The 210,816-nt window shown below is 38.1% G+C and overlaps 4 protein-coding genes and 9 long non-coding RNA genes across 20 annotated transcripts; 4 read left to right on the forward strand and 9 right to left on the reverse strand.

Annotated features, from left to right (window-relative positions):
• Positions 1-255: 255 nt before the first annotated feature.
• Positions 256-2,183, reverse strand: LOC126827013 (uncharacterized). The gene is made up of 3 exons (XR_007682539.2): positions 2,018-2,183; positions 1,410-1,758; positions 256-989 (listed from the first exon to the last, which is right to left on the reverse strand). It is a non-coding gene; the product is annotated as an uncharacterized LOC126827013 (long non-coding RNA).
• An 8,190-nt stretch (positions 2,184-10,373) lies between these two features.
• Positions 10,374-14,534, reverse strand: LOC130010482 (uncharacterized). The gene is made up of 3 exons (XR_007682522.2): positions 14,355-14,534; positions 12,519-12,865; positions 10,374-11,498 (listed from the first exon to the last, which is right to left on the reverse strand). It is a non-coding gene; the product is annotated as an uncharacterized LOC130010482 (long non-coding RNA).
• A 7,336-nt stretch (positions 14,535-21,870) lies between these two features.
• Positions 21,871-25,278, reverse strand: LOC130013611 (uncharacterized). The gene is made up of 3 exons (XR_008788799.1): positions 25,120-25,278; positions 23,722-24,062; positions 21,871-22,780 (listed from the first exon to the last, which is right to left on the reverse strand). It is a non-coding gene; the product is annotated as an uncharacterized LOC130013611 (long non-coding RNA).
• Positions 25,279-32,257: 6,979 nt separating this feature from the next.
• LOC126827007 (uncharacterized) lies at positions 32,258-35,663 on the reverse strand. Its single transcript, XR_008788881.1, has 3 exons — positions 35,505-35,663; positions 34,109-34,449; positions 32,258-33,167 (listed from the first exon to the last, which is right to left on the reverse strand). It is a non-coding gene; the product is annotated as an uncharacterized LOC126827007 (long non-coding RNA).
• Positions 35,664-40,125: 4,462 nt separating this feature from the next.
• Positions 40,126-80,169, reverse strand: LOC126827012 (uncharacterized). The gene is made up of 4 exons (XR_008788728.1): positions 80,068-80,169; positions 77,239-77,353; positions 48,058-48,192; positions 40,126-42,120 (listed from the first exon to the last, which is right to left on the reverse strand). It is a non-coding gene; the product is annotated as an uncharacterized LOC126827012 (long non-coding RNA).
• Positions 49,374-51,460, reverse strand: LOC126827010 (uncharacterized). The gene is made up of 2 exons (XR_007682536.2): positions 51,387-51,460; positions 49,374-50,330 (listed from the first exon to the last, which is right to left on the reverse strand). It is a non-coding gene; the product is annotated as an uncharacterized LOC126827010 (long non-coding RNA).
• LOC126827014 (uncharacterized) lies at positions 55,849-69,593 on the reverse strand. 2 transcript variants are annotated; one of them, XR_008788730.1, is made up of 3 exons: positions 69,455-69,593; positions 68,278-68,360; positions 55,849-60,121 (listed from the first exon to the last, which is right to left on the reverse strand). It is a non-coding gene; the product is annotated as an uncharacterized LOC126827014 (long non-coding RNA). The 2 variants fall into 2 exon arrangements; XR_008788729.1 differs by having other exon boundaries at positions 68,231-68,360.
• A 3,184-nt stretch (positions 80,170-83,353) lies between the features above and the next one.
• Positions 83,354-91,774, reverse strand: LOC126827008 (uncharacterized). Its single transcript, XR_007682525.2, has 3 exons — positions 91,615-91,774; positions 89,632-89,964; positions 83,354-88,106 (listed from the first exon to the last, which is right to left on the reverse strand). It is a non-coding gene; the product is annotated as an uncharacterized LOC126827008 (long non-coding RNA).
• Positions 91,775-94,148: 2,374 nt separating this feature from the next.
• LOC126826993 (complex I assembly factor ACAD9, mitochondrial) lies at positions 94,149-118,405 on the forward strand. The gene is made up of 18 exons (XM_050556148.2): positions 94,149-94,515; positions 96,520-96,613; positions 97,087-97,188; positions 97,841-97,947; positions 98,948-99,048; positions 99,967-100,117; positions 101,672-101,774; positions 103,683-103,756; positions 104,678-104,753; positions 105,239-105,309; positions 106,523-106,642; positions 109,063-109,191; positions 110,392-110,471; positions 112,023-112,152; positions 113,355-113,432; positions 114,299-114,427; positions 115,137-115,209; positions 116,315-118,405. Exons 1-18 carry the CDS (start codon positions 94,267-94,269, stop codon positions 116,413-116,415), a joined length of 1,968 nt encoding a protein of 655 aa, XP_050412105.2. The 5' UTR covers positions 94,149-94,266; the 3' UTR covers positions 116,416-118,405.
• A 1,143-nt stretch (positions 118,406-119,548) lies between these two features.
• LOC126827003 (urease accessory protein UreG) lies at positions 119,549-136,619 on the reverse strand. Of its 2 annotated transcripts, none has more exons than XM_056102157.1 (8): positions 136,497-136,619; positions 132,492-132,546; positions 128,811-128,965; positions 127,066-127,190; positions 121,816-121,912; positions 121,294-121,441; positions 120,509-120,612; positions 119,549-119,714 (listed from the first exon to the last, which is right to left on the reverse strand). In XM_056102157.1, the coding sequence occupies exons 2-8, from the start codon at positions 132,520-132,522 to the stop codon at positions 119,577-119,579; spliced, it is 798 nt and encodes a 265-aa protein (XP_055958132.1). In that variant the 5' UTR covers positions 132,523-132,546; positions 136,497-136,619; the 3' UTR covers positions 119,549-119,576. The 2 variants fall into 2 exon arrangements, with proteins under 2 accessions (XP_055958132.1, XP_050412123.2); XM_050556166.2 differs by lacking the exon at positions 136,497-136,619 and adding an exon at positions 136,193-136,331.
• On the forward strand, positions 134,695-172,008 carry LOC126826991 (urease subunit alpha). Of its 3 annotated transcripts, none has more exons than XM_050556143.2 (24): positions 134,695-134,980; positions 142,370-142,519; positions 143,221-143,287; positions 143,938-144,020; positions 145,205-145,312; positions 148,755-148,946; positions 149,372-149,449; positions 150,353-150,432; positions 153,293-153,398; positions 154,870-154,950; positions 155,480-155,566; positions 156,518-156,643; positions 157,397-157,459; positions 158,054-158,262; positions 159,380-159,499; positions 160,447-160,528; positions 161,675-161,919; positions 162,986-163,100; positions 165,092-165,181; positions 165,955-166,053; positions 167,431-167,530; positions 168,683-168,789; positions 170,096-170,219; positions 171,028-172,008. In XM_050556143.2, exons 2-24 carry the CDS (start codon positions 142,394-142,396, stop codon positions 171,138-171,140), a joined length of 2,601 nt encoding a protein of 866 aa, XP_050412100.1. In that variant the 5' UTR covers positions 134,695-134,980; positions 142,370-142,393; the 3' UTR covers positions 171,141-172,008. The 3 variants fall into 3 exon arrangements, with proteins under 3 accessions (XP_050412100.1, XP_055958131.1, XP_050412099.1); XM_056102156.1 differs by lacking the exon at positions 134,695-134,980 and adding an exon at positions 136,328-136,402; XM_050556142.2 differs by lacking the exon at positions 134,695-134,980 and adding an exon at positions 136,562-136,690.
• A 1,378-nt stretch (positions 172,009-173,386) lies between these two features.
• LOC126826995 (leucine-rich repeat-containing protein 74B) lies at positions 173,387-196,041 on the forward strand. 4 transcript variants are annotated; one of them, XM_050556151.2, is made up of 16 exons: positions 173,387-173,491; positions 175,528-175,774; positions 176,385-176,540; positions 178,052-178,114; positions 178,863-178,972; positions 180,580-180,687; positions 181,899-181,992; positions 182,388-182,518; positions 183,707-183,793; positions 186,110-186,225; positions 187,310-187,388; positions 187,865-187,954; positions 191,097-191,201; positions 192,911-193,069; positions 194,682-194,743; positions 195,574-196,041. In XM_050556151.2, exons 2-16 carry the CDS (start codon positions 175,531-175,533, stop codon positions 195,695-195,697), a joined length of 1,728 nt encoding a protein of 575 aa, XP_050412108.2. In that variant the 5' UTR covers positions 173,387-173,491; positions 175,528-175,530; the 3' UTR covers positions 195,698-196,041. The 4 variants fall into 4 exon arrangements, 3 of the variants coding, with proteins under 3 accessions (XP_050412108.2, XP_055958566.1, XP_050412111.2); XR_008788914.1 differs by lacking the exons at positions 194,682-194,743; positions 195,574-196,041 and adding an exon at positions 188,794-188,815 and having other exon boundaries at positions 192,911-193,038; XM_056102591.1 differs by lacking the exons at positions 191,097-191,201; positions 192,911-193,069; positions 194,682-194,743; positions 195,574-196,041 and adding an exon at positions 188,794-191,083.
• Positions 196,042-196,526: 485 nt separating this feature from the next.
• Positions 196,527-199,204, forward strand: LOC126827009 (uncharacterized). Its single transcript, XR_008788918.1, has 2 exons — positions 196,527-198,084; positions 198,324-199,204. It is a non-coding gene; the product is annotated as an uncharacterized LOC126827009 (long non-coding RNA).
• Positions 199,205-210,816: the final 11,612 nt, after the last annotated feature.

Below are 210,816 nucleotides of genomic sequence, written 5' to 3' on the forward strand. Positions count from 1 at the left end.
CACTTACACAATCACTCCTAAAACACACCACCACTCATCACTAAACACAACAATCACTCCTACCACACCACCACTCATCACTTACACAATCACTCCTAAAACACACCACCACTCATCACTAAACACAACAATCACTCCTACCACACCACCACTCATCACTTACACAATCACTCCTAAAACACACCACCACTCATCACTAAACAACAATCACTCCTACCACACCACCACTCATCACTTACACAATCACTCCTAAAACACACCACCACTCATCACTAAACACAACAATCACTCCTACCACACCACCACTCATCACTTACACAATCACTCCTAAAACACACCACCACTCATCACTAAACACAACAATCACTCCTACCACACCACCACTCATCACTTACACAATCACTCCTAAAACACACCACCACTCATCACTAAACACAACAATCACTCCTACCACACCACCACTCATCACTTACACAATCACTCCTAAAACACACCACCACTCATCACTAAACACAACAATCACTCCTACCACACCACCACTCATCACTTACACAATCACTCCTAAAACACACCACCACTCATCACTAAACACAACAATCACACCACCACAAAAAGACAATAATATCTAACCTCGTTCCCCATCCTCTCGGCCAACCCAGGTCAACCATTATAAAACAAAAGAAGAAGTGTTGAACCCATCAAACCATCCTATCACTATAATCGCTATATGTTACTATCACCAGTACATCACCATGTCCTGGACTACAACACATTCCAGCCTACAGTCCTTCTTGTTGATATCACTGCTGTAGATCCATGTCATACCCCTAGGCCTAGATCCCCATAGATCAAACAAACTAAAATATGCATCTCTATATCCCCATATATCAATCCTGCTAATCTTTACATCCTTCTTCACTTCTATCAACTTTATTAAATCATTTAAACGGACGTTCTTACTGACAGTTATAGTATCCATATCTTCATCTCTATAAAGAAAGGTTAATATATTATATCATTATCAACTGATATAAATACAGGTTAATATATTTTATCATTATCAACTGATATAAATACATCACATTGTTTCACTAGTCAGTATATTATTCAAGTCACGTGTATTTATACATCAGGTAATATTAGTTGGTTTTTATTCAAACCACGTGATATAGAAACTTGTTATTGTAACAAACCATCATTCAATAGTGTAACAAACCACCATTCGATAGAAGTCAAACTTGGTAAAGTTTAAAATCATTAAACTTATCAATATGAACACATTTATTTACAACTTCTAGAAAAAAAAATTATTGTAACAAACCATCATTCAATAGAAGTCAAAATTCAACACTTCTAGTTTGTTAAGTTTACAATTCATCAACATATTTAATATGAACACATTTACTTACCCGTCGTCAAGTAACCGTAAAATAATGTCATCGCTCGTATCTCTCTTAAAACGCCTAGTGTTAGTGTTGGTATTTTTCTTAACTTCTGATTGTTCTACTTTCTTCTAAAATGCTTCCAGGTCAGCCACCCTGTCTTTTAATTCAGCTATTTCTTCATCTTTTCTTTCAAATTTTTCAGCCATTTTCAGCGATTAAATTTAAACCGGAAATCTTCCATCTCGGATGTGCGATCATCCAGGTCGGTCTGGTTACTAGTTTCATTTATTGTGTTTGATGTTCCAATCTGTACAGCTTCACAATCACCATGTATATTATACATGTAGTAGGTATTGTTGGTAACGGTTGATAACTGGAATAGAAAATAAATAAACAACCAGTCTCTACTTGTAAATATTATTACAACAATATCTCTCTTCTTAGATATGATAATCATCGACGACGAATATAAATATCGGAAAGAGAGCTATAGGAGTAAACATACACTGCTTCGTGTACTCACTCGTCAGTATTTGTATTCTACGAGACAGTCATTATCAAGATTACGATGGTTAGTTATTGACGTCATAAACTGACGTGTTATTTTATAAACATGACGTAGTTGTACTTACTGGGGTGGCCATTCTTCTTGTCCTTATTATTCTATGACAACTTTCTTCACTAGAGTTCCCTTAGAACCTTACTAAAGACAAACAGAATTGTATAACACTAGATCAAGGGGGGTTCTATAAAAATTACCCATTGGAAAAACACAGTCTATGTATAGCGTATTAACCACGTGTTATAGTCTTGTATAACTTGTCTCACTACTATTTACGTTAAGCGAGATCAAGTACGATAAATAATTATAATATTTCCCTACCCATGAATATCTATTCTCGATAAAGAATATAATCCCGACTTGTTAAAACGAATATAATAAATTCCCGGTGTTTAAGATAACCTAAATATATTAATATAATAAATAGTATTGTAACTATCTGAATGAATCGTATGTCGTATGTGGTCAAGCTTCAGATCAAAAATTGAACAGCTAATCTCGGCTCACATACCATCCAAGATGACGGTTACCAAACAATCGCATCCATGGATGAACAGAAACCTCAACCGATTAACCAGACGCAAAAGACGAGCGTACAAGAGAGCCAGAAGAAACAACACGAATAGGGAATGGATACGGTACAACACCCTTAAGGCAAAACCCAAAGTGATATCCGACGAGCAAACGACTCCTACCTTCAGTGGAGACATGAGACACAACTCAAAACGATTCTGGGCTTACATAAAACACAAGAAGCAAGACTCAAACGGTGTAGCTCACCTTAAGAACAACGACGGCCTACTATACAGCGAATCCGACACCAAAGCTGAAATCCTGAACAGGCAATTCCACTCTGTCTATACAAAGGAGAAAACGACAAGCATCCCAGAGAAAGGCCCCAGTCCTCATCCAACCATGGATCACATCACCGTGGATGAAATACCAACAAGATTTTTGCGCGACTACCCTGATGAATTAGCACCGATCCTCACCACCATCTTCCAGACTTCCCTAGACAGCGGCACAATACCAGATGACTGGAGGGAGGCGGCAATAGTCCCCATCTTTAAGAAGGGAGACAGACATCAGCCATCCAACTACAGGCCCGTCTCGTTAACATCGGTGTCTTGCAAGGTGCTAGAGCATATCGTACACAGCCAGATAATGAAGCATCATGACATCAACAGCATCTTAACTGACAAGCAACAGGGCTTTAGATCCAAGAGGTCGTGTGAATCTCAGCTAATCATCACCATCGATGCCCTTGCTAAATCACTCGCCAGAGGGGAACAGGTCGACGTGATATTACTTGATTTTGCCAAGGCCTTCGGCAAGGTCCCTTACCACCGATTTCTCCAGAAGCTCCAGTTTTATGGGATAAGAGACAACACGAGGCGATGGGTGAGAGACTTCCTTGCCAGGAGGACACAAAGAGTCAACCTTGATGGGTGTTCCTCCTCCTACGCAGACGTCATATCCGGAGTCCCCCAAGGCACGGTGATGGGACCCCTTCTGTTCCTTACGTTCATCAATGACCTGCCCGAATACACCACCTCAGATGTCAGACTCTTCGCTGATGATGCCCTCATGTATAGACACATTCACAGTGAAGAGGATGCCCAGGCACTAAAGAAGGACCTATCATCACTTGCCAGATGGGAGCGTGAATGGCAAATGGAATTTCACCCCCAGAAATGCACGGTAATACATGTCACCAACAAGAGAACCATCACCAAGTACCAATACAACCTACATGGCCACACCCTAGAGTCAGTTACCAACAGCAAATACCTGTGAGTCACCATCAGCAAAAACCTAAAGTGGGACGAACACATCGGCAACATACGATCCAAAGCCAGCAGGACCCTCGGTTTTATCAATCGCAACCTGAAGGGCTGTAAACAACCAGTGAAGGCCATCGCATATACCACCTTAGTGAGACCCACACTGGAATATGCCTCGTCGATGTGGGACCCATACCAACGAAAAAACATCAAGACACTGATAGGACCCCAGGCAGCGTAACATCCATGCTTCAACACCTACAATGGGAGTCATTAGAAACACGCCGAGTCAGATCTAGACTAGCCATGTTCTATAAGATCACACATGAGCTGATAGAGATCCCACCGCTAGACTACTTAACACCAGGCGATGGCAGAACTAGAGGAACCAACAAGTACCGTCAACCACCAACTCATAGAGACGTGTACAAGTACTCTTTCTTTCCAAGGACCACCACAGATTGGAACAGAATGCCAAACGAAATAACACAAGCCACCAACATCGAGGAGTTCAGAGCGCAGCTAAGCAAGATCCCAGCCCAGCTGCACTGCTGACCCCCAATGTCTGAAGTGATCTGCCCCGTTTTTAAACCGTTTTTAACTGTACATACAAGCCAGATGGTTTTTAGCTGTCTTTCGAGATGCGCCAGTGCATATTTACACTCTACTAGAGTCAGGCACTATAGAGGAAGAAGAAGAAGAATCCTCCACAATTGTCTATTCAGTAGGTGTTTATTTATGTCTGGATAACATAGTCTATTCGATACTATAGTAACGGAAAATCTAGTCTATATATACCTATTGCGTAAGCTTGTAATATGGGCGTCGCCTTTCAATAAATTATTTGAAATGAAAAGTGGTTTTATGGCACCTCAGCTCCAACCGGGCTATATTGCGCCAACATATGGTGAATATTACGAGACAGGCTAAATTATATCACAGAAAAACATTATATGCATAAATACGTATATTGACTTGCACGTTCACGTGTAACTATGGAATACTTTAACGGTTTATTACCGGGCAACGTTTCTACTAGAATTCTTTATCAATATACAGTGTACTATGATGTAATTTTTGCCCAAACAGAGGCGCTATGGCGTCCATTCTTATATCGAATTCCAACTTCCAAGGTTTCTATAAAGTTCACGCCAATGCGTACACCGGGATTCTGATTTTCGTCCAATCCTAAAGACTAGACACTGTCCTTGCCATGGGGGATTACGCCGGAAAATCCAGAGGGCAACCTTCAAGGCCAGCATCGGGAGCGAATCCCAGACCCCCTGGTTAGCGAAATGATATGAAATGAAATGGGGTTTCACGTCCTACTGTTCTGCTTCTAACTGGGCTGGGGGGTTGGATGGCCGAATGGTTAGCACGCGCGCGCTGTATCCTACCGTCTGTCATTGAGTCAACTGGCGGGGTTTCGATTCCCCGGTTGAACGTGAGTAGTAGGGTCGCCTGTCCAATCTCGTGGGGTTTTTCCGGGTCCTCCGGTTTCCTCCCACTGCTAAAGACCCAGACGCGCAGAGCGAATTATTGAAATTAAAAGATTTAAAGATATGTTAGTCCCGAAATGACCTAGTTTGTGTCGAGTGGACGTTAAACCCCATCTCTCCCTCTCTCTCTATCTCTCTCTCTCTCTAACTGGGCTAATGAAGACGGATATACGCCATACAGTGTGCTATGAGGGAAATTGTGCCCGGACAGCGGCGCCACGGCCTATTCTTATATCGAATTCCAACTGCCAAGGGATCTTTTACGGGCACGCATGTGTACACGGGACCTCGGTATTTCGTTCTATTCGAATGACTATACATCGGTTGATAGTTGTTAATGATAATTAGTCTTGATAATAAATATAATTTAATTGTGGTAATATTCTTCAATATATATACGTTGATATTATAAAAATATCCATTTTAAAGTTTACAGTTTATAACACCTAAATAGTAGTTCATATATTTTATTATATTTTCATATAATTTAGTACGTTTATAATTCAGTACGTTTGTCGTGTATTTATACGGTTGGTTAATCTGAAAACAGATAATGGGATCTTATTCAAATTACATTAATCTAAGCCATTCATCAAGTTTACATTTAATTATTAAATGGTGATCGTGTTTCAAGTCATTCAATTCTCGACAACCCGATGGTCTATCTAGTTTATTATTGGCCTGGCATGTGAATAATTTATATAACATTTGAAGCCAAATAAAAGACTTGCTATAAACCGATTTAGCTCTTACACAGTGTATCTTAAATAACACATTTTATGCTTAATATCTATACCTTGTTCTTGATTTATGACAGATTTAACAAAAAGACATTAAAGTTATCTATAAAGTTCTATAAAAGCTAGAGGTTTGGTGTACTAGGGGCACGCGTAATATTCATAATTTATAATCCTATTTATTTTATATGCTTTCATTCGATTCGAGTAAGGAACAAAAACAAAAAGGTTTATAAAGTTTTATTTATAGATCCAAATTTAAAGTTTATGAAATCAAATGAAATGGGGTTTAACGTCCTACTGTTCTGCTCCTAACCTGGGCTAATGAAGACGGGCATACGCCATACAGTGTGCTATGAGGGAAATTTGGCCCGGGCAGCGGCGCTACGGCCTACTCTTATATTCCAACTGTCAAGGGATCTTTTACGTGCACGCCAATGTGTACACGGGACCTCGGTTTTTCGTCCCATCCGAACGACTAGACAGCTGTCCTTGTCAGGCCCTAAATCCTGCATCACTGACAAGGGGAGACCACGCCGGAAAATCGGGATGAACTTTCTCGGCATATGCAGGGATCGAACACCCGACCTCCAGGCAAACGAGCCAGCGTCTTACCCACTTAGCCACGTGATCCCCTTTAAAGCTTATGATGTGTATATGTACTGAAATATTATTAGTTGATAATTAATGTTTTTTAAACTTCATTCCATATTACATGTTCTTAACTACAATATACAACAAACGGTTGCCATGCAACATACACCCAAATTCCATATTACTTGTTCTTAACTACAGTATACAACAAACTGTTGCCATGCAACATGCATCCAAATTCGATATTACTTATGTGTAAGATAATTCTGTTTTTATACCTGGTTGTTAGTTAAATATTGGTAAGATTTGTCCATCATAATCATTTAATATGTTGGTATATGGAATATTCCATGATTGAGCTTCTTTACAATCTGTTTTTATATCTCGAATAAACTACGGCATATCTTCATGTGACCCCACTCCTTCCCACCTACAAGCGGCGAATCGAAAACACAAAACTTGACTCAATGACAGACCTTATGATCCAATACGTACGCGTTAACCATTCGCCCACCCAACTCCCCTCCAACGTCTTTTAGCACTGAGTCAGCGTGGCTCGTCGGGTCAATTAGTGCCGGACAAATGAATATTCCAAGAAATCTGACATTAATCAAATACATGGTAGCTATGAACATCAAGTCTATGTTAATTTTATACATGGTATAGCGATGAACATCAAGCCTATGTTCATATGATACATGGTATAGTTATGATGATCAAGTCTATGTTAGATCCATCCAAGTACCATATTGACGGATGATTTGACTGATATGATTTACAATGTATATTATTTGAAGTTTATGGGTATTATATGTAATGTACTATTACTATATATATATATATATATATATATATATATATATATATATATATATATATATATATATATATATATATATATATATATATATAATTATCATTGGTTATCTTCTTGTGAAGGATTTCATATAATGGTCTAAACTCTGATGTATGTATATTATATTTGATGTTCTATACAGTATGTCAACATGTGGCTTTCATAATAGAATATAATCATCTAAATTGTATTTAAATAAAATATATACATTGTATTGTAGTTATCAGTTAATTGCCGAACTATGAATATACATTGTATTGTAGTTATCAGTTAATTGCCGAACTATGAATAGTATCGAGATCAGTGATACAGATGGTAGTATTTGTGACGTCATATATTCCGTTACGTAAAGATCGTGAATAACGTAATGAAATGAAATGGTGTTTAACGTCCTACTCTCCTGCACCAACTGGGCTTATGACAACAGATAAAACCAATGTGGTATCGAGTTATTTTTCCCGGTCAATGTTCCTGCATGCTCTTCATTACTTTGATGTATGCCAACGGCCCTCTTACACCTTACCAACATATTTTACACCGTGTAGTAATATGGAGGGAAAGAATTTGTGCTTTGAAACATCTATGTAAAATAATATTAGAGTTTTGATTAATTATTCTCCATTGGCAAAATATTAGCTATGGTATAAGTTAATTCTGAAACGCAAATTAAAAATGTTTATGAATATTGTGACAATAGCAAGACATGGGGTCTAAAGACAAGAATGTGGAAATATGATGGCTAGAACAATAGCATTATCTTTCATATTATTGATTCTAACTTCATAACCACAAATATTATAGAAAGTATATGCCGGTTATTTTGAGACGTTAACTGAGCTATAGATTAATGAGCATGTTGGTCATTTACATGTTTCTTTGTTATAAAACATATATCATATTTGTTGACCAAATAAGGTAACAATCCCTGTCGATATACAGGATTGGGGTGGATGTCCATTCCATATTTGGAATTTAGCTGTTATCAGTTGTTTACGTAAATAACACAGACAAAAGAATAAACACAGACAAAAGAATAGGCACCTATATAAGGGAGCGGGGCTAGAATAATTGAGAGAGATCATGTGGATTCTTTAGACGACTATTTCATGCGGTAGTGTTTTCCTGGGTCTAGCCATGCTGGCTAGATTTTTACAGGATTGGGGTTGGAGAGAAAGAGATGTTAATTTTAAATATTGTAATGTAGACTACTGTGTAACTGTGGTGACATAAAATGTTTAGCAAAAACACCATCATTGTTTCTGTTACTTATTTGAGTCGGTATCGTGAGAAAAAACAATGGTGAAGTCCTTAAAAAATACAACAGTAGCAGTCCAGAGCCAACCAACCCCCCATTAGACGATCAGGCCAAAAACTAAGATGTGTAGTCGGATAGTACTACACCGTGACCCTCTTATAAGAAACACAAATTATACACCGTGACCCCCTTTCAGGGAACAAAGAACACCGTGGCCGCTTACAAGGGATATATATCTATGAAATATACATAGTAGCCACTTACAAGGAACAACAATTATACACCGTGGCCCCCTTACAAGGAGCAATGAACACAGATTATACACCGTGACCCCCCCCCCCCCCAACCCCCACAAGAAACATATACAGAAACCACTCACAAGGAACATATATTATACACCGCCCCCCCCCCCACCAAATATCTACGTATTATAAACTGTAAATAGTAAACTGTATGCATGAAGTAAATATTCACATTGGTGTAACCTGTAAATATTATATTTAAAATAACAGAGCCTTTGGTAAATTAATTTCCTATTGTATTATTCAGCTGAGAAGTGTTATCAGTTGATACAAGTTGATACAATGGGGGGCTGATATAACTGTATTGAACTAAAGTAATTTGTCAGGTTAAAAAAGAGTTATCTCCATTTCTATGGGACTTTTATATACAGGTAGGTTGGTGTATATGGTACCATAGAGGTACTATATTATGGGCGGCAGGTACTGTTATATATAGGTAGGTTGGTGTATATGGTCGACAGGTAGACCTACTGTTATATACAGGTAGGTTGTTGTATATGGACGACAGGTACTGTTATATACAGGTAGGTTGGTGTATATGGTTAACAGGTAGGCCTACTGTTATATACAGGTAGGTAACATTAAGGTGTTGTATTAGGTACCACACAGCAGGTACTGTTATATACAGGTAGGTAACATTAAGGTGTTGTATTAGGTACCACACAGCAGGTAACTACAAACTGTATTTACACATATCATCCATGTTAAAGTCGCTTCACTGGTTGAATGTCGAACTCGGGATTCCAGTATAAAGTTCTGTCATTAGTCTATCAATGTCGAAATTATTTCGTCCCCTTATATTTATCTGAACTTTTGACAAATTGTAATCCCTAAGATCGAATATCAAAAACATACTTGCTCTTCCTAAAACTAAACTAATTTGTTGTCAGTGAGAGAGAGAGAGATATGGGGTTTAGCGTCCACTCGACACAAACATTGTCATTTCGGGACTAACATGGTTCAGTTATTTTTCAATAATTTACTTGCGCGTAGGGGCCTTTTGAAGTGGGATGAAACTGGAGGACCCGGAGAAAACCCACGAGGTTGGGAAGGCGACCTTACTCCTTGTCACATACTACCTGGGAATCGAAAACCACGACAGTTGACTCAATATGACAAACATTATTGATACAACGCGCACGCACTAACCAATCGTCCCCCACCCCGCCATTAAAAATTAGGGAATCTCAAAGTTTCACAATTTTCAAGTCCCCACTAAAAACTCATTTAATCTAGATTAGAAACAGATTGTATTTGCGTATTTTTATTTTAATCAACGAGAATGTTGACGGCGTTATCCAGTCTTTCATGATACCGCAGACTGACCCCCCCCCCCCCTCTGTTAGTGGAAACTACCTCATTTCTTGACACCATAGAAATATTAGTAGAACGACATTAGTTTAGTTATAAAATATTTTATTGAAACAAAATTAGAACAAAAAATATAAAACATTGTTTAACTAATATAATTATATATTATATACATGTCAGTTAGTTATCACATGATCACGACTACATATCACCTAATAATCGTGACTATTGAATTACAGCTTTATTTACAGTAGAAAGCTAGTTTTATATTAGGATGTTAGATATTACTTAGAGTAAGATTCAATATTTCAATCAGGTGGGACAGGTGAGACAGGTAAGATATTACTTAGAGTAAGATTCAATATATCAATCAGGTGGAACAGGTGGGAGAGGTAAGATATTACTTCGAGTAAGATTCAATATATCAATCAGGTGGGACAGGTAAGATATTACTTAGAGTAAGATTCAATATATCAATCATGGGGGTGGTGGGGGGGAGGGGTATACGATACTTGGTTAAATACTAACAGGTGGGACAGGTGGACAGTTGGGACAGGTTAGATATTACTTAGAGTAAGATTCAATATATCAATCATGGGGGTTGGGGGGGGGGGGGTATAAGATACTTGGTTAAATACTAGGGTGCTGATGTGGTTGGTAATACTCATCACTAACATAGCACCCACCCAACCACGTATACCACCCATCACATCACACACAACACCAACACCACCAACCACCACTGACCACACCCTAAACACACACCACTCCCACCCACCACATTACACCACTCTAACATTTTAACATTTTACTTTATTCCACCCTCACAACCTAATCAAGAGACAATAAGATAATAATACCTAACCTCGTTCTGGTTCATCCATTATATTTTACTATAAGTAATATCTACCCTACCCCACCCGACACACCTCATTGTTCAATATAAAGGAGACCATAAATACATCATATCAATATAATCTCTATATTTTACTATCAACAGAACACAACCTGGTCCTGGTCTACAACACCAAGTTGTTCCAGGCTATAGTCGTTCTTGTTGCTATCACTGTCGTAGATAACTCTCATACTACCATGTCTGTATCCCTCTATAACAAGCAGACTAATCTTCTCATTCTTCTTCTCTTCTATCAACTTCATTAAATCATTAACACTGACTTTCTTACTCACAGTTATAGTACCCATATCTATACATCTATAAATACAGGTTAATATATTATATCATTATCAACTGATATAAATACAGGTTAATATATTATATCATTATCAACTGATATAAATACAGGTTAATATATTATATCATTACCAACTGATATAAATACAGGTTAATATATTATATCATTATCAACTGATATATATGGTGGCTGATTGCTATCATATGTCCGTCTTCATTAGCCCAGTCGGAGCAGAACGAAATGAGATGAAATGAGATGAAATGGGAGTTTAACGTCCTACTGTTCTGCTCCGACTGGGCTAATGAAGACGGGTTTATACCATTCAGTGCGTTATGAGGGACATTTTGCCCGAACAGCGGCGCTACGGCCTACTCTTATATCCAATTCCAATTGCCAAGGGATCTTTTACGTGCACGCCAATGTATACACAGCACCTCGGCTTTTCATTCCATCCGAATGACTAGATAGCTGTCCTTGTCAGGCCCTCCATCCTGCATCCCTGACAACGAGAAACCACGCAGGAAAATATTGATGAACTTTCTCGATCATCACCGGGGGCGAATCTGCGACGTCTAGGCCAGCGAGCCAGCGTCTTACTCACTTAGCCACTGTGGCTCCCGGAGCAGAACAGTTGGACGTTAAAACCCATTTCATTTCATTTCATTTTCTTACCAATCGGCCACCATAGATATAAATACAGGTTAATATATCATTATCAATAATCATCTTTGTAAACTTTAGGAACAAGAGTATTATTAATTATTTAAATGATAAATTATTGATAAAATCATTGTCTTGAGCCCTTATTATTAAATACACTATTAAATATATAATACTATTTTGACTATGGATATTGTAAAATACATCCCACTGTTTCACTAGTCAGTATATTATTCAAGTCACCTCTAGTTGGTTATTATTCAAGTCACGTGATATGGAAACTTGATCATTCCATAGAAGTCAAAACTCAAGACTCTTGTAACAGTATGTAAAATTTGACAGTTGTCAAAATATATATTATTATGAACATATCTACTTACCGGCAAAATACCAACTTTAGAGTAATGTCATTACTGGTATCCCTGATATAACGTCTAGTATTAGTGTTGGTGTTTGTCTTGACTTCTGATTGTTCTACTTTCTTCTTAAATGCTTCCAGGTCAGCCACCCTGTTTTTTAATGCAGCTATTTCTTCATCTTTTCTTTCAAATTGTTCATTTATCCGATTAAATTTAAACCGGAAATCTTCCATATCGGAAGTGCGATCATCCGGGTCGGTCTGGTTTTTAGTTTCATTTAATATTGTGTTTGATTTTCCAATCTGTACAGCTTCACAATCACCACGTATATTATACATGTAGTAGGTATTGTTGTTAACGGTTGATATCTGGAATAGAAAATAAATAAACAACCAGTCTCTACTTGTAAATATTATTACAACAATATCTCTCTTCTTAGATATGATAATCATCGACGAATATAAATATCAGAAAAGAGAGCTGTAAATTAAGCGCATGCGCTGAATCTCTAGTTTGAGATGCTCGGTTGACCAGTGGCGTACAGAAGTTTGTTGATGCCTGGGGACAACTCCTTGACTTAAACACAGGGTCGAGTACTGAAACATGTGAGACGAGAAGACATTTTAAATATATACAGAATCAGATGAATTAATCTTTGTATTTAAATTAAATATAAATCGATCACATTTCTATTCTTTATATGTAACATGTTGTCTACTATCGTCTCGTTCATTTAAAACACAGATCCATATTTACACCAGCATGTTGGACTGTAGGCCAAATTTAAATTCTTTGATTGGATATTTGATGCCCCATCCCCACCTCTCTATCTTACCAGAATCTATGACCTAGTCCGTCTACCCCACCCCCCTTTCCTTGTACGCCACTGATGATCGGTGGAGTTGTGACAACAACACCACCATTCAGTTCACATTCTGAACATCTGAGACACGCTACCTGCGGAGAAGTATCTCAGACACAGTCAGTAGCCATGATATCCATATCACGTGATCTACACATCACAGATCATGACATTGGCGTCAATGGGTCAAGAGGTCAACATTGTAAACAATAGGTTTATCTTCAGCATTGTGTCCATTGCACTCATAAAGACTATATAATTCGTAGAGTCCCAACATGTTCTCTCTTCTTCCAATGATTTTTCACAAAAATAACATCTACAACTCATAGAATTGATGTTGTTTTCAACGACAGCGTCTGCGAGGGTTGTTCATAGAGGCCGCCATATTGCACTATTTTGTGCGTCGGTCGGATCTATTTCAGGTATACACAATCAATTCTGTTGATGTTTTTAGCTTTGGGATTGACTAATAGTTAATGTGTTTCAGTTCTAAAACAAATATTTTAAACTTTAACGCAAATTTAGAAAATAGCCAAATTCTGGCTGGGATTACTGAGCAAAATGGCCATTCACTGTATACGTGCGAAAAAAAACCCAGCCACCAATTAATTTTCGTACGTTAGTTACGTACGTTCAGTTCAATGCTAAAATCCTACTTTCTGTTTCTATCGTGTTGAAGATGTTGTTAGGACTGGTGGACACAGACAGAAAGAAGGTGCTATGGGGAATGACAATAACACAGTTCCTCACCGAGAAAGAACTGGGGTTTAACGTCCATTAAACGGAAGACCAGGAGAAATTTTTCAATAAAATATGTTTAAACTAAACTACTAGTTGTATCAAATATAGGAGTAAACATACACTGCTTCGTGTACTCACTCGTCAGTATTTGTATTCTACAAGAGATAAGACATTCATTATCAAGATTTCGATAGTTAGATATTGACGTCATAAACTGACGTGTTATTTTATAAACATGACGTAGTTGTACTTACTGGAGTGGCCATTCTTCTTGTGCTTATTATTCTATGACAACTTTCTTCCACTAGAGTTCCCTTAGAACTTTACTAAAGACTAACAGAACTGTATAACACTAGATCAAGGGGGTTCTATAAAAATTACCCATTGGAAAAACACAGTCTATGTATAGTGTATTAATGACGAGTTTTAGTCTTGTATAACCTGTCTCACTACTATTTACGTTGAATGAGATCAAATACGATAAATAATTATAATATTTCTACACTCATGAATATCCATTCTCGATAAAGAATATAATCCCGACTTGTTAAAACGAATATAATAAATTCCCGGTGTTTAAGATAACCTAAATATATCAATATAATAAATAGTGTTGTAACTATCTGAATGAATACTCCACAATTGTCTGTTCAGTGGGTGTTTATTTATGTCTGGATAACGTAGTCTATTCTATACTATAGTAACGGGAAAACCAGTCTATTTATACGTATTGCGTAAGCTTGTAATATGGGCGTCGCCTTTCAATAAATAAAATGAAATGAAATGTGGTTTTATGGCACCTCAGCTCCAACCGGGCTATATTGCGGCCAAACATATGGTGAATATTACGAGACAGGCTAAATTATATCACAGAAAAACATTATATGCATAAATACTATATTGTCTTGCACGTTCACATGGTTAACTATAGAATACTTTAACGGTTTATTACCGGGCAACGTTTCGACTAGAATTCTTTATCAATATACAGTGTACTATGATGGAATTTTTGCCCGAACAGCGGCGCTACGACTTCCATTCTTAAATTAATTTACAACTGCGAAGGTTTCTTTTAAGTTCACGCCAATGTGTACATGGGTATTCTGTTTTTAGGCCAATCCTAAAGACTAGACACTGTCCCTGCCATGTGGGTCTACGCCGGAAAATCCACTGGCACTGTCTGGGCAGCATTGGGACCCGAGCCCCCCCCCCCCCGGCGATCCAACGTCTTACTCATTGAGCCACTGCGTGGTCCAGCTGTATTTAACGCGGTAAGGTTAATATAATAAGATTAATATAATAAGGTCAGGTCAATATATTTGACCAGCGGCATACTCTTGATGTTGGCGTTTAAACTGTTCTGCTCCGACTGGGCAACGCCATACAGTGTACTGTGACGGAATTCCAAATGAAATGAAATGGAGTTTTACGTCCTACTGTTCTGCTCCTAACCTGGGCTAATGAAGACGGGCAAACGCCATACAGTGTGCTATGAGGGAAATTTTGCCCGGACAGCGGCACTACGGCCTACTCTTATATCGAATTCCAACTGCCAAGGGATCTTTTGCGTGCACGCCAATGTGTACACGGGACCTCGGTTTTTCGTCCCATCCGAACGACTAGACAGCTTTCCTTGTCAGCCCCTCCGTCCTGCATCACTGACAAGGGAGAACCACGCCGGAAAATCTGGATGAACTTTCTCGGCCAATGCAGGGATCGAACACCCGACCTCCAGGCTAGCGAGCTAGCGTCTTACCCACTTAGCCACGTGATCCCCTTGACGGAATTCCAACTTCCAAGCCAACGGGACCTCGGTATTTTGTTCCATATACATCGGTTGATAGTTATCAATGATAATTAGTGTTGATAATAAATATATGTTAATTGTGGTAATATTTTTCATTATATATACGTTGATATTATAAAAATATCGATTTTAAAGTTTACAGTTTATAGAACCTAAATAGTGGTTTATATATTTTATTATATTTTCATATAATTTAGTACGTTGATACTAAAAAAATATTCATTTTAAAGTTTACAGTTTATCACACCTAAATGGTGGTTTTAGGTTTTTTTTCAAATATTTTAATATATTTGGGTACGTTTCTCGTGTTTTTATACGGTTGGAAAAGCTAAAAAGCAGAATGTCAAATTACTTTCGCTTTAAAGATTTAAATAAAAAGCTGGCAACCCCTGTTATAATTGTTCAAAAATGGACATTTTATTCAAATTACTTTTATATTCTAAGCCACTCACTAAATTTAATTATTAAATGGTGATCTTGTTTTAATCCGTTCAATTCTCGACAACCCGATGGTTTTGGTAGTCGTTTAGAGCTAATCCCACTAAACACTGCTTTAATGGAAGCAAATTTCTGTTCCAAATTATGACTGGTCAATACTCGGATTAACAAACAATAGCTAACTGCGTAACAATATGATTACGCTTTAAACATGGCTCCACATTGGACCAAATATGTTTTCATAACGTTACGTCATGACTCACGATTTTATTATGTCCAGTTAACCAGTACATAGCAGACTATTACCGAAACACTAATTGCGTGACAAACGAGGCTATCAAGACTTTCACCGTTTTTAATACCTTAAATCACTGTCCAAAGTTTTAGGCAAGACCCCAGATTAAACGAAGGGCTGTTATGTAGCTGTAATTGGGATTAGACACACTCCCTCAAAAGCTCAAATATCAGAAGCCAATCCAGCAGTGGACAGAGGGGGATTTCTCGGGCCATTGCTTCAGGAATATGTTATAGGCCTAGCATGGGAATAATTTATATAACATTTGAAGCCAAGGTTGATAAATACGTTTTTTTGTGGGTATATAAATATATCATATTCTCTTTTGGTGGGTATATAAATATATCATATTCTCTTTTATATAAATATATCATATTCTCTTTTGGTGGGTATATAAATATATCATATTCTCTTTTGGTGGGTATATAAATATATCATATTCTCTTTTATATAAATATATCATATTCTCTTTTGGTGGGTATATAAATATATCATATTCTCTTTTGGTGGGTATATAAATATATCATATTCTCTTTTGGTGGGTATATAAATATATCATATTCTCTTTTGCTCGTGACACCACACCGGGGGTAATGGAATATATTTTGTTGAACAAATTAGGTAATAATCCCAGCTGGTATACAAGAGAGAGAGAGAGAGAGAGAGAGAGGGGAAGCGCGAGGGGTAACGTCCACTCGACACAAACTATGTCATTTTGGGACTAACATATGGTTCAATTTTATTTCAATAATTCGATTGCGCGGAGGGGTCTTTACGCAGTGGGAGGAAACCAAAGGACCCGGAGAAAACACACGAGGTTGGACAAATGACCCTACTCCTTGTCACGTACAAGCGGGGAATCGAAACCAAGACCAATTTTAACAATCATAGCATCTCCACCAGGTTTAAATTATAAACTATTTAAACATTGTCTTGATTTTGGAAAATATCTATCAGTCTTACCTATGTAGATTTAGAACTGCAATAAAAAACTCTCCATAGAAACTGGCCTACGGAAGAAAATTCCAAGAGAAAATAGAATCTATAAACTATGCAAACTAAATGAAATTGGCGATGAATTCCACTATTTATTTATTTATCTATTTGTACAGGTTCGGTTATTTTAAAGATAAGAAAATTGTCTATATCGCCTATGTTCTACTTAGGGAATTGTTAAATTGAACTCACCCTTGTGTACTGAACAGTTTACACGGATTAACAAGGGAATAACGCAAAGGTTTCCCCCCCCTCCTCCGACCGGTAATTGTGCACACTCTTGTGTATTGAACAGTTTACCTTGCTTAATAAGGTTATAACACAAATGTTACCCCCACCCCACCCCAACCCTCCGGTATACCCTCTTTACACATGTATATATATATGTTATATTTATGTTGATGATGTAAATATGTTATTATTTCTACACTGTATTTATGTACGGTTTGTGAAATAAAGAATGTCTGTCTGTCTGTCTGTCTAATTCAATGTCGGCTTGTTGTTATTATTATCCATGATATACATTTAACTTAGTCAAGGTTGAATTTAGGGGGGGGGGGTATTGAAATGGGGTCCGCCCATCCGTCCGAAAAACTCGAAAACTTGTTGATAATTTTCGCTGCCAAAACTCAATCGATCGAAATGATGTCAAAAGTTGAACCACCTCCGCACCAGCTTCACCGGTTTCGTCCAACACGTGACGAAAGCTGTGTTGCCTTGAACTCAGCCAAAAATACAAGTAAATACCTCAAATTTTCAAGGGATATTAAATTGTGCAATGGATTTTATTTAACGTGGGGTGATTTCAAACGCACAGGTGGGTGTATAAAAACTGGTACATCTCTTTAGTAGTTTACCTATTCCAAGCCAGGAAGTTACTAAGCAAATTAAGATCATCACTTTTAATTATATCTGTAATGGCAAGACAGATAGAATCTCGAGAAAATTAATAGTACAGGAGTATGAAAACGGTGGATTAAGAAAACTAAATGTAAACTGTTTCATAAAAAGTCTTAAATTGTCATGGATAAATAAAAACTCCTTACAGAAAACTGAAACTGTTGAAAACTTATAAAATATATCATGGCTAAAAGCCTAGAGACAATGACATCATGCGGTGGTGAACTTGTAAAAAAAACTAATAAATGAAACTACTAATCAATTTTGGAAAGACGTTTTCAAAGCTCTCTATGACTTTATCCATGCTAACCAGAAAACACTGAACTCTAAAGAAATAATTAATGAACTCGTGTGGCATAATAACAAAATTACAATTTCCAGAAATCCTATCTACTACAAAGAGTGTTATGAAAAAGGAATAAGATTTATCTATGATTTCTTAGATGAGGAAGGGAATCTAATTAATTTAGCCCAATTCAATAAAAAAAATTAATTTCAATCCTAATTTTACAAAATTTTTAGGAATTATAAAGTCTATTAAAACATTTCTCGAAAACCATGAAAATATTGGTTACTGTGGCTGCTACCATGGCAACCCAAAACACATCCAAACTATCATGGATCAACTGTTTGTTGCCCAGTTTCATAAAAAAAACAAAAAGCGAAATCAAATAGGAATCAAATATAGGCGATCTGTGACAAAATATCAATTCTTTAGCTTCTAAAATAACTAAAGACACCAAACTTATCTGGTTACAATATAGGATTATCCATAGGATTCTGAGTACTAATTTTCTTAATTGGGTTAATTCGATCATGAATCCCGACCTAACCTTATCTCCAGTGGATATAATATTCGGGAAATTAAAACCATGTAATAATCAAATTAACATACTCTTGTTAATCATAAAAAACTACATTTATAAAAATAAACTATTAAAACAGACAATATCCCTAAATGGTATCACATGAGAAATAAGATACTACATAAAACTTGAAAAATACAAATACAAAATAAATATGAATTATGAGACATATATAGACAAATGGGGTGATTATGAAGCTTCGTTTGCTGAATGATCTCTATAGATGACACAGAACAGTTATTTTGTCGGGGGATCAAGGGTGAAGATGATTATTTATAAGTATCGATTTCTTTATTTATTATTTTATTGATTTAATGTTACTCCATCTAAGTAATACACGGCTATGTTATGGCTATGACATGTACATTGTTCAGTATAAAATATATATGTACTAGAAAAAATTGAATATGTCACAGCCCCATTATCCTAAGTTTATAATAACCAAAGTTAAGTAGTTTGTTCACAATCGAAGAAATACGTTTAAAATTTACGATGGTTCAAACAGTAATCACATTCGTAATAGATGTAAATACTGCGTAAATTTGCATGTGTATAATTATCATTGGTTATCTTCTTGTGAAGGATTTCATATAATGGTCTAAACTCTGATGTATGTATATTATATTTGATGTTCTATACAGTATGTCAACATGTGGCTTTCATAATAGAATATAATCATCTAAATTGTATTTAAATAAAATATATACATTGTATTGTAGTTATCAGTTAATTGCCGAACTATGAATATACATTGTATTGTAGTTATCAGTTAATTGCCGAACTATGAATAGTATCGAGATCAGTGATACAGCTGATGGTAGTAATTATGACGTCATATATTCCATTACGTAGGGATGGTATAGCCTCTCCTAACCTAATGAAATGAAATGGTGTTTAACGTCCTACTCTCCTGCACCAACTGGGCTAATGACAACTGGTAGAACAAATGTGCTATGAAATTATTTTTCCCAGCCAATGTTTCTGCATGCTCTTCATTTTGATGTTTGCCAACGGGTACATCGTGGCCCCCTTACAACTTATCAACATATTTTACACCGTGACCCGGTTACAAGGTACACAAATTATACACCGTGACCAGGTTACAAGGAACACAAATTATACACCGTAGCCCCCTTACAAAGAAAACCTAGGCACCGAGTACACATTGGAGTGAACGTAAAACAAACCCTTGACAGTTGGAATTCTATATTAGAGTAGACCGTAGCGACACGGTCCGAGCAATTTCCCTTATAACACATTGTATGGCCTACGTGTTCATTAGGTCAGTCGGAGTAGAACAGTAGGACTTTAAACCCTATTTCGATAAAACGCTACACCTGTTTGTGGTTTTTATGTTACACAATGATGGGCTGATATAACTGCATTGAACTAAAGTAATTTGTCAGGTTAAAAAGAGTTATCTCCCTCTCTACGGGAGTTTATATACAGGTAGGCTGATGTATATAGTACCATATAGGTACTATAGTATGGTCGACAGGTACTGTTATATACAGGTAGGTTGGTAAATATGGTCGACAGGTACTGTTATATACAGGTAGGTAACATTAAGGTGTTGTATTAGGTACCACACAGCGGGTCATTACAAACTGTATTTACACATATCATCCATGTTAAAGTCGCTCCACTAGTTGAATGTCGAACACTGGATTCCAGTATAAAGTTCTGTCATTAGTCTATCTATGTCGAAATTATTTCGTCCCCTTATATTTATCTGGACTTGTGACAAACTGTAATCCCTAAGATCGAATATCAAAAAATACCTGCTGTTCCTAAAACCTTTGGAATTTATTGCCAGAGAGAGAGAGAGAAACATGGTTCAATTTTATTTCAATAAGTCGCTTGCGCGTAGTGGTCTTTAACAGTAGGATGAAACTGGAGGACCCGGAGAAAACCCACGAAGTTGGTCAGGCGACCCTACTCCTTGTCACGTACAGCCGTGGAAATCGAAACCACGCCAGTTGACTCAATATCACAAACATTATTGATACAACGTGCACGCGCTAATAATTCGTCCACCCAACCTCCGCCATTAAATATTAGAGAATCTCAAAGTTTCCCAATTTTCAAGTCACCATTAAAAACTAATTTAATCTAGATTAGAAACAGATTGTATTTGCGTATTTATTTTAATCAACGAGAAAGTCCTTTGGCCGTGCGTAAAGCATCTGTAATCTGTATTTAGTTGGGAGTTGGGTTTTTTTTTGGCACGTCCCATTCGAATGACTAGAAACATATTGCGACGTCATCCTGTATTAATTGCCCATTGTAGCCAACTATTCCTAGAATTATTTCTTCAAGATAGATTCTCTTTTTTCGTCCTATTCGTATGACTTGACACATGTTGACAGCGTTATCCAGTCTTTCATGATACCACAGACTGACCCCCTCTGTTAGTGGTAACTATCTCATTTCTTGACACCATAGAAATATTAGTAGAAGGACATTAGTTTAGTTATAAAATATTTTATTGAAACAAAATTAGAATAAAAAGCATAAAACATTGTTTCACTAATATAATTATATATTATATATATGTCAGTTAGTTATCACATGATCACGACTACATATCACCTGATAATCGTGACTATTGAATTACAGCTTTATTTACAGTAGTAAGCTAGTTTTATATTAGGATGTTAGATATTACTTAGAGTAAGATTCAATATATCAATCAGGTGGGACAGGTGAGACAGGTAAGATATTACTTAGAGTAAGATTCAATATATCAATCAGGTGGGACAGGTGAGATATTACTTAGAGTAAGTTTCAATATATCAATCATGGGGGTGGTGGGGGGGTGTATAACATACTTGGTTAAATACTAGGGTGCTGGTGTGGTTGATAATACTCTTCACTAATATAGCACACACCCAACCACGCCCCACCACCACACACACCACACCACCACTCACCACAACACCACGCACACCCACCGGTTTTAACATTTTACTTTATTCCACCCTCACAACCTAATCAAGAGACAATAAGATAATAATACCTAACCTCGTTCTGGTTCATCCATTATATTTTACTAAAAGTAATATCTACCCTACCCCACCCGACACACCTCATTGTTTAATATAAAGGAGACCATCAATACATCATATCAATATAATCTCTATATTTTACTATTAATAGTAGTAAACCTTGTTCTGGTCTACAACACCAAGTTGTTCCAGGCTATAGTCGTTCTTGTTGCTATCACTGTCGTAGATAACTTCCTCTCTACCATCTCTATATCCTACTATAACAATCCTACTAATCTTCTTATTCTTCTTCTCTTCTATCAACTTCTTTAAATCTTTAAAACTGACTTTCTTACTGACAGTTATAGTACCCATATCTTTACATGACCAACTATAAATACAGGTTAATATATTATATCATTATCAACTGATATAAATACAGGTTAATATATTATATCATTATCAACTGATATATATGGTGGCTGATTGCTATCATATGTCCGTCTTCATTAGCCCAGTCGGAGCAGAACGAAATGAGATGAAATGAGATGAAATGGGAGTTTAACGTCCTACTGTTCTGCTCCGACTGGGCTAATGAAGACGGGTTTATACCATTCAGTGCGTTATAAGAGACATTTTGCCCGAACAGCGGCGCTACGGCCTACTCTTATATCCAATTCCAATTGCCAAGGGATCTTTTACGTGCACGCCAATGTATACACAGCACCTCGGTTTTTCATTCCATCCGAATGACTAGATAGCTGTCCTTGTCAGGCCCTCCATCCTGCATCCCTGACAACGGGAAACCACGTAGGAAAATATTGATGAACTTTCTCGATCATCACCGGGGGCGAATCTGCGACGTCTAGGCCAGCGAGCCAGCGTCTTACTCACTTAGCCACTGTGGCTCCCGGAGCAGAACAGTTGGACGTTAAACGCCATTTCATTTCATTTCATTTTCTTACCAATCAGCCACCATAGATATAAATACAGGTTAATATATCATTATCAATAATCATCTTTGTAAACCTTAGGAACACGAGTATTATAAATTATTTAAATGATAAATTATTGATAAAATCAATGTTTTGACCCCTTATTATTAAATACATTATTAAATATATAATACTATTTTGACTATGGATATTGTAAAATACATCCCACTGTTCACTAGTCAGTATATTATTCAAGTCACCTCTAGTTGGTTATTATTCAAGTCACGTGATACAGAAACTTGATCATTCGATATATGTCAAACGTCAAGACTATTGTAACAGTATATAAAGTTTGACAGTTGTCAAAATATATATTATTATGAACACATTTACTTACCAGCCATATAACAACTTAAGAGTAATATCATTACTCGTATCCCTGACATAACGTCTAGTATTAGTGTTGGCGTTTGTCTTGACTTCTGATTGTTCTACTTTCGTCTTAAATGCTTCCAGGTCAGCAACCCTGTTTTTTAATTCAGCTATTTCTTCGTCTTTTCTTTCAAATTGTTCCTTTATCCGATTCATCTGGAATCTCACGTCTTCCATCTCGGATGTGCGATCATCCAGGTCGGTCTGGTTACTAGTTTCATTTATTGTGTTTGATTTTCCAATCTGTACAGCTTGACAATCACCATGTATATTATACATGTAGGTATTGTGGTTAACGGTTGAAAACTGGAATAGAAAATAAATAAACAACCAGTCTCTACTTGTAAATATTATTACAACAATATCTCTCTTCTTAGATATGATAATCATCGACGAGTATAAATATCAGAAAGAGAGCTGTAAAATAAGCGCATGCGTTGAATCTCTAGTTTGAGATGCTCGGTTGACCAGTGGCGTACAGAAGTTTGTTGATGCCTGGGGACAACTCCTTGACTTAAACACAGGGTCGAGTACTGAAACATGTGAGAACGAGACGACATTTTAAATATATACAAAAACAGATGAATTGATCTTTGTATTCAAATTAAATATAAATTAGCCACATTCCCTTCTTTATATGTAACATGTTCTCTACTCTGGATTCACACTCACGCCAGCATGTTGGACTGTAGGCCAAATTTAAATTCTTTGATTGGATATTTGATGCCCCCCCCCCACCTCTCTATCTTACCAGATTCCATGACATGGTCCGTCTACCTCCCCCCCCCCCCTTACCCTGTACGCCACTGATGATCGGTGGACATGTAACAACACTGCCATTCCGTTCAATGCTAAAATCCTACTTTCTGTTTCTATCGTGTTGAAGATGTTGTTAGGACTGATAGACACAGACAGAAAGAAGGTGCTCTGGGGAATGAAAATGTCACAGTTCTTCACTGAGAAAGAACTGGGGTTTAACGTCCATTTAATGGTGTGCCAGGAGAAAACCCGCGAGATTGGACAGGTGACCCTACTCCTTGTCAGGTCCATGCTCGGATCAAAACCACACCACGTGACTCTATGACAGCCCTTATGATCTAAAGCGCACCCTACGCAGCTCTTTAAAAATACTAGGTAAATATAAACCAGTGAACTTGTAAATTGTTACATCAACACGACTCTCATAGATGTAGAGACACTAGTTGTATCAAGTATAGGAGTAAACATACACTGCTTCGTGTACTCACTCGTCAGTATTTGTATTCTACGAGAGGTAAGACAGTCATTATCAAGATTACAATGGTTAGTTATTGACGTCATAAACTGACGTGTTATTTTATAAATATGACGTAGTTGTACTTACTGGGGTGGCCATTCTTCTTGTGCTTATTATTCTATGACAACTTTCTTCCATTAGGGTTCCCTTAGAACCTTACTAAAGACTAACAGAACTGTATAACACTGGATCAAGGGGGTTCTATAAAAATTACCGATTGAAAAAACACAGTCTATGTATAGTGTATTAATCACGAGTTTTAGTCTTGTATAACTTGTCTCACAGATATGTACGTTGAGCGAGATCAAGTACGATAAATAATTATAATATTTCTACACCCATGAATATCCATTCTCGATAAAGAATATAATCCCGACTTGTTAAAACGAATATAATAAATTCCCGGTGTTTAAGATAACCTAAATATATCAATATAATAAATAGTGTTGTAACTATCTGAATGAATACTCCACAATTGTCTGTTCAGTGGGTGTTTATTTATGTCTGGATAACGTAGTCTATTCTATACAATAGTAACGGGAAACCCATCTATTTATACGTATTGCGTAAGCTTGTAATATGGGCGTCGCCTTTCAATAAATAAAATGAAATGAAATGTGGTTTTATGGCACCTCAGCTCCAACCGGGCTATATTGCGGCCAAACATATGGTGAATATTACGAGACCGGCTAAATTATATCACAGAAAAACATTATATGCATAAATACGTATATTGACTTGCACGTTCACGTGTATAACTATGGAATACTTCTACGGTTTATTACCGGGCAACGTTTCTACTAGAATTCTTTATCAATATACAGTGTACTATGATGGAATTTTTTCCCGAACAGCGGCGCTACGACGTCCATTCTTAAATTAATTTACAACTGCCAAGGTTTCTTTTAAGTTCACGCCAATGTGTACATGGGTATTCTGTTTTTAGGCCAATCCTAAAGACTAGACACTGTCCCTGCCATGTGGGTCTACGCCGGAAAATCCACTGGCACTGTCTGGGCAGCATTGGGACCCGAGCCCCCCCCCCCCCCCCGGCGATCCAACGTCTTACTTATTGAGCCACTGCCTGGTCCAGCTGTATTTAACGCGGTAAGGTTAATATAATAAGATTAATATAATAAGGTCAGGTCAATATATTTGACCAGCGGCATACTCTTGATGTTGGCGTTTAAACTGTTCTGCTCCGACTGGGCAACGCCATACAGTGTACTGTGACGGAATTCCAAATGAAATGAAATGGAGTTTTACGTCCTACTGTTCTGCTCCTAACCTGGGCTAATGAAGACGGGCAAACGCCATACAGTGTGCTATGAGGGAAATTTTGCCCGGACAGCGGCACTACGGCCTACTCTTATATCGAATTCCAACTGCCAAGGGATCTTTTGCGTGCACGCCAATGTGTACACGGGACCTCGGTTTTTCGTCCCATCTGAACGACTAGACAGCTTTCCTTGTCAGCCCCTCCGTCCTGCATCACTGACAAGGGAGAACCACGCCGGAAAATCTGGATGAACTTTCTCGGCCAATGCAGGGATCGAACACCCGACCTCCAGGCTAGCGAGCTAGCGTCTTACCCACTTAGCCACGTGATCCCTTTGACGGAATTCCAACTTCCAAGCCAACGGGACCTCGGTATTTTGTTCCATATACATCGGTTGATAGTTATCAATGATAATTAGTGTTGATAATAAATATATGTTAATTGTGGTAATATTTTTCATTATATATACGTTGATATTATAAAAATATCGATTTTAAAGTTTACAGTTTATAGAACCTAAATAGTGGTTTATATATTTTATTATATTTTCATATAATTTAGTACGTTGATACTAAAAAAATATTCATTTTAAAGTTTACAGTTTATCACACCTAAATGGTGGTTTTAGGTTTTTTTTCAAATATTTTAATATATTTGGGTACGTTTCTCGTGTTTTTATACGGTTGGAAAAGCTAAAAAGCAGAATGTCAAATTACTTTCGCTTTAAAGATTTAAATAAAAAGCTGGCAACCCCTGTTATAATTGTTCAAAAATGGACATTTTATTCAAATTACTTTTATATTCTAAGCCACTCACTAAATTTAATTATTAAATGGTGATCTTGTTTTAATCCGTTCAATTCTCGACAACCCGATGGTTTAGGTAGTCGTTTAGAGCTAATCCCACTAAACACTGCTTTAATGGAAGCAAATTTCTGTTCCAAATTATGACTGGTCAATACTCGGATTAACAAACAATAGCTAACTGCGTAACAATATGATTACGCTTTAAACATGGCTCCACATTGGACCAAATATGTTTTCATAACGTTACGTCATGACTCACGATTTTATTATGTCCAGTTAACCAGTACATAGCAGACTATTACAGAAACACTAATTGCGTGACAAACGAGGCTATCGAGACTTTCACCGTTTTTAATACCTTAAATCACTGTCCAAAGTTTTAGGCAAGACCCCAGATTAAACGAAGGGCTGTTATGTAGCTGTAATTGGGATTAGACACACTCCCTCAAAAGCTCAAATATCAGAAGCCAATCCAGCAGTGGACAGAGGGGGATTTCTCGGGCCATTGCTTCAGGAATATGTTATAGGCCTAGCATGGGAATAATTTATATAACATTTGAAGCCAAGGTTGATAAATACGTTTTTTTGTGGGTATATAAATATATCATATTCTCTTTTGGTGGGTGACACCACACCGGGGGTAATGGAATATATTTTGTTGACCAAATTAGGTAATAATCCCAGCTGGTATACAAGAGAGGGAGAGAGAGAGAGAGGAAGGGCGAGGGGTAACGTCCACTCGACACAAACTATGTCATTTTGGGACTAACATATGGTTCAATTTTATTTCAATAATTCGATTGCGCGGAGGGGTCTTTACGCAGTGGGAGGAAACCAAAGGACCCGGAGAAGAAAACACACGAGGTTGGACAAATGACCCTACTCCTTGTCACGTACAAGCGGGGAATCGAAACCAAGACCAATTTTAACAATCATAGCATCTCCACCAGGTTTAAATTATAAACTATTTAAACATTGTCTTGATTTTGGAAAATATCTATCAGTCTTACCTATGTAGATGTAGAACTGCAATAAAAAACTCTCCATAGAAACTGGCCTACGGAAGAGAAAATAGAATCTATAAACTATGCAAACTAAATGAAATTGGCGATGAATTCCACTATTTATTTATTTATCTATTTGTACAGGTTCGGTTATTTTAAAGATAAGAAAATTGTCTATATCGCCTATGTTCTACTTAGGGAATTGTTAAATTGAACTCACCCTTGTGTACTGAACAGTTTACACGGATTAACAAGGGAATAACGCAAAGGTTCCCCCCCCCCACTCCTCCGACCGGTAATTGTGCACACTCTTGTGTATTGAACAGTTTACCTTGCTTAATAAGGTTATAACACAAATGTTACCCCCACCCCACCCCAACCCTCCGGTATACCCTCTTTACACATGTATATATATATATATGTTATATTTATGTTGATGATGTAAATATGTTATTATTTCTACACTGTATTTATGTACGGTTTGTGAAATAAAGAATGTCTGTCTGTCTGTCTGTCTGTCTGTCTGTCTAATTCAATGTCGGCTTGTTGTTATTATTATCCAAGATATACATTTAACTTAGTCAAGGTTGAATTTAGGGGGGGGGGATTTGAAATGGGAACCGCCCATCCGTCCGAAACACTCGAAAACTTGTTGATAATTTTCGCTGCCAAAACTCAAACGATCGAAATGATGTCAAAAGTTGAACCACCTCCGCACCAGCTTCACCGGTTTCGTCCAACACGTGACGAAAGCTGTGTTGCCTTGAACTCAGCCAAAAATACAAGTAAATATCTCAAATTTTCAAGGGATTTTAAATTGTGCAATGGATTTTATTTAACGTGGGGTGATTTCAAACGCACAGGTGAGTTTATAATAACTGGTACATCTCTTTAGTAGTTTACCTATTCCAAGCCAGGAAGTTACTAAGCAAATTAAGATCATCACTTTTAATTATATCTGTAATGGCAAGACAGATAGAATCTCGAGAAAATTAATAGTACAGGAGTATGAAAACGGTGGATTAAGAAAACTAAATGTAAACTGTTTCATAAAAAGTCTTAAATTGTCATGGATAAATAAAAACTCCTTACAGAAAACTGAAACTGTTGAAAACTTATAAAATATATCATGGCTAAAAGCCTAGAGACAATGACATCATGCGGTGGTGAACTTGTAAAAAAAACTAATAAATGAAACTACTAATCAATTTTGGAAAGACGTTTTCAAAGCTCTCTATGACTTTATCCATGCTAACCAGAAAACACTGAACTCTAAAGAAATAATTAATGAACTCGTGTGGCATAATAACAAAATTACAATTTCCAGAAATCCTATCTACTACAAAGAGTGTTATGAAAAAGGAATAAGATTTATCTATGATTTCTTAGATGAGGAAGGGAATCTAATTAATTTAGCCCAATTCAATAAAAAAAATTAATTTCAATCCTAATTTTACAAAATTTTTAGGAATTATAAAGTCTATTAAAACATTTCTCGAAAACCATGAAAATATTGGTTACTGTGGCTGCTACCATGGCAACCCAAAACACATCCAAACTATCATGGATCAACTGTTTGTTGCCCAGTTTCATAAAAAAACAAAAAGCGAAATCAAATAGGAATCAAATATAGGCGATCTGTGACAAAATATCAATTCTTTAGCTTCTAAAATAACTAAAGACACCAAACTTATTTGGTTACAATATAGGATTATCCATAGGATTCTGAGTACTAATTTTCTTAATTGGTTTAATTCGATCATGAATCCCGACCTAACCTTATCTCCAGTGGATATAATATTCGGGAAATTAAAACCATGTAATAATCAAATTAACATACTCTTGTTAATCATAAAAAACTACATTTATAAAAATAAACTATTAAAACAGACAATATCTCTAGACGGTATCACAAGAGATATAAGATACTACATAAAACTTGAAAAATACAAATACAAAATGAATATGAATTATGAGACATATATAGACAAATGGGGTGATTATGAAGCTTCGTTTGCTGAATGATCGCTATAGATGACCCAGACCAGTTATTTTGTCTCGGGGATCAAAGGTGAAGATGATCATTTATAAGTATCGATTTCCTTATTTATTATTTTATTGATTTAATGTTTCTCCATCTAAGTAATACACGGCTATGTTATGGCTATGACATGTACATTGTTCAGTATAAAATATATATGTACTAGAAAAAATTGAATATGTCACAGCCCCATTATCCTAAGTTTATAATAACCAAAGTTAAGTAGTTTGTTCACAATCGAAGAAATACGTTTAAAATTTACGATGGTTCAAACAGTAATCACATTCGTAATAGATGTACATACTGCGTAAATTTGCATGTGTATAATTATCATTGGTTATCTTCTTGTGAAGGATTTCATATAATGGTCTAAACTCTGATGTATGTATATTATATTTGATGTTCTATACAGTATGTCAACATGTGGCTTTCATAATAGAATATAATCATCTAAATTGTATTTAAATAAAATATATACATTGTATTGTAGTTATCTGTTAATTGCCGAACTATGAATATACATTGTATTGTAGTTATCAGTTAATTGCCGAACTATGAATAGTATCGAGATCAGTGATACAGCATATGGTAGTAATTATGACGTCATATATTCCATTACGTAGGGATGGTATAGCCTCTCCTAACCTAATGAAATGAAATGGTGTTTAACGTCCTACTCTCCTGCACCAACTGGGCTAATGACAACTGGTATAACCAATGTGCTATGAAATTATTTTTCCCAGCCAATGTTTCTGCATGCTCTTCATTAGTTTGATGTTTGCCAACGGGTACATCGTGGCCCCCTTACAACTTATCAACATATTTTACACCGTGACCCGGTTACAAGGTACACAAATTATACACCGTGACCTTACAAAGAAAACCTAGGCACCGAGTACACATTGGAGTGAACGTAAAACAAACCCTTGACAGTTGGTATTCTATATTAGAGTAGACCGTAGCGACACGGTCCGAGCAATTTCCCTTATAACACATTGTATGTCCTATGTGTTCATTAGGTCAGTCGGAGTAGAACAATAGGACTTTAAACCCTATTTCGATAAAACGCTACACCTGTTTGTGGTTTTTATGTTACACAATGATGGGCTGATATAACTGTATTGAACTAAAGTAATTTGTCAGGTTAAAAAGAGTTATCTCCCTCTCTACGGGAGTTTATATACAGGTAGGCTGATGTATATAGTACCATATAGGTACTATAGTATGGTCGACAGGTACTGTTATATACAGGTAGGTTGGTAAATATGGTCGACAGGTACTGTTTAAGTCGCTCCACTGGTTGAATGTCGAACACTGGATTCCAGTATAAAGTTCTGTCATTAGTCTATCTATGTCGAAATTATTTCGTCCCCTTATATTTATCTGGACTTTTGACAAACTGTAATCCCTAAGATCGAATATCAAAAAATACCCGCTGTTCCTAAAACCTTTGGAATTTATTGCCAGAGAGAGAGAGAGAGAAACATGGTTCAATTTTATTTCAATAAGTCGCTTGCGCGTAGTGGTCTTTAACAGTAGGATGAAACTGGAGGACCCGGAGAAAACCCACGAAGTTGGTCAGGCGACCCTACTCCTTGTCACGTACAGCCGTGGAAATCGAAACCACGCCAGTTGACTCAATATCACAAACATTATTTATACAACGCGCACGCGCTAATAATTCGTCCACCCAACCTCCGCCATTAAATATTAGAGAATCTCAAAGTTTCCCAATTTTCAAGTCACCATTAAAAACTTATTTAATCTAGATTAGAAACAGATTGTATTTGCGTATTTATTTTAATCAACGAGAAAGTCCTTTGGTCGTGCGTAAAGCATCTGTAATCTGTATTTGGTTGGGAGTTGGGGTTTTTTTTGCACGTCCCATTCGAATGACTAGAAACATATTGCGACGTCATCCTGTATTAATTGCCCATTGTAGCCAACTATTCCTAGAATTTTCGTCCTATTCGTATGACTTGACACATGTTGACAGCGTTATCCAGTCTTTCATGATACCACAGACTGACCCCCTCTGTTAGTGGTAACTATCTCAATTCTTGACACCATAGAAATATTAGTAGAAGGACATTAGTTTAGTTATAAAATATTTTATTGAAACAAAATTAGAATAAAAAGCATAAAACATTGTTTCACTAATATAATTATATATTATATATATGTCAGTTAGTTATCACATGATCACGAATACATATCACCTGATAATCGTGACTATTGAATTGCAGCTTTATTTACAGTAGTAAGCTAGTTTTATATTACTATGTTAGATATTACTTAGAGTAAGATTCAATATATCAATCAGGTGGGACAGGTGAGACAGGTAAGATATTACTTAGAGTAAGTTTCAATATATCAATCAGGTGGGACAGGTGAGATATTACTTAGAGTAAGTTTCAATATATCAATCATGGGGGTGGTGGGGGGGTGTATAACATACTTGGTTAAATACTAGGGTGCTGGTGTGGTTGATAATACTCTTCACTAATATAGCACACACCCAACCACGCCCCACCACCACACACACCACACCACCACTCACCACAACACCACGCACACCCACCGGTTTTAACATTTTACTTTATTCCACCCTCACAACCTAATCAAGAGACAATAAGATAATAATACCTAACCTCGTTCTGGTTCATCCATTATATTTTACTAAAAGTAATATCTACCCTACCCCACCCGACACACCTCATTGTTTAATATAAAGGAGACCATCAATACATCATATCAATATAATCTCTATATTTTACTATTAATAGTAGTAAACCTTGTTCTGGTCTACAACACCAAGTTGTTCCAGGCTATAGTCGTTCTTGTTGCTATCACTGTCGTAGATAACTTCCTCTCTACCATCTCTATATCCTACTATAACAATCCTACTAATCTTCTTATTCTTCTTCTCTTCTATCAACTTCTTTAAATCTTTAAAACTGACTTTCTTACTGACAGTTATAGTACCCATATCTTTACATGACCAACTATAAATACAGGTTAATATATTATATCATTATCAACTGATATAAATACAGGTTAATATATTATATCATTATCAACTGATATATATGGTGGCTGATTGCTATCATATGTCCGTCTTCATTAGCCCAGTCGGAGCAGAACGAAATGAGATGAAATGAGATGAAATGGGAGTTTAACGTCCTACTGTTCTGCTCCGACTGGGCTAATGAAGACGGGTTTATACCATTCAGTGCGTTATAAGAGACATTTTGCCCGAACAGCGGCGCTACGGCCTACTCTTATATCCAATTCCAATTGCCATGGGATCTTTTACGTGCACGCCAATGTATACACAGCACCTCGGTTTTTCATTCCATCCGAATGACTAGATAGCTGTCCTTGTCAGGCCCTCCATCCTGCATCCCTGACAACGGGAAACCACGTAGGAAAATATTGATGAACTTTCTCGATCATCACCGGGGGCGAATCTGCGACGTCTAGGCCAGCGAGCCAGCGTCTTACTCACTTAGCCACTGTGGCTCCCGGAGCAGAACAGTTGGACGTTAAACGCCATTTCATTTCATTTCATTTTCTTACCAATCAGCCACCATAGATATAAATACAGGTTAATATATCATTATCAATAATCATCTTTGTAAACCTTAGGAACACGAGTATTATAAATTATTTAAATGATAAATTATTGATAAAATCAATGTTTTGACCCCTTATTATTAAATACATTATTAAATATATAATACTATTTTGACTATGGATATTGTAAAATACATCCCACTGTTCACTAGTCAGTATATTATTCAAGTCACCTCTAGTTGGTTATTATTCAAGTCACGTGATACAGAAACTTGATCATTCGATATATGTCAAACGTCAAGACTATTGTAACAGTATATAAAGTTTGACAGTTGTCAAAATATATATTATTATGAACACATTTACTTACCAGCCATATAACAACTTAAGAGTAATATCATTACTCGTATCCCTGACATAACGTCTAGTATTAGTGTTGGCGTTTGTCTTGACTTCTGATTGTTCTACTTTCGTCTTAAATGCTTCCAGGTCAGCAACCCTGTTTTTTAATTCAGCTATTTCTTCGTCTTTTCTTTCAAATTGTTCCTTTATCCGATTCATCTGGAATCTCACGTCTTCCATCTCGGATGTGCGATCATCCAGGTCGGTCTGGTTACTAGTTTCATTTATTGTGTTTGATTTTCCAATCTGTACAGCTTGACAATCACCATGTATATTATACATGTAGGTATTGTGGTTAACGGTTGAAAACTGGAATAGAAAATAAATAAACAACCAGTCTCTACTTGTAAATATTATTACAACAATATCTCTCTTCTTAGATATGATAATCATCGACGAGTATAAATATCAGAAAGAGAGCTGTAAAATAAGCGCATGCGTTGAATCTCTAGTTTGAGATGCTCGGTTGACCAGTGGCGTACAGAAGTTTGTTGATGCCTGGGGACAACTCCTTGACTTAAACACAGGGTCGAGTACTGAAACATGTGAGAACGAGACGACATTTTAAATATATACAAAAACAGATGAATTGATCTTTGTATTCAAATTAAATATAAATTAGCCACATTCCCTTCTTTATATGTAACATGTTCTCTACTCTGGATTCACACTCACGCCAGCATGTTGGACTGTAGGCCAAATTTAAATTCTTTGATTGGATATTTGATGCCCCCCCCCACCTCTCTATCTTACCAGATTCCATGACATGGTCCGTCTACCTCCCCCCCCCCCTTACCCTGTACGCCACTGATGATCGGTGGACATGTAACAACACTGCCATTCCGTTCAATGCTAAAATCCTACTTTCTGTTTCTATCGTGTTGAAGATGTTGTTAGGACTGATAGACACAGACAGAAAGAAGGTGCTCTGGGGAATGACAATGTCACAGTTCTTCACTGAGAAAGAACTGGGGTTTAACGTCCATTTAATGGTGTGCCAGGAGAAAACCCGCGAGATCGGACAGGTGACCCTACTCCTTGTCAGGTCCATGCTCGGATCAAAACCACACCACGTGACTCTATGACAGCCCTTATGATCTAAAGCGCACCCTACGCAGCTCTTTAAAAATACTAGGTAAATATAAACCAGTGAACTTGTAAATTGTTACATCAACACGACTCTCATAGATGTAGAGACACTAGTTGTATCAAGTATAGGAGTAAACATACACTGCTTCGTGTACTCACTCGTCAGTATTTGTATTCTACGAGAGATAAGACAGTCATTATCAAGATTACAATGGTTAGTTATTGACGTCATAAACTGACGTGTTATTTTATAAATATGACGTAGTTGTACTTACTGGGGTGGCCATTCTTCTTGTGCTTATTATTCTATGACAACTTTCTTCCATTAGGGTTCCCTTAGAACCTTACTAAAGACAAACAGAACTGTATAACACTAGATCAAGGGGGTTCTATAAAAATTACCCATTGGAAAAACACAGTCTATGTATAGTGTATTAATGACGAGTTTTAGTCTTGTATAACCTGTCTCACTACTATTTACGTTAAGCGAGATCAAGTACGATAAATAATTATAATATTTCTACACTCATGAATATCTATTCTCGATAAAGAATATAGTCCCGACTTGTTAAAACGAATATAATAAATCCCCGGTGTTTAAGATAACCTAAATATATCAATATAATAAATAGTGTTGTAACTATCTGAATGAATACTCCACAATTGTCTGTTCAGTAGGTGTTTATTTATGTCTGGGTAACGTAGTCTATTCTATACTATAGTAACGGGAAAACCAGTCTATTTATACGTATTGCGTAAGCTTGTAATATGGGCAACGCCTTTCAATAAATAAAATGAAATGAAATGTGGTTTTATAGCACCTCAGCTCCAACCGGGCTATAATGCTATATTGCGCCAAACATATGGTGAATATTACGAGACCGGCTAAATTATATCACAGAAAAACATTATATGCATAAATACGTATATTGACTTGCACGTTCACGTGTAACTATAGAATACTTCTACGGTTTATTACCGGGCAACGTTTCGACTAGAATTCTTTATCAATATACTAATTGACAAGGGGAATACTCTTGATGTTGTAGTTTAAACTATTCTGCTCCGACTGGGTTACGTCATACAGTGTGCTGTGACGGAATTCCAACTTCCAAGGGAATGTGTACACGGGACACCGGTATTCCGTTCTATCTAGATAGATAGATAGATAGATAGATAGATATTCTTTATTCACAAACCGTACATAAATACAGTGTAGAAAAAATAACATATTTACATCAACATAAATATAACATATATATATACAGGTGTAAAGAGGGTATACCACCTTTGTGTTATAACCTTATTAATCCAGGTAAACTGTTCAATACACAAGAGTGAGTACAATTAAACAATTCGGTCGGGGTGGAGGGGGGAACCTTGTTATTCCCTTGTTAATCCGTGTAAACTGTTCAGGTCACAAGAGTGAGTACAATTAAACAATTCGCTAAGTAGAAAATAGGCGATATATACAATTTCCTGTTCTTTAAAATAACCGGATCCGCATAAATAAATAAATAAATAAATAGTTGAATTCATCGCCAATTTCATTTAGTTTGCATAGTTTATAGATTCTATTTTCTCTTGGAATTTTCTTCCGAAGGCCAGTGTATATGGAGAGTTTTTGATTGCAAGTTCTAAATCTACATATTAGTTTAGATTTGTAAATGTGTAGGACTGATAGATATTTTCCAAAATCAAGACAATGTTTAAATAGTTTATAATTCAAACCTGGTGGAGATGCTATGATTGTTAAAATTGGTCTTAGTTTCGATTCCCCGGTTGTACGTGGCAGGGAGTAGCGTCGCCTGTCCAACCTCGTGGCTTTTCCCCCCTCTGCTAAAGATCCCTACGCGCAAGTGAAGACGCAGACGCAGCAGTCTGCAAGACGTTCCCCAAGATGTCTCCACACACGTTGACGGCCATCAGCGTGATAAAGATGAAAGCGACTCTTTTCACTGAAGAGCACACTTTGCCAGTCTACTCTTCTCCATGTCTGGTGTCCTTGAGCCCATATCAAACGCCGCTGACGGTAGTAATCCCTGAGGATAGCTCCAACATAAGGTCGTCGTGCACGGAGTCCTACTTCTCTTAGACGGCGTCCTACGGTGTTGGCACTTTCTGGTCCTTCTCTTCCGACGACTGCTGCACCTGTTCGAGTTGCTGGGCGGAATCTGTCTCGCAGATGAGTGACCCGGATGTAGCGGTCTTGAGCCTCGATTGTAACGCGTTGTGGACCAGGACGTTGACGGTCACGTGTTGATCCAGTAACACGTTCCACCAACCTTACAATAGTGGACTGATGACAATTGAAGTGTCTGGCAATAGCCCGTGTAGACATGCCAGCCCTGGACATTCTCATGGCTTCATTCCGTTGATTTTCAGTAAGTCTCGGCATCTCTAGCTTGAATCCTTCGCACGTCCAACAACAAATTACGACAGATTGACGTTTCACAGTTCATGTACTGCACATTAAGTTGAAAACATGCTTTTAAAAGGCTCACACACAATGCTGCACGTGAATATTGGGTTTTTCATGTGCATCTTGTGCAATTTTTTTTTTGAACTCGGGCCGATATTTTTTGCGTTTGGGAGCATTGTGTGAAACAATAGTTCATAGTATTGCATAATATTATACATACAAAACCACCTAGTAATAAAATATTTGGGAAAAAAAAGTGATGCGTTTTCCATGGCGCTCAGTATACATTGAATTGTAGTTATCAGTTAATTGCCGAACTATGAATATAATATTGTATTGTAGTTATCAGTTAATTGCCGAACTATGAATAGTATCGAGATCAGTGATACAGATGATAGTATTTGTGACGTCATATATTCCGTTACGTAAAGATCGTATAGCCCCTCCTAACCTAATGAAAATGAAATGGTGTTTAACGTCCTACTCTGCTGCACCAACTGGGCTAATAACAACTGGTAAAACCAATGTGCTATGAAGTTATATTTCCCGGTCTGTGTTCCCGCATGCTCTTCACTTCTTTGATGTATCGTGGCCCCCTTACAACTTATCAACATATTTTACACTGTGACCCTCTTACAAGGAACACAAATTACACACCGTGACCCCCTAAAAGGAGCACATATCTGCGTATTATAAACTGTAAATAGTAAACATTATGCATGAAGTTAATATTCACATTTGTATAACCTGTAAAATATTATATTTAAAATAACAGAGCCTTTGGTAAATTAATTTCCTATTGTGTTGTTCAGCTGAGAAGTGTTATCAGTTGATACAAGTTGATACAATGGGGGGCTGATATAACTGTATTGAACTAAAATAATTTGTCAGGTTAAAAAAGAGTTATCTCCCTCTCTACGGGACTTTTATATACAGGTAGGTTGATGTACCATAGATTTACTATAGTATGGACGACAGGTACTGTTATATACAGGTAGGTTGGTGTATATAGTACATAGAGTTACTATAGTATGGTCGACAGGTACTGTTATATATTAGTAGGTTGGTGCATAAGGTACTATATAAGGTATTATATATTGTCTCGTTCGGTATAGTGTATGCATATATATATATATACGGGTAGAAGGTCAGAGGTTTGCCGAATGATAATGCACGCACTCGGCAAACCTCAGCAGATTCCAGTACCCTACATCTAGCCTCGGCTGTATGACAAAGTCCACAATTGGAACTACTTTCAAGTTCCCGGATTACCAACGGCGTTGTCCATGACGACGCCTTTGAAGAATGTTTTATCATACAAATATTTCAAAGTCTGAAGCTGTTTTTCTTTCAAGTTTATCCGATTTTCTTTAAACAACGGCAATTTTGCACTGAAAATTCTACACACGCTTCGAACGACGCAATTTTGATAACTTCTTTTAAAAGCGGCAAGTTTTGCTAATAAGTAAACCGGTGCCGCATCGCAATTGTATAGGCGTAGGTACATATCACTTACCGTCATACAGCCGAGGCCAGATTAGAGAATCTGCCGACGTTTGCCGAGTGATAATGCTCGCAGCGATCCATCTACGTCATACTTCGAGAATACATGCGGAGCTAGCTGTATACAGGCAGCCAAAGTTTGGGATTAGCATGCGAGTATATCCAGCAAGGTGGTGTATTTTTACGTTGCCTTATTCGGTTGTCTGATTTCAAATTTCATTATCGTCATCACCTTAAGACGACATTCCAAGTCTCGTAAAAATATGGTTGCTACCATCCGTTTGAGAAATAATGATCTGCGTTTAACCGTAACCGTACTCGCATCAACGTTTGTTCTTGTGAGCTTCGCCCTGCCATCAAATGTAAGCTCACTTGTACAAAACACGGTGTCAGGCTACGACACAAACACCAAAGAACATTATCTTTAGCATGGTGACTAAGTGGTTAAGACGCTGGCTCGCTAGCCTGGAGGTCGCTTGCTCGATCCCTGCATTGGTCGAGAAAGTTCATTGGGATTTTCCGATGCGGTTTCCCCTTGTCAGTGGTGCAGGACGGAGAGGGCCTGGCAAGGACAATTGTCTAGTCGTGCGGATGGGAAGAAAAAACGGGGGTCCCGTGTGCACATTGGCGTGCACGTAAATGTTTCCTTGGCAGTTGGAATTCGATGTAAGAGTAAGCCATAGTGCCGCTTCTCTGGCAAAATTTCCCCCATGGCACACTCTATGGCGTATGCCCGTCTTCATTATTCCAGTCGGAGCAGAACAGTAGGATGTTAAACCCCATTTCATTTCATTTTCATTATGTAAGAGTTAAATCTACTTGAAATACAGATGTGACGTCATCCTTTGATGTTGGCATACCATTATTTCCAATAGTGTACGGGCAACTTGCCAATCGTACATTATCTATACTAGATGAAATATTGGACTCGCGTGACGTATTTCATTGAAAAGCACATGCGGGATAGTGTGTGTATTTTAAGTTGTTTAATGGTCTCGATCTAAAGACATTGCGTAATATATTGAAACAACACTCGGCTAACGCCTCGTGCAGTATCAATATATTACTTAATTTCTCGCTCTCGAGCATTAAACCATACCTGTTAGAGGTTTTTATTTCGGCTTCAAATATTATATCAATTATTATTCAGACATTTATTCACAAGACATGTCTATAATCAATTCTCTAGACCACCGGATGGCCGAGATTTAAATGGATTTTAACACCCGCGATGTAGCTCAGTAATAAAAAACAATTTGCGATTCAATCAAACACTCATAATCTCTCTCTCTCTCTCTCTCTCTCTCTCTCTCTCGTACATTCATGAAAGAGTAAACAAATCATACAAAACAAACAAAATTATTTAAGACATAACAACAATCAAATCCTTTAAACATGATTTCCTAATCTTAGTCGGGTATACTTTCTGTCTGAGAATACTGTTTGACTTATGTCTTTCATTATTAGCCCAGTCGGTACGAAAAAGTAGGACGTTACAGCCCCCATCTTATTTCAAAGTAAGTCTATAAATCGTTTCAATGGCACTTAGTAATTGAACTGAACATATACAATTACTGCTTAATACTGACCGATGTTTCATGCAGGACAAGGACAGCTGTCTGTCTAGTCGTTCAGATGGGAAGAAAAACCGAGGTACCGTGTACACATTGGCGTGCACGTAAAAGATCCCTTGACAGTATGAATTCGATATTTATATAAGAGTAGGCCGTAATGCCGCTGTCCGGGCAAAATTTCCGTCATAGCACACTGTATGGCGTATGCCCGTCTTCGTTAGCCCAGTTCGGAGCAAAACAGTAGGACGTTAAACCTCATTTCATTTCATTTCATTTCATTTATTATATTTTCATATTTTATCATTGCTTGATAATGACTAGAGAAGCCCAGTCGAAACGTCGCTCAGTAATAAGCAGTAATTGTATTCCATAGACTTGTCACCTGTGTAAATCTATAAATTTGTATTATTATGAATGTTCTTCAAGGATGTATATCATTTCTATAAACTATAATTCTTGAAAGATTCAATGCAAACATTGTGGTTTTGTGTTTGTTAAGACGACGGAGAAAGCTTCGATCAATAACTAGTCTCTTGTGTAATCCTTTCAGGCTTAAAGAAAATTTTGGTGTCAACCAATATTACTTAAGTGATAGAACTGGTTAAACACATTCCAAATATTATTCTAACACAGAGATCATTGCTATGGTAGATGCGTAACGATGATTTGAAGAAACGGGAAGTGACGCAAACAAAAGGAAAACCGTAGAGAGCGATAACAGATACCGGGTAATACATCGGGTCCGTCCAGGTGTAATATCGGGTATACTGGGCTTTGCACCGGGTATATTGGCTGGTCTATTGGGTATTACACCTTGAATACTGGGTATTACACCTGGTCTACTGGACATTACACCTTGAATACTGGGTATTATATCGGGTATACTCGGTGGTCTACTGGGTATTACCCCTGGTCTACTGGATATTACACCTGGTCAACTGGGTATTACACAGTGTACACCGGGTATTACATCTACCTTCTGATAACCAGATAGTTTTAAGGCCTAGAGTTTATAGTTTTCATGTTATATCTATTATTCAGTAATTGTATGTTCTTCTTGAACTGCTTGTCCTTGTTGAATTTGCTGTCCCTCCTCAAGGCGTGTAGCTAATCGGCCATACCCCGCTTTATGCAAAGTTTCCAAGAACTTAGGAAAAGCGGTGGCACCTGAATGGTATAAAATCTCCATAATCTTTACTGCACCCGCTGTACGTCCATGTCTTTCTTGTTCGGCTCGAACTCGTTCCATGTCCTCTTCATCGAAGAGAAAACAAGCAAAAAGCTGGTGTATGAGGAATCTAGGGTCTATTTCATTTATTATTTCTACATGGAATTTCCGGACAATAAAATAATCTTCTTGTCGCATTCTTCCTCTGTCTTTCTCCTCCATCCCTGAAACAGAAAGGGTAAAATGGGGTTTTACGTCCACTAATATAGGGTACAATTTTATTTGTCGATTAGGGGTCTTTAAGAGTTGTGTGTGAGGTGGGGGGGGCAAGAGGAAACCCACCTGACAGTACTCTCTGTCACGAGCAACGGGGGGGGGGGGTGATAACCACGACGCTTGATTCAATGGCAGATCTTATGATCTAAGGAGCATGCGCGTTAGACCATTCCCACTCCCCCCCCCCCGTACGTAACTAACGTACGAAAATTAAATGGTAGCTGGCTTTTCACTTTTCTGCAGATAGGGTGAGTCTGTCGTTCAGATTGACTCACACCCTTTCCGACAAAGAGATTTGGCGATAGCTAACACGTTTGGCGTAATTCTTATTAAACAGGTCGTAAACAGCTAATGTAGTTGGAATATTGACCGAGTAGTGGCAAAACGTACATCGCGAGAGAAAAGGTCAACTGGAATTAACATCCTAGATTTCTGCTCCATTACGGCTAATAAATGGGAAACCACGAGCAAACCATGAACATTTGGGCAGAATTCAGAATCCCACCCCACCCGAGCCGCATTCCAACCCAATCTGTTTTACAGACCTAATGCGACATCCGTCTTTTATCTCTGTCCAAGATGACTGACCTTTAAAAGGTCAGACCGCTGTAGTTCTAAGGGTTACGTCACATCACAATATTTACCAACAAAGCAAGATAGCATCGATAACGCCAAAAAAGATTACTTCTGTGGCTTGTTTTTGTTGTTTTAAAACAAACACGAGCAGGTCAATCAGATTAGGCAGTAAAAAATGTACTTCTGAAAGAATTCATAGTAAACAAACAGAAAAAAACGTCAAATTGATGGTCACACGTGCGTTGTTTACATCGAACGTAGTAATATGAACTGGTACGGGCAAAATTATATCGTTTTACCCATTTTACGCCTCCGCGTACTATTTTCTGTACCTATTTACGCTAAATATGGAATATTATTTATCAAGATATACTTCAAACACCTTAATTTATTTTTCTAATGCTAAAAAAAAATGTTTCCGAATTTAATTTGTCGAAAGAAAAAAGTTAATATTTTGTAGTCGTTAAGTCGCATCGATGTCATCCTTATCAGTGATTGTAGCGGCCAAGCGAATATTCACTGCGGATCAGTGTGATTCCAACCACCGCATCTTTTTACATATTGACTGGTCGTCCAAGACTTTATGGGCTATTCGGTTAACACTCTTTCGTAGCCAATACAAAGTGACAGGCATCATAGCCACTAGACCAGAATGATTGACAGCTGTCAGCCTTCACCTTCGAAATATCAAGGGAAATAATTTGAACAACTGGGGGCAAACCACATACTCTACTACATAAATGTTAAAACCCGTTTACCTGCTATTCCAGGCTAGGAGTTTAAAGTAGAAAAATAAACTAATATAGCCTTATTTATATCGCTAACTTTGACAATCTGTCACCAACAACGCCATTAATCCCGCCCCCAATATAAACAAAAAAGTGACGAAAGAAATAAATATTCTATACACCCCCCATCCCCCACCCACAAACACCGTATTTATATCGTAGATTGGCTCACAGCAGCAGGATTTTTTTTAAATTTCGATTGGCCCCAAGACACGATTTTGTATTTAGATTCGTGTCACAGCAGGAATTATTTCATTGGTCCCAACCACAGGATTTTTTTTAAGGTTATCCCTCACGGCAGGGATTTTGCTCAGATTAATCTCCAGCGGGATTTTTCTGTACTCATTTATTGGCCTTCACAGCAGGATGTTCTATAGGTTGGTCCCAACAGTAATATTTTCTATAGATTACTATCACAGCATATTATATTTATTACTATTACAGCATATTTATTAATATAACAGCATATTTATTACTATTATTTATAACTTTTACAGCATATTTATTACTATTACAGCATATTTATAGTGCACCCTTTCATATACCGTGTTCAGGGGCACTTTACAAACTGGCAATGTAACCATATATAAAAAAAACAAAACAAAACAAACCAACAAGCAAAATTATGGACATATTATCAATCGCATACTGTGTCAGTTAAATCCTGTTTAAATAAACGTGTTAAGTTGTTTTTTAAAAGAATATAAAGATGTACACTATTTTATACTAAATGGAAGATTATTTCATAAAACAGGCAGTTAAAAACTAAAAGAGTCCCGGCGATAGGAGACCATTTAAACAGGGTTGGCCTTGAAAAGTAGTTTATCTTAGGCCCTATGTAGGCTACGAATGTTCGGCGCATCAGAATTTTTCGTCACAATAGCAATTACAACAGAATGGCTTTTCAGCTTGGTTCACACAGAAGGATTTTCAATAGATTGGTTCCAACAGCACCATTTTTCTTTAGAATATCCATTATATCAGGAATTTCGTGAGATTATCCATCACAGTAGAAATATTCGGCAGAATAGCCACTACACCAGACTAATTTTTTTGTCAGAATAGCTATCGCAGCAGAATTTTCTATAGAATGGTCCCAGCAATTGGAATTGTGATTAGATTATTCAGCAGAGCAGGATTTGTCGTTCTGCTTCCTCTAAGGAATTAAACATCTTTGTTGGCAGGTCCGTCGCCATAGCTGGCAGTTCCGTCGCCATATTTCTCTGCTCTGAATAATATCCAGAAAGCGACCTTCACCGATCATATCAAGGCGTGGTTAGGCTTTTTAATTCCCGCCTACAAATACGTTAGAATGTCTGTTCATTTAGCTATTGGTAGCTCCCCCCCTTTTTGTGTTTTTACTAGGTGCGATATAGCATCAACCGGGCTATTCATACTCAGGAACATCAAGTTGCCCGTGGGCTCCATGAAATATACATCAAATACTTCAGTGAAAGCATGAATGAAATGGTCAAAAACAATATTTGCTTACAGAATACAAGATTGGTCCTCCAAATTATTTATTTGTTTTTTTAAAGATACATTAGTTAAGAGTTTTATAAAGAGTTGGGCACTCTTGCTATAATAATTTAAAAATAGATGATAAAAAAGAAAATGTTGAAAATTTCAGTCAAATTACTTTGCTCTGAACGGAAATAGGCATTAATTGTGTCTGCACCGTCTATGAGAATTGGCGATCGTTTGATTTACAGACGATAAGTCCACCCACATATTCTCCATTATCAAATAACATGCTCAATGGCTATGGTAGCCTCGCTTGGCAGGCCTTTCATCGCCAGTTGCCGATAGTGACATCAGCAACTAATGGCAAACGTTAGCTTGGTCCGCCATTTATTGATTTAATTTTAAATGGACGACTGTTTAAATCCAATCTGTATCCAAGCCATCCGTGGGTTTACAGAGTTGATTTTGAACTTGTCGTGTAAATAAAGGTCTAATTAATAATTAGAAAAACATTTCAGGCCTAAAGAAAGACCTGCAATAGGCAGATTTGGCTCTTGCATAATATATGTTTAACCAGTGGCTGCCAGGCAGGATACGCCCACATTTTCGAGAGATGGATAGGGAACAAGCTAAAAAGAAAGTGATTTTTCCTACAATCAAGGGCCATAATTCAGGAAGTTACGGTCCGATATGCGCAAATATCGCAAGGAACCGAGATCTTTGGGTTATAAACTTACATTTCAAGTTTCAACAAAATCGGATTAAAATTGTGACCTCTATAGGGTCCACAACCTTGATATACCATATTTTTTACGCTATTTGAGAACGAAGGGCGGCCATTTTGTCTGTCAGTTTTGGGCCGATTTTCACGAAATTCGAACTCAGTCGTCCTTAGGGTGTAACGGTGATATAATAATACGTTTTTTTTTAAATCGGATAAAAATTATGACCTCTATGGGCTCCACAAGCTAAAAACGCGATTTTTCGTACAATCAGGGGCCATAATTCAGGAAATTACAATTCGATATGTGCAAATATCGAAAGGAATCGAGATCTGTGGGTTATAAACTTACATTTCAAGTTTCAAACAAATCGGATAAACATTGTGACCTCTATAGTGCGGTCATTTTGTCTGTCAGTTTTGGGCCGATTTTCACAAAATTCGAGTTCAGCCGTCCTTAGGGTGTAACGATGATATAGTAATACGTTGTTTTTTTAAATCGGATAAAAAATTATGACCTCTATAGGGTCCACAAGCTAAAAACGTGATTTTTCGTACAATCAGGGGCCATAATTCTGGAAGTTACCGTCCAATATGCGCGAATATCGCAAGGACCTGAGATCTTTGGGTTATAAACTTACATTTCAAGTTTCATCAAAATAGGATTAAAATTGTGACCTCTATAGGGTCCACAAGCTAAAAACATGATTTTTCGTACAAACAGGGACCATAATCCATGAAGTTTCGATCCGATATATGCCAATATCGAAAGCAACCGAGATCTTTTGGAGATAATGCTATATTTCAAGTTTCGTCAAAATCGGATAATAATTGTGACCTGTAGAGTGTCCACAAACAAATTGTGGAAGTCCGGTCGGACAGGGGCGACGACAATATACGTCCACATGAAAATGTGGGCGCATAAAAATAACTGGTTATAGAATGGGTGCCGTGGCCTAGCCATAAAGGTTGCTTTATAATTTTTAAAATACATGTACCTTTTGTACACCCGTGTGAGAGAGACCCACACATCCCATAGCAGACCCACTTTTCACTGGGTGGACACCATTTCTTTAAATCCTTTAACGAATTGCTCTGCCCCGACGTATGCTGATCGTGAATCATAAAATGTACAATAGTAAAAGGGGGGGTTGGATGGCTGAATGGTTAGCACGTGCCCGCTGTACCATAAAGTCTGTCATTGAGTCAACTGGCGTGGTTTCGAATCCACATATATTTTAGGAGCGGCGCGGGGGGGGGGGCTAGTGTTCTAGAGTGTCGACCTTGACCTCTAGCTGGCCGGTGACCTCTGGCTTGCGGTTGTGGTTTCGATCTCTGGTGTGAGCGTATGTGGCTTGGAGATAGGGATGCCTTCTCAACCTCGTGGGTTTACTCCGGGTGCTCCGGTTTCCCTACAGGAAAGACCCCTGCGCGTGCGCTAAGATAATGAAAATAAAAAAAAAAGACAACTTGTCTGCGATATCACCTTCGGTAAAAGCGGACGTTAAACACTAAGAACAACATATATGTTATCATTTGCTTGATAAAGACGAGAGTATGATCGTCGAAACGTTGCATGTTAATAAACCAGAAAATGAAAAATAGCCTTATTCTAAGTACTAGATGTGTTAGTGTCTTACCTGTTGTGTAAATTATCCATTAAATCATATTTTACGTGTCCAAAGGGTTCAAAAATATTTTTAAATCCAAGTCACATTTGAAAAGCTTTACGTCAGGCTTTTCAAATCATTTATTTAAACTTTTCCAATTTTTTGAAATTAGGTGTGTTAAGATGAAATTTGTATCACCAACTAATTGGAATATTGTAAAATAGTGCAATTTGTTGACCAGAATAAAGATTGGGACATATTATTCAGTTACAACAAGAGTGTTATTGAGCCTTTAACTATTGAAATAGTTTTCGTGGTCTATACTGCTTTAAAGTAGGTCAAACAGATATATTACATATACATACAGATAATAATATACATGTACAGGTAATAATAACGATATATGTTTGTTATTTATGTCCTTATATTAAATATTTTATTCTTAGGATTAATATCCAATAACTGAAATGGAATGAAACGGGGTTTAACATCCTACAATATTCAATAACAAGACAACATTTAATATAAATATATATCCGGTTTGTGTAATACTTCCCTGTTCGTTGCTGGTATAAATAACTGACACGCGTTGTTAATTCAACCGTCATTTTAAGTATTAGGGTTATTCGGTGGGTTATGACTTTCCTGACATTTTATAAGCCAATTATTTAGAGGTTTGTTACAGAAGAAAGGAGGATATGAGAACATTTGTTCTAAACCTCTTACCTTAAATCTTCTGTCGAAAGGGTATACAGTCCTTATTACGTGGTTATCTCCCCTTTCACATATAGATCCTGTCGTCACACGAGAATGACACGCCCACTTGAGCTAGATTTTAACGGTTGGTTACTCCGCCGGTTTCTATAATTAAAGAGATACATATACAATGACGTCATTGATACATATTCATGCATAGATTTGACATATTGATCAATGGTCGGCAAAATAAGTTGGTTTTGTTGTGCGGGATTTTACATAATCTTTGAGCCAAATATCAAGTCGACATTTTTTAAATATTTTAGAATTCAAATTCTAAACATATCTAAAAGTAAGTATAGGAAGACCCAATGTCGTAGATAAAGTTGCCAGAAATTCCTTGTGACGACATGAAAATATGACGTCAAGACCTCAAGTGTACAAAGGCGACATTTTTGGATTTCCAAGTGACTGCGCCTACTCACTATGTCGCAGTTGGGAGGTTATGTGTGCGCGTGTGTGTCTATTGTGGTCGGTGTGGGGGGGGGGGGGGGTGCTAGTGCTCTAGGGTGTCGTGCTTCGATCTCTAGCTGACCCGTCACCCCTATTTTGCGATCGCGCTGTGAGCTTGGGGAGTACCGAGCCACACAAACAAAATACCATGACATAAAACAAACCTGCGGACAAGCCACATAGGCCTACATTATAGTTGTACGTGACAAGGCGTAGGGTCGCCTGTCCAACCTCGTGGGTTTTCTCCGGGTCCTCCGGTTTCCTCCCACTGCTAAAGACCCCTACGCGCAAGCGAATTATTGAAATTAAATTAAACCATATGTTAGTTCCGAAATGACCTAGTTTATGTCGAGTGGACGTTAAACCCCATTTCTCTCTCTCTCTCTCTCTCTCTCTCTCTCTCTTATGCCTCTGTATTACATGACTGACTTTTAAAAGTTCAAGTATACCTTCTACATGTGACGTCACATAACACATCGTCGATAGCATTGTTTACATAAGCTAGAAGACCATCCCAAACGAAAGGAGCTTCTTCTTTCCACCATCCTGATCTCCCCCTATCCCCCGATCTCGCTCCCCCCCCTCTCCCACTACCCCCCTCCTCCACCCCTCCCCCCAACCCCAGACCTGATTTCTGCTGTCTTTCCCACTTTCTGTCTTCACATCTCTACCCCGTCTCTCCTTAGACAACCCCTCCCCCTCTACCCCATCCCCCACCCCAGACCTGATCTCGATCTGCCTTTCCCACTTTCTGCCTTTCCCTCTCTCCCGCTTCTCTCCTTAAGCCCCCCCCCCCTCCTCGCTAACTCTTTCTCTCTAAGTAAAGTACAAAGTAGTTTTTATAGGAAATTTATTGTGTTGTATAGTACATTGATATAGATAAATTTTATCACATTGTTTTTAAAAACTGATTGCCTAGACACATATTATTATTTCTGCGTATTTTACCCGGCTGCATACTATATTCATGGCATACTGGCTTGTCTACTAGGTATTACACCTGGTCTACTGGGAATTACACCTGCTGGGTATTACACCTATTCTGCTGGATATTACACCTGGTCTGCTGGGTATTATATCGGGTATAGTGGATGTTACACCTGGTATACTGGGTATTACACCGGGTATGGTTGGTATTACACCTGGTCTACTGGGTATCACACAGTGTATACTGGGTATTACACCGGGTATGGTTGGTATTACGCCTGGTCTACTGGGCATTACACTGGGTATGGTTGGTATTACACCTGGTCTACTGGGTTTTACACCGGGTATGATTGGTATTACACCTGTTCTACTGGGTATTACACCGGGTATGGTTGGTATTACACCTGTTCTACTGGGTATTACACAGTGTACACTGGGTATTACATCTACCTTCTGATAACCAGATAGGTTTAAGGCCTAGAGTTTATAGTTTTTGTATTTACATGTTCATTTCATATATCATTCGGTCAATCCACGCTCTTTGTTTGCTTCCTGGGTTCCTTTCTCAAGACGTGTAACTAACTGAGCGTACCCCGCTCTATTCAAACTTTCCAAGAACTTAGGAAAAGCGTCCGCGCCTGAAAAGTATAAAATATCCATAATCTTTTGTGCACCCGCTTTACGTCCATTTTTTTCAAGTTCGATACGAACTTGTTCCAAGTCATCATAATCAAATAAAAATGAGGAAAAAAGCCTATCCAGAATAAATTTAGGATCCAGTTCTCGTATTATATCTGAATGAAATTTCCGAACAATATCATAATCTTCTTGTCGCATTTTTCCCCTGTCCTTCTCCGCCATTCCTGAAACAGAGAGAACGAGTAAAATGGGGTAAATAATATCTGTAGGGGTCTTTAGCAGTTGTGGTTGGGGATTGGGGACCGAGGGCCAGGAGAAACCCCACTCGACAGTACTCCCTGGCATGAACACGTGTGTAATCGATAACCTTGAAGGGGACTATTTAGAAAAATAAATGGAAGCCATCGACTTCGTACAGGTCTCTCACAGATAGGGAGTCAGGTTGCTAAGTGGGTAAGACACTGGCTCTCTAGTCTGGGGGTCAGGTGATCGATCCCTGCATTGACAGAGAAAGTTTATCCAGATTTTCCGGCGTGGTCCCCCCCCCCCCCTTGTCAGTGATGCAGGACGGAGGGCCTGGCAAGGGCAGCTTTCTGGTCGTTTGGACGGGACGAAAAAACGAGGTCCCGTGTACACATTGGCGTGCACGTAAAAGATCCCTTGACAGTTGGAATTCGATATAAGAGTAGACCGTAGTGCCGCTGTCCGGGCAAGAAATCCCTGTTTGGCGTTTGTCCGTCTTCACTAGCCCTTTCGGAGCAGAGCAGTGGGATGTTATTGATTTTAAACCCCATTTCATTTCATCCCTCTGTCAGTGATAGTAGCGACCAAGCGACTATTTTCTGCTGATCAGTTTCACAATATAATAGAATTGACTACATACATTAACTATTGAAATAGGTTTTGTGGTTTAAACTGCTTTTAAGTAGGTCAATACATGTATTATACACCAAACGAGTAATATTAAAGATGTTTATGTTTGGTTTTTTATGAACAACGTTAACATACATGGTGGTGATAAATAAAACAAGTTATTCCAATAATAAGACGATTATAAATCTTATACATTTAATATTAAAACATAGCCGGTCTGTATAAAACTTCCTTGTTCGTTGATTAAATAAGTAACCCACACAGTTAATTCCACCGTCATTTTAAGTATTTGGGCTATCTGGTGGGTTATGTCTTTCCTGGCATTTTATAAGCCAATTATTTGGATGTCCGTTACCGAAGAAAGGGGGGGGGGGTATAAGAACTACCAGTTGTTCTAAATCTCTTACCTTAACTCTTCTGTCAGTAAGGGTACACAGGCCTTATTACGTGGTTATCTCCCCTTTCACATTTAGGTCTTGTCTTGACACGACAATGACACGCCCACTCGGCACGATAATGACACGCCCACTTCAGCAAGATTTAAAAGGGTGGTCCACCTGTTTCTATATTTAAAGAGATACATGTCCATGCATAGACTTGACGAATTGATCAATGGTCCGTAAAATAAGTTGGTTCTATTGTGCAGGATTTAATATAATCTTTGAGCCAAAAATCACTTCGACTTTGTATCGATGGCTTAATATTTTGCTATGAGAGAGGGAGAGAGAGAGAGAGATTGGGTTTAACGTCCACTGGACAAAACCTTAGTCGTTTCGGAACTAACATCATATGGTTCAATTTTATTTCAATAAATAGCTTGCGCGTAGGTGTCTTTTTAACAGTGTTAGGAAACTGGAGGACTAGGAGAAAACCCACGATGTTGGACAGGCGACCCTACTCCTTGTCACGTATTTTAATATGAAATTAGAGATTAAACATATCTAAAAGTAAGCCCAGGAGGATTGCGCTTCAAAAAGAAAACAAAACATGACATAAAACAAACCAAACTGGGGACATGACACAGGCATTATGACACAACAAACGTATATACCAAATCAAGTGAATGGATCCGGGAGCCAGCCGTAACCGTTCACTGCGCCGTACAGTCCCGAGGCTCCTGGCTTCACTCAAAATGAAAACAAATCACACTCAAACATAGAAAGCATATCAATGAATGCAACAAAGATTGAACAGAAATGGATGGCGGGAGCGGTCTTGGCGGTGGTATTCTGCTGAAAGGCGTTTCCTAGCAGCGGTAGTCTGCGGATTTAAATTTGCGAATCTTGCTATCCACCAGTAGCACGCTTATCTCACACTGATCCGCAGTGAATATTCGCTTGGCCGCTGTCGCATTAGGTCTGTAAAACAGATTGCGCTTATCTCTGTACCCAAACTAATACATGCTAACAACACCACACACGCCACTCCACACTGATTAGAAGTGAATATTCGCGAGGCCGCTACAATCACTGATAAGGATGACATCGATGCGACTGATTGAGCCACAAATATTAACCTTTTTCCTCCAACAAATTAAATTCTAAAACATTTTTTTAGGTATTAGAAAAATAAATAAAGACGTTTAAAGTATATGTAGTTAAAAATTATTTCCTTTTTAGTGTAAATGGGTATGTACAACGAGTAAAAGGCGCCATTCTGCCCCGACCAATCACATCACACAGACCCGCAGTGAATATTCGCTAGGCCGCGACAATCACTGATAAGGATGACATCGATGCGACTTAATGATCCACAAATATTAACTTTTTCCCTCCGACAAATTAAATTCTAAAAAAAAAAAAATTATGTATAAGAAAAGGCCGTGTATATTTTGCCGTCACTTCCGTTTGACATGCGGTATTTTCCCGTATACATGCTGACAATACCGCACACGCAACTCCAGTACTGTACTCTTTCAATTCTTGCGTCACGTGGTCTGTGGCTAAGTGGGTAAGACGCTGGCTCGCTAGCTTGGAGGTCGGGTGTTCGATCCCTGCATTGGCCGAGAAAGTTCATCCAGATTTTCCAGCGTAGTTTCCCCTTGTCAGTGATGCAGGACGGAGGGCCTGACAAGGACAGCTGTCTAGTCGTTCGGGTGGGACAAAAAACCGAGGTCCCGTGTACACTTTGGCGTGCACGTAAAAGATACCTTGGCAGTTGGAATTCGATATAAGAGTAGCTGTAGTGCCGCTGACCGGGCAAAATTTCCCACATAGCACACTGTACATGGCGTATGCCCGTCTTCATTAGCCCAGTTTAGGAGCAGAGCAGTAGGACGTTAAACCCCATTTCATTTCATTTCTGTCACGGGGTGGGAGGAAACCGGAGAAGACGACATAAACCAACGACGATGCGCAAAGGACCCTACTCCTTGGCAAGTACTAACTTTGGATCCCACGCCCCTTGGGTCAAGGTCAGACCGTATGACCTAAAGTGTACGCGTTAGACTACACCCCTCCCTCACTAAATATTTAAATTCGCATGTAGGGACAATGTGCACGATAATAAATCTCCTTTTACTTTCTTTTACAGCGAACCGACTATGGATTGAAATATTTTCTCGGACGTCATTCTGGTTTCGAGTATCGATTATTTATTTACATGCATTTCATTAATTTTTCGAAAATCGAAATTTCTGTAGATTGACTAATGCGTTAAAATTTAAAGGAAATGGTGTAATTGCCAAGTCAGCCTAATACATAACTTTCGTTTGGCCTCAAATGTTACATAATCATTAATTAGATATTTATTCACATGTCAAGCCCATTATTAACTCTCTAATCGGGTGGTTTTGATTTTCAACGGATTTAGACACGATTGCTAGTTAATGATTTAATTTAAAAATGGATAATCGAGACATTGTTTATTATCGAAACAAAGGTAGCAATGACAATCGAGACTACACTGTTCGTCAAACGGTCCTAACTCCAATCAGAATGCAGGAATTGGACTGAAATTTTCAACATATTCCCTCTTCATTATCAATTTTGTAACTATCCAAATCTTACATAATGCACCTTTAATCGGTGTAATAAAAATGTCTAGCGTCATTATTTGCTTCGACAAGCAAAATTTCTGGTGTCTGTCTGGAGAAAAAGTCGAATTTTGATTGATTGGAATACAGGTGGGTAAAAATAAGGCTGTATTGGACGACTTTATAGTTGTTGTAATAATCATTTCATGTCTATGAAAATATTTTTACAAATTTAGAAAAAACAGGACACTGATAATCCCGTAAACCACTTGGGTCTTTGTCATAATTTCTGATCTGGTTCCGTTTGAAAATGAGCTTAAAATATTATTTTTGTGCCATCAAATGTAAGTTTACACGAGTACAAAAAAGGGTGTCAGGTTACGAAACAAACACCAAAGAACAGTATCTCTATGTGTAGGATAAAGCATGAGACTGAGGTTATGCTGGGGAAAGAAAGACTGAAGAAAATAACCCGAAAAAAAGTAAAAACCGAGGCCAGCAGGCCGAGGTTTTTCTTTTGAGTTTTTTTTTTCTGAAGTCTTTCTTCCGCAGCATAATCGAAGTTGAGGACTTTATCTTGCTTATAAACCGTCTATGTTTACATGTACGTACAATGAGAATAGCCCAGAATTCCCGTAAGAAAAACCTTATATCATGTTTTCCTAGGGAAAATAAAAACCTACCTTGGAAGAATAACCCGTTACTACAGGTTAAAGAAAAACTTTCAGAAGAATAACCCCAAATTCCCCTGTATATATTCAAAGTCGCCCTCGACTTTCAGACCCCAAGTTATTCCGGGCATAGAATATACCCCACTGATCAAAGGGATTTACCGTTATAGGCTTATAACATACCATAATGCGAATGGGAAGTTGTGTGAGCTCATCAGCAACTCGTACGTAACTAACGTACGAAAATTAAATGGTAGCTGGCTTTTTTTTTCGCACGTATACAGTGAATGGCCATTTTGCTCAGTAATCCCAGCCAGAATTTGGCTATTTTTTTAAAATTGCGTTAAAGTTTTAAATTTTTGTTTAGAACTGAAATAAATTAACTTTTAGTCAATCCCCACGCTAAAAACATTAACAGAATTGATTGTGTATATCTGAAATAGACACGACCGAAGCACAAAATAGTGCCAATATGCCGACGTCAAATCTAGAGTTGTAGATGATGTTAGTTTTGTGAAAAATCATTGGAAAAAGCGATAAGACGTTCTGTACGGATTATACAGTCCTTAAGGCTGCAAGAAGGTTATTGTTTACAATGTAATGTAATGTCTTGTAATGTTGATAATGATCATAATGATGGTGTTTACATTTGTTTGTTGATGTGACCTCATGACCTGTGACGTTTAGATAACGTCATATGGATATCATGGCTATTCACTGTGTCAGAGTCACTTCTCTGCAGGTAGGGTGAGTCTGTCGTTCAGATTGATCAGCAACTGTGTAGGGTTTGTTGTCTATATGGCCACAGATCACTAATGATTTCCCCATTGACGTTAATGTTAATTCTTGTCTCTTAGACTGGCTCTAACTTTTTCCCAAATTGTCGTTGGGTAGAACACTTTCTACCACAGATGGAGCAACATGTGGCAACCTCTTGCCCAAAATCACGTATGAGGTTCTTCATGAAAAACTTGAGATACACAAGCTTCAAATTCATTAATATTCACCAAAACCTGGCAGAAAATGTATTTTCAAACCCTTTTCTTTGATTCTACACCAAAAAGTCAACAAAAATCGCCATGCAAATGTGGGAAAAAGGAAAAGGGAGAGAAAGACTAAATCTCAGTTCCGGAATGCCTTCTTGTCTGTCTTGTGACCGGAAGTCAACTAAAAATGGAAAAACTTCAATTACTCATAATGTCGCTCAGAATAAAGTAATTTAAATGAAATTTTCAATATATTTATTTTTCATTAACTGTATTATTTGAACTATTTATAGTCAGAACGGTCAGCTATTTATCTAAGTCTTACATAATGCATCTTTGATTAAATGTTAAATAATTTATGGGGTACATCTCTAGCCCCCCCCCCCCCCCCATACCTGGTCTACTAGGTATTACACCGTGTAAATTGGGTGTTACACCTGGTCTACTGAGTATTACACAGGGTATAGTGAGTATTACATATGGTCTAGTGGGTGTTACACCTGGTCTACTGAGTATTACATCTGGTGTACTGGGTATTGCACCGGGTATAGTGGGTATTACATCTGGTCTGCTGGGTATTACACAGGGTATACTGGGTATTACACCGGGTAATGTGAGCAAATAATGCAGCCTCCTGATAACCAGATAGGTTTAAGGCCTAGTGTAACAATAGTGTCGTTGCGACATTGTTTTCAAATTAAAATTTATAGACAAGGAATTGAGAAATATGGTGGCTGAAACAATATTTTTATCTTAACAAATTATTGATTCGAAGTTCATAACCAAAAATATAGAAAGTATGATGGTTATTTTGATGCGTTAACTGAGTTATAGATTAATGAACATGTTGGTCATTTACATTTGTCTTTGTTATAAAACTTATATCATATTTGTTGACCAAATTAGGTAATAATTATTATAATATACATACATTTCTATAGCGATACTTCCACAACAAAGCGCTTTACAATACGATACACAACGAAAATATGATAAAATACAAAACTAGAAATAACAAAAGTTAAGAATGAGTTCGCGAGAGAATCATGGACTTTCGTTTAATCTGGGTTCTTCCCTAAAACTTTGGACAGTGATTTAAGGTATTGTTCGTCTCCAAACAGTATTGTTTACATTGTAGCCATGTTGATAGCCTCGTTTGTCACGCAATTAGTGTTTCTGCAATATTCTGCTATGCACTGGTTAATTGGGCGTAATAAATTTCGTGAATCATGACGTAACGTTATGTTAACATATTTGAAACTCTGTTTAAACCAGAATAATATTGTTACACAGGTAGGTATTGGTTGTTAATCGGACTATTGACCAATCATAATTTGGAACAGAAATTTGCTTTCATTACGGCAGTGTTGAATGGGATTAGGTATAATCAAACGAAACATTGCGGGGAGTATGCTAAAATAGTGACCTTACGGTCATATACAATTTGTTTTTTGTCTTTTTGAAATATCGCTTGATTCGTTTGTCAAGTATAGACAGATATATATGACTACTACACTATTTAGTTTTTACGATTTGCTGTTCAAAAATTCATCCTCCTTCTACTAGATCATGAGGTTATATTGCCGAATTAATAAAATGTTGACAAATAGTCTAGAGAGATTAATTGTATTTACCAAGAACAGCTCTTTTGGCATTTACAGTAAATTAAGCTTTTCAAACTTCATCGTTTGAAAATTTTAACGGTGTCATTGTGAGCTCCGTTTTCGTGATTATATACTTATTGTATAAACAGATAGATAGCGCTAGATTGATAGATAGATAGTAATAAGTATTAACATATAGATAGTAATAAGTATTAACATATAGATAGTAATAAGTATTAACATTTGTAGTTTTGATAATGGAACATTTTTTAATTTTGAATTTTTTGATGAAAGTATATAATCTGCGTTTATATTTATTTGTTTATTTCTATTTTTATTATGGCTTGCTCTTAACGGAACTGGAAACCACGTTAATTTGGTTTCAAGTGCCATGTTACACTTTTGAGTGTGTAAATAAAGCGGTTTATTTTTCGTCATTTTTGTTAAAAATCGTCATTTTTGTACAAAAATGGAAATTATTTACTACTTAACGGGTCGAGTGCCACCCAATTTTTTTCTTGATCTTAATACTATAGATCATTGTCTTTTCAGTCAGCTTTCCAAAAAAATACTTGAACCCGCAGTGGGTGAGATATAGATAGAATCAAATGACATACCTAAATTGAGCTATTTTGGTACCTTGCAGCAATAAGTCCCTATACCAAAAACCGCTCCATGAAAATCCATCAAACTTTCAGAATGTATACTCACTACTCGCCGTAGTTTAGTTGTACGAAATAATTGAAAAGTGGCCTGAAAATGATGATTTTTTGGCTTTTTTCGGTCTTAAAATTTCAAATTTTTTTCTACGCTCTAAAAATGGCTCGATTGATCTAAAATTGTGGCAGTGGGGTTTGGAGGAGTTACCCATCATACATAAAAAAAAATGGTGAAAATCGGTCACCCACCATGTGCCGGTCCCTGCATGGTTCTCTCGCAAACGCATTCTTAAGACCTGTTAAACATACATTATGCAAGAGCTGAATTTGCCTGTTGCTAGGGTGACCCACCATAAATAAATATCTCCATATATCTCCTTATATCTCGACAATTACGCCACAATATTTATATATATGCCAAGCCTCAAATCAGTTTCACACAATTATAGTCACTAAATAAACGATCATGTTGTACTTAATAAGCTATGACCATTAATCATCTATAAATAATAGACTGAAAACTGGTTCCAAGTGTCGTCCATTACATCCAGACACTTTTGAGTAAAAGATAGGTTACGTGCCCTTGTTTTGAAATTAGTCTCGCTTAACCAGTCTATCGACCATTCTACGTCTGATTGACAGGTCGGGATAATCAAGACTACTTTTTTACGAAACATAACAGAAAGCTAGAACAAGAAATTGAATTTAGAAATAAGCACGTTAGGTAGCTCAACAATCGTTTTAAGAACCTTGTAAAAGTAAAATGAAACTACCGCAAGTATCATGTTCCTGTCTAATCCGAGTGATTCAGAGATATTATTTGTATTAAACCAAAAGATGCCGCTCTTAACGGTACAGTTAATGATAAAGCGATTTAAAAAATAAAACGAACGTAATTTCTAAATCTGCTGTAATAACCAAGAAGCTTAATTTCACTGCTATTCAAAATCGTCAAAAATAAATTTTTTACGGCTGTAATAGTTGATAGATTTGTAGAGAATTGCACGTGCCATGGCTATTTATAGTATCATATTGTCAGAAAGTTGGTCTCGGCACGGCGAATGTGTACGCTTCAGTGGTAGTCTCGAACTATCAGCGGTGGACTTTATTTCTGTAGAGCACATGGGCCACCCTACTGTTGCAGGTCTTTCTTTAGGCCTGAAATGTTATCTAAATTATTAATTAGACATTAATTAACCTATCCAGACCATAATCAACACCCGATGTCGTCGCTAGCCTGCGATATTTACCGGATTAGAATCCTAACTGCTGCTAAACGCTCATTGATAATTAAATCAAAAAGTGTTTTTTATCGTACCAATTTTAGTAATGCTGATCGAGGCTAGATCCAAAATTCAATCGCTAAATTTACATTATCTATTTTTTAACTATTATAGTGAGAACTGCCAGCTCTGTATCTAATCTCCCATAATGTATCTTTAAATATAAAATATGAAATAAATTTGATCTAAAATATAGAAATAGAAATAACAAAAGTTTAAATCTGTTAAATAAAATATAAAATAGATTTCATCTAAAATATATATAACAGCAGACAACATCAGGAGCTAGTTAAAAGCTGTCTAAATCACTGTCGATAACCAGGGTATGGTGCATATCTATTCCATATTTGGAATTTAGCTGCCTATGACGTAAATCAATTAGGGGTAGTAAAAGAGGGGGTGATGGCTAGAATTTTACAGGAGTTGGGACTGAGAGAGAGAGAGAGAGAGAGAGAGAGATATGTTAATCTTAAATATTGAAATGTAGACTATTGTGTAACTGACATAAAACGTATAGAAGAAAAAACTATCAGTGTTCCTGTTACATATAGTGAGAAAACACAATGGTGAAGTCCTTAAGAAGAGAGTTTATGGGTTGTTTTTTTTTTCTGTAAGTGTATGTTCTTTTGGAACTGCTTGTCCTTGTTGAATTTGCTGTTCTTCCTCAAGGTGTGTAGCTAATCGGGTATACGCCGCTTTACGCAAGATTTCCAAGAACTTAGGAAAAGCGTCGGCACCTGAACGGTATAAAATCTCCATAATCTTTTCTGCACCTGCGGTACGCCCACTTTTTTCTTGTTGGGCCTTAACTTGTTCCAAGTCCACATCATCGAATAGACCAGAGGAAAAAAGATGGTTTATGATGGAATTAGGGTCTATTTCTTCTATTAATTTTGAATGAAATTTCTGAATAATAATATAATCTTCTTTTCGCATTTTTCCTCTTTCCTTCCTGACCGCCATGCCTGAAACAGAGAGAAAGAGTAAAATGGGGTTTAACGTCAACTAATATAGGGTATAATTGTATTTGTCGCTTAAGAGTCTCTAGCAGTTGTGTGTGGGGGGGTGGGGGGAGAAAACCCTCTCGACAGTACTCAGTGCCTTGAACAAGTTTAGGATCAATAATAAGGAAACTTGATTCAATGACAGATTTTATGACCCAAGGAGCATGACGCTAGTTTGGAAAAATTGACAGGGTCTTGAACAACTAAGGTAGATGGGGTATTGGTCGACCAGTGGCAAAACACGTACATCGCCAGAGAAATGATAAACTGACATTAAATGAATGTGGCTTTACGTCCTAGATTTCTGCTCCATCCCGGCTAATGAATGGGAAACCACAAGCAACCCAATAGCATTTCGACAGAATTCAGGACCCCAACCCACCCCATCCCAACCTGCATTCCATGCACAGAATCTTCCTACATATTGACTGGTCGGCCAAGATCCTATGGGCTAACTATACCCTGCTAAATATACATCAACGTTCCACCGTGTGCAAGTTGCCTATGGGCTCTATGACAAATACAGGGACTGGGTGAAAAGTTCTAACCCTGAAAAGGATAGATCATTTGGCTTGAAACAAACTTTTGCCACAAACAAGTACAATTATTAAATGAATCATAGACATAAGAACTTCAACTGTGGATTTTATTATTGTCTTCGTACCAGACCATCTTGTGAACTTACCAATTGAAATCACCAGAAATGGACAAAGCTGACTAAAGGACATTCATCAAGTACCTGTAACTGAAAGGACTAACCCCAACACAGACGTACATGCCGACATGGTCTCCACTTTGGGGGATGATGCCCCTTCCTTTTCCACAGTAAAGAGAGAGAGAGAAATGGGGTTTAACGTCCACTCGACACAAACTAGGTCATTTCGGGACTAACATATGGTTTAGTTTTATTTACATAATTCGCTTGCGCGTAGGGGTCTTTAGCAGTGGGAGGAAACCGGACCACAGTAAAGAAGTGGGCTGCGTCCTGAAAGGTCATCAACAGCAACCATTCAAGAAAACATTACTGGGGTGACATGGTGATAGCTGATCGATGATTGACCACTCGACATATTGCCAGTGTTGTGGCGAGTGGACGTTAAACCCCATTTCTCTGTCTCTCTCTCTCAACCAGAATCCATATTTCAGTCATTTTCCAAGTAGTGATGACATCATGTTAGCTGTGAACGACTTTCTGAGAGTGGCTGAAGAACACGTCTTCCTGTCCGACATCAATATGTACAGAAGGGGACTATGTAGAAAAATAAATGGAAACCATCGACTATATTCAGCCAGCCCACGTACATCATAACTATCTAAGCAACTTCAATGAAATCATGAATGAAATGGTCAAAAACAATGTTTGTTATAGTTTTGATTCTCTATATTATTTTAGTGGGTTTTTTTAAGAACAGAAAACAGAACCGATAAGACAAGCAGCTATTTCCTGCTGATCAGTTTCACAAGATAATAAGTTTAAACTGGTTTAAACTGCTTTAAACTAGGTCAATACATGTATTTTATACACCAAACGAGTAAGAATACTACGGTGGCCTGTTAGTGCCATACACTGATTTATACCTTTTTCTTGAAATTTACTTCATATGAGAAATCGCAGTGAAAACTGTGTTCCATAAAAAAACATGAAAACCGCGGAGAAAATATTTACACCGCGGAGAAAATATTTACACTGCGGAGAAAATATTTACACCGCGGTGGAAAGGTTTTTCACGTCTTTTTTATTTATCACAGTTTTCACTGCGATTTCTCATATGAAGTAAATTTCAAGAAAAGGGTATAAATCAGTGTATGGCACTAACAGGCCACCGTAGAATACAGTATGTTTGTTCTTTATGAACAGTGTTAACATATATTGTGGTGATAGTTAAAACAAGTCATTCCAGTAATTTAAGACGATTATAAATCTATGTAAGCCTATAATTCCCATTCATAATTTCTACTTTTCCCCCCTTCAAAACACGAAGGTCGAAACCCACATAACAATATGATGTTAATTTTACGTTACATTTACGTAAAAATGGTCAGTCAGTTTACCATCATTTTGCTCATCTTTTTAACGATAATTTTACGTCAGGAAATGACGTTAATCTAACGTAAACTTTACGTCATATTTACGTCATTTTCTGACGTAAATCTAACGTAAACTTTACGTCATTTTCTGACGTAAATCTAACATAAAATTTGCGTAAAGTTTACGTCATTTTCGCTAGATTTACGTCAGAAAATGACGTAAACTTTACGTTAGATTTACGTCAGAAAATGATGTAAATATAACGTAAAAATGACGTAAACTTTACGCTAGATTAACGTCATTTCCTGACGTTAAATTGTCGTTAAAAGGATGAGCAAAATGATGGATATCTAACCGACCATTATAACGTAAATCTAACATTAAATTAACATCATTTACGGATGCAATTCTAATGTCAAATTTTGATGAGCAAAGTTACGAAAATATAACCAACCATTAAAACCTTCAAAATTATTCATTATTTGCGGCAGTAAATGGGAAGTACATTCAACCAATAATCAAATTTTCCTGACCCGTGGGTGAGGCTAAAAGTTGAGTGGTCCAACGTGTGCGCTTTAGATCATAAGGTCTGTCATTGAGTTAAGTGGTTTGTTTCCACACCCAACTTGAACATGGGTTTTCTCTGGGTCCTCCTACTACTAAAGATTCCTGGTGCGGATGAATTATTCAACTTGAATTGAATCACTTAGTCCCAAAGGACAGTTTATGTCTATTGGATATTTTACCCCATTGCTCTCTATCTACCCATAACCAGTCAGAATTCTAAATGTATTGCACAGAAAAGTTAAAAATCTAGCAGAATTATATGACAAAATATACTACAAGTATGTATACATATACTTTATTTAAAAGACAAAAATATAATGTTATAACATACAAAATACACATTTAAATATTAAGTTTTTATCCACAGCTGTTTGAGAAATGAAGACGGGCATATGCCACACAGTGTGCAGAGCTATGGCGTACTCTTATATAAAATTCCAACTGCCAAGGAATCTTTCACACACACACACTTGAGTTTACACTGTTCCTTGGGTTTTTTGTCCCTTCCGTATGACTAGTCAGCCATCAATGTCAGGTCCTCTGTCCGGCATCACTGACAAGGGAAAATGTTCAAGAAAAAGGTCTACATTAGCGCTATGAAAGTGTTGATATGCATATAAGAAAGAAAAAACTGGGATATTGACCAAATTGGGCCAAAACCTATAGCCTCTATTTTATTTGCTCAAGGTATTGATGGAATAGGAGTTAACTTTGGAATGAGTGAAATGAAATGGGGTTTAATGTCCTATTCCGACAGGGCTAATGACATGGAAATATGCTATACAGTGTCCTATTATGGAATTTTATCCAGACAGCGGCGCTAAAGCCTACTCTTATATCGAATTCAAACTGCCAAGGGATCTTTCACGTGCACACCAATGTGTGCACAGGACCTCGGTCATTCGTACCATCCAAATGACTAGACAGCTGTCCCTCCTTGTCAGGCCCTCTGTCCTGCACCTCTGACAAGGGGAGGAAACCAAGTCTGGAAATCACGAAGAACTTTCTCGGCCGACACTGGAATGGAATGTTGTGGAATGCTGAATATTGATAGGTTTCGTCCTCTCATGATTCCAGTGTGTAACACAAATTTGAAAAAGATCAATTAAGAATAAACACAGCATCTATTGCATTTGAAAAAGGGAGAATTAACCAAGGAAGGCAAAGTCCTGAAAAGCTGTATATTGATAATGCTTGTCCTCTCACAATCGGAATGATTCACATTTCACACCCAGTGTACGGACAAACAGGGCCAAAATTGATATGTGGGTGTATAAACAAAGATATATACTACACCAATATTACATGTGTTGCAGAATTGGTTTAACACATTTCAAATATAATTGTAACACGGATATTTGCAATGGTTGATCCATGACAAAAGATTTGAAATATTTTGAAGAGACGCAAAAGGTTACGCCATACAGTGTGCTATGAGGGAAATTTTGCCCGGGCAGCAGCGCTATGGCCTACTCTTGTATCGAATTCTAACTGCCAGGGGGATCTTTTATGTGCACGCCAATGTGTACACTGGACCTTTTTTTTGTCCCATCCAAACGACTAGACAGCTGTCCTCGTCACACGATCCCCCCTTGGCCTATGTACATGTAGAGATGAATTTTGAGCTACCTTTACATATATATTTCTATTTTTAAAACCCGCGACAAGTATATTTATATCAAGGATGTAACCCTCTATCAGTTAACCCGTCACGGATTGGTTGCATTGGTGAACCGGTTCAAAATATTCGTTTCATATCATACCTGACCTTCAAATCCAGGAATTGTAGCCACAATGGGGATCACGTTGGTTAAGTCGGAAAGACAATGGTTATCTAGTCTGGAGGTCGGGTGTTCGATCCCTGCATTGGCCGAGAAAGTTACTCCAGATTTTCCGGCATGGTTCTCCCTTGTCAGTGATGCAGGACAGATGGCTAGACAAGACAGCTGTCCAGTCATTAAAATGGGACAAACAAATGAGGTCCCATGTACACATTGGCGTGCACGTACAAGAGCCCTTGAAGTTAGAATTCGATAGAAGAGAAGGCCGTAGTGCCACTGTCCGGGCAAAATTTCCCACATAGCACACTGTATGGCGTATGCCCATCTTCATTAGCCCAGTTCAGAGCAAAACAGTAGGACGTTAAACTTTCATTTCACTAGCCACAGCTCTGTTTTCTTTCACCAAAGGGGGGAGGGGGTGGATGGCTGAATGGTTAGCGTGCGCGCGCTGTATCATAAAGTCTGTCATTGAGTCGACTGGCGTGGTTTCGAATCCCCAGTTGTACGTGGCAAGGAGTAGGGTCGCCTGTCCAACCTCGTGGGTTTTCTCCGGGTCCTCCGGTTTCCTCCCACTGCTAAAGACCCCTACGCGCAAGCGAATTATGTAAATAAAAAATTAAACCATATGTTAGTCCCGAAATGACCTAGTTTGTGTCGAGTGGACGGTAAACCCCATTTCTCTCTCTCTTTCACCAAAGGGGGGGATCAAGTGGGTAAGACGCTGGCTCGCTAGTCTGGAGATCGGGTGTTCGATCCCTGTATTGGCCGAGAAAGTTCATCCTGATTTTTCGGCGTGGTATCCCTTGTCAGTGATGCAGGGCGGAGGGACTGACAAGGACAGCTGTCTAGTCGTTATGGGACGAAAAACCGAGGTCCCGTGTAGACATTGGCGTGCACGTAAAAGATCCCTTGGCAGTTGGAATTCGATATAAGAGTAGGCCGTAGCGCCGCTGCCCAGGCAAAATTTCCCTCATAGCACATTGTATGGCATATGCTCGTCTTCATTAGCCCAGGTTAGGAGCAGAACAGTAGGACGTTAAACCCCATTTCATTTCATTTCATTTCTTTCACCAAAGACCACATAAATACTTCATTTAGCACTTGTCATTTGAAACAGTTATAGCCTATGTCTTGTCTGGAAGAGGGGGCATCATCACATTACCAAACAGGGTATAAGTCGATGTTGAGTATAAGTCAAATTGCCAAATTTTACATTTTTCCGACCTACATCCATAATTAAGTAGAGGCGGTATATAAGACTAATGTTTTTCAACTCCACGAGTTTCGGGACTGTTATCCTAGTCTAATACCGTGCCGGTGTACGCCGAAGAAAAGTTGGGCCATATAAATAATGAGGGTCTGGGACAGTTGTCAATAACACTTGCATTTATAAACAAACATGAATCGTGATGACGAATTAGAATTCAATAAAAAAACAACATAGATATGGCCCACGAAGAGAGAAATTTTACAATAAAAAAAATTAAGAGTGTTGGATATTGAACTGACAATGCAATCAAATGGATTTTCGGAAATGGCATTCTTATATACTATTCAAAAAAAGTAGGGGATATTTGATTTTGGGGGCATAATACTAAAATATGCAAATGACTACGAAAAAACTCACTATAGAACCCAACAGAAGAAACATTTCCAGTTACATGTGACGCCCAAACGCACCAATAGCTACCGCATGGAATGCAGGTGATGCTTGGGATCATCATGGGGGTCCAACCCAAGATTTGCACGACTCTGACTTTGAATGTTACAGTCATTGTGGCATTGAATTCCAGGGTGGAAACATCAGTTTAATTGTTTTAGTGACCAGAAAACAAATTTTGATATGCGTCGGCTTACCCAAAATGAAAGGTTACGTGCCCTTGGCATGCTACAGATCGGCACAACACAGGCGGTTGTGGCGCGGACGATGAATGTTTCTCAGTCTGTCATAAGCAGGCTATGGTCCAGATACCGTGATACACAATTTGTACAGGACAGACCACGCTCAGGTCGACCAAGGGCGACAACTCAAGTCCAGGATCGATTTATCCGTACCTTGGCCTTGAGAAATCGTCTCATCACAGCAAATCAGATCAGCGCTCGTCTTCAAACAGACACTGGTGTGAGAGTGAGTGGCCAGACGATTCGGAATCGACTGCATAGGGGTCACCTTCGCGCCCGACGTCCTCGCGTGATCCCTTGTTTGAGAGATCATCACATTCAGGCAAGACGTCGTTGGTGTAGGGATCGTCAACACTGGGATAATCGACGCTGGAGCAATGTGATGTTTTCAGATGAGTCAAGGTTCACTGTTGATTTTTTTGACAGACGAAGGAGGGTGTGGCGTCGTCGAAACGAGCGCTTCCAAGACGTTAACGTCATCAGACATGATCGATTTGGGGGTGGTTCTGTTATGGTGTGGGGAGGCATCACTGTTGCTGGAAGAACGGCTTTACATGTTGTTGCAGGGCGTGTTACAGGCCAGTACTACCGGGACAACATCTTGGCAGTCCATGTTGTGCCGTTCGCACGACGTCATGGCCGCCGTTTCATCTTCCAGGATGACAACGCAAGATGTCACAGGGCCAGGATCGTTACAGGTTACCTCCAACAACAGAACATCACCACATTACCTTGGCCAGCACTGAGTCCCGACCTCTCCCCCATCGAGCATGTCTGGGACATGCTTGGACAGAGGTTACGTCAACGTCAACAACGTCCTGCCAATGTCCAAGAACTTGCTGCTGCGTTGCAACAGGAATGGGACAATCTGGACCAAATTGACCTTAGACGTCTCATTAGGAGTATGCCACGTCGGATCAATGCTTGTTTGGCAAACAGAGGAGGATTTACCCGTTACTGACTTGGTTGTGAGGCTGTGGTAACTTTGCTGTTTGACCCCGGGTATCATTTTACCCTTATAATGGTCAGTCTGTGCCTTACTTAGTCTAACGATCATTTGGAATAAATCGATGAATGTGAACTTCATTTCATTTTGTCATTTGTTTCTTCGTCAGTTTCATTAGGTGACTTTAATAACACTTAAAAATCAAATATCCCCTACTTTTTTTGAATAGTATATAAATTTCATGGGCGTCAACATCTTGTTTTAGGACTAGTTACCTCCCTTAGACTTTGTTTATGATAATGTAAAAGACCGGATAATCTAGCCTATGACTGATTATTCTCAAATGTTGACAACGCAACCACACTAATATTCGTAGAATATAGAATATTTTTTTCTAGATGATAGAGACTAATAATATGCCAACATTGAAATGTGTGCATAAATATGGTATATACTTAATTACACCAATATTATACCTATGTCATAGAATTTGTTACACACATTACAAATATAATCTTAATAGAGATCTATGGTTGATCTATCAGTAAAAACTGGAAGATTTGTAAGGAACGCAAAAGGTTATTGTTTACTGGCTGCAGCAGGGAGCAATAACAGGAACACAGATGATTTTCAACTCACTGATACAACTCAGTTTAAACTTTAAGCCAAAGAGCTGTTATATAATACTGTGACAGTATATCGGCTCTAAACTAACTAGTCATCAAAGAATTGACTGTCAAAAGTTCAGACAGAAAGTATTTTAGGCCTACAATGCTTGTAAAGCTTTGGCCTACATTCTGATGATATTTGTGCTACCATAGATACATATATATTTATATCATTACATTATGTGACAAGTAGTAGTGTTTGGCAAGTAGTAGTGTTGTCTAACTTTCATTATAAAGCCCATATAAATCTTTTTAGAACTTCCTTGTCATTACTGCCACCAAGGGTGCTCAAATATACATGTAGGATCTGTAAAAAAAACCAAAATAAATAAAAAGCAACTTTATACTCCCCAAAAAAACGTAATTGGGTTAAACGGCCTACTGTTCAGCTCCAACTGGGCTGACAGCCAACCTACTGTGGATCTGTAATGAAATGGGGTTCAATATCATACTGTGCTGCTCAAACTGGGCTAAAGAAGTTGGACAAATGCTTGAAAGTGTGCTGTGATGGAAATTTTGACTGGACTGTGTGTACAAAAGAGCTTGGTTTTTTGTCCCATCCGAACAACTGTACATTAGCCCTTACCAGCCCCTCTGTCTTGCACCAGTTAAAAGAGAAACCATGCCAGAAAATCCTGATGAACTTTCTTGGCCACCACAAGAAAAAATAAGCAGGGGAGTAGGACTGAAACCTTTATGTACAAGTATGTACGGGCAAACTTGTTATTTAATGTTATATCATATAAATAGGCCTATGTATATAAGCTTAATGTCTTGATTATCCATTTTTCAATTAAATTAAATCATTAACATTAACCGCCAGTGTTTGAATCTGTGAACATCTCGAGCACCCGATGGCATTGAGACTTGATTATAGACTTAGCAAGTTAATACATTAAAATGTCTTATAAAAAAATTTAACATTTACAGTCTCAAGAAATACCTACTTAACCTACGTACAATATATAGATTTAGCTCTTGCATAATGCATTATTAAATTTGCAAAAATATCAGTACAATAACAACAAAAAAACCCAACCTGAAACACCCATAAAAATGTTTAGAAAATACTACATGTACTTATATTATAATTAGCACAGCCTGAATTTTAACAGTCTACATCATTAATAAATTCGTTATGTGTTTGATAATTTTTGGATCCAGATTTTTTAAAAACAATTTTGGAACCAGTATTACTTTCGATAACTTAAAGCAATGTTGATTTTGTTTATGAATAGTATGGTTTACGGACAATGTAACTGCATCGTGTTAAAAACAAATACTGACTGTCTGATATACAAAGTTGCGTGCAAACTTTTTCCACGGCCAGATTATTTTTTTTATCAACATTAGATCTATCGGTATACTGTCAACGGAAGTTCGCATAAAAAGTGCACTTACCTTCAACTTTACTTTGCTGAATCCAAAATCGTGTGTGTATGTGTGGAATAGCTTTATTTAACTTTAAATCACGGCATCATTTCTTCTTTGGGAAAAATAATAACCTATGCCGCCATTTTAAATCCCAGAATTCCGTACGTTCCGGTCAAACGAATAAACAATAAATATTTAATAAATAATTGAAGCAATTTAGATAAATAACAACGATAACCGTAACCTATAAAAAAATATTGTAATGTGAATAGAAATAATATGATATAAACCGATTTAAACACAATCATCAACCTTGTGACCTTGACCTTGCCCGAGACGATAAAAATATATTTGTACATCTATGTAGGTCTAAAAATGGCGACTGTTCATTTGAAAGGCCTGTAATATTTCTGATAATGAATCTATTCATATAATTTGTTTGTATACGCTCTACCATATTTTATATGAGGTTACATAATTACGTTATATTAAAAGAATAATCAAATTGGATAATTTTAATTTTCAGAGATAGGTCTTTTATCGAGAGACGATAAATATATGGACTCATATATAGCTAGAGTAGATCTCTATGTTAATTGACTGGGTCATTATTATCTATTTTTCAGATTTATAACTTAAAAAAATGGAACTAGTCTTGGTCCAACCTTTATTTTTATATGGTTTTACAACTTATATAATTAAGTGTTGAACTTTTAAATTCGAAATAAAAAAACGGCAACAATCGACTCATGACCTATTTTATATATTGTATATGTAGACAGCCGCCATTTTGAATGACATTAACAACACACATTGATTTAAGCAATATTTTATTTAGATAGTTTCATATTAAGAACTAAATTTTCAAAAATTTAAGGATTCATGAACAAAGTTAAAGGTTATTATAATTGATCTCCATATTGTTAATTGTAATACAATTCCAAGAATGTACACTTGTACAAACATACATGAAGGCCTTATATAAATAATGATCATGAATTTTATATTTACTGGTGCAAGGATCATTAATTTTATATTTACTGGTGCAAGGTTGATGAAGGCCTTATATAAATAATGATCATGAATATTATATTTACTGGTCCAAGGATCATTAAGTTTATATTTACTGGTGCAAGGTACTACATTTAATAACTTTAATTATAAAAACATTTAATGCATTGTCGGCCTATGAATTTTATATTTACTGGTGAAAGGATCATTAATTTTATATTTACTGGTGCAAGGTACTATATTTAATAAATTTAATTATAAAAACACTTCATGCATAGTCGGCCTAGGTGTGGACTACTCCGAACATTTGGACAGTGATAACCTTTTAGTAGAGAACAACTTTGCTTTATGAAACAATTTCCGACAATCAATCATTATTTGTTTTGTCAAATTTTTGGGTATCAAAATTGAGAGAGAGAGAAATGGGGTTTAACGTTCACTTGACTCGATGATACAACAAAAAACACAATTACTATTTTAATTAAAGCGACGTTTCGTTGAGGGTTCTCTCAACGTTTTCAAGTAAATGATGCTCAATAGTCAACGGGTGCACTCGTCCGCTTGCCAGCCTATCTTTTATAGTCCCATTGGTGCAGAAAAGTAGGAAAATTAAATAAAATTAAATGAGATTAAACATCCTACTGTTTTGCTCTGAGTGAGCTAATGAAGACAGGCATACACTATATACAGTGTACTATGACGGAAACTTTGCACGGATAGCGGCACTATGGTCTACTCTGATATTGAATTACAACTGTCGGAGTGTCTTTTACGTGCATGCCAATATGTACATGAGGACTTGAATTTTCGTATGACCTGAACAATTATACCTTATCCCTTGCCAGATCCTCCGCCCTGCCACAGTCCATAGAAAATTTCCGTCATAGCACTCTGCATTGCGTATGACTATCTTCAATAGTCCGATTGGTGCAGAAAAGTATGAAAATGAATTTTAAATGGGGTTTGAACATCCTACTATTTTGTTCCAAGTGGGCTAATGAAGAAGGGCATATGCTATAATGGTTAAAATGTTGTGATTTCGGGTTAAAATGCCGTGATGTTGGGTTATCGCCTTACGAAGGGTGATATCAGTCACTATATCTACTGGGTTTCTTTAATACTCATATTTATAGTATTTTATAGAGTCGGACTAGTGAATGCACGGATTAGTGCACCCACGGACTAGTGAACCCGCACACTAGTAATTGGTAATGATGGAAAAGTGTGTAAAGACCTCTTTTACAGGTTGGCGTGCACTTAGAACTATTGGTAATGACTATATGCGGAAATGCTGCTCTCCAGGCAAAATGTCTTTCCTAGCACATCTTCATTAGTAAGTGCGGTAATGCTGCTGTCCAGGCAAAATTTCTGTCATAGCACATCTTCATTACTAATTTTGATAAAGCCACGGTGGCTAAGTGCGTAAGATGCTGGCTCAGTAATCCGGAGGGCACGTGTTCGATCCCTGCATTGGTGGAGAAAGTTCATCAGGATTTTCCGACATGGTTTCCCCTTGTCAGAGGTGCAGGAACAAGGACAGTAGTCTAGTCACTCAGATGGGACAAAAAACCGAGGTACCATGTATAAATTGGCTTGCACGAAAAGATCCTTTGGCAGTTGGATTCGATATTAGTAGGCCATAGTGCCGCTGCTGGGGCAAAATTTCCCTCATAGCACATTGTATAGTATGTACCTGTCTTCATTAGCCCAGTCGGAGCAAAACAGCAGGACAATAAACCGATTTCATCAGGATAAACCTACATGAGGAAAAACCTACATTTCACAAACTTAGTAATTAGTAACGGGGGGTTGGATGGCTGAATGGTTAGCGTGCGGGCGCTGTATCATAAAGTCTGTCATTGAGTTGACTGGCGTGGTTTCGAATCCCCGGTTGTACGTGACAAGGAGTAGGGTCGCCTGTCCAACCTCCGGTTTTCTCCCACTGCTAAAGACCCCTACGCGCAAGCGAATTATGTAAATAAAAATTAAACCATATGTTAGTCCCGAAATGACCTAGTTTGTGTCATAAAGTCTGTCATTGAGTTGACTGGCGTGGTTTCAAATCCCCGGTTGTACGTGACAAGGAGTAGGGTCGCCTGTCCAACCTCCGGTTTTCTCCCACTGCTAAAGACCCCTACGCGCAAGAGAATTATGTAAATAAAAATTAAACCATATGTTAGTCCCGAAATGACCTAGTTTGTGTCGAGTAGACGTTAAACCCCATTTCTCTCTCTCTCTCTCTAGTAATTAGTAACACACTGGCTAGCAAATGCGGGGTTCAATTTCCGTGTTGGTCGAGAAAAATGAAATGAAATCGGGTTTAACGTCCTACTGTTCTGCTCCTAAACTGAGCTAATGAATACGAGCATACGCCATACAGTATGCTATGAAGGAAATTTTACCCAGGCAGCGGCGCTATGGCCTACTCTTATATCAAGTTCCAACTACCAAGGGATCTTTCATGTGCACTCCTGTGTGTACACGTGACCTCAGTTTTTCATCCCTGACTAGACAGCTGTTCTTGTCAGGCCCTCCGCCCTGTATCACTGACAAGGGGAAAACACGCAGGAAAATCTGGATGAACTTTCTCAGCCAATGCAGGGATCGAACACCCAACCTCCAGGCTAGCGAGTCAGCGTCTTACCCACTTAGCCAGCGTGATCCCCATGTTGGTCGAGAAAGTTCCCTTTGTTAGTAGTGGTATAGGACAGAGGACCTCAAAAAACAGTGTCTAGTCCATCACGTGGGTGTGCACGTAAAAGAACCCTTGACATTTGGAATTTGAAATGAGAGTAGATCATTCATTCATTCGTTTTCTCTTTGTGTGTCACCTACAGATCGCAACTATTAAAGGAGCTAGATCTCTATTCTTGGGCACTTAGAAATGGATACAAAATGTAATGAAATGAAATGGGGTTTTAACGTCCAACTGTTCTGCTCCGAACTGGGCTAATGAAGATGGCCATACACCATACAGTGTGTTATGAGGGAAATTTTGCCACGACAGTGGCACTACGGCCTACTCTTATATCGAATTCCAACTGTCAAGGGATTTTTTACATGCGTGCCAATGTGTACGCGGGACCTCGGTTTTTTATCCCATCTGAACAACTAGACAACTGTCCTTGTCAGGCTCTCCGTCCTGCATCACTGACAAAGGGAAACCACGCCGGAAATCTGGATGAACTTTCTCGGCCAATGCAGGGATCGAACACCCGACCTCCAGGCTAGCGAGCCAGGGTCTTACCCATTTTAATGACTAGACAGCTGTCTTGTCAGGCCCTTAATTGTTAGTATCATGACATTAAACTGACATTTGTTTTACGTTTTACAACTAATATCAGGTTTATGTTAGAAAACTAACGTTAGATTTATGTTAGAAAACTAAAGTTAGATTTATGTTATAAAATTAACATTAGATTTACGTTAGAAAACTAACGTTAAATTAACGGTTAAAATTATGACATAAAACTAACATTACATTAACGTTAGAAAACTAACATTATATTAACGTTAGAAAACTAACGTTAGATTTACGTCAGAAAACTAACGTTAGATTTACGTCAGAAAACTTACGTTAGATTTACGTTAGATTAACGTTAGAATTATAACCAATAATACATATATAATTATTATGTCTGAATTCCGACTATATATCAATTGTTAGAATGTGCACACACTTGTAATGTTATTTAATCAAGAAGTATTCAAACGGAAAAAAATTGGTTAGTAATCCGTCATAAAGTTTACGTTACATTTGACTCAATGACAGACCTTTTCATCCAACGCGCACGCGTTAACCATTCGGCCACCCCACCCCTCCCAATTATCCATAGACTTGACGAATTAATCAATGATCGCTAAAATAAGTGCAGGATTTTATATAATCTTTGAGGTTTTCCGATATGAGATAAAAAATCAAGTTGACTTGTATCAATTGCTTCTGTTACACAGGGGGATCGCGTGGCAAAGTGGGTAAGACGCTGGCTCGCTAGCCTGGAGGTCGGGTGTTCGATCCCTACATTGGCCGAGAAAGTTCATCCAGATTTTCCGGCGTGGCCCCCCCCCCCCTTGTCAGTGATGTAGGACGGAGGGCCTGACAAGGACAGCTGTCTAGTCGTTCGGATGGGACGAAAAACCGAGGTCCCGTGTACACATTGGCGTGCACGTAAAAGATCCCTTGATAGTTGGAATTCGATATAAGAGTAGGCCGTAGTGCCGCTGTCCGGGCAAAATTTCCCTCATAGCACACTGTATGACGTATGCCCGTCTTCATTAGCCCAGTTCGGAGCAAAACAGTAGGACGTTAAATCTCATTTCATTTCATTTCATTTGAGTCGTTGCAACGAAGAAACAACTAAAGAACCATTTGGCTGCTGCTCCCCATAAACGAATGAAGGTTGTGTGTTTTTTCTGTCGAGACTTCCGATTCTTCAGTCGTATAACGCCATCACCCCCCAAGTCTACAAACGAGTTGCCACGGTACCAAAGTGGGCTTCACCACTATCCCAGCTTACAAGACAGATGATGCTGGACTGGACCCGTAAGTTTTCAGATCCTTTCCGGTCAGAAGAAGAATGGACAGAAGAATGGAAAACCCTCAAAGGTGACCGCGAGAGTGTCAGTGATGTGTTGCCTATCTGTGCCGAAGGGGAGATAACGCTAACACCAACTCCTTCACTGGAGAAGTATTATCCTCATCAACCATCGTTCAACCTTGCCGATCTGGTTACTCTTACACATCTCAGTATTAGAAGGATTGCAGAGTTGCCCTGTTCGCGACTGATGAAGATAAGGTGTGGTACAGGGTCACCCCAAAGAAAAACGCCGTACAAGCCCCTCGGACCTTGGGTTCTTTAACCCGAAAGCTAACTCTTCTACCAAACTCCAACAACATGAGACCGCCTGGTGTTGACATCGCCCTTAAAGGATTCCATTTGGAAACGAGGAAGTTGACCTTGGCCGAATTTCTTGGAGTATCTTCTGACTCGCTAGATAGGAGAATGATATGGAACTAACCTTTTGTCTGCACCCGTAAGCTGAAGACCACAGTATCCCTTCAAGATGTCTCAACGGTTACCGTAGAGCTGGAATATGCGGCCATGACTTTGGGAGAAGGATTTCAGTCTAGGACACCAGTAATATCCCGCCACTACCTCCTAGACAACATGCTGACACTATTGGGTACCCCTATACCACCTCCAGGAAAAGGCGTCCAGCACAATACCTGTAAGTCATAAGTATGAGTACCCGAGCCTTGGACACGGATGCGACTCGAAGCTCCTGAGATATATAATGGTAACTTGCAACATGGGTAGTATGGTATTGGTATGATTTGGTATTTCTATAGCATGAATCTGGTTGGTATTGGTGTGGCGATGGAAGAATTGGTATCTCTATAGTATGTATCCGATTGGTATGATGATGGGAAGACTGGTCCTGCCCTGCCACAGTATGATGATGGGAAGAATGGTCCTGCCCTGCCACAGTTGACGTTTCAGATCCCGGGTATCTGATGTTTTAGGTGGAGGTGGGGGTCCCATACGAAAGACTAGACGCTGTTCCTTCCAGACCCTCCAACCTGCACAACTGACAGCTGGAAAATCCCGAGGAACTGTCTAGGTCAACACCGGGATCGAATCCGGGACGCCATGGTTTGCGAACCAGTGCCTTACTCACTGAGCCACTGCGGATCCCGGTGTCCTACTCATATTAGCCCTTTGGCATTGTAACGGGAACTGTACTTTCAGTTTTCCAAAATCACGACCCATCTGAAAATTCTCGTTATTACAAAATTAAATAATTGTCATATGAAATATATCAGACAAATGAAATGATTATATTATTCCATTTTTTATAAAATTTCGAAAGCTCAAAACTAATTATTTTAACATTGTTTTTGTTAAACTTGTATTTAAACTTTCGTTGATCAAAAAACACGTACCCGAAGAATTGGTCTTCTTTCTAGAATAAAAAACACGTATATAACATTTTTCGATTATATTTTAGAATAAATAATTATTTTCACTTGAAAATGTTCATGAATCAAAACGTACACATATTTTCACCAAATTGATACCCGATGTTATTAAGAAAAATGCGGCAGTATTATGTAAAACAAATTTTATCGGTTAACTCCTTTACTAATTTTCCGCATTTTTTCGTTATACGAGGTTTCAAGCGGAGACCCACGATATGGCATGCGAATATTTATTGACTGCTGATCAGTTTCACAATTTAATAAGAGAGGGAGAGAAATGGGTTTAACGTCCACTCGACACAAACTATGTCATTTCGGGACTAACATATGGCTCAATTCCATTTCAATAATTCGCTTGTGCGTAGGGGTCTTTAGCAGTGCGAGGAAACCTACGAGTCTGGATAGGCGACCATACTCCTTGTCACGTAGGCCTACAATTGAAACGGGGAATCGAAATCACGCCAGTTGATACAATGGCAGGCTTTGTGATATAGCGCGCACGCGCTACCCATTCGACCATACACCCTCACCCCCACCCCACCCCAGCCCTGTCCGCGCCCCACCCCTCAATTTAATAAGTTTTGTGTTTTAAACTGGTTTGAAGTAGGTCCATACACATATACCATAGCCGGTTTGTGTAATACTTCCTTGTTTGTTGCTGGTTTAAATAACCGACACGGGTAATTAATTCAACCATCATTTTAAATATTTGAGTTCTTCGGCGGGCTAAGGCTTTCCTGACATTTTATAAGCCAATTATTTAGAGGTTTGTTACAGAAGAAAGGAGGATATAAGAATAGTTAAGTTCTAAACCTCTTACCTTAAATCTTCTGTCAGTAATTAGGGTACACAGTCCTTATTACGTGGTTATCTCCCCTTTCACATATAGATTTGTCGTCACACGACATGACACGCCCACTTCAGCAAGATATATTCTATAATTAAAGAGATACATAACCATGCATAGACTTGACGAATTAATCAATGGTCGGTAAAATAAGTTGGCGGGATTTTATATAATCTTTGAGGTTTTCCGATGAGATAAAAATCAAATCTACAAACAATAACCCACAACAGACCGACTGCAACATCCGTCTTTTATCTCTGTCCAAGATGACTGACCTTTAAAAGGTCAGACCGCTGTAGTTCTAAGGGTGACGTCACATCACAATGTTTACAAACAAACCAAGATGGCATCGATAACGCCAATAAAAGATTACTTCTGTGGCTTGTTTTTGTTGTTTTAAAACAAACACGAGCAGGTCAATCAGATTAGACGGTAAAAAATGTACTTTTGAAAGAATTCAGAGTAAACAAACAGAAAAAAACGTCATATTGATGGTCACACGTGCGTTGTTTACATCGAACGTAGTAATATGAACTGGTATTCGCAGAATTATATCGTTTTATCCATTTTACGCCTCCGCGTACTATTTTCTTTACCCATTTATGCTAAATATGGAATATTTTTTTATCAAGATATACTTCAAACACCTTTATTTATTTTTCTAATACTAAAAAAAAAATGTTTCAGAATTTAATTTGTCGAAAGAAAAAAGTTAATATTTTGTAGTCATTAAGTCGAATCGATGTCATCCTTATCAGTGATTGTAGCGGCCAAGCGAATATTCACTGCGGATCAGTGTGATACAGTGCGCTTACTCAAGTTACTGTGCTATGAAGGAAATTTTGACCAGACAGCGGTGCTACGGCCTACTCCCGATGAACTTTCTCGGCAAACCCTGGGATGGAACCTGCGACCTCCAGGCTATATACTGACCCAGCTTCTTACTCACTTATAACCACCGTGGCTCCAGCAATAAACAACAAACTAACCATTTAATATTACAATTTATATCACACGAATAGATCTGCTGACTAGCCGTAAACGTCAGTGGCGGCGGCAAGGGTTTGGGAGAGGGGGCGGGGGCGAACATTGAGCAGACCAGATTTGTTTTGGTAATCAATCCCTTCTACGGTGATTAAAGGGCCAAACCCGATAATATTTTGGAGAATAAAACTGCTTAATTTCGTGTTAAAATCCCTTAAAATCCTCTACCTTAGGGCCGAGCAATTAATTCAATATACGTCAAGCAGACCGGTGTCCCAAGCTGTATTATGCGGTGTACGTCTGGATAAAACCATTTTATGAAAATAATGTGTATGTGAAATTTACCTTTCGTTATCAAGTACAACACATTGGTCATTCACTGTATAGACCTCTAAAGGAACAGGGATCGATTATCAGGTCACCCAAGGAAAAACTGACCCGAAATCTTAAAAGGGTTATGTGTCCGGATAAGCATTTTTGACGTTCACGTCCAAACGACTCAGCAGTTGACGTTTCAGATCCCGGGTATCTGATGTTTTAGGTGGAGGTGGGGGTCCCATACGAAAGACTAGACGCTGTTCCTTCCAGACCCTCCGACCTGCACAACTGACAGCTGGAAAATCCCGAGGAACTGTCTAGGTCAACACCGGGATCGAATCCGGGACGCCATGGTTTGCGAACCAGTGCCTTACTCACTGAGCCACTGCGGATCCCGGTGTCCTACTCATATTAGCCCTTTGGCATTGTAACGGGAACTGTACTTTTCAGTTTTCCAAAATCACGACCCATCTGAAAATTCTCGTTATTACAAAATTAAATAATTGTCATATGAAATATATCAGACAAATGAAATGATTATATTATTCCATTTTTTATAAAATTTCGAAAGCTCAAAACTAATTATTTTAACATTGTTTTTGTTAAACTTGTATTTAAACTTTCGTTGATCAAAAAACACGTACCCGAAGAATTGGTCTTCTTTCTAGAATAAAAAACACGTATATAACATTTTTCGATTATATTTTAGAATAAATAATTATTTTCACTTGAAAATGTTCATGAATCAAAACGTACACATATTTTCACCAAATTGATACCCGATGTTATTAAGAAAAATGCGGCAGTATTATGTAAAACAAATTTTATCGGTTAACTCCTTTACTAATTTTCCGCATTTTTTCGTTATACGAGGTTTCAAGCGGAGACCCACGATATGGCATGCGAATATTTATTGACTGCTGATCAGTTTCACAATTTAATAAGAGAGGGAGAGAAATGGGTTTAACGTCCACTCGACACAAACTATGTCATTTCGGGACTAACATATGGCTCAATTCCATTTCAATAATTCGCTTGTGCGTAGGGGTCTTTAGCAGTGCGAGGAAACCTACGAGTCTGGATAGGCGACCATACTCCTTGTCACGTAGGCCTACAATTGAAACGGGGAATCGAAATCACGCCAGTTGATACAATGGCAGGCTTTGTGATATAGCGCGCACGCGCTACCCATTCGACCATACACCCTCACCCCCACCCCACCCCAGCCCTGTCCGCGCCCCACCCCTCAATTTAATAAGTTTTGTGTTTTAAACTGGTTTGAAGTAGGTCCATACACATATACCATAGCCGGTTTGTGTAATACTTCCTTGTTTGTTGCTGGTTTAAATAACCGACACGGGTAATTAATTCAACCATCATTTTAAATATTTGAGTTCTTCGGCGGGCTAAGGCTTTCCTGACATTTTATAAGCCAATTATTTAGAGGTTTGTTACAGAAGAAAGGAGGATATAAGAATAGTTAAGTTCTAAACCTCTTACCTTAAATCTTCTGTCAGTAATTAGGGTACACAGTCCTTATTACGTGGTTATCTCCCCTTTCACATATAGATTTGTCGTCACACGACATGACACGCCCACTTCAGCAAGATATATTCTATAATTAAAGAGATACATAACCATGCATAGACTTGACGAATTAATCAATGGTCGGTAAAATAAGTTGGCGGGATTTTATATAATCTTTGAGGTTTTCCGATGAGATAAAAATCAAATCTACAAACAATAACCCACAACAGACCGACTGCAACATCCGTCTTTTATCTCTGTCCAAGATGACTGACCTTTAAAAGGTCAGACCGCTGTAGTTCTAAGGGTGACGTCACATCACAATGTTTACAAACAAACCAAGATGGCATCGATAACGCCAATAAAAGATTACTTCTGTGGCTTGTTTTTGTTGTTTTAAAACAAACACGAGCAGGTCAATCAGATTAGACGGTAAAAAATGTACTTTTGAAAGAATTCAGAGTAAACAAACAGAAAAAAACGTCATATTGATGGTCACACGTGCGTTGTTTACATCGAACGTAGTAATATGAACTGGTATTCGCAGAATTATATCGTTTTATCCATTTTACGCCTCCGCGTACTATTTTCTTTACCCATTTATGCTAAATATGGAATATTTTTTTATCAAGATATACTTCAAACACCTTTATTTATTTTTCTAATACTAAAAAAAAAATGTTTCAGAATTTAATTTGTCGAAAGAAAAAAGTTAATATTTTGTAGTCATTAAGTCGAATCGATGTCATCCTTATCAGTGATTGTAGCGGCCAAGCGAATATTCACTGCGGATCAGTGTGATACAGTGCGCTTACTCAAGTTACTGTGCTATGAAGGAAATTTTGACCAGACAGCGGTGCTACGGCCTACTCCCGATGAACTTTCTCGGCAAACCCTGGGATGGAACCTGCGACCTCCAGGCTATATACTGACCCAGCTTCTTACTCACTTATAACCACCGTGGCTCCAGCAATAAACAACAAACTAACCATTTAATATTACAATTTATATCACACGAATAGATCTGCTGACTAGCCGTAAACGTCAGTGGCGGCGGCAAGGGTTTGGGAGAGGGGGCGGGGGCGAACATTGAGCAGACCAGATTTGTTTTGGTAATCAATCCCTTCTACGGTGATTAAAGGGCCAAACCCGATAATATTTTGGAGAATAAAACTGCTTAATTTCGTGTTAAAATCCCTTAAAATCCTCTACCTTAGGGCCGAGCAATTAATTCAATATACGTCAAGCAGACCGGTGTCCCAAGCTGTATTATGCGGTGTACGTCTGGATAAAACCATTTTATGAAAATAATGTGTATGTGAAATTTACCTTTCGTTATCAAGTACAACACATTGGTCATTCACTGTATAGACCTCTAAAGGAACAGGGATCGATTATCAGGTCACCCAAGGAAAAACTGACCCGAAATCTTAAAAGGGTTATGTGTCCGGATAAGCATTTTTGACGTTCACGTCCAAACGACTCAACATTTTAAGCTGAAAGTTTGAGACAGGCTAAATACACCATATATTTCGGCGCTTAAATTTCATACGTATTCGGACTTTTATTTTTTCGACTCTGTTCAAATGGGAATAGTCCCTTTAATCCCACATTTCCGTCATAGCATTGCATCACTCGGCAAACCTCAGCAGATTCCAGTACCCTACATCTAGTAACGCAATATTCCGAGGTTTGCCGAGTGAGCATTGCATGTTGTAGAGTCCGAGTGATTTCTTACCAAACCTATCCTGCTGTAAACTACTACGTGAATCACTTGAGAAGTGCTTTTTATGATCCTCAAAGTTTGTGGGTATAGGTTCAACGAAGGAAGAATATTCATTCACTTTGATTCACTCACTCCGTTCGTTCGACACTTAATCCCTCTGACTCTCTTGTCGGATAAGCTAGTGATTAGGCGACAGATGGTATCTTTCGACGATGTAAACTTCAACTGGCTGTACAGTCCTAGTTGGGGCCAATCTGTTTCACAGAATTATTGCTAAAGTCCCGTTATACCTCTGTATAAGATGACTGACCTTTACAAGTTCAAGTATGCCATCTACATGCAACGTCACATCATTCATCAATAGAGACTTTTGGCAAGCGAAATTTTTTCCATCCGTATCATGTATCCGAATCGTCACGTGATACGTTTCGTCAATGTAGTTTTAGAGTTTTGGCAGATTTTCGCGCTGCGTACGTATGAGTAGCTGAGCTGAACTTAGTTCTATTACAGCATGATGGCAGTTATCTACTAAGATCAACATCTGTAGGCCAACTAGTCAAGTGCCTGCCTACAAATTCCTGAAGGGAGCAAAGTCGCTCAACAGTTGCTGGGCTATTTAAAAAAAAATAAAAAATTTAGTGTCGAATTTTATTAAAAATCTTCGACTTCAACAACAATTTTTGGTTTCACTAATGTATCATTTCAGAAAGTATATACCCTTTTTACAGATTGCACGGTACCACCTACCCATATTTAGCATGTAGATCAACCAGCATGCAGACAGCAAAAATATGAAAATTCCGCGAAAAGCTAATCAAAAATAATGATAAAATTCCAGTATTTATCACGGTTATATCACATCAAATATACACCTTTGTCTTCTAGGATACACATAGATTCGTAAAAACGCTACGACACAACATTTCAGCGTCTAAAACTAGCAAAAAATACGGTAAAAAAGACGACGATGTTATACGGACATTTTCCATATGAAAGCTGTTCGATACGTGCTGCCGTATCTGTGTCCCGTATCATGTATGAGAAATACACACGCAATGATGACGTCACACGCAAAATCAATACGGATACGCGATAGGGACCAGAACTTTACGATTGCCAAAATTCTCTACCGACGCGTGTATTCTTAACGTATGAAGGTTAAGCGCTACCTAACCATAACAAACCAATTGAGTTTTCTTTCCAGCATCCCGATCTCTCCTCCCACCGCCCCAACCTATTCTCACTCTCCCCTCTTTATGCCCCTCACACCTGGCGCCCCCCCCACTCCCCTCCCCCTGTGAAAAAAATTTCGACCATAAAAAAATAGATAGGCCTATACATTGTCCGTCAATATTACAGCACCCCCGAGAACATTTCTTGCCCCCCTCGTTGCTCTGAGCTAGTTACGGCCCTGCCTCCACCCGATCTCCCCCACCCCCTTCTTTGGCTCTCCTTTTCTACCCTCCCCCCTTTCTATCCTCCTCTCAATGGATCTCTATTTTCTGTATTCCCCTCTCTAAGTAAAGTACAAAGTAGCTTTTATAGAGATTTTATTGTGTTCTATAATACATTGATATACATGTAGATAAATTTTATCACATGGGTTTTAAAAAATAATTATTCAATACATATTCAACATATTATAAAAACACATTATAAGATTATATTACATATTACTAATACTGAGACACCTGGAATCAGCTTGTATTTTACACCCACAAGATAGGTGTACAAAGAATATATTCTGGATCCAAGACATACATCCGGTGTGGGAGACAGGGTTTTGTTAAAAACATCACTACAGGGCTAAATGATTTCTCATATACATTCTACAATTATCTTGTCATGCTGTTTGTGTAGGAATGATAGATTAATACTATTCATTATGATAGTCATCCCTGACAACAGATTCCCCCCCCCCCACAGTACTGTAAGCCCACATGTACTTCTACTTGCTGACAACCCCACCCACACCAGTACTGTAGGACTACTTCTACATGATAATAACCAGTGCTGGACTGGGCCCACCTGTCCACCTGTCTGTAATAAAAAGTGGGCCTAAGCCTATAAAGAAAAAAGAGAAAGAAAAAAGAAAGAAAGGAGAGGGGGGGAAGAAAAGAAAGAAGAAAGGAGAGGACAGGGGACAGGACAGGGGAAAGAAAAGATAGGAAAAAAATGACAACACAAAAAAAGAAGTGTACTAGAATTCTCAAATTCATCTAATGACAGTGCTCTTAGGTCATTCTGTTATCTAATTGTATCAGGAAATCAAACATTTGCCTTGTTCTGCTTTGGTCTGAAATGCTTGGAAAATGGGTTTGCGGTTGTCAATTTTCAAAATTTTCCTGGGGGGAGAGCCCCAAAGACCCCCCCCTCGGACCACGCTCGTGACACGCCTTTGGCTAATAACAATGCCTAATGACTTTTACCTTTATCTGGGTTGTGTACTGACTTGATAATAAAGCCCACAGTACATTTTTGAATTCATTTTGTAGAGTTAATTCATGTACTGTCTTGATAATTGAGCCTACAGTACATTTTTTTAATTCATTTGTAATTTTTTTGTAGTTACTTCATTTACTGACTTGATAATTGAGCCTACAGTACATTTTTGAATTCATTTTGTAGAGTTAATTCATGTACTGTCTTGATAATTGAGCCTACAGTACATTTTTTTAATTCATTTGAAATTTTTTGTAGAGCTACTTTGTGTACTGTCTTGATAATTGAAATGAAATGAAATGGAATGGGGTTTAACGTCCTACTGTTCTGCTCCTAAACTGGGCTAATGAAGACGGCCATATGCCATACAGTGTGCTATGAGGGAAATTTTGCCCGGGCAGCGGCACTATCGCCTACTCTTATATCGAATTCCAACTGGTAAGTAATCTTTTACGTGCATTCCAATGTATACACGTGACCTCGGTTTTTCGTCTCATCTGAAGGACTAGACAGCTGTCCTTGTCAGGCCCTCCACCCTGCATCACTGACAAGGGGGAACCACGCCGGAAAATCTGGATGAACTTTCTCGGCCAATGCAGGGATCGAACACCCGACCCTCCAGGCTAGCGAGCCAGCGTCTTAACCACTCAGCCACCTTGGCTCCCCACTACTGGGCTAAATGATTTCTCATATACATTCTACAATTATGTCGGCATGCTGTTTGTGTAGGAATGTTAGATTATTGCTATTAATTATGATTGTCATGCCTGACCAACCTACTGCTACATCCTGCAACCTCGCCCACACCAGTACTGTAGGCCTTATTCTGCATGCTAAAAACACCTCCTGATGACTTTTATCTGGGTTGTGTACTGTACTTGATAATTGAGCCTACAGTACATTTTTAAATTCATTTGTAATTTTTTTGTAGTTACTTCATTTACTGACTTGATAATTGAGCCTACAGTACATTTTTTAATTCATTTTGTAGAGTTACTTTGTGTACTGTACTTGATAATTGAGCCTACAGTACATTTTTTTTAATTCATTTGAAATTTTTTGTAGTTACTTTGTGTACTGTCTTGATAATTGAGCCTACAGTACATATATTGATTCAATTAACTGGAGGAAAATATTTACATGCTGTGATCAATGTTTTTTATTTTTTTTATTTTTTTGAAAATATAAACAGGCCATGTTGGTCAGATTTTATATTCCAGATTTTCTGGTGTGGTTCCCAGTTGTCAGTGGTGCAGAACGGAGGTTCTGGCAAGAGACAACTTCAACGGAAGTCACTCAGACGGACCAAACAAAAAAAGTCCTGTATACACATTGGCATGCACGTAAAAGATCCCTTTGCGGCACTGTCTAGGCAAAATTTCCCCTTAGCACACTGTATGGCATATGCCCATCTTCATTAGCCCAGTCGAAGCAGAACAGTAGGACATTAAACCCCATTTCATTATGATTTGTTGACCGATCAGCAAGCCTGAAAATAAGCAGCTGTGACAGATAATGTCCGACACAAACTCAGATTGTGTCAGGCATTCTTACCTAGCTGTCATTTTGTCTCCAACTGGTTTAATTTTGATGTCTGTGTTTTTATTTAAACCTATCTGGCACAATATTTAGAGGCGCCAGACACTTGATCAAGTAAAATTATAACTATGGCGTGCAAAGAAGGGTAGGGGAGTGATGGCCCTGGGGATATATTTCAATGTCCGCACATCCAATCATAGAGTGAATTTAATTCATTTATTTTATTTCAATCTGATTAAAACACAAATCTATATTTTGTTTCATTTTATTTTTACTTTCGATGGATTCATGCCAGTGGCTTTTGACCCTATGATGTCAGAACCAGTCAGCTTTGAAGTATCAAGTGGGCAGTTTGAAATACAACTTTTGCTTCTTTGCTGCAAATTTCTACCCACAGTTACGTGCAACCCAAGTCAAGACCTCACCAGAACAGATCGTTTCATTGGCTAATCCCTCACATTAACCACAATACAGTTTATACAACAAATCCTCATCCTAGTTAGTAGTATAGCAAAGGCAAGTAGAGAGAGAGAGAGAGAGAGAGTTTAACTCCACTCAACACAAACTAGGTCATTTTGGGATTAACATATGGTTTAATTAATTTTTTTTTCTCAATAATTCGCGAGCGCGTAGGGGTCTTTAGCAGTGGGAGGAAACCGGAGGACTCGGAGAAAACCCACAAAATTGGACAGGCGACCCTATTCCTTGTCAGGTAGAGAGAGAGAGAGAGTTTAACTCCACTCAACACAAACTAGGTCATTTTGGGATTAACATATGGTTTAATTAATTTTTTTTTTCAATAATTCGCGAGCGCGTAGGGGTCTTTAGCAGTGGGAGGAAACCGGAGGACTCGGAGAAAACCCACAAGGTTAAACAGGCGACCCTATTCCTTGTCAGGTAGAGAGAGAGAGAGAGTTTAACTCCACTCAACACAAACTAGGTCATTTTGGGATTAACATATGGTTTAATTAATTTTTTTTTTCAATAATTCGCGTGCGCGTAGGGGTCTTTAGCAGTGGGAGGAAACCGGAGGACTCGGAGAAAACCCACGAGGTTGGACAGGCGACCCTACTCCTTGTCACGTACAACAGGGGATTCGAAACAACGCCAGTTGACCCAATGACAGGCCTTTGAAACAAATTCTGAACTATAAAAGAGAGAGAGAAAAAGATATGGGATTTCAACACAAACTAAGTCAATTCGGGACTAACACATGGTTCAATTTAATATCATTAATTTGATTGAGTGTATGGGTCTTTAGCAGTGGGAGGAAACCGGGGAGATCCACAAGGTTGGACAGGTGACCCTACTCTTTGTCATGTACAATCGGGGAATCGAAACCATGCCAGTTGACTCAATGACAGACCTTATGATGCAACGCGCACATACATGTATTAACCATTCGGTCACCCAACCCCTTAAGTTTTATCAAAATGTGAAAAAAACAATTGTGATCTCTACAGTGTCCACAAGGATAAAAATTTTGACCTGTAGAGTATCCACAAAAAAATTGTGGACAGACGTCCAAACAGACAGGGACGGCTTATAAAAATGACTAGGATCTGTGTTTTAATTGAGTTCATTTCATGTTTTTATATATTTAAAATATCTTTCTTTCTCACATTTCAAAGTTCTAGGCCCTATACTGGTTAGATCTATTTTATAAGGCCAACTTCAAGTTTGGTCAAAGGTCACGAGATGTAAACAGGGCTAGCGCTAATCCCAACCCTCTACCTAAACCTGGACTTAGCCCTAATGCTTACACTAACCCTAACCTACAATCTCGGCAACAATAACCTGCCCTAACCTTATTTACTTCTCAGTGACCTTGAACAAAATTCAACTGGCCTTAATAAATAGATTTAGTCCCCTATACTTTAGTCTTCGGGGCATACAATGAAAAAAGATTAGTACCGGGCATCGACAAACCTTTGCACACTGATGAATTAAAACAGTTATTTCTCGGCCCATTTATCAGGTTATGTGAGTCATAAATTTTCCACAACTTTACGAACACGATCCCAGTCTATTATGGTACCATCACACTCTCGGAAAGCTGTTAATAATATTATTAATGTTGCCTTGCTAGCCTCTCTTTGTCTCCATTTGTTTAGACAGGTAAAAATTTGCATATGAAGACTGTGAACATTACTCATTTGTGCCTGGCTTATTGATGCTTGACTGCAGTGTAAATGAAGGGCAATGGCCTCCCAGTTAGCCCCTATACAACTGGCTAGGGAACTGAGATGTTTCTCTGTTAACGCTCGGTTTTTCTTGTCATCTTCAAGGTTGTCAATCCAACTAACTGAAATACAGAGAATAATTAATAATATGTAACCGTTCTCACAATAATATTTCAAAACCAGATAATGCAAAATGAATATATTGAAATTTTAATTCAAATTACTTTATTTTGAGCGACGTTATCAATGGTTGCAGTTTTGACCAGGTTTTATATGTGTTGATCATAACCACTGTACTAGTCATTCGTGTCTTAGCCTCGCTTCTCCATTTTTAAATTAAATCATTTAAAGGCTGAACTGTTCTAATCTACTTAAAATCAGCGCCATCCGATGCCATCAAGAGTTGGTTATGATCTGGATAAGTTAATTAATGTCTAATGAATAGTTTATATAACATTTCAGGCCTAAAGACAGACCTACAAGTAGTCTGTTTAATTTACTTGTACCTTTTCTTTGTGAGTATGAGAGAGAGAGACAAAGAGAGTGTAGTTTAACTCCACTCAACAAAACTACCTGATCTCAAAACTAACACATAGTTCCATTTTATTTCAATAATTCACTTGCACGTAGGGGTCTTTAGCATGGAAGCAAACCAGAGGACCCTGAGAAAACACACGAGATTGGACAGGCGACCCTACTCCTTGTGACATACAACCGGGGAATCAAAACATGCCAGTTGGTTCAGTGACAGACCTTATGATACAACACGCATGCACTAACCATTTGCTTATGGGTCAGGGTCGTTTGCTGCGGGGAAAAACAATGGAGGATGGACAGGAAAGCCTACTCCTTGTCATATACTGTCAGGTGCTGCAATACGATTCGTATCATGATTCATTATTTACCAAGAAAACAATTAACAAGATAAATGAATGATATTTTTAGTCCTGTCGATGTCGAAGAAATAAAACTGTTATATATCATGATATTGATGTGGATCAAAATAACGATCAAAAACAATTTAAGAATGTTTGTGTGACGTTAGATAATCAAGAGCAACAGGTTACTTACTGAAGCAACAAAATAACACAAAAAAGAATAGTGATACATCAATTCAGCATCTCGCGATTCAAAACACGAATCTTGAGAAGATGAATTGCGATACATTGATTCACCGAAATATACAAGCGGTGAAACAAAATCATGCCACATGACTCTATAACAGACCTTATGATCCAAAGAGCAAGTGTTAGGCCATTCGGCCATCCAATTTCCTCCTGATACTCAATCATTGTTTTTTAAGGCAAGCGATCACCCTCGAGCATCTGTCGCACACCTGAATATTGCCCGAGGGGAGGTTTTTCTTATTCTCCCCCTCCTTAAAATTGAAAATCGCTCTCCTTTACAAAGTCATGGGGGCTTTATTATCGTTTATCAAACCAGGAATGACCCTCCCTAACATGCAGTTATTGATCTTCAGAACAACTTCCCATACACACAACTAATCACTCTCCTTATTTCTAAATCACTCTTCTTATCGAAAATGGTAGAGCTTTTTTAGGTGAGCGATTTTTTCAATTTGTTGATTAAGGGAATTTTTTTTTCGACTCTTCTCTAAAATACAAACAACAACGACTGGATACTCACATGGATCAGCAGGCAGGTTGACTTTCGTTTCCTCTAGTACTTTAATTAATCCATTAAATCCAGTTTTCTTTAAAGCTTCCAAGAACGCTGGATATGCATTTTCACCAGATTGTTTCAAAACGGTTAAAAACTTTTTTGCTGCAGCTGAACGACCTTTATTGTTTTGTTCTGCCTCTATTTCTTCCATGTCTCCATCATCAAATATGAAGTGTGAAAAGAGATAGCCAGTTAAAGCGCTTGGTATTAATTCACTGACTAAAACGGCATGATTTGATTGCAGAATCTGATAATATTTTTCTGGCATTCTAGATCTATCTTTTTTTCCTGCCATTTCTGTAAAGCATAAATAAAATGAAATGTAATGGGTTTTAACGTCCAACCGACTGGGTTAATGAAGACAGACATATGCCAAGCCCAATTAGTGTGCCGTGAGGAAATTTTGCCTGTCATTAGGCCAATAAAACAACTGTGAAGTGGTATCAACTGAGTGAATTGTGTACGTTTGTGTACGTGTAGGCCTACACACAACAGACACAGAGTCTGTTGATCCAGTCTGCAGAGTATGTCCGATTTCGACGAGATCTCGTGCGTACAATGAAAATCCTTACTAAATTCTGGCGTGCAACCTAACACTTCAAGCGTGAAGGAGATAAATCCACGAGTGATAAATTATGCTATTTCTGTCTGGCGTGTAATTTCAAAAAAAGTACTACTGAAATTCAAAATTATAGCAACCACTGCACGTGTACATTAGCCACACATGGCAACTCAATTGGGTCAATTTGACACGCACATTGAGTCACTTCACTGCTTACCGTTATGGTAGTTGTCTCCCTTGCATGTCGGGTATCATCGTTATCGAATGTGGATCGACAACGGATTACCGTACACAGAAAAAAATGACAATTAGTACTGATTAAAGTAAAGTCGCTGCATGCAAGGTAAAAATGTCGTGACAAACTGGCATGCAAATCTAAAGAAAATTCGCATGCACTGATCTCTGAAAAAAATTCTTTGTGCGTGCACCGGACATACTCGGCAGACTGGCTGTTGATAGCTCTAAAGCTAGCCTTGTTAAAGCGTAGCTCACGCTGTTAATGCCAACCACTCCTTCTCACCGTTGATCAATCGTTAGCATTGGTACATTCAAAGTATTGATACAGTCAGACATACAGCCATGCAGAGTTCTTCTACATGCACACTCAAACTCAAGTTTTCCATCCCAACGACTAGATCAATTGTTAAAGATCGAGTATCGGAAACAGTTGAAAATCAATAGGAATTTTTGGCAACAACATTTTGAAAGTTGATCAAAAGGTGTAACACCAAACTGAGTAATCAATCAAGTCTTGTGTCAGAACATAAACAACATACTGGTATGCATAAAATAGAGAGAGAGAGAGAAATGGGGTTTGATGTCCACTCAACACAAACTAGGTCATTTTGGGACTAACATATGGTTTAACTTTTTTATTCTAATAATTCGCTTTCGCATAGGGGTTTTTAGCAGTGGGAGGAAACCGGAGGACCCAGAGAAAACCCACGAGGTTGGACAGGCGACCTACTCTTTGTCATGTACAACCGGGGATTTGAAACCACGCCAGTCGACTCAATGACAGACTTTATGATACATCGCCGCACGCTAACCATTCAGCCATCCAACCCCCCCATGCATAAAATAAATCAGGTGGTATTTAACCATATTATTATACCGGGCATTCGTGTTTGATGTGACTCCCATTTTTGTGTTATAGGTTTTAATCTTAAATACCTGACCCTAATCGGCTAACCCTAATAGAAAGTAGGAAGTTCCATGTGGCCACAGTACGGACGGCTAACCCCTAGTTTTTCGATGTAAAAGTGATGGAAATAGAAAAGGGAGTCGGATCAAACATGATCGCCATATCCCCTAACACCCCGACCCCTTCCTCCTTCTTGGCCATACAGGGACTTCCAACACAACAGGTAATTTAAGACACTTACTGGTATAAGTTAAAATCAAAGAGGGTAAACTGTTATTACTGTTCGCAGCTAACTGATCAACAAACCTAACAAACCACCTAAAAATACATAAATTCGCTCCCGGGCACCTACTTTAGACGCAATTGCCTTTCCTGAAATAATTACTGTAAACACAAAATTCTACCACCGGCGATATTGAGGCGAAACGAAATAGTAAAAAACCCTATAAATTGAAACTTCCTATCCCCGTGCATTATGTTAATCATGGCAACTTGCCAAACTCATATATAATTACAGGCGAGCAGCTGGATGTTATATGGCTTCCTTATTCAGTTCCAATCTGTTTCACAGAGGATTGCGAAAGTCTTCTAATATCTCTGTAAAAGATGACTACCTTTAACACGTGACGTCTCATCACGCGGCGTCAATCATTGGCTCAATGGCGCGTGCATTGTTCACATAAGACGTTCTAGTTCGGGCAGAATGGAGACTTTAGTCATTTTAATACCCATTTGCACTAAATAGGAAATAATTTTTACCTACAAATACGTCAAACGCCTTTATTTATTTTTCTAATACATAAAAAAAGTTTTAGAATTTAATTTGTCGCAGCAAAAAAGTTAATATTTCTGACTCATTAAGTCGCATCGATGTCATCCTTATCAGTGATTGTAGTGGCCTAGCGAAAATTCACTGCTGATCAGTGTGATTCAGTTCATGTAATTTATAAATTTTAAGACGACAATGGGCTGATAGTTACGGTGGCTGATTTAATAGGACACGCAAAAAAAAAAAAAATATCTCGAGCGCTCGGGATACTAAGTCGGGCTCTTGAGATTTTTACTCCCATTTTACGTCCCATTCCATTTCGACTATTACCCTTAAAATCCTCCCCCCCCCCCCAATAACTAATCGGCAATGAACTGTTCCACATATTAAGAGATGTAATTAAGGTAATGATTATTGTTAAAATAGCTTATTCATTATATATTATGCTTAATTGTTTTCTTCAACATCAAAGAAAAAATTACATTGAGTTTAATACTTGATTATCTGTAAGATGAATTGTTTCAAATTTTGTATTTATTCTTCAAGTTCAATGGCATTCAATCAAGAGCCGGATAAATGTTAGAGGGAGTGGGGCAGATCTGGCATGCACGAAAACATACCGTTTCCGCACACGGCCTCGCCGGTTGTCAGCGAGTGCCGAAAGTGTTGGGTGGTTCAGGGATGTTGGGCCTCGCCCAGAAAATTTGGAAAATGAGACAATGACGCGAGCGCAATTTCCTGCTATTATACGCCGTGAGTATAGCGACTTAAAAAGTAGTCTTATATACCCTAAATTGTACGACGCAGCTGCTGTATACAATTTTGACGCTGCCGTGGTGGTTAAATTTGGAAACAGTATAGGTGGTAATATTTGATATCAATTTAATCACAGTCGAGTCTGACCTTCTATCCGTATATATATGCATACACCATGTCAAACCAGACAATATATAATAAACCATGGACCTTATAATAGGTTCATGAAGTCTGGTTGGACATGGTGTATGCATATATATACGGATAGAAGGTCAGACTCCTGTGATTTAATGGAGCTAAATCGCTAATACTTGGTACCTAGAAATTGACACAAATGGGTCACGACGTATATAATAATGTCATATGAATGTATATAAACTGATTTACATTAAATCGTTTCTGTTTTTACTGTAATATCTAATCAGTTATGTTCGGCGAAATACGTCAGAAGTATCAATGGAATGGCAATCTTTAGCGTCTGGTTATTCCAGTCTACACCAATGATACTTATTGATCATGCTCTCCAGATAAGAATATAGCGACACCATTTGACATGACTTGTGGAATATGTCTAGCCTCGTTCTTTGAGTCCCTTGTTCCAAATGGCAATGAAACACATTATGAAATGTTTATTTTGTCTTGCATATTAGATATCAGACGCCCACCTTTTCCATGTAAGATAACAAGACCAATGTTGATTTGAATTGACAAATAATTCCTGTTTTCAAAGTCGAAGATTTTTGATGGTATTGAGTTAGAGACTTAGCTGCTTTAAATCACCGGAAAAGGACAAATTAGATCGGTTTTTAACGATTTATATGGAATTACATAAGGCTGTATGTATGGTGCTGCCCTGGTTAATTTTGGATCGAGGTTGTAATTTTTCAAATCACTAGAGAAAGAGGAATGCATCAAAACTGCAATTAAATCTTCGAAATCAAATTTAAATTTACCCCAAATACGTTTATTTACTGCTCATCGTATTTCGTTTTATTCCCTGTTCCAAAATGTTTATGTTCTGAACCTTCCTGTATCTATTTATAACTTTCGGGGAATTCCAACTCAGGAGTAATCATTTCTACGGTATACATTTGATGGTAATATATGCTAAAATAATACAATATTTTATTTATAAAGATGTCTTTCGACCATAAATTGAAGCTATGGATGTAATAAGTATAAAATTATTAAGCATAGAAATACAGAACAATAACCTCCCCCTTGATGGTTAATAAGACTTCATACAAAAGAGTACAGCAAGTTCAAGAACTCCAAACATGTGCCCTGTGGACTAAGATTTGTGAACTTTGATCTTCGTTGTTTTTGAGAAATCTTACATTAGTTTTTGGCTGTTTATGGTTGGTAACGATGTTTTTAAGGTCCAGAATTATCGGGCAGTGGCATATCTGTTCTAAATATACTCAACTACCTCAAACATCTCATTTGAGATGTTTTTCGTCGGAAGCCACTTCAGTAAAGACTGAGGAAAGAGGGACAAAAAAACCAGATAAACTGCAAGTGAAAGGATCCAAAGAATCAGATTTAGCTAAGAGGTATCCATCAGGCATCACAAATGAACCCTTTATAAAAAATTTATTTTTAGGAAGATTTGACAAGGTAAGTATAAGACCGATCTACTGTACCTGTTTAATGCGGAATTACATTAGGGTCATTGAAGGTCGGGGGTTCGATCCCTGCAATAGCCGAGATAGTTCATCCAGATTTTCCGGCGTGGTTCCCCCTTGTCAGTGATGCAGGACGGAGGGAAAGCTGTCTAGTCGTTCGGATGGAACGAAAACCTGAGGTCCCGTGTACACATTTGCTAGAAATGGTTCCACTACTGATGTCTTCCGCCTTACTCCAGCCACAGTAGTGGCTCGTCCTACAGAGTTACTTTGCGCAAGGTTACTGGCCTATAGCTCCCTTAATTTACACATAAACTGACCCCAAACAGTACTGCACATAGCTTAACATATAATAAATCAATTCCCATTGAAATAAAGGTGAAGCCTTACTGCATAATTATATGATTTGATGAAACCCAACTGCTACGCGAAATTTCAACTGGCCGGTGTCATGGCAGCTTGCGTAATACGTCATTACAAGAAACATCGCTATGCAAATGTAGAACGCATAACCACAAAGAAAAACTGTTCGGTAACTATTTTAGTGGTCCAGTCTTCACTATTTGTCATATAATTACTTATTCCAATACAAACTGTAATGATATGTGTTGACAATTGTGCATTTGAACCTATTTGAACTTGCGTGAGGAGTCGTAGACTGTATCAATTGTAACCTTAAACACACAGTTTAACGTTACAAGTATAGAAACTACACATTGGCATGCACGTAAAAGATCCCTTGACAGATGGAATTCGATATAAGAGTAATGGAATGAATGTCAATGAAAACCGTTATGCCATGGTTAATCCAGAATACTATAGTGATTATGATATTATAGTCCCTGCAGTGGAATCTGTTGCTTCTGGAATTCAAAAAATCCTCTGTAATTCTTCCCAGGAGTTGTGGTCTCCAAATAGGAGTAAAAGCGAACCTGAATGATCTCAAAAAGCATGAACCACAAACGATACCAGTTCTTCAGGCAAGTTTCCTGTGATATCATCCTCGGTGGAAGCGACCTTTAAATGGCCTTTGATTTTACTTGAGCTGCGCTTTAAAGGCTCAATACCACTCTTGTTGTAACTGAATAATATGTCCCAATCTTTATTCTGGCCAACAAATTGTACTATTTTACAATATTCCAATTAATTGATGATACAAATTTCATATTAACACACCTAATTTAAAAAATTGGAAAAATTCAACTAAATGATTTGAAAAGCCTGACGTAAAGCTTTTCAAATGTGACTTGGATTTAAAAATATTTTTGAACTCTCTGGACAAGTACAATAGGATTTAATGGATAATTTACACAACAGGTAGGACACTAACACATCTATAAGAATAAGGCTATTTTTTATTTTCTGGAGCTGTCAAGCCAGCAAGAGTGTTATCGTCCCTTTAATCCTTACATGAGTTCAAGTGTCATACATGTATATGTAGGTGAACTTTGATCAGGTTTCTGTCTCATATAGATAAGGTCAGGGGTCATACAGGTGAACTTTGACCAGGTTTGTCTCTCGGGTAAGGTCAAGGGTCATATACATGTACATGTAGGTGAACTTTGATCAGGTTTCTGTCTCATATAGATAAGGTCAGGGGTCATAGGGGTGAACTTTGATCAGGTTTGTGTCTCGGGTAAGGTCAGGGGTCATACAGGTGAACTTTGATCAGGTTTGTGTCTCAGGTAAGGTCATGGGGTCATAGGGGTGAACTTTGATTAGAATGCAAATCAAATAGACAATTCGCTTGATGTAGGCTACATTCAGATATTGGTTAGTGACAGTAAGATACATGTATAATCAAGCCTTGACATGAAGCACCCATCACAGACTTTGTCAAGTACAAATTATGCACAACAGTTATTATAAAATAATGTTATGTTATAATTTGTATCGAACAATGTCTATGACAGGTATCTTATGTCTATTTACTAGTTTGTATATGTGTGATTATAGATATTTACATCTTAGTAATAATTTACTTGAAATATTTCAGGAATTTCTTGCGTATCCAGAAATAGAAGATGTAGATGAATTGAATGAACTGAATCGAATGGTTCAGCAAGTTGAGAAATTTTTTACTGAAGAAGGTGAGGAGTCTATTATATTCTTTATATTATTAAGGGTGACCGATCGGTCTAACCGTTGCACTCTAGATCCTAAGTTTGAGGGGGGGGGGGTCACAGTGGCTAGGTGGGTAAGACGCTGGTCGGGTGTTCGATCCCGGCATTGGCCGAGAAAGTTCATCCAGATTATCCGGCATGGTTCCCCCTTGTCAATGATGCAGGATGGAGTGTCTGACAAGGACAGCTGTCTAGTCGTTCGGATGGGACGAAAAACCGAGGTCCCGTGTACACATTGCATGTAAAAGATCCCTTGACAGTTGGAAGAGTAGGTCGTGGTGCTGCTGTCCGGGCAAAAATTCCCTCATAGCACACTGTATGGCGTATGCCCGTCTTCATTAGCCCAGTTCGGAGCAGAAAAGTAGGACATTAAACCCCATTTCATTTCATTTCACCATATTTCTCTTTCCATCTCATTAATTATTTTTTTATTTTTATAGTTGATTCGAAAAGCATTGATGTAAATGCTAAGATACCAAATGAAGTGCTACAGAAGATTAAAGATATGGGGCTTTTTGGACAACAAATCCCTGAAGAATATGGTAAGTTACGTGGGTGCTGTCTGTAAATTGATAAATCTAGAAACTGTTGTCCTAACCAGGTTGGGGGGTTGGATGGCCGAATGGTTAGCACGTGCGCACTGTATCATAAGGCCTGTCATTGAGTCAACTGACATGGTTTTGAATCCCTGGTTGTACGTGACAAGGAGTAGGGTCGCCTGTCCAACCTAGTGGGTTTTCTCCGGGTACTCCGGTTTCCTCCCACTGTTAAAGACCCCTACCCGCAAGCGTATTATTGAAATTAAAAATTAAACCATATGTTAATCCCGAAATGACCTAGTTTGTGTCGAGTAGACGTTGAACCCCATTTCTCTCTCTCTCTAACCAGGTCTCGGGTTTGCTCTAAGTGTTGACAGAGAAAGTTCCTGTGGATTTCCCAATGTGGTTTCTACTTGTCAGTTGTGCAGGATTGAGGGCCTGGCATGGACTTTGTCTAGTTGTTTGGCAGGAATGATAATTCATTTCAGTGTACAAGAACCCTTTGACAGTTGGAATTCATTTTAAGAGTAGGCTGTACTAGCACCGCCACCTGAAAGAGATTTCCCTCATAGTACATCTGTCTTCATTAACACTTTGGCTCCAATCAGTCAGAGTGATCGATTTAATGTTAATCTTTATCTTTTTTATTTCTCAGGTGGATTAGGATTAAATGCCACTAAGTATGCTAGAATAGCTGAAGCTACAGCATTAGATGGAAGTATATCAGTAACCCTTGCAGGTCATCAATCTATTGGTCTCAAAGTAAGTTAATAGAACGGCCAAATTCCTTACTTTGGATAGAGAACAAGAAATGGAGTTTAACATCCTCTCAATATAAACTAGGTTATTTCGGGACTAACAAATGGTAAATTTTATGTCTATGATTCGCTAGCGCGTAAGAGAGGAAACAAGAGAACCCAAGGAATATCCACAAAGTTGGCAAGCGCCCGTACTTCTTCCGAAGAGCAACCTTGTAATGAAAACCTCACCTCTTTGACTCATTGACAGACCTTATGGTCCAAAGTCCTTATGTTAGACTGGCCAAGATATAGGAATCAAAATTTTAACATATTCCTGAAAAAAGATAAACTCAAATCGATCAGGAGTCACGGTGCCTTGGTGAGTAGGACGTTGACTCGATATCCTGGAGGACCTGTGTTCGATTGCTGCGCTGGCAGAGAAAGTATTTTCTGACATGGTTCCTACTTGTCACTGGTGTACGACGAAAGGTCTTGCAATTGACAGCGTATAGTCTTTTGGATGGGACAATAAAAACGAGGCCTCTTGTAAACATTGGCATGCACGTAAAAGAACCCTTGCAGTAGGCCATAGCGCAGCTGCTCGTGCAAAATTTCCGTCATAGCACACTGTATTGCGTATGCTCATCTTCATTAGTGGGTTTGGATGGCCGAATGGTTAGCATGCGCATGCTGTATGATAAGTTCTGTTATCAAGTCAACTGGTGTGGTTTCGATTCCCCGGTTGTATGTGACAAGGACTAGGGTCGCCTGTCCAACCTCGTGGGTTTTCTCCAGGTCCTCTGGTATCCTCCCACTGCTAAAGACCCCTACGCGCAAGCGAATTATTGAAAAAAAATTGAACCATATTTTAGTCCCGAAATGACCTAATTTGTGTCGAGTGGACCGGACACTCCTTTTCGCTCTCTCTGTCTTCATTAGCCCATTAATGGAAGAACAGTAGGACGTTAAACCCCATATGACTTGGTTTAAAATGAATTTAATTCTCATGTGAATATTTACAGGGTTTATTAATAGCTGGTACGGAAGAGCAGAAAGAGAAATATTTACCTAAATTAGCGACTGGTGAATTAGTGGCTGCCTTCTGTCTCACAGAACCATCAAGGTTTGGACTTTTATCAAATGTGGTGTTTATTAAAAGGCATTTAGTCCAGTAATGATTATTTGGCAAAATAAAAACCTCCCTCTTGCATCAGGGAGCAGTGGGTGGCCGAATGGTTAGGGTGTGCTCGTTGTATCAATATGTCTGGCATTGATTCAACTGGTGTAGTAAGTGACAAGGCCTAGGGTCGTCTGTCCAACCTCGTGGGTTTTCTCCTGGTCCTCCGGTTTCATCCCACTGCTAAAGACCCTTACACGCAAGCGTATTATTGAAATAAAATTGAACCATGTTAGTGCCGAAAAAACCTAGTTTGTGTGGAGTGGACGTTAAACACCCATTTCTCTCTCTCTCTCTCTCTCTCTCTCTCCCTCCCTCCCTCACTCTCTCTCAGATATTTTGTTAGGATTGTCTGAGAACCAGAATAGTTTTTTCGTATAGCCTTAATGTATTTGCTATATCACTGGTAAGCTGATACTAATGAAGCTAGGGCTTTTAGTAATGACAATTTTTGTCATTAAATCATATAAGTGCTCAGTATTCTAGACTAATGTATAATATGTGTAGAAAGTGGTTAGAAATTATACAGTTGTCATTAATTAGCAAGTGTGTAACTAGCTGTAATAAATGTGACTATAATTTATAACACCCATCACTATTGAATACACAAACCTAGACAATAATGGTGTATATCATTTAATAGTCACACTTTTAACACCTTAGTGACAAAACACCTACTTAATGACTACTGCCTGATTAATAACAATTTTAACAAACTAATACACATTATGTATATAAACTGATGACTTTGATCTATTAGTGTTGTATATTTTCATTTATAACAGTTATTATTTGTTGCTTAGTCAACAATATCAACGTTACAGTGCGATAGCCTACTGATTTTAAGCCAAATATAATTTTCAGTGGCAGTGATGCAGCATCGATTCAAACTAGAGCAACTTTATCTGAAGATGGCCAGACGTATTATCTTAATGGTGGCAAACTCTGGATATCTAACGGAGGAATCGCAGATGTTTTTACTGTCCTTGCCAAAACTGAAATCACCAACCAAGTTGTAAGTGAAATCACATTTTTTTAAAACCAAAATTGGTTTGCACGTAAAAATACTTTGAGTAGGAATGAGAGACAGGGACCTTATGATTGAACGCGCACACGCTTAAACCTTCGGCCATCAAACCTCCCACACAGGGCTGCCGACAACCAGTATCGCAGCGCAATTTGCGATACATATTTTGTCCGTTGCTAACCAAAAATTAAAATCTAACGTTTTTGATTCGCAGTTACTGCGAATCATCAATATGCCTGTCATTTTGGATATTGACACAAGAATAATCCACATTTTGAAGACTAGAAGGCTTACTCAACACTTTCAACGTGTATAAAATGTTGAATAAAATTTTATAAACAAAACTGAATTCTCCGTGTGACATTTTCTTCTCGAACTACCAGACACAATACTATATAACACATAACTCTATGAATAGGGACTATTAAACCGGAAATAGGGAATCAAGTAGTACCACTCACGTTGCGAGACATCAAGTAATTATATCATATTCATTTTGAAAGAAATAAATCCAATGTATCCCCCACGTATTGTAAATAAAATATAAAAAAATAAATACATGTTAACGTATTGTAAAATGATAAATCAAAGTAAAAATTCCCGTAAAACATTATTGTTTATATCGTGTGTGTCAAGTTAATCGAGGTGTGTCCGATTGAAGAAAAATAGTAATACACGATAAAAAGCAGACGAAATTGTTTTCTAACGAAGATTTCTAACGTAACAAAAAAATAACAATTAAAATGAGTGGGGCTTCGGAAGTCACTGTCAAGAATTGGCTTCAGACATAAGACCTAACTAAATTTCTACATCACATTCACAAACTGTCACAAGTACTTGTGGCAGTGCTAAAAAATCTAAGAATAGTCAGAATGGAATCTAATCATATTTGTTATGAATTAAAGTAATATCTTGTTATTTAGGTGTTTTACATTGAAACTGAAAAACTGCTAATCAATTTTAAAATTTGCTAATCAAATTTGGCGAAATTGGACTTTTTGATTAGCAGTGCTGCTAATCAACTGTGAAAAATTACCGACAGCCCTGCTCCCACATGCATGTGAAATCATAAGGTCTGTCATTGAGTAAAGTGCCGTCGTTTCGATTCCCCACTTGAACATGAAAAGGATTAGGGTCACCTGTTCAGCTTTGTGGTTTTTCTCTGGGCCCTCGTGGTTTTCCTTCCACTGCTAAAGACCTATGCACAAGCGAATTATTGAAATAAAATTGAACCATATGTTAGTTCCGGATAGGCCTAGTTTGTGTCAAGTAGACTGTAAACCCCATTTTATTCTCTCTCTTCTAGGGTGTGAGCAATGATGTGATGTGTAGGACAATGTATAGTCATTCGGACGGGAGAGGAAAGAACAAGGTCTCATGTATACATTGGAGTGCATGTAAAAAAAAAACTCTTGCCAGATGGAATTCGATATAAGACTAGGCAGTAGTGCCACTGCTGAGGCAAAATTTCCCTCATAGCACACTGTATGGCGTATGTCCATCTTAATAGCCCTGTTAAAACCCTTATTGTTTATTTTTAAGGGTGAGAAAGAAGACAAGATAACAGCGTTTTTTGTTGAAAGAGCGTTCGGGGGTGTAACTAGTGGAAAACCAGAAGACAAACTTGGTATACGGGGATCAAATAGTAAGTACAGTATTTCTATAAGCCCAATGTGATTAAAATAAAGATCTATATTTCGTTTCGTGTTTTTATTCTTTCAATGGCCTACACTACATGAAGATCTAACCGGTTGTAGTCGGAGGTTGCGTCAGGGGTCATACTAGTGGCTTTTGATCCTATGACATCAGACATTGGTTAATCAATCAGCACTGACGTTTCTAGTGGTTTACCCACAGTTCCGTGCATGGCACACCAAGAAGTCGCCGTTTCATTCTTATTCCTCACATCAACCAGAACGCCGGTAATATAACAACTCTTCCAGATCCTAGTGTAGTAAAGACAAGTAAAACGAAATTTTGAACTATAAAAACGAAATGAAATGAAATAGAATCTGTGTTTTAATCTGATTGCTATAAATCTGTCTTTTTTTTTAATTCTAAAGTCCCCGATACTAAACGACAATATTGGGGACAATACACTACAACTAAGGTATCATGTAATTCTGTACTTAATGTTTATTTTCAAAACATTGTTGGGCAGCTGTTCAAATTCATTGGGTTTCTACTGTCACATAGTTTAAAATGGTCTGTCTAGATTAGAAAATGAGTTTTTGGTTTATAATTGTTTACTTTCTCAAAAGGCGTTGAGAGTAATTAATTACTGAACACCGCTCGGAAAAGTAAACAGTTATAAACACAACATGGATTATCTAATCTAGACAGACCAATTTAAACTACGTTAAAACAGGACAAGTTATACAGTAGAATCTGTATGAGAAGCCACTCCTATTCAGCGACATCTCCTTGTATGCGGTCACAATAAATTCCCCCCGTAAAAATTCTATTGTTTCATCTCTTTATTCAACGGTCACTCCTCTAACGCGGCCAGTGGTCACTATTTTACTAATAAATTCAACAAAACATCGCCCATTCTACTGCCATTGTGGGGGTTGGATGGCTGAATGGTTAGCGTGCGCGCTGTATCATAAAGTCTGTCATTGAGTCGACTGGCGTGGTTTCGAATCCCCGGTTGTACGTGGCAAGGAGTAGGGTCGCCTGTCCAACCTCGTGGGTTTTCTCCGGGGCCTCCGGTTTCCTCCCACTGCTAAAGACCCCTACGCGCAAGCGAATTATGTAAATAAAATTAAACCATATGTTAGTCCCGAAATGACCTAGTTTGTGTCGAGTGGACGTTAAACCCCATTTCTCTCTCTCTCTCTACTGCCATTGTTGAATGATACCATCTTGTCATACCCGCTAATCTCGTGAGTAGTAGTTAATTAACTGGACCCCCCTCTGATCAGGTAAAAAGAAATGTAAAAATAACAATCAACCCGGGATTATCTGTCAATTAATCTTTTGTTTTATTAAACGACTAACCAGATCATTGTTTTCATGCATAACGACACATTATTTGATACTGATTGAATAAAATAAAAATACTGAGTTTTGTCACGATCATCTAGTATCTCTTTTCCATTGCCACTTTGATGTTAAACAGAAGTTTTAGCGCCTCCTATAATATTACATACAGAGTTACTCCCCTGTAAATAGGTGATAAAATCAGCCATGGTTTTTTGTTCATGTGCTTTTTTTGATAAAATAAAATTCATTCATCGATTTTCTTCACAAAAATAGATAAATATTATCAAATGCATCACAATGGTAGACAGCAGTATCGAAGGTTGGTAAAAAATGACAAGTTTACAGAAGTTATGTCCGAGACTTGAGTAAAGAATTTTCGTTCGGCGCAAGATTCAGCGACGGTCAAATTTACCGATGCAAGTATTGATGTTCGCTTCCAATGCACCCAAGCGTAATTAATTTATGTCAGTTATTATTATTAACAATGTGTGAAGTATATTCTGAAAATATTTTTATTATTGACACCATGTGAAGTACATTTTGATAATATTGTTATTATTATTGACAGCGTGTGAAGTACATTTTGATAATACACCGGTACCAATTGATAATGTTATTGGTGAAGTAGGAGGGGGCTTTAAGGTAGGAATTTATTTGCACCTATTTATTTAATTCGGGAGGTATATTGTGATGGTTCTAAAGACCATAGGCGTACGAGCTGGGGGGGCTGGGCCCCCCCATTTTGGGCACCAAATACTGGGAAAATTTGGGCACAAAATTGTACTTTGTAAAAGTTGTATAAAAAAAATATTGTGTTCTTGAATGTGTCCAATTTAACAGCGAATTTATTATTATTATGTAACATACTAAGAACCTAACTACATTTTTTGGGCACCAACCACCACCGCCCCCCCCAGTGAAAAATTTCCCCGTACGCCTATGCTAAAGACAATCGTTCTCCAATACTGCAAACCTTTCTTACAGACTAGGGGGTTACTTCTGCTAGACCTTGAGAGTATGTATCCTTCTGACAGTTAAAGATACTGTTGTAAACAATAGCAAAATAGGTTCAAAAATGCAAAATATTTCAGGTGCAAAGCCTGCGACATACCCCACCCCCCTTGTTTTGGCTGAGCTGGTCCCAACATGCCTCTGCCTATAACTGAAACAATTTCCCCTGTGATTCTACTACTTAAGAGGTTTGACAGAACACTGTCAAAGGTAGAACGCTTTCATCGGATTTGGAGAACTTTGTCGATTGATTGGAACTCTGTCTCTTAATTGATGGAACTCTGTCTCTTAATTGACGGAACTCTGTCTCTTGATTAGTAGAACTGTCTCTTGATTGGCAGAACTCTCTCTCTGTCTCTCTCTCGAACTCTCTCTCGAACTCACTTGATTGGCAGAACTCTTGCAATTTCAAATTTCCCAAACTTACAACCAAATCCCCTCTAATTAATATTTAACGAAATATATCATGTTTGCCTTGAATATATAAAATATAAGTGACATACACAGTGGTCGAGAAATATGAAATAACTGTAGAATTGTCTTATGTTTCAGGTAGCTATGAATATATTAAATAGTGGTAGATTTAGTATGGGAAGCTCATCGGCAGGTGCACTGAAACGATTGTTAGGTTTGTTAAATTAAATACATATTAGATTTCTAATACCTTATAGACTGATAGTTGTCATGGAAACTTAAAGCTAGAAGCCCAGCACAAATTTGAAAATTTAAGAAAGGAACCCTCTTGGGTTTCCCTTCCACATTTTACCAGCCTGTTATTTTTTGGCATATTTGGTTTACTGTAGAATATCATCAAGATATCTGTTTAGTACTGTCCAAATTTTCGTTTTTATTTTTTAAGTGTTTTTATACATAAAAAGTATTATTCTTTGAAATGTAAATTGTTTAGCTTGGGCAAGCAGTACATTGCACTATCAGTCAGTCAAAACTAGAAACATAATATTATTGAATTGAGAGCACTGCCTACCAAGTCAGCGAAATATCAACAATTTTTTTATTTTTTGAAATTTAGTCTATTTTTAGAGAAATTAGGAATTTAAGACTTAAGTCAGTGAATTTAGATATTATGTGAATATTATTTATCTGTGTGAACAGGTATGACAGTAGAACATGCTACAACAAGAACACAGTTTGGAAAAAAAATATCAGAATTTGGGTTGATTCAGGTAATCAAATCAATTTACGAATAATATCTAATGTGTATGATATGAAATGGGGTTTAACGTCCTTTTTCCAGAATTAAGCTGTCAGTGGTTCTTTTACATGCACCACCCCTGTCCTGCATCACTGATGTAGGGAAACCTAGCTGGAAAATAAAGATAAACTTTCTTAGCAAAAACAGGGATTGAGCATTGTCTTACTCACTGAGCCACTGTGGCTTTTACCATGTTACGTACGTCTATTTCCTGGCCTCCAGACCAGATATTGGGATCTACTTTAAAAGCCGAGGGGGTTGGATGGTCGAGTGATTAGCACATGAGGTCTGTTATTCAGTCAACTGGCGTGGTTTCGATTCCCCGTTTGTGCATGATAAGAAGTAGAGTGGCCTGTTCATGGGTTTTCTCTGGTTTCCTCCCACTGCTAAGCAAATTATTGAAGTAAAATTGAACTATATGTTAGTCTTGAAAATACCTGGTTTATGTCGAGTAGACGTTATACCCCATTTCTCTTTCTTTCTTCGTAAGGCATAGACGTGGTTTGTGTCGAGTAGACATTAAACCCCATTTCTCTTTCTTTCTTTGAAAGGCATATGTTAATTGAACTTATTAACACAAGGTACAATTCTATGGATACACAACTATTAAAGATACATTATGGGAGATTTTTATAGAGAGTTGGCCATTCTTGCTATAACAGTTCAAAAGTAGATGATGAAAGAAGAATATATTGAAAAATTCTGTTAAATTACTTTATTCTGAACATAGTTATCATCGTTGTAATATTTGCCTAGAAATGGTAGCGAATTGTGTCTTCACCTTCGCTGATCGTTTGATTGACAGGCGTTAACTCCACCTACATATCTCGTTTATCAAGTAAAGTTTTCAATGGCATACCGAAACGCTTTACAGCGGGCCTCGCTAAGTACACTCTATCATTTAGCCTCGATCTAACTGACGTATTTTCATCAGGTTACCCCTTATTTGATTTAATCAATTAGTGAAATCCTATTTAAATCTGAGCTGTAGCCGAGCCATCCGTGGGTCTACAGAGTTGATTTTGGTCTTGTTGTTTAAATAAAGATCTAATTTATAATTTCTTTAACATCTAAAGCCTAAATTAAGACTTGCAATAATCAGATTTAGCTCTTGCATAATGCATGTTTAAGTTTAATACTAATTGTGTCAGATATTGAACAGTATTTTTATTAAATATTTTTAGGAAAAAATTGCAAAGATGGCTCTCAAAATTTATGCCATGGAAAGTATGGCTTACCTTACTGCTGGTGTAATAGACTCTTATGAAAAACCAGATTTATCAATTGAAGCAGCCATGGTTAAAGTGAGTACAGTGTTAAAATCTTAATCAGATATTCAAATAACATTCCAACATTCTTTAGAATATTCGAATAACATTCCAACATGATTTAGAATATTCGAATAACATTCCAACATGATTTAGAATATTAGAATAACATTCCAACATGATTTAGAATATTCGAATAACATTCCAACATGGTTTAGAATATTCAGACAGCTTTTCAACATGATTTAGAAATAACATTTGTATTAATATTTAGAATTTTTGCTCTTGAAATTAATGGTGGCATTATATTTCATTAATTAGTATGTTTGGCAAGTTATTAGATTCACATATATGTATTGTACTTAAATCAACATATTATTATATATAAAAAAGAGTCATAATGTGCTAAACATTCAATTCTAGGTTGATAACATATATCTTGTGGGAAGTTTCTTCGGTATATTTCCATTTTCCATATAAGGGTGGGTTTCAACGTCATTAGCCTAAATTGACCAATCTCTTTGATTATTTACATCATATTTGACCAATTGGATAATACTGAACGTCAAAACCCAAGCTACAAAACTATCATATTTGTGAGCAATCACCAGACAGCAGACAGGTTCTGGAAGGGAAAAGATGTAGCAGTTTCTATCAGCAGACTCGCCCATCGAGTCTTGCTGGCTAGTGTTTGAGAATGACTTTATTATTGTAATCTATACTATGCTTGTATCCATGTATCCGGCTATGGTATATAAAATGTAAAAACGAACTGTTGCATTGTTATAACTACTGGGAAAAAAAACGTCTTAAGAAAACAGTAAGAAGTAAATACACAACGTGAAGGGGAAGAAAGACGACAGGTGAAAATACTAGACGATCACAAGGCTACTAAAATATGTAGTAAGAAAAGATGCATGGGTCGTACGCTGGAGGTGGCGACCGGATTAGTGTCACCCGCTCTCCACGTCTGACAAAAGACCTATGGTGCTACACATTCCAACATGATTTAGAGAGAGAGAAAGAAATGGGGTTTAACGTCCACTCGCCACAAACTAGGTCATTTTGGGACTAACATGGTTTAATTTTATTTACATAATTAGCTTGCGCGTAGGGGTCTTTAGCAGTGGGAGGAAACCGGAGGACCCGGAGAAAACCCATGAGGTTGGACAGGCGACCCTACTCCTTGCCACGTACAAACGGGGATTCGAAACCACGCCAGTCGACTCAATGACAGACTGTATGATACAGCGCGCGCACGCTAACCATTCAGCCATCCAACCCCCGAACATGATTTAGAATATTCAGATAGCTTTTCAAGTAGTCCTACACAATGTATCTTTAATGTCTGATGTAGTAATGACACGATATACATGTGTCATTGAATCGATGTATCAAGATACATCTTATCACGGCTCACATATTGGATCATGAGACGCTGAATTGATGTATAGCTATTCTTTTTTATGTTTTTATGTGTACCATAATGCATTTCAATGCCATTTGTAACAAGGGACTCGAAGAACAAGGCTAGACATATTCCACAACTAATGTCAAACGATGACGTCATATTCTTATCTGGATAGCATGCGCAATAAATACCATCGCTGTAGACTGGAATAACCAGATGCTAGAGATTGTCATTCGATTGAGACTTCTGGAATATTTAGCGAACATAACTCATTTAAAATTAGAGTAAAAACGGAAACGATTGAATGTAAATCAGTTTATATATATCCATATTACATTATTATATGCGTTGCGACCCATTCGTTTCAATTTCTAGATCCCAAATATTAGTGATTTAGCCCCTTTAAATTGTTTCGGTCCTTATTTTGATCCATATCAATATCATGAAATAAAACAGTTTAATTTCTTCAACATCAACAAGACTAAAAATATAAATTATTCATTTATCTTGCAATCTGATTATAATACATCTATATTTCGTTTGGTTTTTTATACTTTCGATGGCCTACACTACATGAAGATCTGACAAGTTATAGCGATAGGTCACGTCAGGGGTCAAAAGACCGACTTATGACCCTATGACGTCAGACATTTGATTAACCAATCAGCATTGATGTTACTAGTGGATTACCCACAGTTCCGTGAAAAACACGCCTAAAGCGCGTCGTAACAGACCGTTTATCCCTGACACCATTCAGAACACAAGTTAAATAACAACTCTTCCAGATCCAAGTGTAGTAAAGACAAGTAAAACAAAATTTTAAACTATAAAAACGGAACGAAATAGGATCTGTGTTTTAACCAGATTGTCTATCGTGTTGTTTTCCTGGTATATGAATCGTATCGTAATACCTGAATTGCAATATGTATTGTATTGTGACTGCAGTGACAATATCCAGCACTAGCCTGATGACATTATTTTCAAGATCTTCAGACGTGATGATTTGTAGATTTGTAACACATTGTTTGAATTTGTTTGTTTTTAGATTTATAGCTCTGAAGGGACATGGATGTGTGTTAGTGAATGTCTACAAATACTGGGTGGTCAAGGCTATATGAAAGATTATCCATATGAAAGATATTTACGCGATGCACGAATTCTCTCGATATTTGAGGTATTTATTACGATTATATTTTTATATGAGGAGCCACGGTGGCTCAGTGAGTAAGACTTTGGAGATGCACGATTGAACGTTCCGTAGTTTTAAATTCTCTCAATTCTAAAAAAAAGTGTTAATTGAGTGAAAAGGAGAATTTCGGAGTAAAACGCATGTGCCGACTGCATAAAAATATCTCAACCAATCATGACAGCTGAAACATATTTGTTGCTAAAAATACGTCACGATTTACTCACACATCCTTATCTGTCGTGACTGGCAGAACTGCGACAGGGCTGAATTCCGTATCACTTGATTGCAATTCTGTCAAATTCCGAATGTTCGGAACTGACGTTCAAGCACCCCCTTTGGCACAATAACCTAGAGGTAATATGTTCGATCCCTGCATTGGCCGAGAAATTCATTTTTATTTTCAAGTGTGGTTCCCTCTTGTCAGTGGCGCAGGACAGAGGACCTGGCGAGGAACAACGTATAGTCATTCTTATGGGCCGAAAAACCAAGGTCCTGTGTGCATGTAAAAGATCTCTAGACAGTTGGAATTCGATGTAAGAGTAGGGTGTAGCGCCGCTGTCCAGGTAAAATTTTCCTCATTGCACATGGCATGGCGTATGCCTGTCTTCATTAGCCCACTCGGAGCAGAACAGTAGGACATTAAACCCCATTTTATTTCATTAAAACATTTTTGTTACTGGTCAAAGGGAAATAACTTCTAACATTAATCCCTTGCTGATTGTGTAGATTCTTGTAAATGGTTTAATAGTCGAGACTGAAATAGCGTGTAATTGTTTGTGTGTGGTGTGGTCCACCTGCACTTACTTATAACTTTAGAGAGAGAGAAAGAAATGGGGTAACGTACACTTGACACAAACTAGGTCATTTCGGGACTAACATATGGTTCAATTTTATTTCAATAATTCGCTTGTACGTAAGGCCCTTACGGTAAGGGTCTCTAACATTGGAAGCAAACCGGAGGACCTGGAGAAAACACATGAGGTTGGACAGACGACACTACTCCTTGTTACGTACAAGAGGGGAATCGTAACCCCGCCAGTTGACTCAATGACAGACCTTATTATACAATGCGCAGGTGCTAACCATTCAGCCATCCAACAACCCCCTTACTTATAACTTCATACAATATGTACCTAAAAATCACGCTTACCAGTGAATTATTTATTTATTTAATTTGTTTTACAGGGAACTAACGAGATTTTAAGGTTACTTGTGGCGTTATCAGGTTGTCAACATGCTGGTAAAGAACTAAAGAATCTTGTTAAGTAAGTTATTCAAAAAACAATCTGATTAAAACACAGATTCTATTTTGTTTTGTTTTTTATGGTTCAAAATTTCGTTTTACTTATCTTTACTAGTTGTTCTATAACCTGCGTTCTGGATAATGTAAGGGATTAGCCAATGAAACGGTCTGTTTTTGACGTGAGATGTACGGAACTGTGGGTAACCCACTATAAGCATCAACACTGATTGGTTAATCAAATGTCTGACGTCCTATGGTCAAAAGCCACTCATATGTATTTTAATCAGATTGTTCAATAAATTCTTGAAATAAAGAATGATACAGATTCAATCAAGAAAATATTGATGATCCTCACTGTTCACAGCTTAATCCACATTAGAATGTATTCAAATCTATTATTTAAAGGGCTTATCTCTCTATTTTTGGGCGTTAAACTCCATTTTATTTCATTTCTCTATTTTTTGGAACGTTGAAACAGATGAAAATGGTTCTAAAACACATATTAATGTAATATAAATGTATGTAAAGTGATTTATATTCAATTTCTAATCAACGTTTGATAAAATATGTGAACAGTTCAAGTCATTTATGCCTGCTTAGTCCATTTTACATGCTTTTTGAATTATTATTTTGTCGTTTTTGAATCAGCCTTTAATTTCGAATATTATGGAAATCATTGAGTTAGAGACTTAGCTCCTTTAAAATTTAATTAAGAGAAAACTATCAACTGTAGATAATCTCCGAGCTTAGATTCAATCTGATTTAAAAGGGGCCCATCATAAGATTTTAACGAAGATTTATAGGTGTTTCAGGGGTTGGATAAATGTTGATAAATTTTCAATTTATCATATCTTAGTATAAATACTGTCACTATAACCCAAGTATCATTTGTAATCTTATGTATCTAGCACTAATTTCTTTCACATTTGTTTCATATTCTTTCGAAATTGGCATATCATATCTTAACTTCTTGAATTATGGCCCTTGATTGTGCAAAAAATCACTTGTTCTTTTAGCTTGTTCTCTGTCCATCTCTTGCAAAATGTGGGCGTATTTTGCATGGTTATTTACTTAATAGAACTTGGAGCTACAATGGCACTGCCTCACTAACCAGGAGATACCTTGTATGATTCCGGCACCGGTAGAGAAATTTCCTGGTTTCCCTTGTTAGTGGTGCAGTTGTCCTGTGTAGTTGGAAATCAAAAAAAGATTAGGTTGGAACGTCAATGTTCGGGAATAATTTCCCTCGTTGGCCCAGATGGAGCAGTTGGAAATCAAAAAAAGGTTAGGTTGGAACGCTAATGGTCAGGCAAAATTTCCCTCAGTTGCCCAGATGGAGCAGTTGGAAATCAAAAAAAGGTTGGATTGGAACGTCAATTGACAGACAAAATTTCCCTCGTTAGCCCAGATGGAGCCGAAAATTAAGACGTTGAACCCCCGTTTCATTTCTTAGCATTAAACTCAGTAATTGTGTAACCATAAAATTGTACCTTGTGTTAATATGTTCAATTACTAAATGTCAATCAAAGAAGATACTAAATCATACTATATGTCTTTTGTTTTGAATTTACAGAAAATTACGAAATCCCGTGATGAATCCAGACGTTTTGGTAAAAACAGCCTACAGGAAAATAATGGGGAAGCATCTGGCAGGGGATAGAACGCCTTTTGCTTTGGATGAAGAAGTCCATCCTAGTTTAAAAGTAAGATTTTTGTTAAATGACGACAATAGAAGGAGATGTATTTTTTTTGTAACCATTTCATTTCAATAGAAAATTTGAAATCATCTAAGATGCTTATTTTGAAACCAGTTTAAAATCGACAGGGGGGTGGGGAGAGGGTTTGTGTTCGCACATGCTATTCCAAACCCAGTTTAACTATTCTGACCTGGTTAGTTTAAGGTAAGAGTTAATTACACATGGTCACATGTCATCATTTGCCAGGTAGATAGTTTATTGTACGTCCCAAAGCAAGCTGGAGCTGGCAATTTTAAGCCAATCTGTTCTGACGGGCTGGCAATTTTAAGCCAATCTGTTCTGACAGGCTGGCAATTTTAAGCCAATCTGTTCTGACAGGCTGGCAATTTTAAGCCAAGCTGTTCTGACGGACTAGCAATTTTAAGCCAATCTGATGGCCAAGATTAAGATAGTTTTTAAGCCTTTTTCGAAGACGGGTACAGAACTGAGTTCTTTACACTGGTTTATTTACCCCACCTTTATGTTCAAACGATGGACTGAAACTTGTTTAACGATCGCCGGGGATTTTAAACCAATTTAACTTGTAAGTTTTCTCAAGTGCCTTCAGTTTCCTCCCACTGCTAAGGAGCCCTACGCTCAAGCGAATTATATCAATTAAATTGAGCCATATGTTAGTCCCGAAATGACCTAGTCGGTTTCAAGTGGATGTTAAACCCCATTTCTTTCTCTTTCTGCACAAACAGGGCTAATGAAGACGAGCGTACACCACACATTGTTAGATTCTAGAACCCTGGGGTGGGGAGGGGCGGTGGATGGCCAAATGGTTATCAGGTCTGTCATTGAGTCATCTGGCGTGGTTTCGAATCCCCAGTTGTACGTGACAAGGAGTAGGGTCGCCTGTCCAGCCTCGTGGGTTTTATTTCAATAATTCGCTTGCACATAGGTGTCTTTAGCAGTGGGAGGAAACTGGAAGACCTGGAGAAAACCCACGAGCTTGGACAGGTGACCCTACTCCTTGTCACGTACAACCGGGCAATCGAAACCACGCCAGTCAACTCAATGACAGACTTTACATCAGATACGTACAGTATAAATATTGGATAAAAAACAAATTTATCGCCAGAATGCAACAATCTACATAGCAAGTACATGTGATTTAGCTGATGTGGGTGTATGTTTTGTTGCCTGGCAACCTATATATATTACAGGAGGAAGCTGATAAAATAGATGTTTCAGTAAGAATGTTACAAAGTTCTTCAGATTATTTGTTGGTCCTACATGGTAATGTGAGTACCAATTGTTTTTTATAGATTAGCCCACTGTTAGCTTGTGCCCCCATATTGTTAAGGCTGTTCTGACTATTGCAATATGGTAGTATGTCCCATATTGTTAAGGCTGTTCTGACTATAGTAGTGTGCCCCATAATTTTAAGGCTGTTCTGACTATTATAGTGTGCACCATATTGTTGTTCTGACTAATGTAACATGCTTCACAATATGAAGTCTATTCTGACTATGGTTGCATGACCCACAATGTTAAGTTTGTTCTGACTATGATAGCTTCAATTCTAGAGACAGAGTCTAACATATGGCACAATTTTATTTGAGTAATTCGCATAGGGATCTTTAGCAGTGGGAGAAAATTGCATGACAGACCTTATGTTCTAAAGCGCACATATTGGATCATTCAACTGACCCCCAATCCAACATCACCCCAATCTGATAAAAACACAGATCCTATTTCATTTCGTTTTTTATAGTTCAAAATTTCGTTTTACTTGTCTTTACTACACTAGGATCTGGAAGAGTTGTTATTTAACCCGTGTTCTGGATGATGTGAGGGATTAGCCAATGAAACGGTCTGTTACGGCGAGTTTTTGGCGTGAGGTGCATGGAACTGTTGGTAATCCACTAGAAACATCAATGCTGATTGGTTGATCAAATGTCTGACGTCATAGGCCCAATAGCCGCTCGTATGACCTCTGACGCAACCTATCACTACAACCGGTCAGATCTTCATATACGGTAGTGTAGGCCATTGAAAGTATAAAAAAATCGAAACGAAATATAGATCTGTATTTTAATCAGATTGAAATCACCCACAATTCTCTTCATTATATTTACGAAAGAAAATTGTTTATCTATTTATTTAGAAAATTGTAGATGACCAGATGAATTTAAAAAGACTGGCTGATATTGCTATAGACATCTACGCTATGACGGCTTGTATAGGCAGAGCATCAAGATCCAGGTGTATAGGACTACGGAATAATGACCACGAGGTAATTATCTTTCATAATACTCATAATCATCATCATATATTCAAAGAGGGGGATTAGATGGCCGAATGGTTAGCATGTGCGCGCTGTATCATAAAGTCTGTCATTGAGTCAACTGGCGTGGTTTTGATTCCCCGGTTGTATGTAACAAGGTGTAGAGTCGCCTGTCCAAATTCGTGGGGGTTTTTTTCTGGGGCCTCCGATATATCCTCCCACTGCTAAAGACCCATGTTAAACCATGTGAACAATAAAAGTTATAATCGTATCTGTATGAAATTTATATGCATCATTTATATGTCAGTAATTTCTGTTATATACTTCTAGAGTTATGGCCCTTGTTTTACTTTGAACTCCCTGTGAACACTAACGACAAAAGTTTTCATTCGATCTGTAGGAGGTTTATATGCATTAGTTAAATTAAGTTATAGAAAAAGCATGTTGAATTTCAACAATTTTCAGAGTTAAGGTCCTTGTTTCAGTTTGTAGAACCTTTTGAACTCTCAAATGACGAAAATTATAATCTGATCTGTATGGAATGGTGTTGTAAATGCCCCCCATTACCTACAAAAGAATAAACATGCCACAACCCCTGTCAACCGATCGAACGATTTAGCTGCTGTGGGTGGGTGTGTTTAATTGCCTGGCAACCTATCTTTAAATTTGTATGTAGAAATTATAAACAAATAGTATTGTTTGGGATTTTTTCTTCCAGTTTTTGTTAACCAAAACATTTTGTGAAGAAGCACATCGAAATGTTAAACAATTATATCATCAAATAATTGAAGGTAAGTCACTTTAATAAAACCTCATTTTTAATTAAACCTTATACTTTTAATAAAGGGGTTTGGATGGCCATTGGTTAGCGCTTGCACACTCTATCATAACATTTATCATTATGTCAACTAGCGTGGTTTCGATTCCCAGGTTGTATGTGACAAGGAGTAGGGCATCTGTCCAACCTCATTGGTTTTCTCCAATTTATTGAAATAAAATTGAACCATATTTTAGTCCCAAAATGACCTAGTCTGTGTCAAGCGAACGTTGAACCCCATTTCTCTCTCTCTCTCATTTTTAATAAAACCTGATTTTAATAATAAAATAGTGGCTCAGTGAGTAAAATGTTGACTCGCTAACCTAGAGGTCCCATGTTCAATCGGCGTGCACGTAAAAGATCCCTTGGCAGTTGGAATTCGATATAAGAGTAGGCGATAGTGCCGCTGCCCGGGCAAAATTTCCCTCATAGCACACTGTATGGCGTAAGCCCGTCTTCATTAGCCAAGGTTAGGAGCAGAACAGTAGGACGTTAAACCCCCATTTCATTTCATTTCATTTCCATGTTCGATCCCTTTGTTGGTCAAGAAATTTCATTAGGATTTTCTGTCATTTTGTTTAAGTCAGGATTTTCCTGTCAACTTTTTGACATATTTAAGCCATTAAGGTAAATCATGTTAAATTGAGTAGTTAATCCTACAAATTAGGTGTTTAACTTCATAAAAGGGTTGATCACTTAAGTACATGTACCTAATCAATCCAGTCTATTATCAACAATAATTGAGATGAATATACACTCAGTACAGTCAATTACCTAATCAATCCAGCGTATTATCAACGATAACCAGGTTGAGTGGTAGTTATACACTCAGTACAGTTAGTATATTTTGGATTTTTGAATATCATTCACCATAACTTGATGTCCGATTAGGCATATTCCTGATTGGACGTTTTGAAAATCATGTAGAACATGTCCGGATTATACAGACGAAGTAACATCCTTGGAACAAACTTTTGTATGTGTTGAAGATCCTGTTAAATGAGCCATTGAACTCTATATTCTATAATCATGTTAAATGGATCGTGATCTGTTAAAATTGTGTCTGCTTTTTGTTACAGGTAAAGTAAAGAATTTGGACCAATCATATCATCATATAGCAGATAAAATATTTAAAACAGGCGGTTACGCAGCAGAACATCCGTTAACACGAAACTGGTGAATGTCAAATAAGTTCAAAAGTGTTTTATAAATAAACAAACTAAAATTGTGTATAAAATGGCTTCCTGCTTACATGTAATTCTCGTGGATAAATTATTAAGGATGAAAAGAAACAATATGTAAATATTATTTTAGTAAACAGTCAAGATTGCGTTGGATAAATATATTGGAAATATTGATCCATGACTTGATGGATAAATATATTGTAAATATTGGTCCATGACAATACATGATCCAGTGCTACATGACTTGATGAAGAACGGTAGATATTACATGTGTGTTATGTACGGGGATATCAAATTTTCCTGAATTCTGGGGATCAGCGAGGGAGAGTGTTTTATATATGGTATTAAAATACAGATGTGACGTCATTCTTTGATGTTGGAGTACCATTATTTCAAATAATCGTACGGGCAATGTGCCAAGCGTAACTTGGTAAAATATTGAACTCGAGTGACGTATTTCATTGAAAAGCACGTGCAAGTGTCTGTATTTTAAGTTATTTAATGGTCTCGAGCTTAAGACATTGCGTAATATATTGTAAAAACATTCGGGCCTCACGGCCCTCATGTTGTTACAATATATTACTTAATGTTTCGCTCTCGACCATTAAACCACACATAATGGTTTGTGGATGGAGTCATAGTTTTTGTCGATTAAGAATGCAGTCTGTTGATGTTCTTTTAGTAACTGGATAGAGCAATAAACTATAACACATACTTATCGAAGAACAATTACTGATTTATTTAGGCGACGTTTCGAAGAGAGTATTCTCTCAACATTTTCAAGCAAGTACAGTAACAATGTATAGGGCAATCATATATAGACAAGCAATCTATCTATATATATATATATAATTGCCCTACACATTTGTTACTGTTATAGTTTATCAGTTTGTTGATAATGTAAAAATGAATGCTGATCCATGTAAATAAGATTACCCCACGAAAGTCAGGATTTACTAGGGCTTGTCGGGGAAACACAGGTGGCAGCGTTCTCGATTTTCTACCTCAGTCAATTGTCAGGCCTCTTGTTTTATCCCTAATATCTTGTTTAGCATATGAGAAAATTCTGTATCAGAGATATGGGTGATTTTAGCATTAGCATTTAAAATGGTTGCACACCCCTACTAAAGTTTTTTAAAGTATTTGTACGAGCATTTAAAATAGTGGCGCATCCCTGCTAAAGATCTTTAAAGTATTTGTACGATTTTAAAAGCATTAGTCTAGGTCATCAGGATGTCTGCCTGGAACATTATACAAGGCTAGAAGAATATGATCAAATTCAATATTTCTTTGTGTTCGTAACAAATCGGGGGGTTGGGTGGCCGAATGGTAGCACGTCAACTGGTGTGGTTTCGAATCCCCGGTTGTACATGACAAGGAGTAGGGTCGCCTGTCCAACCTCGTGGGTTTTCTCCGGGTCCTCCGGTTTCCTCCCACTGCTAAAGACCCCTACGCGCAAGCGAATATTGAAATAAAATGAATACCATATGTTAGTCCCAAAATGACCTAGTTTGTTTCAAGTGGACGTTAAACCCCATTTCTCTCTCTCTCCCTCTCTATCAGATTAACAGCCAATTAAGATGTTTTATTGTCCCCAGCCTTTTGTTTTCAACTTTGTGTTGATGATCATTAGATGTATAAATTGACTGAGTTGGATGATGATCCTTAGGTGTATACCTTGACTGAGTTGGATGATGAGCAATAGGAGTATACCTTGACTGAGTTTATTGAATTTCATTAGGTGTGCCTTTGCAGAGATACATGCAAGCAATTTGTTTTGTTGATGCTTTGATTATAATTGAACACAAGTCATGAAAATGTGTGTATTGCTGTTATACTAGGAGCTACTGAAATTATTTAGTGAAAATAAAAACAAACAATGTACACACTTTAACTTCTGTTTGAATTAAAGATATCGACTCATTGGTAGAAATATTTTATAAACTTGTGATATAAATTATGAAATAAATTTTATTTATGACATATGATATGAATATTTTAGTTTTTTCGGAGGGAAAACAGTTTCAGGGGGTAAATTATAATAATATTTATTTAGAATTGGAGGTTGGATTCAGAATGTCCGTACAACGGTCTTCTTGAAATACACAAAATATACCATAGTTAACAAGACTCGAAACGGAAATGGATTGAATCAGGGGCTTTGTTTCATGTGTTTTAACATGCATTATGCAAGAGTAAAATCTGCTTATTACAAGTCTTTCTTTAGGCCTGAAATGTTATCTAAATTATCAATTAGACATTAATTAACTTATCCAGACCATAATAAACTCTCGATGTCAAGGCTAGCCTTCGATGTAGGCTGGATTAGATTCCTATATGCCGCTAACGGCCAAAGATAATTAAATCAGAAATAGTGGATAATCAAGACTATGCTGTTTATATTATTGATTTTAGTAATGATAACCGAGACTATGCAAAAATTTCACCGGCTTCTTTCTCGGCTCATAGTGGATCAATTTGACTGAAATTTTCAGCAAATTACCTTTACACTATCTAGTTTTTAACTATTATAGCGAGAACTGCCATATCTCTTTATCTTATCTCCCATAATGTATCTTTAACAAGACTCGCAACGGAAATGGATTGAATCAGGGGCTTTGTTTCATGTGGTTTAAAGTATTTGAGCCTTCCTCTGCCAAAAATGGAAAATATCACATGGTTGCAATGCTATAATCATAATGCTCAACCAGTCTTAAACAAGTACCATAGCTCAGAGACAAATGGGGTTTAACATACACTCAACACAAACTAGGTCATTTTGAGACTGGCCTGGAAATAACGGTTTTAGATGTACCTGACAAAATGTCAGGCCCTAATGAAATAGTACCTGACATTTTCAACTTAGTGCCGGACATGTATTAATAATATCAATAAAAAAGACAAATCAGTGCCGAACAAAATGACAGGCACCAGAGGTTTAGAGCCTGACAAAGCCTGAATCTGTGCCTGACATTGTCTGTGACAGGTGCCTTATTTCCAGGCTTGCAGTTATCATTTACAAGTGTGGGATGGAAACCCCGCCACTTTACTCAAAGACAGACCTTATGATCCAAAGCACACAAAGTTAAAGATTGAACACTGATAAAATAAACGATAAAAAAATGAAAGTCTTTAGTTTTAGAGGTCTTTATGTTTGTTAATTTGTAAACTGGGTTTGATATTCAAAAGCTAATAATATACTGGCAGCTATTTCTTTGATTCCGATATTGTGCTTGGCTTGAGAGAATATTGTTGGTCCTTTTTGTCTCATCAGAGCTGCATCTCTTTCCATAACCTAAAATAAGAGGTGAAATGGGGGTTAACACCTTATTCCTAAAATATATGAAGTAAGGTTTTATCTTTCTACTGTTGTACACGTTCTGGTCTAATAAAGTCGGATATACATCATGCAGTGTCCTATCAGTATGAGGGAAATTTACCCCGGACAGTGGCACACTACAGCCTATACTTCTTTTAAATTCCAACTACCAAGGGTTCTTTAAAGTGCACGCCAATGTTGGTTTTCATCCTATACAACGACTAGACACTGTTCCCTGCTAGGCCTTTCATCCTGTACCATTCAGCATTTTCGATACAGTGCCACATCTGTGTACAATACACTTCCAGAAAATATCTGACAATTGTGATTCTGTGTCAGTTTTTAAATCCAAAGTGAAAACTTGATAATTTAGACATTATCATTAACACACCAATGTGAGAACATTTTCTAGCGACCAGTTAATTGAATAGTTGTGCAATACAAATATTATTATTATTAAAACTCTTCTGGCAAAATCCTAAGGTATTTTCTTGTCCAACACAGGGATCAATGAGTCAGTGTCTTACCCACTGAGACACTGTATCCACTAAGACACTTTACCCACTGCAACACTATACCCACCCCTGAGACACTGTACCCACTGAGACACTGTCCTAAAAATAGATGTGATCTGAGGTGTATTTATAAAATATCTTGTCACACAACAAAATGATGATTCTTGTTGGTTTATAGAATAAAATCAGGGTATTTTGTAGTCAGAATTCATATATATTTACTAAAAATTATAGCAAAAGAAAAATTGTTCTGACCTTCAGATCAGCACCAACAGCCTCAGCTAAATCTGTTTTGTTTATAACTAGTAAATCACTCTGTGTTATACCTGGTCCTCCTTTACGTGGTATTTTATCACCACCTATAAGTTAAGTAAATCATTTGTTACTCTTTTACGTGGTATTTTACCTATTGTGTTATATAGGTAAAGTAAACCATTTATAATTTGTAGTACTATCAATATTATCTATAATTAGTAACACTATTAATATTATCTATAATTAGTTGTACTTTCAATATTGTCTATAATTAGTAGCAATATCAATATTATTAGTAGTACTATCAATATTATCTATAATTAGTTGTACTATCAATATTGTCTATAATAAATAGTATGGTCAATATTATCTATAATTAGTAGCAATATCAATATTATTAGTTGTACTATCAATATTATCTAAAATCTGTAGTTACTATAAATATTATCTATAATTAGTAGTACTATCAATATCATCTATTACTAGTAGAACTATCAATTTTATCTATAATTAGTAGCAATATCAATATTATTAGTTGTACTATCAATATTATCTAAAATCTGTAGTTACTATAAATATTATTTATAATTAGTAGAACTATCAATATTATCTATCTATAATTAGTAGCACTATCAATATTATCTATAATTAGTAGTACTATCAATATTGTTTATAATGAGTATGACTATAAATATTATCTATCTATAATTAGTAGCACTATCAATATTATCTATAATTAGTAGTGCTATCAATGTATTTAGTAACAATAGTTTAATAATACTAACCTGCAACATCTATAACATATATTATATAATCAGCCAACTCTCGACTAAAATTAGCTGCTAAATTATCTCCCCCTGATTCAATAAACACTATATCTGGTTTGTATTTTACAGTCAGATCTTTTACCTCTTCCATATTTAATGAATAATCCTAAAATATAATTAATATGGATTAAATCGAGGAACTTTGTAATTTTGGGAAGAGATCTGTGTTTTTGGTAATTAAACTTTCAAATATGATAATGAAAGCACTTCTGATGTATTATGTGGCTACTAACATCTAGATTTCAACACATAGATGATGTTTCTATCATAAACTGAAGCTGAAATAGCCAAAATCCCATAAAAACTAGACATTGCTCCTTGCCACCCCCACCCCCGAAAATCTCTAGGGTCTTTTTTCGGCCAACACCTACAATCGAACCTTTGACCTCCTGGTTCATGAGTCTGCACTTTATCACTGAGCCACAATGGCTCCTAAAAGCATAAAACCGATGTTGTATTTTAGCACAAAGCAGCGCATACTTCTCTAATGGCGGCATGGGGACACCCTCCGGTTTCAACTGCTTTCATACGACATTCTGGTAGTGCTTCATTTCTCACTAAAAACTCCCAGTCTTCTCTGCAATAAATTGAAAAATTTACCTCATCATTTAATCTTATTTAAATATATGTATTTAATGTTTACACGAAGAAGAGCATATCATCTCAACCATTTGTCATAATTTCTAACAGAGTTACTGCCCTTGTTCTTTTTATACGCTTACATTTAATGTCACTGCCGTCCTTAACAACCTATTGTAGCTCCTTTACAGGTGAGAGTTTTAAAAGGATTGTTTAATAGGTAATGATAAAGCCACCTATAGAAATTCATAATTGTTCAACCATTTTCTCACTCACTCTAAGTCAAAATCCACAGTCTTTAGCATCTCAAAGATGATGTCAAATTGCTAAAGACCCCTACGCGCAAGCGAATTATTGAAATAAAATTGATCCATGTGTTAGTCCCGAAATGACCTAATTTGTGTTAAGTGGACGTTAAACCCCATTTCTCTCTCTCTCGCTCTCCATTCCCACTAACAGTGATGATTTATCTTGTCAGTGGTGCAGGTGAAAAACCGAGGTCCAGTGGCGCTGCTACAGTCTATTCTTATTTCGAATTCCAACTGTCAAGAGAGAGAGAGAAATGGGGTTTAACGTCCACTCGACACAAACTAGGTCATTTCGGGACTAACATATGGTTTAACTTTATTTACATAATTCGCTTGCGCGTAGGGGTCTTTAGCAGTGGGAGGAAACCGGAGGTTGGACAGGCGACCCTACTCCTTGCCACGTACAACCGGGGATTCGAAACCACGCCCAGTCGACTCAATGTCAAAGGGATGCGGCACAAGAAAATCCGAGCATCTTTCTACCAATTATAGGGCTAAAACTATTTGTTAAGGCCATCTCAATTTTCGTCAAGGTTGCTGAGATTATTGGCAACATTGTAGGTTAGGGCTAGGGTAAGCATTGGGGCTAGGTCCCAGGTTAGGGTTGGGATTAGCACTAGCCCTGTTTACATCTCGTGACCAATGAAGAAACTTGTAGTTGGCCTTATCAAATAGACCTAATCCAATTATTGTGTTATTATGAATGTTAGGGAAATTGAGATAGTTCACCCCCTACAACTTGGTGTAACTACACCTGTTCTCTTAACAGACAGAGAAGGTGATATATTGTGATAAATAGCATTTTTATTCACCATATTAAGTTTCAAACCATAACTTATATGGCCATTTTTGGAATATCATTAAATTATATTAGCTAGGAATATTATTTAATATCTCAGTTGAATTTTAAAGATGGGTTCCCGCGTACAAACTGGGTGATTTAATAGTATATATATGGACTAAAAACATATTCAAACTAATTAATTTGTCATAACTTTGCTTCAAATCCTTCTCAAACATTGCAATTGCAAAGGAATGTCCTGCTATAAAAATTCGATCAAACCAGGCCATGTTTACGTCACGTCTTGGGAGTCAGAGGAGAATTCATTGCATACGCAAGACGATGCTGTCTTTAATCGCTTACTATTTATTACAAATATCGAATCCTAATTAAATTCTCGGATTATCCACTAGCCGCGTCTTTTTCCCTCATTTTTATCTCAGAAAGTGTTGTACGTCTAACACTTCATAAAGTTTATCAACTTGTATATCAAGCGCTCAATGATCGCGTGTGACCTTTGACATCACGCATGTTGAAATTCCTAATCGTCGGAATGTTAATTAGGGGAACCCTTACATTTTTGTCCTGTATACGCTCCAAGAGTGTTTTTCAGGGAATCCAGTATTTTTCTAGTAAGATTGGATATCTCTACTTTCCATATATACCAAAATTACCATACTTTTATTTGAAATAACCACCCAATAAATACTTTTCTGGGAACTCATCTTTAATATTTTAAGTATATAATATACCATTTAATTATATTATTGGTTACAACACCTATATTATCTACCTGTATTGACCTGGTTTCAACACCTATATTATATACCTGTGGACCCTATAGAGGTCATAATTTTTATCCGATTTAAAAAACCGTATTATTATATCACCGTTACACCCTAAGGACGGCTGAGTTCGAATTTCGTGAAAATCGGCCCAAAATTGACAGACAAAATGGCTGCCGTTCGTTCTCAAATAGCGTAAAAATATATGGTATATCAAGGTTTTGGACCCTATAGAGGTCACAATTTTTATCCGATTTTGTTGAAAATTGAAATGTAAGTTTATAACCCAAAGATCTCGGTTCCTTTCGATATTCGCACATATTGGACCGTAACTTCCTGAATTATGGCCCCTGATTGTACGAAAAATCGCGTTTTTAGCTTGTGGACCCTATAGAGGTCATAATTTTTATCCGATTTAAAAAAACGTATTATTATATCACCGTTACACCCTAAGGATGACTGAGTTCGAATTTCGTGAAAATCGGCCCAAAACTGACAGACAAAATGGCCGCCGTTCGTTCTCAAATAGCGTAAAAATATGATATATCAAGGTTGTGGACCCTATAGAGGTCACAATTTTTATCCGATTTTGTTGAAACTTGAAATGTAAGTTTATAACCCAAGGATCTCGGTTCTTTTCGATATTCGCGCATATCGGAAAGTAACTTCCTGAATTATGGCCCCTGATTGTACGAAAAATTGCGTTTTTAGCTTGTGGACCCTATAGAGGTCATAATTTTTATCCGATTTAAAAAAAACATATTATTATATCACCGTTACACCCTAAGGACGACTGAGTTCGAATTTCGTGAATTTCGGCCCAAAACTGACAGACAAAATGGCCGCCCTTCGTTCTCAAATAGCGTAAAAATATTGTATATCAAGGCTGTGGACCCTATAGAGGTCACAATTTTAATCCGATTTTGCTGAAACTTGAAATGTAAGTTTATAACACAAAGATCTCGGTTCCTTTTGATATTTGCGCATATCGAATTGTAATTTCCTGAATTATGGCCCTTGATTGTAGGAAAAATCACTTTCTTTTTATTGTTTCACTAGGAACTAATCGGTTATCAATATCATTATTTCATTCGGAACTAATCCTTGAATATGACTGGGTAAAAGAACGGGACACTAGTAGTTATTCAATATTTTTGTCATTTTAAATTGTGTAAATGAACACATGACACTTGGAATTCGAAGTTAGAGTAGGACATAGCGCCACAGCGCAGCAGAAAGGTAGGCAGTTAAACCCCATTTCATTTCATTTTACTTCAAATAGTCGCAGTTGTTCAGTGAGTAAGAACCCTGGACAGTTACTAGTTAGAAGTCGAAATAAGAGAAGGCCGTAGCGCTGCTGTCCTGGCCAAATTTCTCTCATGGCACACTTTATGGCGTATGACTGTCTTCATTAGCCCAGTCTAGGAGCAGAACAGTAGGACGTTAAACCCCATTTCATTTCTGGTTGGTACAGAACAGTAGGACGTTAAACACCTTTTTATTTCATTTCATTGCTGGGGTCATTAAATCCATTGATTACCCAGTCGTTGCAGAACAGTAGGACGTTTAACCCCACTTCAGTTCACGTAACATACAATGCTCGCTAGCCCAATCCCTAACACATTATTGACAAAAAAATGTCCCATAGTATCTTGTTCCCTTTGGCCATTCATATTTGAGAAATACTCCATGACTTTAGATATTTTATGGTCGAATAAACATGTGAAATAATACCACGCGTGTAGAAATGTAGTGAATATAAACAATGGCTGACTTTGGATATTTGGTTATGGGGGGGCGGGGGCAGGTGCTCTGAGTAAATTTTGAAAAATCGGTGGTGTCAATATTGATTAACATTCAATTTCATCAGCTACATATCACGGCTAAATCTATTTGTTGAGGCCAGCTCAATTTTTGTCAAGGTCGCTGAGATGTAAATAAGGTTAGGACACGTGATTGTTGGTGAGATTGTAGGTTAGGGTTAGGATAAGTGTTAGGCTTGGGATTAGCGCTAGCCCTGTTTACATTTCGTGACCTATGACGAAAAATTGAGCCTGCCTTATCATTTAGCACTAACCGCTACATCACCCCAACTAAGGGGGGTTGGATGGCGGAATGGTTAGCACGTGCGTGCTGTATCATAAGCTCTGTCATTGAGTCAACTGGCGTGGTTTCGATTCCCCGGGTGTACGTGACAAGGAGTAGGGTCGCCTGTCCAAACTCGTGGGTTTTCTCCGGGTCCTCCGGTTTCCTCCCGCTGCGAAAGACCCCTATGCGCAACCAAATTATTGAAATAAAATAAAACCATATTTTAGTCCCGAAACGACCTAGTTTGTGTCGAGTGGATGTTAAACTCTCTCTCTCTCTCCCCCCCCCTCTCTCTCTCTCTCTCTCTCCCTCTCTCTCTCTCTGTTGGGGTTAGATCCGCCACTGAATATGGTATTGTATAATATCTGCAGTATAAACTAGATATAGTCGACCTTTAACTTATATATATATCTATTTTAAAACCCCTTGACACGGTTGAAAACACAATTCAAGCTATCTTAAAAGTACAACAAACTTATGTGGAGAGAGGCGAATCGGGTTTAACATCCAACTCGAGACAAACTAGGTCATTTCAGGACTAACAAGTCGTATGTTTTATTTCAATAATTCGCTTGTCTATAGGTGTGGGAGGAAACCGGAGGACCCAGAGAAAACCCACGAGGTTGGACATGCGACCCTTCCCCCCACCCCACAGACAGAGCAGGTGATTTATTGTGATTAATGACATTTTTATTCACGATATTAAGTTTCAAACCACGACTTATATGACCATTATATTCACTAGGAATATAATTTAATATCTCAGTTGAATTTTAATATTTTAAGTATATAATATATCATTTAAATATAACATTGGTTACAACACCTATATTATATACCTGTATTTACCTGGTTACAACACCTATATTATATACCTGTATTTACCTGGTTACAACACCTATATTATATACCTGTGATTACCTCGTAAATATAACATTGATTATATACCTGGTTACAACACCTATATTATATACCTGTGATTACCTGGTAAATATAACATTGATTATATACCTGATTACAATACCTATATTATATATCTGTAATTACCTGGTAAATATAACATTGATTACGTACAATACCTATACAATATACCTGTGTTTACCTGGTTACAACACCTATATTATATACCTGTAATTACCTGGTAAATATAACATTGATTACAACACCTATATAAAACACCTGTATTTACCTGGTAAAGATGTCATTGGTTACAACACATACACCACGAGAATCTCTCAGGTATTTACATAAAGCTAATACTAGGGCTGTTTTACCTGATCCCACTGGACCACCAATACCCACAGTAAAAGCTCTCTAAAAATAAAAACATTTACTAACATGTGTCATTTGAACCTTGTCATGTCTGGAAAAACATTAAGCAATCTGATTAAAATACAGATGTATATTTCGTTTCGTTTTTTTATACTTTTGATGGCCTACACTACATGAAGATCTGACAAGTTATAGTGGAAGGTTGTGTCAGAAGCTTTGAAAGAAAGAAAGAAAGAAAGAAATGGGGTTTAACGTCCATTCGACACAAACTAGGTCATTTTGGGACTAACACATGGTTCAATTTTATTTCTATAAATCGCTTGCGCGTAGGGGTCTTTAGCAGTGGGAGGAAACCGGAGGACCCGGAGAAAACCCATGAGGTTGGACAGGCGACCCTACTCCGTGTCATGTACAACCAGGGATTCGAAACCACGCCAGTTGACTCAGTGACAGACTTAATGATACAGCGCGCACGTGCTAACCACTAATCTATGACGTCACACGTTGATGTTTCTGGTGGGTGGGTTACCCAGTTCTGTGTGCCTCACGCCAAAAACTCGTCATAACAGACTATTTCACTGGCTAATCCCACCCATCATCCAGAACACGGGTTATATAACTACTCTTCCAGGTCCTAGTGTAGTAATTAAAGACAAGTAAAACAAAATTTTGAACTATAAAAAACAAAACGAAATAGGATCTGTGTTTTAATCAAATTGAACATTAAGTGAGGAAAATATTTCTACTTGTCTACATTAAACTGGCTAATGTAGACAGACATACGTCGTCGTGTAGTGCGCTATGAGGGAAATATCCATCCGCCAAGGAACAATTAACGTGACGCAACATTTATACACAGGAATTCGATTATATCATCCCACACGCCGCCAAGCGTAAAAAGTATCGAGCCACCCTGGCTTCCCAAACACGCGCCAAGGGATTCGTGTATATATATATATATATATGACGAAAAGTACTTTAAAATGTTAAAATGTTATTAAACCATTGTTGAAATCAGTTTGTATCAGCATACCGTGAAACAAAGTAGTGCAGCTTTACGGTTGTGTTAATATTTCTGGATATATATATATGCTATATTACGTCTGTATACGTTATTAAAGTGCTTCTTACAGTCGTAATGTGGCAGAACAACGCAACAGAATTCCTTCGACAATTTTGTCTGTTGCGCCATAACGACCCCCATGGCTGGCTGAATATTTAGCAGTTGCATGTTGTATCATAAAGTCTATCATTGCGTCAACTGGTGTGGTTTCGATTCCCAGGTTGTACATGACAAGGAGTAGGGTCGCCTGTCCAACCTCGTGGGTTTTCCCCGGGTCCTCCAGTTTCCTCCCACTGCTAAAGACCCCTACGTGCAAGCGAATTTTTGACATAAGTTTGAACCATATGTTAGTCCCGAAATGAACTAGTTTGTGTTGAGTGGACTTAAACCCAATTCTCTCTCTCTCTCTCTCTCTCTCTCTCTCTCTCTCTCTCTCCTCTCTCTCTCTCTGGTCAGTGGCTTCAGAAAGTAGAACCATAAACTCTCTCTCTCTCTTTCTCTCTAGCTCTCTCCCCCCCCCCACCCCCTCCCCCCACCCCCGGTTTATTAGCCCAATCGGTGCTGAAAGTCTTTCATTTAATCATTTGATGAATACGTACCTGATCCCAGTCTGTTCTGTAAAGTGGTTTATCTCTATCTATAAAACTACCAGGGTCATCTAAAACTTCGTGGGTATGGCCGTGTTCGTGTTCATGGGAGTGGGAATGGGAATGGTCATGGGAGTGACCACTGGTTTTTTCCTTTGTTGCACCGGCTGTAACATTGACAATTATTTGAATTAATTTAATACCTTATTTCTTTTTAATCATCTTAAAAATACATTTTATAAGATTTAGATAAAGGGCTGATGGTTCTCGCTATAATAGTTCAAAAATAGGTAGTAAAAAATGTCAGATTTTCCGGCGTGGTTCTCCCTTGTCAGTGATGCAGGACGGAGGGGCTGACAAGGAAAGCTGTCTAGTCGTTCGGATGGGACGAAAAACCGAGGTCCCGTGTACACATTGGCGTGCACGTAAAAGATCCCTTGGCAGTTGGAATTCGATATAAGAGTAGGCCGTAGTGCCGCTGTCCGGGCAAAATTTCCCTCATAGCACACTGTATGGCGTATGCCCGTCTTCATTAGCCCAGGTTAGGAGCAGAACAGTAGTACGTTAAACCCCATTTCATTTCATTTCATTTCATTAGTAAAAAATGTTTATATTGAAAATTTCATCAAATTACTTTATTCTAGGAGAAGTTATGACTAAGAGCTAGTGATCGGATATTCGAACAAGAATACTATTCGAATATTCGAAGGGTCTTGAAATTTGTATTTGAATACTATTCGAATATTTTCAATTTCTAATATAAATATATTTAAAGTGGTTTATATTCAATTTATTATAATTTCTAATTAATTATGAAATACGTGAAATTTCGGTTGACATGTGAACAATGCACAAGATTATATTTTAGCAATTGCCAGTGGAATTTTTACGTAAACTGCCAATTTGTACACAAAACCTCGGCCTTCCATGACATTGCAACAAGTAGACGCGGACCTCAACCATACTCCAGTCATCTGCAATCTCCGTCAGATGCTCGTTTAGTTTATCCGAGTTATGTGAACTTGGACATGATTTCATTTCCAGAGTCTTAGCCACCATCTCCCAATCTGGTGATACAAAATAAGCGGTTAAATTAATGCAAGACTCATTTTGTTCATCTGATGTCCATACATCTGTGGTCACAGCGGCTAACTTCTGACTTGAGTCATTCCTGATTTGACGTTGTCGGAACGAACGGCATCATAGATTTCGTCCTTTCTTTTTTTGAGTGTTTTACTTGACCGCAAATTGTGTGATGGATTCAGGGCTTCTATCAATTCCCGAAAATGGTAATTGTCAAAAAGAGAGAGGAGCTGATAATGCTTGGCTACAAACTTGATCAATTTCTCAGTGATGTTTTTTGCTGCGCTGAATCTTGTCATACTTCTTGCTATTACATGAAGAACTTGTGTTGAACCTTTTAATTGGACGAATCTTGCCTGACCCTACGTCCCGTGCAGAGGAGGAAGAATCTGGAGCTACGTAGCCATGTTTCAACTTCATGTGGTTCCAAAGATTAGCCTTGATGTAATATTAGTCAAGACCATGGAGGTGTATATATTGTCAATATATACACCTCTTTGGTCAAGACAGCCAACTCCATTGCGGAACTAACTGGCTAACCAAAGTAGGTAACACGCTACTTACTCAATAACTGTCTCTGAAGACGGTAGATCTATGTAGGGGTAGCACCCTTACAAGCTGCGGTTAGGTAATCTAATTAAGCTTTGAATGTAAATGTGGCAAGGAAAGTCACCTTTGATAATATTTGAGAGCAAATAGAATAAATAATAGATATTTGAAAATATTCGAATATGGTAATTGCTATTCGAATATTCGAATATTATATTCGACGAGCGAATATTCGAATATTCGTGCCGAACATGGTCTTGATTTTCACTGCTACCGTTGTTACGATAATAAACAAAGTCTCGATTACCTTTTTTTGGATTAAATTATTAAAAATGGCAATCGTGTTTCAATCTCGATTATCCATTTTTGAATTAAATTATTAAACATGCATTATGCAAGAGCTAAATCTGATTATTGCAAGTCTTAATTTAGGCTTCAGATGTTATAGAAATTATAAATTAGATCTTTATTTAAACAACAAGACCAAAATCAACTCTGTAGACCCACTGATGGCTCGGCTACAGCTCGGATTTAAATAGGATTTCACTAATTGATTAAATCAGATAAGGGGTAACCTGATGAAAATACGTCTGTTAGATCGAGGCTAAATGATAGAGTGTACTTAGCGAGGCCCGCTGTAAAGCGTTTCCGTATGCCATTGAAAACTTTACTTGATAATCGAGATATGTAGGTGGAGTTAACGCCTGTCAATCAAACGATCAGCGAAGTTGAAGACACAATTCGCTACCATTTCTAGGCAAATATTACAACGATGATAACTATGTTCAGAATAAAGTAATTTGACTGAATTTTTCAATATATTCTTCTTTCATCATCTACTTTTGAACTGTTATAGCAAGAATGGCCAACTCTCTATAAAAATCTCCCATAATGTATCTTTAAATGGCGATCGTGTTTCAATCCGTTCAAAATCACAACCACCCGATGAACCAGAGAAAATGAAATGAAATGGGGTTTAACGTCCTACTGTTCAGCTCCTAAAGTGGGCTAATGAAGACGGGCATACACCATACAGTGTGCTATGAGGGAAATTTTGCCCGGGCAGCGGTGCTACGGCCTACTCTTATATCGAATTCCAACTGCCAAGGGATCTTTTACGCTCACGCCAATGTGTACACGGGACCTCGGTTTTTTGTCTCATCCGAAGGACTAGACAGCTGTCCTTGTCAGGCCCTCCGTCCTGCATCACTGACTAGGGGAAACCACGCCAAAAAATCTGGATGAACTTTCTCGGCCAAGCCAGCGTCTTACCCACTTAGGATGAACTAGAGAGTTGATAATAGGCTTTTTATGTTAATAAATGTCAACATTTAAAACCAAAAGACAGATGTGCAATAGGCACATCTAGCTTTTACATAATGCATGTTTAATGAATGTGTTGTGATTTGTCAGATCAGGTCAATGTAAATAAATGAAATAAAATGGGGTTTAACGTCCTACTGTTCTGCTCCTAAACTGGGCTAATGAAGACGGGCATACGCCATACAGTGTGCTATGAGGGAAATTTTGCCCGGGCAGTGGCACTATCGCCTACTCTTATATCGAATTCCAACTGCCAAGGGATCTTTTACGTGCATTCTAATGTATACACAGGACCTCGTTTTTTCGTGTCATCCGAAGGACAAGACAGCTGTCCTTGTCAGGCCCTCCGTTCTGCACTCAGGTCGATGTGAAATGGAATGTGAAGTTTAATGTCCAACTGTTCTGCACCAGACAGGAAGATAAGGTCGAAATTATTCCATTGACTTGTTTGCTGTTTGCATTGGTCCCTATCAAAGGATAAACTGGCATTGGTTGTTTAAAGGGGAAAATCAACGTTTTTCAACAAAGTGTCCGTAAATTTTAAATATGCATTAAGAAATAATCCCCTCGTTGGTCTTCTCCTTTAACGTTCCAAATATAGTCAGGCTGAGACAGAAGGGTTTTTTTTGGCGAATTTAGGTTTAAATACAAAAATATTAAGATAAAGACATATTCATAAAAATATTTCATGTGTTCAGTCAAATGACAAAAACTAGGATATGTATAATTCTAACCAACCTTGAAAAAAGTTACAGTTTTCTGACGTCATCCTGTTTGATGGAGTTATAATATTCTAAAAAAAACAAAAACATTTAATAAGCCACTGATACAGTCATATATTTGTTGATATTATGACAAGACTATTAGAGAGAGAGAGAAATGGGGTTTAACGTCCACTCGACACAAACTAGGTCATTTTGGGACTAACACATGGTTCAATTTTATTTCAATAATTCATTTGTGCGTTGGGGTCTTTAGCAGTGGGAGGAAACCTGAAGACCCGGAGAAAACTCATGAGGTTGGACAGGCGACCCTATTGCTTGTCACATACAACCGGGGAATCAAAACCCCGCCAATTGACTCAATGACAGACTGTATGATACAGCGCAGCGCGCACGTGCTAACCATTCAGCCATCCAACCCCCTGATAAGACTATTAATTAATGAAATTGGGTTGAACTTCCTAGTTTTCTGCACCTACCGGGATAATTAAGACAGGCATGGATGCGCCATACAGTGTGCTATGGGGGCCTGGATAGCAGCTTTACGGCCTTCTTGTATGAAATGAAATGGGGTTTAACGTCCTACTGTTCTGCACCAACTGGGCTAATGAAGACAGGCATACACCATGCAGTGTGCTACCTGTGTAATTTTGCCCAGACAGCAGCATTTTCGCCTACTCTTCATGTACCCCTTTTCGAACTATCCGAAGAACTAGAAGCTGTTCCTTGCCAATCAGTCTGTTCCTTGACATGTCCTCTGTTACTTGCCAGACCCTCTGTTCCGCATCACTGACAAGGGGACATATTGCATCACGTTGAGAAATACTGAGATACTGTCTCGATCAACATTGGAATTCGACCTACAGGTTAGTGAGCTAGTGCCTTACTCACTGAGCCACTGCGGCCCCTTGTATCAATAAAAAGGGAGAGAGAAATGGGGTTTAACATCCCCTCGACACAAACTAGGTCATTTCAGGGCTAACACATGGTTTAATTATTCGCTTGCACTTGCGCAAAAATTAGGCCAGCCTTAACAAATAGATTTAGTCCAAAGTCCATTGGGTCAGAACTAAAATTAAGGCCATCTGCAGATTTCATCAAAGGTCACGAGATGTAAACGCAGGGTTTGATTGTGGGTTAGGGTTGGGATTAGCGCTAGCCCTGTTTACATCTTGTGACCTTTGACCAAAACTGAAGTTGGCCTTATCGATTAGATCTAACCATGGATTTTGAGAATATCAAGCGAAGCTAATTATAGACAGACAGCGTAACTGTCATATGATCCATTATATCAAAAGTGAATCAATTTATTGACAGCTGGTGCACTGTCTCAATCAGATATGTTCAGTAGACCATGATATCCCGTTCCAGATATCGGCATGAAATATAGGTTTTATTTAAACATGTGTTACAGAACAAGAGACGTGTAGAGTAATTCAAGTCACACATAGATCAGTCTATCAGATATTATTAACATATATAGAATTTATTTAACACAACCTATTTTGTAACTATAACAGCCTGTCTGTAATATTATTATAATTTATTATACAGTAACATATGGGGAAATACTATTGTGTTTAGGTCTATTCTGTTTCCATTCAATTTAATTGATAATCAAATTATAATTGTTGAGCATGAAATTTATTTTCTACTAGAACGGCATTTCCCAACCTCTGGGTCGCGAGCACTTTTCGTGGGGTCGCGGACTAGACTGAGAACTTTAAAAAAAAAAAATGCTATCTTTTCATGTAATCTATCTATACATCTTCAATAGAAGGCTTGATCTCGCTTTAACTCGTACATCTTATCAAGGCCTTCACGTAACACTCTACAATCTACATTTTTCGTCACTAATTTCGATTGGTCTAGGACCCAGCTCTAGACTTCTCAGATTCCTCGATAGAAAATATTATCGCGAATACCAAGTCTCGCGCTTTCCAACTGAAATATCCACCTGTGATAATCGAGTTAAAAAGTTCAAGGTTCGTTCAATGTCAAGGTTGCTGGAAATTTCCAAAACAAAGAGACTTGCCGCTGCCAATTTTCATGCAAATAAATACTTCTCTTCTAAAACAGTTTCGATTGCTTTTCCATGAGTTTTTCAACTGAAAAAAAAACCTTTTAACGGCTGTAAACTTGTCTATTCATTTTTTGGTGGAGATCGCAATGTTTGTATTTGGATATGTGTTTGTATTACGACCTCTGATTGGACAACGTTATTGTTCACGTGTCTGCAGTAAAGGGAAATAACGTACCTAAAAGTTTGGAAATTTCAGACAATTCTGGCAACGGATAGAAGTTGTAAAACTGCGGCCGTTGCTTCGGGAACATGTGATCTATACAGCTCTTGCCACATTGCTAATCGATTTACTCTCATGGCCACGATTTGTTTCATCGGTCTATCATTGTAAAATGTGACTTTGTTCTTCGAGGGATCACGATCTGGTCTTGAGTGTGGAATGGGGTCGCCACCCAAAAAAGGTTGGGAACCTATGTACTAAGGTAAGGATAACCTTAGAATTAGTTCTATAGATTATTACGGTATATAAAACTTATGACAAATGACGGCTTTGCTGATGTTATAGCAAGGTATATATATAGAGCTATGAAAATAAGAGATGACTATTTAGGTGAAATTTGAATAATGTGTTAACATTTTATATCCATTTCCTCTTTTTTGTTTTCTCCAATATGTATTTATTTTATTTTATTTAAACTTATTTGTTATTTATATTTTTATGTCACATGTAATATAGGCTGTAGGCCTGCTACTGATGTTAAAGATACATTATGGGAGATAAGATAAAGAGATGGCAGTTCTCGCTATAATAGTTAAAAACTAGATAGTGTAAAGGTAATTTGCTGAAAATTTCAGTAAAATTGATCCACTATGAGCCGAGAAAGAAGCGATTGAAATTTCTGCCTAGCCTTGATCATCATTACTAAAGTCAGGTCGATAAACAGCATAGTCTTGATTATCCATTTAATCGTTAAATCGTGAAGGAGAGTTATGCAGTAAATCGGCTCATAATCCATTAAAGATTGCAGGCTAGCGATGCCATCTAGAGTTGATTATGGTCTGTATAGGTTAATTAATGTCTAATTAATAATTTAGATAACATTTCAGGTCTAAAGAAAGACCTGCAATAGACAAATTTAGCTCTTGAATAATGTATGTTTAATTGCTAATACTGCTGTTGTTTTATTGCAGGGGATCACGTGGCTAAGTGGGTAAGACGCTGGCTCGCTAGTCTGGAGGTCGGGTGTTCGATTCCTGCATTGGCCGAGAAAGTTCATCCAGATTTTCCAGCGTGGTTCCCCCTTGTCAGTGATGCAGGACGGAGGGCCTGACAAGGACAGCTGTCTAGTCTTTCGGATGATACGAAAAACCAAGGTCCTGTGTATACATTGGAATGCACGTAAAAGATCCCTTGGCAGTTGGAATTTGATATAAGAGTAGGCGCTAGTGCCGCTGCCCGGGCAAAATTTCCCTCATAGCACACTGTATGGCGTATGCCCGTCTTCATTAGCCCAGCATAGGAGCAGAACAGTAGGACGTTAAACCCCATTTCATTTCTGGCCAATGCTGGGATCGAACACACGACCTCCAGGCTAGCTAGCCAGCATCTTAACCACTTTGCCACAGTGACCCTGTCTAACCAAGTAAGTTAACCTACATTAAGTTATACTCACATATAAAGAAACCCAACTTACCTGGTGTCACCTACAGTCGTTAATATATAATAACAAACAATCCAACGAATCGTTCACAATATCCGTGTATTAGTAGGATGATGAACGGGGCTGTGTAATATCTGGGACAATTGTCAATAATACATTGATTAATGCAAAACACCGCCACGTTCCGATATCAAAACAACAGAAGTTCAACACGAACTGTTTTCATGAACTAACCATCTTACTGTAAGTTTAAGTGACATGGTATACAGTAATCCTATAGCCTTGACTTTTGTTGTGGGTATAGCTTCACTGACACTATATTCAAATCTCTTCTTACCTTGTTAAAACACAGGACAGGTCATAAATCTCAACCTTGTCGTTAGCGTATCATGTAGATATACATATACACATGTATGTCCTACTTGTGTAGAACTTATGTTTGTCGAGTAGTTTAGTGTAGTTGTATCTTTGACTTGACGAGATTGTATATTGTATTTAACAAGCTTTCGTCATAAACAGAACTTTATTCAGGTAGGTTTTACTAGATTTATATGGATTTACTACTTTCTAGTTTCAATATTCTTACAGGTATTTTTTTTTTATAAAACTTCAAGCACGTGAAATATCCCTTATCATTTGGAATTCGATGTAAGAGTTCTCCGTAGAGCCGCTGTCCGGGGAAATTTCCCTCATAGCACACTCAGGGGCGGATCCAGGAAATTTTGCAGGAGTGGGTTGGCCAGGTTCCTGAGACAATGTATCTCCCCCCCCCCCCCACATGGTCTCTATCGTCATTTTGGCGTATATACATACACATATATATTATTGAGCTTTTTAAACAGAGAAATCAACATCTCGTTTGACGTCAATTTTTATTATGAATTATTACAATGACGATTCAATTTCATGGAAGCAAATCATTAATTGTGATATCACATAATGTCTATATCATTATGTAGCTGAGCGGGGGGGGGGGGGGTCGACCCCCCCCCCCCAAACTCCCCCTCTGGATCCGCCCCTGACACTGTGTGGCGTATGCCCGTCTTTATTATCCCAGTCGGAGCAGAACAGTAGGACGGTAAACACAATTTCATTTCATTTCTCATATTTGGAAGCTAGTTTAGGTGTATTGAGATACATAGGCGTAGGAGCCGCCCCCCCCCCCCAAAAAAAAAATAAAAAAAATTCGACGACCTTTTTTTTCTATTAACGTATAGAGAAAAAATATAACTCACTTATTTCTATGAGATCCACACTGCCCGAAAAGTATTTTCTCGTCTTTTTCTTGTCCACTGCATGCCCGAAAATTTGCCCGAAGCTCTCTTATGATAGGTATGTCCGAAAAAACGGTATTGCCCGAAAATAGGTATTGCCCGGAAAACGGCAGAGGAAACTAGCCAAATGGAAAACTGCTAGGAAACAGCCAGTTGCCAGGGTGGATTCGCCCGTTTTCGGTGGTGCGGCAGTGACCAAAACACTATATCAGCTGATATATATATATATATATATATATAGTGACCTTGCCCTTCGTTGTTCTTAGTATATTATCTTAAGATGTTTACACTTATCTGTGTACATCAAGCATGCAGAGGTCTATGCCTGTACACTGTACATGTCATTCTCTCAAACCACCCACTGTGGCGGTGTATAGTAGAGTATAATCCATACAGTTACATTATACATTGCAGAAGTAGAGGTACCTACTAGTATATCGCATTTAAAACTTTTGATTCAGTACCGGACTTTAAATTGTTTCCAAAAATTAAAATTACTAGCTATACGGATGAGACGATATTTCAGTGTTTTCATTGATTTAAAACTAGTACACGTACGGTGAATGTTGCTATTGTTTGCTCGGGAAAATAAAGAAAAATTGCAATATTTTGGCACATCAAAAGTTGAGAGTCAAATTTAATTGGATTAGGTATGTATGTTGTGTACTATTATGTGATGTTGTGTGTTGTTATTGTTGTGTACTAATCAGTAGGACATGCACGGTGCGCGACACTAAAATATCGTCTTATATTATATGTCTTCGTAAAACAAAAGAAGCAGAACGAGGTCGTCATTCAATTCATTTAGATCGGAATCGCTACCGCCTCGCCCTCGAAAACGGACTTATCGTTATCGTGTGAAATGTAGTGTTTGCCGAAAAGAAATTGACTCTGATTATAAAGAAAAACACAAGGTAACCCACTCGGGGAAGATTTCGGGCAATTTTCTCTTATGTCCCCCTGAATTACTTTGAGCTCCTACGCCTATGTTGAGATGGATATATTCAATCGTAACAGTTCTTTTTTGGCTTTATTGAAATTTTGATCGAAAACTTTAAAGATTGTCGCAGTGAACTCCTATCGAGAGAAGTTTGGACCTTTACTATTACAGGTTACAATAAAAGTCTTGTCATTGGGTCTGGATTGGACACAATTAATATTTCCTTGTGATACACAGCAGAGTTAGAGGGGTCTACCTTAGTGCTGTATTCTGGGGATTGTGGCTTATTCCAACACTATACGACGATATGACTCAGATAAATAGTTTTAATTGTACTTTTAGTAAACGAGTGTCCAAAACTGGCTAACGGTCACAATAACGAGATAGGTATTGCTAGGACGGGCCGATTACCAGATTAAAGTTAAAGTAGAATATAGAACATATATACGGGGATCACGTGGCTAAGTGGGTAAGACGCTGGCTCGCTAGCCTGGAGGCCGGGTGTTCGATCCCTGCATTGGCCGAAAAAGTTCATCCAGATTTTCCGGCGTGGTTCTCCCTTGTCAGTGATGTAGGACGGAGGGATTGACAAGGAAAGCAGTCTAGTCGTTCGGATGGGACGAAAAACCGAGGTCCCGTGTACACATTGGCGTGCACGTTAAAGATCCCTTGGCAGTTGGAATTCGATATAAGAGTAGGCCGTAGCGCCGGTGCCCGGGCAAAATTTCCCTCATAGCACACTGTATGGCGTATGCCCGTCTTCATTAGCCCAGTTCGGAGCAAAACAGTAGGACGTTAAACCTCATTTCATTTCATTTCAGAACATATATACATGTACAAGCGAATTGGGATTAAAATAATTATATAATAAGAAATGTTAAATTGCAAGGAAACAGATGTTTAAATAGAGAAGACTATATGTAATGAATGTATGGGGTTGAACGTCCGACTGAGCTAATTACAGTGTGTCATGAAGGATATTTTGCCCGGGAAGCGGCACCATGGCCTACTCTTCTATCGAATTCCAGCTGTCAAGTGATTTTTTTTACGTGCACGCCAATGTATACACGGGACCTGCGATACGGCTAGCTTGTTTGCACTGGTCGACTGAACATCTTCATTACGAAACCATAAAAGAAAATAAACTATCTTGATAGACAAATAAAAATAGCTGCTCAACTAAACATAAAAATTAATGAAAATATGGAAGACCAAACAGCTCTTTATTCAGTGTTCTTATTTCTTAGTTCTTAAATCATGGTCCTTAATTCTTATTTCTTCATTTCTATTCTAAAATAGATATTTGTTTCCTAAAATAGATATTTGTTTCCTAAAATAGATATTTGCCTAAAATAGATATTTGTTTCCTAAAATAAATATATATTTGTTTTACAAATTAAACATTAGTGATACCAGATCTGTAAATTGTATCTTTGATTTAATTGTAATTTAATGTCGATATACGCCTTTCTATCAACCTGAAACGATTTTATTATAATTCATCTCCTTACGAAACTATTTATAAAATTATAAGTACATTGTTTAAAATAAGTACATTGAGCCTCGTTTTTTGTTACTTTATCAACTTGTGTTGATACTTTTTGATATAAAAAAAGACTGGTAGGAGATTCTCTATTTATATCAATCTTTAAATTATAAGAAGGAAGGGTTTAGTACAGCTACTGTTTCATCGTTTAGTAAAGTCGTTCCGCGGCCCACCGCTAGCGTCCTCTGTCGTTATGATATTCAGATTAGATTCATTTGGAGAAATGTTTTGGACAATAGTTTTGCAAGATTTGTAAATTAGTCTAATAGTACGTAAATTAGTGTAATAGTGAGTAAAATTAGTGTAATAGTGAGTAAATTAGTGTAATAGTACGTAAATAAGTGTAATAGTACTTTAAATTAGTGTAATAGTGAGTAAAATTTGTGTCATAGTATGGCAAATTAGTGTAATAGTATAGGAAATTAGTGTAATAGTGAGTAAATTAGTGTAATAGTACGGGAAATTAGTGTTATAGTGAGTAAAATTAGTGTAATAGTACATAAAATTAGTGTAATAGTATGAGAAATTAGTGTTATAGTGAGTAAAATTAGTGTAATAGTACGTAAAATTGGTGTAATAGTATGGGAAATTAGTGTTATAGTGAGTAAAATTAGTGTAATATTACATAAAATTAGTGTAATAGTATGGGAAATTAGTGTTATAGTGAGTAAAATTACTGTAATAGTACGTAAAATTAGTGTAATAGTATGGGAAATTAGTGTTATAGTCAGTAAAATTAGTGTAATAGTACGTAAATTTAGTGTAATAGTACGATAAATTAGTGTAATAGTACGGTAAATGATTGTAATATACTAAACACAAAAAACGTCAGTGCGATTTCAAAATCAGAGAGAGACACTTTAATCAAATCATTCTAGAAAACGACTTACTAAATGGATCAAAGCAATTTTTTGTGAAATGTATGTTGACACATTAGTGATTAATTCATCACAATTCCAAGACTCTCATCTGTGAACAGAACAGTTCTCCATTGCCGGTGTGGCCAGTTCTGGTGTTGAGAACACTTCTTGGGCTCAATTCCGTGTTTGGGAAGGAGCCTTATTGCCCAGGTAAAGATGGAGATGTGGTCACACATATACAATAAAACATTTGGCAAGTTTTATGCAATGCGTCTATTCAGAGTAATATACCAACCTGACGTTTCTTTTGCTGCTTAGTATAGTACGGTAAATTAGTGTAATTGAACGTTTAATTGGTGTGGGCAGGACGTTAAATTAGCGTAGATTAGTGTAATAACACATTGAATTAGTGTAATAGTACGCCATAATAATTCTGTTAATTTATAAGCTTTATATCCCAAATCACGATTCATGATTCAATACGGTCGTAATATAAGTATTAAATAGCAAATTACCCATTTGTGTCCATGACCCATCAATTTTATTGGTTTATAATATAAACAAATAAAACATATTAATTGTAAGCACGTACAGTACGGAAAATGAAATGAAATGAAATGGGATTTAATGTCCTACTGTTCTGCTCCTATGCTGGGCTAATGAAGACGGGCATACGCCATACAGTGTGCTATGAGGGAAATTTTGCCCGGGCAGTGGCACTATCGCCTACTCTTATATCGAATTCCAACTGCCAAGGGATCTTTTCGGTGCATTCCAATCTTGGTTTTTCGTCTCATCCGAAGGACTAGACAGCTGTCCTTGTCGGGCCCTCCGTCCTGCATCGCTGACAAGGGGGAACCACGCCGGAAAATCCGGATGAACTTTCTCGGTCAACGCAGGGATCGAACAATACAGTACGGAGGGGGTGGGGGCATGGGGAAAGAGAGTGGGGGCTATTGCAAACTGTTCCTTCAGGCCCTTCAATGTTTTTGTTTCCGGAGCATATCACATAAACCGTCCATGATATCTTTATGAAACTTTGTAAACACATCGACCAATTATAATAATCACAAATTCTTCGAATTTAATATATTTGACTTCATTTTTGAAATGGGGGAGGGGGGGCAAAATGTTTTTGTAATATAGATTTATCAACAGAAAAAAAAATGTTTTTGGCACTTCCCAAACCTTCCGGCATTCTTGCTTTCCAGAAGCCTATTGAAGTGCTGCTTGTGCATGATTTTCTTTTTTTCGGAAAATATCAAATTTCTCACGGCATTATCACCGTTCAGGTTGATTGTTTAATATTTAATTAAAAATAAATATATATCAACTCATAGATAATTTCTCGTTTTGACAATATCTCATTAATAACAGGGTCATTAATTAGATTTCGTGGATTATAATAATCCGCGGATTTGAACCATTTCTATTATAGATTTCACTTTTAGTTTACAAGCGACCCCCCTTCTCTCTCTCTCTCTCTCTCTCTCTATCTCTCTCTCTCTCTCTTATCCCCCAAATCATTTTAATTTATTGTTCTATATCACTCTATCACTCCATTGTGGAAGGTTGTTTTATGTCTTTCAGATATAGTTACGATACCAAACCAAGATGCGTCTTGCACCACGGGAAATAGAGGGTCTGATGGTCTTCCAGGCAGGCTCATTAGCACAGAGACGTCTGGCTCGTGGAATTCGCTTAAATCACCCGGAGGCAGTGGCGCTGATTGCTATACAGGTATACACTATGTCTTTTGTATTTTTGGGAACCACGGTGGTTCGCTAATCCTTAGGTCGCGTGTTCGATGCCTGCATTGGCCGAGGAAGTTCATCGGGATTTTCAGGCGTGGTTACCGCTTGTCATTGGTGTAGAACGGACGGCCTGGCTAGGGACAACGTACATTCGCTCGGCTGGGACGAAAACCGAGATCCCGCTAACACATTTACGTGCACGTAAAAGAACCCTTGACAGTTGGAATTAGATATAATTATAGGTCGTATACGCGCCGCTGTCTGGACCAAAATGTCCCTCATAGCACACTGTATCGTGAATGGCCGTCTTTATTAACCCAGTTGGAGCAGAACAGTAGGAGTTCAACCCCGGTGGCTTTGGGATTTGGTATTCAGTCACTTCTTACAGCTGTGGATTTATACACTGCCCTTCCCGTAATCCAGGGGGGTGGATGGCTGAATGGTGCTGTATCATAAAGTCTGTCATTGAGTCAACTGGCGTGGTTTCGATTCCCCGGTTGTACGTGACAAGGAGTATTATTGAAATAAAATTGAATCATATGTTAGTCCCGAAATGACATTGTTTGTGTTGAGTGGACGTTAAACCCCACTTCTCTCTCTTTCTCACACCTTACAGCTGTGGATTTGTACACTGCCCTTCCCGTAAGCCACAGAAAGAATATGCATGATGCTGTTTATATATTGTAGATGCAAGAATTAACACGAGATGGCTTGTCAGTTTCAGATTTGATGGATCTTGGGAGACAAATGTTAGGTAGTATGAACGGATATTTTACTTGGATATTCTTAACTATCGTAGTTCGTTGGGTATACCCATGAACGGATATTTTTCTTGGGCACTCTTAGATACGGTAGTTGTATGGGTACACCCCTAACTTTTACTCACTAACCAAGCCGCTCAGGGATCGATTCCCGTGTTCTTCGGGATTTCCGAATCGGGTGCCCCCTTTTCGGTGGTGCAGGATTGAGGAACTAGCAAAGAAAAATGTCTAGCTGTTTGGATGGAACGTAAACCCCGGCCCCGTGTACACACTGACTTGACACCAAAGAATCCTTGTAAATGGAATTCGAAATAAAAGTAGACCGTTGCGCTGCTGTCCAGGCAGAATCTTGTTCGTAACTTTGAGGCTATGATAATGATCTTGGGCCTGATTCACCAAAACTAAAATATGTTAAGAATATACCCCTTTCATTGGCTAAGAGCTAAAAATCGTACAAACATTTTAATTCTTAACCAATGAAACGTTTGCATTCTTAATATATTTTTGTTTAAGTTTTTATGATTAAACACCCTGATCTTTTAGTTTTTATCAGTTGGTTAGCTCATAACCGTTTGAACGACTTAGCTGCTAGTTGGCGTATGTTTCGTAGCCTGGCAACCTATGTTTTAATATATTTTTGTAGGTAGGAATCAGGTACTACCTGGAGTTGGTGACATGTTGAATGAGGTACAAGTCGAGGCTACATTCCCGGATGGAACAAAATTGGTAAGATACATTATATACCCACATTTAATATGGTTTTGTATTGTCGTCACCTTCGCCCGACTCTCATTTCGTCGATTCATGCACAAATACTTGTGAACAGGTCTTATCGATTTTTTTTCCTGCACTGTCTAAATGTAAGATAAGATAATACGCAATTGTGTCTTCTTATTTCGTAATAAATCATTATGCAAATGATAAAATAATATATAGAACTAGCGGTTGACTCAGCGTAGCACGTTGATAGTCATGAACCTGAAGTAGCGTTACTTCCCGGTCCTAGCCAATCTGATTAAAATACCGATCTATATTTCGTTTCGTTTTTTTATACTTTCGTTGGCCTACACTACATGAAGATCTGACAAGTTATAGCGATAGGTCACGTTAGGGGTCAAAAGACCGACTTATGACCCTATGACGTCAGACATTTGATTAACCAATCAGCATTGATGTTACTTGTGGATTACCCACAGTTCCGTAAAAAAAGGCGCCTAAAGCTCGCCGTAACAGACCGTTTCATTGGCTTATCCCTGACACCATTCAGAACACGAGTTAAATAACAACTCTTCCAGATCCAAGTAAAACGAAACTATAAAAACGAAACGAAATAGGATCTGTGTTTTAACCAGATTGGGTCTGAGCTACCCATATACACCAAATTTCAGCCTCGGGAGAGCCCTAGTAGCCGACAGCCCTAACAGACAGACACAGACAGACAAACAAACAAGTCACAACTAATAATATAGATATGTGTTGAGTTTGTCTGTAGAATGGATCATACTCGGGTAATTTTGCCTGTTTCTGATAGATGGGTTACGTATTCTGCACAGTGATGGGTCCCAAGGCAACCAGTCGGTCCAAGGGCTCCAAGATACCCAGTCCTCCCGCTGTATGTAGGCCTACGTATGTACTCTTTGATCTATGTTTGCCATCATATGAACTTGGCTCCGAGCACTACTCATCTCCTTAAATAAAAAAAAACAAGGCTGCACCAATTGAAGTAAGATCAACATGGAACTTGGCATGCTTTTCCCTCGGACAATTGTGCATCGATAGACGAACTTCGATTGTTGATATAAAATTACAATTCGATGGCATTATGATTATGGCGGTGACTGGTCCATAGTACGTGCGTAATGTTTGTAGCAGTATTTGGGTGAATTATTATACAATTTCTATGTTTTTAGATAACGGTCCATACACCGATATGTCGAGATGATGGCGATCTCGAGTTGGCTTTATATGGAAGTTTTCTACCGGTTCCAGATAAAGCTGTTTTTGCAGAAGATAATCGGGTATCACTATCATATTGTTTCATTCGGAACTAATCGGTTATCACTATCATATTATTTCATTCGGAACTAATCGGTTATCACTATCATATTATTTCATTCGGAACTAATCGGTTATCACTATCATATTGTTTCATTTGGAACTAATCGGTTATGACTATCATATTATTTCATTCGGAACTAATTGGCTATCACTATCATATTTTTTTCATTCGGAACTAATCGGTTATCGCTATCATATTGTTTCATTCGGAACTAATCCTTAATCACTATCATATTGTTTCATTCGGAACTAATCGCCTATCAATATCATATTGTTTCACTCGGAACTAATCAGCTATCAATATCATATTGTTTCACTAGGAACTAATCGGTGATCACTATCATATTGTTTCATTCGGAATTAATCGGTTATCACTTTCATATTATTTCATTCGGAACTAATCGGTTATCACTATCATATTATTTCATTCGGAACTAGGGGGGTTGGATGGCTGAATGGTTAGCGTGCGCGCGCTGTATCATAAAGTCTGTCATTGAGTCGACTGGCGTGGTTTCGAATCCCCGGTTGTACGTGACAAGGAGTAGGGTCGCCTGTCCAACCTCGTGGGTTTTCTCCCGGCCCTCCGGTTTCCTCCCACTGCTAAAGACCCCTATGCGCAAGCGAATTATTGAAATAAAGTTAAGCCATATGTTAGTCCCGAAATGACCTAGTTTGTGTCGAGTGGACGTTAAACCCCCAATTCTCTCTCTCTCTCTCTCTCATTCGGAACTAATCTTTGAATATGACTGGGTAAAAGAACGGGATACTACTAGTGATTCGATATTTTTGTCATTTTAAGTTGTGTAAATGAACACATGGCACTTGGAATTCGAAGTTAGAGTAGGGCATAGCCCCACAGCGCATAGTAGGCAGTTAAACCCCTTTTATTTCATTTTATTTCAAATAGTCGCAGTTGTTCAGTGAATAAATGCCCTAGACAGTTACTAGTTAAAAGTCGAAATAAGAGTAGGCCGTAGCGCCGCTGTCCTGGCCAAATTTCTCTCATAGCACACTGTATGGTGTATGCCCGTCTTCATCAACCCAGTCGGGGCAGAACAGTAGGACGTTTATCCCCCACCCCCCTTCAGTTCACGTTACGTACAATGCTCGCTGTCGTCCAAACACTAGCTGTTCTGCTCCGACTGGGCTACCCCAATCCCTAACCCATTATTGACAAAAAATGTCCCAAGGTATCTTGTTCCCTTTGGCCATTCATATTGGAGAAATACTCCATGACAGCGATATTTTATGGTCGAATAAACACGTGAAATAATACCACGCGTGTAGAAAGGTAGTAAATATATACAATGGCTGACATTGGATATTTGGTTATGGGGGTGGGGGTGGGGGCGGGGGGGGGGGGGGTCCGGTGCTCCGAGACTATTTTAAAAAATCGGGGGTGTCAATATTGATTTATGGGCATATTTGAACCCGAATATAACATTCAATTTCATCAGCTACATAGCACGGATAAATCTATTTGTTAAGGCCAGCTCGCTGAGATGTAAATAAGGTTAGGGCACGTGATTGTTGGTGTGATTGTAGGTCAGGGTTAGGGTAAGCATCGGGGCTAGGTCCAGGATTAGTGTTAGGCTTGGGATTGGCGCTATCCCTGTTTACATCTCGTGACCTATGACGAAAAATTGAGCCGGCCTTATCATTTAGCACTAACCGCTACATCACCCCAACCAAGGGGTGTTGGACGGCCGAATGGTTATCACGTGCGTGCTATTTCATGAGGTCTGTCATTGAGTCAACTGGCGTGGTTTTGATTCCACTTTTGTACGTGACAAGGAGTAGGGTCGCCTGTCCAACCGCGTGGGTTTTCTCCGGGTCCTCTGTTTTCCTCCTCCTGCTAAAGACCCCTAAACGCAAGCGAATTATTGAAATAAAAAAATAAACCGTGTGTTAGTCCCGAAATGACCTAGTTTGTGTCGAGTGGACGTTAAACCTCATTTCTCTCTCTCTCCGCCACTGAATATAATATTGCATAATATCTACAGTATAAATTATATATATATAGTCGACCCTTTACTTTTATATCTATTTTTAAAACCCCTTGACACGGTTGAAAACACGATTCAAGTGGCCATATCTAAACTACTTTAAAAGTACAACAAACAATTGTTACCTATGTGGAGAGAGGCGAATGGGGTTTAACATCCAACTCGACACAAACTAGGTCATTTCAGGACTAACAAGTCGTATGTTTTATTTCAATAAGTCGCTTGTCTATATAGCTGTGGTTGGAAACCAGAAGACTCGGAGAAAACCCCAAGAGACTGAACATGCGACCCTTATACTTCTTGTCAGGTATAAGCGGGAAATGGAAACTAATCTATTGCAGTTGATTACATGACAGACCTGATGTAACGCGCGCGTTAAATCATACCCGCACGCCCACCCCGTTATCTGTTTACTCATATGGCGATTCACAGGGGTAGCTGCTGTGCATCAGTGAGTAAGGCGCTGGATCGCTAACCTGGAGGTTCCGAGTTTGACCCTATTTCGCTCTCATTACATGACTACATTTGCCATTATTCTATAATTACACGCACGCCAATTCGCCATGTTTATATAATTACACGCACACTTATTCGCCATTTTTCTATAATTACACGCACACCAATTCGCCATGTTTATATAATTACACACACACTAATTCGCCATTATTCTATAATTACACGCACGCCAATTCGCCATGTTTATATAATTAATTCGCCATTATTCTATAATTACACGCACGCCAATTCGCCATGTTTATATAATTACACACACACACTAATTCGCCATTTTTATATAATTACACGCACACCAATTCGCCATGTTTATATAATTACACACTCACTAATTCGCCATTATTCTATAATTACACGCACGCCAATTCACCATGTTTATATAATTAATACGCCATGACTACATTTGCCATTATTCTATAATTACACGCACGCCAATTCGCCATGTTTATATAATTACACACACACTAATTCGCCATTATTCTATAATTAGGCGCACGCCAATTCGCCATGTTTATATAATTAATTCGCCATGACTACATTTGCCATTATTCTATAATTACACGCACGCCAATTCGCCATGTTTATATAATTACACGCACACTAATTCGCCATTTTTCTATAATTACACGCACACCAATTCGCCATGTTTATATAATTACACACACACTAATTCGCCATTATTCTATAATTACACGCACGCCAATTCGCCATGTTTATATAATTAATTCGCCATTATTCTATAATTACACGCAGGCCAATTCGCCATGTTTATATAATTACACACACACTAATTCGCCATTTTTATATAATTACACGCACACTAATTTGCCACTGAATACTGTTTTAATTGGAATAAATAATTCACGTATCTTTTATTTTCAAGACATCTTTAGCAAGTGTAACCCGAAACAAGTATGCACCAAATTCTATTTCTGGTAAAACATCTGGTACTGTTGTGGCTCCTGTTGATGTTATTCCCGGGGAACTGGTCACTAGAGCTGGTGAAATAGTCCTTAATAAAGGCAGAAAAATGGTGGCTTTAAAAGTTACCAGTGTGTGCGATCGTCCTATACAGGTATGTTTCTTCTCTGTTGAATAACCAAGGGAAAACGTATAGTCGTTCGGATTGGACGAAAAATCGAGGTCCCGTGTACACATTGTGCACGTAAAAGATCCCTTGACAGTTGAAATTCGATATAAACTATGTGAAGGACGGAGGGCCTGGCAAGGACAGCTGTCTAGTTTTCGAATTGTACGAAAAATCGAGGCCACGTGTACACATTGGCGTGCACGTAAACGATTCCTTGGCAGTTGGAATTTGATATAAGAGTAGGCAGTAGCGCCGCTTTCCGGACAAAATTCCCCTCATACCACACTGTATGGCTATGCCCGTCTTCATTAGCCCAGTCGAAGCAGAACAGTAGGACGTTAAGCACTATTTCATTTAACTTCATCTACATAATAATGTACCATAGATAACTGTAAATGGTTGTTTTGTAGGTTGGATCTCATTACCATTTCATAGAAGTGAACAAGTTCCTCATATTTGACAGAAAACAGGCATATGGCATGAGATTGGTAGGTCTTATTCTTTATACTTGTTGAACGAACAATAATTTATTTATAAAGTGGGGGGGGGGGGGTGAATGGCCGAATGGTTAGCACGTGCGTGCTGTATCATAAGGCCTGTCATTGAGTCAACTGGCGTGGTTTCGAATCCTCGGTTGTACGTGACAAGGAGTTGGGTCGCCTGTCCAACCTCGTGGGTTTTCCCCGGGTCCTCCGGTTTCCTCCCATTGCTAAAGACCCCTACGCCCAATCGAATTATTGAAATAAAATTGAACCATATGTTAGTCCCGAAAGGACCTCACTCTCTCTATTTATAAAGTATGATTGTCGAATGAAGAAAAAGAACTGGTGCAAGATTAAAGATACATTATGTAAGATTTAGATAAAGAGATCGCCATTCTTGCTATAATAGTTCGAAAATAGATCATGCAAAAAGAATATATTGAAAATTACATTCAAATTACTCCCTTGCAAGCGAAGATATTAGCCTGTGAAGGTTTGACAAGATGTGTGCATTAATTGCAACCACCGTACTGGTTGTTCGAAGCAAAGCCTCGATTTTCCATTTGTAATTAAATCAAAATATGGCTGAACCGTTCAAATCTACTTAATACCCGAGATATCAGATGGCATCGAGAGTTGACTATGGTCTTGTCATGTTAATAAATGTCTAATTAATAGTTTATATAAAAAATACCTGCAATAGGCAGATTTAGCTCCTGCATAATGTATGTTTAAGTAAGGAAGCCTATATGACATTGTGCTCGTGGGTAAACATATACACAGAATGATGGGAAGATTTATTAATTCCCATGGTATAAAAGAATTAGGGTACTAAGTATTGTAATTCTCTGGTGCTATTAACGAGTAATGAAGTATGAATGTTACTGGATAATTGTGTCTGTACTTCAGAACATACCAGCCGGAACAGCTGTAAGATTTGAACCTGGTGATACAAAGACTGTAACTCTTGTAGCCATAGCAGGAAATCGGTAAATATTTATTATTAACACAAGTGTTGTGTATGGTGGCTGATCGGTATCATGTCGCGATGTCGACCGTCATAAGGCGACAACCCGACATCACGCCATTTTCACCCGACAAAACATTTTCACCCGACACCACGACGTTGAAAATGTTGTAATGTCGCTTAAAAGTGTCGTATTGTAATATCGTGATGTTTGTTAAAATGTCGTGATATCAGGTTGTCGGGTTGTCCTGATGTCGGGTTAAAAGGCGTGATGTCGGGTTGTCGCCAGTCACCATAGTTGAATAGATTCCAAATCCCGATTTTGTCGATTAATACCTTTTTATACTCCCACATTTTCATGTGGACGTATATTGTCGTCGCCCCTGTCCGTCCGTCCGTCCGTCCACAATTGTTTGTGAACAGTCTACAGGTCACAATTTTTATCCGATTTCAATGAAATATAGGTTTATCACCCTAAGATCTCGGTTCCTTTCGATATTGGCATGTATTGGACCGTAACTTCATGGATTATGGCCCCTGATTGCACGAAAAATCACGTTTTTAGCTTGTGAACACTGTAGAGGTTACAATTTTTATCCGATTTGGTTCAAACTTGAAATGTAAGTTTATAACCCAAAGATCTGGGTTCCTTTCGATATTCGCGCATATCGGACCGTAACTTCCTGAATTATGGCACCTGATTGTTCGACAAATCGCGTTTTTAGCTTGTGGACCCTATAGAGGTCATAATTTTTATCCGATTTAAAAAAAACGTATTATTATATCACCGTTACACCCTAAAGACGGCTGAGTTCGAATTTCGTGAAAATCGGCCCAAAACTGACAGACAAAATGGCCGCCCCTCGTTCTCAAATTGCGTAAAAATATGGTATATCAAGGTTGTGGACCCTATAGAGGTCACAATTTTTATCCGATTTTGTTGAAACTTGAAATGTAAGTTTATAACCCAAAGATCTTGGTTCCTTTCGCTATTCGCGCATATCGAATTGTAATTTCCTGAATTATGACCCTTGATTGTAGGAAAAATCACTTTCGTTTTACACTGTTAAAAATATTTTGGTTATTTTACCCTAAAATTACGGGCAGCAAAAGTTGCCCCTAAATCATAGGTAAAATTACACCATTAGTTATTTAACAATTTACTGTAGAAGGACACATCTGTTAATTTACATTTCTTGTAAAAATACATCACAATGTTAATTTACATTTCTTGTAAAAATACATCACACTGTTAATTTACACTTTTGTTAAAAATACTAATATTGGTAATTTTACATGCAAGATTCGAGCAATAGCCCCGGTGTAAAATATTTCGTATTAATATCACTTCAATATATATTGAATATCGATAATCCTGTTTGGTAGACGAGAGCATGGTTCCAGGTTTTCAGATGTAAGCTCGCGGTACTATCTATTTGCAGGCATTATAACCCTGTTTTACAGACAGTCCGGCTCAACTAACACTGGCCAATCGGTTTAATTTACCGTCTTCAAGTGAACTTGAAAACGAGATAATACAACCTACGGCCAGAAAGTCAAAACATTTTTTTATGCATTTAAGAAGATACTTACAAACTGATTAACGTACGCTAAATATCAATACACTTTATAGATCTTATAAATAATGGAAACTAGATATACATGACATGCAATATACTAAATTTACAAGATGTGATTGTCCATATTATGGTTAATAAATTGAAATGAATACCATATGAAGATAATTATTAGGAATGTTTCGTTTCTATGGAATACTAAAATACAATAAGAGATAGTAAATTTACCGAATAAGTAAATTTACCGAATAAGTAAATTTACCGAATAAGTAATAAGTAAATTTACCGAATAAGTAAATTTACAAAATAACGTGAATAAACGTAAGTCTGTAAAATGACATGCTGGCTATGTTATTTTCCGTTCAATATTTTAAGGTAAAAACAAATTCTTTAACTGCTGTAATTTTACTTATATTTCTTACCTAAAAGTAAATTACATAATAATGTGAACAACCGTAAAATCTGTAAAGTAACACGCTTGCTGCGTTACTTTCAGTTCAATTTTATTACATTATATGTATTTTTACAGGATTTTGAATATGTCTTTGATTCCATCGCCACTTATTGTCAAAAAGACATGAAACTCGATAAACATACTTGAAACTCGGTAAAAATACATTAGACTTGGTAAAAGTAGTATATGTTGTAAAATATACCGATAATTGAGGTACAAAAAACCCTTGTACTACTGTAATTTTACATACATTTCTGACAGTTTACCTGGTGGTTGTCGTAACATCATTTGCTATTTGGTTGTGGACTTCAACGGTCACTGTTAATTGGTTGTGTGTTGAGAAATGTTAACAAAAATATTTCAAGGTTTGCTTTCATTACTATTGAATAAAACATTTCTGTGATTTCAATATTTTACGACAACCAATTTGGGCTACGGTATATAGCTTGTTTTCTATCCATCTCTCGAAAATGTGGGCGTATCCTGCCTGGCAGCCGCTGGTTTACAAATAGAACGGCTAGCGGTTCAATATCTCATCAACTCTTTACTGACGTCATTTAAACTCGAATACACGGTAACTTTATTCTCTATGCCCTATGATAAGCTGTGCACAGACGGGCGGGGGTGAGGGGCAGGGGAATTCGTATGCAAGGGATAGTGATTTTTTCCGAACAGAGGAGAGGAGTTTCCTTATGTTTTTCTTAGAATTTTAACTGCCAAGATATTTTTTACCTACACCGGATATCGGTTTTCCATCAAATCCGAACGGCTAGACCTGCACCCTCCGCACAGAATTACCTCCCCTGACAAGTGAGAAGTATGCAATATATTTATAATTATTATATTTTAAGAGTCATTCATGGTGGTAACGGTTTATGTAGTGGTCCAGTAAACGAAGCCTCAATCTTGTCAATATTCGATCAACTGGTAGAGAAACAGTTTGGACATCAAGAACAAGTAAATATTAGTCTTTATACACATAGATCTATATTACTATTATATACATCGCCTCTTTAAAATAGATTTAGACTATATGAGAGAGAGAGAGAGAGAGAGAGAGAGAGAGAGAGAGAGACGTCCACTCGACATTTCGGGACTAACACATGGTTCAATTTTATTTCAATATTTCGCTTGGGCGTAGGGGTCTTTAGCAGTTGGAGGAAACCGGGGGACCCTGAGAAAACCCACGAGGCTGGACAGGTGACCCTACTCCTTGTCACGTACAACCGGTAAATCGAAACCCCGCCAGTTGACTCAATGACAGACCGTATGATATAGCACGCACGTGTTCACCATTCGGTCACCAACCCCCCCTATAAAAGTTGTGTAATAGTATGGTGGACATGGTGCCTTCAATACATTTTTTTCAATTTGTATTAAATTTGTTCCCAATCTGATTAAAATACAGATATATATTTCGTTTCGTTTTTTTTATACTTTCGATGACCTACACTACATGAAAATCTGAATGGTTGTAGTGGGAGGTCGCGTCATAGGTTATACGAGCGACTTTTGAACCTATTACCTCAGACATGTGATTAACCAATCAGCTTTGATGTTTCTAGTAGGATACCCACAGTTCCGTGCATCGCATGCCAAGAACTCACTACAACAACCCGTTTCATTGGCTAATCTCTCACACCAACCAAAACGCGAGTTATGTAACAACTCTTCCAGACCCTTGTATAGTAAAGACAAGCTGGTCGATTTGCCCAAATTTTTACACCTTTCGCATCGGTACGAAAACGAACATATGTTCGTTTACGTTTTCGTATCCTCTAACACGCGGTTTCGCAATCCGACGTAAGATAATAGCTAGATGGCGTTAATTTCCACTCCATGAACTTCTCGGTCAAGTCAAAGTTTTCAATCGATTTTTTGGCAGATGTACAACAAATCAAGTAGAATATTGCTTTTGAGCACATTCTACGAACTCTACACAATCAACAATATACACAAAGCATCGAAAAATGGTGGAAAATTCATTATATGAGACAAGAAACGTATTCGTTTGCATACCTACTAAATCCAGCTCCATACGCGTAACGTTTTTCAGTGGCCGAACACTCATTACGGATTGATGTTACAGGTACACACGAATCGGTGACGTTTTCGTTTTCGTTTTCGTATTCGTTTTCGTACCGATGCGAAAGGTCCACGAGTACGAACATATTTCCAACACCGAGCTAACTTAACAGAAATATGGCTGTTTTAATAACAAGGTTGTTTATGAAGGATTTTGGTTAATTTAGATTAATTTTCCATCCTTGACCATCTTGCCGGAATGTAGGAAAGTGCACTCCACACCACACCCCAACTCCGCATCCCAACTCCCTCGGAATGTTTCGCACAAGATTGGTTGTCCAGTGTGTGTTCAATCTGTGTTTTTCTAGATTGTATATTGCTAATAAAATAATTTTTTTTACAGAAAGAGGTTCTTCCTATTCGAGCAACTACTATATCTCATGGTTTATATGCACGAACGTATGGTCCTACTACAGGTGATAAGGTAAGGCTTCATATAACAATCGTAACATTCTAACCACGTATGGTCCTACTACTGCATCCCAAACTTAGGCTGTCTGACTACAGTTAGCTCCACCTGAGAACAGGTACTCTCGAGATATGATGTAGATAGATCACTGGGTGCAGTATGCTACTGCTGGTGATAAGGTAAGGCTTCATACAACAACCGTGGGTCCGTGGGTACGGGACAATTTGTCCCCTGACAACTCGTTGCCGGACAATTCGTCCCGTAGGACTTTTCGTCCCCTGGGACTATTCGTTCCTGGATAATTTGTCCCCAGGACGAATAGCCCTATTGGATGAATAGTCCTATGGAACTAATATTCCCGATACGAATTGTCTGGGGAGGAATTGTCCTCAAGGACGAGTTTGCTGGTAACGAATTGTCCGGGGACGAATTGTTCAGGGACGAATTGTGCTAGAGCCAACAATCGTAACATTTTACCCCCCCCCCCACGTCTTTAATACAAAATGTTGATAGTATATTTATAGAGTATATTATATTTATATAGATTAGGTTAGGAGACACGAGTTTGTTCATTGAAGTGGAGAAAGATTTTACAGTTTATGGTGATGAATGTACCTTCGGTGGTGGTAAGGTGAGTTTCGAACCAATACGAATTAATAATCTAATAAAATCAGAGATAATTATAGTCAGTAACTAAAAGTTATACTCTTTAACTATTAATGCAGGACGGAGGTCCTGACAAAGACAGCCGTCTAGTCGTTCGTATGGGACGAAATACCGAGGTCCCGTGTACACATTAGCATGCACATAAAAGATCCTTTGACAGTTGGAATTCGATATAAGAGTAGGCCGTATAGTGCCGCTGTCCGGGCAAAATTTCCCTCATACTCACACACTGTATGGCGTATGCCCGTCTTCATTAGCCCAGATCGGAGCAGAACAGCAGGACGTTAAACTCTATTCGATATAAGAGTAGACCGTAGCGCCGCTGTCCGGACAAAATTCCCCTCATAGCACACTGTATGGCGTATGCCCGTCTTCATTAGCACAGTTCGGGGCAGAACAGTAGGACGTTAAACTCCATTTCATTTCATTTAATTTCTTTAACTAGTTTAAACGGTATTCTTTTATTATTTTTGAACACAAATTTTATATTCGTTTTTATTCGGATTTTGCGAAAAGGATCCGCGATGGCTTTTGCCTTGGGTATGACACTTGCTCATGAAAGTAAGGGGTTCAATCCCGATTTTGGTCGTGAGTTCCTCGGAATTTTTCAGTCTATTTTTCCTGTGTCAGCATGGAGGATCCGGTACATCGGATGGAACGAAAAATCGGATATATCACTGGCACAATTGGAAATCTAATTAAGAGTAGAGGCCGTACCGCCGCTGTATGGGCAAAATTTCCTTATAACACCCAGTATGCCGTATGCTAGTCTTCATTAGGACGTTAAACCCCATTCCACATCATTAATCCAGACCACTGTCTGCTCGTATTTATGTCACTTGACAATGTCTGTCAGTGTACTGTCCATCTATCGTTGAAGGAAAGGATGAATCACCTGGATTTGGTTTGATTTCAGGTATTACGAGAAGGAATGGGTCAAGCTGCCAACAGATCGAGTAAGGAAGTATTAGATACTGTCATTACTAATGCTTTGATAATAGACGCTAAAACTGGTATCATAAAAGCTGATGTTGGCATCAAGGTAAACGAGTTTCTCATATATTATATACCCCAGCACTTTCTTAAAACGTCCTAGTGTCTAGTCTGTCGGAGGGAACAAAAAGCCGAAGCAGATGCCTTGATTAATGGAATTCGACGGAGTATAGGTGGAAACTACTACTGTCTGGAAAACATTTCCCTCACAGGACACTGCTTGATTCATTAGCCCGATTTGCTAGGGAGGGTTCTAGTGCTTTAACGCGTGCGCGTGAAATTTTAAGGCCTGTCATTAAGTGGTTTTGATTCTTTGGTTGTACGTGACAAGGAGTAGGATCGCCTGTCCAACCTCGTTGATTTTCTTTGGGTCCTCCGGTTTCCTCCCACTGCTAAAGACCACTACCGGTAAACAAATTTTTGAAATAAAATTGAACCATGATAGTCCCGGAATGACCTAGTTTGTGTTGAGTGGACGTTAAACTCTCTCTCTCTCTCTCTCTCTCTCTCTCTCTCTCTCTCTTCAGCGAAAATAGGCAAAATATTTTTCTGCCGTTTTTATTCATCATAGTGACCAAACTTTGACCCATAGTTCTCCCAGTCCACTGGATATTATTCGTATGACCACTCCGCCCTGTTTGCTGTTAGATCAGTGATATTATTCGTATGACCGTTCGCTGTTCATTCAGAGATATTATCCATGAACTTAAAATATGAGGAAACAGTCGATTCGGTGTTTCTAGATGTTTGTAGGGTAATATTCTATTTTTGATGTTTGTTTGGTTTTTTTATATTTATGTAGGATGGTCGAATTGTTGGAATAGGGAAAGCTGGAAATCCTGATGTCATGGAAGGTGTTGATAAAGTAAGCCTAGTATAAACATGTGACAGACCTATCATTTGATTACACCCTCACCCTCATTCCCCATCCCCCTCACCCTCATTCCCCGTCCCCCCACCCTCATTCCCCCCCCTCCACCAATTTCTTTCACTTGAATTTGTATTCTTTACAATGTCCGTGCGTGATGTGCCCTGTGTCGGCTATATTTTTTACAATGTCCGTGTCTGATGTGTGTGGTGTCCATGGGTTTTGTCTCTTGTGTATCTGCTTGTGTGTGGTGTGGTCCACCTGTATTTACTCTTACACTAACATTCTATATTGTGCACAGGAGCGTAGCCACGGTGAAGAAAGGGTCAAGAACGATCATAAGGGTAGTTTAAGCGGTACCCTTAATAAAATTTGTAGTCGAAATGGGCTGTAGTCGAAATGGGACGTAGTCGAAATGGGAGTGAACCGTTTAAGCCGTGTTCTCGTTTGCCATGTGTAACGCGTATTGGACAGACATGGGAAGTCTGACAATTCGTTCAAATACTACGCAAAACCAACCATCACCTGTAGGGCATTCTGAGTGCTGTGAAAAAATTATAGAACTTCTTTGTTAACAATTTCTGTTTACAGAATCTAATTATTGGTGCGTGTACTGAAGCCATAGCAGGCGAAGGGTTGATATTAACGGCCGGTGCTATTGATGCACATGTACATTTTATATGTCCACAACTTGCTAGAGAAGCTTTAGCTGCTGGTATAACTACACTAGTTGGTGGAGGAACTGGTCCAGCTACTGGTACTTGTGCTACCACATGTACACCAGGCCCTAATCATATCAAGTATGTCTAGTTTTTTACTGTCATTGTCGTGACAAATCAAGTTGGATGCCTTGATAAAATGTGGATTTTATGATAGAAACTTGTCGGTGTCATGATGAAACCATGTCGGCATCGTGACAAAAATCTTGTCGCGTCATGATAAAACCTTGTCGGCGTCATGATGAAACCATGTCGATGTCATGATAAAACCGTCTCGATGTCATGATAAAACCTATGTTGGTGTCATGATAAAACCGTTACGACGTCATGATAAAACCGCCTCGATGTCACGATAAAACCATCTCGATGTCATGATAAAACCTATGTTGGTGTCATGATAAAACCTTATCGATGTCATGATAATACCTTATCGATATCATGTTAAAAATCTTGTCGCCGTTATGATAAACCTTGTCGACTTCATGATAAAACCTTGTCGATGTCATGATAAATCCGTCTCATCCTGATAAAACCTTGTCGATGTCATGATAAAACCCAGTCGACGTCATGATAAAACCTTGTCGACGTCATGATAAATCCGTCTCATACTGATAAAACCTTGTCGATGTCATGATAAAACCTTGTCGACTTCATGATAAAACCTTGTCGATGTCATGATAAATCCGTCTCATCCTGATAAAACCTTGTCGATGTCATGATAAAACCCAGTCGACTTCATGATAAAACCTTGTCGACTTCATGATAAAACCTTGTCGATGTCATGATAAATCCGTCTCATCCTGATAAAACCTTGTCGATGTCATGATAAAACCCAGTCGACGTCATGATAAAACTTGTCGACTTCATGTTAAAACCTTGTCATGTCATGATAAATCCGTCTCATCCTGATAAAACCTTGTCGATGTCATGATAAAACCCAGTCCGATGGCATGATAAAACATTGTCGATGTCATGATAAAACCGTTTCGATGTCATGATAAAACCTTATCGATGTCATGATAAAAACTCTGTTGCCGTCATGATAAACCTTGTCGACGTCATGACAAAACCATGTCGGTGTCATGATAAAAATAGATTACATCTGGCGGTCGCTGTCAGAGACGACATTTCCTCGTGGCATACTGCATGGCGTAAGGCTAACCGCCATTTCATCTCCTAATTGACGTTTTAATTTCAGACACATGCTTCAAAGTACAGACGCTTTTCCTTTAAATTTTGGTTTCACTGGTAAAGGCAATACATCAGCACCGGGAATAGCTGTTGACTTAAAAGAACAGATTTTGGCTGGAGCGATTGGGTAAAGGACCAATGTATAAGATTTATCGAAATAATCATTGCTAGGTTTAAACTAGGCTTGTGCCCAAACCTGTAGCAGGAACTGGGGGTGTCCAGTAAAGACAAGGTTGCGGTCTTGTGTCAGTTGAAAATTTCATGACTGTAGATAATAAACCAGTCAGAAATTCATCAGAAGGCTTGAACACAAGAGCGTGGTACTGAACCTTTGGCATTAGACCCTTCTGTCTATCAGATGGTTTTCTTCCAAATTTATATTGCCCATGTATCATGATGTTTGGTAATACTATATGTATATGCACATAACGGACGACTGGGTGGCAGTATGACCCAATCGCTGACCCCGTGAGTGTTCCACCTCGGGCTCGAGAATTTTGGGTTTTTTTAAACTGACTGTAAATGGTGCTTTCTAGGGTATATCCTTGTGTTTCTAGCGTGTACTACCAGTTTAGCATGTGGCCGCCATACCAGTCCATCAAATACGTAAATACAAGACTAAAAAGGGCCCCCAAATTAAAAAAAGGACCCCTGAACTACGGGAAAGCTTCTTCTGGTGGCCGCGCCCACGAGCTTGCCCTTCTCACAGTTATGTCCACCCCCTGATGCACAAAATATATACATAATGTATGGCGTGCACGTAAAAGATCCCTAGTGCTGCTGCCAGGACAAAATGTCCCTCATAGCACCCTGTATGGCGTATGCCGTCTTCATTAACCCATTCAGAGCAGAACAGTAGGACGTTAAACCCCGCTTCACTTCGTTCAGTTTTCAAAGTTCATCGAACAATTAATTCACTTTTAGCAAGTACTACAATTTCTTTCCGGCGGACGATAGCCGAAACATTTCTGCGTATGCCCGTCTTCATTAGCCCAGTCGCCGGAGTAGGACATTAAACCCCATTTCATTTCATTTCATTTATATACATAATGTAGCTCGAGTTTTGTATTTTAGATTGAAATTACACGAAGACTGGGGAACAACACCGTCTGCTATCGACACGTGTTTACGTGTTGCAGAAATATATGACGTTCAGGTAAAATCATCATGACCTCTAATTCATGCTCCCTTGTATAATGGACAGATAGAAAGACAACCCTATTTGTCTATTCAACGTCATTATACCAAATATTAACATGCTTTACCAGGGCCGTAACTAGCTCAGAGCAACGAGAGGGAAGGGAAGTGTTCTCAGGGGTGCTGTAAAATTGACGGACAATGTATATCTATTGTTTTTATGGTCAACAATTTTTTCACGGGGGGAAGGGGGGCGGCGAAACTTTTTGCAGGCCCCCACCCCCCAATAGTTACGGGCCTGTGTCACGTAAAAAACAGTTTGGAATGTAGAATGTTCCAAAGAGTCCGCAAATTGAAAAAACCTCGTGGCTTTTCTCCGGTTTCCTCCCACTACTAAAAACCCTTACGCGCAATCGAATTATTGAAATAAAATTGTACCATATGTTAGTCCCGAAATGACCTAGTCTGTGTCGCGTGGACGTTAAACCCCATTTCTCTCTCTCTCTCTCTCTCTAAGGGCCATGCTGGTCGAGCAGTACGATATTGAACTGAACTATTGACTAGAATGTCCCTGTATCGAATCCCGGCGTTTCAAGCCAGGGGTGGTGCCTTTTGGGCCGACGGAAAAACTGTACTTGGCCTTTCGAATGGGTTCTTGGCCATTCGAATGGGTTGGAAATCGACATTCAGCCGTGTACACGACAGTAGGCTGAAACGCGATGATCTCGACAAAATCTCCACAAGTAACCATTTAATAAAATATAGGTAAAAATAGTGTCCACAAGACTTTTAAAAATCTTATTTCATTTGTCTTTTCGTTTGGGAGCCACAGTGGCTGTGCGAGTAAGATGCCGGCTTGCTAGTCTGGAGGTCGCGAGTTCGAACCCGATGTTGGCCGAGAAAGGTCATAGGGATTTTCCAGCGTGATTTCCCTAGTCATTCGGATGGTATGAAAAACAGAGGTCCCATGTACACATTGGCGTGCCCGTGAAATATCCCTTGGCAGTTGGAATTCGATATAAGAAAAGGTCATAGCGTCGCTCTCCGGGCAAAATTCCCCTCACAGCACACTGTATGGCGTATGCCCGTCTTCGTTAGCCCAGGTTAGGAGCAGAACAGTAGGATGTTAAGCCCCATTTCATTTCATTTCATTTCATTTCTTTAGGTTATGATCCATACCGATACGTTGAACGAGTCATCGTGTGTTGAACAGAGTATAGAAGCCTTCAAGGGTCGTACAATACATGCTTACCATTCAGAAGGTGCTGGAGGTGGCCATGCTCCTGATATAATTAGAGTTTGTGGTGTGAAGAATGTTCTGCCTTCCAGCACGAATCCTACCAGACCGTATACTATAAATACTATAGACGAACATCTAGACATGTTAATGGTCTGTCATCATTTGAACAAGTACGTACATCTATTGTTTAATTGGGGGTGGCGCAGTGCCTAAGGCGCTGGCTAACTACCCTGCATTATTTTCGCTTGCCAGTAGTACGGGGTGGATAGCCCGTCAAGGGACTAGTCATTCGGATGGCACGATAAACCTAAGTCCCATGCACGTAAAAGATTAGACGGAAACGCTCGGGCAAAATTCCCCTGTGACAATGTATGGCTTATATCATGTCTCCATTAGCCCGGTTGATGACCACAAGTGGGACGTTAAACCATATTTGCCTTCACTTGATTTCATTCCTTATTGGAAGGAATGGATCTGTAATCTTTCCTTTGGCGGCGGGGGTGGGGTGGGGGTTAACGCTTGCACATTGCATCATTAGATCCCTGGTTTTCTTCCACTACTAAAGAAATAAAATTGAATTATATGTTAGTCCCGAAATGACCTTGGTTGTGTTGCGTTGACGTTAAATTCTCCCTCTCTCTCTCTCTCTCTTTAGTTTCTGTTACGGCGAGTTTTGGGCGTGGGTAAACGGAACTGTGGGTAACCCACTAGAAACATCAACGCTGATTGGTTACTCAAATGTCTGACACCATGGGGTCAAAAGTCGCACGTCTGACCCTTACGCGACCTCCCACTACAACCGGTCAGATCTACATGTAGTGTAGGCCTTCGAAAGTATAAAAAAACGAAACGAAATATCTATACTAATATTTGTGACTGTCGTTTGTCTGTCTGTCTGTTCGGGGTTGGCGGCTACATTAGGTCTGCCCCGAGTCTGAAATTTGGGGTATAGGTGTAGCTCGGACCGGGGAGTAACATAGGCCAGGTGGCGTTAGTCTACCACTTCCGGTTTTGGAGTTATGACCCCCGAGCGAAGCCGGTCTGTTCGGGGTTAGCGGCTACACTACGTCTGCCCCGAGTCTGAAATTTGGGGTATATTGGTAACTCGGACCGGGGAGTAACATAGGCCAGGTGGCGTTAGTCTACCACTTCCGGTTTCGGAGTTTTGACCCCCGAGCGAAGCCGGGCATTCTTCTATATTTTAATCAGATTGTGTTTCTATCTCGAACTTTCCAGGAACCTAAAAGAAGATGTAGCGTTTGCTGAATCTCGTATTAGAGATGAGACGATAGCCGCAGAAGATATTCTACATGATATGGGCGCCATTAGTATGATGGCGTCCGATTCTCAGGTATCTCCATCCGTAGATGAAAGTAGCTAAGTCTCTTACTCAATATCATCCAAAATCGTCGACATTGAAAACACGAATTATTTGTCAATTTAAATCAACATTGATGTTGTGATTTTACGGGGGAAAGATGGGCTTCTCATATCCAGTAATTAAGACAAAATAAACATTTTACCGTTACCATGGTGCATTTCAGCGCCATTTTTAACAAGGGACTTTTTCTATTTTTCTTTCATGTTCTCTTATCTAGTGACAGTCAATTTTGTTTATGAATTGTCAGATATCCTTTCACAGTCCCATACAACAACTTTTGGTCTTCGAAGGAATTATTAGTGAGCAGAAATTCGCCCATGTACCTGTTATCACCCGTCAATTCAGTCAGTTATAATAGAGGGATAACTCGTGTTTTCCTTTTGCGTTCGTCACTTCCTATTGTTGAAACATTGATTACCCATCCATCGTAGCAATGATCTCTGTAATAAAATTATATTTGGAACGTGTTTAACCAGTTCTATCACATATGTGATAATGACTGGCACCAATATTGTCCTTTAAATGATCTTTATTTATATTATTCTATTTTCAACACAATATCCTGTCATTCACAAGGGGATCACGTGGTTAAGTGGGTAAGACGCTGGCTCGCTAGCCTGGAGATCGGGTGTTCGATCCCTGCATTGGCCGAGAAAGTTCATCCAGGTTATCCGGCGTGGGTCCCAACTTGTCAGTGATGCAGGACGGAGGGCCTGACAAGGACAGCTGTCTAGTCGTTCGGATGGGACGAAAAACCGAGGTCCCGTGTGTATTGGCGTGCACCTAAAAGATCCCTTGACAGTTGGAATTCCATATAAGAGTAGGCCGTAGTGCTGCTGTTCGGGCAAAATTTCCCTCATAGCCCAATTCGGAGCAGAACAGTAGGACGTTAAACCCCATTTCATTTCTGTCATTCACATATATCTCCACCATTTGTCAAACTGACTACGGTAACAGATGTAACAGTACAGTAGAATCTGTATTACGCAGCCACTCAAGGGAATTCCCATGACTGGCCGCTTAACTGAAGCGAGAGAGAGAGAGACAAATGGGGTTTAACGTCCACTCGACACAAACTAAGTCATTTCGGGACTAACATATGGTTTAATTTTATTTACATAATTCGCTTGCGCGTAGGGGTCTTTAGCAGTGGGAGGAAACCGGAGGACCCGGAGAAAACCCACGAGGTTGGACAGGCGACCCTACTCCTTGTCACGTACAACCGGGGATTTGTAACCAGCCCAGTTGACTCAATGACAGACCGTATGATACCCGGAGAAAACCCACGAGGTTGGACAGGCGACCCTACTCCTTGCCACGTACAACCGGGGATTCGAAACCACGCCAGTCGACTCAATGACAGACTTTATGATACAGCGCGCACACGCTAACCATTCAGCCATCCAACCCCCCTTAACTGAAGCGACCTGTTAATAAAATCTCAGTGTTTGTTAGTGGTGACGTCAAGTAAATTGTACGCTTGGATGTATTGAGAGCAAATATCAATACTAGCGTCGGTACATTGGCCGTTGCTGAAACATGTATATCATTGAGTTGGTAAATTTTGAGCTTTGGGAAACATACTAGAGTTAATTTGTGTTTGATTATGATTAGAGTGAGAAATGGGCTTTAACGTCCACTCAACACAAACTAGGTCATTTCGGGACCAACACACGGTTCAATTTTATTTTAACAATTCGCTTGCGCGTAGGGTTCTTTAGCAGTGGGAGGAAACCGGAGGACCCGGAGAAAACCCACGAGGTTGGATAGGCGATCCAACTCCTTGCCGCGTAGAACCTGGGAATCGAAACCACGCCAGTTGACTTAATGACAGACCTTATCATACAGTGCGCACACGCTAACCATTCGGCCATCCACCCCCCGCCCCCCACCCGGTAGGATAGTAAATACAGGCAATGAGTAGAGTAGGTTCAACTATAATTATATTATATTAAATACAGGCAATGGGTAGAATAGGCGAAGTTGTAACCAGAAATTGGCAAACGGCTGATAAAATGAAATTATTCCGCGGTCAACTTAAAGAAGAAAAGGTAAGACATGGCCCTTGCATAGCCCCTACAACATGTTAAGGTAAGACATAGCCCCTACACGTCACCGTATGACATAGCCCTATACGTCAAGGTCAGACATTGTCCAACACGTCACGGTAAGACATAGCCCCCACTCGGCAAACCACAGCAGATTCCAGTACCCTACATCTAGCCTCGGCTGTATCACGAAGTCCGCCATTGGAACTTTCAAGTTCCCAGATTACCAACGTCGTTGCCCATGACGACGCCTTTGAAGAATGTTTTATCATACAAATATTTCAAAGTCTGAAGCTGTTCATCTTTCAAGTTTATCAGATTTACTTCAAACAAGGTAAACTTTGCACTGAGAATTCTAAGCACGCTTCGAACGACGCAATTTTGATAACTTTTTTTTTAAAAGCGGCAAGTTTTCCTAAAGTAATAAGTAAACCAGTGCCGCATCCCAATTGTATAGGCGTTGGTACATTTACCGCACACAGCCGAGGCTAGGTGTAGAGTATAGGAATCTGCTGAGGTTTGCCGACTGACATAGTCCCAACATGTCAAGGTAACCCTTAGCCCCTACACGCAATGGCGATGTGTCTATTTTCCGAGGCGGGTCCTCGGGCCTGGCTGAGAGTCAAGCCTAAATCTAGCTACCTTATTTAAGATTGAAGCACTTATGGCAAATCGGACCAGACTGTGCACTCTCGTCATTTTCATGATAATGGTGTCTCCGATTTGTTGTTATAGAGAGACAATGGTAATGGTGTCTACTATTTTTGTTGTTATAGGGAGACAATGATAATGAACGTGTAAAGAGATATATAGCCAAGTATACTATAAACCCAGCTCTGGCTCATGGTTTCGGCCATTTAATAGGATCAGTTGAGGTCAGTTTATCTTAAATACAATATTTCCGTTTACCAATTTTACTTACCAATGATTATAATATGAAATATTTCATTAAAGGGATATATACATCCCAGATGTAATTTTACATGTGTAATAGAAATGTTTATAATATTACATATATCATTAAAGGGATATATACATTCCAGGTGTAATTTTACATGTGTAATAGAAATGGTTATAATATTACATATACCATTAAGAGGATATGTACATTCCAGATATAATTTTACATATGTGATAGAAATGGTTATAGTATTATATGTATCATTAAATGGATATATACATTCCAGATATAATTTTAAATATGTGATGAAAAGGTTATAATATGACATATATCATTAAAGGGGTGTATAAATTCCAGATAAAATATTACATATATCACTAAATGGTTAAATACATAGAAAGGGTTATAAACAGATTCCTAATTTAATTTTTACATAGAAATCTTTGCCATGACTTGATTAAATGGAATCGTTTATTGTTAGGGACTGCTGAAGTAGAGAGCAGTAATAAGCTTCAAAGGATCAATGAAATTCAATTTTGAACTTTGATATTCATGGGCCCCATAGACTCTTATGGGCCCTGGGACGGCGCACCGACTGAACGCCTCTCTCGTGGGGCGTAGCCATTATAATCACTTGGAGACGTGATTGAAGAAACACATATTTAGAGTGACGAAAAGTGTTGTTTAACGTCCTACTTTTCGGCTAATAAGGACGCACATGTGCCACACAGTGTGTTATCAAGGACATTTTATGTGCACGCCAGCTAGATGCTGATCCTTTCCATGTCAACGGTCCATCACCCCTGACAACGGGACACCACGCTGGAAAATTCTGGGAAACCTTCAAGGCCAACACTGGGATCGAGCCCTGGACCTCCTTGTTAGAGAGCCAGCGCCTTACTGAGTCACCGTGGTTCCCTGACGTGTATGACGTAGCAAACTAATACCAACTCATGATTAAAATGAACAATCTGATATAAAAACAGATCGATATTTCGTTTCGTATTTTTATACTTTCGATGGCCTACACTCCTACATGAAGATCTGGCCGGCTGTAGTGGAAGGTCGCGTCGGGCGTCATACGAGCGGCTTTTGACCCTGTGACGTCAGACAGTTGATTAACCAATCAGTGTTGATGTTTCTTGAGGGATGCCCACGGTTAATCCCTCAAATCAACCAGAACGCGGGTTATATAACAACTCTCCCAGATCCTAGTGTAAAAAAGACAAGTGAAATGAAATTTTGAACTATATAAAACGTAACGAAATAGGATCTGTGTTTTAATCAAATTGTAAAATGAAGTTTGATCTGAATGTCATGAATATACATTTATGCTCTAATATTGTTTTAGACTGGTAAGTTAGCTGACTTGGTCCTTTGGAGTCCAGCATTTTTTGGTGCAAAGCCCAACATTATTATAAAAGGTGGACAAATAGCTATGGCAGAAATGGGTAAGTTGCCATGAATAGAACTCTGAATTCTAGTTCTAACACATTTTTATGTGTCCCAAGAGGAAACAGAAAGTTGATCTTGAATGCCAACCGGGTAGAAACTTTGGTTCCGTAGATAGTGAAGCCATTGTCCTATTATGTAGATTAACGTCCAGTGGACACAAACTAGTTCATTTCGGGACTAACATATATGGTTCAATTTTATTTCAATAATTTGCTAGGCGTAGAGGTCTTTAGCAGTTGGGGGGCGGAGGACCGGGAAAAACCCACGAGGTTGGACAGGTGATCTTACTCCTTGTCACGTACAACCAGGGAATCGAAACCACGCAAGTTGACTCAACGACAGACCTTATGATGCGGCGCGCACACGCTAACCCTTCGGCCATTCAACCCCCTCTAGTAATGAGTAATACCCTATATTGTCAAATGTTCAGTTCATCTCTGTAAATACTGATAAAACCATTCTTAATTTATCCTTCTCAAATTCATGTCCTTATCAGGTTAAATTATAATAGGTTGTTATATTCTGTTGTATATTATAATAGATTGTTATATTCTGTTGTATATTACAATAGGATGTTATATTCTGTTGTATGTTATAAAAGTTGTTATATTCTGTTGTGTATTATAATAGGTTGTTATATTTTGTTGTATATTATATTAGGTTGTTATATTCTGTTGGATATTATAATAGGATGTTATATTATGTTGTCTATTTTAATAGGTTGTTATACTCTGTTGTATATTATAATATGTTCTTATATTACAATGGGTTGTTATTATATGTTGTAAATTATAACAGGTTGTTATATTCTGTTGTATATTATAATAGGTTGTTATATTCTGTTGTATATTATAATAGGTTGTTATATTCTGTTGTATATTATAATGGGTTGATATATTCTGTTGTATAGTATAGTAAGTTGTGATACTCTGTTGTATGTTATAATAGGTTGTTATATTCTGTTGTATATTATAATAGGTTGTTATATTCTGTCGTATATTATAATGGGTTGATATATTCTGTTGTATAGTATAGTAGGTTGTGATACTCTGTTGTATGTTATAATAGGTTGTTATATTATGTTGCACATATCATGTTGTATATTATAATAGGTTGTTACATTATAATATGTTGTTTTATTATAATAGGTATGCCGAATGCTTCCATACCAACACCAGAACCAGTAAAACAAAGAAAGATGTTTGGATCTTATGGTAAAGCTATCGGTGGACAGTCGGTTGTATTTGTATCTCAGGTAAAAACCAAAAACCGCGATGTATCTGGTTTTGAAAAGCTACAAAAAGAATATATGTTAAACTGAAACTGGATTCGATACCCAAAAAACAATGGATTCTAATTCTGGATTTGGGATCACAGAATGGATTCTGGATACAAATACATTCGGTGAAACTGTTACTAGAAAACGAATGAAATGAAAGGGTATTGAAAGGCAATCAGCACCAAACATAAAGTGAAATATATTAGTCAGGCTAAATTATAAAACAAAAACAATATTTAAATGCATAAATAAAAGCAATTATCACAGTTCTGAATATTTAAAAATTAAAAACTAAATATCACAATATTTAAAGCATATAAATATTTAAAAAATAAATCTGAAAAGAATACATATATAATAAAAATATGTCTCTTTTAAATTTTCTAAGATTTATCAATATAGACCTAAGACCTGATTGACCAAATAAAAAAAAAATATGGAACGCTTGCCTGTCATAGTACTTAATATTATACTAAAATTGGAACGATACAGAGAAAATTAGTATAGCCCCTGTCTGGGCCGGATTAAAACTCACCGAGGCCCTAAGCATTTAAATGATTTTGGTGACCCAATATATATCTAATTCAAAATATAGACGATAATAAACCAGAAACAATCGCCATGCACGTGATTAGAGTTTTTCTGGGATTTTATAAACGTCATTATTAATTGCGACAAAACAGGTGGTAAAACAGGAGCGGATCCAGAGGGGGGGTTTGGGGGGTCCCCCCCCCCCTGCTTTATCCTTTATCGTCAGATGGTGCGACAGGATGGGCACTCAAAGCGCGAGATAATGATATAGAGATATGTGACATCACAATTAATGCTTTGCATCAATAAAATTGAATCACAATGTCATCGTATTAATTCATAATAAAAATTGACGTCAAACAGGATGTTAGATTTCTCTGTTTCAAAAGATCAATGTGTATGTATATACGCCAAAATGACGATAGAGACCATGTATTTCTCAAAAAATTTCAAACCGACGGGGGGGGGGAGGCGGGGGCGGGGGGGATACAGTTTCTCAGGAACCTGGCAAACCCCCTCCTGCAAAAATTCCTGGATCCGCCCCTGTAAAAACAATGGAAAGCTAATTGCAAGTTCTTAATTAATTTTTATATTAAATATTTTGAATTTGGTATTTAACAAAGCAGACATTCTGTGGTGCCCCTATTACCATGTTGCTCTAAGCACGTGCTTACTTTGCTTGGCCCCCAGCTCAAGGATACTGGAAAATAAACAAACATTTGCATGTATGACGGTGATTATTTATTTTCAGGCAGCGTTAGACGAAGGATTAGTAGCTGGATATGGATTAGATAAATCAGCCGTTGCTGTGAAAGGAACGAGATCTCTAAATAAAAGTAGTATGATCAGAAATGACTACTGCCCTCACATTGACGGTAGGTACATGGTACAGATGGGCCGAGTCATATAACGCATGCGGAGTCACGTGGTTTCCCCACATCAGTGGAGCAGTGACAAGGAACAGTGTCTGTTCGTTCGAATGGGACGAGAAGTTCGTGTACTCGTTGGCATGCACGTAAAAGAGCCCTGGATTTTCGGAATTCGATGCCGAGTAGGCGGAAAATTCATTGTCCGGGCCAAATTAAACGCCCTAGCATTGCACATACTAGGGCCATAGACAAACCATGTTCCTAAAGCAACGACTACGAGTTTTACAACATGGACGTAGTTAAAGGGAGATCAAGCCTTCTATTGAAGATGTAGACAAACATAACAGCATGTTAGTCTCAAAATAACCGTAGTATTGTGTTGACGAGACGTTAAACGCCGTTCCTTAACCTGTATCTATAATTCTACTTTTACTTTATCTATATAGTAGTACTCTTACTTTATTTACATAGTCCTACTTTTATTTATCTATAATTCTACTTTTACTTTATCTATAGTACAACTTTTACTTCGTCTTCAGTACTCCTTTTACTTTATCTACGGTACTACTTGTACTGTATCTATAGTAATTTGTTTACAGTGCTACTTTTACTTCATCAATGGATATACATTTACTTTGCCAATAGCACTACTTTTACTTTATGAATGGAACTATTTTACTTTATCAATATCACTACTTTTACTTTATCAATGGTACTACTTTTACTTTATTAATGGTACTGATTTTACTTTATATATAATACTACTTTTACTTTATATATAGTTCTAATTTTACATTATTATTTCTTGTTGCAGTTAACCCACAAACATACAAAGTTCGCATATTGGAAGAAGGAAAAGAACCGGAAGTGCTAACATGTCCACCTTCTAGCAGATTGTCGCTTGCTCAAAGATACTTTCTTTATTAGATATGTGTAGATAAATGAATACACAGTATTAGAAACGTTATAATCAACTATTTAAAGGGGCCAAGGCTTTAACTCAATATCATCCACAGTCTTCGACATTATTGTAAACACGACTTATTGGTCAATTTAAATCAACATTCATGTGTTATCTTACCCTGAAAAGTTGGGTTTCTGATATTCAATATTTAAGACATAGAACATTTTAAAATTGGCACACGAATCACGTGCCAGAATGCCTTTGAGTGCCATTTGTATGAAGCGACTCGATGAATGAGGCTAGACATATCCCTTGTATATAGGGGAATACTACCGGTGTAGACTGGAATAACCAACGCCAAAGACTGCCATTCAATTCGGACTCTTCGCATATTTTCGCCGGAAATAACCGATTAGAAATTACAGTTTATACATATTATTACATTATTATATGCGTTGCGACCCATTTGTGTCCATTTCTAGGTGCAAAGCAATAGAGAATTAGCTCCTTTAACATTGATGTCTACAGTTTGACAAAGTTGCAAAACAAAAACCCACCTATTTATTGGTGGAGACTAATAATATGTATGATCATTATTTCAAAACAGTTCATGGGACAGTCGACATGCCAAGTGAAAGCGACGCTTAATATTTGCCTCTACCATTGAACTAAAACAGATTCAGTTTGTCAAATCCGTTTTTCCCAAGTGCTTGTCTTCAATGGGGAAATAACATGAAATGGGGTTTAACGTCCGCAGTGCCGGATTTACATGAAAATGACTTCACCGGCACGATATGATTATTTAATATTTAACATGATCGGTTAAAAGTAATATTTACATTTTTGTTTTGTTGAAATATATTTGAACCAGCAACTGGTTCCCAATACTCATCTTGTTGTAATTCTTCCCAGAGGCGAAGAACTTCGAATTTCCATGGACAATTGATCATCGTTTTTTGATATGACGGCACAATTTCAAGATGGTCTCGATCACGTCATGCTCGGTTACTGGTCCCTATATTGCTGTCATTCCTAATTTTTAAAGATACATTCTCACGAAAGTATGGCAAATTTGGTATAAAGGGAAAGTAGAAACTTCCAATCGTACTAGAAAAATACTGGATTCCCTGAAAACACCCATGAGTCAAAATGAAATGAAATAAAATAGGGGTTAACGTCCTACTGTTCTATTCCGAACTTGTCTAATGAATACGGGCATACGCCATACAGTGTGCTATGAGGGAAATTTTACTCGGACTACGGCCTATTCTTATATCGAATTCCAACTGTCAAGGGATCTTCGACGTGCACGCTAATGTGAACGTCCCATCCGAACAACTAGACAGCTGTCATTGTCAGGCCCTCCATCATGCATGACGTCATTTATACTATTAGTAGAGAAGCATACCATCGGGGTTTAGGGGAGAAATGAAAAGGGGTTTCGCGTCCTACATTTCTGTACCGACTGGGATAATGAAGACGGACTTGCGCCATAAAGTGTATTATGCGGGAAATTTTGCCCGGAAAGCGGTGTCTATCGACTTCCAACTGTCAATTGATCTTTTACGATCACGCCAATGTGTACACGGGACCTCGATTTTTCGTCCCATCCGAACGACTATACAGCAGTCCTTGTCAGGCCCTCTGCCCTGCATCACTGACAAGGGGAGAGGGCACCACGCCGGAATATCTGGATGAACTTTCTCGGCCAATGCAGGGATCGAACACCCGACCTCCAGGATAGCGAGCCAGCGTCTTACACGCTTAGCCACCGTGACCACCATATAAACTCAAACATCTAAAAGACTTGAAAAGATATTAGTGGGATATCAATTTCGACATTGATCAATTGCTATTTTGACTAAAATCAAATAGTACTAAAATATATACAAAGATACTATAACAGAATAATAAACATTTTGTTCATTTAGGAAATTTTTCAAGGGGCTCCAAGTCGTCAAAGATAAATATAATGCGCTTAATGCGCGCGAAACTGAAAATAGAATTTTGACGCCCCTGCTATAAAGCTGTATTCATAAAATTTTCGCTCGAGGAGTAAATTAATAATTAGTAAATATTCAGTTATCTTTAATGCAATCCAGTGGAGACATTTCAAAATAAACTGTTTAAGGACCAGCGGCTATCGCTGCCATGGCGAATATTCACAATGCAACAAACTCGTGTAAAAAGTGGCGGGAATTGTGAAATTATCCAGTCTCAACTTAGGCGTGGAGAAACGCGACTATCGATGACGTAGAGCACACGTTATCGATGGCTGTCAACAAACAAGTTCAATCAAATCGAAGAAAAATAAATCATGGAAACTAAGCCTACATAATTAGATTATATTGTACAGCGTAGGTCTGATAGAATAGTGAGGAATACTTCATATAATTATATCTTTATTTGTGTTTCGACCCTGAATGACCGAAATACATAAAAGCCACCCGTATTAAAATTACTCGAGACTAGGCTAGGCCTAATGACAGTTTTTCGTTAAACTATCATAAACTATAGGCCTAAAGCATTTCTTCTCCTACAAGCCCCCTCCCGTGCCTTTGGAAAAATTCTTGCCACATTTTCCTAATGTCCACAAATTTGCATGCTTTTTTCCGTATTCCACCATCTAAAATATGTATTAAAATTAAACAATCTCTAGTGTAGGGCTTATAAAGTTATAATAGTATAGGCCCTACTTGGGATGAGTAATTATCTATATATATATTTGTGACTGTCGTTTGTCTGTCTGTCTTTCTGTCTGTCTGTCTGTTCGGGGTTGGCGGCTACACTAGGTCTGCCCCGAGTCTGAAATTTGAGGTATAGGGGTAGCTCGGACCAGGGTGTAACATAGGCCAGGTGGCGTTAGTCTACCACTTCCGGTTTCGGAGTTATGACCCCCGAGCAAAGTCGGTCTGTTCGGGGTTGGCGGCTACACTAGGTCTGCCCCGAGTCTGAAATTTGGGGTATAGGGGTAGCTCCGACCGGGGAGTAACATAACCAGGTGGCGTTAGTCTACCACTTCCGGTTTCGGAGTTATGACCCCCGAGCGAAGCCGGGTATCCTGCTAGTTTCTATGATAAAACTAAAGAAACATTTTATTATAGGCTATAGTGCAGCATAAAAATCATTTGTCTAATGATGTGTAATTTCAATAGGATTCGTAAATAGCAATACCAAATACATAATACAATTATTATTGAAAGGAGAGAGAGAGAGAGAGAAATGGGGTTTAACGTCCACTCGACACAAACTAGGTCTTTTTCGGGACTAACACATGGTTCAATTTTATTTCAATAATTCGCTTGCGCGTAGGGGTCTTTAGCTGTGGGAGGAAACCAGAGGACCTGGAGAAAACCCACGAGGTTGGACAGATTATTGAAAGGATAATTTTAACAAAAAGTTTACATTTCTATGTTTTTAACCGGGGGAAGGGGGGTGGATAGCCGAATGATTAGTGTGTGTGCGCATTATATCATAAGGTTTGACAAGGAGTTGGGTTACCTGTCCAACCCCTACACGCAAGCAAATTATTGAAATAAAATTGAACCATGTGGTAGTCCCGAAATGACCTAGTTTGTGTCCATTGGAGTTAGACTCTCTCTCTCTCTCTCTCTCTGTCTCTCTCTCTCTCATCTCTCATGCTTTTAAAGGCATACAACTTAATAAAATGTGTAATTACATTATAAAACTAGGCCCTACAATTTATTAAAATGTGTAATTACATTATAAAACTAGGCCCTACAATTTATTAAAATGTGTAATTACATTATAAAACTAGGCCCTACAATTTATTAAAATGTGTAATTACATTATAAAACTAGGCCCTACATGTAGTTTAATACATAGCAACACCTTTGGACAAATCTTGGGGTAGATCAAATACATGTAGATGGTGAAATTTCAGATGACGATAAGTTTTTAAAATATTCTACATTAGATAACAATCTGATTGAAATAAAAATCTATATTTGGTTTCGTTTTTTTATCCTTTGATGGCCTACACTACATGAAGATCTAACCGGTTGTAGTAAAAGGTCATGTCAGAGGTCACACAAGTGGCTTTTGACCCTATGACATCAGACATTGATTACTCAATCAGCGTTGATGTTTCTAGTGGTTTACCCACAGTTCCGTGTATCGGACGCCAAAAACTCGCCGTAACAAACCCTTTTCATTGGCTAATCTCTCACTTCAACCAGAACACCGGTAATATAACAACTCTTCCAGATCCTAGTGTAGTAAAGACAAGTAAAACAAATTTTTGAACTATAAAAAAACGAAAACGAAATAGGATCTGTGTTTTAATCAGATTGCTATGACATCTTCAAAAATGATTGATCGGGTTAGATAAGGGCAAACTATAAAAAATATTTGCCCTGACTGAATACCGGTAATGATTGTTTATTTCAGAAAATGACTCAACTTTGTACAAAGCAAAGCTCTTTACGACCACAGACGGCCTCACAACTTAAAAATGATGACATTTCTCTTCAATTGGATACTTTGATGATCCGGCCATTGTCAGCTAATCCTATTTCAGCAGGTCAAAATGGCACCTTTCTCACGGAGGAGGGTGGTAATAATTATTCTGTCATAGAAAGACTTCGAATTGATCCTGTTCTAGATCAGTTTTCATTTAGTGTTAGATCAGCTAAAAGTAAGTAGGCCTTCCGTTTTTATTTCTAGATCAGCTAAAAGTAAGTAGGCCTTCTGTTTATAGTACCGTTAGTATTTCAATAACAAGATTGACAGATTTTGATTTTAGATATGACATCCTGATTTCAAGATGGCGGCGTGGCATTCTGCTCAGTTCCCGGTCCATAGTAGTATTGTAAAGGGGCATTATGGGAGATTAGATAACAACCTGACAGTTCACGCTTTAATAATTAAAAAATAGATAATGTAAAGAGAATATGCTGAACATTTTAGTCAAATTGCTCCACTCTGTACCAAGATATTATCGATTGAATTTTAGGCCTAGACTACTGATGTCGTTACCATAAAAAACAAAATCTCAATTATCCGTTTTGACATTAAATCATCCATCACAAAATGTATTCAAATCCAGTAAATATTGCAGGCTAGCGATGACATCGAGAGTTGATTATAGTCTGAATACTTTAATTAATGTCTAATTAAAAATTTAAATAACATTTCAGGCCTAATGTTATGCTCTTGCATAATGAAGGGTTAAACAATAGTCACAACAAACTTCGCATTTTTAAATTAAAAATAGTCGTCCTTATTCGTTAACATTGTTTCTCCAGAAAAGAAATTAAATATCAAGACAACCAAAGAAGCCTGGTTGAAAAAGACTAAGCCAGAAGATGAAAAGATTCATCCATTTGTAGATCAAAGTTTAAATGGACTGGACAACTCGGACGAATATGATACAGATATTGAGGAAGATTTCCCTAAGCCTGGTCGGTATATAATCTTTGGTTTTAGTGTAAGATTAAGATTTTCCGACATGGTTTCCCATTGTCAGTGGTGCAGGACGGAGGGCCTGACAAGGACAGCTGTCTAGTTATTCGGATGGGACAAAAAAAGGTCTTGTGTATACATTGGCGTGCACATAAAAGATCCCTTGGCAGTTGGAATTCGATGTAAGAGTAGGCTATAGTGCTGCTGCCCGGGCAAAATTTCCCTCATAGCCCACTGTATTGCGTATGCCCGTCTTCATTAGCCCAGTACAGGAGCAGAACAGTACGACGTTAAACCCCATTTCATTTCAATTCAGAATTCAGAAAAAGAGCTGGGCGTTCTGGCTATAATAGTTCAAAAAAAGATAATGCAAAATATTGAAAATTTCATTCAAATTACTTTATATGATTCTGAGCAAATTTATCAGTGTATGAAGGTGTAGCATAGATTGTTTATTATTGTAGCAATGACACTTGAAAACCAAGACTAAGTCTCCATTATCCATTTTTAAATTAAATTATTAAATGGCGATCACGTTTCAATCCATTTAAATGGTGTCCATCCGATGGGCTAGACACTTGATTATAAATGTGAATAAATGTCTAATTAATCGTTTATATAACATTTGAAGTCAAAATACGGGCCTTCAATACACAGATAGGGGGGTGGATGGCGAATGGTTAGCGTGTGCGCGTTGCTTAATAAGGTCTGTCATTGAGTCAGCTGGCATGGTTTCGATTCCCCAGTTGTACGTGACAAGTAGTAGGGTCGTGTGACCAACCTCGTGGGTTTTCTCCAACTGCTAAAGACTCCTATGCGCAAGCGAATTATTGAAATAAACTTGAACCATATGTTAGTCCTGAAATGACCTAGTTTGTGTTGAGTGGATGTTAAACCCCATTTCTCTCTCTCTCTCTCCCTCTCTTGAATTGAATTGAATTGAATTCTTTCAATTCCCAAAATAGTAACATTCAAGTGACAAGAGGGATTTCGCGCAACAATGCATGCGTGGAATGCATAAGATAATATCTGAACCCATCCTTGACAACTGAAACATATTTATTTAATTATGTCACGATTCTACTCAAACCACTGCCGTTGACAGGATTGAATTCCAACCCACTCAATTATAATCTGTTAATTCGGAACGTTCCGGGCTGACTATCGAGCTTCCCCTTTATGACTGATATTCCTTGTAAAGATTCAACTTTAAGAGTATTGTATTATTGTCCAACCTCGTGTGTTTTCTCTGGGTTCTCCGGTTTCCTCCCACTGCTAAAGACCCCTACGCACAAGAGAATTATTGAAATAAAATTAAACCATATGTTAGTCCCGAAATGACCTTGTGTGTGTCGAGTGGACGTTAAACCCCATTTTTCTCTCTCTCAATTTTTTAACAGATTAAAAATCTTTCAAATAACGGTCAGGGACTTTAAATATTATACGTAGCTGTTCTTTCACAGGCTCAAAACCGTGGTGTTGAAAAATGCGGTTCATTTTTTAATTGCAGAAAATAAATATCGTGCAGATCCGACTGGAATATATCGGTATCAGGAAAAGTGTATAAAATCAGGTTTGTTTCTTTCCATTTTTATCCATTGGTCTGAGTATTGTATCATTGCTATATTGTGATATGGTTAGCGTTTGCGCGCTGCATTAGAAGGTATGTCATTGAGTCAACTGGCGTGGTTCAATTCCCCGTTTGTACATGACAAGGAGTAGGGTTGCCTGCCCGGTTGTACGTGATAAGAAGTAGAGTTGCCTGCCCACCATCGTGGGATTTCTCTGGGTCCGCCGGTTTCCTCCCACTACTAAAGCCCCCTACGCGCATTGAATTACTGAAATAAGATTGAACCGCATGTTAGCCCTGAAATGACTTAGTTTGTGTCGGAAGGATGTTAAACCCCATTTCTCTCTCTCTCTATATTGTGATGTCAGGAACAAAATAATCTTTACATCTGATATCAATATCCTTAGGAAAATTTAAGAGTATTCTTTTTTAAAAATTAACTCTACAGCATGACCATGTTGGTTTTGTAGGTGATTTCTGCACCATATTTGATACTCCACTTAAAATATTTTACCTGTATCATTTTTAATACTTCAGTTATCCTACAGATATCATATTTAATACTTCAGGTATCCTACCGTTATTATACCTGTATCATATTTAATACTTCATGTATCCTACCGATATCGTATTTAATACTTCATGTATCCTATCAATATCATATTTAATACTTCAGGTATCCTACTGATATCATATTTAATACTTCAGGTATCCTACCGATATTATACCTTTATCATATTTAATACTTCAGGTATTTTACCGATATCGTATTTAAGAAGACATATAGGTAGAAGGAATGTTAGAATGCGTCATCATTATCTAGGAGGTGAAGCAAGTAAAGCAATAGCAGAAGCTTTAAGGGTCAGGATTAGTTTTAATATAACCCCTCAGTAATCTGTCCATGTAGAAAATGGTCCAGAAAACCTCTTGTCAAAACTTCATACACTCATAACTTTAAGATTAAAGTAATTTGACTGAAATTTTCAATATATTCATTTTACATTATCTATTTTTGAACTATTATAGCAAAAACGAACAACTCTTTATCTAAATCTTACATAATGCATGTTTAATTAGAGATGTGTTAACAGTATTCATTTGTTCATTGGTTTAAACATTTGAGTCAACTGGCGTGGTTTCGAATCCTCGGTTGTACGTGACAAGGAGTAGGGTCGTCTGTCCAACCTTGTGGGTTTTCTCCGGGTCCTCCAATTTCCTCCCACTGCTAAAGATTTCTACGCGCAAGCAAATTATTGGAATAAAATTAAACCATATGTTAGTCCCGAGATGACCGAGTTTGTGTCGAGTGGACGTTAAACCCCATTTCTCTGTCTCTCTCTCTCTGGTTTAAACATATTTTATTACCATAAAGTAAAAGGATTGGACAAAAGTTACATAAACTAACAAAAACATCCTTTCCTTTATATGAAATTATTTCAAGATAACAAAAGGTGCAAAATAAAGACTGATGCTGAGGAATAAATCTCAAGATTGATCAAAATCATCATAAGAAGTACGGGGGTCACAGTGGGTAAGACGCTGGCTTGCTAGCCTGGAGTTCGGGTGTTCGATCCCTGCATTGGCAGAGAAAGTTCATCCAGATTTTCTAGCGTGGTTCCCCCTTGTCAGTGATGCAGGACAGAGGATCTGACAAGGAAAACTGTCTAGTCATTCTGATGGGATGAAAACCCACGGTCCTATGTACACATTGGCGTGCAAGCAAAAGATACCTTGATAGTTGGAAATCGATATAAGAGTAAGCCATAGTGCTGATATCCGGGCAAAATTTCCGTCATAGCACACTGTATAGTGCATGCCTGTTTTCATTAGCCCAGTCGAAGCAGAACAGTAGGACGTTAAACCCCATTTCATTTCATTTCATAAGAAGTACCGTCTTCATTAGCCCAGTTGGAGCAGAACAGTAGGAGGTTAAACCCCATTTCATTTCACTTTATCATAAGAAATAATATTTGAGAATTACTCCATGGAGTGCAAGAATCATGAAATTTGTTAAAGATACAATATGGGAGATTAGATAAAGAGCTGGTAATTCTCACTATAATGTAAAGGGTATTTGATGAAAATTTCAGTCAAATTGTTCCACTCTGAACCAAGAATTTAGCGATAGAATTTTCGGCCTAGCCTCGATCATCATTACTAAAGTCCGTACGATAAAAAACATAGTCTCAATTATCCATTTCATGATTTTTTATCATGAATGAAAGTTGAGCAGCATATCAGATCTTAATGCAGTAAATATCGCAGGCTAGTGATGACATCGAGAGTTGATTATGGTCTGAATAAGTTAATTAATGTCCAATTAATAATTTAGATAACATTTCAGGCCTAAAGTAAGACCTGCAATACGCAGATTTAGCTCTGGTATAATGTATGTTTAATGCTGGCTGTGTTTAGTTGTTGATAGGAAATATTATTATACTATATTGTTTGATGATGTTTATTTTAAGGTTAACACAGTCACGGAGAGCTTGGATTTAAGCGATAATTATTTAAAATGTTGTGGTGCCAGGTTTATAGCAGATATGATGTTAGATAATATGTTTATTCTACATATGGTAGGTTGTATTAGTTATAGCAGATATTAGATAATATGCTTATTATACATATGGTAGGTACTATTAGTTATAGCAGATATTAGATAATATATTTATTATACATATGGTAGGTTATATTAGTTATAGCAGATATTAGATAATATATTTATTATACATATAGTAGGTGCTATTAGTTATAGCAGATATTAGATAGTGTTTATCCTACATATGGTAGGTTGTATTAGTTATAGCAGATATTAGATAATATGCTTATTCTACATATGGTAGGTACTATTAGTTATAGCAGATATTAGATAATATGCTTATTATACATATGGTAGGTTATATTAGTTATAGCAGATATTAGATAATATGTTTATTATACATATGGTAGGTGCTATTAGTTATAGCAGATATTAGATAATATATTTATTATACATATGGTAGGTGCTATTAGTTATAGCAGATATTAGATAGTGTTTATCCTACATATGGTAGGTTGTATTTGTTATAGCAGATATTAGATAATATATTTATTATACATATGGGGGCTGGATGGCCGAATGGGTAACATGTGCATGCAGTATCATAAGGTCTGTGATTGAGTCAACTGACATGGTTTTGATTTACCGGTTGTACGCAGGAAGGAGTAGGGTCGCCTGACCAACATTGTGAATTTTCTTCGGGTCCTCCGGTTTTCTCCCACTGCTAAAGACCCCTACGTGCAAGCAAATTAATTAAAATAAAATTGAACCATATGTTAGTCCTGAAATGACCTAGTTTGTGTAGAGTGGATGTTAAACCCCATTACTCTCTCTCTCTACGTCATGACATTTCTGAGTTAAAGATACTTTCCTGCGTATACACTGGGTGATTTGATGATATATTTTTTCTAAAAACATATTCTAACTAATCAATTATCAAAAAGTTGCTTCCAATCCCTCGCAAAACTCAGTATTCGGCGGTAGATGCCGCATGTTATAAATAAACTGATGTTTGACAGCTCAATTCACAGGGCCGGCGGAAGCAATTCTTGATTGAGGGTGGGGCTTCCGTCCTAGGTCCTTATAAGCGTGGGTCCAGGGGCCGCAATAAGCCCTCCCTAGCCTCCCCACTCCGCTGGGCCTGATTCATATTCATATTCTGGACAAAGTAATCTTAATGAAGATTTTGTACTCCATGTACGGAAGTGGCCTACTGTTAAGTCTTGTGTTTAATCTTGTATTTTTCAGAATTTATCAAATAATTTTATAAGAACACGAGGTGTTGAAGCTTTATCTGTTATGTTACAGAATAACACAACGTTAAAAACATTGTCTTTATCAGGTATTGAATACAGCTTTAATATTACACACGGCTATTTATATACCAATCTAATTCAAACGAAGATTCGCACTGAAAGTCGCCTTTGTCAGTGGTCTCAGTATAAATGGCCCTTAATATTACATTACTCATCGTGGACATTATTCTTATAATTTGATGGGGGTTGCCCAGTCGTCTTACTGAGCCTCTGTGACTCACCCATTATTAACGGTCAGTAGAGCCAAGGGTCATGGAACAGCAAGATATGCTGACATCTACCACTTCCCATGTGTTTGGAGAGGCAGTTGGTTGGTCGAGGTGTCTAATGTTAGCCCTATTGAGTCGCAAAATTCCGAAATCCTTCTCTTGAAAAATGTGGACGTATCTTGCATGACAACCAGTTGTTGTATGTTTTGTAGGTAATCAGTTATGTGATAGAGATGCTGGTCTATTAGTCGAAGGTATAAAGAACAACGATACACTGCAATCCCTAGATCTAAGTAATAATAATATTGGTGAATTAGGTGGAATTTATCTCGGAAATGGTTTGGTAAGTTGGTTTCAGTTATCTATCTTACTGTGATTAAATATCAAGCAGAGATAAACAATTTGATTTGTTGATGCTTAGGAACACGATGATTCAGATTCTTATCTCTGAAATGTTTCGGTAAGTTGGTTTCTGTTATCTTGCTTACTGTGATTAAATGTTCAATCATTGATAGACTAAGCAGAGATAAACAATCAGATTCTAATTGGTGTATAGATTCTTTGTATCGATACCTTGATTCATTTTAATCGTGAGCCTTTCGGCTGAGCAGTGTAATAAAAAATTTGATTGCTAGATACTTTATAAAAAGATAAATGTAAATGCAATTGATGAGTGTCGTCTACTGGCCTGGACATAAGGCATCTGTCACAGACAAAAATTATTACTCAACATTATAATATATCGTGGGCTTGGATGGCCAAATGGTTAGCGTGTGCTCGTTGTATCATAAGATCTGCCATTGAGTCAACTAGCGTGGTTTCAATTACCCGGTTGTACGTGACCAGGAGTAGGGTCACCTGTCCACCCTTGTGGTTTTTCACCGGGTTCTCCAGTTTCCTCCCACTACTAAAGACCCCTACACACAAGCGAATTTTTGAAATAAAACTGAAACATGCTAGTCCCGAAATGACCTAGTTTGTGTCGACAGGACTGCAAACCCCATCTCTCTCTCTCTCTCTCTCTCTCTCTCTCTCTCTCTCTCTCTCTCTCTCTGACAGGTGCCTTATGTGCAATCTTGGTCATCTGTTTATTTTTTATATAGGGACTGAGACAGGCAACCAGGAACATCAGCCCCACAGTTGGCATGTTCTACGCTCCAGTACCTCATTTTAAGTGAAGCCTGTTACATTTGTCCTTCCCTCAGGGGGCCACAGTTGTTCAGTATTTTCCAGCCTGGTTTCTAATGGGACGAAAGACCAAAGTCTTGTTGTTGGCAGTTGGAATTCCATAAAGAGTAGGTTGGATCCCATGTTCCTGAAGCAACGACCGTGAGATGTACGTAGTTAAGGCGAGATCAAGCCTTCTATTGAAGATGGTGGGACCCCTCCTGTCCAGGCAATATGTCCCTTGGAATATTGCCGTCTTCAATGGCCCTTTTGGTGTCACAAACTCCCATTTCATTTCCTTCCCTCGGTCTGTCAATCCTTCATGACATGAAATGTATCTCCATGTAGTTCTTTTTATTTTCAGGCCATCAATGAAAGTTTAGTTGACATAGATCTAAGCTGGAATTGTATTACAAGAAAAGGTGCTGTTGGTGTTGCACAGGCCTTGAAGGTAAATTGATCAAAGATACATTATGGGAGATGAGATAAAGAGCTGGCAGATCTCACAAAAATAGTTAAAAACTAGATAATGTAAAGGGAATATGCTGAAAATTTCAGTCATTACTAAATCATCATTTATAATTGGTACGATAAAAAAACACAGTCTCAATTATTCATTTTTGAATTAAATCATCAATGAGCGTTGAGCAGCAAATCGGATTCAAATCCAGAGAAAATCCAACACATAAGATGGCATTGAGAGTTGATTAAGGTCTTTTCCGTTAATAAATGTCTAATTAATAGTTTATATAACATTCCAGGCCTAAAGAAATGAAATGAAATGAAATGGGGTTTAACGTCCTACTGTTCTGCTCCTAAACTGGGCTAATGAAGACGGGCGTACGCCATACAGTGTGCTATGAGGGAAATTTAGTCGGGCAGCGGCACTTTTGCCTACTCTTATATCGAATTCCAACTGCCAAGGGATCTTTTACGTGCATTCCAATGTATACACAGGACCTTGGTTTTTCGTGTCATCCGAAGGACTAGACAGCTGTCCTTGTCAGGCCCTCCGTTCTGAACTACAGGCCTAAAGAAAGACCTGCAATAGGCACATTTTGTTCTGGGATAATATATGTTTAATTTCTGGTAGAAATAATTGTTTTTGATATTGCATCAGACACAAATGAAATAATATTAATTCTGTTATTGAGTGGGGTTCAAGACGGATAGATCAGCAGTGTACTCGCTAACTTTTAGAAGGTTCAGGTTGGCTTATAAAGTTTCCAGTCGGTCAAGAAAATGTGTAGAGTCGTTCGAAAGCTACAAAAAATCCCAGGGTCCTTTGTATACCACTGGTAGCCTGTTATAAAATTCATGGACAGTTATAAATCGAAATTATAGAAGACCATAGTACCAACTGTCCCTCATGATGTGTGTCCATAGTACCAACTGTCCCTCATGACATGTGTCCATAGTACCAACTGTCCCTCATGACGTGTGACCATAGTACCAACTGTCCCTCATGACGTGTGTCCGTAGTACCAACTATCCCTCATGATGTGTGACCGTAGTATCAACTAGCCCTCATGATGTGTGACCGTAGTACCAACTGTCCCTCATGACGTGTGACCATAGTACCAACTGTCCCTCATGACGTGTGACCATAGTACCAACTGTCCTTCATGACGTGTGACCATAGTACCAACTGTCCCTCATGACGTGTGACCATAGTACCAACTGTCCTTCATGATGTGTGACCGTAGTACCAACTGTCCCTCATGATGTGTGACCGTAGTACCAACTGTCCCTCATGACGTGTGACCATAGTACCAACTGTCCTTCATGACGTGTGTCCGTAGTACCGACTATCCCTCATGATGTGTGACCGTAGTACCAACTGTCCCTCATGACGTGTGTCCATAGTACCAACTGTCCCTCATGACATGTGTCCATAGTACCAACTGTCCCTCATGACGTGTGACCATAGTACCAACTGTCCCTCATGACGTGTGTCCGTAGTACCAACTGTCCTTCATGATGTGTGACCGTAGTACCAACTGTCCTTCATGATGTGTGACCGTAGTACCAACTGTCCCTCATGACGTGTGACCATAGTACCAACTGTCCTTCATGACGTGTGTCCGTAGTACCGACTATCCCTCATGATGTGTGACCGTAGTACCAACTGTCCTTCATGATATGTTATCCCTCATGACGTGTGTCCGTACTATTAATTATCCCCGTAGTACCAATTTAAATCCTCATTGATGTTGTTACCTTACTGTGAAAAGACACAGTGAACATTTTGAAATTGGCAGAATGCTTTTCAGTGCCATTTGTAATGACGTGACTTGATGAATGAGGCTAAGCATATTCCAGGGAAGAATACTACCGATGTAGACTGAAATAACCAGACACCAAAGAATGCTAGTCAATTCGGACTCTTTGCGTATTTCACCAAACATAACAGAGTAGAAATTACCAAAAAAACTGAAACGATTGAATGTAAATCAGTTTATATACATTCATATTACATTATTATATGCATTACGACCCATTTGTGTTCTGTTTTAGGTGGGGGGTTGGATGGCCAACTGATTAGCATGTGCACGCTATATCATAATGTCTGACATTGAGTCAACTGGCATGGTTTCGAATACCCGGTTGTATGTGACAATGAGTAGGGTCGCAAGCGAATTATTGAAAGAAATTTGAACCATGTGTTACTCCCGAAATGACCTAGTTTGTTTCGAGTGGACTTTAAATCCCATTTCTCTCTCTCTCTCTCCCTGTAAACTCCATTTTATTGTGTTTTCTGTTATAGAGTAATAAAGTACTAGAGGTGTTAGATATATCGTGGAATGGTATTGGTCTCGAAGGAGCTGCAGCGCTGCAAAAATATTTACCTGCCAACAAGAAATTACGCATATTAGATTTAACGTACGTGATTTTTAAATGGATAATTGAATAAAAATACACATTCATTTCTTTACGAAAAATAATGGACAAATTTTAGTTGTCTAGATATGATTCAAACTAATCATACGTGGGAGTATATTGTTGTCATCTGTGTCCAACAGCTGAAGAGCTTTCCCAGATTTGTTCAGCTGGTCAGAAATTACAGGGTTATTTCCCCTGTCATCAAGAAGCAGACTGGGTCGCTGAGTTGTATAGTGTGTGCACTTTAGACAGGGGCGGATCCAAAGTGTGGGATTGGGGGTCTAAACCCAACCCTGCTCGGCTACATAAAAAAATTGTAAAACAACACATTATGAGAAATGGGTAACGTTCGTGTACTTTATCCTTTATCGTCAGATGTTGGGATGGGATGGGATGGGATGGCCTCCAAAGCACGATATGTGATCCTCTTAATTCATAATAAAAATTGATGTCAAACGGGGAGTTGGATTTCTCTCTTTAGAAAGCTCAGTGTGTATGTATGCCTACATAATTTAGAGATGATGATGGCATCATGCATTGTCAACTGGCAAATTTCCTTAACAGGAACCCGGTAAACCCCCTTCTGCAAAAATTCCTGGATCCACGCCTGTTAGATAATAAGTTTTGTTGAGATTTTGAGATTTTTTTTCTTAAAATGTCTTGAGATTGTTTAGGAACCCTATCAAAATTCAGGTTTGACCATCGCTTTTATGCTTACTAATTACACACTAAACACCTTTTATGGAATAACAGGTAGGTTGGGTGGCCGAATGATTAGCACACTGTATCATAAGGTCTGTCATCAAGTTAGCTGACGTGTTTTCGATTTCCCGTTTGTACGTGACAAGGAGTAGGGTTGCCTGTTCAACCTTGTGGGTTTTCTCCGGGTCCTTCGGTTTCGTCCCACTGCTAAAGACCCCTCTCTGCAAGCAAATTATTGAAATAAATTTGAGCCATATGTTAGTCCCTAAATGACCTAGTTTGTGTCGAGTGGACATTACACTCTCTCTCTCTCTCTCTCTCTCTTTCTCTCCATCTCTTTTGACAGAAGACCCTTCCAAGGCTATGTGTGTATTTATTTCAGAAATAATCGAATAACAGCGGAGGCAGCCAAAAAACTAGCCATTGGCTTAAAGAAGAATCAAGTGTTGGAAACTATTATTGTAAGTTTACAATCACACTACAGCAGGGGTAGTCAGTCTTTTAGGTTCGTGGTTCCGTGTGCCAAATAACCTACAACTTGTGAAGTGCCTTATAACTTCAAACTTCATGATGGGTGTGTGGAAGAATAAATGCTTAAAATCTAGCAATTAAAAGTAATTGGAATGAAATTGACTATAACATTAATTGCGTTTCCATTATTCATTTGAAATCTCAAATTACTCATTACTTCTAAACATGTAATCTTTACATGAACATTACCATTTACCCAACCCTGGTGGGAGACAATGGGTTTACCAAGAATAAAGCAAGCACCATATTTGAATAACACACTATTTATGGATAACAATTACTATGGTTTATTTCACTGCGACATTTCAACAAGATTTCACAAGTCGTTATCAATTACTAAATGCCATTTAAAGAAGCACCATATTTATTCATCTTAAATAATCTGTCTTTTTGTTTAACTTTGAAGCTAAATCAGAATGCTATGAAACATGAAGGTGTGGAAGCCATCTTGAAAGCCGCTCAAGTTAATTTGGTATTAAAACTTATATCTTTAGAGGTAATAAATCATGTTTATATTGTTTTATAATTTTAGTATCAGTAGAACATGCAATTGAAGTGTTGAATATACACCCAGGACTATATCGCATGGTAAAATCTATTTGTTAAGGCCAGCTAAATTTTTGTCAAGGTCGCTGAGATGTAAATGTGATTGTTGGCCAGATTGTAGGTTAGGGTCAGAGTAAGCATTGGGGCTAGTTTGTTGCCAATGACATCAGACCTTGGGGTGTGCAAGCATTGAGCCATGCATGGTTAAATCTATTTGTTGAGGGCAAATCAATTTTTGTCAAGGTCACTGAGATGTAAATAATGTTAGGGCACATGATTGTCGGCATTGCGGCTAGATCCAGGGTTTGGGCTAGGGTTGGGATTAGTGCTAGCCCTGTTTAAATCACGTGACCTATGCCGAAAAATTGAGCTGGCCTTATCATTTAGCATTAACTATATGGCATGTCAGTCTTGATTGACTGGCAGTGGAAACATTACCAGTCAGTCAATTTGTATCCCATGAAATTGGAATTGTTTAGGGCGTTAACTTTTTTTTATTTAATTATTTCTGTAGTTTTGTAATCTGAATTCAGCTTTAAAACAAAGAGATATTACCAGTGGATGTTAAATCACACTCTCTCTCTCTCTCTCTCTCTCTCTTTAACACAATACATAGAGTTAAACTTAGAGTTTCTATAGATAAAATCCCTTATTTAATGATTGGAATTATAATAAAATTGGCCATTATTCTTTAGCCAAAATTTAAAGTTAACGCCCTGAAATATGACATGACAATATATTTTACCTTGAATATAAAACTGTACTATTTCCATTTTATCAACTTTACAGAGAATTCAGCGTTTTGTTATCAGTAAGTAGGCATCCTGAACGTGTAACTTTAAATCACTAATGCATGGTCATATCAATCTGATTAAAACACAGATCCTATTTCGTTTCGTTTTTTATAGTTCAGAATTTCATTTTACTTGTCTTTACTACACTAGGATCTGGAAGAGTTGTTATATAACCTGTGTTCTGGATGATGTGAAGGTTAGCCAATAAAATGGTCTGTTGAGGCGATTTTTTGGCATGAGGTGCACGGAACTGTGGGTAACCCACTAAAAAACATCAACGCCAATTGGTTAATTGGATGTCTGACGTGAAAGGGTCAAAAGCCGCTCGTATGACCTCTGACTCGACCTTCCACTACAACCAATCAGATCTTCATGTAGTGTAGGCCATCAAAAGTATAAAAAAAAAAAAAATGAAATATAGATCTGTATTTTAATTAGGTAGTGATTATATATACCAATAACTGGAAGTTTTCATCTATTTATAATATGAAAATAGGAGTTTGTGCTTCAATAGTCTGAGATACTTTCAATTTTGCAACATTTGTTTTTATGGCCCAGGTGAAGTGTTGTTGTATATTGTCGTTGAACATGTCTGTCCGTTCATCGTCCATAATTACGTGTTGGTGCTCATGTCATTAGAGTTAGCATTTGATAAACTTGAAATTTCAGCACTGTGTTTTGATTTTCAATGATTTGAAATAATTACAGGGTTGTTGCCCTTGTAAGCTTCATAAGAATAAATTAGCTGCTGTGAGTGACAATGTTTTGTTGTGGGGCAACCTATCTTTAATCTATTGGTTTGTAACATCTACTTGTCACTGTTTTTATACACCAACATTTTTGTGTGGATGTATATTATCGTCGCCCCTGTCCATGTGTCCGTTCACATTTGTTTGTGGACACTCTACAAGTCTTAATTCTTATATGATATTGACGAAACTTGAAATATAGGTTTATCTCCAAAAGATCTTGGTTCATTTCGATATTGGCATGTATCGGATCGAAACTTCATGGATTATGGCCTCTGATTGTATGAAAAATCATGTTTTAGCGTGTGGACACTCTAGATGTCACAATACAAATAAAACGAAATTTTGAACTATTAAAAAACGAAACGAAATAGGATCTGTGTTTTAATCAGATTGCAAATGGTTGTTTCGCATAAATATTAATGATTGAAAACTTATCTGACTGAATTGTGTATAAGATTACAATAGATGACTGCCTAGAGGCTATTTAGATGTTTGAAGTATATTATTATTTAAATGTGTGAATTGTATGCAGTGCATGTGGTATAAAATATAATATTATTGATGTGCCAAGGGAGATAACTGTCTTTAACTCATACATTATAATTTCACAAAACCTTTCAGAACTGTGGTGTAAGTAGTCAATTGAAGCATGTGTTATGTTAATCTTTAATTAACAATTTACTAATTTTATGTTCAACTGAGTTTGGCATATTTTATTTTTGAAGGAGCTGCCCCAGATAAAAGATCCCTTGACAGTTGGAATTCGATATAAGAGTAGGCCGTAGTGCCGCTGTTCGGGAAAAATTTCGCTCATGGCACACTGTATGGCGTATGCTCGTCTTCATTAGCCCAGTTAGGAGCAGAACAGTAGGATGTTAAATCCCATTTCATTCCCCCCCCCCACCACACGCACACACACACACTGTGTGAGTGAAGAATTTCTTGTGTTTCATTTTAATTTTAAGTCCACTCCACACAAACAAGGTCATTTGGAGACTGACATATGGTACAATTTTACTTCAATAATTCGGGCAATTAAAACCATGTCAGTTGACTCAATGACAGCGCATGCTCTGACAATTCGGTTTGAAGAATTTGTTGTGTTGTATTTTAACTTTTTATAACTCCTTTCATTTCGTTTGTTTGGATTCAATATTGCTTTCCAATTTTAATGGGAGCCATGGTGGGTTTGTGATTATGCTTTTGGCTCAATAACTCAGAGCTTCTGGGTTTGATCCCTGTGTTGGCCAAGATAGTTCCTCAAGATTTTTCTGCATGGTTACCTCCCCTTCATTGGCAGTAGTGCAGGCCGAAGGGCCTGGCAAGGAACACCATCTTGTCATTCGAATGAGTTGGCATGCACGTAAAAGAACTCTTCACATTTGGAAATAGAGTTATAAAATGACACAGATTAAAAAATTTTTTATAAAAATCATTGTTTATTTGTGATGTTTTTATGTCAAAATAAGAAAACCAATTTTTGTTATCTTGTGATTATATTTTTTTACAATCCTGTGTTTATATTTTTTTTATGTTTTTATTACAGGAAGTTGGATTAAATGCCAGTAATTATAATTTAATGCAAGAATTATGTGTAGATCGAGATCTAACAATATTACATGGAGGAACAGGCGGATATAAACGACCTACTGTAAGACTTCATTCTTTTACTATAGGGTGGGTGGAGGGGGTGGCTGTGTGGTCTAACAATATTACATGGAGGAACAGGCGGATATAAACAACCTACTGTAAGACTTCATTCTTTTACTATAGGGTGGAGGGGGTGGCCGTGTGGTCTAACAATATTACATGGAGGAACAGGCGGATATAAACAACCTACTGTAAGACTTCATTCTTTTACTATAGGGTGGGGGGGGGGTGGCCGTGTGGTCTAACAATATTACATGGAGGAACAGGCGGATATAAACGACCTACTGTAAGACTTCATTCTTTTACTATAGGGTGGGTGGGGGGGGCGTGTGATCGATCATACGGTCTGGTTTTGAGTCAAGTGGCATGGTTTCAGTACCATACTTGTATGTGACAAGGAGTAGCATCAGCGGCAGCCTAAACTTATGGGTTTTTCTGGGATCTTCTGGTTTTCGCCCACTACTAAAGAGACAGAGAAAGAGAGAAATTATTGAAATACATTTGAACCATATTGTGTTAGTCCCAAAATGACCTAGTTTGTGTCAAGTGGACATTAATCCCCTATTCGCTCGCTCTCTCTCTCTCTCTCTCTCTCTCCATATGAAGGAGTAATAATGGATAAAACATTTTAAACCAGCAGTTGCCAGGCAAGATACCCTCACATTTTGCAAGACATGGATAGAGAAATGAAATCCTACTGTAAGATGGATAGAGAACAAGCTAAAATAAAATGCACTTATTGGTACAATCAGGAGCCATAATCCAGCAAGTTACGGTCCAATATGCACGAATATCGAAAGGAACCGAGAAGTTTTGTCAAAAACGGACACTCTTCGTATTACTTACTTTTACACTATTTGCGTACAAGCAGTGGCCATTTTGTTGTGCATTTTTGTTTTGATTCACAGGAATTTCATTCTCAACCTTCATTACGGTGTAACAGCGATATATTTGAACGGTTTTTAAAATCAGATAAAAATTGTGAGGATCCACAAGCTAAAAATGTGATTTTTCGTACAATCAGGGGCCATAATCCATGAAGTTGCGGTCCTTGAAAGGAACCAAGCTCTTTGGGACATAATCCTATATTTCAAGTTTCGTCAAAACCAGATAAAAATTGTAACCTGTAGAGTTAAACACGCAAAATCTGCTTATTACAAGTCTTTCGTTAGGCCTGAAATGTTATCTAAATTATCAATTAGACATTAATTAACTTATCCAGACCATAATAAACTCTCGATATCAAGGCTAGCCTTCGATGTTGGCTGGATTAGATTCCTATATGCTGCTAACAGCTATTGATAATTAAATCAATAAAAGCAGATAATCGAGACTATGCTGTTTATATTAATGATTTTAGTAATGATGACCGAGACTATGCAAAAATTTCACACGCTTCTTTCTCGGCTCATAGTGGATCAATGTGACTGAAATTTTCAGCAAATTACCTTTACACTATCTAGTTTTTAACTATTATAGCGAGAACCCCCATCTCTTTATCTTACCTCCCATAATGTATCTTTAACCTGTAGAGTATCCACAAACAAATGTGAACTGACAGACACGCGGACAGGGGTGATGACAATATACACATTAATTTTTGCTATCGTCGATCACAAGTGTACCGAATATTCACATTAATTTTTGCTATCGTCAATCACAAGTGCACTGAATATACGATGTCGTGATGATTTATTTCTACGTTTATAGGCCATCAAAAGTACATTGAATATATTCCGGGTTTTCTTGGAGGAAAAAGGATCTGATCTGAAACGTGCCTTGGAACAACAGGACAAGGAGGAAGTTGGTGGTTTATATTCCGAAGAAGTGAAATACTGTTTAAAAGATACCGGACTGCGGCTGACCAATGTAAGTTGAGTTTTTTGCGAAGAGCATAAATAATTGGTAAATTCAAAATAACGTTTCAAGTTTGTTCCAATTAAAAAATATAATATTTAGCCATTTTATTTATAATTATAATAAATCAATTTTGACTTGATAATGCGAACATCCTACAGGGTCTGGTCGCCCCAAGCTTCCTCATGGTTATCATCGGAATCAAGAAGTTCATGGCCGTAAATTGACAAAGCTCTAGATATTAAAGGGCCAATCTCGATTATATTTTGGAGTATAAACCTGCTTAATTTTGTTTTAAAGGCCCTTAAAATCCTCTACATTAGGGCCGAGCAACTAACTCAATCAAACAAATTAAAACCGTCAGTTTTCATCTGAAAATGGAGACCTGTGTCCCAAGCTGTATTATACGGTGTCTGGATAAAACCAGACTTTCATTTTATGAAAATAATGTGTAGGTTTAAGTACAGCACTTGGGTCATGCACCGTATAGACCTCTATCTTTCGTTATCAAGTACAGCATGTGGGTCATGCATTGTATAGACCTCTAGAGGAGCAGCAATCAGTTATCAGGTCACCCAACGAAAAAAAACTGACTCGAAATCTTAAAAGGGTTCAGTGTCTGGATAAGCGGTTTTGATGTTCACCTCCAAACGACTCAATATTTGGAGCTGAAATTTTGAGACAAGGTAAATACACCATTCCTCTGTATTTTGGCGCTTAAATTTCAAACATACACAAACCCTTACTTTTGAGACTGTTCAAATCGGGATAGTCCCTTTAAGAAAAAATTCCTTATTTGAGTTTTTTCCTATCAGTTGAAATTATACCTTTTCTGCTCCATCCAGACTGATGAAGAAAAGCATATACAATGCAGTGTGCTATGATAGAAATTTAGGTCCGTACAGCACCATTATGGTCTACTCTTATTTCGAATTCTAACTAACTGTCAAGGGTTCTTTTACGTGAACGGGGGGGATCACGTGGCTAAGTGGGTAAGACGCTAGCTCGCTAGCCTGGAGGTCGGATGTTCGATCCCTGCATTGGCCGAGAAAGTTCATCCAGATTTACCGGCGTGGTTCTCCCTTGTCAGTGATGCAGGACGGAGGGGCTGACAAGGAAAGCTGTCTAGTCGTTCGGATGGGACAAAAAACCGAGGCCCCGTGTACAAATTGGCGTGCACGTAAAAGATCCCTTGGCAGTTGGAATTCGATATAAGAGTAGGCCGTAGTGCCGCTGTCCGGGCAAAATTTCCCTCATAGCACACTGTATGGCGTATGCTCGTCTTCATTAGCCCAGGTTAGGAGCAGAAAAGTAGGACGTTAAACTCCATTTCATTTCATTTTTACGTGAACGGCAATAGGTACACATGGCATCGTTGTTTTTTTATACCATTCAGACAACTAGACACTGTTCAGTTCCAGGACTTAAGACCTGCACCACTGACAAAGGTAAATCACACCGTAAAATCTCAAGGAACTTTCACAGCCAACTCCGCAGCCGATCCTGGAACCTCCAGGTTAGCAAGCCATCGCCTTACTCACTGAGCCAACGTGGCTCCATAAAGTATTTTATTTCATTGATATAAAGTATTTTATTTACATGTTAACTGTTTTTTAAATTTCAGAGACAATTAGATATGCTAATAGAAGAGATAGATGCTAGTACTACAGGCAACTTTAAATACAGGTACAGTAATTAAAGTTTCGGTTATCATTCGAGAGATTTTGAATCTCATCTCAGGTTGATCATTTGAGGGATTTGATCTCAGATTGATTATTTGAGGGATTTTGATCATTTGAGAGATTTTGATCATTTGAGAGATTTTGACCTCAGATTGATCATTTGAGGGATTTTCATCTCTGGTTGACCATTTCAGGGATTTTGATCATTTGAGGGATTTTGATCATTTCAGGGATTTTAATCTCAGATTGATCATTTGAGGGATTTTGAATCACTGACAAACTACGATACTGTGAAAGTTGAATCTCTAAAATCCAAATTTGATGAAGAGTAATTACAGGGCAAAAAGAGTTGGTTCAAGGCATAAAATTCCCATCTTTGCACACTGCATATATCCATTTTCATTCATCTGTTCGTTAAAAGCAAGAAATGGTTGGAACTTGACTGTAGGTAACTGTGGGAACTGGACAACACCAATCGTTGGTTATGTTTAAGGACCGTTTACTAGTTATGTTTAAGGGCCATTTACTAGTTATGTTTAAGGACCATTTACTAGTTATGTTTAAGGACCATTTACTAGTTATGTTTAAGGATCGTTTACTAGTTATGTTTAAGGACCGTATACTAGTTCTGTTTACAGACACTATACTAGTTCTGTTTACAGACTGTATACTAATTCTGTTTAAGGACCATTTACTAGTTCTGTGGCCCAGTCTGAGCAGAACAGTAGGATGTTTGTTAGAATTTAGCTCTGTTAATGAAGAACATTAGGACATTAAACTCCATTTCATTTTATTTACTTTCCACTTTAATTAATATATTGTTTTTAATTCCAGTGACCTCTTGAGTATCAACACTATTACAGAACATTTTAAACGTAAATATTCACAGTGTTTATCCGATAATGCAACAGTTAATTCGATGACGAAACATATGGGAAGACAAGTCACATTTACCTAAATGTTACTGCTGAATATATCATCAGTGCTCGTCTTAGCTATGCAGTAATGCAACAGTTAATTCGATGATAAAACATTTGGGAAGACAAGTCCTGTTTACCTAAATGTTACTGCTGAATATATCAACGGTGCTCGCCTTAGTTACGCAATAATTATTCAAAGCCACAGTTGTTTAGATTTTAAAAACATTATTGTATACGTTCTTTTAACTAATTATAAATAATTTACTGTGATTTATTTTATATTAAAGTGGGAGGGAAATGGGTTTACCGTTTAACATCCACTCGATACAAACTAGGTCATTTCGGGACTAACATATTGTTCAATTTTATTTCAATAAATTACTTGCGCGTAAAGAGTCTTTAGCAGTGGGAGGAAACCGGAGGACCTGGAGAAAACCCACGAGGTTGGAGAGGCGACCCTACTCCTTGTCACGTACAACCGGGGAATCGAAACCAGGCCAGTTGACTCAATGATAGACCTTATGATACAATGCACAAGTGCTAACCATTCAGTCACCTAAATCCCCTATTTGATATTAAAGCGGCTATAGTCAACGTGAATATATTATAACTAAAACCCATCCACATTGTTTGACAAAACTTGATTCTCTCAGCTACCCCTGTATTGCGTATACAAACATATTTTAAAAGACAGCTTTTGTATCCCTGGTATTCTAACACATTATAAAGATTGCTCTGTTCGTTTGTTCGTAGACTTAACGTCCCCTCCTGCAATGATAATATCCCAGACTTTAGTGGGGGGTTGGATGGCCGAATGGTTAGCACGTGCGCGCTGTCTCATAAGGTCTGTCAATGAGTCAACTGGCGTGGTTTCGATTCCCCGGTTGTACGTGACAAGGAGTAGGGTTGCCTGTCCTACCTGGTGGTTTTTTTTCGGGTCCTCTGGTTTCCTCCCACTGCTAAAGACGCTTGTGCGCAATCGAATTATTGAAATAAAATTGAACCATATGTTAGTCCCAAAATGCCCTAGTTTGTGTCGAGTGGATGTTAAACCCCATATCTCTCTCCCGAGACTTTCTCTGCTTTAATATGAAAGTTATTTTGCCAAAACTACATGTTGCTTAATGTTATAAGATGTTATTTAATCTGTTATTTGTTATATTTTGCGATTTATTATTTATTCAGGGTCAGATTTTGACATGAGCTGAATAAACTACAGTTTTAGGATCTGACAATCAGAAGGGGCCTACTAATTTAACCCAATTGACCAGGGGCCTGTTTCACGAAATTTTAACTAAGATAAAATCTAAATTTTAGTAATTTGATTGGATAATATTGGATTGATTTTAGTGCTTAGCCAATCAAAATTGATGTATGTATCTACTAAAATTTGGATTTTATCTTTTGTTAAAATTTTGTGAAACAGGGCCCTGATTTTTAGTCTCCAATTACTAAACTATTTGGTAGCCTTTTTCACTGTAAACACTCACAAAATAGGATCTAGTTAATTATCTTCCCATAGCTTAGAGACTCACACAGTATCATAGCTGGGGCCATTGATGGGTGGTCTGCCAATGGCAACACTTTTGGTCTACTGCATTGAAAATAAATTACATTTCTAGTGAGAATGACACAATTTTATTTTTCCATGAAAAAAACGAAAACCCTGTTTCACATTTTAAATTATTTTAATGTATATTCTGCTGTGTTTTTCAAGAGAAAGTCAAGAACCACCCAACAAACTAGACAGATTCTAGGTATGATGACATACAAATTGGACAGACTCTAGGTGTGTTGACATGTCTATGTTCTGCACAAATTCTAGGTATGTCATCAACATGTCTATTGTTCTGTACAAACTCTAGGTATGTCATCAACATATCTATTGTTCTGTACAAACTCTAGGTATGTCATCAACATGTCTATTGTTCTGTACAAACTCTAGGTATGTCATCAACATGTCTATTGTTCTGTACAAACTCTAGGTATGTCATCAACATGTCTATTGTTCTGTGCAGACTCTAGGTATGTCATCAACATGTCTATTGTTCTGTACAAACTCTAGGTATGTCATCAACATGTCTATTGTTCTGTGCAGACTCTAGGTATGTCATCAACATGTCTATTGTTCTGTACAAACTCTAGGTATGTCATCAACATGTCTATTGTTCTGTAAAAACTCTAGGTATGTCATCAACATGTCTATTGTTCTGTACAAACTCTAGGTATGTCATCAACATGTCTATTGTTCTGTACAAACTCTAGGTATGTCATCAACATGTCTATTGTTCTGTACAAACTCTAGGTATGTCATCAACATGTCTATTGTTCTGTACAAACTCTAGGTATGTCATCAACATGTCTATTGTTCTGTGCAGACTCTAGGTATGTCATCAACATGTCTATTGTTCTGTGCAGACTCTAGGTATGTCATCAACATGTCTATTGTTCTGTACAGACTCTAGGTATGTCATCAACATGTCTATTGTTCTGTACAAACTCTAGGTATGTCATCAACATGTGTATTGTTCTGTGCAGACTCTAGGTATGTCATCAACATGTCTATTGTTCTGTACAAACTCTAGGTATGTCATCAACATGTCTATTGTTCTGTACAAACTCTAGGTATGTCATCAACAAGTCTATGTTCTGGGCAGACTCTAGGTATGTCAATGGCACTGCCCTATCAACAAGTCTACGCTCGGGTCTGTATTTATGTTTATCTATATTTCTGTATTAAATTAATTAAAGAGGCATTATGGGAGATTAGATAAGAGTTGACAGTTCTCGCTATTATAGTTAAATAATAGATAATATAAAGGGAATATGCTGAAAATCGCTCCACTATGAACCAAGATATTAGCGATTGAATTTTAGTCTAGCCTCGAACATCATTACTAAAGTCAGTACAATAAAAAACAAAGTCTTGATTACCTATTTTAAAGTTTAATTATTTTTCAAAAATGTATTCCCGTCCGCTAAATATCGCAGGCCAGCGATGGCAGCGAAAGTTGATTATGGTCTGGATAAGTTAATTAATGTCTAATTAATAATTTTAGATACCATTTCAGGCCTAAAGAAAGACCCGCAATAGGCAGATTTACCTCTTGTATGTTTAATTTATTTGATGATAATATGTTGATCAGTATTATTAATTAGTGATATTATTAATCGACAGTGGTGTATAGAGGTTTAAAAATGACCGTGTGTCATGTAGGACCTAGTACTCAGAAACACGAGAAAGGAAGACATTTTATATTTGTATAAAAAAACAAACAAAATATGGCAGCTTGCTCAACAATGTTAATAACAAAACAATAATTTCAAATTTCAACAAAATTAATTTGATTTGATGCCTTAGGCCATTGTCCTCTTTGCCCCCCCCCCCCTTCCCACCTCTGTATGCCACTGTTAATCTGTGATAAGTCAGTATTATTATGTACCTGTATTGAATACATATTACCTGTATTCTATACCTGTATCATTATTTACCTGTATTCCATTCATGGTTAATTTATTTTAATAAATGAATATTTATTAGTCAAGCTCTTTATTTCATTTTACATAAAATAAATTGTTTTGGGTTTTTTTATAGAGGGTATACCACTAATTACTTTAGTAATTATAGGGGGGGGGGGGGGTCTACTCGACACAAACAAGGTCATTTCGGGACTAACATATGGTTCCATTTTATTTCAATAAATGGTTTGCACGTATGGGTCTTTAGCAGTTGGAGGAAACCGGAGGACCCGGAGAAAACCCACGAGGATGGACAGGTGACCCTACTCCTTGTCACGTACAACCGGGAGAATCGAAACCACGCCTGTTGACTCAATGACAGACCTTATGATACACACAAGCTAACCATTCGCCCTCCCTGTATCCATGAATTTAATGTTTTTTATATATAATCTTTCTCTCTCTAACATGCCATTTTTGTTTGGACTCAGTCTAGAATCAAAGAAGAGGGGATTGAATTGCCATTTTCTGCAGGTTATGGTTATGGTGATAGGTACAACTACAGCAGCATATATAGTTACATGTTTGTAGTATGATTCTTCAAATTTGTGTATGTCAAAATGTCAATGGTGAACCTCATACAAGCTTTGGATTGAGATATGCCTGCATGTTGTTCCATCGTTAGTGCTTAATGATAAGGCCAGCTCAATTTTTCGTCATAGGTCATGTGATATAAACAGGGCTAGCGCTAATCAAAATCCTAACCCTAACACTAGACCTAACCCCAATGCTTACCCTAACTTGCAATCCCAGCAACAATCACGTGCCCTAACCTTGTTTACATCTCAGCATCCTTGACAAAAATTAAACTGGCTTTAACAAATTGGTGGAGATCAATCAAACCAACAAAACCTTGGGGAAAAGTTTCAGCAGAGCAAATAGACTTAACATTGATGTCTATATGTCAAGATTCGGTGGTCTGATTGCAGAACGTCATAATTAAGAGTTAGCTCCCTTGAACCAATAATAAGTAGAATATAGTTTATATTTTAATGGATTTCTACAGACTCTATTCATAAACACAATAATTGGACATCCCACAATATACAACCCCAAAACGTCAAGTGAAATAGACAAATATTTTTATAAATATTTGAAAGTGATCACTTTATCACCTAGTTTAGCCAATTTGGCTCTCTAAAACGTCCATTATTGAAAAATGTTAACGTTTTTCTCAAATAATTTTGTGTGGTACAGTCCCCCTGCATTTACTATTAGACACGGTAGTCCGATGGTTCGGTGAGTTCATGGGCGTCACACATGGGTGGGGTTGGGGGTCCGACCCCCCCCCCCCCAATTGTTTTTCTGGGTAGGTCTGAATATACTTGGACCCCCCCCCCCCCTCCCCAAAAAAAAAATTAAAATTACATAGTAGGCCCTAACTTTATTTACACAACATTTATTAGGATTAGTTAAGATTCTATCTGTATAAAACAATGTACAAATTAAAACACCAAACACTTATGTTTACTTTTTGAAATGCATTTATAATACACAAAATGTAAAAAAAACCTTTGAATATCTATACAACTTTCTTGTAAATGTCAATGTGTATATGTATGTATATAGTATTGTAGTTAACAAGGTGATTGTTAAATATGCATCCTCATAAACTAAAGTTATGTGATCAAGTTTTGTTTCATTTGGTTCCTCCTCATAAAAATTCCCCTACTAAACTCTCTTTGTCGTGTTGTTCATAACTCAAGCGTAACATTCAATATGTAAAAGTCATGAAAAAAATAATAATAGGGCACCCCCTCCCTGACTTAAACATGTTAAACATTGTATTGGTGTGATGTTTTAGTTTAACCCCGTATAATATGCCAAAACAGTGTTTACAGATACAGAAAACTGAAACTTTAAATACATTTTATGGGGGTGGCCCCCACCCCCTCCCAGTGGGAGGGTGACCCTTCCACACTCTACCTATCGCACTACATCGGCTGCTGCGCGGCCTCGTGCCTCCGGCGTCACAGATTGTCAACATTTTATATAATTTCATTTGCGGACCCCCCAATATATATTTCACGGCTACGCCTCTGAGTGAGTTAAGTGCTGACCTATACTAACCTGAAGTACCCCAGTTCGATCCCGGTATGGGCCGACAAAGTTCCCCCTGGATTTTCCAGCCTAGTAACCCCTGCTTGACGTAGAATGGATCTGACGAGGAATGGCATCCAGTCGTTCGGATGGAACAAAAATCCGATGTCCCGTGGACCCATTGGCTTGCACGTAAAAGAACCGATGACGAGTAGTCGGAAACCTCACTGCCGGGTCAAAATTCCCCCTCAAAGCTCTCTGCATGGCGTATGCCCCGTCATCATTATCCTAGTTGAAGCGGAAAAATAAACCCGGGGAAGAGAGAGAAATGGGGTTTAACGTCCACTTGGCAAAAACTGGGTCGTTTCGGGACTAACACATGGTTTAATTTTATTTCAATAATTTGCTTGCGCGTAGGGGTCTTTAGCTGTGGGAGGAAACGGAGAAAACCCATGAGATTGGACAGGCGACCCTGCTCCTTGTCACGTACAACCGGGAATTGAAACCACGTCAGTTGACTCAATGACAGACCTAACCATTCGGCCATCCAACCCCGATAAAAAAATAAAAAAAAAATATTTCATTTCATATGGTAATCAGTCGCTCCTTCCTTTGTATTTTTAGTATTATTTTTTAAAAAGTGGATGCTAAATATTCTCGGTATGATACCATTTATTTTAAAATATAGCTTTTATACAGAATAAAAGATGTAAGCGGTTTGAGGGTAGGGAGTCCCGCACTGAATAATCTTCTAGGATCACTGCGGACGCGTTTCATTTCAACGTGAAGAATAATAAATAGATAATATAATTGCCTTTGTTATTCACAGTTACCAGTAGAGTACACCTTCCCATATCATATTTCCAAAACCCGTTTATCATATAAAACTGCACGTAAAGCACACCTACCGATTCTTTATCACACGTGATTCAGAAAAAAAGACGGGAATTTAGATCACCATTAGCATAACGACTTTCTAACCCCACCATCATTGAACAATAATATATAAAACTTTAAAGTAAATGTATCGTGTGACATTAACACTTTAGACATTCAATCGGAATGTTCGCTTATTGAATATAAAAGTGCAAACATAAACCTTAAAAAAAAAAGAAAAACGGTACTCATTCAGGCCCGTAACTATGGGAGGGGGCGCAAGGGGCGGGGCCGTGGAGTGTCCCGGGTACACATTGGCGTGCACGTAAAAGATTCCTTGGCAGTTGGAATTCGATATAAGAGTAGGCGATAGTGCCGCTGCCCGGGCAAAATTTCCCTCATAGCACACTGTATGGCGTATGCCCGTCTTCATTAGCCCAGTATAGGAGCAGAACAGTAGGACGTTAAACCCCATTTCATTTCATTTCATTTCTACTGAATAGTTATTGTCTGATGGAAAACAAGATCCGGTAAACGAATTTTTAAAAGTAAACGGGACGGAAAAGATTAATCATTATGAAACGTCGGACTTTAATCTTTCTTCTGTATATAGGCGAATGTTTGTTTGTTTGCTTGGCTGACTGTGTGTTCGCAAATGGTTTTTATAAATTCATATTAAAGGAATACTAATATTTGAACCTAGAAATTGACACAAATGGGTCGCAACGCATACACTAATGTGATATGAATATAAATTTATTTACATTCAATCATTTCCGTTTTTACTCTAACCTCAAATCAGATATGTTCGGCGAAATATGCCAGAAGTCTGAATCGAATGGCAATCTCTAGCGTCTGGTTATTTCAGTCTACATCGTTAGTAGATAAGAATATGGCGTCTCTGTTTGACATGACTTGTAGAATGTCTAGCCTCGGTCTTCGAGTCCCTTGTTACAAATGGCGCTGAAACACATTATGATACACGATTTGTGTACCAATGGTAAAATGTTTATTTTGTCCTAAATATTGGATATCAGAAGCCCATCTTTTCCCGGTAAGATCACAACATTAATGTTGATTTAATTGACAAATAATTCGGTTTTTTTCAATGTCGGAGACTTTGGGTGATATTGAGTTAGAAACTTCGCTACTTTAACCAGTCTTTTTAATGGCGCTCTTCCGTGGTGTGTACTTGGTACAGGTTTACTAATGAAATTGACAATTAATACTTGTTTATACTTGTTTCATTACCTTCAGCAAAACTTTTTATTTTTTCAGGCAAATCCTTAACAAAAAAAACAGACCTATTTATATGAAATGAAATGGGGTTTAACGCACCACTGTGCACCCATGGATCAAGGGGGTTTTTCCCATCCGAACGACTAGGCGCTGTATTTATCACTGATAAGTGGGAACCATAGTCAGAACTATATTTTATAGTAGGTCTATAGGCCTTTTCTACGTGAGGCTTTTTTCTGCATGAGGACCTACTCTCGGCTAAAATGTTTTAGTTCAGTCGTGGACTGAAAAGAATCGCGGATTTTTCAACCCATGTTTCCGCTAGTGAGGTGTAGAGCATGCGGGGGCTTACAGGTAAGGCACTGTCTAATCATTCGGATAGCACAGAAAAAAACGATTTTCGCATGTGCAACCGTTGGTGTGCAGTAAACAAAAAACAACCCCTTAACAGTCCTAATTCCACATTGGATGATCGAATGGAGTAGGGTTGCCTGTCCAACCTCGTGGGTTTTCTCCGGGTCCTATGGTTTCCTCCCACTGCTAAAGACGCCTATACTCATGCGAATTATTGAAATGAAATTGAACATATGTTAGTTCTGAAATGACCTACTCTCTCTCTCTCTCTCTCTCTCTCATTCGACATGATTTGTGGAAACGCACTTCCCGTTCAACTCTATTAATATTGCTATCCTATTCGACAATCCTGATATGCCACAATAAATTTCACACTATCAAAACAGTAGATATCCTGCGAATATGCATCCTCTTTTTTAAACGGAATTTTAAAGATTAGTCCAGGGAGAAAATATTAATACGTATATAGTTTTTAGTGATGGGTGAACTTTAATTCGAGTCACGTAATTAAGACATTAATGTTTGTAATTGGTATAATTATTCTATGTTTATGCACGAAATAAACATAATAGGTCCCAGTTGTATACATTGTATTCCAAACAAAATAAGGGGGGTTGGATGGCTGAATGGTTAGCGTGCGCGCGCTGTATCATAAAGTCTGTCATTGAGTCGACTGGCGTGGTTTCGAATCCCCGGTTGTACGTGACAAGGAGTAGGGTCGCCTGTCCAACCTCGTGGGTTTTCTCCGGGTCCTCCGGTTTCCTCCCACTCTAAAGACCCCTACGCGCAAGCGAATTATTGAAATAAAATTAAAACCATACGTTAGTCCCGAAATGACCTAGTTTGTGTTGAGTGGACGTTAAACCCCATTTCTCTCTCTCTCTCTCCAAACAAAATAAAAACTAGGGATAGGGATCTGACCCTGGGTATCTTACCTGTTCCCCGATCCCACATTCATTATCTGTAGGATAAAGCACGAGACTAGGGTTATACTGATGAAAGAACGACTGAAGAAAATAACCCGAGGAAAAAAACCGAAGTCGAGGACTTTATCTTTCTTATAAACCGTCTATGTTTACATGTACGTAAAATGCGAATCTCACAGAATTCCAGTAAGAAAACCTTATATCATGTTTTCTTATGGAAAAAACCTACCCTGGAAGAATAACACGTTACAGGTCTAAAGAAAAACTTTCAGAAGAATAACCCCAAATTTCCCTGTATATATTCAAAGCCGCCCCGACTTTCAGACCACAAGTTATTCCAGGCATAGAATATACCCCAAAGATCAAAGTGATTTACCGTTATAGGTTTATATTGTGAATATAAACATGATAATAACACAGGTAGAAATGAAAATACATGCCTTCGGCAAACACAAAAACATCAAAAAGTCTAAATACTGCCAAATATTGCACACTCACTAAACCAGGGGTTTATAGGTTCGATTTCGGCTTTGATGGTGGATCTGGAACAAAATAAAAGTAGAACGTTAAACCCCATCCCATTCCATTTTCATTAGAGATTGGCATTGGCATCTTTAATTTTATTACATTTCATTTCAACATTAGTATGGTTACAGAAATTGTTTCAACATTTTAACATTAATTTAAATTATTTAAACATTTCGACATTAGTATGTTTGGAGAAATGATTTCAACATTTCGACATTAGTATGGTTAAAGAAATTATTTCAACATTTCAACGTTAATGTGGTTAAAGAAATTATTTAAACATTTCAACATTAGTGTGGTTGGAGAAATCATTTAAACATTTAACATTAGTATGGTTAAAGAAATTATTCAAACATTTCAACATTTCGATATTAGTGTGGCGAAAGAAAGTATTTAAAAATTTCAATATTAGTGTGGCAAAAAAAGAAAGTATGGTTAAAAAAGGAATCAGTGAAATCATATCGTGGACTACGTTTCTACTTTTAATAACTTCTTTAAATTGACGGAAGATGGGTCTAGGCGCCATTAACACATAGAAATACTCTAATTTACTGAAATAAAAATCTCCTGAGAACTTCAAGATGATTATAAAAATAGCATCAGAGAATATTTTTAACGCTGTGTACATGTAATCTGTCAGTTTGGAGATCTTATCTCCGTGAGTGTGAGCTGAGAGCAGAGGGAGGGACATCTCGTGTAATATACCACGGCGAAATATACACATATACCACAGTGGGATATAAACATCCAACATATAAAATATATACCACAGTATTATACAGGCTGGGTATTTATAACAGGCAGCCACTTCAAGAATTCTTCAGGTCTTATGATGTTTGTATTTGAGTAGGAAGACATAAGATTTTTTTTTTCTGTAGTTTTTACGACGGATGTTGAAGCAGGTGGTTGGATATAGAAGTGGTTAAAAGAGAATACGTCAAAGTAAGTTTTTGTTTGTTATTTCTTTATTCTTTTTCATCTTAATGTACATCCAAACTTATAAAGCGAACTCGGGGTTAATATTCAGACAAAATAATCATATCAATGAAATGATTGTTGAGTCCAAACCGAAAATAAAATGAAACGAAATGGGGTTTAACGTCCTACTGTTCTGCTCCGACTGGGCTAATGAAGACGCGCATACGCCATACAGTGTGCTGAGGGAAATTTTGCCCGGGCAGCGGCACTATGGCCTACTCTTATTATGAATTCTAACTGCCAAGGGATCTTTTACGTGCATGGCAATGTATACACGGGACCTCGGTTTTTCCCATCCGAACGACTAAGCAGCCAACGAAGGGCTAGCGAGCCAGCGTCTTACCCACTTAGCCACCGTGGCTCCACTCTGCCTAAAACGAGCTGGTGAAGACGGGCATGCACCATGCACCATGGGCTATATCAGGTAAAATTTGCCTAGTCAACATTTTCGATTTCCAACTGTCATAGGGTTCTTTCACGTGCATTGCTGAACACGGTATACATATGACCTCGATTTTTGCTCCTTGTTAATGTTCGTCTCTTAGCCCGGGTGTATTATTTTCCCAATTTTTCGTTCGATTTATAGTCTTTTCTACGACATGTGGCAACGTCTAGTCCAGTGGTTCTCAAGCTGTTTTTGGCAACGACACACTTTGGGACACATGAAAAAATAACGGCACACCTGGCTAAATATATATGAAAAATATTTTAATTTTTCAAAATAAAAACATGGCAATGCATAGACATGCAACCGCAGACACAGACTAGTCATAGACACATAGAATGACAAACTAAATAAAGAAAAACACAGCTATAAACTTGAGAGTAGTCAGAAGTGAATACTCCAAACTGGTTGAGAATCACTGGTGTAGTCAAAATATTCTATAAGGATGACCATGGAAATCTTCAGACACATAGAAATTAGAATTTTAGTTTAACATGTATTTTACCAACTAGATTATATCACAATTTTCCTCCACTTGACTCGTCTGCCCGAAAAGGCGGATTACCCAAAAGTTAGGTGGTGGAGGGTGGGGGGGGGGGGGCAGCTACCACCTCCCCCAACTCTCTGCCGACTGGCTCGTACGCCTATGAACTCATGTTTATATTGAGAACTGGTCAAATTAACCAACCTGGCCACCATCAATCTGTAGTGTAGTAAAGACAAATAAAACGAAACTTTGAACTATAAAAAACGAAACGAAATAGGATCTGTGTTTTAATCGGATTGTGCCACCATGGCTCCCCCAGGGAAATAAAATGTAACACCAAAAGTCTGAAGGACGAACAGAAATCAATATTGAAAACATGTACGAGCGCATTATATGGATCAGGAACCGGACATGACGTCATCGCAGCCATCATGATATTGTGAAGCCATATCAAAATTCTATGTCTGTCAATCGATGCACAATTGTCCAAGGAACAAGTATGACAAGTTCCATGTCGATCTTTCTTGAATTGGAGTAGCTTAGGCTTTTTCCGAAGGGCATTGCCCTCAAGAAGAATAGCTACGTAGCGATTGGGGCCCACTTTCTGGTCTAAAAAGGCAATTGAGATAAGCGAAAAAGACGAATAACCGAGGTTTAGACAACATTTCTTAAATTCCTTGAACGTCATTTGAGGAATTCCTTGTAAACTGTATACAATATTGTGAAAGTTGAATCTCGGAAGGGAATATCAGTCTAAAAATGGTTCCAGTGCCGTTCAGTATTTATAATGACATTGGACAGGCGACCTACTCATTGTCACGTACAACCGGGGAATCGAAACCATGCCAGTTGACTCAAAGACAGACCTTATGATTTAACGCACACACACTAATCATTCGGCCGTTCAACTCCTCTATATTTACAAAGATATGATGAATTAAAAATTTGTTAAGATGTGACATCCTCTACAGATGATATAAACAAACCAGGGCCACCTATAAGTGTAAAATATTTTAATTAGATATTATCTGCCTTTGATATTTGGATTTATTTTTTTTAATTAAACATAGAAAACATTTTAGGCCTAAAGAATGACCTGCAATAGACAGATTTGGCTCTTGCGTAATGTATGTTTAATACATTTTTATAATTAGGAAGTCAATTACAGTGTGGGTGTTTAAATGGATTCTTATTAACATATTCCATAGTTAAACATACATTATGCAAGAGCTAAATCTGACTATTGCGGGTCTTTCTTTAGGCCTGAAATGTTATCTAAATTATTAATTAGACATTAAATAACTTATCCACATAGGCGTACGAGCTGGGGGGGGGGGGGAGGCAGGGGGGGGGGGGGCCGCCCCCCCCCCCCATTTTTGGCACCAAATGCTGGGAAAATTTGGGCACACAATCGTACTTTGTAAAAGTTGTATAAAATAATATTGCGGTCTTGAATGTGTCCAATTTAACAGCGAATTTATTATTATTATGTAACATACTAAGAACCTAACTACATTTTTTGGGCACCAACCACCACCGCCCCCCCCCCCCAGTCAAAAATTTCCCCGTACGCCTATGCTTATCCAGACCATAATCAACTCTAGATGTCGACGCTAGCCTGCGATAATGGCTGGATTTGAATACATTTTGTGATGGATGATTTAACGTCAAAATGGATAATCAAGACTTTGTATTTTATCGTACCAAGTTTAGTAATGATGATCGATACTAGGCCTAAAATTCAATCGCTAATATCTCGGTTCAGAGTGGAGCAATTTAACTGAAATTTTCAGCATATTGTCTTTAGGTAATCTACGAAATGCCAGCTCTTTATCTAATCTCACATAATGCCCCTTTAAATATTAAATAATCAATTATTTTAGCGTGGATAAACCCTTGAAAGAACTGATATTTTCTAAACAAATGCAAGTGACGCATATAGATTTTAACATGTGAATTTGGTGAATATATAAGATACCAAATGCGCAAAGAAACTTTAACATATGAATATATAGAACACTAAAGATTCGACCAGCAATCCCCAAACAGCAATGGTTGGCACAGATCGCCATTTTGATCACGCCGAACATATTAAAGCGATAATAATCCCGGAATACACTGGCACCCTTTCTCTACAAATAATTAGTTTAAATTAATAACAGACAAGTGACTGTTGCACGTGCTAAAGATTAGATAACTCCCGGCTTCACCTGTTGTATAGGTCGTCATAACAACAGATTACATATAATATGTCATATATGATTTATTATTATTAATCCATGGAAATAGATGATTCATTCCATACACCGCCTCTCACTTGTTCTAGTTTGTCTAGTCGTTCGGGTGGAACGAAAATGAAATGAAATGGGGTTTAACGTCCTACTGGGCTAATGAAACGGGCATACGCCATATAGTGTGCTAAGAGGGAAATTTTGCCTTCTCTTATATCGAATTCCAACTGCCATGGGATCTTTAACGTGCACACCAATGTATACACGGGACCTAGGTTTCACGTTCCATCCGAATGACTAGACAGCTGTCCTTATCAGGCCCACCGTCCTGCACCACTGACAAAGGGGAGCCACGTCGGAAACTGCCGATGAACTTTCCCGGCCAATGCAGGGATCGAATACGCGACCTCCAGGTTAGCGAGCCAGCGTCTTACTCACTTAGCCACCGTAGCTCCCATGAAATCACATGTAGGCCTATACAGACCTGGATCAACCAGTAAATCACATGTAGGCCTATACAGACCTGGATTAACCATTAAGATATTATAGATATAAGAATAAGAGTTACCTATTTGTGTGTAATTAAACCAATACACTAGGATCTGGAAGAGTTGTTATATAACAGGAGTTCTAATTGATGTGAGGAATTAGCCAATGAAACGGTCTGTAAACCCCTGGAAACGTCAACGCTGATTGATTAATCAATGTCTGACGTCATAGGGACAAAAGCCGCTCGTATGATCCCCGACACGACCCCCCCCCCCCCCCAGTACAACTGGTCAGATCTTTATGTAGCGTAGGTCATCGAAAGTATAATAAAACGAAACGAAATATAAATCTGTATTTTAATCAGATTGTAATTAAACATAAGCAGCTGTGGTTTTTCAAGGACGTCTGCTTGATTTCCAGATTTAAAGTCTATACAGGTGACAATTCCATGGAATACAATTACTGCTTATTAATGAGCGACGTCATTGCTTGATAAAAACTCGAGACGTCTAGTCGTAACGTCGCTCACTAATAAGCAGTAATCGAATTCCATAGAATTGTCACCTGTATATTCTAGTTCAGTTACTAAATGCTATTGAAACAGACTGGGCTAATGAAGACGGACATATGCCATATAGTGTGCTATGAGGGAAATTTTGCCCGGACAGCGGCACTACAACCTACTATTATATCGAATTCCAACTGTCAAGGGATCTTTAACGTGCACGCCAATGTATTATACACGGGATCTGGGGTTTTCGTCCCATCCCAACGATCAGACAGCTGTCCTTGTCAGCCTCCCCACCCGTCCTGCATCACTGACAAGGGGGAACCACGCCGGAAAATCTGGATGAACTTTCTCGGCCAATGTAGGGATCGAACACTCGACCTCCAGGCTAAATAAAAAACATAACTAGACTACCTGACACCAGGAATATTTATACCAGAAGAAGACATGTTGGTATAATTTGGTTGGAATATATATGTTTCCTGATTATGTCACGATCCCCGTGAAATCATGTTTCTCCACTGTAATAACACCACG

This window comes from Patella vulgata, chromosome 7 (assembly GCF_932274485.2).
Source record: "Patella vulgata chromosome 7, xgPatVulg1.2, whole genome shotgun sequence".
NCBI classification, from domain to species: Eukaryota; Metazoa; Mollusca; class Gastropoda; family Patellidae; genus Patella; species Patella vulgata.

Bases quoted from the DNA above. Each gene is read 5' to 3' on its own strand.
- LOC126826993 (XM_050556148.2), top strand. From the start codon at position 94,267: ATGTTTTTAAGGTCCAGAATTATCGGGCAGTGGCATATCTGTTCTAAA. The intron at 96,614-97,086 runs GTGAGGAGTCTA...TTATTTTTATAG, and splicing joins GAAATTTTTTACTGAAGAAG to TTGATTCGAAAAGCATTGAT. The intron at 110,472-112,022 runs GTAAGTTATTCA...TTGAATTTACAG, and splicing joins GAACTAAAGAATCTTGTTAA to AAAATTACGAAATCCCGTGA.
- LOC126827003 (XM_056102157.1), bottom strand. From the start codon at position 132,522: ATGACGTCAGAAAACTGTAACTTTTTTCAAG. The intron at 121,913-127,065 runs GTAAATACAGGT...AATTTATTGCAG, and splicing joins ACCAATGACATCTTTACCAG to AGAAGACTGGGAGTTTTTAG. The intron at 120,613-121,293 runs GTTAGTATTATT...CTTAACTTATAG, and splicing joins ATATGTTATAGATGTTGCAG to GTGGTGATAAAATACCACGT.
- LOC126826991 (XM_050556143.2), top strand. From the start codon at position 142,394: ATGCGTCTTGCACCACGGGAAATAGAGGGTCTGATGGTCTTCCAGGCA. The intron at 148,947-149,371 runs GTATGTTTCTTC...GTTGTTTTGTAG, and splicing joins TGTGCGATCGTCCTATACAG to GTTGGATCTCATTACCATTT. The intron at 167,531-168,682 runs GTAAGTTGCCAT...TTATTATAATAG, and splicing joins AATAGCTATGGCAGAAATGG to GTATGCCGAATGCTTCCATA.
- LOC126826995 (XM_050556151.2), top strand. From the start codon at position 175,531: ATGACTCAACTTTGTACAAAGCAAAGCTCTTTACGACCACAGACGGCC. The intron at 178,115-178,862 runs GTTTGTTTCTTT...TTAATACTTCAG, and splicing joins GGAAAAGTGTATAAAATCAG to GTATTTTACCGATATCGTAT. The intron at 187,389-187,864 runs GTAAGTTTACAA...TTAACTTTGAAG, and splicing joins AAGTGTTGGAAACTATTATT to CTAAATCAGAATGCTATGAA.